At 41.6% G+C, this 288358-nt stretch overlaps 1 protein-coding gene across 5 annotated transcripts; it reads left to right on the top strand.

Annotated features, from left to right (window-relative positions):
• Positions 1-52828: 52828 nt before the first annotated feature.
• On the top strand, positions 52829-285332 carry myt1lb (myelin transcription factor 1-like, b). 5 transcript variants are annotated; one of them, XM_052145859.1, is made up of 21 exons: positions 52829-52997; positions 133352-133457; positions 143249-143297; positions 143459-143492; positions 196967-197352; positions 203480-204514; positions 216314-216448; positions 219897-219987; positions 222480-222593; positions 232119-232336; positions 236744-237006; positions 258788-258909; positions 268503-268565; positions 268915-268983; positions 270705-270767; positions 271552-271635; positions 273222-273443; positions 274578-274669; positions 274941-275044; positions 277080-277127; positions 283137-285332. In XM_052145859.1, the coding sequence occupies exons 3-21, from the start codon at positions 143249-143251 to the stop codon at positions 283275-283277; spliced, it is 3333 nt and encodes a 1110-aa protein (XP_052001819.1). In that variant the 5' UTR covers positions 52829-52997; positions 133352-133457; the 3' UTR covers positions 283278-285332. The 5 variants fall into 5 exon arrangements, with proteins under 5 accessions (XP_052001819.1, XP_052001820.1, XP_052001821.1 ...); XM_052145860.1 differs by lacking the exon at positions 268503-268565; XM_052145861.1 differs by lacking the exon at positions 268915-268983.
• Positions 285333-288358: the final 3026 nt, after the last annotated feature.

Raw genomic sequence — 288358 nt, 5'->3', positions numbered from 1 at the left:
CCTTTTCCCATTGTGAACCTTTTATTTTTCCCGTGTTTGTACAGTTATTATTTGTTCATTAATAAAGCCGCGATTGGATCCACACCTCCCGTCTGCCTTCTCCTCCTTCCACACAAGCGTTACATGTATATACAGTATGTGTTAGATTAGATAATTTTCTTCCACCACTTACTGCACACGCACTGACATTTTTGTAAACAATGGGATTGGTCTATTGTGCTATTTAGGCTCATGGATCACTGTGTACTTTATTCCCTGTTATTTTAAGTAGTGTTTGACGCTTATCCTTTAAAATAAATGAATAACCATTTGTGAACCTCGCATTTATCCGAATATTACAAACTGTTACCTTGCACATTCCTAATCTAAAATGTGCAGTGCTGTGGGTCCCCAGGACCAGCATTAAGAAGCACTGCAAATTTAGGAATTTTTACTAAAATTATAGATGTTAATTTGGGAATTAGGGTTGACATATAACTTTATAAATAGCACACTCTCCTCAATATTTACAGTGGCAAGAAAAAGTATATGAACCCTTTGGAATTACATGCATTTATGTATAAATTTGTCTTCAAATCTGGTTTGATCTTCATCTAAGTTACAATAATGAACAAAAATAATCTGTTTTAACTAATTACAAATTATTATATTGTTCTTGTACATACTGATTACATCATTCAAACATTCACAGTGTAGGTTGGAAGAAGTATGTGAACCACTAGGCTAATGATATCAGAAAAGCTAATTAGAGTCAGGAGTTGGCAAACATGGTATTCAATTAATGGAATGAGATTGGAGGTGTAGGTTAGAGCTACTCTGACTCATAAAAAACACTCAAACATTTTGAGTTTGCTAGTAAGAAGAATCTGCTGACGTAGACCATGCCTAACAAAAAAAGTGATTTCAGAAAGCCTACGATCAAGAATTGTTGCTTTGCATAAAGCTGGAAAGAGTTACAAAGTTATCCCAAAGAGCTAAAAAATTCATCTGTCAACAGTTAGACAAATTGTCTATAAATGGAGATGATTCAGTACTGTGGCTACTCTCCCTAGAAGTGGCCATCCAGCCAATATGACACAAAGGGCACACCGCAGAATGATCATTGAGATAAAAAAGGAACCCTAGAGTGACTTAATATTGGAGGAATCATTGGAACTGGTTAAAATCTCTGTTCATGAGCCTACTTTAGAGAAAACATTAAAGAGGCATGTTGTCCATGGCAGGATACCACGAAGGAAGCAGCTGCTTTCCAATGAAAACATTGCTGTGTGCCTAAAAGTCACTTCACAACGCTACTAGGAAAATGTTTTGGGATGAAACAAATGTTTAATTGTTTGGGGAGAACACACAGCACTACTTATGGTGTAAAAAGGGCACCACATACCAACATGAAAACAATCCCAACGGTGATGTAAAATGGAGGGAGCATCGTGATTTGGGGCTGCTTTGCTGCTTTGAGCCTTGACTGCTTGCCATTATCGTGGAAAAAATGTATTCCCAAGTTTGTCTAGATATCCTACAGAATAATGTCAGAGTGGCTGTGCACCAGCTGAAACTCAGAAGTTGAGTGGTACAGCAGGACAATGACCCTAAACATCAAAGTAAATCCACTACAGAATGGCTTCAAAAAAAGAAAATCCTCCTTTGGAGTCAGAGCCCAGACCTTAATCTAATTGAGATGCTGTAGATTGACCTCAAGAGAGCCATTCACACCAGACATTCTAAGAATATGGCTGAGCTGAAGCAGATCTGTAAGGAAGAATGGTACAAAATTCCTTCTGAATGTTGTGCAGGTCTAATCCACAGCTACTGGAAACGCTTGGTTGAGGTTATTACTGCCGAAGGAGGATTGACCAGTTATTAAATCCAAGGGTTCACTTACATTACATATTGTGTTTGTCTATTCTTGTGACTTTGATGAAGATGAGATCACATATTATGTCCAATTAATGCAGAAAACCAGCTAATTCCATAGGGTTTATATACTTTTTCTTGCCGCTGTATTGCCACTGTAAAAGCAACAATGTCAATCATATTTTTGGATAATTTGTGTAAATTTCTGTTTACTGCTATCCAAACACAGTACTTATATGACTCAAGAGCAATAGCTAGTCAAACAGTAGTCAATGCTGGTTTGTGTAATTGATTGACAACTCATTATATAGAAGAATTAACTGCAGAACAGTTAAAAAAGTCAAGAAAAAGTAATTATATTATTAGCTATGTTTTTAGTAAAGTGTTTTTAAGGACTGTACCGCTTATAAGCAGTTATTACATGCTTACAACATGATAATAATGTAATAATAAGTAAAGTTAAAATGGAAAACAAAACTAATTTCAATGGCAAACTTCGAGATAGTATGCAACAGAAAACAGCTGTGATGACACTGACTCTCGCTGTAGAGTTTGTGAGCCATTATGTGTGATGGGATTCTGTGCATCTCTTTCATGATCAGTCAATTCTTTGATTATCAATAGGCTGATCGCTGCTGTTGTTGTTTTTTTTTTACTTGTTAATCACTGAAATTAACATAAGCATTAGACTCTTGTGTCAATTATCATTTCATTCAAAATAGAATATCTTTTGTCATCATCATTAATTTCATTTCCATCTTAATTATGATGATTATGAAGGAGTAGATTATGAACATCATCATCATAATCATAGTAATTATAGGCAAAAAGGAGCGAAAGACATGAAAAGATTTCAAAGTTTGAGACCGAATGATGGTTTTCCTCAATTTTTGTCTTCTAGGAAGTTTGTACATCCAGCAAACAAAGTCAGCTGGCTGAATTTGGGTATATCTACAAACACATGTGTCATGTTTGTAGAAATGTAATATTGTTGTCTATTTTGGTTAAATAAATAAATATATTATATAATTTTCTTTAAAAATAATTTAATGATTTAAAAAAAGTTAAGCAACTTGAATAAGTGTATTCACGGTGCAAGAAAGGTATGGAGTAAATGATGATAGATAATTTTCATTTTTGGGTGAACTATCACTTTAAGGTACACAAAATATTTTTATTTCTATTTTCAAAGTATTTTTTATCAGTTTATGTGAAATTATGTGACTATGGTAACAGTTTTGCTAAATGATAATTAGTGCTTTATGAAATGTTTTGCTGCAGTTTCCCAGTGAAATTTCCAGCAGGGGCAGCAAAAGCTAGTGAAATCAGACAAGGTTTTTAAGGTGAATGTTGTATAGAGGTTTTAAGTAAAACACACATCCCTAACCTAAAACTTTAACCTAAACCTAACCGATAGTGTCCTAAAAGCAAATATGACAGGAAAAGCACATTTTCTGAAGCAACCACATCATATTGTTTCGCTTCTACTGGATGATTTTCTCTCCCATGTCTGCTTCCATGCCAAAGTCCAACACGCTATCAGATTGACTACCATGTGTGCTAATCACATTGGAATATACGTGTAAATGTAGGTGGGTTGTAATACAAGCGTTAAAAGGCTTTTTTCTTTCTTTTTTTCTTCAAATGATGTGTTACCGTTTGTTAGGCATACCTCGTCTTGTTTCACCGTTGCCCTTTGTTTACCATTTTTGTCACTTTTGTAATTCCTTAGTTTTCACTTTTGTCCCTTTTGTAGCTCCACATTCTCCCTGTAAGCGTTCGTGTTCTCCGTTCATTGTTTTCACCTGCCCTCGTTAATTTGCCATTGGTTTCTGTTTATCCCCTTGTTATCTTGTTTGAGTTCTGTTTGTTCATTGGTTCCTGTCTTCCTATGTCCATGTATTTAAACCCTGTTTGTTTGTTTCGTCGCTGTCAATCGTTGAATGTTGTCATGCCTGGTATGTGTTCCCTGCCCGAGTTCCCAGTTTTATGTTTATTTCCCCATTGAGGGTTTTCCTTTGTGTTTATTGGTTTGTCTGTTCCAATAAAGTAAGTCTGCACTTAGATCCGCTCTCTTTGTCTGCCTTCGCTGCCTCCATTCGTAACACCGTTGAAGTGTTTCGATAATATAATTTAGCACACTGCAAAAAACTATTTTCAAGACAAGTATTTTTGTCTTGTTTTCCTGTAAAACTATTGAAGTCATGCACAATGGGATAAGACTAGATTTGTGAATTTCAGACTTAAAACAAGAAAAAAAAAACTGTTTGTCAGTGGGGTAAGAAAAATAAACTTGTTTTCCCTTTGAATGAAGTTTATTTTTCTTACCCCACTGACAAACAGTTTTTTTTTTTTCTTGTTTTAAGTATAAATCTCCCTAAATTTCGATTTCTCTCAAATCAAGAATTAATATATTATGCCAATGTGCTTTTCATGTAAATAAATCATGTTTCGATATTTTTACAGGAAAAGACGAAAATGTTTGTGTTGAAATAATTTTTTGCCATGCGGTGAGTAACAAAACAGAAAAAAAGTGTTTAGAAATGAAAAAACAGCCGTTTTACTCAAGATTTGTGTGAAAGTGAATAAAACGCACAGTTGTTGTAGTGCTTCACGTAGTATGAGGTACAGTACATAAAACTCAGTTTGCAAAATTAAATTATTTTAATGTTCATTCTATGATAACAATTGCAGGTTACCACTATATTTAGTAAAAACATTCATTTTATTTTAGACAAAATAATAATAAAATGTCTGGTGTAGCTCTACAGTGTGACAGCAATAGAGAAGATGGCGCCACTACGGTTATTTACAGTATAGACATTATCATTGATTATAATGGGATCGATTTGCCTTTGACACAGCGTGTCACTTGCATCTTGTGTAGACAAGGTGTAATGGGCAAATGTGACTAAAGAACCAGTTAATGAGTAAGACGACTAACAAGAACTATTTACTAAACAACCCTTACAAAAAAAATCGAAACTAGCCGCAAATTTGCCGCTCATTATTTTCACATGCAAATGAGCTTGTGATTCACCGCAAATATTTGCCAGAACTTGGCAGCTCTTCGGCAGTAGTGGTGTACCTCCGGCAAACCTTTGCCAACAACGGACAATTTGCCAAACAACCCATCAAACCCGTTACAACTACACACTTTCTCTTACACATTCACATACATTTTAACTTTAAGTCCTGTTTTTACAAAGTTCATGTCCAAGTTTGTCAACAACTCATTTGTTTGCTGTCAAAACCTTTGGCTTGTTTTTCCTGTCTAGTTTGTCTGCATAAATTGAGCCCTGTCTGCCGTGAAGCGATGCTAGCAAGGAGGGCCAGTGCCCCTGACTCCCAGTAAATGTGGAGCCATGGAAAGGAACCTACCGTTGACTGCCCATGTGAGTGCTTGTGTGGAGATGGGGGTTCAATAGAGGGCCGCCTTCAGCAGCTGCTGCAACCTGCTGCGAGTCAGGGGTCAGTGAGGGGTTCCGCACATCCCAGAACAGCGGCCATTCCAAGGACATGCTTGGGGGGTCTGGAGAGTCTCTTTGAGTGACAACTTCAGTCCAGAGAGCATTTGAGAGGTGGTAGTATAGAAGGGCTAATTGTTTGTTTTCACTGAAATCATGTTGTTGTTGTTTTTTAAGTGAATGGGGCACAGGACACAGTAAAGCCCTTCAGCAAGAAAGTATCTCACAGAACTGTGTGAATGGACAAATCAGGCTGTTACACCCCTCTACTGCAACTATCCATTTTCCTGTTCTGGCTGATGAAATGCTTTAATTGGATGATGCTATGAGCCTGTGAAATGCTGTTTGTTTACTCAGCTGCATCAGAGAAAACAAACAAACACGGCAACCACAGAGACTAAAATGAACAGATTTATTTAGCAAAGGGGCAACAACATCTTGTTATACACACTATATTACAGAATTCCTGCAGCAAGTATGAATTCACAGATTGATTAACTCTTTTGATGAAGATTTACATTGAAAATTAAGTTTGAAGTTTGACATTACAGTGTGAAAGTAATGAAACCTTTTATAGATTTGTCCTGATTTGTTGCATTATCTCTTTGATATGTGAAAAATAAAACATCAAAATTTACCACAGTTTTTAATTATATAGATTGTGAAAAAGGAGTGGTGGTGGCGTAGTGGGCTAAAGCACAAAACTGTTAATCAGAAGGTCGTTGGTTCGATCCTCACAGTCACCACCATTGTGTCCTTGAGTAAGGCACTTAACTCCAGGTTGCTCCGGGGGGATTGTCCCTGTAATAAGTGCACTGTAAGTCGCTTTGTATAAAAGCGTCTGCCAAATGCATAAATGTAAAATCTGAGTCACTCTGCCCAATAAACTGCTGAAAACAAATTTAGCCAAAATGTTTAAATTTTTCTGATTTTACATTATATAGCTCAGGGTGTAAATAAGGTAACTCCTAATCGTGTCACTTGTAACTGAATAACATTTTACATTGATACGACAAAGCAATCAAAAGTTATAGCATTACAAAAATAATTGATCATAGTGGCAAAAATTGTCTCCACATGTCCAAAGGCCTCTCCAAATCAAATAAAACACAATAACTGTACATAAGAACTAAGTACACATGCAAATACAACATTGACTAAAGCTATGCTCTCTCTCCAGGGCATGCAGGCATGTGTTATGTATACCCTGTCTTGTTTCACTGTTGCCCTTTTGTTTGCCATTTTTGTCACTTTTGCATTTCTTAGTTTTCACTTTAGTCCCTTATGTAACTCCATAGTCCCCTTGTTAGCGTTCGTGTTTTCTGTCATTGTTTTCACCTGCCCTCATTAGTTTGCCTTTTGCTTCTGTTAATCACCTTGTTATCTTGTTTGAGTTCTGTTCGTTCATTGGCCCCTTTTTCCCATGTTTTTGTATTTATACCCTGTTTCTTTGTTCAGTCCTTGTCTATCGTTGTTTGATGTCAGCCTGGTGTGTGTTTCCTTCCCAAGTCCTCTGTTTGTTTACATCGTGTTTAGTTAGCAGTTTTTTATGTTTGATTTCCCCATTGTGGGTTGTTCCTTTGTGTTTACCTGTTTTGTTAATTAAATAAAGTTTAAACTGCGTTTGGATCCGCATCTCCTCGTCTGCCTCGTTGCTCAAGCATTACAGCATGAATAACAAGATCTCATTCAGTTCCATTCTGTTTCATTTAAGCCATCAGTAAGTCTGTGTCATGTACTTGGTCCCATATCCTCTTGGGCATATTTAATTACAGTGAATGATCCTCCCTGCCCATATGTGGATGACTTCCACCTCTGGTTGCAGCGATCTGAATTCTAATTTGATTGGTTTAACATTCCATGATTCTTTCCCTATTTTGTCCTTGACTTCCCCATATGCAAAGAGTGTGATTGTTAAAACCTCTCTTAAGATTTGGGCTCAATTTAAGCATTCTTTTGGGCAAGAGTAATACTATATCCACGTCCCGATAGCAGCTAATCATATCTTTCTTCCCTCTCTTTCTGCTTTTCTAGCTTTGTGTATACAACATTTCCAGATATTCCTCTTACACCTACATATGTACCTCTTTATACATTTTTGACACCAGGTCACACACTGAAGGGCCTAAATTTCATATATTTATAACCAAATTTATTGTCTTCGTTCAGAGTCATTAGATTCATTTAGGACCTTCAGGCAAGAAGATTTGGAGGAGGTGTTATCAAATGAACTATGGGAGGAAGTACTCAGTAGGGTACACAGATCGTCTATTTGTGCCAGACATGTCCTTATCCAGTGTAAAACTGTACACTAATTATAATAAAGCTAGATTGGAAATGTTGGATGTTTGAAGGTGTTTCTTCCACATGTGATAGATGTCGCCTGCAAACCTGATCCACATGCTTTGGCTTTGCCCTTCTCTATGTGAATATTGGACTAATATCTTTAAATATTAAAGGGGAGAGAATTATACCAAATGCTCTCACCGCATTGTTTGGAATATGTCCCTCAGTACACTCCCTTTCTAATTCTAAAGAGATGCTATTGCTTTTGATGCTCTTCTGGCTAAGAGATTAATTATTATTAATTATTAATATCCAAGATGGTTTGGGGAGATAATGATTATGTGTTGAGTGTGGCATATGGGATATGATGGACAGCTCAGAACATTGTTGTCATCTATTTCTGACTGCTGTTTTTGTTTTTCTGTTTGCCTTTTTTGTGGATATAAGCATAACAATCTTGTTTATATATGGCTAGTTATTATCAAATGTTTTTTGCTTAAAATCAATAAACAAACCATCAAAAAAAAAAAAAAAACATTCCATGACACTGGACAATATACTACATCATTTCCGATAAAGTCATCTGATCCAGGAAAGCTAATGTGTTTTTGGCCAGATAGCACGTTGTGGTTTGTGTGAAATATCTAATGCATCCGATAATGTTGTTTGCGGGCTTGTTTTAAAGATATTCGCCTCCGCTAAGTACTGGAAATTTATATTTTATGTTCTTTTTAATTTTTGTGATGTTATAAGCAGAAACGCAGCATTTAAGCAACACCTTTATACATGTAACATGTATGTCAAATTGCTATTATGTGCTATATTTTTGTCTGTGAGTAAAACTGGTTGGTTGTATTCTACTCTATGAGAGCTTTCCAACGACATCACACATGGCTATTTGAACATATTGATGTTTTTACCGATTACAATAATATGATAAATGCAAAATAATTTTTTTATAGAATTGTAAATTATTTTATCTTAAGGTTATGATGGTAACAGTGTTGACACATAACTTGGGGATACAGCTTTAAGCCTTTATAAATATATTATGTCCACTAAAACACACACACACACACACACACACACACACACACACATTACAATATATATGTAGTTTTGACAGAGAGTTTTGAAACTTGCTATCGTTACAATAAATGTCTTGGACTGAATGTCTCAGTCATTATTTTATCTAGTCCCTTTAATTTTTTATTCATAACGATACTGAACTGAATTTTTTATCATGGTTTGGCTTTTATAACAGGTACCACAATGTGGAGAAAAGATAGATTTAAAGTTTTTAAATTCTTTAGCCTTTATTATTGATTAATTCTATTTGGTGAGTTGACAGAATAAAAGGCATATTCATCAAATGTTTTCAAACACTCTTGCATTTTAATTGCACTGAAAAAGTTAGGTTTTGAATATACTTGTGGCAGGAGGAGGGCGGGCCAGGTCGTGATGCTGCCATATATGTGTCAAAAGTCAAACATAAACACATGCATGGCAGCAGCCCATAACTCTCTCTCTCTCTCTCTCTCTCTTGAACTGCCGCATCCGGTCGCATTAATCCCTCTCGAGGGCTTGATTAGCCTGATTAGGGGCCGGGTGTGCAGCATCACGACCTGGCCCCGCCCTCCTCCATGCCACAATACTCCATATATATTCCACTTTCACAGTCCATTTGTTTGATCCTCTTTCCAGTTGTGATCTGTTTAGCCCTTACAAAAACCGAGAGTTCATGGCAAATATGCTGCAAACTTGCGGCAAAAATGTTGAACCTTGTCCATTGTTGCCAAAGGTTTGCTTTAGGTTCACCACTACCGGTAAAAGCTGCAATCTTCTGGCAAACATTGGCAGCGAATAACAGGCTCATTTGCATGAGAATATAATGACTGGCAAATTTCCAGCTAGTTTGCAGAACTCCTGATTTTTTGTAAGGCAGGTTCATAGTTCCTGAAACTTATGTTGGTCTGCTGAACAACTGCAGTTCTGCCCTCATCTCCTGATGTTACCTTCCCCCAAAAAAAAAAAAAAAAAAAGGAGGACATCCATCTTATCTACCCCAGGGCTAGTCAGCTGAAGGTGAAGAATGTTGAACATCCTCCTACAGCTGGGACTCACCTACCTGCAATCTTTAAAATGCACTGAATCACTGCACAAACATGTCAGGGACATCGAACAATGATTATGACATCTACATCTAAACGGCATTAAAAAATGACAATAAAGAAATGAGTTAATGTATTATAGTGGAAAGAACGAGGCACATGAGTATTGGAGTGTGAAGGGTGCTTATCCCAGAGAGTTATTTATTTAGAACTTTTAATGGGAGAGAGGAGAGAAATGGGGATGCCCTGATAATAGGAGGTGAGATTATTGACTGTCTAGCCAGGTAGAGCAAAGAACTCCAGGGTGAAAGGGGCACTAGTGCTTCTAAACAATGAACTGCAGTCCACAATCTGATCTCACTGCAAAATTTGGAAACAGTGGGTTGACATTTGAATAACAAAACATGGACTGTGTTAACCAAAATTCAAAGCACTGCCCCCCAGTGGCCGAAGCAGGAAGTGTTTTTGAATGCATGGGCACGTGTGAGCACGTTTTCTGTTAAAATGTCCACATAGGGGTACCAAAAGTGAGTTGTTTCTATCTGTAAGTGACGTAATACAATGAAGAGGAATGCATTAACTCTACCCTAAACCTCAACTTTAAACCTAACCATCAGTGGAGTAAAAATGTAATCTTAAAGGAAAATTGGAAACCCTGAATCATGCTTGTCATTGATTATGCAAAAAAAGATTACTTTCTGGATTCAAGGTGGCACAAAGGTAAAACTGGGTCTACCGTGGTGCTGACACAACAAGCAAGAGAATGTAAACACAGTTGAGCTGATGCAATAATGACTTATGGGAAATGTTGCTCATCAGTAATTCGGCAGACTGGGATAATTGTCAGGATAATAGAACATTTGGTAGCAACATGCCGACTTCCCGTGTGATCATGTTGGAGTCCACACATTGGCTTTTAGTGGCGAGAGCAGAGCATGTGTCTAGGAGCATTCAGTGGCTACCAAAAAAGGACGGGGGCATCTTTGAGGTTTTCATGGGGAATGTGATCAGCTAATTGCACCAAAAATGCTTTTAATATCTCAGTTTTATAGTGGCACAAGCTATTAAATTAGCAGCCTACAAAACAAGTGCACTGACACAGAGTAGAAGATGACAGATTTTCTCCAGATATGAAAAAACTTAGCAACCCCTTCAAGCCAATTTAACAAAACATTTGTCAGACATTGAACATTAGTCAGAGATATGATTCATACACCAAAAGTGGTTAATGTTGTAAAAATATGATTGTATCATTAATAACTTTTTATAAAAAAATCTGTCATCTTCAAAATCTGTCATCTTCTACTCTGTGTCAGTGCACTTGTTTTGTAGAATGCTAATTTAATAGCCAAAATATTAGGAAATATGTGAAGGAGAAAAAAATTCTTGTTTCAGTAACAATGCACATTATGCAATGTAGAGATCATGCAATTTTGTAATTATTGAAACATGCTATTTTAAAATTGAATGAATTGTTTAAATGAAAGTATTTGACATAAAAGGATGACATAAGGTCATAAAGCTAGAAAAAGGTACCTTGGGAGTACTCAGAATAGAATTTCCCACATTGGCCCACATCCTCAATCAAGTTCGATTTTTTGCCCTTCATAGGACAACGTTTGGGCACCTCTGATCTACAGAGTTGCAACTATCCTCTGCAGGAAGGTGGCTCTCAAGGGGCAGGAATGAGTAACACTGATGGAGACAAAGTATCGAGTCCTTTTCAGCCTGGTGCCATCCTGCTTGTGTCACTATAAGATGTTCCTCAGAGGAAAAGACTGTGTGAAAGGTATTTGATGTACCAGTTTTTTTGCTGCCTTTATAATATGAAGTATTTTGAATGTGCTTTGCTGTTAAATGTTTATTAGCAGTACCTGATATTGTACTTTACTTGCTTCAGTTTACAACAGTTACACTCAATACTCAAGCTTTCAGCTAAATGGGTTTCTGTAGCTCAACTGGTAGGGCATGGAGCTAGTATCACCAAGAATATGGGTTCAATTCCCAGGAAACACACAAACTGATAAAAGGCATAGAATGTATACATTCTAAGTAAATATGGATAAAAGTGTCTGCCATATGCAAAAATGTAAATTAAGTGAATCTACAACATGCAAAAGACACTAATCCCCAGAGAAACATTCTTATGCTTTTTCTCAGTGATTCACCAGTTAAGGGACTGATTCATCCTCAACAAATTACAATGAACTTGAATAAAGGATCCTATAAATTCTCAGTTTGTGTAGAAGAATAATTAACAACAATCATGTATGCATTTTAAAAATAAATAGATAGATCTTTTAGCTTACAATGAAAGATGTTAGGGCTGAATGTTTTCCCATCAGGTTCATTTTTCTACATTGTTACCTATTATTAGGTCCATATTTACACATTGCTAGGCTACCAAGTTTTTCAACAAAGTGAATTCATGCTGACAGTTTGGATTTATATACTGTATGTCTGAGATGCATGTGGCGAGGAGATGTCCCTCAGCTCATCTTAGCCCTTCTCAAGCAGCTGTGGTTATGAAATTGGATATGATAAACACACACAGATATCTTTACCACTGAAGTAGTATGCCAATTTTCCAATTCCTTCCAATGTTCTTACTTTGACCTCACTCTCCGTCTCTCTATCTTTTCCTTGTCTCCATCAGTGTTTCCAAATTTCACAGCTGTTGCTTTGGTGAAAATCCAATGCCCTTGCCACTGTGCCGGGAGGCAGCAAAGATTTTATTAGCTGCTTGATCATAGCATAGCACTAACCTTGGGTGCAGCCAGGCCAATAGGGTTGTATGTTAGCAGTAACATTTGTTTACATGATACATTGTTTTCCGTGACCATGTCAATATATTTTGTGCCACATAAAAATCCTGTAAACACATCTTTTCAAGAAACAGCATGTAATTGGAAGAGATAACACCTCAATTGGTGAGAAAAACAACTGCAGCATTTTTAATCCAAAACAACACGTTATTTTTTAGAGGTAAACTGGAATGGAACGACACAATCACACAGGAACTCCAAATTTTCCAGTAACCTAAACCCCATTCTGAGTTACTGACAAGCGACATCTCCCATCAGACATATTTGCATCAATTCAAGTGAGCTTACCTTTTTCTGTAGGGCTTCTGATACCGTGTTGTGCGAGTGGTCTAAAAGGCTCTCCGAAAAAGATTCATTTTCTCACTTTCGTTTTGAACGAGCTTTCGAGTGGCATCATCTTTTATAGAATATTGACATAAAATGAAGGAGCTGTCAGGTTCAGACAAAGCCAGTTAAGTTTTGTTGAAACCAATAAGACATTAGACTAATCACTTTCAGAAAAATACCTTTAGGCTACCACAGTACTGCAGCTCACTATACGCATATTATGCAGTTTGCGTAGGGCACCAACTCCCTATGGGGGCACCATCATACCCTAGGGGGCACCAGAAACTCCACCGGCTGCCATTACTCACATTTTATGTTATTCAAGGACCCTGTAGCATTTGCAGAACACAGTCAATCGCCTTGCACTCACACTTTCTCATTTCGCCTTCGCACCGTGCACCACGTTGACAGGGTAAACCATGAAATGAATGAGTGATCATGTTCATATTTCATGATACTGTCATAGTACTCCCCGGTACTTGCCATGCCAAAATGCCATGGTTTTATAATGACACGTCATAAACATAGGGTTATCACAGACTATGTCTGAAAATAAATAAATAAACAAGTGTGTTACCATGGTGCTTTTGTGAGAAATATAACAGAATAGGCTATTATTTGTGATAAAGGTAAATGTATGGTTAATAAAATATGCTTTCCTGTTAACTGTATTACTTCATTTACAACTAAAAATACAACTCGCTTCTGGTGCCACATTGTAGACATTTAATATGGAAACTGACGCTCACACATGCCCATATGTTTGACAGCACTTTCCATTTCAGCCAATGTTTAGTATTCATTTCAGTGATTTGAATTTTAAAAAGCACAGACCGAGGGTTCTGGGTAGCTCAGCGAGTATTAATGCTGACTACCACCCCTGGAGTCGTGAGTTTGAATCCAGGGCATGCTGAATGACTCCAGCCAGGTCTCCTAAGCAACCAAATTAGCCCTCTTGCTAGAGAGGGTAGAGTCACATGGGGTAAACCCCTCGTGGTTACGATCATGGGTTCTCACTCATAATGGGGCATGTGGTAAATTGTGTGTGGATCGCGGAGATTAGCATGATCCTCCACATGCTGTGAGTCTCTGCGGTTTCATGCACAGCAAGCCACATGATAAGATATGCGGATTGATGGTCTCAGAAGTGGAGGCAACTGAGACTTGTCCTCCACCACCCGGATTGAGGTGAGTAACTGCACCACCATGAGGATCTACTAAGTAGTGGGAATTGGGCATTCCAAATTGGGAGAAAGGGGGATAAAAAAGAAAGAAAAAAAACCACAGACTTATTTCAGCTGAAGAAATTTTGACCTACTGTTGCCGAATTCACAGTGAAAACACTCTAGCCAGAGGTGTTGTGCCATGTTCACATTTGATAATAAAAGTGAGGGTGCATTGAGAACATCAAGGATTTGTTATTCAAACCAATTTCACTGGTATTGACATATCATGTATGTCATGCCTGTATTTCTCTATATAATGGACCTATATATTTATCTTTGTGTATAAATTTCAAACGGAGTCATGAGCCTGCATGCACAATTCCAGAGTAAGCTCTTTTTCTCATTTGTGCTAGCAGTGATATTGGGAAGCAGTATGTTATTTGTATTTATCCATCTCTTTTTTTCTTCCCTCAATCAAAGAGTAAAGGCATTATTTACAGGAGCGGATAAAGTAGGACACAGAAGCCTTCATAGATGCCCGTCTGAGGGGGTACAGAGAGGATTGGAGTGGTGCTTTTTGACACACACACACAAAGATCTTACACACTCTGTAATTTGACAGCTTTCTCAGGTCGCCCATTATTGATGTATGGAACATAATTGCAAGCTTTTTGGAAGCAAAGAGAGAAAGAGAGATGCTACAGAGACACCAATGTATCACAAAAGATGATTTTGTGAACTGTTCTACCACAGAGGAATAGTATACATACAGTATATGCAGTGACACAGGTCACATAAACTACAACACATAGAGACAGTATCACCTAGATATCATATAGAGACTGAATTTGTTCATAAACTACCAAACACAAAACTCTCACTAAATCGTTTAGAAAAAATTAGATTAAGGTTGTAAGGCGGGTGCCAGTGAGTCTGGGCTTCTCCTCGAGAAAACTAAAGGCTCTCATGAGAATTAACACCTGAACCCTTTCTCGCATATGTAATAGCAACATCCGAGATGCAACAGACTGTGCAGCTAACACCTCCCTTCTAAAGACTCTTCATCTCACTCCTCCTCCTCACTTGAAGCTCACTAAAAACCTATGCAATGTTAGGTATATTTACTGTTTTTACACACATGTTTGGTATCATTTAAAGTGTCTCAGTGCGCCTGGTAAGCTGGTCTCATTCTCCCAGCCATAATGAAATGTTAAAAGAAGTTATAAAATATGTGAAATGTGGTGTGCCCCTTAAAGGTGTGCCCTTCCCCAGATCCCCCATACAAACTACCCCCTGTATGTAAATCTACAGGAAGCAAGAACCCATTCAATTACAAAATCTGATCCCACAGTTGTGAACCCCTCAACAGGGGACCAAAATCTAATTATAATGACAGACACCACCATTTGGTAGGTTTATTGAATTATCTGGGTTTATAAGGAGAAGGGACGAAAGGTTCTGGGAGTCGGTAGGTAGACTTCCCACACGATCGCTGTGTGTAGTTCTTGTTGCCAGGTGAATGTGTCTATATATTACTCAATTTCTGAATTGTTGTTATTATACTTGATTGATGATTTCACTCTATGAATTGGATTTTGAATTATTGTTCTATTTACCTGGTCAATAAATTGTCAACATTTGATTTTATTCTGACTGATTCTGACATTTTGTTTCCCAAACAGATTAAACGATTCGTATGTTACCGCAAGTCTGCGTCAGATGAGTGACGACTAATATTTGGCATCGATTCAAGTGTACTTGGTTTGCAAAGACAAAAAGGGAATTTCCGTTTAGAACAGCAAACGCTGCTTGACCAATCTAAATCTGGGTGTCTTACCTCTGTTTTAATTTGATGTTTCTCCAGATAAGTGTACGTGGGAAACCACGCATGGCCAATCCAAAGCTATTATAAGAGAAGTTATGTTGGTCAACTTACATCTGTAATAGTGGCCGTGACCTCTACTGAAGAAAACGTTAAGTTAAATTCAAGTGTATGCAATTCCATGGGGCTATACTGAAGTATCTTTGATTGTGTGTACGTGAACGTAACCGATCTCAGGTATATAGCAATTACCTCTGTTTGATGATCCAATACTGGCCGCTTGTGATCGTGAGACCCGCGGTGTAGAGAAAACACCCGAGGACCTCAAAGCGACATAGTTTCTTAATCTAGACGGGTAAAGTATAATTAAAGAGTTAAAGGAATAATCAAACATTCGCTCACTTTTAATGATACTATATCATTAAAAACCTTTTTCATTTATGGAGTCAGATGAAATAACGAGATAATACATAAGAGAAAATGTATTTCATTTTATCTTGTTGTGTTGCGTTGCGTAACAAGAAAGACAGTAACACGCAGAGACCTTCACCCGTATTATTGGAGACCGTCATTGGACCGATAAACGGGCTTACAAGGTCAAACTTTAATTTTGTAATTTAAAAAAAAAATACCCATCATATAAAGGTAGGGCAACTAAACATTAGATCTCTTTCTCCCAATGCGCTAATTGTAAATTAAATTATTACAGATCATAGTTTCAATGTACACTGTTTGATCGAAACCTGGCTTAAACCGGATGAATAGATCTAGTAGTTAATGTATATAGAGATGTAATTGTTGGTGACTTCAACATTCACATGCATATTCACATATGTGTCATATTCACATAATGAAAATGACACATTGGGATTAGCATTTATTCTCAACTCTCTTGGAGTCAGCCAAAATGTGACAGCACCAACTCATTGCCATAATCATACGCTAAATTTAATTCTGTCATATGGAGTTGATGTTGGTACTATAGAAATTGTACCGCAGATTGATGACATCTCCGATCATTACCTCATCTCACATACTCAGTAAGACAAACAGTTTAGAAAAACTTGATGTAATAACAGAAAATATATATACAGTCTTCTCTAGCACTCCTGGTAGTGTGCCCCAACCACCCCCCCTCCTTTGATTAAAGAAAATTAAAGAAAAAAAGCCCTGCACCAGGGTACAATGGTCACACTACAGCTCAGAAAATGTAGCTGGAAGAATACAAAATTTGAAGTATTTCACGGTGCATGGAAGGATAGTGTTTGTAGATACAGAAGCTGCCAGGTCAGCATGTTTTAGCAAAAACAGAAAATAACCACAACAATCCTAGGTGTTTATTCAGTAATATGGCTAAATTGATTTGGAATAAAGCATCGACTGAACCAGATATTCCGTCAGAGCACAATAGTAATGACTTCATGAATTTCTTTACTGATAAAATGTAGATAATCAGAAATAAAATTGGAACGATTAAATCAACTGTCACAGCACCTCCAAAAACAGTGTCTCATAATATTCCTCACTAGCAACTTCAATCTTTCGCTGTCATAGATCATGAAGAGCTAACAAAACTTATAAAAAATGCCACAACATGTATGTTACATCCAGTACCAACTAAGCTCTTAAAAGAGGTATTCCCTGTAATCTCAGAACCTCTTTTTGAATTTTTTTTATTGATTCATCTGTTAAACAAAGAAAAGAAAAACATATACAAACAGAATCAATATTTAACCCTCACTATTGCCCGCACACTCTGACCAACAAAAAGGGGATTTGTTAATACATCATTTGGGGTTCAGCCTTATGCTCGAGGCAACATTTAAATAAACTGCGAGACAACGGGGTGTAATTTAACTTTGTTCAATACAAAACCAGGGAGGGGCTCTCTCAGATGGCAGAGACCAATGAGCCAAATGTCTGAGACCGAATGCATAATAATACAATTAATCTTGGGTAGTCCTAGCCCACCATTGTCACTCTGCTGATGTAATTTATTGAAATGTAATCTGGGATGTATACAATTGCAAATGAAGGACTTCGCTATTGTAGCGAATCAGCTCTATATTCTTCCACCATTAGGTAGCGAATCAGCTCTATGAAATATTAATAATCAATCATAACTTGTTATAATCAATTATGAATATTTGGATCAGTTAATCGGGTTAACTTGATGTAGCTACATTAACATTACAACCAAATACTCGGTTCATCCCGTGAACACTCAATTTTGGTTATTAATTAATTAATTAATAGAAATGTACATTTCCGGGCAAGGGAAATGTCTTTCTTACTAAGTATTAAGAGCAAGTAGTCAAAATCTATGATTAGTGACTTTAGATATGAGCTTGAGACACAGACAACTTTACATGTGACATGAACAAGACTTTATTAACTAGACTAAACATTTAAACTACTCTAACATACATATACATACATTCATACAGTTTACCAAGGGAAAGAGGGCTGAAGCAGAATACAGGAAGGCAAGAAGTTATAGCATTGTTTGAAGTTCAGCAGATCAACAGCCTGAGCAAACCATCATATTAGTTCTGACACGCCCTTTTTAGAAAGGGGTTAAGGATACTTAATGTATCAAATAATGAGACTAAGTTTGATACTTGCATGTCCCATTTGAATTAAACTGTCCTGATGCAATTTGTTGAGGCTCCAGTTGATCTTTGATGTTGTCTTGATGAGAGAGAGAACCAGTGAGAGTCAGAGGATCTTGGTGAATGGGCAGTCAAGGCCGTAGGTAGCCTGGCGCACGCTTGGGAGTCCTTGGGGCCTTCTAGTGTGACATCATTCAGCGAGAGAGTGAGAGAGCACAAGGCTCAGAGAACCAGAAAGGCAGGAAGCCAGAGGAGCATAACAGAGCGAAGAGATAAGAGAGAGATAGGAAGTGGGCGCAGCAATTTTATACCCTCGGGAAACAGGTCCCACCTCTCATTGGCTCGACCAATAAGAAGGGTTTGAGTTCTAGGCGGGAATTTGGTTTATTGCTCTTTGTTGTAAAATTGCCCATTGCATGTGCAAGAAAGAAAATAGGAAACATACTGGTAATACTAATATGTTGTTGTTATCGACATATCATGTACACAGTCATTTCAATCTTCAAAATACCAAGTTATAGAGACCAAATATGCCACACATATGATTTTGGTTAACCATAGTATGCAAAGTCTGAAACATTAACCCATTAGTTTGCAAGAAAACATAGATCAAGCACATTTAAGGGAAAATGTGAGATGGCACATTAGATACATGTCAATATTTATCACATGGATATATAGAATATATATATAGGATTAACAGGGTTCATTTCTCTTTCTCAGTAAGAGAATGAAGGGAGGGTCAGCACTTCTCTGAACATTCCTTTGGAGGTCGTAAAAGTCTCCCTTACTCTGGGCATGAGAGAGTTCCTTTGTCAAAGCTCATTTGCATGTTTATGACAGTAAGAGATTTTGGGCTGAATGACTCAAAAGATAGTAAAACATCACGTAATATCATTCTACAGAGATCTTATATTCGAATTCAGCTCGGACAAATCGTAAGGTTTAATTTGATACCAAGAAAGGTATATTTAGTACACTTAATAAGGGAATATACACTGAGGCTATTAAATATGAGGCCTCAGAGTTTAAAACACACAACGAAACAGTTCTAACGAGTTTGATATACCTCAGAAATACACAACATACAGGGATTACACGTATTTCATTAGCAATATGCAGTTCTGTGTTTAACTGAAAAACACACACACACACACACATTTTTACGTTCAAAGTTTCCCCCTTCCTGTCCACACGATAAGCACGTGGTGAGCATGCGGATGTCACATGCGGTTCTCTGTCAATAGTTCATTGTCTCTTTGTCAATACATTTATTGTGCTTGTGGAGGCTGGTTGGCGCTATTTCAGTAATTAGGGGGGTTTTTAACAGTAAGTTCTTGTTTGTTCGGGAATCTGTTAAGGCCACTGATCCTCCGCCATACCTTACAGTCCCCCTTTTTCGCCAGGTGGTGTCCCTGTTGGAGACATCATCGGACGACAATCATCACAATGGCGGATGGCAGGTGAATCATGAGGGTTTTGTAGCAGGTGGTTGTTCCACAGTGGGTGATGTAGACAGTAGCCACATCCAGGTCTCTGCAGCAGGTGCAGAGGCAGCAGGTGCCTTGACAGTGTGTCACCTGTCATTATGAAGTCAGTTCGTTTGAGGCAGGTGCTTGTTTTGTGGCTGCAGGGAGTGGTTATGGGCATTGTGTAGTGTGGAGAGAGTTTCAGACTGACCTAGTACTGGTAGCAAAAGGGCAGCAGGTGGCTGTTCAGCCCTTGGTTCGGCACCCAGTCACCAGGTGTCTGAAGTCTGCAGTGTTACTCTGCTCTGGCAGCAGTGCTGACTTGAGCTTGCCTGAGTGGTGTTGGGCAAGAGTCAGAGGTTTGTTCTTCCCAGTACTCCTCAGGGGAGTTCTGTTCCAGGAGCTCTTTTGCTAGTGCTAGCAGCTCTTGTAACTCAGTAACAGGTGTTTCTAGCTGTCTTTGTGCAGCCTCTGTTTGGCACCTGTTTGAAAGGTGTACAGGAGGATGTTGTTGTAGACTGCTGTGGGACGTCCTGTGGTGTTTGCTGGGTGAGGCCTTGTGTTTGTTAAAGGCCTTCTGTGTCAGGTCACGCAGTTGTTGGATAGGCATTGTGTGGGGGCAGGCCATAATGCCTAAGTGGTGACTTACCATAGGATGGAGGTTTCGGAGGAAAAGGCTCTTGAAGCTGGCGTCCTCCTCCATCCCAGGTATGTTGCGAGCTCCGAAGTAAGCTCGTCTGAGTCTGTGGTAGTAAACATAGGGAGTTTCATGCCGACCCTGTTTGGTGTCTAGGGCAGCGATCAGTCCGTTTTTAGACTCTGAGATTTCCCTTATGATGGCTTGTTTCAGCTGCTGGTAGTTAGACTGGATGTTTTCTGGCTGTCGAGCCAGAAAGCGTCGCAACTCTGGGCTGGACGTGATCCAGATCAGATGGAGTCTATCTTGATGGTTCACACTCATCAAAGACTGCAGGTGAAAGTCAGTGTCTCGCAGGTAAGCGTGGACGTCGTGGTCTCCTGCAAGCTCTGGTGTAAATGCAGGGATATGTCTGGCCATTCGGTTGAGGTCTTTGAGTGTCGCTACACGTGTCGTTTCAAGATTCGTCTGAATCAATCCTTTTCCGTCAGCGGCTGCAGAAGCTTTAAGGAAACTGTCCGATGACGTGTTAAGCATAGGGGTTTGTCTCCTCCCTTTGTAAATCTGTGCTTGGCTGGGGGAGGTTTCTCTGCTGATTGCAAGTGGGGGAGTGAGATGTCTCTCCTGCTGTGGTTCCTTTTGCAGCAGGTAAGAGTGTCTCAGTTCTCGTTGGACCATGTCAAGTTCATCTTTGGTGTTGTCCAGCTGCTGAGTCAGCACTTTAACTTCAGCTCTGGACACATTCAGTTGACCTTCACAGGCCATGATTCTGGCATCTTTGTCCAAGAGTTCAGAATTTGCTGTTTTTAACAGTGAATCTTTGTGAAAAAGTACCTTTTCCAGGTGCTCTCTAGCTGTCTTTTCCAACTGCTCTTGTTGTTTAGCAGCTGTCAGAGCCGTTTGAAATCTGTGGATTACCTCCTGTGACTCCCTTCTGCCAGGGTCCTTGTGTCTGTCCTGAGCCTCCATCTCTAGCTGGTCTATGCGGCTTTTAGCATGTGTCAGCTCCGTTTGGGACTCAGTGATCTGGCGTTTGAGGTTGTTTACCTCCTGTTTCAAACCTGTGAGGTTGTGGGCCAGGACGATAACCTCAGTCAGATATTTGTGCTCATACCTCTGGTTTGAGTCGTCTGTCATTAGTTCTTTTCCCTCGTTTTCCAGTTGCTTTTTGTGCTGTTGCTGAAGGTCATCAGCAGCCATGGATAAAAGGGTGTTCCTCAAAACACCTAGCCAGTCCTTTTGGCCTGCCATCTGGGCAGTTAGGCTGAGCATCTGCAACATTTCGGCACACTTCTGGTGAGAGTAAGGGCAAGAGACTAATGCAAGATCAAACAGAATTTGGAGCTAAAGGCAAAGTGAGACAGCAAGGTATATAATGTACAGCTAGGTTTTGCTAGGTGTGGTTAACAATTGAAATGTGTTCCTGATTATTACTATCTTAGCTGCAAATAGCAGGATGCTCAGATTTATGTGGATCTGAGTGGCTTTGCTAAAAGAGCGTAAGCCTAGATTTAATAAATGACTTAAGATGTTTCTTTGGGTCAAATTATTTATCAGCACTTACTGATAGCATACAACAGGCTTGATCTTTGAACACATGAAGAAGAGAAAGAAAGAGGAAGAAAAGAGCTTTCCTATTAGATTGTGTCTATTAGTGGTGCTCAAAATTATGCCATAGAAATCGTCTAGATTACTAGTGTAGCTGGCTCATAAAATTTAAGCAACTTGTTGCAAATAAACACAAAATCGAGAAGAAAAGTATGTCTAGTTACTTTTGCAGTTTTATGGGGAAATAAAACCACACTAGACCAAGAGGGTTAAATGGGAAATTGAATAGCTGACTTCTATTATTAGTAAAAATAATAAAAAGACTTGAAGAAGTGATTAAAATAGCAGAATAACCTTGTATTGGGAATAATCAATAGCACTTATGATCAACAATTAGATTTGCTTTGGGCATCATTCTATAGTTGGTCACAGCTGTTGCGTGTTCAAGACCACACAATGTGTCTGTCCCTCTATAAAGTTTAGTCAACTTGCCATTGAAAGTTCCCAATAACTATAAAAATTATTCTCTATCTAAACAGTTTACATGTAATTAAGTTTTTAGATTTAATTAACAAAGTAACTGCAAATTTAGCTGAACAGCGTTCAGTAAGGGATGCACCTGAAAGGTGCAGGTGAAGTTAGATGAGAAGAATTAAAGTTAAGGAAAGAGAAAGTGAAAATTCAGAAACCAGAAATGGGGTTAAAGGAAAATGGTTTAGATCACTTCACTCTGCATGCACACAAGCTGTAGATAAAGGCTTCATGTAAATTATGCTAGCAGCTAACTGTTGAAGCTATTAGTTAGCTTAGCCTAAGCTAAGGGGCTGCTAAGTTGGGTTAGCTTAGCCACCTAGGCTGGTTTGTTTACAAAATGGCGTCGGAAGGAAACACATGTGCTATCTGGAGTGAGCACTTCCTGTGACAAGTCGTTGTCATGGGAACCCATGCACTTCAGAGTTTCAGTGAGTGAAACACAGTTTTGATCACCAGGAAGCTAAGCCTTTTAGATGCACAGATAAAGTTTAGATGAAGGACATCAATCTAACTATAATTTGTAAGGCCTTTATACTGTGAAAAGGGAGCATCGCCCAAATCTACATTTATATAACACTGTACTGAGATTTCTTCATCAGAAACAGGTTAAGCAATCAATTCTGGTACAGTTTACATGCCGCTGAGCTGAGATTCCTTCATCAAAACAGACTTACACTTTAATACTGAAATTAGGGTTTCTTCGCTAAAATCATATTACTCGTACACTGATACCTTTTGAAAATATGCTTAAATGTGTTAAGACTCTTTCAATTACAGTAGAGATGTCAATTCAAGCCATCACTTTATCCGCATCCAAACAAGCCAGCAACTAGTGAAGCAAATGCCGTTTAGCATGTCATGTCCTATTCTGACCGGAATTATTCAATGCACACTTTTAAGTTGACAGTGGTTAAAGCTCATAACCTTTGTTTAATCATGCCCGCACATTCTCCACCATTATGTAGCGAATCAGCTCTATATTCTTCCACCATTAGGTAGCGAATCAGCTCTATGAAATATTAATAATCAATCATAACTTGTTATAATCAATTCTGAATATTTGGATCAGTTAATCGGGTTATCTTGATGTAGCTACATTAACATTACAACCAAATACTCGGTTCATCCCGTGAACACTCAATATTGGTTATTAATTAATTAATTAATAGAAAGGTACATTTCCGGGCAAGGGAAATGTCTTTCTTACTAAGTATTAAGAGCAAGTAGTCAAAATCTATGATTAGTGACTTTAGATATGAGCTTGAGACACAGACAACTTTACATGTGACATGAACAAGACTTTATTAACTAGACTAAACATTTAAACTACTCTAACATACATATACATACATTCATACAGTTTACCAAGGGAAAGAGGGCTGAAGCAGAATACAGGAAGGCAAGAAGTTATAGCATTGTTTGAAGTTCAGCAGATCAACAGCCTGAGCAAACCATCATATTAGTTCTGACACGCCCTTTTTAGAAAGGGGTTAAGGATACTTAATGTATCAAATAATGAGACTAAGTTTGATACTTGCATGTCCCATTTGAATTAAACTGTCCTGATGCAATTTGTTGAGGCTCCAGTTGATCTTTGATGATGTTGTCTTGATATCTTTGGTGAATGGTAAGACAAGGCCGTACGTAGCCTGGCACACGCTTGGGAGTCCTTGGGGCCTTCTAGTTTTGCCTCATTCAGCGAGAGAGTGAGAGAGCACAAGGCTCAGAGAACCAGAAAGGCAGGAAGCCAGAGGAGCATAACAGAGCGAAGAGATAAGAGAGAGATAGAGATAGAGAGAAGTGGGCGCAGCAATTTTATACCCTTAGCACACATGTCCCACCTCTCATTGGCTCGACCAATAAGAAGGGTTTGAGTTCTAGGCGGGAATTTGGTTTATTGCTCTTTGTTGTAAAATTGCCCATTGCATGTGCAAGAAAGAAAATAGGAAATATACTTTTAATACTAATATGTTGTTGTTATCGACATATCATGTACACAGTCATTTCAATCTTCAAAATACCAAGTTATAGAGACCAAATATGCCACACATATGATTTTGGTTAACCATAGTATGCAAAGTCTGAAACATTAACCCATTAGTTTGCAAGAAAACATAGATCAAGCACATTTAAGGGAAAATGTGAGATGGCACATTAGATACATGTCAATATTTATCACATGGATATATAGAATATATATATAGGATTAACAGGGTTCATTTCTCTTTCTCAGTAAGAGAATGAAGGGAGGGTCAGCACTTCTCTGAACATTCCTTTGGAGGTCGTAAAGGCCTCCATTACTCTCCATTACAGCATGAGAGAGTTCCTTTGTCAAAGCTCATTTGCATGTTTATGACAGTAAGAGATTTTGGGCTGAATGACTCAAAAGATAGTAAAACATCGCGTAATATCATTCTACAGAGATCTTATATTCGAATTCAGCTCGGACAAATCGTAAGGTTTAATTTGATACCAAGAAAGGTATATTTGGTACACTTAATAAGGGAATATACACTGAGGCTTTTAAATATGAGGCCTCAGAGTTTAAAACACACAACGAAACAGTTCTAACGAGTTTGATATACCTCAGAAATACACAACATACAGGGATTACACGTATTTCATTAGCAATATGCAGTTCTGTGTTTAACTGAAAAACACACACACACACACATTTTTACGTTCAAAGTTTCCCCCTTCCTGTCCACACGATAAGCACGTGGTGAGCATGCGGATGTCACATGCGGTTCTCTGTCAATAGTTCATTGTCTCTTTGTCAATACATTTATTGTGCTTGTGGAGGCTGGTTGGCGCTATTTCAGTAATTAGGGGAGTTTTTAACAGTAAGTTCTTGTTTGTTCGTGAATCTGTTAAGGCCACTGATCCTCCGCCATACCTTACACTATGCTATCAAATTACTTTAAATAAGAGAAGGGGACATCTACAGGGAGCGATTTAAAAGGTAATTAAATCATTTTAATAACATTAACCTTCCCAATCATAGAAATATAATGAAGCCCACCCACCTGTATTGCTCAAAAACCTTTTTATTAAGGGCTCAAACTTTACTCTAACTAAATCACACAAATTTGCTGGGAATAAAATGGCCAAATATTTGATGCCCTGTTTGGGCCACTAAAAGGTTACTGGGCAGTACGCTGTCAGAGCCAAAGCTTCGGATTTAGACCATTGCATCCTGAGAACTTAGAAAAGGAATAAATAATTCTGTGGAGACAAGGCATAGATCCAGTGGGGTCGATGATAAAATATCATCAGTATAAAGCAAAAACTTATGTGCTATACCTCCCGCCACCACCCCTGGAAAATCATCTTCCCTTCTTATCGTGGCTGCCAATGGTTCCAGGGCAAGACAGAACACCCTGCCGGGTGCCCCTATCCAGATTAAAATAATCTGAAATGAATCCATTTGTTTGTAACACCCTAATGTGTGTCTATAAAGTAACTTAATCCACGCAATAAAAGTATTCCTGAACCTGTACATTTCCAAAATCTTAAAAAGATAATCCCATTCTACCATATCAAACGCCTTTTAGGCGTCAAGTGAGATAGCAGCGACTGGAGTCTGATCACATGATATTGATGAAATGCCTAATGTTATCAGAAGAGCTGCGGCCCTGAATAAATGCCACCTGATCTATATGTATATGAGATGTTATAACTTTACTCAATTGATTAGCCAGAATTTTTTACAATATTTTAATGTCTAAGTGGATTAGGGAAATTGGATGGTAACTCTTACCTTTTTAAGTATCACACTGATACCGGCTTGTGTCATGGTTGGCAGAAGCTGTCCATTCTTTAATGATTCAATATAAACTTTTAGCAAATGTTGAGCCAGTTCTGTAGCATAAGATTTAAAAAATGCAGCAGCAAAGTCATCTGACCCTGGAGCCTTGCCTGTAGGCAGGTCCTTAATTACCTCACCAAGCTCCTCCAAGGTTATCTCAAAATCAAGAGAATTGTTTTGCTCAGTTGTCAGTTTAGGGAGTTCTAAAGGTTACACAAAGTTTCTAATATCTTCATCAGTAGACGAAGATGTGGAACTATAGAGATCAAGATAGAATTCTTTAAAAGCATTATTAATAGCACTGGCTGAGGTAAATATTTTACCACCAGCTAAATTCACTGAGGGAATTGTAGAAAAACACTCTCTCTACTTTATATATTTAGCCAAAAGCTTCCCTGATTTGTCCCCCCGACTCAAAGTATGACTGTCTTGCCCTGAAAAGCCCAAACTCCATCTTTAGTGATAATATTGCTATAATAGTATTATATCTGTATTTCAAAATATAATTCTGGGTCAATTCTCTGAGGCCATCAGACGATATTCCGCACTTCATCTCTGCCTCTGCACTTTTAATATTCCCATCCAACTCCATGAGTTCTTGTGCTTTGGTCTTTTTGATGAATGAGGCATACAGTATGATCCAACCCCTAAGAACTGACTTAAGTGCCTCCAAAGCCACGCCCACAGAGGATAATAAGGATTTTGATTTCAGCCTTTAACATTTGTTGGAATTCAAGATTTTGCAAAAGGGATGCATTAAAGCACCAACTATATGATTTATTTTTCCCCGTATGTAGCAACACCTCTAAACTCACCAGGGCATGATTAGAGACTAAGATGTTTCCAATTGAGCAATCCACAGCAGATGAAATGAGGGACTTAGATATAAAAAATACATCTATTCTCGAATAAATCTTACTTTATCTTAATTTACAGACCCTACCAGATTTGTTCAAAAGTCTCCAAAAATCTGTAAGATCAAGATTGTTACACATCCTGTGAAGTGTCAATGTAGATCTAGGGGGCTTGCACACTTTTGCTTCACTATGATTAAGTCTCTTCCCAGTACTATATCATGAGGGGTACCAGCAGCTTTCAACATCCCTTCAAGATCTATAAAATAGCCTTAATCTTCAAAGTTAGGTGTGTAAATATTAGCCAACCCAAACAAATTCCACGTGGAGAGAGACAATCCACTCATATTAACATTTTACATTTTGACATATTAGAAAAAATAGAGTGTGTGTCAAAAACAAGATTATAAAAAACACATTCCAACATTAGTGCAACAATCAAACCCCAAACTTCCCCCCAAACCAAACGAACCAACAAAAAAAAACACAAAATAAAACATGCGCATCAACCATACACACGATAGCGCCAACCAGCTCCCATCCCTCTAAACTCAAACAGTTCATGTGTGCCTATGAGAGTCCCAGTGACAACATTGAAATCAGATTGCTCAAGTCCAGGGCTTCTATACAAATTTTGTGAGAAAGAATTACATTCCAGAAGAAAATCTATAAAATAAAATGACAGGCAATAGGCAGAATAAACACAAAGAATGTGTAGATTCATCCACATACCGAAGGTGTGTTCCTCCCCAAAACAAGCTCCAGCCTCTAGCGGAACCAGAACACAAATACAAAAAGAAAAAAAAGGAAATAAACAATATTAATAATAAAATAATATATATACTGTAAGCACAAAGAATGAGCAGATTCATTCACAACAGACCTGAAGTAGTGTTATTCCACAAAACAAACTCTAGCAGCTAGGTGGAACTAGCACAAAATTGGACCCCTAGTGTCGCTTCTCCGACACAACGTGGAGAGAGCGACAGAAGGGGAATGTCTAGGTTACGGATGTAACCTCTGTTCCCTGATGGAGGGAACGAGACGTTGTGTCTTCCCGGCCACGTCGCTGAGCCGAACCGCTGTAGTGGCCAGAACCATTTCCGGGTCCTCAGAAAAATCCTGAATGAACACTAGTATTTGCCTCGCCTTTATACCCATATGTCCGGGGGCGGAGTATGCAAATACTGACTGCCAATTTCTCATTGGCCTTTTTTCATAGATCAGAGGTATATTCGGTGCTCAGGAAAGACCCCTAGTGTCGCTTCTCTGACACAACGTCTCGTTCCCTCCATCAGGGAACGGAGGTTACATCCGTAACCTAGACGTTTCCCTTCTGTCGCTCTCTCCACGTTGTGTCGGAGAAGCGACACTAGGGGTCCAATTTAAATCCGCCATGCGCTGAGCCGTGTACGTGTTCTGCTGACACAGGAGCGGGCAGGTATTTGTTACGTGCCAAACGACCGGCTGTGTCAGACTGCACGTTCCCCAATGCCCCAAAAAAGTCAACGGAAATCCTTCTGGTTACCCTAGGCAGGGGAACAAGGCGACGCTTGCCAACCTGGGAACGGGCCAAGCCTGGCTGGGCCTCTTTTCTCTCTATGTTTCTCGCATAGAGCAATAGACAGCCGGGGCCCTTACACGCACTGAGGGAAGGGGGTCTTACCCAATTTCCTATTCTTTCAGGGGGAAAAGAACCTGCGGAGGCCACCCCTACCCAGCTGGGGAGGTAAGGTGGTGAATACATCACATGTGTTTTTAGGCGACACGTGGAAGTGGCGCGGTGGTAGATCCAGCCTACACATGGCGACCGGGGGGCAGCCGAAACATACCCAAGGAAAACGCGGGTCTGATCGTAAGGGGACCGTATCGAAAATACACACAGGGGGAGTCCGCGTAGGAGTCTTCACTCTGTGGAGCACCTATTCCAGTACAGGGTAGATCTGAGTACCCGCAGTGGATTGGGTCGGCAAGTTCCTCTGCCAAACTGCGGATCCATGAGTGCTAGGGAGAAATCGACCATGGATTCGAGTTGAGTGAATCTCCTGGGAAAAAAAGATGCACAGTTTTACCTTAAGCGAGGGAAAGGGCGTATATGCAAGCGAATCACCCGGTCATAGGCGGAAATCGCGGGGGGTTCGGGTGGGGTCAGGACCCCCATCTGAGGGTTGTCCCCCCTAAAATATCATTAAAATATGTGTATTGTAAATAATATAATGTTATATTCTTAAAATAATTGTTTAAGAAGTAAAATAATACAAATGCAAACATGGCAACAACAAAAAACCCCTTCAAAAATTGCTCTTGAGAATTGTTATGTTTATTGACCCCCCAACATTTTGATGAAATTTTCGCCCCTGCACCCGGCCCATCAGCATGTTACCGAGTTCTACTGGCGCGGACCTGAGAAAACACGCGATGAAACTGACTCAACCCTGAGATTGTAGTATCTCGTAAAGGTGTTGGGTGTCGCCCAACCCGCTGCTCTACAAATGTCGCTGCTGGCTCCAAAGGAGGAGATGACGGGTGAGTTGTGACATGTGGCGGGAGCGTACGCTGCCTTGGCGATTTATTTACGCTACTGCAGTGGTGCTGTCTGACCTGATTAGGACCCGTGCCTCCGCAGGGCAAAGAAAACAGTCAACAACTCTAGGCAATTGATATGCCAGCGCAGCGGCGCCCCTCTCCAAAGGCCCGCAGCTGCGTGCCCTTTGCACACGGGCCCCAACAAAATCTGGAGGTGTCGGTAGTGACCAGGATGCATCGGGACACCTGCTGCAGGGGCACTCCTGCCCGTAGAATGCAGAGGTCTGTCCAGGGTTTTAGTGTTTTTCGGAAGGCGGGGGTGATTGTCACACGGTGCGTGCCGTGGCGCCATGCTCATCTCGGGACTCGAGTCTGAAGCCAGTGCTGAAGCGGTCTCATATGCATCAACCCCAGCGGCGCGGTTGCGGCGGAGGATGCTATATGCCCCAGGAGCCTCTGGAAGCGTTTCAGAGGGACCGTTGTGCCTGGCCTGAATTTGGCGAGGCATCTCAGCACCGACTGCGCACGCTCGTTGGTGAGATGTGCGGACATGAGTCTAGACTGACATAGATGTGAGACTGAGTCTAACTCCGTGCCGAGAAAGGAGATGCTCTGAACCGGGGTGAGCTTGCTCTTTTCTCGGTTGACCTGAAGCCCCAAGCGGCTGAGGTGCCTGAGCACCTCAGCCGCTCTATGAGTGCATAGTAACTCTCGGGAGTGGGCCAGTATGAGCCAGTCATCGAGGTAATTGAGTAGGCTTCTCGGAGCGGGGCAAGAGCTGCCTCTGCGACTTTCGTGAAGACGCGAGGGGACAGAGACATGCCGAAGGGAAGGACTTTGTACTGGAACGCCTGGCCGTCAAACGCGAACCATAGAAAAGGTCGGTGTCGCGGCAAAATTGAGACGTGGAAGTACGCGTCCTTCAGGTCTACCGCTGCGAACCAATCTAGGTGCTGGACGCATGTCAAGATACACTTGTGCGTGAGCATTTTGAACGGGAGTTTGAGCAGCGATTGGTTGAAAACTCGCAGGTCCAAGATTGGTCGTAAGCCGCCACCTTTCTTGGGTACAATGAAGTAAGGGCTGTAGAAACCCTTCTTCATTTCGGTTGAAGGGACAGGCTCTATCGCGTCTTTGAGTAGAAGAGTAGCGATCTCCGCGCGCAGGAGTTGGCATGTTGGCCATGCACTGCGTTAAAGCGGACGCCTGCGAAGGGGGGCAGCGGCCTGGCAAACTGAATTGCGTAACCGAGTCGGATGGTCCGGGCCAGCCAGCGAGACGGGTTGGGAAGTGAGAGCCACGCGTCCAATCTCCGTTCTAGGGGCACCAAAGGGACGAGTAATTTTGACTTACCTGGCAGGGCTTCCCAGCGGGGCGGAGCAGGTAGTACGCCGTCGGTAGGTGAGGACGCGTCCCGAGGCTCTGGTGCTGAGAAAAGACTCGAAGCACTTACCTTGCTCCGCACATCCGGCAGGGGGCGGGTTAGTGACTGAGGAGGAGGTCCTGTAATGGCGTCCTCTGGACTCTTCAGAACCGGCCGGCCGGGGAACAGTCGTGGGGCTGAAGGCGGATCTGGGGCCGCGTTCAGCGTGCCGGGACTGTTGAGGCCTGGCGGCAGAGTGCAGTGAGAATGGCATTTGCGCGCCAGGTGACCCAGAGACAAAAAGGAAATAGCTCTATTATTGAGAATGTGAGTTGTGAGCGGCGCACATGCCCGTGGAACCAATCAAGTAGCCGTGAGGGGGAAGGGGACGGGATTTTCCGGTCCAACCTCGCACTCGCGGTACCCGGGGAAGCATATCGGACCTCTGTGCATCAGGCTCAGACTGGGCGCGCAGACCCGAAGGTGGCGGCGCAGACGAGTCATCAACATCAGACGCCGCTGTAACGCTCTCCGATGCAGCGGTGATTATCGTCATCCAATCCCGGGAGCTCAAGGGACCGGCAGGCTGGCTCTCGCACTGAGAACATAACCTTATTGGAGAGAAAACGCTCATCCCGAGCTCGGACGGAAGCCAGCAAGCGTACTGGGGAGGCGGGAGGTTCGCAGGGAGTTACCCAGCGAACACAGCCCGTCTTTGTCCCCAAATCGCCTTCATCGCCCGCGGCGCCTGACCCAATCAATAAGTGAATTGGCTCTGTTCGACAGTTCAGGTAAATGAACCGGTATCTTTAAAGTTGGGAAATCCAATTGATTTTAGTCAAAGAAGTCGGTTCTTTCAGATGGTTACGGAAATGAACTAGTTCACATAAATGATTCACTGAGTCACTTGAGCCCCAAGCAGCCTTAAAGGGACTCCCTAAAAATCTACAAATCTAAACTAGCCGCAAATTTGCCGCTTGTTATATTCACATGCAAATGAGCATTCGATTTGACGAAATTTGCAGCAAATTTGCCATGAACTCTTCTTATTTTTGTAAGGGCTTTGCCTTCTTTTTTTAACCAAAATATTTAGTGTATTGCTGCTATTTATCACTATATTTTGATTCATTTAATATTAGTAAAACCATGGTTAATTTTCGTAAGTGTTAAACAAATAGGGTGACAATATTCAATTGAACATAAATGTATGCTTATTACAAATAAACTAGAACACACCATATTTTATTTAAATGAATCAAAATATAGTGATAAATAGCAGCAATACACTAAATATTTTGGTTAAAAAAAGAATACAAAGCCCTTACGAAAATATGAAGAGTTCATGGCAAATTTGCTGCAAAATCGCCACTGATCATTTTCACATGCAAATGAGTTTGTGGCAAATTGTTCATTGTTGCCAAAGGTTTGCCGGAGGTTCACCACTACCTGCAAAAAGCTGCAAACTTCTGGCAAACATTTTCGCCAAATCGAATGCTCATTTGCATGTGAATATAACAAAACTTATATATCTTAAATCAATATCTTGAATAATGCACATATTGACAGAGTGTGGGTGATGAGAGCATTCAAATCAAATTTGTAAGGTGCTGTCTTCACAGAAGTATTACTAGTTGCTATGTTCACCATTAATTACAATTTTTTTGTCAGTCCACTTCTACAGCAAGGTAACTCCGCCCATACCTCTATGTAACCCGTGAGCGTAGATTGCATGTGCCCAACATTCCAGATTTTTTTCGGTTTAAGAAGTACATCATCCAAGTATTCGTAATACATTTATTGTTGTTGAAAATTCAGTGTGAACACAATAATGCAGAATTTGGTTGATTTAGGACACACCGATACCTTATGCAAGTTACTAAACATAACTGTAGCAAACCTTTGTAGAATTTTGTGTTAGCATTTGTAATACATATAAATGAATGACCTATACAATACATATGACGACCTGCCCTGATAAACATGCCCCAATCTGACTTTAATGAAAAATATTTTTGTCCTAAAATCACATCAAACCTTTCATTAAAAATCTGCCTATTTGCTGAGAAAGGTCCCCAATTAAAAATAATTCAATACAAACAATACATACTTCAAATATATATATACAGACATTCAGATTAAAATGTTCAGTAGATCATTTTAGTGGCAGATCAACACATAAAGTGGCTTTAGAGTCAGTATATTGTTTGTTTTATTCCCATGTCATTGAACAAGCCTGCATCTGTCCTGTTCTATCGTGAAGACACGCAGGCTTGAGTGAAGTTTAAGATGCCATTTATTTGATAAATGTAAAACAGAAAGTAATGTCTCTCTCTTTGGCGTAGGCCCCGTCCGGCGGTCCGAGGGAGTTGTACCCGGAACCGTCATGTCCTGCCGGAGACAGGAGGCAGGGGCGAGGAGCCTACCCCCGTGCGGGACAGGGCTCAACTGGTGGTGGTGGGGTGGTGGAGGTTGCCGTGTTAGCACACTGAAACAGCAATGTGATAGATTGTGAGCAGACTTATAAAGCAACGTCTTACATGTGATTGGCTAGGAATTACCCAGCTAATGGTGTGATGATGTACAGCTGCTAGTCTTCCCGCTAGAACTATGCTGCGCTTCCATTTCTCGTGAAACACGTTCTTGCATTTCACTTGCGCTATTTTTAATTGTCGGTTTACGTACATGTGTGTTAGATGAACACTTTTGGGGCGTCTCACTGGTTTTCAAATGAAAAGTAATTGAAACGTTAAAAATTGTGTCTTAAGATTCTGGCATTCTGTTGTGCTTCATCCAGCTGTATTTTTATTGAGGCACACTGACTGCCCCCTGCTGACACTGCTTGTAAAAACACAAAGTACATGTGCATCAGGCTTGAATTGCTCTGAAGGTAAGAAAATATATACTTTTATTATTGAGTTTGCATATGGGTCAGATAGCATAATTTTTTGTAATGTTTTATATATATTTAATAAATGAGACTAAATTCATTTGTTAAATCAAAAGCCCTAGTATATGTGCTTATAATGTGCATCTAATGGTGTAACAGACAGTCTGTGGGCGGTCCGTCTGAGACAGAGACTACTCTGTTCCTTGGTGATCTGCCTGACTGTCTCTTCCTTCTATTTCACTTCCTCTGATTTGCATATTCCTTTCAACCCCAATCACTTTCTTCCTGCACCAAATCCTCCTTGACTCCTGTGGTTTGTATCTTTACTATTTATCTGTCTTTCAAAACCATGTCACCTTCTCTGCACTTGCCTCTTACTATTCTCTTTCTAAATATAAGAATAAACCATTTATCTCCTATTCCATGTATCAGTTCATTTTGTTCACTCATTTCCATTGTGTCTAACTCAGGCTTTAATGTTAAAGTGGAGGCTCTATAGTGGCCAGCACTTAGATAACATGATGCTGGATCTCCACCAGTGCAGCAGACTACCAGCCTCACACATCACTTCATCAGCATTATAGCTGACTCATCTCACACGAAGTACTCTCACAGCAGGAAGCAAATGAGCAGGTAGGGGGCAGTAGGGTTCTGTTTACTAAATCAATCCTTTATTCAATTCTGAGGAAAAGAACAAGAGACAGAAGGATGAATGGTTTGGGAAAAAATATAGACATACAATTTAGCTCCTTTTTAGCACTTTTTGTGTGTAATTGTTCAAAATCTGTTATCTCACTGAACAAAGTAATTACACTCAGCAATGACAAAGTCAGCAATGAAATAAAATTGACCCTATTTGCTTTCATGAAGTGCACTCCTGGTCTTAATTAGTGCACCATATTAAAAAAAAAAAAACTTTTAATAGAAATGTATAACTTGCTCTGCCTCTGGAACATATTTGTTGGGGAAACATTTTTGATTTTAACCTCACATATTCCAGAAAAGTTTTGACATACACATATAAACATCCCAAATATGCTTTAACAAAGTTCAAAATTTAACATTACAAACGTTTTGGTATTTCAAGATTTGGTAACACTTTATAATAACTTTCATTAATAAATCATTAACAAACATTATATAATGCTTAACAGATCATTAGTTAATGTATATTCAAATAGTCAGAAATATGAATTACTGTGCTTGTTAATGTTAACTAATGAATTTAACTAAAATTACATAATGCACATCTGTAACGTATTGTAGCTGGCAGGACACAGGAGAAGACGAAGACGAAGTGTGATGATCCCAAGTGCAGTTTTATTTGAAGATGTGCAAAACCAACATGAACTTGACACATAAACTAAACTAGACATAAACTTGAAACTTGACTATGAACTTGAAACATAAACTTGAAACTTGACTATGAACTTGAAACATAAACTAAACTAGACAGAAACTTGACTCTAAACACGGCATGGCATGAAATGAACTCAGTTACAATAAACAATACTCGACACTGGACAATGGCAACATGAGGGATTAAATACATGGACATGGGGAAACATAAGCCAATGAACAAACACAACTCTAAACAAGATAACAAGACAATAAGCATAAACCAATTACATGAAAGAACCAATAACAATACTAAGAACCAATGAAAACAAGACACATAAACATGGAGGGAAAACAGGACATCACATGACCAGGAAACGGGAACAAATCTTTTCAAAATAAAAGACCAGAAAACAAAACATGACCAAAAACACATCTAGACATGACAACAACAGATCATTCATTTATGTAAATTCAAATACTGACAAATGTTATTAAGCTTTTATTCAGCTTTTTTTTTTTTTTTAACATTTTGTGTAATATTGGTTTATTGTAAGACCTGCTGAATCTGCTCGAAAATGGAAGAACCAGGAACAAAAATACATTTGCTTATTAGTCAGAATTTGTATTTGTAAATGTAACCCACACAAGAAGAGACAGTCACAATGTCGAATAAAACTGCTTTTTATTAGCAGAGATAGCAAAAGTACAAAAGGGCAAATCCAGAGAAGAGTAGTCAAGGGGAGCGTAAGGTCGAAGCCGGGGAATCAGAGTATGACAAAGGGGCAAATCCACAGAAGAGTAGTCAAGGGGAGCGTAAGGTCGAAGCCGGGGAATCAGAATATAGTTAGACGAAACAAGCAAGTTGAAAAGACAGGGGAAGCTAGGGGAACGCTAGAGCTGGCAAAGCGAAGGGGTAAACTAAACAATAACCAACAAGTGTGGAGAGAAAGGGTTGCGAGGAGCGCGACCTCTGGGAAGTGGTGCGGGACGATCGGGATGCTGGCGATGGTAATCCAGCTTGAGGGCTTGGTCCAGGACATCCCTCGACCATACCCACGACTGTTCCTCAGGTCCGTAGCCCTCCAAGTCTACCAGATACTGCAACTCGCCACCCCGACGTCGGGAGTCTAGCAAGGCCCGTACCGTATAGGCGGGTTGACCTCCGACATCGAGTGGTGGAGGGGGTGTTTGGGATGCAGTGGGCGGGAACATGGGGCTATAAAACACGGGCTTCAAAAGGGAGACATGAAACACGGGACAAATTTTGTAGCGGGGTGGCAAAAGCAATTTATAGGTGACCCGGTTAACTCTCTTAACAATTTTAAAAGGGCCGACATACTTTGGGCTTAGCTTCTTGGACGGGAGACGGAGACGGATGTTACTATTTGCCAATTTCTTGGTTGAGGCGCTCAGTCTGGCCATTGGTCTGGGGGTGGTATCCCGAGGAGAAGTTGAGTTGGATACCCAGTCTGTCACTGAAGGCTCGCCAGAAGCGAGACGTGAATTGGGTACCCCGATCTGAAGTGATCTCCTCGGGAATGCCGAAGTTCCTAAAGACGTGGTTGATCATGTGGTTGTCCAGTTGGGTAGCGTTGGGTAATCCGGGTAGGGGAATCAAGCGGCACATCTTGGAAAACCTGTCTATCACAACCAGGATCTCAGTCCGACCGTCAGAGGGGGGTAGGTCGGTAATGAAGTCCATGGCGATGTGGGACCACGGTCGGTCAGGTATAGGTAACGGTTGGAGGAGTCCTGCGGGAAGGTGACGAGGCGTTTTGGACTGGGCACAGACTGGACACGAGAGGACATAGTCGTGGACGTCATCCTTGAGCGAGGGCCACCAAAATCTCCTTGCGAGTAGCTCAGTAGAACGGGTAATCCCCGGGTGGCCAGAACAAAGGGAAGTGTGAACCCACTGCATCAGCTGAGGGTGAATAATGGTGGGTACGTACATCTTGTTGGGGGGGTTTGAGGAGGCGCGGGCTCGTTGCCTTGAGCCTGCAGGATGGCCTCCGTCAATTCCCACCTAACGGGTGCGACGACGCAGGACGTGGGGAGAATGGTCTCCGGCCCCAGAGGTTCGGAGCCATGGCTGAAGAGACGAGAGAGAGTGTCAGCCTTGATGTTCTGGGAGCCCGGGCGAAAAGTAACAGAGAAATTAAAACGAGTGAAGAACATCGCCCACCTGGCTTGTCGGGGGTTCAACCTCTTGGCCGAGCGAAGGTACTCCAGGTTCTTATGGTCGGTGAAGATGACAAAAGGGAACCTAGAGCCCTTCAACCAATGGCACCATTCCTCAAGGGCAAGCTTAATTAGCCAGCAGCTCTCTATTCCCGACGTTTGTTGTTTTGTTCGGGGGGGACAGTTTATGGGAGTAGAAAGCACAAGGGTAAAGCTTCGCGGGAGTCAGAAGCGTCCACCTCTACCACGAACGGGAGAGTGGGATCGGGTTGTTGGAGAACTGGGGATGTCGTAAAGGCGTCTTTTAGGGCCTGGAAGGCCTGCTGGGCGGGTGCGTTCCATGTCAGGAACTTCGGGTTGCCTCGTGTCAGAGACGTGAGAGGTGCGGCGATTTTACCAAAGTCTCTGATAAAGCGCCTGTAGTAGTTGGCGAAACCCAGGAACCGTTGGAGTTCCTTGAGTGTCCTAGGTTCCGGCCAGGACAGGACTGCGGCAACCTTGTCGGTCTCCATCTCCATCGTTCCGGCAGACAGGACATAGCCCAGAAAGGAGACGGAGGGATGGTGAAAGGAACACTTCTCTGCCTTTACGAACAGGTCGTGTTCTCTCAGTCTCTGTAACACTCTCGAGACGTGATCGGTGTGTTCAGAGAGCGTGGCAGAGTAAATTAAAAGGTCGTCTATGTAGATGACGAGGAAGAGATCCAGCATGTCCCGGAAGATGTCGTTCATAAACGACTGGAACACTGATGGGGAGTTGGCGAGGCCGTACGGCATCACCAAGTACTCGTAGTGCCCCCTGGTGGTGATGAACACAGTCTTCCACTCGTCCCCCTTGCGAATGCGTACGAGGTTGTACGCGTTCCTGAGGTCAAGCTTCGTGAAGATCTGGGCCTTACTGACCTGCTCGAGGGCCGGCTGGATGAGAGGCAGGGGATAGGCGAACTTCACCGTTGCCTTATTTAAGGCACGGTAATCGATACAGGGGCGAAGCCCGCCGTCCTTCTTGCCCACGAAAAAGAAGCCGGATGCTACAGGGGAGGTGGATGGCCGAATTATGCCAAGACTGAGCGCCTCGTCGATATAGTCCTCCATGGCTTTGGTTTCAGGTAGCGTTAAGGGGTACACTCTGCTCTTAGGGAGTGGGGACCCCGGAAGGAGATCGATGGCGCAGTCCACACTACGATGTGGAGGGAAACTAACCTGGGTCTTCTCGAACACATCAGCGTAGGAAGAGTACTCAGGAGGGATGGAGACCGGAGATTTCACTTCGGGGGTCTCTACGGAGGTGGAGAACACCGGAAGGGAAATACAGTGAGACAAACAGTGGTCGGTCCAGCGCAACAGCTCCCCTGTGCGCCAGGAAATGTGGGGGTCGTGAAGCGCTAACCAGGGGTGACCCAAAACCACTGGGTCCCTGGGTGACTGGACAATAAAAAACTGAATGAGTTCTGTGTGGAATAAGCCCACTTGGAGGGACAATGGCATGGTTCGAAAGGAAATAAAACCCGATCCGAGGGGTGCCCCATCCAGAGAATTAACTTTGAGAGGTGGCACGACCGGACTGAGTGGGATAGCTAGTTTTTGGACCAAGCCATCGTCCAAAAAATTCCCCGCTGCCCCGGAATCAACTAGGGCTGGGGTAGAAAAGGAGACATTGTTAAAACTCAAAACCACAGGGAGGCAGACTTGTTTCTGGGTAATGTTGAGAATGACGGACGTTCTCACCTGGCTTTTGGAGAGGGAAGGCTGGGGACAGACCGGGCATGAGGCAATACGGTGACCCGGTGTGCCACAGTACAGACAGAGGCTCTGCGTCAAACGTCTAGTGTGCTCTGCTGGTGTTAATGGAGCGCAACCAAGTTGCATGGGTTCAGATTTGGAAGAGCATTCGGGAGTAGGGGGTTTAGACGAGTTGGAGCTCACTGAAAGCTCTTGGACGACTGAGGGGCTGCGAAAAGCGCGGTCACGAAGTAGATTATCTACTGTGATGGAGAGCTGAATATAATTCTCCAGTGACAGTGACTCTCCTCGACATGCTAGCTCCATCTGCAGCTGGCTGTTCAAACCCAGGCGGTAGACTGTTAACAAAGCGGGGTTGCTCCACCCGCTACCCGCGGCAAGGGTGCGGAAATCAAGTGCGTAGGCTGCGGCAGTGCGTGACGCCTGTTTCAGAAACACGAGGCGACTGCCCACATCCCTACCAGCTGCCGGGTGATCAAAAACTACGGCAATCTGGTGGCAAAACTGATCATACGAAGTAAGAAGGGGGCTATCGGCAGTCCATAATGCGGTGGCCCATTGCCGTGCTTTACCAGTGAGCAGTGAGATTAAAAAGTGTACTCTCTCACTGTCAGAGTGTAAAAGGGGGTGTACACGTATACGTCATGTACACGCCACATTGCATCAAAAACCCCTGACAAGCTTCCGACGAGCCGTCAAACCTCTCGGGGGGTTGAAAGCTTGCGGCGCTAGGAAATGCGGTGGGAACATCAACGGGTACAGGGACAGACACAGGTGGAACAGGGTGAAATTGATCCGAAATAGTACGTACCGTAAGTAGTATCTCCTGTATCTGCTGTCCCTGGGCCGTGAGCGCTTGGTCGTGTTTCCCAACCGTAGATCCTTGGGCAGAAAGTGCCGCACAAATCCGCTCTAGTGAGCTGCGGAAATCCTCCGTGGGATCCATTGTGACTGTCTTCTGTATGGTTGGTTATTATGTAACCCGCACAAGAAGAGACAGTCACAATGTCGAATAAAACTGCTTTTTATTGGCAGAGATAGCAAAAGTACAAAAGGGCAAATCCAGAGAAGAGTAGTCAAGGGGAGCGTAAGGTCGAAGCCGGGGAATCAGAGTATGACAAAGGGGCAAATCCACAGAAGAGTAGTCAAGGGGAGTGTAAGGTCGAAGCCAGGGAATCAGAATATAGTTAGACGAAACAAGCGAGTTGAAAAGACAGGGGAAGCTAGGGGAACACTAGAGCTGGCAAAGCGAATGGGTAAACTAAACAATAACCAACAAGTGTGGCGAGAAAGGGCAGCGTATATATAGGGGAAAACGAGCAGTGCAGGTGAAACTAATAATCTAGTGATGGGAGCGAGTGCGGGTGAAACTAATACTCTGGTGATTGGGAGCGAGCGTGAGAGCTAGAGGGGGCGGGGTGAACTTGAGGATCAGAGTTCGTTACAGTAAATACTGTATTTTTCAGAAAATAAATAAATATTGAAAGCTTTTTTTATTTTATTGTGATATATGGCATAATTGAGTCAGCCCGTAAAGATACTAAATAATCAGAAGTATACATTTTAAAACAATAATAATAAATAATAAACATGAATAGTGTGTGAAGTCGTGAAAAATACGAATAATTTATGAAAACATTTGTAAATGCTAAAAAGCTCATTTATAAATAATTTAAGAAAAACTTGAATCAAATTTGTAAGCATTTAACATTTACATTAACAAATTATTTATTCATATTTTTTTGTTAAAATTGTTTATATATTTAAAAAAATTACAAAGTCATCTAGCAATGTTTAATAACATTTGTAAGTTTTTGAATTTACATTACATAATGCTTAACAGATCATTTGTTTAAGGGGTCATAAAATGGAGAATACAATTTACATTGATATTTAGACATAAGAGGTAACTGTATTATAAAAATAAAACAGTAAATTTCAGAACTCAAAATATCCTCCCCAGTCTAAAAAGAGCATTTATAGTTACCCTGCTGAAACATCTCTTTTTGAAATCTGTGTGTTTGTGACGTAACAAAGTATTTACATGTCCCACAACAGGCACCATCAAACTCATGGCCCGTCCACTGGTGCTCAGTTATTATTGTAAATAGAGAGAAAGAGAGCAGGACAGACAGGCCGTGTGGGCAACTATTCCTGAACACCAATGGGGACCCATCTGGACTATATTGATTTATTTCTGTATATAAACATGTACTAGACAGACATCTTGGACTGTTTTCATGTATTTTGCGCTACTTTTAAAAGACGCGGTGTCAAGTTACAACTCTGAAAAGGAGATCCATTCAGCTGATCTACCTCTTGCTGTTTTGAGAACAAGCTCATCCTGGATAAATTTTTTCTCACAGCTGCACTATTTTTAATTGTTGGTGTACTGTATGTAAAACTACACTAGATGGATGTCGTTGACTGCTTTGATGTGTTTTAGGCGATGTGTGCGTCTTTTTCATCATGCTTTGGAATATGTGTGTGCGTTTTTCCAGTTCATCAGCATGTATTGTTTGTGAACTAGTCATAATATGATTCAAGCTTTGCAAAGGAACTGTTATTGAAGGATGGGGAAGTTGAAAACACTATTTGACTTCATCACTATTTCAAAAAGGTAATTTTTGATCAAATCTAGACAGGTCACAATTCCAGCAGCCATCACTCCAGCACCTTATCCTTGAGTAATCATGCTACATTGCTAATTTTGTACAAGAAAATCACTTGCCATTATATCAAACACAGCTGAAAGCTGTTTGGTTCGTTAAATGAAGCTTATCATTGTCTTTGTGATTGTTTTTGAGTTGCCACAGAATGTTATAGCTGTTTGTCTTAAATTCAATATTAGGTCAAAAATTGAAAAAATAAACAGTTTTCTCTAGAAACTCATCTGTCAATCATTGTTTTGAGGAATGAAGGCTATACAATGCTTGGAATTGCCAAAAAACTGAAGATTTCATACAAAGGTGTACACTACAGTCTTCAAAGACAAAGGACAACTGTCCCTAACAAGGACAGAAAGAGATGTGGAAGACCAGATGTACAACTAAACAAGAGGATAAGTACATCAGAGTCTCTAGTTTGAGAAATAGACACCTCACATGTCCTCAGCTGACAGCTTCATTGAATTCTACCCGCTCAACACCAGTTTCATGCACTGCTGGATGGCAGAGGCAGGCTAGATACATACAAATTGTGCCGCTGTGATTTAATGTGCCGAGTAACGTAATTTTTCCCACCGTGTCCGATTAAAATCAGCACGACACACTTTGCAAAATGCATGGCCGTTGTCGATATGGCTTCGAGATATGAAATTAAATTCTTCCATCCAGCTGTTGTTAAATTCACATGATATTTGGGTTTTTTCGCTGGAGCACCACCTGAGTATTCTCCTTCCATCTACCAGTGATGCTTGATTCAACTTCCTGCATCTACTACCTGCGCAGATATCAACAGGTCATATGGGTTGTAGGTTGCCAAGTTGAGGTCACAAATGGGTTGAAATTTGTATGATGTGTCGATTGTGTGAATAGGATGCGTTTCATACAAGATCTGGCAACTGGACAACCTTGAAATAATATATTGATGTGATTATTCAAGGAATAACATATAACAAGGTTTGGGCCATACAAATTACGGGAGTTTACCGGGAGAAATAACAAAACGGGAGTAGAGCGGTGTTACGATCCCTGGTTGTCTGCCCCGTGTTTCTTGTGTCGCCGTCACGGACTCCAATTACCATGATTCCCGACCCTCCTCACTGTGTCATTGTTCTCACCTGATTGTCGTTTTGTTATTATCATGTCCCAGTGTATTTAAACCCCGCTGTTCCTCAATTCCCGTGTCGATCGTTGTTTGCTCATGTTGAGAAGTAGATGTCTTGCTTGTCTTGCCTTGTATCCATCCTGTTCGTGTGACCCTGATGTTTTCATGTTTTGGTTTCGGTTTTCCCATCGTGGATGTTTCGTTTGTTCCTGTTTGTCTTGTTTTCACTCTGTTCAATAAAACCCGCGTGTAGATCCTCACTCCTCGTCTGCCTCCTCCTGCCAAACGTTACAGGCAGGATATTGGTGTGAAATACGGGAGACTCCCGGGAAAAATGGGAGTGTTGACAGGTATGGCCTAACTAAATTTTTATATTTTCTGATGAACGTGTTAGAGGCGATTGTCTATGGAAAAGGGTGTTAAGGTGTTTTGTGTGGATTTAAATCTGTTACTATGCAGTTGCTGTGAAGTTCTGCGTAGTTACTTCCTGGTCTCAGTCAAAGTCTCTATTATATTCTGGTCTCTAGATATGGCTCAGGTCACTTCTTCAGTGTAAGTCTATGGAATTTTTTCTCTGATTGCCTAAAAAATAAATGTCTCACCTCTCCTCAACAAGCCTCACGATTTGAGAATATCATTCTTTTCCATATTCTTTCACTTAAATGTAATACTTGGAATAATTTTATAATTTTAATACTAAGTATGAGCAAGAGTAATAGTGTGCCTAAGTTTGTTCCGCTGAGTAGTATACTACTATAAAATTAGTAAGCTCAAATTTCAGCACATACACAACTCATTTTATCTAAAAAGAAGAATCAGAAGTGCCCTTGGTAAACTTCTTCTGTGGTCTTCCCCGGATCAGTTTAGTGACAGACTTTGATATGCAGAACTGACAACCTTATTATGCGCCATGCTTGTTATTGATATTACTCTGGTTCCGTTGCCATGACCACTGCAAAAGAGACATTTAATTTTCTCTCCTCCATCATCATTATCTATGAGACCATCTGTTGTGCAAAATGAATTCAGCCTCATTTGCATGACTGATAAGCGCATTCTTTATCTATTTAACAGAAGGTCATATGCCATGGGTTTAAAGGCAACAAAGGAGACAGACAGAGGTGTGTGTGAGTGTGTGTGTGCGTGTGTGTGTTTGTTTGTTTAGGGGTTGAACAAGTAGGAGTGTTAAACATTATTTGGAGTTTACATCTTAAAGCTAACACTGTATGTTCATGCGTGTACTTGCTGTGCATGCTGAATTATATTGTCAGGTATCTCAAAGGATTTAACAAGAATTATTTACATTGCATTTCACTGTATAGTAAAACACTCAATTCTGATTTGACGATTTTGAAATCTGGTGTGTGCCTGAGACTACTCCATAACAAATCAGCCACGAGTGCCCAAAAAGCGTATATGAATTTTAATACATTTGCATTATTAATTTAAACCCAAAATAGAATGGGGTAGCAAAGTACGTTTACCATCTTGCTGTACAAAACTTGAAATAGGAGAATGATTCAGGTTTCCTGATTGCCAGTATTTATATTAACTAGCATTATATAGTACATATTATTTCAGTTTGATAAATTCAGATGCTCCCCAGCTACTGTGTAATCATCTTTGCATTGGTAAGTTTCCGTTTCAAATATAATAATATTCGATTGACTAATCTTTGGCAGTGGCACTGGATTTCAGCTGTAAGCAGTGCGAATTTCATATGAACTAAATGTCTATTTTTGCTCACTGTCTGTTTTGTGGTGGGCTATAAAACCTGACCTAGATCCTAAAATATTTGTGTGCTGTAGCCGTACACCATCCATCAAATCAAAGCGAGAATGCCCCATGCCTTCATTGCAAAGACCTATTTACAGTCATCATCACCTATATTTCTCTAACACCCTCCAACTTTCAGCTAATTATCAGTTTAATATCGGTCATAAAGTATACCCAGGGCTGGCTCTGTCAATGTCTTCCTTCACTCTCCTCTAATGGTATTACTGCTCTGCGGTTTTACTTTGCCAGGAGCTGTCCACTCCATGAACATCTGCCAAGCCAAGGATTTGCTTTCAGTGAGAATCCTTTGGCATCGATCGACCGATGCAAAAAGTTTCAAGAAGAGATGAGGGCAAGGGGGGTGGTGGTGGTGCAAATCAATCGGGTCCTTGAATAGTGTATAATGTGCAGGGAAGGGCAAACGGTGGACTTTTTGGCGCCCCCCTCTAAGATAAGATAGTGCCCCCCTAGGGGTTTGATTCCATATGCAGACTGTGTGATCTGCTTATAGGGAGTGGTGGCCCTGGTCCTGGCCAGGGAATACTTAATATGAGAGAAAAAAAATAAATAAAAAAAACGTCTAGGTTACTTTTGTAACCCCCGTACCTTGATTGAGGGAGACGTTGTGATGAATGAAGCGACAATAGGGGTCTTTCTTGAAGGCCTCGGTTACCTCTGAACTTGAGAAAACGGCAATGAGAAATTGGCAGACAGAATTTGCATGTCCCTCCCCCGGACATACGGTTATAAAAGGATGGAATCGTGTGTCTGTCTATTCGGGTTTTGCACTGAGGAGCCGAGAATGAGGTTCAGCCATTACAGTGGCTCGATACAGCTTCGTGGTCAGAGGGACACAATGTCTTGTTCCCTCCATCAGGGAACGGGGGTTACAATAGTAACTTGGACATTCCCCGCCTGTTGCTCACTCGACGTTGAAGCGAAACTAGGGGTCCCTATTCAATCATGCCATGCGCTGAACCAAGTACGTGAACTGCTGATGCAGGTGCGGGCAGGCAGTTGCATGCCAAAGCAGCAGGCTGCATCAGAAGTACAGCCAACAACTCTAGGCAGTTGACATGCCAACGTAGGCGAGGTCCTGTCCAGATCGAGTACGTGGATGCCCACTTCCCGTCACTGGCACGAGAGCCGACACGGAGCTAAGCCGCGACGAGTGGGAGGGCCACCGTGGTGGCGCAGAAGCCTAGGGCGCGGGCACGGGTGGAGTTGCCGCGGAAGCAGATCTTGGTGGTAGTATCAAATATTCAAACGAGAGCTTTGAAGGCCGAAGTGGTGAAGGGTTCCATGTGAACAGCAGTTGAACATGGGTCAGTCGGTCCTAAGGGATGGGTGAACATCGTTCAGAAGGGATCAAAAGGGAGTCGGGTTCAGATCCCCAAACCCGGAGTGCCGGAGACGGGCGCCACGAGGTGTCCAGTGCAGTAATGCGACCGAACCCTGGAGAAGCAGAGTTCTCTTTTCTTTGTGAAGGGTGTGTTCGTCCCGAGATAGGGGCCTGTGCCCTGGAAAGCACCGTGGTTCCGGCGGTGTCTGGTGAGCTCTCGCTGGCTCTTGAAAATCTGGGGGAGAAGGTGTAAATCTCACGCTGGGCCGTACCCATATCCGCAGCAGGTCTCCAAGGTGAACAGGAAAGTCGGCAAGTCAGATACGTAACTTCGGGATAGGATTGGCTCTAAGGGTTGAGCCGGTCAGGCCAGGGTGCGAAGCGGGGCCTCCGGACATGCAGACCCTTCTTGCGGATCTCCCGGCTATGGTCCCCCTGATGTGGCGCCTCGGCCGTCACCTAGCAGCTGACTTAGAACTGGTGCAGACCAGGGGAATCCGACTGTTTAATTAAAACAAAGCATCGCGAAGGCCCGCGGCATGTGTTGACATGATGTGATTTCTGCTCAGTGGTCTGAATGTCAAAGTGAAGAAATTAAATGAAGCAGGGGTAAACAGCGGGAGTAACAATGACTAGTTTCACGGCCCGGGTGCCTCCTCGTGGCGACCGCTGGATAGGGTGGAAACACCTGAACTAAGATCCGGGCCTCCCCCGATAGGGCCAACCACCCTATCGAGGCGAAACTGCTGGTTACAGATGTTATAAATTAAAATGAAAATCCTGGCCCCTTTGGTAGCCAGGTAAATGGCAGAAGTGAAGCATTGGCAAGGGCTGGCACTACCCTTATGGAGAAAGACAACACTATGTACCGATTGCGGGAGAACCTTTCCCTCCGCAAGAAGCCTGGGGATGCACAAATACCACCAACATCCTGAAGAGGTGAATGAGGAGAGGATAAAAGGGCTACAAAAAAAAAGGAAGATGTGGTCAACACAGGAGGTTAACCATCTGTCCAAACTTGCAAGGCCGATGGAAAGAGGCCTACAGGGGAATAGACAAAAACATAGATGGAATGGAGGAATACTGGGCAAAGATATTTGAATCAACCACAACGAGCACGGAGATCTTAACATCAACACATGGGGAGCAAAAATGGAAGGTTATAGCTCCAATTCATGATAAATTCAGCTGCAGGGATGGACAGATTGACGGCACAGGAGATACTAAAATGGCATCAACCATCAATGGCTGGATTTTTTAACATCATTCTGGCAACAGAAACACTACCAGCAACATTTTCCTGTGCAAGAGTAACATTCATCCCTAAGATCGAGAGCCTGAAAAATCCGGGGGACATCAGGCCGATATCAGTTTTGTCTGTGATAGCCCGAGCCTTACATAAAATCATTGCAAGAAGGATGAGGGCACAATTCGAATACTCTCTGCTACAGTACACCTTCCTCCAGAGAGATGGGTATCTAGAACCATCATCATTACTACAGGCAATATTGAGACAAACACATGAAAAGACGCCAGAGGGAGTGAGGGGCGCCGTATAGGAAGAGTGCTGTGGTGAGGGTGGATGTCCTGGAGGTGGGGGGTGTCAGTGAGTGTGTTTGAGGCCGGAGGGAGTGAGGGGTGCCAGATAGGAAGAGTGCTGTGGTGAGGGTGGCTGTCCCCGGAGGTGGGGGCGTCAGTGAGTGTGTGTGTGAGGCCGTAGGGAGTGAGGGGTGCCGGATAGGAAGAGTGCTGTGGTGAGGGTGGATGTCCCTTAGGTGGGGGGCGTCAGTGAGTGTGTGTGAGGCCGAAGGGAGTGAGGGGTGCCAGATAGGAAGAGTGCTGTGGTGAGGGTGGCTGTTAGGGGGGCGTTAGTGAGTGTGTATGAGGATGGAGGGAGTGAGGAGCGGCGGTGAGGAAGAGTACAGTGGTGAGGGTGGCTGTCCACGGAGGTGGACCACTCCATCCTCACGAGATCATCATCCAGCTCGCAGGGTCCAAGGGAGACATCAGACAACATACTCTTTTATAGGTCTATTTGCTCTTTTAGGAAACGCTGTCAAAGCACTCAAGGGTGTGTTTTTCAAACATGTATGAAACAAAATTGGACACAAAGATGACATTTCTGAGAATTTGACACAAGTCTTTTAAACTAGATTTGGAAAAGATTTCTAATTTTAACTCCGTAGACAACCTTATTTGTCAATGACATAAGTATTAGTTTTCCCCCAAGTCCGATCCACGGTGGCTCCACCTCACAACTTTCAGGACTTGAATGGTCTGCTGCTAATGTCTTCGTGTCAGATACCACAAGACACCTTCCGGGGTCTTGTAGAATCCATGGCGGGTCGGTAATAATGTTTTGGCTCATCAGTGTATATACTGTATACATGCATTGTACTATTTACAAGTATTTAGATATGTACAACAAGTGCTAAAATAGTAATGTCTCTTTAAGAAAACCAGCAGTTCAGCGTTTTGTTTTGGTTGCACAAATGAATGAGAGTGAAGTGGCATGGCTTCTTTATTACTATTAATAAAATGTATCTTTTTGGTTATTTTTATAAACAACTCACTGTAAAGAACATAAATTATATTAAAAGAGACATTATCAATGACAAATGGATTGCATGGATCTCGTCTTTGGACATGCTTTAAACAGAGTCAAACCAAACTTTTACTCTCAACACGCAGTGAAATGATCTTGGTGCTTAACTGATTTTAAAACGCATATTAAATGATTGGTCTTGAGATTTAAAAAATGTACACAGAGATTGTAAAAAAATTAATAAAAGAAAATCATGATTAATTAGAAAATCTATATTTTTTACCCATAATCCCTATTATTTTTATTTTACATTATAAATTTTGTTTTATAGGTTAAAATAAAACAAGTACCCCCTGAAACCTGCTTACACACCCCCGGTTGAGAATCACTGTTAAACAGCAGCATAATAAAACAAGGATTAATAGATGTATAAAAAACAGAACTGTGTGTTGAAATGCATTTTATCAGCCTAACATATTATTATTTGGAAATTGAAATTGAAATTGAAGCTATTTTACAATTTACCTGATCAAGTATAGGATAAATGTCATAAACCACCAGCATCTATTCCTCTCTCCTCCTCATATGCTTCACACAAAAATAAGACTCTTTTCCTAAAAATAAAATAGCAACATAACACACACTAACCCAACACATGGACTGTAATCTGCTTTGTGTTACACAGTGAATGTTTGTGTAGGGAAACAACATTGGCTTTGTCTGGGAGGTGACACATATATCTGCTCTAGCAGGGGATGTTGGTTGGTGTGAATTGGCTGCTTCTTAAGCCAGTTATCTTGTCTCTCCACAGTGCTGGTGCTTTGGCAGAGCTCAGAGCCCTGAGTGAGAGAGGACATTAATGAGTTGTGGAGGGTTTGAGACCGGCTGCTTTGCTCCAGCTGCGGCGTTAAGGGATGCAACTGCGTCTGAATGGCAAATCTGAGTCTTCGCTCTCTTCTGCATGCAAAACATAAGTGTATGTATGAGATTCCCTTATACTACATTAAATACAGCAAAGAACAAGCGCACACACCCACACGTAATCATTTTACACGCAGCTAAACGTAATTACTAGTAGTCTTGCATGACCAGACCTTTTGCAACAAACTGAAACAAAAGGTCTTGTCCATATTGCATCTTATTCTGGCCAAGAACCGCCCACTTAGACAGGATAATATCTTGATCTCATGAAAATTATGAGACAGTAGCAACAGTTTTGGAAAATTATATTAAGAGGTTCCTTTAATTTAACATGGCAATTCCGTGGTGAAATGTCCACTGTGTGGCGCTAAAAGTGAGTTTAATTTTCTCCCAAACAGATCTTTCAAGTTTTTAAATGAATAAAACCTACCTCTCTACCCTAAATGTAACCGATAGTGTCATATAAAGAAAGTGTGTGAGATGAAAAACACAATTAATGAAGCAACCACATCATTTGTCACCATGTGCTTCTATGACACTTCTGGCTCACATGTTGACTCGTGAGCTCTAAAGGTCTTGTACCCTGGTCCTTTGGATCGCAAAGGCAGTTTTCTATCAGTTGAGCTACTGTGCAATTTGATCACACTCAAACAAGCTTATAAATGTTGTTGGTTATGTAATGCAAATGTGAAAATGTATTACTTTACAAGTCATGCGCTATTAGGTGTCTTTAACTAAATGGTAAATGGTAAATGGCAAAATTCTCACAAGATTCAAGTGAGAAGGGGAAGGGTTAGTGGTTAGGTTTGATAATCTTTACCGGCTCGGGAACGCGCAGTCCATAAAAAGTTCCATCAAGAAAAAAGTTAATGTCATTTTCTTTAATGAAATTGAGGAAAACTTGAGTCTCCTCATCAGTCCAGATGTTCCTCTCTGTTACTCTGTTGGACAAATGTGATGTATTTCTGTCATGTGACACTACGTAAATTTTTTGCGCTAATGCCAATAATGCCGTTTCCAAACTAGTTTTTCATGACATTTGACATGTCGACATAGGATTGATGCACTAAAGTTAATGGAAAAATGTTCTGTTGACACTTGTGAAATGTTATTGATTGGCTTTGGGATCGATGCCTTTTTCACACATCGATTATCGGAAGGTTTTCACGATGATTATCTTTATATACTGTATATTGTGATATATTTTTTTTTTTCAGATATAAATAGGGCTGCTCGTTCTCTTCAGACATATTTCTCAGCACAACTTTAATAAAGTGAGAGTGGCAGGGTAAATCAAAGTGGCCGAACACTGAACGCGATTGGTGGACGACACGGTGCGTTCTAAAATTCAAAACAATTATTTATTTTCTACAAAAGGTACGCACACCGCCACCGTTCAGCGTACACTTCTGAAGTGCTATGGAGTGCAAGACACATAGTTTTCCATTAAATTCCACCCAAATCATTATCAAAGCTTATTTAGTCTAGCCATCACTGGATGATCTATTGTGAACATGTATCTTTCATATAACTTACACAATGTATTTTCAGTAACAAATATGTTGTTTTGTTGTTTGACAGCTTGAATGAAAGAACTATTAAAGGCTACTGTACATACAGAGAAATTGTATAATAAAAATCACCATTTGTAATTGTCCAGTTTGTGCAGTTTCACTAACCTGCAAACTCAAAGTCATTTTGTTCATTCAAAACTTTGGAGTGGTCTATCATCTCCTGTGCCACTTCAGCTCATCTTGTTGATTGTCTGTGGTGTGTGTGTGTGTGAGAAACATGTTATATCACCATCTTGTGGTCTCCCAACGATATTACACCAGACTGTTAAACAGATGGCCAACTAAGACAATTGGAAGCATGCAAATTGGGCTTCTAATTTAAATCTCAGCTAAATTTAAAACATTGACGCTTCAAAAACACAGTATATGGATAAAATAATGTGCCGATCAATAATTGATATATCTATATTTTATATCGAAAATTTGCATTTCCATCAGCTTTATTTTGAAGCTTTATCTTTTTTCACACATAAATCGTAACAGTAAGTGTAACTACAGATATAACTAAATGCAGATACTTTAAAGGTGGTACTTCCTTTTCTGCTCCCCATACTGGGCGTTCCAATTTATCCTGTTAATTTTAAAACAAGTGGTCCATCTCAGACTAAACAGTCTCTGATGGACTGTGGGCAGTCTGAGGTCATGCTCTCTGAGGCTGAAACTCATTTCCTAAAAAATAACCCAAACCCCAACCTTACAGCTAAAAGAAAACCATTTGCATTATCCCAAAAATGTTATAAAATGTTATAAAATAAAATAAAAAACACAAACAGTATTTATTGTATTAATCGTTTTTCCAAATGAGGATGTCCCCAAAGGGAATTTTTTTCCAATTTAACGAACATCTGGGAACAGTTTTGTCCCCAAAGTATAGCTAATTTAACCAATCCACACACACACACACACACACACACACACACACACACACACACACACACACACACACACACACACACACACACACAGCTCAGCTCTTGAGACCTGAGGGCCTATGGGAGGCAGAGATGCTGCGAGACAGTCTGCAGCTCGCAACACATGCGACACAGAGCGAGAGAGAGAAAATGTAGACAAGGATACACAGAAAGGGAAAAGCATTCACATCCTACCTCCTGAAACACTCATTCGCCCAACCTCCAATCTCTCTCTCTCTCTCTCTCTCTCTCTCTCTCACACACACACACACACACACACACACTCACAACCTATGGTACCAGGAGGTTTGATACTTTTCATTCTGGGGTTCCTTTATTGTTTCCATGCATGCCTGGGTGGAGGACTGTGCGTTAAGCTGAAGATGCGACCATCACGCTGAGGGTAAGCACAGCTCCATTTCTATCTCTCTGCTTCAGTATGGCGCCCACATCCCTGCATCCCTTTGCTCCGCCTCATTGGTGCTACCCCCATTCCATTTCTTATTTTTTTTCACCCCCCCCCCCCCTCTCTCTCTCTCTCTCTCAGCTCCAGGCCCATTGGTTGCCTGCCTTGAACCATTATCTCATCTCATGCTTCTCCGGCTGTCTCTGTTTTTCTCGGCGCCACCTCTTCCTCTGTCCTCGTGCGTCTCTCTTTCTTCAACTCGTGAAGAATGATTAGCATACAGGAGACGGGAACTTTCCAGCGTGAGTGATCAGGAGTGCAAGTTTGCATAAAAAGAGGAAAATACCATCAAGGGAGATCAGAAAGTTTGTGCCAAGACAGCTTTTTGAGACTGGTGGGTCACTTATTTTTCATTCTTGCGGGATTGCTTTGCATGGTTGCATGGTTCTGATATAACAGTGTTGAGCTTGTACACAGTGTGTTTTTTATTTTACACATAAAAGTTAAAAATGGGTAACACTTTACATTAATGCTTCCTTTCTGAAGAGGTTTTCAAAAGGGGGTTCATTAATGACTAATAAATTATTTACAAATGTATTATAAATCATTGATATGTGGTTATAACAACACATAATAAGACTTACTTTTATGCAATACTTGCCATATAGCAAGCATTTAAACATACATGTTATAAATGCTTAATAAATACAATTGCGGTATTCATACTTATATTAATCAAAAACATCAAATGTTCTAATTCATGATTTATGTCACAATGCAGCAAAATTTATTATATATTGATTAAAATAAGGGTTTATGATATTTAGCTAAAGTCCACTTTGTATTTCTATTCATTACTATAATGTCTTGACTCACTTGTGTTGTCACTTTCCTTGTCACGTTGATGTCAAAAAATGGTGCTACTCCCAACTTACCTAGTCCTAGTTATCAAAAGTCCACCGCAAAGATACTTTTCTGGTCTTAATGCTCATTCACAGCATATACTGTAGCATAAAATAAAGCCTGAAGACTGTTAGACCATACTGAAATGTATGTACATATGTTTCAAATGTTGACATCCACTTCATAAATGCTTCATATGTGTCCACTTTGCATGAAAGTTATTAATGTTGAATGAGTGTTAAAGGAATAGTTCACCAAAAATAAAAATCTCTCATCACTTTCTCACCCTCATGCTATCCCAGATGAGTATGACTTTCTTTCTTCTGATGAACACAAATTAAGCGTGAAGAATATCTCAGTTCTGTAGGTCCATAAATGCGTGGCCAAACCTTTGAAGCTCCAAATATCACATAAAGACAGCATTAAAGGAATCCATATGACTTAAATGGTTTAATATGCCTCCTGAAGTGATGCAATCAACAGATCAATATTTAAGTCCTTTTGTACTATCAATCTCTACTTTCACTGTCACATCTTTCTTATTTTGTTTTTGGCCATTTGCATTCTTCATGCATATCGCCACCTACTGGACGAGGAACGGAATTTAACGTAAAAAGGACTTAAGTATTGATCTGTTTCTCACCCACTCCTACCTTATTGCTTGTGAAAATATGGATTTAACCACTGGAGATGTATGGATTACTTTTATGCTGACTTTATGTTCATTCTGATGCTTCAAAATTTTCTTCTAAAAATATTTATTTGTTTTCAGCAGAAGAAAGAAAGTCATACACATCCTAGATGTAGGGCTGAAATGATCAGTAGACGTTATCGACAATGTCAACAATAAAGAATTGTCGACAAAACTGTGCATTGTCGAATAGTCGTTTGATCTCATTTAACGTAATATGAGATCGCATTAAACACTAATGATGACGCGCGAGAGCAGCACTGCATTTCACGACTGACTGAGGAGAGGAAAAATTACACAGATCACAGTCCAGATGCACTCAAAACTTTCAGTTAAACTGAATGTGTTATAGCTTTATTAAAGTTCAAATAATACGGAAGCAGAACTTTAAACTCCGAAACTGGCATTTCTCTGTGCGGTCAGCTACGCAAATGTCCCAATCTAACGGGGAAACATTGAAACTGCACCCGGCTGATGAACACTGTCACGGGGACACTTGTCCCTTGAGCCCGCACTTGCTACAGCTAGATTATAATGTGATGGCTCATGATTTATTGAATAATAATATGTCACTGTGCATTTCTTATCGTGAAGAAAATTGTCAATACGTAGCTTTATTAATAAGAGAGATTTAGTTTTTTTCGTGAGTTCACTTTAGCATCTGTACTGAAGAAGAAACAATTGTTATCTGAGAATGTTGAATATAGTATTAAAAATACAAATATTTTAAAATATCTAAAAATCCTTTAAAAAAGATGCATTTACCTGAGATCTTGAATTTAAGTATTTTTTCTTTACTGCACTTGCAGAAGTATAACCTTATCTAAATACCTTATATATTGCTTCTCAAGTAAATGTATCTTGTTTTAAGACAATTTTAATTGGACCAGTGAAGCAGAGCTAGAACTACAAGCCTGCTTTGACTGCACTCATTGGAGTGTTTTAGAAGCTGTAGCCACCGACTTGGACAAAATCAAAGATACTGTGACTTCATATATCAGTTTCTGTTCCTGCTAGAATTTATTTAACATACAACAACGACAAACCATGGTTTACAAAAAAACTCATCAGCCAAAGAGGATGCTTACAGAATTGGGGATAAAATCTTGTACAATCAGGTCAAATACAGATTGACAAAGGAGATCAGAGTGGCAAAAAGAAGCTATTCTGAAAAGCTGAAAAAACAGTTTTCAGCTAACAAACCTGCATCAGTTTGGAGAGGTCTCAAAATCTTTACCAACCCTCAACAATTTAGGGAATCAACAACTGGCTAACGAACTGAATGTGTTTTACTGCAGATTTGAAAAACCCCATCACACAACCCATACCCACTCCGACCTTCACAGCACACAAAGGTTTACACCTCCGGCCACCACCCTCTTCCCCTCTCCTGCTACTAAACATGCACTTAAGGTCTGTGAAGAAGATGTGTGCCGGGTCTTCTGAAAACAGAAGACAAGAAAAGAACAGGGCCCAGATGGTGTTTCAATCACTTGTCTAAAATCCTGTGGTGACCAGCTGGCCCATATCTTCACATAGATCTTCAACAGATCACTGGAGCAGTGTGAAGTTCCCTGCTGTTTCAAACGCTCCACAATCACCCCCGTTCCAAAGAAACCCAAGATAAAAGGAATTAATGACTACAGACCCATCACTCTCACATCTGTGGTCATGAAGTCATTTGAGAGACTGGTGTTGGCCCACCTGAAGGACATCACTGAACCCTTTCTGGATCGTCTTCAATTTGCTTATAGAGCAAACAGGTCTGTGGATAATGCAGTCAGTATGGGACTGCATTACATAATTCAACATCTAAACAGACCAGGGACTTATGCAAGGATACTATTTGTTGACTTCAGTTAGGCTTTTAACACCATCAACCCTGCTCTCCTATCGACTAAATTATCCCAGCTCTCTGTTCCTGGCTCTATCTGTCCGTGGATCACCAGCTGTCTGACCAACAGGAACAGCTATTGAGAATGGGGAATTTACCTCCAGCACACGTACAGTCATTACTGGTGCCCCCCAGGGATGTGTGCTCTCCCCACTAATCTTCTCCCTCTACACAAATGACTGCACTGCCAAGGACCTCTCTTTAAAGCTCCTGAAGTTTGCAGATGACACTACAGTCATCTGCCTCATCCAAGATGATGATGAGTCTGCAAACAGAAGGGAGGTTGAACAGCTGGCCATCAGGTGCAGTCAAAACAACCTGATACTGAACACGCTCAAAACAGTATAGATAATAGTGGACTTTAGGAAGAACACCCCAAGATTTAGCCTGCTCACCATTCTGAACAGCACTATGGCAGCAGTGGAGTCATTTATGTTCCTGGGCACTACCATCTCACAGGACATGAAGTGGGAGACTACATTTTTAAAAAGGCTCAGCAGAGGTTGTACATCCTTAGCCAGTTGAGGAAGTTCAATCTGCCACAGGTGCTGCTGATACAGTTCTACTCAGCAGTCATTGAGTAGATCCTTTACATTTCTATAACTGTCTTATTTGGTTCAGCTACCAAGTCAGACATCAGAAGACTTCAAAGGATAGTCGGACTGCTGAGAGGATTATTGGTGCTCCCCTGCCCACCCTGCTAGAACTGTACACATCCAGAGTGACAAAAAGGGCTGGTAAAATCCCTCTGGACCCCATTCACCCAGCCCAATTCCTCTTCTAACTGTTGCCCTCTGGCCAATGCTACAGAGCAATAAGCACCAGAACAGCCATACACAGGAACAGTTGTTTCCCTCAGGCCATGCACATCAAGAACAGTTAAACTTCCCCCAAATGCTTTCCTTTGGTCAATACAACCATGTGCAATATTCAACCCATCTATTCCTACTTATATCCATATCTCATTTATATTCTTATCCTACATATCCTACCTCTTCTTCAATACATTACATCATCTTTACATAACTGTATATCTGTTTATAAAATATTCTAAAAACATTATTGCGCTATTATTTGGATAATAATACTGAAAAGTTACTGTAAAAGTTTCAGTATAAAAATACTGAAAAGTTTTTGAAATTGATGACTTGGACCAAATAATAAAGAAAAGGAGCCAATAAGTGCCCAACATAGATGGGAACTCCTTCAGTAGGTTTAAAAAGTATCCCAGGGTGATTCCTCAAGAAGTTGCTTGAGAAAATGTCAAGAGTACAAATTCTAGGCGGGTGTCTACTTTGAAGATGATAAAATATAACACAGTTTTGTGTCACAACACAAAATTAGTCACAACATAATTCCTATAGTTCCATTTATGTTATTCCATAGTTTTGATGACTTTACAATTATTCTAAAATGTGAGAAAAAAAATAAATTTATATTAAAGAATGAGTAAGTGTTTCAAAATGTTTGACCGGTAGTATGTATGTTGCATTCTCTTACACTGGAAGCTTCTGTCACCATGACAAATTCCTTGTGTGTGTGTGTCCTATGCCGTACCATAGCTAAGTTTCCATCCAAGTTGCGAATTTAATTTATGCAAAAAATCGGAATATCACAAAAACTATGTGCGGATAATACTGCGTTTCCATCCCTTGCATTCAAGAAAACAAAAGCGTCACTTCCGGGGAAATTGTAGCTATTTTATTAATAAAATACCCGTGGTTTAGGATGCGCAGACAAAACACTTTATAACTTGTTTCATAACTGGAAATGACAGTGCGTCACACAGTTCTGGGAGCACTATGTGTGTGTGTGTCCCTCCATCATGACTTTGCAGTGTGGATCTATGAGATAGTCTTTAAAGTATCAGTAAACCTGCTCTTCGGAAAAAAGTGCAAGTTTGTGTTTAACGTATTTGCTCTGCAAACTCTATGCAGGCTTTGGATTTTTAGAACACCAGTATTTCAGAATGACCAGGGCAACAATTCAGTTGCGATGATTGCTCCACTGGTTTGTCCAGTTATGAATGAATAATTCAGTCACATGATTTTTTTGATGTGCATCTTGTATTCCTGTTAAATTCAATAGGAGTTTATTTGGTAAATGGGTTTCCATTATAGTTTATGCACATTTCTTCTTTTCGAATAAAGAGCGTATCTACCTCATGCGAGCATATACGTTTTCCATGTGCATTTTGGAGATTTTATTCACAATTAGTAGTTTCCATTCAGCAGATTTTATGCAATATCCTATAATACACAGAAAAAAACGTTGATGGAAACATAGCTACTGATGCACAAATCATATTCCTGCTCCCAACAAATGATGAGGGTTACGGATTTCTTTGAGCACTAAGGCTAACTCATTTTAAAACATTTTTAATATTAAGTAGTTTTAGCTAATCTAGCTAATGTGATTTCTGTGTGGTTCTTATTACCTTCATATTCTCAGGTCATTGGATAATGAGAGTATCTTCACAGCTGGAAGGCATAAACTCCTCTGAACTTTAATGGTATTTCACTTTTCTCTTTTAAAGAGCGAATAATGTCAACATTTCCAGTAAGAAAATATTGCATGTTCTTCTGTGGCCATTGCGATGAAGCAGCTGTTTGACTCGAGAGCAGAGTGCTGATGCGAGACAGGTGTTATTTGTGCATGCGACAGTAGGAGGCGCTCCTGACTCAAGTGAGTCATGAGAGAGAAACCGAAGAAAACGTGCATCTAAACCATCTCTCACTCTAAACAAACAGCTGTCTGTATCACTTTATGTCAAGAAAATTCACTATTTTGTAATCCTGACAGTAATCCCAATTTTAGAAAATGTGCTGTAATCTGATTACAATATTTGTGTGTACTGTAATGGATTACAGTTACCTAATGTTTGTATCCTGATTACCTAACACCGTTACAAGTAATTTGTTACTCCCCAAGCCTGCATATGGTTATATGTTTAACATGCTGAACCAAAGCTGAAATATTCTGAACATTGTTACACTACTGGGAAACTTTTGTTTATTCGAGGTGACTTTACTTGGGCTGTTTTCTTGGAGAACACAGAATTTATACATAGGTTCAGATTGAATATATAGTCACCATGTTTGTTTAGGCGTTTGCCAAGCAATTTTCTTTCATCAAATATCAAAGTATAGTATTAGTTGGATTTGACACTATATGTTTAGCCACATGTTATGTTTTGGTAACACTTTACATTAATGTTCCCTTTGTTTATAAAGAGTATATAATGGGGTTCATTAATAATAGTTTACAAATGTATTAAAAATCATTGATATATGTTATGACAACAAGCAAAAACAATGTTATAAATGATTAATAACACTTCTTAAATGTTAATAACATATGAAAATGTACCTTAAAGTAAAGTAGAACATAAGATTAATTTCTTTTGAAGTTTTCAACATTAGAAAGCTATGAAGAGGACTTTGAGTAACTAGGACTCAGTAAAAACATAATTGTTTTACATCAATGTGTCAAGGAAAGTGACAAAGTGAGTAAAGACATAACAGTAATGAGTATAAACAAAAAGAAGAGTGTTGCAAACTGACACAATCCCTCCTTTTAATCTAACTATAATAGTCTATTTTTGCTGCATTGTAATATAAATGATCAATTAGGGCATTTTATGTTTTTGATTCATACAAGTATTAATGTGATTTTTTTTTAAATTATTTAAAAAGCATTTGTAAAAGCATATGTAAATGATTTATTAGTCCTTAATTAAACACTTTATAAACCTTTATTTAAAGGGACCATTAAGGGACCACATAATGTAAAGTGATACCGTTTTTATATTACATATTTTCAAAATACACATCTATTTAGGGTTGTTTATACTCTAATCTCTAATATCACCCTCATTTAATGTGGTACTGACTACATTGTGAATATGCGACTCTTGGTTTCCTCTTCAAAACAACAATAATAATTAATGGGAAAAAAATATTCTTTGAGCAGCTAAAATGTTGCCATATAATTAGCATCAGAATAAATACTGTCGGAATGAAGCTAAATATTTTCTTTTCCAGCAATTCTTCACGCCCTTTTCTCATTTGGTCATGTAAAGCAAGCGCTGTTAAGATGGATTTAACAAACTCGAGACACAGAGAGGGACTGTCTGAGAGCTCTTCACTTTATTTGTCTTAGTGTTGTAATTTAATCCAGAGAATTCGTAGCAGACCTCTGTAGTCTGGATTTGAAACAAAGTGCACTTTGTTGTGTGCTAATCAACTATATCCTGAAAGCCACACACTGTATGATGTGAGATAAAGGGTAGGAATATACACATACTACAGTAGTGGTGGGAATAAAGGAGGTGGTCTATGGACATAAGAATATTGTAAAACAAATCTAATATGAATGCTTCTATATAATACATTTACATAGAAATACTGGGAACCTACAGTAACAGACACACATATACTGTACATGCTGAAAATGAAAAATACAGAATTTTTCAATGAGAGTTTCATTCTTTCTAAATACAATTTCTAGGTTGTGTGGAAGAGAAGTGGAATTTGTTTAATGTTTGAGGGTTTTGTGTGTGTGTGTGTGTGATATACATATATGCACAATAACTTGTATTATATTATAAATATTATATTTTATATTTTTTGACAACAAACTTGATTGGGTGATCCCTTCCAAAGCAATGGTTTTAGATGCTGCTGCTCAAAGCTGTAGTTTTGTTATCGTTTCACATAAGTGTGAGTCTGAATTTGGGCTCATAAAACAATTATGTGAACTGAACATATTTTCAAAATTACTGTTATGATAAACCATCTCTAATGTGTCTCTGATCACTGTAACATTTTTAATTAGTAGTTACAGCCATGCTTAATGACAATCCTCATCTGTTTTACAGATAATCATTGCATAATCTATTGGAGAGGCGCTATGAATGTTTAAAAAAAATGATCATATGATGTGTGTCCAAGGAAATAAAAAGTCTGCTTGTATATTATATTTTATTAAATATGATATAGAGTATATTATATTATATTAAGCAGTTCGTAGCATTTTGGGTTTACTTTGAAACTTCCGAGAATCAGAGTTTGTGATGCCGCAATATAAAACACTGCTTGTCATGTCTTTCTTGTGTCTCAGATGAAGCAAAAGGAAGTAGAGATTTTTTTAAAATAATTTTACATGCACACCACATGAGCTAGTTGTGCATGCCAGTGAGCCAGCACAGCTGTGTTCTTAGCATTACTCAGAGTGTCAATCAGTGATTGAATCCAGGTAAGACGGCGGTCACCCAGTTACTGTGACCAGTAATGAACCCTTCCATTCCAGCATGAGATATATATATATAGGACTGTCGATTTAACATGTTAATTCAGTGTGATTAATTATTTTTAAAATAACACATTAAAAAAATTTACGTAATTAATCATGTACCGTAATAAGGAATATTCCTGTCATCAGAGTAATCCATTCTTGAAGTACCACCTGTTTTCTCCAGGGGGCAGTAAGCAAAACTTCAGCTGTATAGAAAACATGCAGGTTATACAAAGAACAAACCAACCCTTCAGCAGACAATACAACAGGACGTTTTCTTGCATTCAAACACTTGATGGAGCAAAAATCCAAACGCAGTGATCTCAAGATGTTTCAAACTAAGTTTAACTTGACACACCGACCTAACGATACATTTATAATGTGATTTAACCAAAGTGAGATGCTCCAATAGCATCCTTCTGACACAGTTGTACATTGCTGCAACCTTGGAAATGCCCTTATAATTAATCTCGGACTGATAGACAAATTCAGTTGCAAAACAGATTGCTACATTTACATTTTTTCATTTAGCAGACAATTTTATCCAAAGCGAAAATGAGGAAGGATACAACATAAGCAATTAATCTTAAGGAGAGAGTAGCATGAAAAGTTGCTCCCAATTTGCTGTGAACATCAGAACAATCATTGGCTTCTGTTCAATAATATGAAAATGCTTTCATATTAATATTAATATGTCAATGCTTTACTCATCTGCCACAATAATGTAATGCATTTTAATTATCTACATTATTATTCTTTATATATATATATATATATATATATATATATATATATATATATATATATATATATATATATATATATATATATATATATTTATTTTTTTGTATTATTATTAATTTTTTTTATTATTATTTCATCATTTTATATTTAATTATTGTTATTTGAGGGGCTTTCTCCGCAAATATTTATACATGCAATTATTTCGATTGATTTGCATACCGTGTTATTACACACTGGCGGCCAAACGTTTTGAATAATTAATAGATTTGGTACTTTTATTCACCAAAGTGGCATCATTAAGGCCTGCACCCCTGAGTCTTCTCTTTACTGTTGTACATGAAACTGGTGTTGAGCAGGTAGAATTCAATGAAGCTGTCAGCTGAGGACATGTGAGGCGTCTATTTCTCAAACTATAGACTCTGATGTACTTATCCTCTTGTTTAGTTGTACATCTGGTCTTCCACATCTCTTTCTGTCCTTGTTAGAGCCAGTTGTCCTTTGTCTTTGAAGACAGTAGTGAACACCTTTGTATGAAATATTTGGGGCAATTTCAAGCATCTCACTATTCCTGTTTCTTTTTTTTTTTTGCCATTTTTGACCTAACATTGACCTTAAGATATTCCAGTCTATTTACTGTGGCAACTCAAAAACAAACACAAAGACAATGTTGAGCTTCATTTAACAAACCAAATAGTTTTCATTCAGGCATTCTCATCCAAAAGTGTTTGATATAATGGCAAGTTATTTTCTAGTACCAAATGTTTACTCAAGGATAAGGTGTTGCATTGATGGCTGCTGGAAATAGGGACTGTCTAGATTTGATAAAAAAAAGTACTTTTTTTTCAAATAGTGATGGTGCTGGTTTTTACAGTAATATCCTGACTATACTTTGTGATCAGTTTGGTGAATTAAAGTACCAATTTCCTTCTGAAACAGCAAAATCTGTACATTATTCCAAACTTTTGGCTACCAGTGTATATATACTGTATTTATTTGTATATGAGTCCTAAAGAGCACACAAGTCGACATGTGAGGCGAAAGAGTCATAGAACCACCACAAAATAAAGTGGTTGCTTCAGGAATACAATTTTTAACATTACATGTACTTTTAATGACAGTATCGGTTAGGTTTAGGGTTTAGGGTAGGGAGGTAGATTTTCATTTATATTTAATAGAGCATTAACTTTCAAAACCTAATTTGTTTGGGAGAAAATTTGAAATGAACTACTTAATGTCATTTTGGAAGCTCGCCACAGTCACGTAATTTTAACGAAATCTCCATGGGATGCATGAACATTTAGTTAACAACTAGCAACTATGCATTCACATCTAGTCTATATGCACTGTATGAGGATTTAATGGACATTTGGTTGTCACTACCTGAATTTTTAAATGAGAATTAATTCTCTGTGTGTGTAAAGAAATTTCTATCGATTGAGGTTTAAGATGCCATTTATTTGAGGAATATAAAACAGAAATGTAATGTCTCTCTTTGACGTGGGCCCCGTCTGGCGGTCCGAGGGAGTGGTACTCGGAACCGTCATATCCTGCTGGAGATAGGAGGCAGGGGCGAGGAGTATACCCCGTGTGGGACAGGGCTCAGCTGGTGGTGGTGGGGTGGTGGAGGTTGCCGTGTTAGCACACTGAAACAGCAATGTGATAGATTGTGAGCAGACTTGGAATTACCCAGCTAATGGTGTGATGATACACAGCTGCTAGTCTTCCCGCTAGAACTACGCTGCGCTTACATGGATTAAAAACTCAGAAGAAGAGAGACAGTCAAATATTGCTACAGTGAACATTGCTATTGATAGCACTTAGGTTTCCTGACCCCCTGTGCTCATGGCTATTGGTTATTTGTATGTTTTATGAACCTTTAAATAGTGATAGACTGTAACAAGCCCCTCTGGGATGAACAGACATGTACCATCATTACTTCTAGCTAGTATATACGACAAATGCTATACACAGTGCTTTAGCCAAAAGGCATAGCCAGTAGCAGAATTTCTCCGATGGTCTTTATATACTTAAAACCCCATGAAAAATTTTGACAAATGCTAATATCTTTTACTGTGTTGAAGTAATTCCTATTGAAACAGGAAGTAAATTTTTTTTATGCCCCTGTGGACAAGATGAATCATCAATATTTTGGGACAATTTGCCTGAAAGAGAATAACTGTGAATGTGTCTTTTTAAAAAATGTGTATAACTGCTTAAAGTTAGTTTAGTTTACTTTAAGGAGTACTCTAGCTTTTAGATTATATCAAAGCTTATGGAGATTGTTAAGCTAGGCTATGACATCCTAGCTAACAAGCTAAAATAAGCAAACAATCGTAGGCTGTAATTTTTTCAAGCAGCGATAATATATAATTTTATCTGAAGTTACTATTTAGGAGGTTCTCTTTAATCAAATTTTAGAATTCTGCAAGTAAAATATTAAAACTTTGTTGAATACTCAGACAATGCACAACAGTGTCAATATGTTTGGATCTAATACCAGGGAACGGGTGACTGACAACTAATGTTTATTAGGCTTGAAGGCCACATTAGTGATTGAGATTACACTAACTATATATGATGCTCAAACTTGTCTATTTATTTGCTTTGTGTGTACAAGCACCTGAGTTCGTCCCCATCATTCAGAGCAAAGAAAACATGATGTATATCTGAGCAGCACAGCCAATTAAAAATCAATCTTGACTTTGGTGCAGGGCTGTAATTGAGAGTGTGGAGCCTGGAGGAGATGGGTGATTAATACCAGCACTCACCTACTGCCACAACACACACCCGCTAGCATTCATCTCGCCGTGCCCACTCACCTACACCGCAAGCTGATAGCGTGACAGTCACGGTGTGTCAAAAACACAGGGATTTGCATGAGTTATATGCTCTGCAGGCATGTGATAGAGCAGCAGTTGGAGTGAGCCATACTGCATGCAGCGAGAATAGAGCCATGGTGGGTTACTCATCCAGGTTTGGAATCCAGTGCACTGGAAAGGGAAGGAGGATTACCGCAGCCATTCTTTGAGGGCTCAAGCTTCTTTTCAACAGGCTTAGTGGTGCACTGCTGTAAGAAAAGATGTGCAGTGTTTTGATTTTGCTCTTCCTTTAGATCAGTCATTCTCAACAGATTATGCTTCAAGACCCAGATTTTACATTGGACATTAAGTGGCGACCCAACACAGCACCAAATTGTTTATTGTACAGAAGCAAACAGAGATGTTCTTGAAATGTATTAATGACCATTGCTGCAAAGGCCTAACAACATGTACAATTCTTAACATGACATTGGCTGAATACATTTTTTTATTTTAAATATTTTGGTTTTGAAATGTCTCCTGATTTTCAATGATTCTGTGCACTTGGCGGCCATTAATTCACTGCATAAAATACATTGTTTCCGACACAAACCATGTTTATCCTCCAGAAATTATGTAGTCTGGGTCATATTTTCTTTTACGTTGTGTAGTTTTGTTTATGGTTTTGAGGGTGAGGGCATGTCATGCAACCTGTCCATGTTGGCATCTGTCTAATTTGGCTAGCCTTTACAAAGATGACAAATTAATTTGCAGCAAAATACAGTGGAAGGAATTCAATAAGACAGGGTAGTTTCTGAGCATCTGAAATCCTACTTGGAGACCTTCCGCCCAGCAATTACCAGCAGTAGCGTCTCTACCTTAGGGGTGCTGTTGTGCAAAATGTGTGGATTAATCATGCATTTCTTTTAACAAATAATACATTTCTGTGTCTTAAACTTGTTTTATGTCCATTTAATAAGATTACAGTGGATATTCTTTTGAAAATGTTATAATTATTAAAGTCTGTTGCATTAAAACCATTTAATCATTCTCATTTGCTTTGTGAGGGGCTAGCCTGTCGTCATCAGTGTTAAAAAAGGGAGATCTGGAGAACATTATGCGCATGTGCAACGAGCGTTTAGTGATAACCTGAGGGGCACGTTTGCCATTGCCCCTAGGCCAGTAGAAAGCTTTGATCATGTGTATGTCAAGCTGTTGACACTACCTGTGTAGTGAACTTCATTGGAAAATTTTAAAAGCTAATTTTATTCTAGTGTGTTACTGGTTAGATTAGTTAAAGTGCATTTCTCTTAATTTCAATGAAGTGTATGCCATTGCTTTGAGGTGTTGTTGATGCAGTAATCTGTATTAAATTACCATAACTGCAAAAAGTTGTTAATTTTGATTAGTTTTGTTATGATGTTCATGCAAGTTGGTGAGATAATATGCACAGCTTTTGACGATTTGCCTGTTTCTGCTTTGATTTAATTGTCACTTGAGCTTTTTGACATGGATGTGCACATTTTAGTGGTGTTTTGTACTGAAATTAAATTATTAGGGATGTTTGTGCATGGCATCATGCACTATATAATGAGTTGTACAATTTCTATTATGATCTATTTTTAATTGTCATAATTTTCGTAGCATCCATTATAATGTCATATACATTTTAGTGGATAAGCTAATACAGTATATTTTTTGACTTCTCATTCTTGAGCCTGGTGAAACCAATGAGTCCTAGGGTGAATTGCAGCTGTCAATTAACAGCTGTGCTTAAAATATTTTTTTTTAAACTTTGTCAGTTAAAGCACATACATGCAGACGTTTAAAGAACTTTTTCAGTGTGCCTGATATCAACATAAAGTCACAGATGAGAAGCACATCTCGGAAGCTCAGTAACAGGTACTTCTCTAAAATAACTGAGAATTCTGCTCCAAACTTAATGTTTGCACTTATATTAAATGCAAGTATAATTAGCGGAAAGGATGCACCACTTTTTTTTTATAGCAGGGGTATCAAACTCCATTCCTGGAGGGCCACAGTCCTGCAGAGTTTAGTTCCAGCCCTGTTCCAAAATGCCTCCTTGTAATCTTCAAGCACTCCTGAAGACCTTGATTAGCTGCTTCAGGTGTGTTTAATTAGGGTTGAAGCTAAACTCTGCTGGACTGTGGCCCTCCAGAAACCGAATTTGACACCTCTGCTTTATTGCGTTTTATTATCTTGCATTAACACATTGACGTATTGATTGTATGCAGTCATGAAATCAGAGACCCTTGCCTCGAACACAGCTGGTCAAAAGAGACGCATATTACCAAGAGTAAATGGCGATGGTGCCTTTCAATAAGCATCTTAACGGATCCTAATACCAGAGAATAAACATGGCACACAGCAGGAGTGTGTGAGAGAGAGTGAAGTCAAAACTTATGCACTAGGTTAAAATTATTTTCTTGTTTCTTTTTTATGTCAAACTGACACACAACATTTGAAATTATCCATCAATGTTTTTCAAAATTGTAAATGGAGAATTTTGGTTAATGCAACCCTTGACATGCTGGGTTAAGGGATTGTTTGTCCCCCACTGTTTGACAGATTATAACCAACCTAATATCAATAAAAGTCATGCAAATTTGCTTGTATGAATTTGTACGAATTCTAGATGTGCAAATACATGGATTTGTAATGCGTAAGTGAAAGTAATGTGTGTCAGACATTGTGTACATTCTTATTCATTTTATGCCCTAGCCCAAATCCAATATCTAAACTTAACCATAGAGTACAGTAAGGATAATTTGAAGCGTAAAGAGTAAAGAGTGTGTTTTTATGAAGGAAGTAAATGTTGCGTTTTAGAATAAGACAAGGGAGACCTGATTGGTTGTTGCACAATTCATACAAATTTGTGCGACCCAAATCGTACGATTTCATAGGATATAGCCAACTCGTAAAAATCTGTATGACTTCTCCGTGAGAGTGTGTTGGTTATAATGCCCGTTATGACTCTGTCAGTCAACCTAGTCTCATAGAATACAATTTTAACATTTTTGTAAACTGAGTTTTACGTGCCTCGTTCTTTGTTTTGCCACCATTTCCTGGTGAAATTTACACTAGAGGTGCTAAACTGAGCTAAACTATGCGTTTATTCACTTTAATACAAATTACATGTTCATTGGCTGATTATGACTTTATAAACACTTATTTTTTTGATCTTTCACTCTACACACTGCTATGTTATGATATCACTTTTACTCTTTTACAAATTTGAAAGGGTTAGTTCACTCAAAATTTTTAATTCTCTCATTATTCACTTACCCTAATGCCATCCCAGATGCGTATGACTGTCTTTCTTCAGCAGAACACAAATGAAGATTTTTATAAGATTGAGCTCTGTCAGGTCCTTGTAATGGAAGTACACGGGCACCAGCACTTTGAATGTCCAAAAGTCATTTTTAGGCAGCATAAATGTATTCCACACGACTCCAGTCGATCAACGAATAACTTCTGAGGCTAATTTATATGTTTGTGTAAAAAATACATTGATAATTAAAACGTTATTAACTTTTAAAAAGCACTTCCTGCCAGAAGTTGATGCGAAGCGTAATGTAACTGCATCTGCGAGTTGACGTGTGAATTCGGAAGCTGCACTTATTTAATATAGAAGCACGAACATCACGTGAGAGTTCGGCCATTTCAAACTGCATCAGAGCCCTGGATGGGAGTGGTGATTTAAAAGTTAAAAACATTTTAATTATCAACTTGTTTCTTACAAAAACCTATTGATTCGCTTCAGAAGACATTCATTGATCGACTGAAGTCACATGGATTACTTTAACGCTGCCTAAATGTGACTTTTGGACTTTCAAAGTGCTGGCAGCCGTGTACTTCCATTATAAGGACCTGGCAGAGCTCTATATTCTTCTAAATATCTTAATTTGTGTTCTGCTGAAGAAAGAAAGTTACACATCTGGGATGGCATCAGGGTAAGGTAATAAAGACAGTTTTTTATTTTTGGGAGACCTTTCCTTTAACACATGTAATTTCCTTGTTTACCACTTTTGGACCAGTTTTATTAAACGATTGGCCAACACTGCAGGTCCAGCTTCCCTGTACCCTCTGGCTCATCTGTGAAGTTTTTACATTTCTAAGCAAGAATGGCCATGTCTGTGACTAAAATGTAAAATTAATTTGTATGAACCACATAGTTGGCATATTGCTTTCCCATTCCTTAGATTAAAGTCTATATAGATAGTATCTAGTCATTAGAGATTTTCATAAAATTATAAATATGTATTCATATTTGGGGGTGCTATGTAGAAATGACTCTGCTATAATTTAAGCCCCGCCCACTACCAACAGATTATGGTAATGAAATGGCAGCCTTTATAAATTAGTGTGAGCATGTGTTTTAGCATGGCTGTAGCTCTTTGTACTTCCAGCTTGGGACCTTCCTTTTTGGTGTCTTGTGCATGAATGATATGAGTCATGTTTTATAATTTACTTGTAAAATTGTCTTGTCATTGAGATAATAGTGTGTTTTATGTACTACATGTTTCCTTTATAAGTAATCTATGTCAAAATTACATTCTGTCTAATTGTGTTACAAGTAATTATATGTAAAGTGTTTAGAATAACACACATTAACACCATCAACGCAACAATCAGATGTCCCAACAATTATAAAATCTGCATACAGTAACTTATCTGTGAAGCGTACAGGCATTGGTTGTTCAATAATTTATGCAAACAGTTGTATGCTACATAGTGTTTTGAATGACGCCCCATTGCGAAAAACCCCCTACGATCCAGAATTCTTTGACATCCATTCAATATTTTACATTGTATATTTCTAAAGTTGTACATACGTAAAAAATCAATACTTTCATATTGTACATTTCTGCGTCTATGCACACATACTAAAATGTACATTTAAATGTTACATACGAATATCTACATATAATAATGAGATCAGGCTGTAGTTCCATGGGCTCATGACTGGTGATCTATTTTACAAGTCAAAGTTTCTTTTTCAGTATGATTTTCTTTTACGTTGTTGGCTGTATTTAGTTGCCAGCTGCACTATGTTTGTTATAGTATACTACCATACCACTTATTAAAAAAAACTGCAGCATGTATACTGTGGTCAGTATGTAACATTTTTGTAAACATTGAATTCCTGGATGACATACTATGCTAAAATGTGCAGTGCATGGTATACTGTGATGTAGCATACTACACTGTGTTCGGTTTCAAATGTTTATTGTTGTAGATGTAATAATTGTTTCACAAACAATAAAACAAATAGTAGGCAGTAAACGGTTTATAATGACCAGTGTGCATAGGTAGTATATCATTCCATTGCGAAAGCTTTGTCTTTGGTTATGAGCCGCTTGTGTAGAATTTTTGTGCAATAAAGATGTTGGGAGCTTGTGAACCCTGTAAAAAATCATGTGACTCTGTAGAGCCATGATTATCACCAACATTATGAGGGTGACATATTGTCAACACACCCCTTCTGTTAGTATGGCACACTGTGATATCTACCATAAACATTTGGTTAAGACATAAGTTAATTTAGGATAGAATGCACACAGACAGATGAGATGTCTTTATGTTGATGAACATTTAACCCATCCTTACATACATCCAGCCAACTAACCAGCAGCCAGTGCCCTTCTGAGAAGTAAATAGGATTGGTAAATCACAATCATGAAACGTCACAGAAATGTATAGAAATTAAGTAAACCCTGAATTAGGAATGTATCGCTATATATCGTATATATAGTTAATTTTTCCTAATCATGATTAGTGCATTTACTGTTAATACAGGATAAACTAGCATAAACACAATTTGGAAGGTGATATCTTTGTGATGTGTTCGCCCGGAGTATTTACACTGACACACACATACAGCAGTGATTCGGTTTAAGTGATAAAGTGAAAGGCAAAGGAGCTTTTAATGCTATTTTAAGTACAAAACAAGCCCATATGGGACTTTTGACAGAAATTACATATTTTTCAGCCTAAATAAAGGGCATTTTAATTACCGCAAAATCACACCAAGTCTTAACTATCACCAAAATGCAGAATGAGACGTTTTTGTTTGCATGCGCTTTTCATGTGGAGTTCAAAGCGGTGCTCGATGATGGCACTGACACGAATAATGAATGCGGCTTCATAATTGCTGTAACAAAGCGGAAAGCCACAGTCAGCCAGCTGATTAATATTGTGGAGGATGAGATTTTGAGAGGTTTAATGCCTATTGCAATAAATATGCAACCTATGTGGAAACTAGTTCTTTCAATTAGTCAAACTCCCTCTTAGACATTGGGAAACATTTAATGTTACTTAAATTGTTGCTATTTTAATGAATTTCTATCTTTATACTGTGGATGGCTTTGTTTGGAAAATGTTAATAAAGCATTATTGTGTAAAATATTGTTTAGCTTTTTCCTATGAAGGAAACAATTTCATTTTGACAGGAAAAGTTTCGACTGCGAAAAATTTAGTAGTTTCAAAATCTGCAATTAATAACGATTAACAAAGAATAATTCTGTCTTATGATAGCTCAGATATGCTCAGAATCAGAGAAATGGAGTGGGACAGTTTAATAATTCACATTTAGCTCAGTTTCAGTGTTGGTGTAGTTGCTGCATTTTGAATTTGTAGGACAAAATAATTAACACTACCTTCATCTCAACATTAGCACATTGACTTAAATATTACATATTAAATATGACTAGTCATCCATCCTGTCCCATTGATTCAAGCTTTTGTTAGTGTTAGTGTGGAACTTCAGTATCCATAAGAAAACTTTAAGAGATCCACATCGTGTAATGAATGTACTGTAGTCATCATGGTGAATGTGCGATTGACATTATAGTGGGCATTGGGTAAATTAAAACAAAACTACCGTACCACACTCGGTGAGTATAAATTTGTGAATTTGATTGAAGGTGAGAAAATGGGTTTGGATTTTGTGTCAAGATGAGAAATGTTGAATTATTGAGCTTTTTGAAAATGCGAAGGCATCAACAACTCCACACAGATCAATAAAATTAATACTACTCTTAGAAGTAAAGCTGTTGTCAGCAGTGAACAACTGATTCAATTTTGAATATTTAGAAGAATGAAATAGAAGCTAAAATGGTGAGATTGCAGCAAAAAAATAACGATTGAAGCTCATTTATTTTTGATTGCACCTCATTTCATGGTGTCAAAGCTATATTTTGTTGTGTTGAAATGACTCATCTGCGATTACTTTTAGCTATTGATTTATTTTACTTGTGAACTTTTGGCTTTTAGAACACCTTGATAGCTCATTTTGACAACCGTAAAATGTATTTACTGACTGTCTGCCAGACTTACCGTAATCATACTGTCTGAGGCTGAACCTTAAATAAAACTCTAAAACTTTCAGAAAGGTTCTCAAAAGAGACAACAATCTCAAAACATGTCAACCTTATTTTAGGGTATTTTATAGATATCAATTTAGAATACACTGTATATGGAACACATGCAACAAAACTTGTATTTGTGCTCAAATTGGTTGCATGTTTTAAGCCAGAAACGAAATCTCAAATATGCAAATGCTTGGTCGGTGCATTGCAACCATGTGGTCACACTGTACATACTTAACATGCATTCTTGCATAACTTTGTCGGCTGTAATGCAAACAAACCTCAGTACTCAATGGGGTGATAGAGTTACCTTCATATGCAGACTGACCACACTGTGAATTCAGCAACAGTAGGACAAATGTTTTTGGTGCTGAAGTTGGTCTGTGCTCAACGAAATTAGAGTCACTGCCCCCAGTGGCCAAAGCTGGAAGTGCTGTTAAATATTAAGGCATGTGTGAACAAATTGGAACATGTGAGTATTTTTAGTGGTAAATGATGTGATGCAGTCAACAGGAATTAATATTTCATTATAACTCTAAAAATGCAACCTCAGAATCACACTCACTTTTGTTGATGTGAGTTTCCATGAGGCCAGAAAACATGTCCCTGAGGTTGCTTGTGCAACGTTCAATGAGTAGCACTAGAGGGAAATGAGTTTACACCTGAACTGAACACTAAGAATGCAATGAAACCATTGTGCTATGGATGCAGCGATGCATGAAATCAAGCTTATGAAGCTTAAAGAGTTTGTGTTCACGGCTTTAAGCGTGTTAATGCAAATCTACGATCTTAATGCTGAAGAACACGAAAGTCGACATGTGAGCCAAAAGTGTAATAGAAACACCACAATATGATTTGGTTGCTTCAGTAATTGCATTTTTATCTCACGTTTGCTTTTTTTGACACTGTTGTTTAGATTTAAGGTTTAGGGTAGGGATGTAGGTTTTTTTATTTAAAACCTGATATAGAATTAACCTTAAAAACCTAATTAATTTGGGAGAAAATGTTACTTGCATTTAGCACCCCACAGTGGACATTTCATCTCAGAATGGCGATATGTTTAAGGGGCCATAATGTTAGAACACACATGTTTTAGTGAAAAATCAATTTGCCAAAATGTAGCCACAATCACATAATTTTCATGAGATCAGGCTGCAAGATTATAGTCAACAGACTAAGAGACAGAGTGGGGGAATTATAGGCAAAAGTGAGATCCAGTGTGCCTTTGTCAGCGGTTTTGGGAAGAGGCGGATGAGACCCCAGGTGCATGCTGGAATTGCCCTACTTCCAAGAGCTGTCTCAGCCCTGTATTTCTGTCCTTTAGCAGACAGCATCTTTCCTAGCATTTGCCTATTGTTTGTCCTGAATGTGCTAAGTATTGAGCAAACAGTATTTACAACCCAGAGGAAATATATATTGCTCAGATGTTGCACTTTCAGAGATCAAGAGACTTAACAGTGTTTGTAGTGTTGTTTCATTGAAGTATCAAGATGGTCCATGTTTTTCCTAATTAAAACAAACACAAATTAAACAATTGTTGACATAAAGTAAGAGCATAGAGCAATAAAATTAATGTGGATTGCATAGATCTGGGCTGCATTTCCCAAATGCATCGCAAGCTTAAGTTGAACGTAGAGACCATTGGCGCCAATGGTTTCTACAATCTACTTAGGCTTATGATGCTTTCGAGTAATGCAGCCAAGACCATTTGGTCTTTGGAGAATTCATTGAGAAATGTTTGAGTTTATTTTAAAGTCTTACTTTAGAATCACGGCAAATCTGAGCATGAGTTTCAGACATTGTTGAGATTCTAGAGGAGACATGTGAGATTACTGGGGTCTTTTTCTCAGGAGAACCATCTGAGAGGCAGGAGACAAAGCAAAGCCTCATTTGTTCTCCATTTGATCTCACTGCTGTCTAGTAGAAACAATTAAAGATACATAAGATTTCATACTTATTTTTTATTCTGTTTGTCTACAGTGGAAGTGTATTGTGACAATGTTGCTACTGCTTCTATATTCAATCACTTTTGAGTAATTCTAGTTCAAATAAAACATGGATGGGGCACATTAGGTAATACAATCCCCTGGCCTTGTTTAGTCTGAGCGGTGTGTTTGAAAGCACTGGAAGGTTCTGCCCACGTCTTGCTCTGACCTATTTTACCCAGCCCTGCCCAGCACTCGTTGTATGGATTTCTAAAATAGCTCAGTAAGGAAAGTGGTGCAAGCTCATTTCCATCTTGCATAACAGGCAGATCATTCTTCTGGCCAACCATAGCGTAGCTGTGGCGTTAATATGTACCTCTCCAAAAATGTAACCATATTTCACATCTATGCAGATAACAACAGCTGTGATTGGCCCTTTGTGTAATAATATATGATTAAAAAGATATCTGAGGTAGCTTCGCATTTTCTCCAAGATGATATCAAGATCTAGGCATTAAATTACATTTTATTTGAGCTCGTTTTAACCGGGGTAAGCTGTTGTTTTTAAATTCTGTTTTATGTTTCATGAACTTACTAGCAAAATGTGACTGAAAATCATGTTTGTTTAAAACTTTATATGTAACTGTACTTTTATGGCTTTTTCTCACTAAATCGGTTGTGGTTTGGCTGTGAACTTGTAGAATGATGTAGACACACCAATGCAGTGCAAACAACTACCTAGATAGCATACATACATCTCCAAGATGTCTGTTTTAGATCTTTTCATCTGGAAAGCATCACAATCTATTGAACATCTGCTAATCATCTTAAAACATCTCAAAGACATCTGCTGAATGTATTATTGACATCCAAGACATACTTATTGACATACGGCTTATAGACATATTGCAGATGAGCAAACAGTGTAAAAAATTTGTCTTGCAGATGTAAACACACACATCAAATAGACATCTGGGTGATGTATGTGTGCAATCGTAGACTACTGCGTAGAGGCTACGTCATAGGTTCAATAAAGCAGTATAATCCAGCCTTTAGTAATGGTAGTATTATAAAGTTGATTATATTGATTATATTAAATGTAATTTAATTTTATATAATATTTTCATACAATTTTCCAAATGCACTGTTTGAAGATTCCATCAAATTTAAATTGGTTTTGGGAATTTGGGTCTGTTAGCTTTGAGGAAGTCAAAGTGTGCTTCTAAAAGTTAACAAAATTATGTTTTAACAGATACACACATCTAAATATGTACATATTTATTTTTCAGGAACACAGACCAAATCTCATCTTGCACTTATTGGGGCGTATCCAAAGTTTTGTCCAATAAAATGCTCTCTATACCACTGCTGATAACACCACCTGCCACTGACTTGCAATACACTGCAAAAAATAATTTGCTTACCAGTATTTTTGTCTTATAGCACTCCTGATATTTTTCAGCCCTACTTTCTGTTTTAATTGGAAATATATTGACTTAAGAAAGAAAACGTCATGGTTACTGTTGTAACCTCCGTTCCCCGAGGGAAGGAACGAGACGTTGTGCCGAATGAAGAGACACAAGGGGTCTTCCTGGGACGCCAAACGTACCTCTGAACCTGAGAGACAGAATTTGCATGCCCCGCCCCGGACATACGGGTATAAAGGGAAGTGGGGCAAAGAGTGCCAGTCAGGATTTTGCACTGAGGAGCCGAAAATAAGGTACGGCCGTTTACAGTGGTAGGTCTAGTGCTGTGGCAAGAGGGGCACTGACCATGTTATGTGAACTGTCGAGACAGGTGCAAGCAGGCTACTGCGTGCTAGAGGCACCTGTGTCGGCTGCACATAGCCCTCCCCAATGCCCCCAAAGAGATTTCACATACATACCATAGATTCCCCGCACCCCTGAGGTGGGGAACAGGTGCTACATGACTAGCATGGGAGCAAGCCCAGCAGCCTTGGCCTTTTCTCTCACTATGTCTCTCACATAGGACGTGAAGCGGCTGGGGCTATCTTAATGCTATGAAATGCGTCGGGGAAGGTGGTCTTGCCCGGTCCTATTCTTTCAGGGGGGAAAGACCCTGCAGAGGCCACATCCTGCCCAGTCTAGGGGGAGGTAACATGTGGCAAATACACCACGAGGGTTGTGAAGCTGTACGTGGGAAATGGTGTGGTGGTAGGTCCAGCCTAATGATGGGGGGCTCTACAAGAACGGCGACCGGGGCAGAGGGGACCTCTGTGCGTCAGTCCGAAGCAGAACCGAAGGTGGCAGCCCAAACTAGTCATCAGCATCAGATGCCGCTGTGACGCTCTCCAATGCAGTGACAATGTCGTCATCCAATTCCGGGGGCTCAAGGGAGAATGCCGGCTGGCTGCGAGGCAAGTCGCACTCATCCCAAGCTCGGACGGATGCAAGCAAGCGTGCCGGGGGCGGGTGGTTCGTGGGGATTTACCCAGCGAAACCGAGCCCGTCGTTATCCCCAAATCGCCTTCATCGCCAGCCGGGTCATCCTCAATCCCGTGACTACAATGTTGGCATGGCTATGTTCTCGCACAGAGAACATGAACAGCATGGGAGCAAGCCCAATACAGCTAATTTTTTAAAGATTGGTTTAAATAGACATTCAAGTTATAAGTGTTTATGCAACACACTCTCATAAGAAAATGTTGCTCTGCCAACTTTTATCTATGCATCACCAAAAGATCTGAAGATCACAGAAGCTTGATGGAATCCATTGAAATTAGGTAAAAATGGCATCAATGTGGTTTACTGCTAAACATCACTTAATTGCTTGGTTTGGGATCTGCAGTTTAACACAGTGTGGAAGCAAGAAGGTTTGCTTCACATCCTGATAAACATTCATCTCCATCTTTTCATGTTTTCATGGTCTACAGCTGCAGTCTCCAACTATAACATTATGTGGGTTCTTACAATAGTGTATTACTCTATCACTTTATATACAGTATAATGTGTTAGTACACAAGCTCTATGAAAGCTATATTTTATGTGCAGTTCTTATTATCCCCATATCTGCACATTAGCACTTTGCTGGTGGTGTTTGTGTTGTTCAGCTCACTGGTTTGTTTGGCTGCAGGGTTTATTTTAAGCGTGAATGGCACTAGAATGTGTCATGCCTGCCAGGCACCCCTCTCAGAATACATCTGTCTGAGTGCTTCAGTAAATTCATAATGTGCACCAGAGATATGCTCTGTGCTGTATGTAGTCTTAGTGAATGTATATGCTACTAGATTGTGACTATACAACAGGAGACATCAGGGGAATTCAATTCCAAAGCTCTGACATTCAAAGTTTGCTAACCACTAATCCACATCTGTGCAAGGCTACTCATCACCCCAACATCTGAACAAGCTGAGTAATGGCTCACTGACACAACTAGATTTGGCAACCTGATTTCATCTATAATTCATTTTTGCTAAATTATTTTAATGCAGGTCATTGTGTATATTGCAGCAGTTTCCTGGCAAAATAAACACAAGAGGTACTAAACCAATAATGACTTTAATTCATATTTCACACAAATAATAAGTAAAATTGCTAATTATCAGTTCAGAAACATGTCCTTTTCACCCTGTTCCTCACATAATGCTATCTTACGACATCTAAACACTTTTACTAAAGCACATGACTTGTAAGGTGATACATTTTAATGTTTGCATTACATAACCAACGACATTTCCAAGCTTGCTTGAGTGCAATCAAGTTGTGCGTTGCTTCAAGAGCCGAGGTACGAGTCCTGCAGAGCACACATGTTGACACATGAGCTGAAAGTAGGAAGTTGGATTGTGGTACCATTCATGTATGTTTTGTCATGGAAGGCATTGCATTTTCAAATTACAAGATGAATCGGGGACAGGGGTGAACACATTACAAGACATTTCACTATTGATGAATCCCCGACGACTCTGTCTGTACTCCTAATTACGTTTCACATCAGAGTACACGCGAGAAGTGATACGAGATACGAAAACAAAAACATTATCTTACGTTATGCATTTCAGAATATGATGTGTATGTTTTTAATCGCCTTTACATAATGTGTATCAAATCAAATGACATACAATTATATATATTTTATTGGTTACAATATGAAAAAGCACCTCCTACTGAAAAATCTACCTATTTGTTTACCTGACTGTCCAAGAGAATTGGCAATATCTTTCCAACTCTTCTCTTTCTCCACCTGGTTGTGGTGCTCCTGCCAATGTTCCACAAATTGTTCCTCCATTTCTTCGGTCAAATGAGACTTTCTTGATACTGCAGCCATGCTAGTTGATGTTCTGTTGCAGGTACATCAGGACACCTCCCACTGAAACTTCCCTTTCCCCGTTTCTTGCTCTCTCATTGGCTGTAGATCAACGCTGCAGTTGTATTCAGTCAAAACACATTTCACATTGCGTGATTTGGAATCTCAGACAGATCCAGATATTTAATATTCTAGATATTTCGCTGACATCGGCGACGCATTGGCACTTCTCTGAAATTGCGCCTTTGATAGTTCATACATTACGATCGTCACTCACGGGAGTGAGCTCCGATTTGCCGGCGATTTCTGGCTTTTGTCAGCGATCTCCACAAAACTGTCGGCAAGCGAAAATCGGGCTTAAAATCGTGTAGTGTAAACTCGGCTTTAGTGGCCCAAGACAAACGAGTCTGTCCTCAAGTATCTATGCTATTCTGGTCTCTTGTCTCACCTTCAATGTCTATTGTTTTTGCCCATTTTATTGTGGGATTGGGGATTTTGTGTTTTTTTTCTTACAAAACATTGTAAACAATAGAGACCAAAAAAATACTGTAATACGTCCTCAAAAATATTGTATTTTTGTGAGATTTGGGATTCGTTTTTACACTTTAAATATATTAAACATTGTAAATGATAGTAACAAAAATACCTTTTTTTTTTTTCTTTTTAACATCTATGTATCATTGAAATTTGTAAATGTAGTGGTTTGTTGTTCAGAATCAGAATCATGAGAAGATTTGTTTCATGTACATGTTATAGACATGCATCATGGTTTGTCTTGTGTAGGCATGTTGTGCAATCTCTCTGGACTAATGCATAAGCATGGTGGCTGCACCATTGTGACAGCGAGGGTTTATGTGGCCCCACATCCATAGTGCTGCTGGTGTTGGCTGGTTCTAGCCATCAGTCAGACGGTGGGCTGGTGTGGGGGCTTAGTTGCGTGACTGCTGGGCAACACCTGTCACACAATGTGCTCCTGCCTGAGAGAGATATAAACTGACAGCTCACAGTCTCTCTCTCTTTCTCCCACTTTTTGCTATACCTTACTGCCATCGCAGGGTCTGCTGATTATTTGAAGCATGTTGTGGATGAGAGGCGTAAACGTAGTGAATTCAATGTATTTTAAAGGGAACCATATTAGTGTGAAGTGGACATGGTCTTAGAAGTTTTCTGGATATGTAGGCTACATCCACAATAATCTGTTTTCATTTACAAATGTAATTTTCAGTTTCATAAAGTCATCGTGTTCCTAAGTATGCGGAATTGGAGAGTGTTTCTGAAACGCTCCATTTTTGTTGGAGGAAAATGACACTCAAGTGGGGATGAGTTAATGTGTTTTAACTAAAACATATTATTGTGGTCAGTAAACGTTGGGGAATCTCACTTGGGTTTGGATTAAAGCTGTTATGTTTGTGTTGCTTCCCAAATAATTGAGTTTGCTAAGTAGTAGTCAGAGCTGCAATTGTGAGCCATCTTGTCGGCTCATCCTATACATTTTAAGACCCTGGACAGTACCTCAGTGAAGCTGATGACAAAGGCTATATTTCAGTGCCTTGAACAAGAGCCAAATGGATCATACTGCATTAGTTTTAGCACCAATCATCATCACCTTCAGGGAGCTCCTAAAGGCCTATCAGTGTTATTACCCTAACATTACCAGTCAGGTTGTTTTGTTCCCTCTAAATGGGGATTACTAAGCCCAGACTGATGATGTGTAAGTCTCCCATGAGTATTCTTTGTTTGCAATGATGGGGCTGGTGGCAGTCTCCTTTCAGTGGCACCCTGTTTACTCTTGGCTGGCATCAGCTAAAATAAAAAATGTATACCCTGATTTCTCTTCTTTGCTGTTGCTTTCTGAAAAAGCTTCATAATTAGTGGTTTCCAGCACAATAGGGGACTGAAAGACAGATGTGTATTTGTGGAAATTAACTCCTCCTCAACTGATGAGTGATTGGGCTGTAAGTCATGATAAATTACACTCTGTCGGCCCACCATCCACCTAAAATCCCCTTCACCCCGACTGACCAATCAGAGCTGGGAATCTAACTGTGGCCAGCAGCAAGCCCATGTATCATCTAGAGTTGTCACACTTTTGATGAGGAGACACTCTTCCAGCTTCACCCTTGGACAATGACGAGGTAGGGAAACAAAAGGGAGACAAACAAACATAGAGCGACCCAGATTGCATTTTTAATGGCATTGGCAGGGGAGGGGTTTCCACAGAAAACAAGACATTAAGATGAGCTTAATGAATGGGCAATATTTCTCCGAAGGGATTATAGAGGAAGACACTGAAACTGGCATGGTTTCAGACTGTTTGTTGGATGGGCATATATACTATTGCAAAGAGTTTTCTTCATCCTATTTTATTGGGTGACTTTCCTCAGTATTGTTTTCATGACGTAGAAGCTGATTACTACGAGTTGAACCTCTTAACAAGGGGCAACTGAGCTGCATCTGCATTTAAATTTGGCCTTTGAACACAATGGTGATCCAAGTTATTTCCCAGGCATCATGCTTTGTTAGTAATGCTAATATCAGACATTTTCTTCATTTTCAGTGCAGTCTGCACTAACGACCATAGCTTTGTTTTTAACTTGAGATACACCAACACCAACTTTGTGTGCCATTACCAATTTCTGATTATTTAGAATAACATCTGCCAATACCGATACTGATAGTTTGGTGGTTTTTTTTAAACATTTTTATCTCATTTCAAATCACAAACAACTTCTAAATAAATGTATATAATAACTTTATTCATTATGTTACTACATGTCTTTCGTGTTTCAGAGTTACTGGTCTCAGTTATAATCAAAAGACTGAAACAAAAGCACATTATTAACATTCACTGAATTCTGAATAGCCTCTTGTTAGGTCCACATGAAAGATTTATTTATTTTATTCCTTTTTTATGTTTTTCAAACTTGAATAACTACGAATATTCTGAGTTCAATACAAGTTAAGCTAAACCGACAGCATTTTTTTTAAGGCACTTACAATGAAAGTGAACAGGGGCCAGTCCGTAAACATTAAAATACTCACTGTTTCAAAAGTATAGTCACAAGATGTAAACATTACACATGCTAACATGATTTTAGTGTAATAATATTGCTTACAGGGTTAGTTGGTGTTGAGTCGACATTGCAACAAAGTGATTTTGGATATAAATTTACACAGATAAAGTCAGTAAGTATCAAGTCGTATACGGTAACTGTTAATTTAATTTGTAAATGGAAATAAAATTATTTCATTTTATAAATTAAATCATGGCACGGAAACACAATACTTATTTTTCATTCAATAATATAAGTCAGTATATATAAATGGTATATTACATTTAGTCAAAACTACAGTCGCCACAAATATTGGTAGGGATTATTCAGTTATTAACTTTGATAGGAATACATCATACCCAAATCTAAGCTATATGTTTAATTCACCTTGTTAACAGCTATGTTGAAACAGCGCAGGCTAAGCAGTCACTGGAAGAATACTAGTCAAATGTGAATTGTCACGATTCCGTCTCACATTATTCTGCATTAAGCATAATTTGTGCGACGCACTTTGTAAATAAAGCGTGCTTGACCCTCACTGCCACCTAACATTTTGGCTAAATGTTGCAAGCCTGTTGTTCTGTGGCAATTAAAACGCCTTTGACAAGAGCTCCTTGTAGCAAGCAATGCCGGGAGGAAAAGGATGAAGGAAAATATATTTCTGCTGCAAGAATCCAAAGCAAAAAGAGCTGAGGGAAGAAAATGGTTGGTGGTGGATATCAGCACTAAAGAAAAATAATAATAGGAATGTAGGCACAGATAACAGCATGTCAACACTCCTCTCTGCCTGCATGAACAGTACCACAGGATGATTGATATGAGATATAATAGAGGCTGAGGTTGTTTTGATGGGGCAGGGTGGTCATCCTCAGGGCAGTTTACTTGGACAGAGATTTCAAAAGACAGAATGGCACAACCTTCTCCCAAACAAATCCCAGATATCTGAATAACACTTCTGTAAAGCGGATACATGTTGAGGTGCAAGAAGTGCTACAGCAACAATGACTTCTATTCACTTTCATACAATTCAAAAGTAAAACAGCAGATAAGCAGCAGATAAACATTATCTGTTGCTCACAATCTTATGACATAAAAACACTGAAGCGCATGACATGTAAAGCGATACATTTCAACATTTGCATTACATAACCAACTACATTTACAGGCTTGTTCGAATGGTATCAAATTGCACAATATCTCAAATGATAAAGCATTGCACTTGTGATTCACACCACACAGTATCACAGAAACGGAGGAGGTGACAGCGTTACACCATATTTTGTAATGAGGAACATTTTAAATTGTCAAACACACACTGACACTGTAGTGCACTCTCAGTGTTCTGCCAAAATAAAAGCTCCAAGTGAAAGTGAATCAAATGCAACTATAAATATATTACTATTGTATAAAACAAATCCTCAAAATAATTATAATAATTCAGAATCATATTATAATATTATCAATAAAATATTGTGCTGACAATAATTAAAAATATTCAAATGTCAAATTCAAATGAATATTCAAAATCATTCCAAAGTAGAAGTGAGTGAATTTATTGTTTTTGCAACCCAATAGCAATAAGAGCTTCTGTCTCCATCATTTTAAGACTGAAACAGATCACTGTTTTGTGTGCATTTGTTGTGTGTCCGTCAGTGTAATGACTCCGGAAGGACCCCCTTCTAGCCAGTGTTTGTGCTGTTAAGTTATGCTTTATTAACATTAAATTAGAAAGGAGAAAAATTAACATGTTCAAATTTGTAAATGAATCCCATGTGTTAACACTTTACTTTTGACAGCTCGAATTATATTAAGTTATATTATGCAGCAGTAAAAAAATTCTGGCCTAAATTTTTAACTTCCACATTTGAATGCTCTTTGATTATACGCACAAGTCCTTATTTCACAAGAAAGATTTTTTTGTGTATTAGAAAATATGTTTACTCATTCAATAATCTCCAAAGAAATAAAGTAAGCGGGTGTCTCCTCCTCTTTGTCACTGAGTTTCATTAACACAGCATGTATAAACCGGCAATGACCAAGAACATTAGCAATTACACAAACGTTAAATTAAAGTGAAACCGCAGCGTTTTGCATGCACTGTCAAAATCCTTGGATTCACATTATAATAATGCTCATTAGTAATCATTATATAATGCTTAACAGATCATTAGTTAATGCATATTCACATAGATAGAAATATGAATTAATTCGCTTGTTATTGTTTACTAATGATTTTAACAAGCATTGATTTATATATGAGCTCATACACTTTTTTTATATTTACAAATTTTTTCAAAAATGATTTGGATTTTTTACCATTTCACACACTATTTATGTTAACAAATGATTAATTAATGTCCAGCTAATTAGTAACTTTGGTCTGTAAAGGCTACATATTTGCTGTTTGTTTGTTGTGGTATGTACAGTATGCATGCTTTTTCTATTTACATATCTTTACAAATCATTTATTAGGGATTATACATATCTAGGGATCAGGATGCCATAGTAACTTAGGGATGACTTGGGCCAGAAAGCAACAATCTGGTTTAGTTTTTTGCTGTTTTTAACTCGTAAAAACAGGTCAAAAACAACCCAGAAATAATCAGAAGATATTACAATCTTCAATACAAACTAAAGCCAAGTTCACACTAATAAATGTTTGTTTGAAAACGTCATGGCACAAGGGGTCTTCCTGGGATGTCATACATAATTCTGAACCTGAGAAAAGGCCAATGTCAAGTTGGCAGACAGAATTTGCATGCCCCTCCCCGGACTTACGGGTATGTAGGGTAGCGGGGCAGTGAGTGTCAGTCAGGATTTTGCACTGAGGTGTCGAAAATAAGGTACGGCCATTTACAGTGGTAGGTCTAGTGCTGTGGCAGGAGGGGCACAATGTCTCGTTCCTTCCTTCGGGGAATGGAGGTTACAACAGTAACCGTGACATTCCCCTTCTGTCACTCACTCAAAGTTGTGTCGAATGAAGTGACACAAGGGGTCCCTTCTAAAAACCCCATGCACTGACCGAGTTACATGAACTGTCGAGACAGGAGCAAGCAGGCTACTGTGTGCTAGAGGCAACAGTGTCGGCTGCATGTAGCCCTCCCCAATGCCCCCAAAGAGATGTCACATACAGACCATAGGTTCCCCGCATCCCTGAAGGGGGGGACAGGTGCTACATGACTAGCATGGGAGCAAGCCCGGCAGGTGCGGCCTTCTCTCTCACTATGTCTCTCACATAGGACGTGAAGCGGCTGGGGCTATCTTAACGCTATAAAATGAATCTGGGAAGGCGGTCTTTCCTGGTCCTATTCTTTCAGGGGGAAAAGATCCTGCGGAGGCCACATCCTGCCCAGTCTAGGGGGAGGTAACATTTGGCAAATACACCACGGGGGTTGTGAAGCCATACGTGGGAAATGGTGCGGTGGTAGGTCCAGCCTAATAAGGGTGGACTCTACAGCACGGCAACCAGGGCAGCATGGAGAGGACCACTGAGAGAGGACCACTGAGAGATCCCAGGAGGGGAACAGGCTAGGCCGGGCAGGGTTCAGTCTCCGGGCGCCTTTCAGGAACCTGATTATAAAGTTGTGCTTACCTAGGGACTTGCCATCTACTGTGTCGTGGTGGGCTGCGATAGCAGCTACATACATCTTCAAGATGGAGGGGGACAGCCTCCCCTCCAGCCTCTCCTGCAGGAATGAAAGCACTGACCAAACTGCGCACCTCTGCGGGTCTTCATCTCGAGAAGAACACCAATTCGTGAACAAGCACCACTTTAGAGCGTAAAGTTGCCTGGTGGAGGGAGCTCTGGCTTGGTTGATCGTTTCTACGACTGCAGGTAGTAGATCCACTAGATCTTCCGCATCCCATCCAGGGGCCAGACGTGGAGGTTCCAGAGGTCTGGGTGCGGGTGCCCCGTCCCTGAGTAAGAAGGTCCTTGCTCAGGGGAATTTTCCAGGGAGGTGCTGTCGCGAGAAGCGTAAGATCCGAGAACCAGGTCCGGATGGACAAGTAAGGGGCCACCTGGATGACCTGTTCCTCATCCTCCCTAAACTTGCACAGCACCAGTGCAAGAAGGATCACTGGTGGGAAATGCATACTTGCGCAGCCCCCGGGGCCAGCTGTGTGCCAGCGCGTCTGTCCCGAGAGGAGCTCCTGTCAGGGAGTACCAGAGCAGGCAGTGGGAGTTGTCCTGGGAGGCAGTTGTGACATATGACGTTGGTGTGGTGTTAGCCCACACGAGTCATCAGCATCAGATGCCGCTGTGACGCTCTCCGATGCAGCAGCGATGTCGTCATCCCGATTCCGGAGGCTCAAGGGAGAATGCTGGCGCACTCATCCCGAGCTTGGACAGATGCAAGCAAGCGTGCCGGTGGGCGGGTGGTTCGTGGGGATTTACCTGGCGAAACCGAGCCCGTCGTCATCCCCAAATCACCTTCATCGCCAGCCGGGTCGTCCTCAATCCCGTGGGAAAAAGGAACAATGCGAGAAAAGAAAGCCACAACCACAATTTTGCCATGGCTATGTTCTCGCACTGAGAACATGAACCAATCATTAAACGCTGCCTGCATGTGATCGCAGCCCAGGCACGCGAGGCAGCTTTTATGCCCGTCAGAAGTGGAGAGAAATCAACCGCATCCAGGAACTACACAGAGGCGGAAAGACCTTTAAAAAGACGCGTCCTGAAAAGGACTTTCAATGCTTGCTGTGTATCTTTTATGAGTAGGAACTCAAACTCCTTTAGAGGAAATAAACACTTTTTAGGAGGAGAAACACTCTTTCAGGCAATGAAAGCACTGTCGAAGCGCCCAGGGGTATGGACTGCACAGCGTGCAGAGAGAGAGAACGCCAGCTGGAAATGCGCCGTAGATCCAACAGCAGTGCTTCTTGCCAACAGAATTGAGTGGAACAGTGGTGAACTCAGCTTTGCTGTTGAACAATCGTTCGGCTCCGAAGAAAATTTCTGACTGACACTCGCTGCCCCGCTTCCCTTTATACCCGTATGTCTGGGGCGGGGCATGCAAATTCTGTCTGCCATTGACATTGGCATTTTCTCAGGTTCAGAGGTATGTTTGGCGTCCCAGGAAGACCCCATTGTGTCAATTCATTCGACACAACGTTGAGTGAGTGACAGTAGGGGAACACATTAATTTCTCTATGTTTTGACCTTCCGTCCACAAAGACAGTTTTTTCCAGTGAAAACTGAGCTTTTCGAAAACGCTCTCCCAGGTGGATACATTTAAAAATACCACCTTCACATTGTAGTGTGGACAGGGAAAAAGGAAATATAATCAAAAATGGTGATGTATTTGTTGTCATTTTATACTGTCATGTGATCCATTCATGATCCATCCATTTCAGTTTGGACAAGCAGCTTTTGGACAACGTTTGAAAACGACAGTGTGGCAAGGTAAAATAACTTGTAGAACTCATGGGAGCTAATCTTGAAGCGAGGGATGCCCTTCTTCATGATTGTGAGTAAATATTATATATACTGTTAAAGAAGACCAGAAGGAGCCTCTCCTGTATGTTCATACTGTATATTATAAACAGTAAGCTTTTGTTAAATACAAAGAGTCACTTCCTGTGAGAACAGTGCTACACTTGGATCACAGTCATGCTGCACTACAGATTCAGTTCTGAGGACAAACTGGACGAAAAAGTGAATATTAAAGGGCAAGACAATTTGCTTTACACATACAATACAGGCCATGAGAGGCACGCTGACATTTCAAAAGATTATTTTATTCATTCAGTCAATGAGATGGATAAATAGAGCATAGGAGCAAAAGGACTCAAAACATATTATGGTTCTTTAAGTAAATTTGAGGAACTGAGCAGGGATACGATGAAGGATTATTTACAGAGCTAAATTAAGCCAGGATCTGATCTGACTCTTTTCATGTGTTCCAGGACGTACATTGACAACTTTTACTCACATTTCATGACTTTACTTCTTATGTTGTTGTCAGTATCATTCCACCTTTGCACTAACATCTTTAAAATGATAGAGCATAGTTAACTAATTTAGCGACACTACTGACTTGACTACATTTTTTAGATATTTTGACAATAATGGTCTCTTCTCATAATGATATCTTCTCCACCCTCCCTGGTATCGATTTACAGAAAATTGAATGAGATGCATCTAAAGTCTCTATGTAAAATCCAAGGTCATAAGATATACAGTTGTTTTTATTTTGTTTGCATTTTTCCTCGCAAGATCCAGAAATTGGATGAAGCCTTTATCAAATAGCTGCAAAGAGGACATGAATGGAAAGTAAACACTCAGTATCCACTGAAGCTCTGCTCTAGACCCAGATGTTTAAACTTCTTTGCCATGATCATGAGAGACTTGTGATATGCATGAGTTGTCGTGAAGATGTAAATTGGGATTAAAATTCTATAGTGAATATATCAGATTCAATCTGTGCATGTCCTCAGAACAAAGTGTAACTACAAAATCTTGCCATATGGAGTATTCCTGGCGCGATCATGATTTGAATCTTGATTACATACTTACAAAAACTATATACAGTACACTGGTGGCCAAAAATGTTGAATAATGTACATATTTTGCTCTTATGGAAAGATATTGGTTCTTTTATTCACCAAAGTGGATTCACAATGTATAGACAGTACATTAATAATGTGAAAAATTGCTATTACAATTTGAATTGAGAACTTCTTAAACTACTTCAAAGAGTAAAAAATCATCCATGTGCAGCAATGACAGCTTTGCAGATCTTTGACATTCTAGCTGTCAGTTTGTCCAGATACTCAGGTGACCTTTCACCCCACACTTACTGTAGAACTTGCCATAGATGTGACTGTCTTGTCGGGCACTTCTCACGCACCTTACAGTCGAGCTGATCCCACAAAATCTCAATGGGGTTAAGATCCATAACACTCTTTTCCAATTAACTGTTGTCCAATGTCTGTGTTCCTTTGCTCACTCGAACCTTTTCTTTTTGGTTTTCTGTTTCAAAAGTGGCTGTTCTTTGCAATTCTTCCCATAAGAGTCTTCTCTTTACTGTTGTACATGAAACTGGTGTTTAGCGGGTAGAATTCAATGAAGCTGTCAGCTGAGGACACTTGAGGCATCTATTTCTCAAACTAGAGACTCTGATGTATTTATCCTCTTGTTTAGTTGTACATCTGGTCTTCCACATCTCTTTCTGTCCTTGTTAGAGACAGTTGTGCTTTGTCTTTGAAGACTGTAGTGTACACCTTTGTATGAAATCTTCAGTTTTTATCAATTTAAAGCATTGTATAACATTTATTCCTCAAAACAATGATTGACTGATGAGTTTCTAGAGAAAGCTTTCTTTTTGCCATTTTTGACCTAATATTGACCTTAAGACATGCCAGTCTATTGCATACTGTGGCAACTCAAAAACAAACACAAAGACAATGTTAAGCTTCATTTAACGAACCAAATAGCTTTCAAATGGGTTTGATATAATGGCAAGTGATATTCTACCAAATTAGCAATTTAGCATGATTACCGTTTGGTTACGTATGTAACCTCCGTTCCCCGAGGGAGGGAACGACACGTTGTGTCGGAGAAGCGACACTAGGGGTCTCTCTTGAGCGCCGATATTCACCTCTGATCTATTGAAAAGGGCCAATGGGAGTTGGCAGTCAGTATTTGCATACCCCGCCCCCGGACATACGGGTATTTAAGCGGGGCAAATACGGGAGTTCATTCAGGATTTTTCTGAGGAGCCGGAAATGGTCCGGCCACAACAGTGGCTCAGTTCAGCGACATGGCGGAGGAAAGACACAACGTGTCGTTCCCTCCCTCAGGGAACGGAGGTTACATACGTAACCAAACGTTCCCCTTCTGTCGCTCTCTCCACGTTGTGTCGGAGAAGCGACACTAGGGGACCCATTCCAATCTTGCCATGCGCTGAACCGTGTACGTGAACCGCCGATACAGAGGCGGGCAGGGATTTCATCCAGTGCCGCGCATCGTCTGTACCTGGCTGCACGTACCCTTCCCCAATGCCCCATAAGAACATCGGGATCCTTCTAGTTACCCTGGGAGGGGAACAAGGTGATGATTGCCAACATGGGAACGGGCCAGCCTGGCTGGGCCTCTTTCTCTCTATGTTTCTTGCATAGAGCAATCACGGCCGGGGCCCTTACACGCATATAGGGAAGGGGGTCTTACCCAGACCCTGCGGAGACCACACCTGCCCTTTTTCTTGGGGAGGAAAAGTGGTAGACACGTCACACGGCCGTCTTAGGGCTCGTGTAGAAAGTATGGTGCGGTGGTAGATCCAGCCTCGAAAGGGGGAGTTGCTACAGCACGGCGACCGGGGCAGCTGTAACCGCCTAAGGGAGACACGGGGGTCCGCTCGTAAGGGGACAGAACCGTGGAATTACACACAGGGGGAGTCCGAACCGGAGGCCTTCTTATTTTACCTGTGGAGCCCCTATACCAGTACGGGGTGGCCATCAGGGTACCCGCAGTGGCTTGGGTCGGCGAGTTCCTCCGCTGAACCGCGGACCCGGAGGGCTGGGGAGGAATCGACCAGGGTCCCAACTCGGAGTGGGGCGCCCTGGGAAGAAGGCGCACTACTTTACCTTGACGTCAGGAAAAGGGCGCTGGGCGCAAGCGATCCACCCGGCCGGTCGGTCTACGTGTTACCGAGTTCTACGGGCTCGGACCTGAGAAAACACGAGACGCAACCGACTCAACGCGGAGGTTGTAAAACCTCGCGAAGGTGTTGGGTGTTGCCCAACCCACGGCTCTACAGATGTCTGCTAGGGAGGTGCCCTTGCCAGTGCCCACGAGGACGCAACACCCCTTGTTGAGTGAGCTCGGACCCGCAAGGGTAGGGGCACGGCCTGGGTGTGATAAGCCAGTGTGATGGCGTCGACAACCCAGTGGGCGAGCCTCTGTTTGGAGACGGCATTCCCTTTCTGCCATCTCCCAAAGCAGACAAAGAGCTGCTCAGAGCGTCTGGTGCTCTGTGTGCGGTCCAGGTAAATGCGCAGGGCGCGCACTGGACACAGCAACGAAAGGGCTGGGTCTGCCTCCTCCCGGGGCAGCGCTTGCAGGTTCACTACCTGATCTCGGAATGGTGTGGTAGGAACCTTGGGCACATAGCCCGGTCGCAGTCTTAGGATCACAGACGTATCTGCCGGACCGAACTCCAGGCAAGTGTCGCTGACAGAGAAAGCTTGCAGGTCCCCGACCCTCTTGATGGAGGCGAGCGCGATCAGCGGGGCCGTCTTAAGAGAGAGGGCCCTGAGTCCAATTGATTCAAGCGGCTCGAAGGGAGGTCTCTGGAGTCCTGCCAAGACTACCGAGAGATCCCAGGAGGGAACTAGGCCTGGCCGGGAGGGATTCAACCTCCGGGCGCCTCTCAGGAACCTGAGGATCAGGTCGTGCTTGCCCAAAGACTTGCCGTCTACAGGATCGTGGTGGGTGGCAATGGCAGCAACATACACCTTGAGGGTGGACGGGGACAGCCTCCTGTCCAGCCTCTCCTGTAGGAACAGGAGCACTGACTTGATAGCACATCTCTGCGGGTCTTCAGTTCGGGAAGAACACCAATCTGCGAACAAGCGCCACTTTAGGGCGTGAAGGTGCCTGGTAGAAGGGGCTCTGGCTTGGTTGATTGTATTCACAACGGTCGCCGGTAAGCCGGCTAGCTCTTCCGCGTCCCGTCCAGGGACCAGACGTGGAGGTTCCAGAGGTCTGGGCGCGGGTGCCAGAGCATGCCCCGTCCCTGAGAGAGGAGGTCCTTTCTCAGGGGAATTCGCCAGGGAGGAGCTGTTGCGAGAAGCCTGAGTTCCGAGAACCAAGTCCGAGTGGGCCAGTAGGGGGCCACTAACGTGACTTGCTCCTCGTCCTCCCTGACCTTGCACAGCACCGGTGGAAGAAGGCTCAATGGGGGAAATGCGTACTTGCGCAGCCCCGAGGGCCAGCTGTGTGCCAGCACGTCTGTCCCGAGGGGAGCCTCTGTTAGGGCGTACCAGAGCGGGCAGTGGGAGGTTTCCTGGGAGGCAAACAGGTCTACCTGGGCCTTGCCGAACCGTTCCCAAATCAGCTGGACCGACTGGGGGTGAAGCCTCCACTCCCCGCCGGGCAGGCGTTGTCGTGATAGCGCGTCCGCTACGACGGCGAGCTTGCCGGGGATGTGAGTGGCGCGCAGCGACTTCAGTCGCTCCATAGGAGGAGACGGCGGGCGAGTTGTGACATGTGGTGGGAGCGTACGCCGCCTTGGCGATTTATGTACGCCCCCACTGTGGTGCTGTACGATCTCACGAGGACATGTTTGTCCCGAAATAACGGGAGGAACTTCCTGAGAGAAAGAAGGACGGTCAACAACTCCAGGCAATTGATGTGCCAACACAGCGGGGCCCCTTTCCAATGGCCCGCTGCTGCATGCCCGCTGCACACGGCACCCAACCCGGACCGGGAGGCGTCGGTTGTGACCAGGACGTGTCGGGACACCTGCTGCAGGGGCACTCCTGCCCGTAGAAAGCAGAGGTCTGTCCAGGGTCGGAGTGTTTTGAGGCAGGCGGGGGTGATCCTTACCCGATGCGTGCCGTGGTGCCATGCTTGTCTCGGGACTCGAGTCTGGAGCCAGTGCTGGAGTGGTCTCACATGCATCAACCCCAGCGGCACGACCGCCGCGGAGGACGCCATATGCCCCAGGAGCCTCTGGAAAAGTTTTAGAGGGACCACTGTGCCTGGCTTGAAGGAAGCGAGGCAGTCCAGCACCGACTGAGCACGCTCGCTCGTGAGACGTGCTGTCATTGAGACTGAGTCTAACTCCAACCCGAGAAAAGAGATGCTCTGAACCTGAGTGAGCTTGCTCTTTTCCCAGTTGACCTGAAGCCCCAAGCGACTGAGGTGCCGGAGCACCTGGTCTCTGTGTGTGCATAGTAACTCTCGAGAGTGTGCTAGGATGAGCCAGTCGTCGAGGTAGTTGAGAAATGCGGATGCCGGCTACTCGTAGCGGGGCAAGGGCCGCCTCTGCGACTTTTGTAAAGACGCAAGGGGACAGAGACAGGCCGAAGGGGAGGACTTTGTACTGGAACACCTGGCCGTCGAACGCGAACCGTAAGAAGGATCGGTGTCATGGCAGAATTGAGACGTGGAAGTACGCGTCCTTCAGGTCTACCGCTGCGAACCAATCTAGATGCTGAACGCCAGCCAGAATATTTCTCTGCGTGAGCATTTTGAACGGGAGTTTTAACAAGGCCCGATTGAAAACTCGCAAGTCCAGGATTGGTCGTAAGCCGCCGCCTTTCTTGGGTACAATGAAGTAAGGGCTGTAGAAACGCTTCCTCATTTCAGTTGGAGGGACGGGCTCTACCGCGCCCTTGGCTAAGAGGGTCGTGATTTCCACGGACGCCCCTGAAGGGGGGCGGGAGCCGGGCAAACTGAATTGCGTAACCGAGTCGAATGGTCCGGTGCAGCCAGCGTGATGCGTTGGGAAGCGAAAGCCACGCTTCCCAGCTCTACGCTAGGGGCACCAAAGGGACAAGTATTTTGGACGTACCCGGCGGGGCCTCGCAGCGGGGCGGAACAGGTAATGCAGCGTCGGGCGGCTTCGTTTCGGCCTGAGGCCGAGGTGCTGAGAATAGACTCAAAGCACTTGACAAAACTAATTTCAAACATTTCAGCATATGCCTTCAGATCAAAAGAACTTTAAGATCATGAGAACATTTTTAAGTGTTTAATAACTTTTGACCGGTAGTGTGTGTGGGTGTGTGTGTGTGTGTGTGTGTGTGTGTGTGTGTGTGTGTATATATATATATATATATATATACAGATTATATATAATTTTTGTATTTATTTATTACATTTTTTTTAGTAAATACTTTTCAACTTGATAAACAAGACTTCCTGGAGGACTAATAATATTTGGATTTTCAGGTGTCAAAGTCTGCCCTCACCTATCATCATCTAGCATAAGGGCATATGTACTGTAAGAAGGTGGTGCAGATCTATTAGTAACTATGGGTATACCAGTTTGATACCAGTTTGACAGTTTCAGTCCCTCTTAGAAGTAACAGTTACACAGGCCCTTTTCCAAATGTCGCCCTCAACCCTTGCATTCCACTTCCAAGTCCACATTTTGGTGATGCCACATAGACTTTAATAGTCCACTGTAAAGTCAGTGCATGTTTTGCAAATTGGCACAACAAGGGTTGAATCATGACCGCAAAAGGGCACTTTTGAGCACCCTTCTAAATTATAAAATGACAAATGGCACACCTTACAGTCTTGTGGACTTCACATACATGCGTGAACGAAGGCCACAAGACCATAAGTCTACATCAAGAGCATCATTTGGCACCGGCTCATATATTATTATAGATTATCTGTGAGTCAGTTATGGTAGCTGCCATCTTCTCTGGCACTGTGTACAGCAGCATTCAGGTATGTGGACAGTTATTGCACAGTGGAATGCGTTTAGCATTAGGGTGTTTCAGAGAGTACAAGGGAACAGTTTGATAGGTTTTACTTCTCTGCTGCTGTCAAGTCTGCTCAACCTGAGCCATTGTCGTTACACATTTACCTCCAATTTTTGCTGCAGTAGTATATGTGCATATTTTGGTTTGATGTTAAGATGTTAAATATGTTAAATGTTTTATCAAATTAGGACCATTATTTTCAGTGTTTATTCATGAGCTTTATTAATGCCTTTATTAGAGGACAAGTGAAAGTAATATTTATAATATGTTTGTGTGGTCTTGAGCTGTACAAATGACTGTTAACTAACAATACTTGTTAAATTTCTTTTTACTAGGGCTGTCAATTGACATATATATTACATCACTTGCGATTAATCTCATCTATCGTGCTATTGCATGTCTGTGCTTTTTTTTTAATTATGACTATATTATTTAACTAACTGAAAAATAAAAAATGCTTAATTTCACAATCTATATCTGTGGTAATTTTCTATTACGTGTAACATATGATCTAAAAGTCATTAAATTTCATATTTACAAAGTTATATTGACATAAAACGATTTTGTAGGATTTCTACTCAGTCAGTGAATATAGTACTTATTCAAAGTTCTATGAGCCAATTGAATTGCTAGGTATCGCTATGACTTTAGATGTGGACTCATTCTGAGGCTGCGCTGAGGTTTGTTGAGGTGCGCTGACTGCCCCCTGCTGACACGGCTCATAAAAACATTGAAGTTGCATGCAAAAAAGTAAGTGTTTGTAATTTTGGATAAAATTAACTAGTGGCTTATTTAGAGTTATCTTTGTATATGATTGTGGCAGGGTGGAGGGCGGGGCCGGGTCGTGATCCTACACACCCGGTCCCGCATTAGGCTAATTATGCCTCCGTGAGGTTTAAAGGCTGACTGCAGAGGGCCGTGCGGGAGAGAGAGATCGTTAGCGGACATGTCCGTCAATTTAGTATTAGACTCCTCAGCTACCTTTGGAAGATCACCAAAAAAATCACAATCATCAGTCTCTCTGTGCACTAGTTCACATAAATATATTAATAATTTATATAAATCTGAGTAGAATATGCACACTTGCGTATTTCAGTAGACTAAGTAAGCTTGATCTTCTGTAAAGCTGCTTTGAAACGATGTGTGTTGTAAAAGGCGCTATTCAAATAAAATTGAATTGACTTGACTTGACTCTTGTCCTATTGTGGAGCATAAAGCGTAAATGATTGTATTTTGGGCGATGGGGCAGTCATAAATTTGGGGGACCCCAAACTAAAAAAGTTCTGAATAGTATTACAGTATGATTGGCAGACAAATCATTTTAAGGGGTTGGAAATTGGACAGAGCGCCACCATTTCTGGAGTGGTGTACGGAGATGGGAAGAGATGGCAGGTAGAAGGCTAGGGTTTGGGGACTTTTTTTCAGAAAGTGGGGTAAGTATTTGGCAGTTTTGGGGGACTCTTGGGGAAGGGATGAGGAGAGAAAAGTTTAGTTTAATTATGCATGTTTATTATATATATATTTATTAATTTATATTTTTGGTTTGTTTGTTTGTGTGTGTATTATTTTATGTGACCACAGTGGTGTTTTTTGGGGTTAGGGTGCGGTTGGTGTTTTGGGAGGGATATTAATGGGGGTTTAAGTTAAATGTTGATTCAGTGTGTATGTGTTGTGTTATTCTCTGTTGTGTTTTTTCTTTGAATTAATAAAAAAATGTAATTACAAATAGAGTGAATGAAACGACTTTGACCATTTTCTTTTTCTAAATTGAAAAAGAACTTAGATGGAGCATTAATTTGCTTGATACTTTGAAAGAGTGATCGGATCAGTGCCCCTGTTACGATTCCCTGTTGTCTGCCCCGCGTTTCACATGTCACTGTCAGGCACTACATTTCCCATAGTTCCCTGCCCTCATCACTGCCATCATTGTGTCATTGTTCGCACCTGTTTTTCGTTTGTATCCTCATGTGTCTGTGCATTTAAACCCTGCCTGTTCCTCCATTACCTTGTCGTTCGTTGTCTCAACTGTTGTGATGTTGCTGATATTCCCGTGTTCCGATGTTCGCTCCCATGCCTGTCTTCCCGTGTTCATTCCAGCCGTGTATTCCCAGTTCCAGTGTTTCTTGTTTTAGTTTCGTTTTACCCATCGTGGTTATTTCCTTTGTTCCAGTCTTGCTTGTTTTCACTTTGTCTTCAATAAAACCCGCACGTAGATCCAAACTCCTTGTCTGCCTCATCCTGCACTCATAACAGTCCCTTAGTACACCCAACAGGTCTGCAAGTAAAGCTTTATTGGTTTTGCAGCTTTCAAATTTTTACTATCACCTGTAGATAGTGTTGCCCCTAAAAAAAATCCACTATTTCATTTACTAACACTTTCATTGACTGAGCCATTTTCCTAGTAACATTAAGAGTGTACTCCTGACACAATTGTTTAATATGCACTTTACCACAATCCCACTATTGTTGTAAGGAAGTGTAAAAGCATTTTTGTTCCTTAACATTTTTCTAGAACAAAGCAAAAGTTTCAACAAACCTATTGTAATTTAAAAGTGACATATTAAAATGCCAATAAGCACTTTTGAACAAAAATATTACAAATACCTGAACTGTGATCAGAAAAGAGAGAGATTTGCTTGAAACTTGAACACATACAATCTGTCAAGTCTTGCCATGGAAATAAGATTATACCTACTATGAGCCCAGGTATATTGAGTGCTCTTATGATTCACATTCCACCAAACATCACACAAATCAAAAGTTTTTATTAATTGTGTGAGAGCTATTTGAGAGGCTATGTGTGGCTCTAAGTGATTCCTGTCAAATTGACCATTTTCTGTTAAAATCTCCACCAAAGAACAAATGCTCTTCTGGACTTAGATATTTCAAAGCCGTACTGATTGTTCTAAAAAAAATATTTTCAGCCCCCTTTGTAGGTGCATAGATATTTAAAAATCATTATGACATTTTCAAACTTGGCTTTATTTAAAAAAAAAAAAACGCCCCTTAACTATATCTCAAAAGATATTGGCAGTGAGTTATTAGAAAATAAAACAGCCACACCCCCGTTAGTAGAAAACATGTGACTTAAAAACATTTGACCATCCCAATCTCTTTTACAGTCCACTTAATTTTGAATATCACTGTGTGATTCCTGAATGAACAATACATCAATATGCTTTTGTTTTATAAACTCAAACAAACTTATTTTCTGACTGCCTCTGGCACCATTTAGATTGAGAGTTCTGATTTTAAAATCTTTCATATTAAATAATGAAGTTTTAGAGAGACAAATATAAATAACTGAACAATGATTTCTACCAGAAGAAGAACATTACACCATAGCCTGTTTTTCATCCTTAAGAATGAGCTTTTTGAGTTTACTCACAAGTTTAATAAGACGGTAAACTTCTTTATCAGGGAAAGCACACTCTCTCATTAAAAACCTCACATCATTAATTACATTTGTACAGTCAGGAAAATAATCCTCAACCTGTCCTCCTGGTAGCCTTTTAGTCTCTTAAAGAAATGTGCTAATCTCTTCGGGTTTATATATTACAGTCTTATTTTCATTGTATTTGTATGTATTTCATACAATGTATTTCAGATGTATTTGAATCCGTAGAATCATCAATGTCAGAAATCATATTTACTGCCTCATTTTGGTCTTTTTTTACTTGCTTATTCACCTTGCTTTGACAGTTTTTTCTTTTGGTGGAGACTTTGAAGATGGATTCTTCTTCCATCACAACTGACAATACCATGATAACTGCCACTGAAAAAACATCCGCAGTAGTCTCAGCCACAACGGTTTACTTGATAAAGTCTCCACTTCACCCAGCACGACAGTAACTAACTCATTCGTAGCAAGTGCAACAGTTGCCGCTATGACAGACTGCGACTCCGATCCCGGTACCTCCCTGTTCAGAGCTGAAATTCCTATAGACCATCCCCTCAAACAACTTCTCACTGCATCACTCGATTCAAGCAGTTTCACCAAGAACTCTCCAAACCTACTGGACAGCCTGAAAATGCTTCAAACAATTCCACCAAAGCTATAATTTGCAGTTCCCAAATTTCTCTCTGCTATCCATTTCATCATTTATTTAATTCCTAAATCAACACAAAGGCACTCTTAAAACCAGGTTCCATTAAAAGCTATCTGATCAGCATCCAATTTTTCCAAAAATGTATATTGGGCAAATGCCCCCAGCAATCAATAATTCTAAAATTTTTCTGCTTATCAAAGGAATAAAAAAATCCCAACTCGCACTCCCAGGCACCAGAATGCCTCTAACTATCACCAGCTTAACAAAATGCCTAACCACCCTCCACGTTGGTTACCATTCTATAAACAGAGCCTGCACACTTGACGCTATGTTTATTCTAGCCTTTTTCGGCATTCTGCTTTGCACAGAAATCACTGTAAATAGACAATCCAATCCCAACATCCATCCCACCTTCTCAGATCTGCAAATCATAGACAACGAAACAATCAGATTCTTCATTAAACAAAGCAAAACAGATCAAGTTAAAAAGGGGCATTCGATTTACATTTTCAACTCGCCCACCCCCCATCCAAACTTCTCCATCATTTCTTGCTTACAGATATTCACATATTAAGTACCCTCTTGATCTGCTTGCTATTCACTGATGATAATAACCATGCGTCTTCAAGATGCTGGTTCCAAAAGCACCTTAAATCAGTCCTCCAATCTGGCATCCAGGTTTTATTCTGGTTATATATATATATATATATATATATATATATATATATATATATATATATATATATATATATAATTAATTTTTAAATCGCAGTAAGAGCCCTAAAATTTGGCATTGAGCTCACAAAAAATTCACAAGTATAGCAGGCTCCCCCTTTCGAAGCACTGAGTGGGCTTTTCCATTCGGATGCAGAGTGGAATGCTGCGAGTGAAACCACTCTTCCAGTTTTCCAGAGCAGTCTCCAGTTTCATTCGCAGCGTGAACCCTCCTTTCCGAATGCAGTGCACGCCAACACTCATTCTCACCTTCCCCGTTCAATTGCATGCTGGGCTTACCCATTCGATTGCCAGGAGCTCTTTCTCTCTATAGAGCAGTCTCCCATTCGAATCGCAGTGTGAGTCCTCCCTTTCGAATGCAATGTTAGCTAATTCTCATTCCCCTTCTGTCGCTCTCTTACGTTGTGTCAGAGAACGACACTAGGGGTCTCTCTTGAGCGCCGATATTCACCTCTGTACTATGAAAAAAGGCCAATGAGAGTTGGCAGCCAGTATTTGCATGTCCCGCCCCCGGACATACGGGTATTTAAGCGGCGCAAATACGGGAGTTCATTCAGAAAATTTCTTCGGAGCCGATGGTCGTGTTTGCAGTTTGCTGCGTGACTACACACCGAGTTCCCGCTATCCTCTGCTGCATGCTGTTGGATTCTGTGGCGCACAACAGCGGCTTTCTCCTGGTTGCACGGCTGTGCACTTCCTGCCCCTGAGTGCATCGACAGTTGCAGAAATAAGAAATATCTCTCACGAGTCTTTCTTTCATAAAAGAGTTATTTCCTTCTAAAAGAGTAATTTCTCTAAAAGAGCAAAAACACAGCGGCGTGAACGTCCTTTTAAGGACGCCGTCTTTTAAAGATGCCCTTCCGCCCCTGTGTTGTTCCTGGATGCGGTAGAGTACTCTCCGCTTCCGACGGCCACAGGCATTGTCTCGTGTGTCTGGGCAGTGATCACACCGAGGCTGCGTTTGTGGATGGTTGATGTTCTCACTGCGAGAACATGACCATGACAACGTTGCGGTCGCGGCTTGCTTACAATCGTAAGCAAGCCACTCCAGCTGCCCCCCGTGTCGCTCCTTCTTCCCACGGGATTGAGGATGATGCGGCTGGCGATGGAGGCGATTTGGGGATGGCAGCGGGTGCAGCTCCGCCGGGTACGCCCCCTCAGACCACCCGCGCCCCGGCACGCTCGTTGACTCCCGTCCTCGCTCGAGGTGGCGGCGACTCGCCTCACAGCCAGTCTGCCTACCCTCAGGCGATGGAAGCAGATGAGTTCGCCGTGACATCGGAGGGCGTGGGCTCTGACGCTGAGGGCTCCTCTGGGCTGCTGCCTTCGGGCTTGCACGCCCAGCAGGAGGCCGACGCGCAGATGTCCGATATGCTTTCCCGGGCAGCCAATAGCGTGGGCCTGGATTGGAACCCTCCATCCTCCCCGCAGCCATCACGGCTAGACGATTGGTTTTGGGCGTGGGGCGCCGCTCACAGCCTCGCCCCCAGTACCTTTCTTCCCGGAGGTGCATGATGAGCTGACGTCTTCGTGGAGAGCATCCCTCTCCACTCGCCGTGCCACCTGCTCATCCGCCCTCGCCACCCTCGACGGCGGAGCGCCACGGGTACACGGAGATCCCCAGGTGGATAGAGCTGTTGCGATCCATCTATGCCCCGGAAGCACTACCACCTGGCGGGCCGCCCTGTACTCCCTTCCCGGTCCTGTAGAGCAACATCCTCGCTCACCGCGAAGGCCTACAGCGCTACCGACGCCGCCGCTTCCGCCCTGCATGCCATGGCTCTCCTGCAGGTCCATCAAGCCAAGGCACTCCGCAACATGCACGGGGGTGGCCCTGATCCCGACACGCTGCAGGAACTGCGCTCAGCGACCGACCTCGCCCTGAGAAAGACGAAGGTCACAGCGCGGGCACTCGGGCAGGCGATGGCCACTCTGGTGGTCCAGGAACGTCAGCAATGGCTGGACTTGGTTGAGATGCGTGAAGCCGACAAGACTCGCTTCCTCAACGCCCCTGTCTCCCAGTTCGGCCTCTTCGGCAACACCGTGGAGGACTTTGCCCAGCAGTTCTGCCTGGTGAAGAAGCAGACGGAGGCCATTTCTCACATCATGCCGCGCCGCAAGCCTGCCGCCATGGCCCAGGCCCCATCTGCTCGCCGAGGGCGTCCTCCTGCGGCCAGAAGACCTTCTGATCCGCCCCAACCTGGGCCCAGCTCTCAGCCCCAGCATCGAGCAAACCGCAGGAAGCGTACGCCCCCTGCCTCACGGACCCCGTCGAGGACCCGGAAGGCTCCCAAACGTCCCTGAGACAGCGGACCCAGAGGACGAGAAGTTAGCTCCAGAGATGGTGAGACCGCTCCGTCCCCCGGTGGAGGGCCGGGAGGAGAATCTTGTGTTTTTTCATTTGCCACCCAAATTCTCAATAAAAGAGCTATTTCCTTTACCTCTGGGTCACATGGCCCGAAAATGCTGTTCTCACGGCACTTTTGTTTCAGGCCTCAACAGTCCCGGCGCCCAGGATGCGGTGCTCCCGCCCTCAGCCCCACGACTGTTCCCCGGCCAGCCGGTTCAGACGAGTCCAGAGGACGCCGACATCAGACCTCCTCCTCTGTCACTGAACCCGCCTCTGCCGGGTGCGCTGAACAAGGTAAGTGCTTTGAGCTTATTCTCAGCACCAGAGCCTCGGACGCCACAGAGCCTCCCGACGCCTGCGCTACCTGTTCCACACCGCTGCGATGGCCCTGCCGGTACGCCCAAAATACTTGTCCCCTTGGTGCCCCTAGCACAGAGCGCAGAGGCATGGCTTTCTCTGCCCAGCTCGTCACGCTGGCTGCACCGACCATTCGACTCGGTTACGCAATTCAGTTTGCCAGGTCTCCGCCTCCTTCCTGGGCGTTCGTTCCTCCGCAGTGCACGGCTGAACATGCCCTCTCCCTGCGTGAGGAAATCGCCTCCCTTCTAATCAAGGACGCTGATAGAGCCTGTCCCTCCAACCGAAACGAAGAAGGGTTTCTACAGCCCTTACTGTTGTACCCAAGAAAGGCGGTGGCATACGACCGATCTTGGACCTGCGAAGTTTTCAATCGGACCCTGTCCAAACTCCCGCTCAAAATGCTCACCCAGAAACAAATCCTATCTGGCGCTCGGCATCTAGATTGGTTCGCAGCGGTAGACCTGAAGGACGCGTATTTTCACGCCTCAATTCGCCTCGACACCGACCCTTTCTACGGTTCGCGATTCGACGGCCAGGCGTATCAGTACAAGGTCCTCCCCTTTGGCCTGTCTCTGTCCCCTCGCGTCTTCACGAAGGTCGCAGAGGCGGCTCTTGCCCCGCTACGAGGAGCGGGCATACGCATACTCAATTACCTCGACAATTGGCTCATTCTGGTCCCCTCGCAGGAATTACTATGCGCACACAGAGACCAGGTGCTCGAGCACCTCCGCCGCTTGGGGCTTCAGGTCAACTGGGAGAAGAGCAAGCTCACCCCAGTCCAGAGCATCTCTTTTCTCGGTTTGGAGTTAGACTCAGTCTCAATGACAGCACGTCTCTCCAACGAGCATGCTCAGTCAGTGCTGGAATGCCTCGCTTCCTTCAAGCCGGGCACCGTGGTCCCGTTGAAACGTTTCCAACAGCTCCTGGGGCATATGGCATCCTCCGCGGCGTCGCGCCACTAGGGTTGATGCATATGAGACCACTTCAGCATTGGCTCCAGACTGGAGTCCCGAGACGAGCATGGCGCCACGGCACGCACGGCGTGGAAATTACCACTGCCTGCCTCCAAACCTTCAAACCCTGGACAGACCTCTGCTTTCTTCGGGCAGGGGTACCCTTGCAGCAGGTGTCCCGTCGCGTTCTGGTTACAACCGACGCCTCAAATTGGGTTGAGGCGCCGTGTAACGGGCGCAGCAGCTGCAGGCCGGTGGAACCAAGGCCGCTGCGCTGGCACATCAACTGCATAGAGCTGCTGGCCGCTCGTCTTGCCCTGAAGAAATTTCTTCCGATGATTCGTGGCAAACATGTCCTGGTCAGGACAGACAGCACCACGGTGGTGGCTTACATAAACCGCCAAGGCAGAGTACGCTCCCCACATGTCACAGCTCGCCTGCCGTCTCCTCCTTTGGAGTCAGCAGCGACTGGAGTCGCTGCGCGCCACTCACATCCCCGGCAACCTCAATGTGATAGCGGACGCGCTGTCAAGACAAACCTTGCCTGGCGGAGAGTGGAGGCTCCACCCCCAATCGGTCCAGCTGATTTGGGACAGGTTCGGCAAGGCCCAGGTAGACCTGTTTGCCTCCCAGGAAACCTCCCACTGTCCGCTCTGGTATGCCCTCACAGAGGCTCCCCTGGGGACAGATGCTCTGGCACACAGCTGGCCCGTGGGGCTGCGCAAGCACGCTTTTCCCCAGTGAGCCTTCTTGCACAGGTGCTATGCAAGGTCAGGGAGGACAAGGAGCAAGTCACTCTGGTGGCCCCCTACTGGCCCAACCGACGTGGTTTTCGGATCTCACGCTCCTTATGACAGCCCCTCCCTGGCTGAATTCCCTGAGGAAGGACCTTCTTTCTCAGGGACGGGCACGCTCTGGCACCCGCGCCCAGACCTCTGGAAACTCCACGCCTGGTCCCTGGACGGACGCGGAGGGTCTAGCCGCCTACCTTTAGCCGCCATAGACACTATTAACCAAGCCAGAGCCCCTTCGACCAGGCATCTTTACGCCCTGAAGTGGCGTCTGTTCGCGAACTGGTGTTCTTCCCGAGCCGAAGACCCGCAGAAGTGCGCAGTTAGGTCAGTGCTCGTGTTTCTTCAGGAGATGCTGGAGAGGAGGCTGTCCCCCTCCACCCTCAAGGTGTATGTTGCTGCTATCGCGGCCCACCATGACACGGTAGACGGCAAGTCTCTTGGCAAGCACGACTTAATCGTCAGGTTCCTAAAAGGTGCCGGGAGGATGATTCCCTCCCGGCCTAACCTATTTCCCTCCTGGGATATCTCGGTCCTCCTGATGGGACTCCGGAGACCCCCCTTCGAGCCGCTTGACTCAGTTGGACTCAGGGCCCTCTCTCTCAAGACTGCCCTGCTGATCGCGCTCGCCTCCATCAAGAGGGTCGGGGACCTGTATGCGTTCTCTGTTAGCGACGCCTGCCTGGAGTTCGGTCCGGCAGACACTTTCGTGATCCTAAGACCGCGACCGGGCTACGTGCCCAAGGTTCCTACCACACCCTTCAGGGATCAGGTGGTGAACCTGCAAGCGCTGCCCCGGGAGGAGGCAGACCCAGCCCTCTCACTGCTGTGTCCGGTACATGCCTTACGTATTTACCTGGACCGCACACACAGCACCAGACGCTCTGAGCAGCTTTTCGTCTGCTTTGGGGGACAGCAGAAAGGGAACGCTGTCTCCAAGCAGAGACTTGCCCACTGGGTTGTCGATGCCATTTCCCTGGCTTATCACACCCATGCCGTGCCCCCCCCTTTGCGGGTCCGAGCCCACTCCACCAGGAGTGTTGCGTCCTCATGGGCACTGGCTAGGGGCACTGCCCTAGCAGACATTTGTAGAGCTGCGGGCTGGGCAACACCTAACACTTTTGCGAGATTCTACAATCTCCGAGTTGAGTCAGTTTCGTCCCGTGTTCTCTCAGGTACCGAGCCCGTAGAACTCGGTGGCACGCCGACGATCTGACCGGGTGGATCGCTTGCACCCAGCGCCCTTCCCCTAACCAGGGGAAACAGTGCGCCTTCTTCCCAGGAGATCCCAGGCTTGGGACACTGGTTGGCTCCTCCCCTAGCCCTTGCGGGTCGCAGTTCTCGCGGAGGGACTCGCCGACCCAAACCACTGCGGGTACCGCTAGCTACCCTGTACTGGTATAGGGGCCCCACAGGTAAGGCCTCCTGCTCGGACTCCCCTGTGTGTAAAACCACGGTTCTGTCCCCTCACGTGAGTTGACGCCGTGTTTCCCTTAGGCAGTCACAGCTACCTCAGGTGCCGTGCTGTGTGCTCCCCTCTCTGAGGCTGGTGCTACCACCAGCACTACTGTTCCAGCATAAGGCCTAGGTATAGGCCATGCGATGTATGTGCCACTCAAATTTGCCTCCCTCCGGGTAGGTGTGGCCTCCGCAGGGTCTTCCCCGCCCTACCAAGGGCTAAGACCCCTTCCCTCAATGCGTGTAAGGGCCCCGGCCGTAGTTGCTCTATGCGAGAAACATAGAGAGAAAAGAGGCCCAGCCAGGCTGGCCCGCTTCCATGTTGGCGGCCGTCACCTTGTTCCCCCTCCGGGTAATGATAAGGAATCCTGATGGCTTAAATGGGGCATTGGGGAAGGGTACGTGCGGCCTGATACAGTTGGTCGTTCTGCACATAGGAATACCTGCTCGCTCCTGTATCAGCGGATCACGTACACGGCTCAGCGCATGGCGCTTTTAAGTGGACCCCTAGTGTCGTTCTCTGACACAACGTAAGAGAGCGACAGAAGGGGAACGTCTAGGTTACGTATGTAACCTCAGTTCCCCGATGGAGGAACGAGACGCTGTGTCCCCCTTGCCACGTCGCTGAGCCGAGCCCCTGTTGTGGCCGGACCATTTCCGGCTCCTCAGAAAAATCCTGAATGAACTCCCGTGATTTGCGCCGCTTAAATACCCGTATGTCCGGGGCGGACATGCAAATACTGGCTGCCAACTCTCATTGGCCTTTTTTCATAGTACAGAGGTGAATATCGGCGCTCAAGAGAGACCCCTAGTGTCGTTCTCTGACACAACGTCTCGTTCCCTCCATCGGGGAACTGAGGTTACATACGTAACCTAGACGTTCTCACTTCTTCCGTTGCTGGGCTTACCTGTTTGAGTGCCGTGAGCTCTCTCTCTCTCTCTCTCTCTATAGAGTAGTCTCCCTTTCGAAATCAGCGTGAGCCAACTCTCGTTCTCACCTTCCCCCAGACTTGAGACTCAAGCTCCGAGCCCTCCTGTATATGGACAGCAACATCCTAGAGGCTGAAATAATGGTGTTATGACCCACCACATTTCCCACTGCTAGACCACACTCCTCAACACTGACTTTAGACAAATTTTCTATTCTATGACACCAAGTTAAGTTCTCACGATTGATTGCAAATGGAGCAGTCATGCTTCCTAGAAGAAAAATGCTGAAAGCAGACTTCTCTAATTTTCCTCTAAAAAACTAAAAAACGTATGATTTTTTTTTACAAAGACACAAAAGTTAGAAAAAAGAGAGGACAAAAATGTTCTGTGAGTAAAATTATACTTTGAGCGCACAAAAAGGTATTTTGCACACACGTTTTGTAAAGCAATGTATATTCTAGCAATGATTAATTCACTTTGAGCAAACAAAAATCCATCTTGCACTTGAATAAAGTTTATTTTAATGTGAATTTTTACATAAATCTGAATCTTGTTTGCTCAACAAGGTCACAGCATTATAAAGTACCAAAATTTCAGCCAATCATCGATGAGGTTGTAGATTTTGATTGGCTGGGTAGACCACAGATTATACTGTTAGTAAAAACAAGAGGAAGAGGAGAAGGGGATAGATTGTTTTCAAGAAAGGAAATGTGTAACACACTATGACCACATGAAAGCAGCTCTTTTGCTGACTTAACTGTTTTTATTTAACCTTTATGTAATATATATTTTTAGGTTGTACACTGCCAAAAGGCTAACAATCTGGCTAGCTCTCTCAGTGTTGTTCTCTTGGCTAGTATTTGGTTATCTAGGTTACCAGGTTACACTTACGTAGCTACTAGCTTGGCCATGTTAGCTACCACTTTCATCTGAAATTATATTAATTTAATCTCTCCTGTGTGTAAAACAGTTTTAGACTAGCGTAATAGTGTAGTTTTGTGGGAATTTAATTTGACTTCTATCTATCCCACAGGATAACCTGAGAGAGCAGTTTATTCAAATAAAAGCGACCATATTACAGTCTACCATGGATCAGCAACCACTGAACCTTCTTCTTTTTGTTATTATTATATTAAATATTATTTTCTTTAATAAACATGTTATTTAGTCCACCTTCTTTAGTGTGTCTTCTCCTATTTTTTTGACAGCCTTATATATTACAAATATTATAAACATTGCCTAAATTAACATTCTGTTTTTGATAATAAATTAGAAAAGCTTTTTATGATTGCATTTCAAAGCTATGGGTTATCTTGAAATGTTAAGTATACTGTTTTTCACAAGCCTTCTTGCAAAATTGATTAATGAGAAGAAATGAAAGAAAAAAAAGAGGCTGATTATGTCTCATGTCATAGTTTGGGGTAAATTAAATGTACAATATATTGAACCTCAATTGTTAGAGACTGCAAAAAATTTACTAATCTTTGCAAGAAGATCCATTGCTTTACAAAACTGAGTTCAAGCGCATATACAATAACTTTTTGTGCACTCAAAATATCATTTTGTGCACGCAAACAAATTTGCGCGCATATCATTTTGGTACATATATAACTCCATAGCAGAAAACCATAGAGAAAATTATATACAAATATAATGTTAAACTGGGAAAGAATTCTGCTAGACTCACTGCAATATGGGGATATCAGTAATAATGGTGAAATACTTTAAAGGGGTCATATGAGGACCTGGTCTTATTGTGAACAATTCATTGGTGCATATTCATCAAAATGAAATAGAAGTGTTACCAATAGAAGTGTCAGCCGCCATATCCAGGTTGAAATTGGTATGCGCTTACTGAAATTTAAATCACTGCCCCAGTGGCCAAAGCTAGAAATGTTGTTGAAAGTATGGGTATGTGTGCAAGTAGGTATAGCTGCAGGTCAGAGACCTCCAAATGGGGGTGGGATCTCCAAAAGAGGGTGACGTTACTCCAAAAGTGGGAGGGATACTCTAAAAAGGGGGTGTGCCCACTCCAAAAGGGGACGTAACTTTCACTCACTGTTAAGGTTAGGGAAAGGGTTAGTTTTGGGGATCCCTATATCTTCAGTGGAGATTTGGAGCTAACGTCCCTTTTGGAGCAATGCCTGCAACAATACCCTTCTTTAGAGTAGCGCCAAAAGCAAGTTGTATGTTTAGATGTTAACTATGTAATACAGTCAACAGAAATGCATATTTTATAAACTCAACCCTCTAACGCAAACCCGTCCCTAAACCTAATCGTAAAAATATTGGAGCAAAAAAAGCAACCTCCAAACCATGCTTGTTTTTGTGATTGCAATTACTTTCTAGTTTACATGGGACCAGAACCGATGTGTCTGAGGCTGCTCATGCAACATGCTATCAGTAGCACCACAGGGTGAGGTAATCACTTTGTAACTGATGTGTCTGAATTCTGATGCCGCTAAACAGTATTTCTGCAGAATAGGAATTTCAGGGTACATTAACATTCAGAAGAAATATGTCAGTTCAATGGAAAGGAGGCGGCAGGTACCAGACGAAGCATCAAAGTAAAGTTTTCAATAAACTTAAACACAAAGACATACAAACGTATATGCATACAGGGCAGCTGCCTGTAGCTCTCTCTCTCCTGAACTGCCCCATCTCATTGCACTTATCCCTCTCCTTGGCTGATTAGCCCGATTGGGGGCATTCCTCCTTGTCACGGTCACATTACGGAAGTAAAATAGGTTGTAAATGGTGTTTAAACTTTTATGCTTTGGTCAATGTTTTCTGCATTAGTCAAAACATTCCATAATCATGATTCAGTTTACCTGTAATACACCTGCGTGCAGACTGGTCAGTTCAGGTAAATACTGGGACCTGTGTGTTTTACATGTGTGTGGTCGTAACCCAAACACTCCTCTATCTTTAATTATATAAACAAACATGCAGTCTCGCCTCAATTTTTGTTTGCTATTTACAGATTCTAGGGCTTTCATAGAGATGTGATTTCTCAGCACACCTATTTCAGTTATGTCTATCAGGTATTAAAGACATTTTATGTGTGGTATTCCACAAATTATCTTACAGCAACTTTAATTTATTATTCTAGGGCTGTCAATGTAATGCATTAATTCAGTGCAATTCATTATTAATATAAATGAAAAATAATGCAATTAATCATGCCCCCTGTATCGTAATAAGGATTTTTTTCTACAATCTGAGCAACTGAGTTTTTACGAGTCTCCAGTATCGCTGCTCCCGATACAACAACTCCCCAGGGGGGCACCAGAAGCTCCACAGTTTGCCCTTACTCGCACATTGTACGTTATTCAAGGACCCGTAAGCTCTCACTGAACACAGATGATTGCCTCTCTCTCACACCTTGTGCTCCCACCACGCATCGTAACACCACACGCATTGCGACGATTGCGGAGCTCTGCGTAGGGCATCAATTTGTTCCAGATTACAGAACATTGGAACATTATTGTGTTTTGTGTGTGTGTGTTATAATGAGAAGCAGATCGGGTGTAGAACATTCCTGTCGAGAAAGCTCTGCAGATATTTGAAATGTGTTTGTGATCAAGGTATAGAAGGAGTCCATCCGTTCAGGAAAAGCTTTTTTTTATCTTTTTATAATTTTTTACTGGGTATGTTAATTTAAAGTGAACAAATAAACATGAAATAAACACTTAAAATTTAGTGAATTATCTAATTCTTAAATTCCTAAAGATAAAGATGTAAACAGGATTCCTTTTCTTAGAAGGGAACCACTGTATATCAATAGGTGTCATTTTGACATGCGTTTGTGCAGGTTTTTTTGGTTCATGCATTGTAGGGTTAATAACAAATCTACCCATTTCTACATAACTAAAATTCAACAGATACAGTCAGAGCCGCATTTTTGTAACTGACCATGGTTGGCTCAGTCACTAGAGGTATGACTAGTCAGTGAGGTGCCTGTTTAATTCAGTTATATGGATGGCAAGATGCCAGCTTGGAGGAGCTCTGACTGTTTAAAATGCCCAAATTGATGCAATAACATACCATCAGTTTAAATGCCTGATCATGTTTAGCACCTTTATTTAAATTTTGGCAGACACATTCACAACCTTCATATTTGAGCTGTGGAAAACCTCTGGGCATCAGGGTTTTTCTTTTTTAAATTTTTATATGGCTCATATTGATTTATTTTTTCTCAATATGTGGTGCAAATCTGATTTCTTTTCCATAAATGTTTTTAAACCTAAATGCATTTAATATTCTATTAGACTATAGCTCTGATTAATAATCAAACAAGTAAAAGAAAATAATGCAATTAACATTAACTATAATATATATAATATAGAACACCCCAAAGTAAAAGAAAAACAGATATTAAAATGCAAGGACTTCTGGGAATGCCTGATTATTGTTTTTACCGTAAGTTTAACAATAGCACACTGTTCACAGTATTCTCTTGTTAAACAAAATATAGAATTTTACAGTTAATTATACTGTAAAATAATAGTTTTTACATCTAAAAAACAAAATATTTACAATATCCTACCGTAAAAATACATGTATTTTCTTGTGAAATATATTATAATTTGTTACCGTATATTGTGTTACAGTAACTACCCCTTAACAAATTAACATTCTTTTTTTTTACTGTATCATTTAATATTTTTTTACAGTTAAAATGACGGACATTTTTTACACTTTAGTGAATGTTTTCATATAAAGACTGTGACTGTGTGACAGTACGTTCAGATGAGTTGCAGATACAGCAGCAATCACTGAACTGAAGAACAGGAGTGTAAAAAGCACTCAGATATATTTATACTTAAATGAAAGTATGGATACTGAGTGAAAGTTGTACTCAATTAAGAGTCCAAGTATCTAGCGAAAAAAATACTTGAGTGAAAGCAAAAAAGTATTCACATTAAAATGTACTTAAGCATAAAAAAATGTAAAAGTAACTTTTGATTGTGACAAGGAGATTGTGTACGAGAGGATGTTGTTAAATTTTAATGGTTTGTTAAGTCACCTTTGTACTGTCTCTGACGACTGTCATATTTCTCACGCAGTGACATTTACAACCTGGTCATAGAATTATGTTACAATAACTACATTTTTGCTAAATGATTTGTATGTGGTCTGTTGTACATTACACAGCAATTTCCTGGTGGAATGAATACTAGAGGCGCTAAAACAACAATGACTTTTATCCCCCTTCACTCAAATCATGAGTAAAGTGGCAGATTATCAGTTCATACCCTTTTCGCTTTGTTCCTCACACAATGTTATCTTAATCATATAAACACATTTACCATAGCGCATGACTTGTTTTAATGTTTGCATTACATAACCAACTACATTAACAAGCATGTTTTACTCAATTACTTTACACCCCTGCTGAAGAAACTATTTGAAGTGTAGAGCTCATTTACAGACACACACACATTGGATGACAACACAACCACATACCCCTTGAGACTTTTGCTTAAATTCTCTGACTTTTCAGATATTTTTCATAAGAGAAAGACCCCAGTGATCTAACCTGTGTCTTCTTTGCTCAGATTTGCCAGGAAACTTCCAAAGTCTGCAATCAAAAGTCAGAGACCTCAAAATGAAGTCAAACATTTCCCATCAATTTGTATTTGTTCTAAGGAATTTTAGGTCCCTCTTCTGCAATTGGCATGACAAACAGATAGTCTCACCACAAACTCATGCTATAAGTTGTGTCAATGTTTTTTCAGGCATGTTCGGATGCAAAAACATACACATGAATGTTTCGAAAGCGCTACAATGTTTACACTCTTCAGGAATGGCTTTAAAGGGGTCATGAAATGCACTGTTCTGATTGGCTAACAGCATGCAGACCCTCGAAATCAGCCATTTTTGAAACTCAGTCGGAAAAAAATAAACCAATATTATAAAACTAAATTTAAGGGGTTACACATGCACATACAACACTGCATCTGAATAGAGTAAAACTGTTAACACTAACACCCTGTCTACACTGGACGTGAGAGTTGCGCCATGTTAAAAGCAATAGAACCCATAATAACCAGTGATGCTGTCTACCAATGGAAGCCTCCATGCGGCGTGTAGCGTTGCGCTGACAGTAAACAGATGTCCTGTTCCGTTTTGCACTGCACGCGGTGGCGCTACTACTTCCAGCAACACAAATAAATGGTTTTGAAAGTTAGGGTTAGTGCCCGGGGTAGACCACCTCAACCTGTTGTGTTACGTTGCGTCAACTGTGAGACGAGAGTGGAAGATTTAGGAACTGTAGAAACAGGCCCAGCCAGAGCAAAACTCAAAGAATACCCTCTCACCAGCTTTGGACTACAGAGAAGTGGTTGCTAGTGTGAAAATAAAATGGTCTGGGCTAAGCACCGGATGTCCTTCAATGCTGGAAACGCCTCTGATCTAAACGGTCAAAGATGTCCATCCAGTGCATGCTTTCATAGACCAACAATTAAAAATAGAGCAGATGGGCATGAGAACGTGTTTTGTGCTCAAAACAGCAAGAGGCAGCAGCTGAATGACATCAAATTGTTTCTCCTTTTCAGAGTTGCAAATTTACATCGTTTAAAAGCGGCTCGAGATATGCATCAAGAGGTCAAAGATGTCTGTCAGTGCATGTTTAAATACAGAAATAATTCAAAATAGTCAAGATGGGTCCCTTTTGGTGTTCAGGAATAGTGAGACCACAGTATGCCTATTTGTACTGCTGTCTCTCTTTGTTTATGAACTGAAGCACCAGTGGGCAGGGGTAAGGGTGCATTGAGGTAAAAGTAGGCAATGATGTTGTTCCGCTGTAGAGGTGGTCATGAATTAATGTACCTCTAGTGATGTAAGGAAGTCGTGGAATTAGAAAACAAGGTGTTTTTGCAGCTTGGTTTCATTAAATGCTTTTATTGCATTGGGATTAAGTTTTGAGTTCTGAAATTTCCAGTATGTTTTCATAATGTCTTACAGTACATGTGAAAAAATATAAAGGAAAATTTGATTGCTTATGACATGACCCCTTGAAGAATATTGCATGTTAAGCTGGGATAAAAGAAAGTATTTTAACATAAAAAAAATATGCATCACTTATAAAGAGTGATGAAAAGTAATACAAGCACATACATAGCATCTGCATCTCTAAACTGAGCTGCTAGAACTTATTTTGTGTTTCTCGGAATGCAGCACCTTGAGCTTATTGAAGGGAAGTATGATGGACCCTCTGTACTTTTACTACAGTACATAAATCAGCCTCCCCACAGTCAAATCTTAAGTGAATGAATGAACGTTATGTTTATATAGCGCTTTTCTAGACACTTGAAGTGCTTTACATAGTATAGAGGGACTTTCCACATCCACCACCAGTGTGCAGCATCCACCTGGATGATGCAACGGCAGCCATAGTGCACCAGTAAGCTCACCACTCACCATCTATTGGTGGAGAGGAGAGGGTAGGCTGATAGAGCCAATTCATGGAAGGGGATTATTAGGAGGCCATGATTGATAAGGGCCCATGGAAGGAATTTGTCCAGGACACCGGGGTTACACCCCTACTCTTTACAAGAAGTGCCAGGACCTCGGTTTAACATCTCATTCGAAGGATGGTGCCTTTTTACAGTATAGTGTCGCCATCACTATACTGGGGCATTAGGACTCACACAGACCACAGGCTGAGCACCCCCTGCTTGCCCCACTATCACGTCTTCCAGCAGCAACCCATCCAGGTACTGACCAGGCTCTACCCTGCTTAGCTTCAGTGGGCAACCGGCTTAGAGATACAGGGTAATATGGTGGCTGATCTTGCCTTGTCTCTCCTTCTCCCATCTCTTTCTTTCTATCCTTCTCTCTCTCTCTTTGTTTTGTCTCTCTCATTGTTATGATTCAAGCCTCCATTTCCCCCTGTTCTCTGAGGATTATCAGTATAGAACTGATTTGAGCAATCCTCAGTGGAATAATAAGGCTTTCAGCTGGCCGTCTGACACGTGGCATGTAAATAAAAGCCTGGTGCCACCGTTTGATGTCAAATGAAAGACAATGGCCTCGATCTCTCCCACTGATTGCTGCCAGGCTTTCAACTGAATTTCCTGGCCATCCTCTCATTGTGCAGCCGATTGTGAGCATGTGGGCAATTGCACCAGAAGGGAATGACAGCTCATGTGGACTGTGTGGCACACGATTGCTTGCGAAAAGTACTGTAGTCCATACAGTTTCCGTAATAGTTTGCAACTTTTCTTCACCTGCAGAGCTGAATTAAGATAGGTCAGCTGTTTTTATAAAATCAATGCTAAGAGGGTGGGATGTTAATGAAATTTAGGAAGATTTATCGTGAATAGTTTGTAATAATGTTATTTTAGGGTTTTTCCAGCTTGATCACATGGAAATTACTGTGGCAAAATCTTTGTGCAAGGAAATAAAATGGTTCATTACAGGACACGTATCGCTGCAGTCCTGAGGTGAAATGTCCACTGTGTGGTGCAAAAAGCAAGTTAAATGTTCTCCCAAAGAGATGAGGTTTTCAAGGTTAATGCTCTATCGTGTTTTAATCGAACAAAACCAACCTCCTTCCCTAAACATTGAACCTAAACCTAACCGATGGTGTCACAGAAAGCAAATATAAGATGAAAAATGCAATCACTTCATTTTGTGATGCTTTTACAAAAAGTTCAGCTCACATGTCAACTCACATGCTCTTCAGAACTCATATCCTAGTCCTTTGCATTGCAAATGCAACACTCTATTAGTTGAGCAACAGTGCAGTTTGATCACACTCAAACTCGGGCTTCTAAATTTGGTTCGTTATGTAATGCAAACGTGTCTACATACATGTCTGTGCACTTAATACCCTAATATTAATAGTAATACGACGAAGAAGCAATGTTATATTATTTTTAGGGCTGTCGATTTAACACATTAATGTAGTGCGATTAATTTTACAAAAACTAACGCGTTAAATAAATTACCGCAATCAATCGCATGCCCACGGACCATAATAGGAAGATTCCTGAGAAATGCAAGCTTATAGTACCACCTGTTTACTCCAGAGGGCAGTAAGGAAAATTTCAGCTGTATGAGCATATATATATATATATATATATATATAATTTTTAAAGATAACTATGTATAATTACATATTGATATAAATATGTATAATCAGTATATTTTTAGTTATTGTTATATGAGGGGCTTTCTCAGCAAATATTTGTATATGCGATTAATCGCGATTAATTAATCAGGATACCATATAATTAATTCGATTAAACTTTGTAATCGATTGACAGCCCTAATTATTATGAATATCAACATTCTAAATGTATTGGATTTAAAAACAAAAAACTGAATGGAAAGGAACAATAACTCAGTACTTGTAAAGAGGTCTAATCACAGGCGTAAACAGAGTCTCAGACATGAATATGACGTGTTCTATCAGATCAGCATTTACCGATATAAGTTCATGCATTAACACTCTTTTTAAACACTCAGCATTACTTTAGAGAGTCAAGAAAGAGTGTGGGCTTCTGTTGCCCCCTGATCAATTCCCACCTCACTGAGCCCCTGTGTATATGTGCACATAAGCCAATATCTTATAAGGTGAAGTGTGTAATTTCTGTGCCACTAGCAGCATTAAACAGAAGAGCAAAAATAACTATATGTCCATTTCCATTTGTAAATAGTGTTCAAAGGGAGCAGTCAAACTAGGCTTTAAGAATGCAAAATTACTTTGGATCTGACATTAAATATAGAACGCAGCACTCTGGTTTCGGAAGTAGAAGTTTTTCCACAGGGTAGAAAAAACTATACACAGTGTATCTTCTAGCTTAGGCTAAAGCAAAGGCTTGTTTTGCAAGTCATTCCACTGGCGGCCATATTTGGAAACTCTCGGGGAACTACACTGCCCAGCCAAAGAAAAAATTGCATACACTAAAATTTCTTTGAACCACCTTTAGCTATGATTATGGTGCACATTCCTCATTTGTGGCATTGTTTCAACAACCTTCTGCAATGGTACAATGTTTATTTCGATCCAGAGTTTTAATTTTTGGCAAAGATCTTGTATTGATGACTGAAGAGTCAAACCACTCCGTAAAGTCTTCTCCAGTACATCCCAAAGACTTTCAATGGGGTTAAGTTCAGGACTCTGTGGTGGCCAATTCATGTGTGAAAATTATTCCTCATGCTCCCTGAACCACTCTTTCAGAATTTGAGCATGATGAATCTTGACATTGTCATCCTGGAATATGCTCATGCCATCAGGGAAGAAAGAAATCCATTGATGGGGTAACCTGGTCTGTTAGTACAGTCAGGTAGCAAGCTGACTTCATTTTAATGCTGCATAATGTTGCTGAGCCTAGAACTGACCAACTGAAGCAACCCCAGATCATAACACTGCCAGAGGCTTGTACAGTGGGCACTCTGCATGATGGATGCATAGATTTATGCGGTTTCCTTCTTACCCTGACTTGCCCATCGCTTTGGAATAGGGAAAATCTGGAATCATCAGACCACATGACCTTTTTCCATTGGTCCACATTTCAATCTTTATGCTCCCCAGCAAAATTAAGTTGTTTTTTCCAATTAGCCTCACTAACAAGTGGCTTTCTTGTTGCCAGAGGCGTTTCCAGCATTGAAGGACATCCGCGGCTTAGCTCAGACCATTTTATTTTCACACTAGCAACCACTTCCCTGTAGTCCAAAGCTGGTGAGAGGGTATTCTTTGAGTTTTGCTCTGGCTGGGCCTGTTTCTACAGTTCCTATATCTTCCACTCAAGTACTATCCTCAACATCCTCTCTCCTCCCTGAATCATCTGTGATGCAAAAGAACAGATACAGCACATAATTTATTGCAAATCAGCTTCAAACATCTAATTCATCAAGTGCAACATATTTCAAATTGTAGACCAATACCATTGAAGAAAATGTATTGGGAAGAGCAGATCAGTGGGATTGCCCTAAGATCTATCATGATTCTTGAATGTACATTACCATAAAGTCATCACAAAAGAGTTATATTATATTGAGTAAAGTGAGATAAAAAAATATTTAATATAAATAATGTATATTTTTTGACATAAATAGTCAAAATGATGTATAAAGATTAAAGCAATACATGAATTACTTTAGTCTAAGTTCATTGACACACCATGGCATTGAACTGTATATAATTATCCATGTTCATCTGTCAAAATCCTTTCATTAGGATCATTGGGATAAACAATGTTTCACTTTTAACTTTCTCTAAAGTAAAGTGACTGATTAATTGTTACCAGTTTCCATGCCTGATTCTGGCACAGCTGCTGCTCAGTCTGTAGCTCATATTTGCTACCCTCTACAAAACCATTTAATCAAATTAAAGTGTATATTTACTACAAACTAATATCACAAAACAAGTCACACATATATTTTATGTTAATGCTTATTGGTTATCCTTAGAGAAAACAACACCTGATAAACAGTGTTACAATGAATGCAAATTTTAATACAGTGAAAAAGACACTCAATTAGCACAACATAACATGTAACGTATATAAATAAATAACAATTTCCAACATTCTTTTGAATGTCCAATGTACTAAAATAAAATATTTGATGCCATGAGTGTACCTTCATTTACTATTACTATTATTTTGAATGGACATGGAAAATGAAGCAATGTGATAATTTTACCTGATTAACTTTCACCTTTTGCTGCCCCTTTATGCTTCGCAGAGCTAATGTGTGCTTCTAAATCACTTGCACCTTTATTAGCAACTGACACATAAGTGCCATCTTTACATGTCATATATTCTGCTTCCCATGGATCTCCACCTCGATGAAAGCATGGGAATTATTTGTGCAAATTTTCTGTAAATTTGTACTTTTCTTTGGGCATTGTTTCCACTCAGCTACCATTTGCTGCTACTGTCAAGCAACTGTTTAATGCCGAACACAACAGCGCTTCGTGCGTTCTCTGAAAGATTGACAGGCAGGAATTTGGCCAATAGTTGCTGCAAGCCTCTTATAATTGACCAATTGGTGTGCGAGAAGGCGGGACTTACAAAGAGGTGTTAAAGGAATGCAAACATGTGCACACTCAAAATAAAGTATTAGACCAGATACACATCATAATGCAACTACAGCCGAATGACGAACATTTTCGCAAATTTAGAAATCTCGGCTGGATGCATTTTTAAGGTCCGAAAAAGAGGACATGTCTGGGAAAAAGAGGACGTATGGTCACCCTACTGCTGTGGGTGAAAGCCAGCCAGATGATGATCTTCAGACTTCAAGGACCAAAAAAAAAAGTAAATTCTTACCCACTGACTTCTTTCGGAAAAATCCCCAAAGCCTCATTTGCTTCATTTTTGCTGTCTTTTCTGCTAACTGCTGTTAACTCGCCACTAAATAACGTTAGTTGATGTCAACGACTGTGCAAGCTCCTCCTCTACCTGCCGCATATTCAACAGAGAGGAAGAAACGGAGTCGCCCATAGGCTACCGACAGCAAAGGAACTTATTCTATAGGCTAGATTATTTTTAAGACCTATGTCTATTTTTACAGGCTGTATGCAGTATGTGCAAAGCCAAAGCACAATGAAATAAGGCAACTTATGATTTCGGGGGTTTACATAGTCTGTTGTCCGGTTTTATATTTGTCAGTCAACTTTTCAAAATACATTCGGGGCTACACTCAAAACATTAGGGGCTGAAGCCCCGGCAAAATCGGCTGATGCCGCGTCTGCTTGTTGCCACACAGCCGTTAAGTCCCAATCCTGTAACTTCTTGTCGCAATGTGCGTGTGGAAATTCTATTACTTTCACAATTATACATAGCCATGAGTTCTTAGTTCTTACTATATATTTTTTATGTAAAGCACTTTGAACTGCATTTTATGCCTGAAAAGTGCTACATAAATAAAGTTTATTATTACTGTTTATTTTTTACAATGTGACTTCACCAAGTGTTTTAGTGATCTACGATAACGATCATTCAAGTTTTTTTTATATACATATTTCTTCAGTGAAGCTGATGGTTTACCACTATCCCTCCAGGTGTTAATAATGCATTGGACAGTTCTTGACCCAATTCCATTGTTTCAAAATCCTTTTGAAACACAGTATCATCTTTTCCACGACCACGGGATACTTCTTCTGACATGGTTGTTTAAGAAATTAGTACACACTACATCAGTTAGGGTTAAAAGAATTGTTGCCAACTGAAACATATTAATCACTGCAATAATGATCCAATCATGGGCTCTTAAGTATCTGCTTATTTAAATCCAAATGGCAACTTTTTTTTTGGGCCAGGCAGTGTATTTCCAGTCTTGAAAGTGCAGCTTCTATATGCTTGAATAGGAGAACACAGAAATCTCCAAAACGGTTGGTCAAGATTACAGTCAAAGAACATATTTCAAATCAGTTGTCAAATCTGACAACACTGGTCAAATAAATTGTGCTTCTTTACCTCAGATTACACACAAAAACCTTAGCAATTTACCTAGCTTGTATAGATAATGCCTATGTACGTTCTCAAGTTGATTGACAGGCAATGTCTGTATCTAAAAGGTGATTGGCTCTTTTACCTGTAAGGTGGGACTTCCTTTCTTCATCCCTTAACTGTTGGGTGTTCCAATTTCTCCCATTCATTTTATTAGAAGTGGCCTGTCTTTGTAAAATTGTCAATGGCTAAGGTCAACGTGTGTCCCTTGATAACGATTCTTGAAAGTTTTGGGTCGAATTTAATTTGAAACTATGTGAGTTGTCGCTCAGTAGTGCAGGATAATTTTGAGCAGCCCCCAGTAGTGCTTTGGCTTACGCCAAATGGTTGCAGTGGTGTGTGTACAATCATAGAAAACAACAGTTTAGAAATTTAGAACGCTGTATGATATCTTCCTGCTGTTTCTGGTGTGCGACCCCTTTTAGAGAGACAAGACCCCTCATACTAAATCTCCTGTGAATCTGACTCAGATGCTTAAAATGAACGTTCAGGACCTCTCACAGGCTTTTTTATTAAACCATTTGAGCTCCAGGTTCAAATGTTCAACTTCAAGCTCTAGGGTTTGTGTATGTGTGTGTGATTTTATTGGGTTGTTTGGGTTTACACATACACACAAGAATCAGAGCGTAAAGGGAAAATGCTGAAGCTAAACATGAGATATGAGCCGGAGGCTGTAAACAAACATGCTGTTGTAACATGCTAGCAGTTTAGCATGTTTGCTATTACCTCATAAGGCTAGGTAAAGCTCATCTTTAGAGATCCTGAAAAAAGTATAAAATATAAATAAAATAAATAAAAAATACTGGAACATTGTAACTTTGCAAACAGGGGATTGCTGCATGGCTAATATCTGTTTATGTTTATACAGGCTGCTTTCACAAAGGCTTTGAACTACATAAAACTGAATGATTCCAGAAAAGCAGGGGCCAATGTTTACTGGCTTTGGCATATTCTCTCACTCTGCATATCTCACTCTCTCAGTTTTCAGTTTAAGTATGCTGTTTTTGTGTAACACATTTTTACCAGCATTAAATGAAACAGTGCAGTAGCATATTCGCTGCTAATATACAGCAGTAGTTGTGTTCAGTCTTGTTGGTCAGAGTGTTTTAGCATTTGTTGAAGAGTGTTGGGTGTAATCTTATAAATAAAACCAAGTAGTTACTGTAATCTACATTTTAGTCAAAAGTAGTGTGACATTACATTTACAATTCTTGTAATAAGATTACAGTTACTGCCCTGACGAAAATTGAGAGTTCATGGCAAATTTGCTGCAAACTTGCATCAAATTCGCAACTGATCATTTTCACACGCAAATGAGCTTTGCTGCAAACTTGAGGCAAATTTTCCAATGTTGACAAAGGTTTGCTAGAGGTTCACCACTACCGGCAAAGAGCTGCAAACTTCAGGCAAACATTAGTGGTGTATCACAAGCTCATTTGCATTTGAAAATAACAAGGCACATTATTTTTTTGGAGTGGTGACTTTTTATTAATTTAATTACTTTTAAGTACATTACTAGGGCAACACATGTTTCCAAAATAATATTATTTATCTATAATACATTGAAAACGCGAATTATGTTGTGCTGAGTGTGTGATGTGTGTGCAACAATGAACAAGAAGGAAATATAGACATCATTTTGAAATCAATGTGCGAAACCGTTTTAGAAAGTAACTTAATTAAAATAATGAATGTAATTAATTTACATGAAGTAATCAGTAAAGTTATCTGATTCCAATTTTAGAGAAGTAATTTACTTTTTGAATAATGATTTAGACATTCTTTTTGTCCATTAGACTGGGGATGATACCCTGATGTCAGACTGACATTGATATTGAGTTGCTTGAGGAACACTGACCAGACTCTGGAAGTAAACTGAGGGCCTCGATCGGACACTATAACCTCAGGCAGTCCATGCAGTCGGAGCACATATTGGAACAGAGGGTCGGCAGTCTCTAATGCAGTGAGAAATTTGGGCAATGGATTAGGCGACAGGCCTTGGAGAAACAATCAACTGTGGTCAATATTATTGTATTTCCTTGTGATTTAGGGAGGTCCGTGATAAAGTCAAGTGCAATATGAAATCAAGGGCATTGAGGCAGTGGGAAAGGCTCGAGAAGACCTGCCGGTGCTTATTTGAAGGATTTTGATGTGGCACAGGCAGGGCAATCACAGACATACATGGCATCAGCAAATGAGAGGTTCCCACCAAAACTGGTTTTGAAGAAGACGAATGGAGGCTTGCACACCTGGATGGCCTGAGCTTAGTGAGGTATGCACCCACTCGAGAACACTTGAGTCTTGATTTGAGTAAGTTCTTCCATAATGTCCCACTGCACTGGTGCTACCAACAGAGAAGTATGTATAATGGTTTCTTCAGAGGTGAGTTCCTGGGGTTTATAATGAATATGAAACAGAGCATCAGCTTTTGTGCTCTTAGCACCTGGATGAAATGTAATGGTAAAGTCAAAGTGGGTAAAGTGCAATGCCCATCTGGCTTGGCTGGGGTTCAGTCTCTTGGCTGAGCATATATATTCGAGGTTGCGGTGATCTGTAATGGATGACGTGCTCCCTCAAGCAAATGCTACATGGCAGCCTTCATGGCTAGTAATTCTCTGTTGTCTACATCGTCATTTCTTTGAATCTGAGGCTACTTCAAGGATGAAAGGCAAAGATGGGTCAGGATTACGGAGAATAGGAACACTTGTGAAACCTCTCTTGAGATCTTCGAATGCCGAGTGGGCTGCTGTATTCCAGCTGAAATTATGCATGAATCATATGTAAAAATTGGAGGAACTGTTGAAAATCTTTAACAGTCTTTGGGTGAGGCCAGTTGAGTACATCATTGACCTTAGAATTATCCACTCCATCTGGACCAATGATGTAACAAAGGAAGGAAATGAACAGAGTCTTGGGAGCGACCTCTGTGGTCTTGGGCATGAACAGAGTCTCAAGAGTGACCTCTGTGGTCGTGGGTATGGACAGAGTCTCGGGAGCGATCTCTGTGGTCGGAGGCATGAACAGATTCTCGGGAGCAACCTCCGTGGTCGTGGACAGAGTCTTGGGAGTGACCTCTGTGGTCGTGGGCATGGACTGAGACTCGGGAATGATCTCTGGGGTCGTGGGTGTAGACAGAGACTCGGGAATGACCTCTGTGGTCATAAACATGGGCATAGTCTCGAGAATGAACTCTGTAGTTGTAGGCATGGACATAGTCTCGGCAACAACCTCTGTGGTCATGGACATAGTCTCGGGAGTGACCTCTGTGGTTGTGTACATGGGCGGAGACTTGGAGATGACCACTGTGGTCATGTACATGGGGCAGAGACTCAGAGACGACCTCTGTGGTCATGAACATAGGCTGAGACTCGGAGACAATCTCTGTGGTCGTGAACACTGGCAGAGATTTGGAAACGAAAGCTTTTCTCCTCCGGGAGGCCGAAGTTTGCTGTGCCAGCTCTGGGACGGACGAGGCTGCTAAAGGAGTCTCTGGGACGGACGAGGCTAGCAACGCAGGGTCTGGGACGGACGAGGCTGGCAATGCAGGCTCTGGGACGTACGAGGCTGGCAACGCAGGCTCTGGGACGGACGAGGCTGGCAAAGCTAGCTCTGGGATGGACCAGGCTGGCAACGCTGGCTCTGGAATGGACGAGGATGGCAACGCTGGCTCTGGGACGGACGAAGCTTCCAACTCGTTGGCCGTGGCAGGCGTGGGTATTGGCTCGTTGGCCGTGGCAGGCGTGGGCATTGGCTCGTGGCATGTATGGGAGTCAACTCAAATTTGACTGTGACAGGGCGTGGAACAGACTCAGACTTGGCAGTGACATGACGTGGAGCAGATTCAGACGTGGCTTTGACATGGCGTGGAGCAGGCTGAGGTTTGACTGTGATATGGCATGGAGAAGATCGAGGCGTGGCTGTGACATGACATGGAGCAGACTCAGGCTTGGCTGTGACATGTTATGTAGCAGGCTATGGTTTGACTGCGACATGGCATGGTGCAGACTCAGACATTGCTGTGACATGGCATGGTGCAGACTCAGACATTGCTGTGACATGACATGGTGCAGACTCAGACATTACTGTGACATGGCATAGTGGAGACTCAGACATTGCTGTGACATGGCATGGTGCAGACTCAGACATTGCTGTGACATGGCATAGTGGAGACTCAGACATTGCTGTGACCTGGCATGGTGCAGACTCAGAAGTGGTTGACTCGGAAGCTGGAACCAGGATTGAGAGAGGAGGATCCTCTGTAGTGAGTGTTTTTCTAATATCAGCCTCACATATTCTTCCCACGTGTAATCTCCTGTCTCCAGCAATTCCATTCACTGGAGTGTGGTGAGTCCAATTCTGTATATGGACTTTAGAGCGGCATCATCAAAACCGGTGTGGGCAGCAACGGTAGAAAATAAATGGGAGTACTCACTTATAGATAAGTCCACCTGGCTTATCTATAACAAAGAATGCTGCTAGATCCATAGTGCAGTGAATAGTTCTTGATGAAGCCGGGTGTCCCGCTGGGATTGATGAAGGAGCTGATACCACGGTAGTAGTTGAAGAAAGCAGCTGGATCGGTTTGTGGCGAAGTCTTCTGTAATGGCGTGTCAGCGGAGTTGGGATCCATGTGAAGCTTTTTTAACAGTAAACATAGTAATATAGACAGGCAGGGGTCAATCATCAGAAATAGCAGTATCCAAGGTAAGTCAGAGGGTTAGTCACAAAACAGGCAAGAGGTCAGTGCAGGCAGCAGGCAATCACAGGTAATATCCAGGTAAAGAAAGTAATAAAAGTAGGCAAGCAGCAAAGGGTCAAGACAGGGTAAACAGTCCAGGATCATACACAGGTTAGGCAGAAAATACAAATAACGCTCAGAAATGTTCTTCTTCTTCTTCTTCTTCTTTCTTTTAATGGCGGTTTGCAAACAACTTTTAGGTGTGCATTACCGCCACCTTCTGATATGGAGTGTGGATCACAATAGCCTTTCCTCACTACCCTTAAAATAAATATATAAATAACTACATACATCCATAATAAAACCAATAAATAACTTCATAAATATCTAATACCATTACTAATATTCATACATTTTCATTATTAATAAATACAATTTTTTAAGGAAACTAAACTCATATCCTTCTACTAAGCCCCGTATTACTCAAAAACACAAATATCGCTCTGTACCCTACATGCCCTGAATTCATTTGTAATAGTTCCTTCATTTCAAATCTAATTTTTTCTTTTCTAAACCAGTCTTTCAGACTCATCCTTTCCTCCTTATACTTATAACAATTAATAATTACATGTTCTACTGTTTCATTAATATTACAGACCTCACACATCCCAGTTTCATGCTTCCCTATTAATTTAAGCGTACTATTCAAACCAGTATGCCCAAATCTCATTCTTGAAATAATGTCCTCTTCCCTTTTATTCCTACTATTTTCTCTCATACCTCCTACCCTCTTCTGGATACTGTAGTACCTTCTTGCTTTTGTTTCTATATCCCACTCCACTTGCCACTTCTTTCTCATTTCTTCTTTGATTATACTTTTAACTTCCGCCTTACTATAACTTATTACCATATCTATCTCTGTTTTTTTTGTTGCATTATTGGCATATTTATCTGCCATTTCATTTCCTTCTACTCCTATATGGGCTGGAATCCAGATGAATTTTACTATTACTCCTACTCTATTAATTCTATAAACAGCTTGGACTATTTCCAGCAAAATATCCTGTCTTGCTTCTGATTCCATGTTCTTAATACTGGTTAACGCACTACTTGAATCTGACCCTATTAACACTTCCCTTGACCTACTACTTTCAACCCACTCAAGGGCTAAGAGAATGGCCAGCATTTCTCCTGTATACACTGACATTTTATCATTTACTCTCTTATTTAACATAACATTCCCTTCTGGTATAATGAATGCAACTCCTACTCTATTATCTTCTGTTTTTGATGCATCTGTATATATCTTAACAAACATAGAATACTTCTCCTCTATATATCTACTAACCTGACTCCTATCAATACTATTCTCTTTCTTCCACTCTAAAAGGTGCAAATCTACCTCTAACTCCCCTAATATCCAAGGTGGAACATTAGATAATGGCACAGTTGGACTTACCGTCAAATCTCCTAACCCTATCTCATCGACTGCATACCTTATTATCCAACCAAAGCTCTTAATCTGTCGTCTTTCCCTTTCTTGACATGGTTGTAACACCTTCTGAGTCAGGTGTGTTTCCTTATGCCCTTTTAAATTTGCCCAGTACGTTAATGCTATCTGATTTCTTCTAATCTCCAATGGCATCTCATTCATTTCTACTTGTAATGCCGCTACTGGGGTTGTTTTAAAAGCACCACAACAGAGTCTCAACGCCTGACTTTGAATCACATCCAACTTTTTTAGTAAAGTTCTTGAAGCAGACTGGTAAACTGTACATCCATAATCAATAACTGCCCTAATTAATCCAATATAAACTATTTTCAATGAGGTCCTATTTGCTCCCCACTCTCTACCTCTCAGACATCTTATTACATTCAATATTCTTTTACATTTTTCAACAACTTTCTCAATATGTATTTTCCAGTTAAGTTTTTTGTCAAACCATATCCCGAGATATTTAAAACATTCCACTCTCTCTAGATTTTTGTCATAAAGTTTAAGTTGAATCTGTTCTTGATTTTTCCTTTGAGAAAAACAGATTACTTTGGTCTTTGCCACTGAAAACCTAAAACCCCATTCCATTCCCCAACTCTCTACCTTCCCGATTGCCTCTTGCATCTTCCTCACTATATATTCTATATTTCTTCCCTTTTTCCACATAACACCGTCATCTGCAAATAAAGCAACACTTATAGATCTATCAACTCTACTAAACACTTCATTTATCATAATTAAAAACAAAACTGGACTAACTATACTCCCTTGAGGAGTTCCATTTTCCACTAAATACTTTGTACTCAATTCTGTCCCTACTCTTATTGCGATCCACCTATCAGTTAAGAAGTTTTTGATCCAACTATACATTCTCCCTCTTATTCCCAATTTATAAATCTTAATCATAAGTCCTTGTTTCCACAACATATCGTACGCCTTCTCAACATCAAAAAATACAGATAATATACTTTCTTTATTAATTTGAGCTTTTCTAATTTCACTCTCTAAACATATAGCCGGATCTATTGTGCTTCGTCCCTTTCTAAACCCACTCTGGTAATCCTTTATCAATTCATTTGTCTCCAAATAGTACTTTAATCTTTCATTTATCATTTTTTCCATAATTTTCCCTACATGTGAAGTTAAAGCAATCGGTCTATAACTTTCTGCCAAACTCGGATCCTTACCTGGTTTACATATAGGGACAATAATTGATTCTTTCCACTTTTTTGGCAAACATCCTACTTCCCATACCTTATTATATAACTTTAATAACATTTCTTTACTCTCATCATTTAAATTTTTTATCATAAAATAACTTACTTGATCATTCCCTGGCGTTGTTTTTCCCGATTTTCTTAAGACATTATTCAACTCACCCATTGTAAACATCACATTTATGGTACTTTCATTATCCCCACCATCCTGTATTTCTTCAACACTATCTCTTATTGTTTTCTCCCTCTGCGTCTTTTCCTCATTACTCAAATTACTATTACTATGTATTTTAACAAATGTCCTTGCCAGCAACTCTGCTTTACCTTTGTTCTCTATTATTACTTTCTCTCCTTCTTTCATTATAGGATAACCATACTCTTTTTATTTCCTGACATTCTCTTTATCATACCCCATACTCTATCTAATGGTGTACTTCTTCCTAGAGATTCACAATACTTCCCCAAAAGTTTTTCTTAACTTTCTTTATTGTCATCCTTACTACAGCCTGCTTCCTCTTATAATCAATTAAATTCTGGAAGTTATGCGTTCTTTTCAGGATTTTAAATGCTTTATTTCTCTCTTTAATTACCTTTGAGCATTCTTGTGTCCACCACGGAACGATTTTCTTTCTAATACTGCCTCCTCTTTTTGGTATCGACTCTTTTGCTGCACCTAAAATAATACTACTTATTTCTTCATTCAGATCTTCAACCCCTGATTTATACAAACCTCCTTTAATTTTTCTTTGGACAATATTCTAAACTTGTTCCAATCTGCTTCCTCAAATTTCCACCTACTTACTCTCTCTTTCTTTTGCATATCCCTTTCTATTCCAATTTCTGTATATATAGGATAATGATCACTCCCTATAGTACTTTCCTTATTTACTTCCCAACTACTTATCCCTACCAAAGACTGGGACACCAACGTAAGATCTATTGCAGTCTCTATACCCTTACTTAAATTTATTCTTGTACCAGACCCATCATTTAGACATACTAATTCCTTTTCATCCATTATTTCTTCTAAAATTTCTCCATTTAAATCATCTTTTTCACCCCACACCTTACTATGTGCATTAAAATCCCCGCACCAAATAATTTTTCCTCTCCACTCCTCCAGTATTGATTCTAGTTGTACTCTCTCTAGTTTTTTACATGGGTTGTAGAAGTTAATCACTTTGATCTTTTCTTTCTTGTTCCACATTTCAACAACTATTACCTCTAATTCTTGTATTGTCTTTAACCTCCTATATACTATACCCTCTTTAATAAATATTGCACATCCCCTCCAACTCCATTTCGTCTATCTTCACGTATGGTATTATATCCTTTAATAATGAAATCCAGATTAGTTTTGAGCCATGTTTCCTGAACGCAAATGATATCTGGCTTCTTTCCTAGTTTATCAATATATCCCTTAAACTCACATCCATTTGCTATCAAACTTCTAGCATTCCATTGAATTACCAACATTAAGTTATGCTTTGAGAAGCTGTATCTGTGTTCCCTTCTCCATGGTTAAGATCAGCATGTATCTTTTCCCATGACAAATCTTTCATGTTTAGGAATTTAGCTGCTGCCTTAACTACGATTTTTATCTTCTCTGTTTTTGTTTTTGCTTGTTCTGAACAATTTATGACATATGCTACAAAAGCACTATCCTATCCATTGACATTCCTGTACTTTCCTGTTTTGACCCCGTTCCTTCTTTATTCGTACCAATGCCTTCATTTTCTCTTTCATTATTATATATTTTCACAGCCTCTGCATATGTTACTTTCTGATTTAATTTTACTTTTTGAACCTCAACTGCCTTTTTTCGGATTTCACAGCCCCCATATGCTGCTGTGTGGTTCCCTCCACAATTACAACACTTTATTGTAACATTACTCCCACATTCTCCATATGCATGTTCTCCTCCACATCTACCACATCTCTGTTTCCCTTTACATACATTTGCAGTATGTCCATATCGCTGACATTTATAACATCTTAATGGAGGAGGTACATATTCTCTGACGTTAAAGCTCATATATCCTACCATCACTTTCATAGGAAGTACATCATCTTTAAACTGTAGCAGTACAGACTCACTATCTGTTTTTTCTCCATTTCTGAAAGCCTGCAATCGAGTGATTTCTGTGATCATTCCTCCTTTAATTACTTTCCTTAGTTCTTCCAGATTCTCTTCTACAGGAATTCCTGTTATCACTCCCCTAGTCCCTCTCTTCTCACCAATTATTTTTTTCTCCACTATTTCTTTCTTACATACTGATTGCAATTTCATAGTTTTATTTTTCTGCTCAATATTTTTGCATTTCACCAATAGGCTCCCATCACGCTAACACTTTCGCCATTTCTATTTCCCCAATCGCTTTCTTCAATCCATTTGTAAGAGTGATCGGGCTAACTGATGTAATTTCATTCCCCACTTTAAATTTAAGAATGATCTTAAACTCTTCCATCATTACCTTTTGCCTTACTTCTCGAATTACTTCATCCTCTTCTAATGTTCTCTTCTTTGTCATCTGTCTATTTTCTTTTTTTCCTCCTCCTTTCCTACTCGTACTCTTTTCCCAACCCATCTGCATATCTTCATCCTCTGACAATCCACTATAGTTTGCCATTCTGATCCAGTCACAAATCAGATTATGCCATGAACCCGCAAACAAAACAAACAAACAGAAAAAAAAAAAAAATAAACTTAAACCAACTAAGTAAACAACAAAACAAAAACTTTCCTTTTCAGCTATGTCTCTGCTCGTCCTCGCTGCAGTTCTGGTCACCGCTCCTCAGAAATGTTAGCCAGGGCAAAACAAGTCTTTGCAATGATAGAGTGAGAGTGAGTTAATGAGAAATAGCTGAGCAGGTAATCAGTGACAGGTACGGGGATTATGGGAAATGGAGTCCAGAGAGCTAAAGTCAATCCCCAGTGGGAGGAACAACAAAGGCGGGATTCATGACAGGCTCATTAACTCATTCTTATATTTTAAGCCGAATTCTAATTGGAGGCCCTACTGGCCATTGTGTAGTTATGGCACATAACCTTTGTGATTTTTTTCTCTCTCGGTTCATTCGCTGCAAGGTTGACGTCAACTGTGGAATGGATTACAAGGCCTAAATGATTGTAATGTGAATTTGAATATGCTTTCATTCCCTTTGATATAGTCATGTATTTTTTTTCTAGTATTTCTTTATTTTAGCCTTACTGCTGTAAAGCACAACACCACAGACAATTAGACAGCATGTCTATGACATCTCAATATTCTGTAGAGCTTCCTCGTTAGACAACACATGACGCTCTGTCCAAATCACTTACATATACAATTACAAACAAAGGTTTTCACTTCTAGAAAGCTTGATAACGTCATTATGATAACATAATTATTATTTTTATTTATGGTATATACCTAACCCATTACTTCAAAAGGAAGGAACTATGTTGTACTGACAATAATAACAATACATTAGTTAAAGTGATGAAAAATGAAGAAACATTTACTTGTGCTTAAAGAGTTCACCTCCTGAAAGGATGTAATAATTATTATTATTACTACTAAATTTATGGAATAATTAATTGCTCATTAATTTAAAAAAAGTGGAAATATGATTGTAAAGCCTAGGGACAACAAGTGTTTTTAATTAAACAGATCATCCAAAAATGCTAATTATTTAATAGTTTACTCATAATTAAATTTTTAAGCTTTAAAGTAAGCCACTGTTAACACTAAAAGACTGTTATATTCATTAAAGCATCTCCTTCTGTGTTATGCATAAGAAAGAAAATCATAAAGGTGAATAAAGTGACAGAAATGTAATTTTGGGGTGAGCTATTCCTTAAATAAAGAAATTATTTTGGATAAAGAAAATTATCTTATTTTTAGGAACTTTATGTGTCTAGACATTGTACTGTTTTTTTTTATTTTATTTTGCTTTCATTTGTCTGTAATTCATTCTCAATGGTAATTTTTGTTTTTACAGTTAAATCAACTGTAATACAATGTTTCTTATTCAGCATAATGAAAGGCAGTTCAACACACTTTACCATTATGTACACATTCTTTACAATATAAATATATCAACAGTTTCACAAAACAATAAAGATAATATTCGTATATGGTGTGAAATATGACCTGGACATGTTCTTGACAGGTTTTATGAGATTCACGCACATATACCTCCTTTTTACTGATTGTTGCATTGTATGTTGTATGGCAAAAAGTAATTGCTGGCTGCAGTTTCCTGGGTGCAGTGCATGTCTGTATCTGAATTGAAGTCAGATTGGAGGGATCTGTGCAGCTCTGATATTAATTGTGATATTGGGCTCCCGGAGGGGTTCTTCATTGTCCCACCACACTCCACTGCAGCACCACTAACTCATCATTTGTTAGCTCCCGCTTCACTGGTTTTAATTAGTGTCTCTGAATGCAGCTGCACAACACAGGCTCAAAAATCAAATGCCACTGCTCCAAATTCAATTGTATATGCTCCAGTTTCACCACACAAGATCTATGGGATCAAAATCACATCAAAAGTATTGCGTTCGTGGATCCAAAAATAATAAGCGTGAATCAAATAATAAGCGTGAATCAAAAAATAATAAGCGCAGATAAAAAAATTATAAGCGCAAAAAATATAAAAACAAGGCTGTGTCGGTGTGGATGTTTGATGCATGTTTTTACTAGCTGTACCAATGTAATCGCGAGTTCAGAACCCAACTTGATCCGCTTTTCCCTGTTGCTGAATGTGCCGTTATGTACAGAGCCTACCTTGGCATTGTTGGCACGGCTATATTTAGTTTCTTTCTCCAGGATATTGCAGCGAAATCAGAAACAAGTGACCAAGCATCCCCACGACCATAAATAATGCAATAAAGTTGGCTTGAGGTTGGACGTTCTTTATTCACAAATAGTCGCAAATTTAGGTATTATCTCTAAAGATACTGGCAACATTGGAGCATACATATCCAAAACATTTACAAACATTTACATAACGTAGAGTATACATGCATCAAACTTACACACCAACCCTGCCTTGTTTTTATTTTTTTAGATTTGAAGCCAATAAGAACTACAAACTAGGAAGTCTTAAATAATGCCTAAACTAAAGACTCCGCTAAATAACTTAAGCTGACTCGATACATGTGTTAACGGACTGTGATAACGGCCTATTCAGATAACACATTGTTTCCTAGAGCAGGCAGAAAATACTAAAAACTGACTCAAGCAGCATATCTATCAACCACAAATATTATAGTTATATTCAATTACCTGTGATTATCCAGGATTTGCCAACTGACAGTTATCCATCTTCATCTACCATCCAGTGATTGAGCAGCAGCCGTCGGAGTCGCATTGGAGTGACGTCACCTCCCCTCTTCCAATGACTGGCTAGAGGAGGAGCTGTTGATCAAGAACTAGTGGACCAATGAGGACGCAAAACGCCCCCTGATTTACATGAAACTCTACTCACAAGTTTGGGAAAACCAAGCACAGAACTTGGAAACAAAAGCCATTAAGAATACAGCATAAGAATACAAAAACATTCAAATATTAGCAAGATAAGTTGCTAATAATTGACAGAGAGCTCAAAAAAACGGTAATATAACCAAGGAAAACAAGTCAAGTCAAGTCAAGTAAATTTTATTTGCATAGCGCCTTTCACAACACACATCGTTTCAAAGCAGCTTTACAGAAGATCAGGAATGAACAGATGATAAAACTGTAATGTCTATAATGTCGATGAATCATCATTGTGTAATTAGATAAAATATGATTGTTTATCGTGTTAAAAATAAGTAATTAAATAATAATTGTATTAATAACCCCAGTGAGCAAACTGTAGGCGACTGTGGCAAGGAACACAAAACTCCATAAGATGTAGATTAATGGAGAAAAATAACCTTGGGAGAAACCAGACTCACTGTGGGGGCCAGTTCCCCTCTGACTAACATCATGAATGTAATGTAAATATTTATTATTGCGCTAATTATTTTGATCTGTGTTTTTTATTTATTTTTGCCCTTATTTTTTTATCTTTACTTATTCTTTTTCGATTCACACTTATTATTTTGATTCACGCTTATTATTTTTGGATCCGTGACCACAATACTTTTGACGGGATTTTGATCCCATAAAAATCCTCCACTTATACACACAAAAAAACAAGAGCTGTTTGAATTCCTCGACCTCGCTTTTGAAATATTTTCAAAATAAGTTTTGTTACACAACAAAGAAAATTGCATTTTTTTTAAGCATTATTACACATCCTTATATTTATGATCATGCGGGTACTTGGTATTAGTAATATTGTGTTTGATTTTGATGTTCTCTAATGTTATCTTGAGGTAGACCATATGTGGTTTATCATCATTTCAATTGATTGAATAAACATGAAACATCTGGAAAATCTTGTTAAATATGTACTAGATACACACTAAAGGACTGTGTTCCCATAAATATAAACATAAATCCTATTTAAACACTTTAAATAATCATCATTTGAAAAGCTACACGAATACAGCAGTTATGCTTTTAAGTGCTTTAAATATTAAATAAAGACAGTTCGTCCATCATATTTTATTAGATTTTTTTTTAATAGAGCTATAGAGAAAATAGCCTTATTTGTCAGATTCTATAGGAAGTGGGGACAAATATGTCTAATGAGCCATACAATCCACCATTGGTTTTGAATGTACAGTATTTATTGGAACTGTTTTTTCAAGTTTAAAGAGGAAATGTACTGTATATGGGAAGGAAAAGAAAGCTCCTCTTCTACAACGCTGTATGCGTATTAGTTTAAATGTGACCTGCATGCTGATTCAAGTCTATAATTTTACATTTTTACATTTTTTATGTTGCAGAAAATGAAACTGGAGGAGGTGTAGGAACCTCTTAGCAGTCATCTACCATAGAGGGACCTGGGACAGAGGTCAGAATCAAGAGCAATAAAACCTGCAATTACATCAGGTACTGTCTATATGTTTGTCAAGGAATGTTCCAGTCCCACTTTATATTAGGTGTCTTTAACTACTATATACTGACATTAAATTATTAAAATAAATTAAAACTATATGTTGTTCTGCAAAATTCTCATAAGATTCACATTTGCTGATACTGAGGTTGAGGTACGGGTAGGTTTAGGAGTAGGGTTAGGGTTAAGGGTTAGGGCAAAAGTTGGGGTACGATTAGGTTTAGGGTTAGAGGTAAGGTTAACAGTGTAACTACTAATGTGTTTAAATACAGGTAGTTCCCCTTCTGTCGCTCTCTTCTGCAAGGAGCAAAATATGAGTTTCACGGCCTTGCAAAGACAGGTTGAAATCAAACAAATGAGCGCCGTTTTCTAAAGTCTATGAGCGCAGCACACACAAATAAACTAAATTGACATACTGCAGTTAAATTTCAAAATGTGGTGTTTTTATATTAAATATAAATTTATATTTATAAATTTTATAACATTTGAATACAGTTCAGCAACATACATCACACGACCTGACGACCAAGAGAGCTGACAATTGACCATCACTTAATTTACCATCACCTCACGATTGAAAATGTGACACTGATTTCATATGACAGTTCAACAAACAAGTTAATAATATTAAGTCACTTACATTTTAGATGAAATAATGACTGTTTTGGTCTATTTTAGCAGCAAAAATAGATCCGATGAATCCAAACAAAGATCACAGCATAGCCATAGCTCATCTCACAGCAATACTCAATCGTGTTTTGAATGATTCAGTGTTGTGAACGAATCGGTTGAGTCAAAGATTCAATGACCCATTCACAAACATCTGTCTCATTCTTGATGAATCGGCCTTTTGAACGAATCGTTTGAATGAACGACTCAATGACTCGCTTAATGAAACCGCTTGCTTATCACCTGCATTTGCGCTCACTATCGACAAACCAATCAAATTTGTACAAAACTTTTTTTTTTAAATCAGTCCAAACACATTTAAATTTTTATTCAGGAGTTATGTATATACAAAACTATAACTTTTTATGACAGTAGTTTAGTGATATAAAAAATGTGCCCAAAATTTTTTTTTTCCAGTTTTTTTCCCCATCCATCGTAGCCTACTCGCTCCCCCCCGGGAGAGTGTCCGCGCCCCCCCTCCACCCTCCACCCTCAAGGTGTATGTCGCCGCCATCGCGGCTCACAACGACACGGTAGACGGCAAGTCTCTTGGTAAGCACGACTTAATTGTCAGGTTCCTAAAAGGTACCCGGAGGCTGACTCCCTCCCGGCCTAACCTGTTTCCCTCCTGGGATCTCTCGTTCGTCCTCACGGGCCTCCAGAGACCCCCATTCGAGCCGCTAGATTCAGCTGGACTCAGGGCCCTCTCTCTCAAGACCGCCCTGCTGATCGTGCTCGCCTCCATCAAGAGGGTCGGGGACCTGCAAGTGTTCTCTGTTAGCGACACTTGCCTGGAGTTCGGTCCGGCAGACACATGCGTGATCCTAAGACCGCGACCGGTTCCTACCACACCCTTCAGAGATCAGGTAGTGAACCTGCAAGCGCTGCCCCGGGAGGAGGCAGACCCAGCCCTTTCGTTGCTGTGTCCAGTACGTGCTTTGCGTATCTATCTGGACCACACACAGAGCACTAGACGCTCTGAGCAGCTCTTTGTCTGCTTCGGGGGACAAGGGAACGCTGTCTCCAAACAGAGGCTTGCCCACTGGGTTGTCGACGCCATTTCATTGGCTTATCACACCCAGGCCATGCCCCCCCCCCCTTGCGGGTCCGAGCTCACTCCACCAGGGGTGTTGCATCCTCGTGGGCACTGGCTAGGGGCACCTCCCTAGCAGACATCTGCAGAGCAGCGGGCTGGGCAACGCCTAACACTTTTTCGAGATTCTACAACCTCTGAGTTGAGTCAGTATCGTCCCGTGTTTTCTCAGGTCCGAGCCCGTAGAACTCGGTAACACGCTTGCGCCTTGCGCCCTTTCCCTCAACCGAGGTAAAATAGTGCACTTCCGTTCCCAGGAGATCCCATCTTCGGGTCGCTGGTTGACTCCTCCCTAGCCCTTGTGGGTCCGCAGTTCAGCGGAGGAACTCGCCGACCCAAGCCTCTACGGGTACCCAATCTACCCTGTACGGGAATAGGTGCTCCACAGGTATGGCCTCCTGTTCGGACTCCCCCTGTGTGTAATTCCACGGTACTGTCCCCTCACAAGCGGACTCCCGTGTCTCCATTAGGCAGTTCCAGCTGCCTCGGTCGCCGTGCTGTACGCTATCCCCCCTCTACGAGGTTTGATCTACCACCACACCAACTTTTCCACATAGGTCCTAACAGGCCATGTGAGGTATCTGCCACTCTTTGCCTCCCCTGCGGGGTAGGTGTGGCCTCCGCAGGGTCTTCTCCCCCTGAAAGAAGGGCTAAGACCCCTTCCCTCAATGCGTGTAAGGGCCCCGGCCGTAGTTGCTCTATGCGAGAAACATAGAGAGAAAAGAGGCCCAGCCAGGCTGGCCCGTTCCCAGGTTGGCAGCCATCACCTTGTTCCCCCCTCCAGGTTAACGAGAAGGATTCTGATGGCTTGAATGGGGCATTGGGGAAGGGTACGTGCAGTCTGATACAGTTGGTCGTCCTGCACGTAAGAATGCCTGCTCGCTCCTGTATCAGCAGTTCACGTACACGGCTCAGCGCATGGCACTTTTATAAGTGGACCCCTAGTGTCGCTTCTCTGACACAACGTGGAGAGAGCGACAGAAGGGGAACGTCTAGGTTACGTATGTAACCTCCGTTCCCCGATGGAGGGAACGAGACGTTGTGTCTTCCCCGCCACGTCGCTGAGCCGAGCCACTGTTGTGGCCGGACCATTTCCGGCTCCTCAGAAAAATCCTGAATGAACTCCCGTATTTGCGCCGCTTAAATACCCGTATGTCCGGGGCAAATACCGGCTGCCAACTTCTCACTGACATTTTTTCATAGATCAGAGGTGGATATCGGCGCTCAAGAGAGACCCCTAGTGTCGCTTCTCTGACACAACGTCTCGTTCCCTCCATCGGGGAACGGAGGTTACATACGTAACCTAGACATTTTACATTACACTTATTGTGTTAGTTCCAGTGGTGAAATGTTCACTTTGTGGTGCTAAAAGCGAGTTAATTGTTGTCCCAAATGGATGAGTTTTTTTTTAAGTGATGCACCATATTGTTTTAATTCAACAAAAGATATCTCCCTACCCTAAACCTTAAACCTAAGCCTAATCGATAGTGTCGTAAAAAGCAAATGTTAGATGAAAAATGCAATTGCTGAAGCATCTACCTCATTTTGTGGTGCCTCTATGTAAGACTGGGTAAAAATATCTATTTTCCGAAACATCGCAGTCTTCATTTGAACATCTGATCTCGATATCTATTCTTAAATACCAAAATTAGCCTTTTACTATATGTGCAACCCTGTACATGTCTGTGATTAGCCACTAGATGGTAAATGTTCAGATTTTACTCACTAGTTATTGAGTAGTATATTGGAAGTTAAGCATCTTTTCACTGCGTGTTGCGAGTAAAAATTTGGTTTGACTCGTTCTGTGTAATGTGTTCAAAGACAAGATCCACACAATCCATTTGTCATTATATAATGTCTCTTTTAATACCCTTTCTGTTCTTTACAGTCAGTTGTCAATCAAAGACATAAAAATGTTATTCTAATCCCGATTAGCAGGAATGTGGATTGGAGTCATTCTAGTTCTCTGTTGTTTGTATGTGCTCATTTACAGATTAATTTACTGATTCTTAGCACATGTTATACAAATTAATGTAAATACTTGTAGTATAAATATACAATAAACATATAACAAAATATAATATATGCAATATAATGTCATATATATTGTTGCGATACATGGACTTGTTAATTCAAATGTTAAATTTATATTTTTGTAATGTATCTAGTTAAAAGCATTTCTATCTGTAAAGACTCTAAATGATTGGAATTATTAAGAATGTAGAGAAATGCCCCATCCTACGGTTCAGTGCTCAGATACTTGCTAGAAGCATCAGATCCTGCTAGAGATAATGATGGCAGGGGAGCGCAGTTTACCCCAAAAGGAATAAGAACCTAATTTAACCTATGCCTCCAAACGAAAATATAAAACCAAATAATTAGACTCAAGACAACACCCAGGCCTCCAGAAGGTGCGTGTCAAATCTGAAAGAAGAGGAAATACCAATGAATGATACAAAAATAAGCCTGTATTAGACTGTATGACATGCTACTATTGTGCCAGACCCTGCAGAAGGGTAGACATTATAATTATTAGAATTATACAGCCCCTGCGAATGGGTGAGCCTTGTTGTGCAATATCTTTGCAGAGTGGTAAATGATGCTTGTGATTGAGCCATTGCGAAAAGGTGGGCATAGTTGTGCAGTGCCCTTGCAAATGTACAAAACAACATTTTACGTTTGAGCTCTATGATAGGGGTGATGTGGTTTGTGCAACAAAGATTTGCCGTGTAAAGGGAAATTAACGCTTTCTTTATAAACGCATTTGTGTGTGGGATGCTTAGAACTGTGGCTCAAAAGACCTACTGTAGACAGCACATTTGCACTGCTAAGAAGATGTACTGAGCCGAAGCAGGTGTAGAGTATGAACGGAAAATCATGAACTCATTAATTCTGAATGCAATGCACACATTTTTGCGAAGGATCCTAAAACCCCCACACCCTGTGACTCTCCATCTAAATAACCAGGTAGTGCCAGCAAGTCTGGGAGTTAGCATGCTTCTTGACGTTTTTACAACCCAAAGAGCCTCTCCAGAGACACTAGTGATATCGCCATCTACACACTGAAAATCTATACACGTTCATACCATTTAAAACCAAAGAAATGGCTTATTTTAAGGAAATGTGTTTTATTCCCGTATGCTTGGGTATTTCTGCTGTTATATCAAACTAGTTAAGATTGTTTAGTTGTGTAGTTAAACTCTGAGGGCTTATATATAAAGGGTCTAAGAATATATATTCACTTTTAAGTGTACCAAATACAAGTTTCTTGGTATCAAATTAAACCTTACGACTCGCCCTAGCTGAATATATATATAAGGTTACATTAAAATGTATTCTGCTATGTTTTACCATCTTTTGAGTGATTCAAACCACATCCAGGACACTGTCGTAAATTAGGCAAATGACGAGCCTTGACAAGACAAAGGGAACCTTCTCGCGCCAAAACTGAGGTGCCTCATTGGGTCATTTCTCCCAAAGGAGGTGTGACCTTCCTACCTTAAAAGTCCGGATCTGGTGTTGAATCATCCTCTTTTGTCTTCTCTCCTCGCTTTTATCTCTCTTCAAGCTCTCTTGATTTTTCTTTTTGTGTTACTCTCGTCAGACATGTCTTTTGTTTTATTTGGCGTTTATCTCAGTCTTTTTCTTGTCTTCGGACAAAGCTCAACACTCTACATTTTTGGAGCAGTCCGATATCCTCCGGGTGAAAGGACTCTCTCTCAGTTTCAACCATTACTCCTAAGATGCTTTGCACTTCCCACGAGCGATCCACGCTCCGGAAGCACCAACAGAAATCCTCCAGCTCACGGACGCAACGAGGACATTCACGCACACACGCAGTCTTGCTCAGCGACACAAAGGTCCATTTTGCAAGTATTATTCCATCTAAATTCAAATGCGTTAAAGTGTTTAATTCCCTTGCTGGCTCTTAAGGTTTAACTGTTGTAACAAGTTTGCTATCCCTGAAATCTCTTTATTTTTCCTTACTGTTGTACGTTGTTTGTTCTATGTTAAATGTTTGTTGTTAAATGTGTTCTATGTTTGTTTAAGTATAGTGATATATCCTAGTTCCTTGTATTAAACCCATTTATACGCTTGATTGTCTGTGTTTGTTGGTGATAAAGCAAAGCCTCTTTAATGTGCGATCTAAAGCTACGAGCTGATATTATCAAAGTAAGTTAACGTGCTTTGATTAAGTAAGCTTATACTAAGAATAAACCTTCTGGAGAATTGATCAAGAGTACCAAGCAAAGTGGTTTGCTGGACGAACTGGTTGGTTTGGTACGGGTTAATTCCATTAAGGTGTTCTGAAAATTAATACAGCCTGTCTGTATATGATGTAGATTCCTAATTAATTATAATTCATTGTGTTTAATTATCTATATATATCTGAAGCAGACTTTTGGGCTATATAACCCCTGTTTTGGGGCAATTTAGAATGTATTGGTATCTGGTTCAAACCGTATGATTAATCATTGATTACAATCATTAATATTAATTGTACATTCCCCAAACCTGAACCAAGAAACCCTACACAGGTAACACACCACAGTAGCTGTGTTGTGAGATGCTTAGTTGCATGGCAAGAAAGACAAGCTGCAGTTGCAGCACGTTAACAGAACATTTGCACTGCTCAGGAGATTATTTTAGCAACTAGCAGGAGCACTGCGGTTGCGGTGTTGCAACTGCGTAAGGAGGGAATAGAGCAGTAAGCACCAGGAAGTATGAATGTGTTAAATGACGGGGAGACTTGCAGTTGCAAAGTCAGGTCTCCATTCGGTGCAGAGATCATTGACATCAATTGTTAAAGAAAACACGTAAATGCGAATAATGTTGCGACGTTAGATGCAGAAGCTTTTATGAAGCCCATGCCAAACCTACAACACCTATGCATGGTCCATTACATGTGAAGTTTGTTGACTGATTTTTGGTATCTGCTTCGTAACAAGTTCTAATCCAGCACTTTTGTTATCCTCGTAAAGTTATAAAATACCTTACTTACCTGCTACTAAATGTTACTGCTTCAGCCATGAGAACATATACAGTGTAAGGGGCAAAATATCCAAATTGCATAGATAACTTAAAGTAAATGTTGTTAAAGTAACGTAGAGAGCATTAATGGGGAGCATATGTTTAACAACAGATGCAGAAAATGAACTGTATGCAGAAACCTGAGTGATGAAGCATGGAATTTCAAACATTTTGATAAAGCCCCATTGTTTAGAAAGCTTCATAGTCCAATCACTAATAAAGAATTAATATTTTATATTAAACCATGATAATAAAGTCTCTACAGTGTAATGATGCCAAAGATACTCTAATAAAACAAAACATGTAACATAACTGTGATATAAAAAAATTTTACCCTCGGTTTGATATGATTACTTGAATGAGATCAGCCAAATGCATGTGCTGTTAATTAAATAATGAGTGTAATGAGCAATGCCTACTGCTAGGTGTCAGTGGGCATGCAGAACAGTTGATACTGTACTTCCACTTTAAGGAGAAGGCAGATATTGACATGTGAAGTCAAGGAAACACTTTGTGATTTAATGTGTGATAGGAGAGATCGGCAGAACGTGTTAAGAATCATCTTAACTTGGGGCCTGGGTAGCTCAGAGAGTAAAAACAATGACTGCTACCCCTGGAAACACGAGTTTGAATCTGGGGCATGCTGAGAGACTCCAACCAGGTCTCCTAAGCAACCAAATTGGCCTGGTTGCTAGGGAGGGTAGAGTCACATGGGGTAACCTCCTCATGGTCACAATAATGTGGTTCTCAATCTCGCTAAGGTGCATAGTGAGTTCTGCATGGTTGCCGCGGAGAATAGTGTGAAGCCTCCACACGCACTATGTCTCCGCAGTAACACGCTTAACAAGCCATGTGATAAGATGCGCAAAGTATGAAGTACATTGAACAATGGAGACAGGTGTGTAGTCTTATAAATCAGAGGCTGTATTATAATTTGATGAGATGCTGGACTGAATGAAAAGGTAAGGATCCAGAGTCTTTCTGCTAGAATTACCGCTTCCGCTTCCAGCTGTAAATATGGCTTCCCGTTGCACAGTAGTCTTTGTGTCTTTGGTTGTAATGAAGACTCAGGTTGGTTGGGATCCATCAGCGATTTATTAAGGTAGGCAATGTCAAGTACAGGCGAAGGTAATTGGCAGGCAAACAGGAATGTACAGGCAGGCAGAATCGTAGTCAAACAGGCAAGGGATCAGGGCAGGCAGTAATTATCAATGGTAGAGGGTCAGGCGAGAACTCAGGCGGCAGACAGACGTAGACGGTATAATCAGACAAGGGTCAAAACACAGAGAATCAGGAATAACAGTGATAAACGCTCAGAAATGCAGCCGGAGCAAAACAAGACTTCGCAATGAATGAACATGAAGACACTGTTTAAATAGTGTGAAGTAAATGACAGTCAGCTGGAGCGTAATCATGCCAGGTATGTGGGTTTATGGGAAATGTAGTTTAATAGTCAATACTCGGGTGAAACCGATCTCCGGTGGCCGGTTGAGGAGGCGCCTTCACCGGCGTTCGTAACATTGGTAAAGTATGAGCAGGAGGGTAAATTAAAGGGTGTTGCTCACCGGACGTGTCTGATGGACGACATGACGCATTCTAAAATTAGAAAGAATTATTTTATATAAGGTTCATACACAGCGCAGGCTTGCCATCTCTCGAAGCTTCTCAAAAATCTGCAGCACCACGAGGCATAACTCGCATAGTTTTCCATTAGATTCGACCCATATCATTATCAAAGGACTAAGATTATACATTTTATATATTTCAGTAATTTGCAAGTTAATGTAATCCTGTAGTGAGTATAATGTTTGGCGATATTGGGGATTATGGGGAATGTAGGCTTTCGTATGCGTAAGAGGAGCAGAAGTGCCACAGATGAAAGAAGAATCAGTTGCTTCTTGTGGAAGGCAGGCGGGGGCAGCCTCACACAAGGATCTGCTTGTGGGATAGGAAGCTGGGAGCTGCAGGATTGGTAGAGAATAGGTAGAGTGAAAATAGGCGGAAACACTGAAGAAACAGTGTCGGTTGCTGCCGCATGGTAATGAGCTCTCACGGGAGCTGGTGTTGTGCTGGAGGACTAGCAATGCCCATGGCTGGGAGGCCTCCATTCTGGAGGAAGGGGCAAACCTCCCAATGCCTGGGCAGATCTGCCTCTGGCGAGAGTGGGCCTCCGCTGCCTTAGACTGATGGGCCCGCCCCACCCAGCCCCAGCTCTTTTGTGCAGTTAAACCAGTTTCATGCACTAACCTGCAAACTCATCAATGTCACTCATTCTTGAAGCAGAAAAACCTTCATAACTTTTGTGTCTATGCATCCTGTGCAAGGAGCTCTCAAATACCCATCCTATGTTGTGACACTTGTGCCATGCGACCTGCTTCAGTAAATGTTATATCACCTCCTTGTGGTCTCGCTATTATAAACGCTATTATGCAACACATTCAACAGAAGCACAACTGAATGGATTGGAAAGAATGCAAATTAGACTTCTAATTTAAATGTGGGCTAATGTTAATATATCTGATGCCTCAAAATTATGTCAAAAAATAACGTATCAATCAATAATCTATATATTTATATTTTATGCCATGCCTAATTAATACCCAGCCCTACTTCTATGACACATTCGGCTTACGTGTCAACTCACATGCTCTTCAGGACTCATAGTCATGTTCTTTGCATTGCAACGGTCTATCATTTGAGCTACTGCGGATATTTTGTGCTTGAATAAGCATGTAAATGTAGATGGTTACGTAATGCAAATGTTAAAATGTATTGTCTTACAAGTCATGCAATGTCATAAGTTCTTACAATGTTCTTCATTTGGGAGGAAGTTATGAGATTTTACAATTAACTGGTTTATCTCTAAAGATAGTATTACTCTCATGGATTGCAAGTTGAAAGCCTTAAACATTAATTTGCACAACAGTATGAAAGAGTGAAATTATTATTATTATTATTATTTTTGTCAGTGTTAATGAGTATTTCTCTCTTCAGATGGAGGTGGATGTAGCAGATGAGAATCATCATTGCACACGCTCGAAAGGTATTTTGCTTTCTGTCACTTACAAATAACACTGAGATGTACTTTAATGTAGAGATATGGTCAAACTGGCCTTTGGTTTGAGTGATAATCTAATGTTCTTTTCCCTTTTCAAATGACCTCTCACCTCTCTTGTCTTTGGTCTTTGCTTTGTGGTTTCACAGTACCTCTGGAGCCAGCGATACAAGAGTTATTCAGGTCAGTGTTTTTAAAGATCGTATCTCTATCTCTGTCTCACACACAAACAGTCACAAAAAATAACCTGGCAAAGAGGTTTTTACATGGAGTAAATAATGGTTGCCAATGCAAAGTGCTGTGATTACTACGTATTTTCGTTTCTTCCATTTTTCCATTTGAAATTTCCTTGTGGATAATGATAAAATGGTGTATCTCTGAGGAACTTGCAACTGTTTCTCTTTATAACAAGTCAAGGCATTTTCCAAAAAGAAAAATGTTTTGGCTTTGGAACTTTAGGGTGTTCTGAACTGATGTGAGACTCTGAACTCTACAGCAATGGTGAACATGAACATGAATATACTATATACTGTGTGCATTTTCAATACTGTTTTTGCTTATTGAGCTGAAAAAGATGTACATTTTTTGCAAGAAATCAATTTGTGGGTCTTTTAGGTAGCGATAACATATAGTTACTGTTTTACTGACTTGTTAAAGTATATACTGGGATAATGTTTTAGCCCAAAACAATTTGGCTTGGGTTTCTTCACTCAGTAATCTCGATCTGACCAGACTAGATGAATGCTTCTTCGGTTGGCTTTGCTTAAAGACATGGAACATTGGGTAATGCACATATGTTTAGGAGTTCTAAGAAATAAACCAACGCCAGCAATGTTGAACCTGACTCCGATAAGAAAAACCACATTATTTCTTGATTTAGCATTTCAAGTAGTCCATTTGTTTCAGGAATCTTGTAAGGAGACCAGCATATATGCTGCCAATTAATAATATATGTGTAAATGCATGGGTTGCTTGTCTGCTGGTATCCCCACAAACTTCTTATAGTTTACCAGCAAGACTTCAAGTCAAGTCATGTCAAGTCATTTTTATTTGTATAGCACTTTTCACAACACACATTGTTTCAAAGCAGCTTTACAGAAAGTCATGCATTAACAGAAAATGAAACTGTAATATCTATAAAGTTATAGCCATAATTGTGTAGTTTTATTAAATATGACTGTAAATTGTGTATACAAATAAATAATTAAATAATTAAATAATAGTTGTATTTAGAACCCCAGTGAGCAAGCTGAAGGTGACTGTGGGAAGACTCCAATAACATAAGATGTTGGGTAATTGAGAAAAATAACTGTAGAAAAGTTGTTATGGTGAACAGCATGACTTGCTGGACCATTACCAAGCCTGAACCTGGCTGGTCTTTAAAGAAAGGTCTTATGTTGAACATAATCATGAACATAAGCCAATGTCTGAAGACCGTCTGATAGGGTAGGGCCTCCAGAAAGTGTCTTTGATTCATCTCTATGACACTACAAAGCACTGGACCTAAGGTACCCATGTGTAAAGGGCTTCCTCTCACAGTATTCACCCCTTAAATTGTTTAGACAAATCATTAAAGATAAAGAAATATTCAACTTTATTGTCATTGTGCAGTGTACACATACAGAGCCAATGAAATGCAGTTGTTTTCACATATCCCAACTAGCTGGGGTCAGAGTGCAGGGTCAGCCATGAAACAGCACCCCTGGAGCAGATATGGTGTAGTGGTATCTTGGCAGTGCTGGGGTCTTGAACCTCCAACCTTTTGGTCAGTAACCCAGAAACTTAACCGCTGAGCCACCACTTTCCCTTAGACTTTCTATCCAATAATCCTGGTCTATAGGTTAAAGTGAAGTAATTGAAAATAGAGTCCCCTGATTTGGTCTTGAACATCAATGTTTATTTGGGTTTGTATACCAGTTGTGTTATTCTTCCAAAGCTTCTGGAATATACTCCTCCCTAGTTTTACTCAAGGTCTGACAGCTGGTGCACTTTGATCCAAGGAGATAAATCAGATTTTTACAGTCCTTTTTTTTTTTTTTTTGCCCATCAGACTGTACAATATGCTCCCAATGAGATCTTGGGTAAAAGCCATGGCAGACTGCACAACATTATGCCACACTGTATAATACACATCGACTTTGGTCCCAATTGACAGCACTAACTTGGTGTTGTATCTCATCTGGATGTTATAAGAGCAGTCACAACACATGACTGTGGCGTACAATTTCTGACACTACCAGAACTTTGTAGGAGGCTAAGATTTATTGCAAAGGTAACTAATCAGCTATTGGTGAACATGTCACACTAAGCAATCAAAGACTATCAAGGTTTCCCTACAAAAAGATAACATTTTAAGGATCCCTGTATTTGGTCTCAGACTGCAAAACAGTGGCAGAAATCTTACAGTGTGCACCTTGCTTAAGGTAGTAATTCAGTGGTGGAAACCTGTAGGAACTGTGGAAAGTCTTTTCCCTTCAGGTTCCCACTTTAAATCTAAAACAAAAAAAGAGGAATGTTTTGCTGTAACCTCTCTTTGTGTAGTTAGTAATGCCAAAAAGACTTCTCTACTTGCAAACCTTATGAAACATTTCTGACATTACAGGGTCATGGGGAGACACCAATAACACAACACCACAGGAGTGCAGGGGAATTAATAGATTCAGTGTGGAATATTCCAATCTAAAATCTATTAGAAAGTTACCTAGGTATGTTGCCTATGACTTTAATATGCAGTGATGATGAGCAGCAATGTTTTGCTTCTGGACAAGTTTCTAATCAATACAATTCCCGGACACTTCCAGGCCAACTTTGGCAAAGATATACTAGATAAAATCATTGCTCCAAGACGTTTTAGTAGAGACTCGTTTGCAAGAGTTTACTTGTAACATTACAAAGGAATGATCTATTTACAGGCTGTTCAGTTACCCTCCCCGGCAGTGGCTTAACTAGAGTTTTATAGTTGGGATGGCCAGGGGGTGGCCACTGGTATTTTCGGGGGTCCACACACACACACACATGCACGCACGCAGACACACACACACACACACACACACACACACACACACACACACACACACACACACACACACACACACACAAACTTATTTTGACAAGAGGTTAAATGAGATGTCAATCAGCATGAGCAACTGACAGTAGCCTCTGCTCCCCGAGTCCCAACAGGTAGCAGAATCCCAGGTATACCAGAAACGAATCATCAAGTTGTTTACCATGATATGTTTGTTTTGGAGTGATCTATCTCTATAACAAATGGCTGTTTTGTTTGACAAGTCAAAATAGGAAATAGTGTTTTTTCCAGATTGGAGACTGAATTTTTTCTCTAGCTTCCCTCCTCAATGTGAGATGATCAAAGTTTTCATGAAGCTGATAGTCAGAGTGCTCAATGAAACTTGTTATGCTGGAATACTATTCCCACACTGTATTTTCCCATTTCAGTGTTTTAACATTTAACACGAGTCATTTAAAATGCAATTCTGGAATGGCCATTTGGGAAGACTGAAGGCAAACAGTCATGTACTGCAACTGAAATCCCTTACCAATCCATGCTCCCATTATACATTTTTGATTATGCTAAACATGCCAGATGAGCTCAGTGTGACTGACTGGTACACTGATTATAGTTGGGACTGGCACTGCTGAAGTATTTGGACTGCTAGAGCTAGAGTAATTTAGCTAAATTTCCTGGATTCACTGGGATGAAATTGATGCTTGAATACTACTACATGTTTTCAAAGTTCATGTACCCTAAAATCAACCCCATTCAGCCAAATTACTGACAAGTGCCATCCCCATCAATCATTTGTGCATCATTTCAAACATGAACACATTTCCCTCTAGCGCCACTACCTCCAAGTATAATCCAACACACAGGTTCTGGTCCCATGGAAACTAGGAAGTAATCGTGTACACAAACAATGGTGAGTGTGTTGATTTTTTATAATATTCATTCCATTCTTGACTGAATTACATCAGTTACATATAAAAATACAACTTGCTTTTAACACTACTCTATGGACATTTCATCCAGAAACACATGTGCCCATCCGTTCAACAACACATTCAGCTTCGGCCATTGGGGGCAGTCATTTTAATTGCAATTAAAAATGCAACAGCAAATGGACTATATATACACAGACAAGTTTACCATGATACCTAATATATATAAAAAAAAATGTTGAGAGCAAAACATGGGCTCGGTGGCAACATGAGAAGAAAATCCAAATAGTTAAATCTAACAATCAAGAATATACAGAGAGAACATAATGAGATGGTGCACAAGAGTTTTCATGTTATGGTCATAAATGCCCAGTGACAGTGCCCTCTGAAATGCCCTCTATAAAAACATTTCACTGGGGTGGTACCCTTGTTTTTGATACATATTTGTTTACAGATGAATATAAAAGACCCTTTAAAAGTACTCAATAGGCTATAGGATACAACTATGTACCCAAAACAAGTTATACATTTTAAAAAGTTTCCATTTAGGGTACCAGCCCAGTGACAGCCCATGTACCTTAAACAGAGCCTTTTCTTCTGAGCGATTAATTGCCAATTCTGAGAAGACTAAAAAGGGAGGTTAAAAGATGGAGGGTCAAGATTTCATTAGAGTGCACTTTCTATCTTTCTTTGGTGTATCCTCCACCATCAGCTTGAAGCAGATAATTAAAGATAAACAAAACAACAGTTCAATCCAGAACTATCAACCTCTCTCATTCTGTCCCTCTATCTTTCTCTTTCACGCTTCAGATATTTTCTTCTTTAGCTCATTTGCATGCTTATCAAGTGTTTGGAGAATCCAACAGGGAGCTGCAGTGTTAAGGTGGGATCATTAATATGTTAATTAGTACTTTTGACACTATGCTTGAGCCTCTGTACAATGTCCTCTTCAACCTTGACTTCAGTCACATACTCGCACATTCCCAAATTCCATTAGTTTGTCTTTTATGGCCAATATAAATATTTACTACAGCAACAAGCAAAAGACAACTGTTTTTATCTTATTAAGAGTTCTGCTGTGGACTAATATCTCATTATTAGATTATTTCTATCGATACAAATTCTGATTTGGCATGGGCAGCCAAGCTTGTTGACAAAGGTGGCACTATGTTTGGAATAGACATACTACCAAAATACAATTCACTATGCATACAGTATGCCTTATTTATTTGTACAATACACATATTTTCTGAATGCATGGAATACCTGGATGACCTATTTTTGCCAAAATGTGCATTATAAAATAGTTCCAATCCTGAATGCTGATTGTTCAATACACCATTCCAGCTGTGCTAAAATACAAAATTGGCACATTACAGGTGAAACTCAAAAAATTAGAATATTGTGCAAAAGTTCATTAATTTCAGTAATTCAACTTAAAAGGTGAAACTAATATATTATATAGACTCATTACAAGCAAAGTAAGATATTTCAAGCCTTTATTTGATAAAATTTTGATGATTATGGCTTACAGCTTATGAAAACCCCAAATTCAGAATCTCAGAAAATTAGAATATTACATGAAATCAATAAAAAAAAAGGATTTCAAATACAGAAATGTCGGCCCTCTGAAAAGTATAATCATGCATATGTACTCAGTACTTGGTTTGGGCCCCTTTTGCCTCAATGCGGCGTGGCATGGATGCTATCAGCCTGTGGCACTGCTGAGGTGTTATGGAAGACCAAGATGCTTCAATAGTGGCCTTCAGCTCTTCTGCATTGTTTGGTCTCATGTCTCTCATCTTTCTCTTGGCAATGCCCCATAGATTCTCTATGGGGTTCAGGTCAGGCGAGTTTGCTGGCCAATCAAGCACAGTAATACCATGGTCATTGAACCAGGTTTTGGTACTTTTGGCAGTGTGGGCAGGTGCCAAGTCCTGCTGGAAAATGAAGTCAGCATCTCCATAAAGCTTGTCTGCTGAAGGAAGCATGAAGTGCTCTAAAATGTCCCGGTAGACGGCTGCGTTGACTCTGGACTTAATAAAGCACAGTGGACCAACACCAGCCGATGACATGGCTCCCCAAACCAACACAGACTGTGGAAACTTCACACTGGATTTCAAGCATCTTGGATTGTGTGCCTCTCCATTCTTCCTCCAGACTCTGGGACCTTGGTTTCCAAATGAGATGCAAAATTTGCTCTCATCAGAAAAGAGGACTTTGGACCACTGAGCAACAGACCAGTTCTTTTTTTCTTTAGCCCAGGTAAGACGTTTGACATTTGAAGCCCATGTCCAGGACCCGTCTGTGTGTGGTGGCTCTTGATGCAGTAACTCCAGCCTCAGTCCACTCCTTGTGAAGCTCCCCACACATTTGAATGGCCTTTTCCTGACAATCCTCTCCAGGCTACGGTCATCCCTGCTGCTTGTGCACCTTTTTCTTCCACACTTTTCCCTTCCACTTAACTTTCTATTAATGTGCTTTGATACAGCACTTTGAGAACATCCAACTTCTTTTGCAATTAACTTTTGAGGCTTTCCCTCCTTGTGGAGGGTGTCAATGATGGTTTTCTGCACAACTGTCAGGTCAGCAGTCTTCCCCATGATTGTGAATTCAACTGAACCAGACTGAGAGACCATTTAAAGGCTCAGGAACCCTTTGCAGGTGTTTAGCTGATTAGAGTGTGACACTTTGAGCCTACAATACTGAACCTTTTCACAATATTCTAATTTTCTGAGATTCTGAATTTGGGGTTTTCATAAGCTGTAAGTCATAATCATCAAAATTATATCAAATAAAGGCTTGAAATATCTTACTTTGCTTGTAATGAGTCTATATAATATATCAGTTTCACCTTTTAAGTTGAATTACTGAAATTAATGAACTTTTGCACGATATTCTAATTTTTCGAGTTTCACCTGTATTCTGCTGTACATCCTGTGGTTGTGTGATAGTTTATAATCCTATATTACTCAATCTTGGTCTTATTATCCTTCTAGTTATTTACATTGTGGTTAATTACAGCAGAAGTTTGTCACACTTGCTAGAAATGCAGCCGTGTGTTGCAAAATAAGGTGGATAGTCCCAAATGATGCACTTTATATTATGCACTTACAATATACATTATGCCTTCAGCCATGTAGTGTATAAGTGTTTGAGTGGTGTATCATCCCAAACTGAACGTTCTTTTTTCCTAGACTGACGCATCTGCTGTTTAACAGAGAGCATGCGCACGAGGAGTGAGCGAGTGTAAACATTTTTTGAAAGAGTGTACCGCTCACAGCCAGAATAATCATACTCATAAACAAAACCGATATACAGAATAAAATACACAAAATGTTTGATAGTCCTGACTGTAGAAAGCACATCAATATGAAGACAAAGCCATATCCCAGACAGTTTTAGCCAGTTTTTAAATCCTGGCTGGATGCTTTATCAGGTTTGAAAAAGAGGACATATGGTCCCCTATCTTATGTAGCTCAGATTATGCAAAATCTTTATTTTTTTTCAGGCTGGTCCAGCTAATACTTATGTGATGGCAGGCAATGTCTATATCTGCTATACTGGCGGTTTCAACTCCTCCTGTACATTTTAATACAAGTGGCCCTTCTCAGGCTAAACGGTCTATGGTTGTTCACACATACAGGGATGTGCAATAAAAAAGGGAACAGAAGTCAAGAGTTGGAGATTTCTGGAAACATGAAGGATGGTGATCGTTGACGAGCAATACAACAAAGTTAAAGTGGAGCTCATGTGATCCATCTCTTGTGAGACACAGTAGTCTCCACAGGCAAGATGGAGGAACCTGAAGAAATGCTGAATGTATTTGCTTGATATGCAAATAAAAACACTCAAAATATGCTTGTACTGTGATGAGGTGGATTTACTAGAGTTTTGCATTAGTTAAAATGCCCATTAAGTTGTTGGAAACAGATTATTCACAAAACGATGGCGTGTTTTGACCTTTAATGCACGTGTAATGAGTGTGCGTTATAGCTTGATGTAACTGGCCCAAAGAAAGACATAGTCGCATAATTCTTCGAACATTGCCCTTGACATTCTGAAGTGTTTAACACAGCTAGTCTTTAAAGTGGGTTCTCACAATCCTCCATAGTTTTGAGCATGGGCGCTCCCAGGTATGCGGAGGCTGGTGGCGCATTGGCATCCAACCTAGGGGTGTAAAAAATATTTTATTGTATTGTATTGTATTTTATTATACAATACGACACTCTTGATTCAATATCATATGTATCATATGATGCATAAATAAATACACAAGCAACATTCAGAGCTGCAAAACAGTCTCCTCCCCGGAGAGGCAACGCTGAGCGTTCACAGGAAAACAGATCAACTAGTCTTCTGCTTTGAAACGAGACAACGTTCCTCCAGGACCATGGTGCTACATAAAAACAACATAGGACAAAGACAGGACCACATGAAACTACACAACTAAATAAAATACCTATATAAAATACCTATATAAACCTATATAAAGTGAATGTGCAAACATGTGCAAAAAGTACAGGAAAGTACAAGACATTTCTGACAATGAACAGGACAATAGGCACAGTGAGAGACAGTGCAGCGCCGACAGTACACAGTAGTGCAAAAAGATGACAGTTTCTAAAAACATAAACATAACATACTATGAGATAGTGTTCTATGCACATAGCAGTTATTGAGGTAGCAGACAGTTATAAAGTGACAGTAATTAAAGTGCAACTCAGGACACGTGTGTGATGGCTTGGGGAAGAAGCTGTTACACAGCCTGGCCGTGAGGGCCCGAATGCATGAGTCTTATATTTCAGTAGTGTCTGGCGATGGTAGACACGAACACCGGTTGCACCGATGTCCGTGTGTCGCAAAAATCTGGCTTTTTTAACAAAAATAGCACCATTTTGGATCCGGAGTGGCCGCTGCATGCTACCGCGCCGCCATCTTAGATCCGATGGCATCATGAGGTAGAAGAATCTCAAGACGTCAGCCGGGAAGTTAAACCTCAGTTGCAAATGGGCCTTCCAAATGGACAATGACCCAAAGCATACCTCCAAAGTTGTGGCAAAATATCTTAAGGACAACAAAGTCAAGGTATTGGAGTGGCCATTACAAAGCCCTGACCTCAATTCGATAAAAAAGCATGTTGCGATCAAGGAGGCCTACAAACCTGATTCTGTTACACCAGTTCTGTCTGGAGGTATGCACCAAAATTCCAGCAACTTATTGTGAGTAGCTTGTGGAAGGCTACCCAAAAATATTTGACCCAAGTTTAGGCTCAGTGGTTAAGGCTCTGGGTTACTGACCGAAAGGTCGGGGGTTCAAGCCCCAGCACTGTCAATATACTGCTGTTGGGCCCTTGACCCTATCTGCTCCAGGGATGCTGTTTCATGGCTGACCCTGCGCTCTGAAACCAGCTTAGCTTGGATATGCAAAAACAACTGCATTTCACTGGCTCTGTACCTGTACTCTGCATAATGACAATAAAGTTGAATCTTAATCTTAATCTTAAATACTAACAAAGTGTATGTAAACTTCTGACCCACTGGGAACATGATGAAAGAAATAAAAGCTGAAATAAATCATTCTCTCTACTAATATTCTGACATTTCACATTCTTAAAATAAAGAAGTGATCCTAACTAATCCAAGACAGGGAATGTTTTCTACGATTAAATGTCAGAAATTGTGAAAAACCAAGTTAAATGTATTTGGCTAAGGTGTATGAAAACTTCTGACTTCAACTGTATTTTCTTCAGTCGAATTCTTAGAACTGTGCATAAAAAATGCAAAAGAATTTAGATGGAAACCCAGGTATTGTGAGTGAATTCATCAATCTATATGAGTTTTCTCTGCCCACACATGGATGTAATTTTAAATAATAATGCATGGAAAACAAGGCACACAATTGTTGACATTCTAAGTGAATTTGATTTATACATTGATTGTTCATCTTGTTCATGATATCATGCATTATAAACTGATGTAGTTTAAATACAAACACTTAAGCACAGAAACACGCTGGAGACCTAACATTTAATGGGAACCAAAAACTTTGAATCATCTACACCCTGAGGTCTTTCACAACTCGCCTACTCCGATTCTAGATTACTAGTTACTGTTCCCCACGTTTAGTGTACTCCCGGTTGAATGTCTGACATGGTTTTGTTCTTGTAGCAGGTAATCAGCACAGCTATTTGAAGAGGTTGTGGAATTACAGTAGCTCTGCAGATAAATGAGACCTCTGGCAGACCTTTTTCTCTGATACAAAAGAATATTGAGATGATGAATGAAAAAATCTAAACTGAGAGGAGGAGGAGGTGAAGGGAGCAGGCAGTGATCAGCAGGTAGATTAGTTACACCTCCTGACTGCACTGTCCCAAAAATTCACCTCATGTACCCCATGCAATTATAGACATGGTGTGTAACCATGGCAATACATCTTCTCAAGTTATTGTGTGCAAAGTAATTGGGTTTCTTGGTTAAAAAAATTATGCAAGTGTAGATAGACGCTGAAGAAAATACCACATACTGTTTATACTGTATGAAGCTTGCCTATGTTCCAGCAATGGCAATAGATTGTGATGATTCTGGTTCAAAAAGATTTTCCAAAAACAATACTACATTTGAAAACACATTTTAAAGATTTTTAAAGGACCATTTTACAACATAGAACACAGTAACAATTCTTGCTTAATTTAAAGTTAGACAGAAAATAAATAAATTACTTGCAGTTCAGCAGATTGATCTCACAGTGAAATCGGAAACAGTAGGTTGAATTTTCTTTAGCTAACTAAAATGTTCTGTTTACCGAAATTCGAAACACTGCCCCCAGTGGAAAAAGAGGCCAGTGTTGTTGGGAGTATGGGCACGTGTAAACTAATTTTTTTTTTTGTAATGTCCATGGAGGGGCGTCAAAAGTGAGTTGTTTTCAGCTGTACAGGCTGTAATTCAATGAAGAGAAATACATACGGTAATTTATAAACTGTACCCCCCAACCCAAACCCCAAACCTAAACCTAGCCATCATTGGAGAAACCATTTTAATTTGGGGGGAAAATTGCAACAACCGAATCACACTCGTCACATGTGACTGCAATTACTTCCTGGGTTCGATGCAGGATCTCAACCCGGGTCTCCCATGCTGCTGATACAACATTCTTTCTGGTTGTGCTACAGGGGAAGGGAAACACGCTGGAGCTGATGCCAAAGTGCATGAAAGGAGATGGCACTTGTCACTAAGTCGACATTATTTGGATGATCCTTGTGTACAGGAATTCTCGGAAACAACATACAGACTTTCTGTGTGATCATGATGGGTTCAGTCTGACTAATTCAGTGAATGTTTGAGTTGTTAAACTGATACAAATCTATGACCCATGAGTGTGAGATTGATTCATGAGTCTTTATGACAAGGCTGATTACACTGTAAATTCTGTGATGGAAGATCGAAATTTCTGCTGCTGAAATTGGTCTATGCTTACCAAAATTCCCTCCAATGGCTGAAGCTGGATGTGTTGAGTTTCCGGGTGAAATGTTCACATAGTGGTGCCAAAGCGAGTTAGTTAAAAAAAAAATGTGTGTGTGTGTAAATGATGTAATAAAGTCAACAGGAATGTATATTTTAATAACTTTACCCCCTAACTATAATGACAACCCTAAACCTAACAGTCAGAATGCGATTACTTCCTGGTTTCCATGGGACCAGAAACCAAGTTTCGGAGATTGCTCACATGTCGTGCTATCAGTAGTGCCACAGGAAAAGGTAAACACATTTGAATTTATGTAAAAACACCTGATGGGGATGAATACGGTGTTCCATCCACATCAGTAAAAATATCTACAAAGAGAAGGAAAGAGTGGCAGAGACAAAGAGGAAAGGAGCAGCTCTGCTCAGATTCCGATCAGGTTATTCGCATGATTTTAAATGAGACCCCCAAGAATGCACAAACTGCCTTTACAGGGGGTCTTTGGTTACTTTCAGGGGACTGAGACCCCCCTAGACCCCCCATAATTCGCACAGTGTTTTATAAATATATGCAGTTAGAAAGCTAGGTTTCTCAAAACAGTTTAACTGTATTTAGTGTAGTGCTTTTATCCAGAGATTGGAGTGTTGATATTCCACACATTTAATAAATGGTTCACAGGCATCGCATTTTCCTGATACATGACAGAAAGAGTGAAAAGAGTATATAAATATAAAATACTCCATAGGCGTTTGTGGCAGGGTGGAGGGTCGGGGCCGGGTCGTTATCCTACACACCCAGTCCCGTATTGGGCTAATTATGCCTCTGTGAGGGTTAAAGGTCGACAGCAGGGGATCGTGCGGGAGAGAGAGAGATCGTTAACGGACATTTTAAGTTTACTATTAAAATATGATTTATATCATCAAGCCGGTTTTCGCATCCTCCTTTCCACTGATACCTTTACACTGGTGCCGGAAACCCGCAAAGGAGGAGGGATACGCCGTAGTAGAGTTCTCGCCACTACCGTCCAGCGGGGAGGGGCTCACTGGCGACCGCCTGGAGTGGGAGAACCGCTGCCAGGGGCGAGGGAGACCCCTTCTGTTCCCCGAGAACGCGGTGGGGCGTTCCGTCCACCAGGGGCTGGAGGACTGCCTCTGATCTGCCCGGCTGTCGTCCGATAGAGGGTGGAGGCCTCAAAAGTTGACAAATCATGTAATTCAATTATGGGGTGGGCGATGTGATCAAGTCTAAGAAAAATTTTAGTAATTTTATATCACGATAACGTAATACAGATCATGATAGAGTAAAAAAAATTCTGGAAAACCAATAAAAATAGTTTTTTATATAAAATAACCATATTGTAATGCCTATATATGGAACTCTAGTCAGTGAATTAAATACTTTAGAAATTAAAACTACTTCCTCTTTATTTGGAACAAGACAAACAATGTCAAAGTAAATAAATAAAATCATTACCAAAATGCTAAATTTAACTAGGCCAAATTTCTGTTTAAAATGTTGTTGACCATTATTATTATTATTAATATTATAAACTTTGGTCAAGAAACTTAAGATCTTCTCAAAGCAATACGAAAAATAATATAAAATAAAACATAAGTAAAAAATAATCTAATGAAAATAAACACTTCTTGAAGAAAATAAATATCACTTGCAAAATAAATAAATAAATTACCGAATTAATACAGAGTTCATCTTTTGGCTTTCATAATATTCTTTTGCGTGCTTAATTGTGAGGTGTTGAAACAGATCAAAATGCCTTTTTTTTAAGCAAGACCTTTTGAGATTAGGGCAGAAATCATATTCTTTATAATAATTTTTGTATTGTTTTCCTGTAAAAATATCAAAAAATTCTCAAAACATGGTCAATTTGATTTATCTTGTTTTAGAAACACTGCATAAGATATTTTGTTTTTTCAGAGAATGTATTTTTAACATGTGTATTTTGTCTTACTGTACTGGCAGAGTTTTATAGTCAAAACAAGTGAAAAAATCTACCAGTGCTGAAGAAGTAATCCAAGCTATTTAGAATACATTACTGACCTTGAGTAATCTAACGGAATATGTTACAAATTACATTTTGCAGCATGTATTCTGTAATCTGTAGTGGAATACATTTAAAAAGTAACCCTGCCAACCCTGGCCCTAGCCAACATGCTCACAGAATATTTTAAAACATGGACAATTAAGATAACGCCGGTTGCAGCTGATCTACAATCAATGGAAACCAAACCTACAAATGTGTCCTATCGGTGGCCAGTGATTAAGAAGGTCTTTAACGAGTGCAACATGTGTGCAGCATCAGAGTATCAGAATAACACTTAGCATACACAAAAATACATAAAATTACCATTACCATGTTTTTTGGACAGGTTCCATTTACCTGGGACCACCATGTTAAAACAATAGTATATGAATATGGAAATCATATAGCAAATTACTATGGTAGTACCATGGAAGTACTTTGAAGCACAAATACAGAATGCTACATGAATATGGTAGCCTAATTGTATATCATAGTACCATGGTATTACCAACTGATACTATCAGATATCACATTGTCATTGCTCTGATGTGCTCACGCACTCAAGAAATTTGGCCTCTGATCAAAAGCTTCCTGTACATACAGAAATATAACAGCAAGACACTGAATTACAGTATGTATGCAGAGTTTCTATACAGGAATACAATGCATGCCCAATTAATAAGCAAGTTAGTATTCTAAATTTTTGTATTATTTCCATGCACATTTTCCAACTCCAAACCATATAAACTTGAATGCTTATTGGATTCAATCATTTTCAGGTGGTATGTACTTGTGTAATGAGGGAGGGTGTGGCGAAAGTGACTAACACCTTATATCAAGGTGTGCATAATTAGTAGGCAGCTTCATTACCTCACGTAAAATGGGCCAAAAAAGAGATTTAACTTACACTGAAAAGTAAAATATTGTAAAATGCCTTTCAGACGGATGCAACACACTTGAAATAGCTAAACTATTGAGGCATGACCACCGGACAATCAAACGTTTTGTTGCGAATAGTCAAAAATGCATGGCGAAGAAAAGGCGCAAATTAACTGCAAAAGACTTGAGAAGAATTAAACGTGAAGCTACCCATTATCCTCCAATGCTACCAGATTCCAGAACTGCAACCGACCTGGAGTGTCCAGAAGTACAAGGTGTAAAGTGCTCAAAGACATGACTAGGTCAAGAAGGCTGAAACACGACCAACACTGAATAAAATTCAAGGTTTTATGGACAGATGAAATGAGAGTGACCACTTCGAGTCAGGCGCCAGCAAGGTGGAGGAGGGGTACTGGTGTGGGCTGCTATCATTAATGATGAGGTAGTTGGACCTTTTAGAGGTGAAGTTGGACTGAAACTCCACTCTCAAACTTACTGCCAGTTTCTGGAAAGTACTTTGTTCAAGCAGTGGTACAGGAAGAAGTCCTCAGCATTCAAGAAGTTCATGATCTTTATGCAGGACAATGCTCCATAACATGCATCCAAGTACTCCACTGCTTGGCTAGCCAGCAAGAGCCTCAAAGATGCCCAAATAATGACTTGGCCCCCTTCCTCACCTGATTTAAATCCTACTTGAGAACTTGTAGGCCCTCCTCAAACGTGAATGAAGACAATGCACCTCTTTGAACAGCATTTGGGAGGCCGTGGATTGTCACGAACCCCGCTCCTCTGCTTCTCCCCGCATCGTCTAGCACACACACGCACACTCCCTCACTCCGCCCCCTCGAGCTTTTCACGCTCTTTTTGCTCGCTCGAGCCCTCACGCCCACTTTGCTCCTACTCGCTCACATGCTCGTAGGCAATCTCCCTTCCTCGAGTTTCTCACGCGCTTCCAATCCCCAGAACATTATGACCACCTGCACTCGCGTCATCTGCACTCCTGCACATTAGTTTCACCTGCACTCGTCTCATCACCTGTCATGGTTTACACCTGCACTCGCCCCTATATATATCACCACCCTTTCGCTGCACGGGGTTGGTTATTGTATTTAGTTTCCCGTGTCTTTGCCCCCCGCTAGTCTCGTCTAGTTTTGCTCTCCTCTTGTTTACCTCTTAGCTTGCCAGCTCCCCTTGTTCCCCTGTCTTTTGCTCCCACTAGTTATTCTATATCTTGATTCCCCGGCTCTCGACCTCACGCTCCCCTTGACTACTCTTCACTGGATTTGCCCTTGTTTTGTACTGTTGCTTTGCTTTGTGAATAAAGCAGTTTTTCCCCGACATTGTGACTGTCTCAACTTGTGTTCGCTACAGAATAACCAACCTCACCGTTGACAGTCACAATGCCCCGCGCTAAGGATTCGCGCAGCTCACTAGAGCGGAGAAGCACGTCACATTCGGCGCGAGGAGCTACAGTGTGGAGAGATGACCACGCGCTCACGGCCCAGGGGCATCAGGTATGCGCTATTTCTGATTTGTTTCACCCTATTTCACCTATGTCTGCCCCTGAGTCCGTTTATGCCTCCAGTGCATTTCTGAGCGCCGTGCACTCTCCACCCCGGAGAGGTTTTATGGCTCTTCGGACACTGACCAAGGGGTTTTCATGCGAGGCAGCGGTTGTGTAACTCATAACCCCGCCCTCGACATTAAGGAGCCAGCGGCCCGACTCTTGGGGTTGCGTCAGGGGAGTCAACCCTTGGAGGTTTATGTTATTGATTTTTGTGCCCTGGCCAACCAGGTGAATTTTGATGAGGTGGTTCTGAAATACATTTTTCAATATGGACTGAATGAGCCAGCGTCATCATACATGCCTGGTGGTCGCTGCTCTCTCAACCTGGCTCAGTTTATTGACCTCGCCCTGCTGTGCGTTGGTTCATCGTTTACTGTGGGGGAGGCAGATACTGAACCAGCGCTCCACACCACGGCCCCCGTCTCGAGGCCTACCACGGCCCCCGTCTCGAAGCCTGTCACGGCCCTAGTCCCGAAGCCTTACACGGCCCTAGTCCCGAAGCCTTACACGGCCCTAGTCCCGAAGCCTGACACGGCCCTAGTCCCGAAGCCTGACACGGCCCCAGTCCCGAAGCCTGTCACGGCCCCAGTCCCGAGGCCTGTCACGGCCCCAGTCCCGAAGCCGGACACGGCCCTAGTTCCGAAGCCTGTCACGGTCCCAGCCTCGAAGCCTGGCACGACCAGCGAGTCAACGCCCATGCCTGCCACGGCCAATGAGCCAGCGCCCACGGCCCACGAGCCAGCGCCCATGCCCGCCACGGCCAACGAGCCAGCGCCCATGCCCGCCACGGCCAACAAGCCAGCGCCCATGCCCGCCACGGCCAACGAGCCAGCGCCCACGTCGGCCACGGTCAGCCAGCCAGTGCCTGTAGCCTCGACCGCCCCCATGGCCACATCCCCTGTTGGCCGAAGACGTCAGAGAAGGAAGAGGGCCCCTTCTCCCCAGTCTCGTCTTGTACTCAAGACCGCAGAGGTTCCCTCAGAGTCTTCCACGGCTCTGCTGGGTTCTGCTCCGCCCCCAGAGTCTTCCACGGCTCTGCCGGGTGCTGCTCCGCCCCCAGAGTCTTCCACGGCTCTGCCGGGTTCTGCTCCGCCCCCAGAGTCTTCCACGGCTCTGCTCCGCCCCCAGAGTCTTATACAGACCTGCCAGCCTCTGCTCGCCCCTCAGAGCCCTCGCGGGCTCCTCCTCTCAAGCCTCCCAGAGCTCTACCCCTCGAGCCCCCCCGGGCTCCGCCTCTCAAGCCTCTCAGGGCTTCCCCTCTCGAGTCTCTCAGGGCTTCCCTTCTCGAGTCTTTCAGGGCTCCTCCTCCCCTCGAGCCTCTCAGGGCTCCATCCCTCGAGTCTTTCATGGCTCCACCCCTCAAGCCTCCCAGGGCTTCTCCTCACGAGTCTTTCATGGCTCCACCCCTCAAGCCTCTCACGGCTTCGCCTCATGAGTCTTTCATGGCTCCACCCCTCAAGCCTCTCACGGCTTCGCCTCTCGAGTCTCTCAGGGCTCCTCCCCCTCTCAAGCCTCTCAGGGCTTCCCCTCTCAAGTCTTTCAGGGCTCCTCCTCCCCTCAAGCCTCCCAGGGCTTCTCCTCACGAGTCTTTCATGGCTCCACCCCTCAAGCCTCTCACGGCTTTGCCTCTCAAGCCTCTCAGGGCTTCCCCTCTCGAGTCTCTCAGGGCTTCCCTTCTCGAGTCTTTCAGGGCTCCTCCTCCCCTCGAGCCTCTCAGGGCTCCGTCCCTCGAGTCTTTCATGGCTCCACCCCTCAAGCCTCCCAGGGCTTCTCCTCACGAGTCTTTCATGGCTCCACCCCTCAAGCCTCTCACGGCTTCGCCTCATGAGTCTTTCATGGCTCCACCCCTCAAGCCTCTCACGGCTTTGCCTCTCGAGTCTCTCAGGGCTCCTCCCCCTCTCAAGCCTCTCAGGGCTTCCCCTCTCGAGTCTTTCAGGGCTCCTCCTCCCCTCGAGCCTCTCAGGGCTCCTCCTCCCCTCGAGCCTCTCAGGGCTCCGTCCCTCGAGTCTTTCATGGCTCCACCCCTCAAGCCTCTCACGGCTTCGCATCTCGAGTCTCTCAGGGCTCCTCCCCCTCTGAAGCCTCTCAGGGCTTCCCCTCTCGAGTCTCTCAGGGCTTCTCCTCTCGAGTCTTTCAGGGCTCCACCCCCTTCCAAGCCTCTCAGGGCTTCATCTCTCGAGTCTTTCATGGCTCCCCCCCTCGAGCCTCTCGAGCCTTCCAGGGCCCCACCTCTAGAGCCTCTCGAGTCTTCCACAACCTTTTTCCCCGAGCCTCTCACGGCTCTACTCCCAGAGACTCCAGAGCTTCCTACGGCTCCGCCTCCCGAGCCTCCTATGGCTCCGCCTCCCGAGCCTCCTATGGCTCCGCCTCCCGGGCCTCCTACGGCTCCCCCTCCAGAGCCTCCCACGGCTCCACCTCCCGAGCATCTCACGGCTCTGCTCCCAAAGACTCCAGAGCTTTCTACGGCTCCGCCTCCCGGGCCTCCTACGGCTCCCCCTCCAGAGCCTCCCATGGCTCCACCTCCCGAGCCTCTCACAGCTCTGATCCCAAAGACTCCAGAGCTTTCTAGAGCTCCGCCCCTCGAGCCTGCTACGGCTGTACCCCCCGAGACTACAGAGCCTGCCAGGTCGTCGCCTCGGGGACCTCCCACGGCGCCACCTCCCTTGGCTCCACCTCCAGAGCCTTCCAGGCCTACCTCGCTAGAGCCTCCCACGGCGCCACCGTCATCGGCTCCACCACCTGAGCCTTCCAGGCCTTCGCCCCTAAAGCCTCCTTTTTCCCGTGTCTTTGCCCCCCGCTAGTCTCGTCTAGTTTTGCTCTCCTCTTGTTTACCTCTTAGCTTGCCAGCTCCCCTTGTTCCCCTGTCTTTTGCTCCCACTAGTTATTCTATATCTTGATTCCCCGGCTCTCGACCTCACGCTCCCCTTGACTACTCTTCACTGGATTTGCCCTTGTTTTGTACTGTTGCTTTGCCTTGTGAATAAAGCAGTTTTTCCCCGACATTGTGACTGTCTCAACTTGTGTTCGCTACATGGATGCTACTTAAAAGTTGATCGTGAACAGATTAAGAAACTGTCAGACTCCATGGATGGAAGGCTCATGGCAGTTATTGAAAAGAAGGGTGGCTATATTGGTCAATGAATATTTTTGGAAGGCCAACATTTTTATTTAATTGGCATTTTGTGTTACTTGTTTGTTGCACCTACTCTAAAAATTGAGAATAAAGAATTGAGTTGTGAGAAATTATTTTTGTAATGAAGTTGCCTAATAATTATATATTCCCTGAGAAAGACAAAACTCAATTTTTCTTTGTTAAACATTCAGGTTTGAGGTTCAGTAGCATTTTGGATTAACTGACAGCATTGTGTTAGTTCAACAATACAATTCCTGAGCAATACAATTTGCCTAATTATTGTGCATGCAGTGTATGTTCAAATGGATATAGGTTTATAGAGGTAGTAGAATAAAAGTATAAATGAAAATAAAATTTAAAAATATTTAATTTCCATTTCATATTGAACACATGGGTTTGTATAGGTAGCATGTATAAATATGAATTTACATGTTTTTTACATGCACTTACATTTTATATTGCACCATACTATATACTGTATTGCACTATACTGTGCTACTTTTGGTGTGTAGCTTGTAGTGTGACTTGCCACTTTCTCTGAAGTGTAGCTTTTAGCTTAGCTTAACAATTTTTTCTGAGTATTTATTATCTTAGCTAGCTAAATTTTTTGAGTAGCTTGCCCAACTTGTTTCAGGTATATATTAGTCCTTATGTCCACTTTGCTTAAATAGGTAAGCAGTTGTCTTTTAGCTAATGCTATTAATTATACAGGAGACCTTCTAACTTGGTACATTACAAAATATTAATATTACAAATTATATTTTATCTTTCATTTTTCATAATTTTGGTCACAGTTTAGCCATTTAAAAATGTAAAAATTCCATATATTTAATCAATAAATATGCTGTCTTGGAATAGCATATACTATATAGCATACTTATGTTTTATTTAGAGCTGTCAGAATTAATGCTTTAACACATGCAATTAATTAAAAATGTTTTCTTAATCGTGATTAACGCATTAACCGTTAATACAACATATAGCAGCATAAACACTTGTTGGAAGGGCGAAACCTTTGTAATGTGTCCACCTGGAGTCATTACACTGATGCACAATTCACAACACACACACACACACACACACACACACACACACACACACACACACACACACACACACACACACACATACCAGAGCCCTTCTACCAAAGGGAGCCTACAAGCTTAGCATAAAATAGCATAATGCAGCTGTCCCATAGGGCGGTACTGTCGTAACATGCTAGTTAACATTACGCTCTCTCCTATGATAGAGCCACGGAGGTTGTTATTTAAGTAATTAAAAGAATCTCTGCACACACACACACACACAACAGCGTTTCTGTGATAAAATGATTGAGAAAGGACCTCTTAAAGCTATTTGATGAACAAAACAAGCCCAGGTGGGACTTGTGATAGAAATCAAGTATTTTCAGCCTATATAAAGTGCATTTGAATTACCAAAGAAAGTCTTAACACTCGTGTGGAGTTCAAAGCGGTGCTGGCATTGATGCCCTGACACGTATCAGAAACGCAGCTTCACAATTGCTGTAGGAAAGTGGATAGCCACAGTCTACTTGCAGATTGTGGGAGATTTGAGTTTAAGGGATTTAATGCCCATTGCAATAAAAATGCAACCTATGCGGGGAATGCAACCTATGCCTTTCAATTAGTCAATGGTTTGACTTTGGTAAACTCTTTTTACTTGAATTGGTGCTATTTTAGTGCATCTAGTCTATCTTTATACTGTAGAATGCTTTGTTTGGAAAATGTTGATCAAGCATTATATTGTTACATTTTGTTTTGTTTTGTAAGATGGAAATAAATACTTTTTGAAAGGAAAAGAAGTATTGATAGTGTCAAATTTCAGCATGAATACAAATGTTTTTTGTTTACATGTATAATTTGTACTATTTACAAGTATATACATTAATATGTAGAACAAGAGCTAAAACAGTACTGTCTCTTTTTATGACTACCAGTGGTAGTTCAGAAAGTGAGTGCATATTAACAAGAGATAACGCGCACTGTTCCTTTAGCGCATCCCTGCTATGTTTGATTAAAATTAATGTTACTTTTTTGTCGTTTTTTTTATTAAAAACTGTAAAGAACAGAAAGTGTATTACAATGTTTGTTATTCTATGGCAAATGGATTGCGTGCATCTCATGTTTGGATACACATTGCATGGGAAGAGTCAAACAAAACTTTCACAAAATAAAACGCAGTGAAAATCATGGTGCCAAACTTTGAATAGAGTAAAAGATCAATATTTTTTCAAATATTGGGTTTGTTCAAATGACGTTCACAATTAATTTGTAAATCTATATATTTTTACCTATACCTATAATTTTATTTTATTATTCAAAGCCATACATGTGATTTTGTTAGGTTCAAATAGCAAAATCCAAATTTTTTGCATACCCTCTGAAACCTGCTTAAGTACAACCACTTGGGAATCACTCCTCTAACTCACAAATGGGCAGTAAAATGTATGCTTTCCCTTCTGTCTGCTTGCTACACCAAGTGTTGTGGACACAAGGAGACTGTGCTGCTGGTTGTGCTGGATTGGCCCAACCACCCTTGGATTTTGGAGCTGACAGAGCTGGTAGATGCTCTCCTGTGGGAAATTCCATTGAGGAGGGATCTGCTTTTGCAGGCTCAAGGCACAATCTGGCATCCCCAGCTGGAGTTGTGGAGACATAATATCTGGCCCATAAATGGGGCTCATCTGAGAGGGGTTGTTGCAGCCAGTGCTCAACACCGTACAGGGCTAAGCCCTAAAGTGGTGCCTTTTTTCTGACAGGTGTTCCTTACAAGGTGAGTATCTATTGCTCTGTACAGACGGGGCTCTGCTTTTTGCAAGAGTGTTTGGATGCAGGACCCTCTCCATCCATGCTCAAAGTGTATGTCACTGCCACAGCGATGGGACACTACCCTCAGGGTGGTTTGTCATCGGGCATAACCCTTTTGGTCAGCAATTTTTGGCGAGCTTGACGACTGAAACCTTCTAGCCTCACTGCTGTCCAGTTCAAGGACTTAGCACTGGTGCTAGATGCACTTACAGGTTCCCCGTTTGAGCCATTAGTTGTGGCAAGACTATGATGCTACTCGATTTGGCTTAAGTCAAACTTGTTGGGGACCATCAGGCCTTGTTGGTCTAAGAGTCTAAGCAAAGACTTCCTCATGGGTTTGTTGATGCCATTGCAGTCGCTTAAGAGTAGGCTTCGGTTAAGGGCGTGTCCTTGGAGGACATCTGCCTAACAGCTGGCTGGGCTTCCCCTAATACCTTTGCCAGATTTCCCAGATTTTGACTGCAAAGGAGGGCTGATGTGTCAATGTTCCACTACCCTGTTGACTAGAATCATTGTAAATGTTCAGGTCTTTGACATTCGTGTTTTCTCTCACTTACAATTTCTATGCAAAGAAGGGTTTCTTATTAATTCACAACCCAGACTGGCTAGTGGCATTGTTGTATTGTGTTCATCACAACACAGTTATTTTTCTACTTCTTCCTTCCTATTTATCAATATGAAGAGGTGGCTTTTTCAATGCTTTATCACTACCATATCGGCTAGTGGGCATTGGTTTGGTGCATGTGAATCAGTAGCTCACAATTATGGTATATGATTTCCATAGTGTCTGCTACTGACACAGCATCAAAGTTACCAACTAGAAAGGGAATATCTTGTTTACAAACTCCCTGAAAGAAGGGAACAAGACACTGCATACGCACTATTGATTTCTCACTTTTAAGAGACAGACAGATGGCTCCTCCTCCTTTCAGTCAAAACAATCCTGACAAAATTGCACTGTGTTCCGGTTTATATTCTACCAATGACACATGTATAAAGGGCGGAGCCCAAGCATAATTTACCAATGAGACTGGCATGATTCCACACTGGCTTCAGGGATCGTCACTTCTGGGAGGAGTTCCAAAAGTACCTGCCACTGAAGCAGCTTTCTTTCAGGAAACCAAGGCTACAGCCTGACAGGGTGCAGGGGCCGGGTGGTGATTCTGCACACCATTAGACATAAATAAGTCTCTGAGAGGGATAAAGGCCGACTGCGTAGGCTTAATTAGCCTGATAAGGGACCGGATGTGCAGAATCACCACCCGGTCCCGCCCTCTGCCCTGTCACAGACTGTTATGATAATATTAACGGTAGCTAGTTACTTCACCAACAGCTGTGTTTGCATCATTAGTTGCTTGGAAAAAGACATGACAGTTGATTATAGAACTATTATAAAAGTGAAACTAGTGAAATTAAAGAGATTTCTTAAGATAAGATACAATAAGACTCCTAATAAATAAGGATTTGCTTCTGTAATATGAATTTGTGAAACATTCTAACTAGAACTTATCAGATTATAAATTAAGACTTAAGATAGGAAGTTGTAATAGAGCCCCAGTTCTTAATTCCCACTCTATTATGTTCACAAGATTGTGAAAGATTCCATTCATGAATTTTCATTGAGAGAAATATTGGAATTAGGTTTGGGATTTGGACTGAGCAGCACTCAAGCATAAATATCTTCCTTTCAATGAAAGAACTCAATAATGTCTCCCGTCTGGAGTTTCTCATCAAGAGAGGGTGAGAAGATATGTGAATGCACCAATAGCATGCAAGTGTGTCACGCATTATTCATATGCAAACACACTCTATGCATGCACTTACACTCGCACACACACGCAAATAACCACTGCAGTGTTGTGTGAAATCAATGTTTTGAGTGGCATTTAGTATCTGGGTCGCTTAAGATGCTCCATAAAAAAGTAATGAGTAAATCTGTGAAAGTTGAATAATTCATGTGGTGCGAGGTAAAACAAAGCACCGCTGTTATTATTTGTTGATAAGAGACCATGACTAATGAGGGAGACACTATTCACAGTCTGCCTTTGCTCTTTTTAAACATTCTGTCAGGAAGTCACCGTTTTCTGGATTATTTTTTTTATATATAGGCACTGTTCCAAAACCTAGTACTCAGGAATTTAAGACCAGACTCATGTGCCACGCAAGTTCACACACACAGATTGGAATGCATGGCCAGAGCATTGCAACTATGCTGTTCCATTATACATAAATAGGGTTGCCCCTTTGGAAGTTGCAAATTATAGGACACTCTCTAGACACTTCCAGCTCCAGTCAATGGGGACAGTGGTTAAAATTTCGGTAAGCACAGACCAGTAACTGCAGCAAAACCTTTCACCTATTGTTGACATATTCAGAGTGTGATCAGTCAGACTATTTCAACAGACATGTGTGTGCTATGTATTTTTATGCTTATTAGAGTATCACATTGTTAGATTAGCAGTGTGCTAAAATCAATAAAGGAATTGTCAATATTTTACAACTCAAATATTATGAGTCTCCAATCCACATCATGTATGCTGCGTGGAGTTGCTGCTCATAAAGAGTGTTTCAAATCAGTCAATTTTGTGTAGGATGCAGCCTACAGTATGTAGACAGTAGATAGCAAGTCAGCAGACATGGTTTTGGAACAGAGCTGTAATCTCCTGTTATACCATACTGCAACCCATCTCATTTCATATTCAGCAGGGCTGTTTGACTAACTGAATGTCACCCCTTATTACAAATATTTCAATATATCATTTACAGTCTGTCTGTTGTTGCATAAACTCATATGTATACAAGCCAATGATGGATTGATATAGATTGATCATTGCCTGAATGCAAAGTGATTATGGAACAGTAAATATATTATTGATATTACTTATATGGTGTGTGATAGCACAGTGCTGGTAAAAAAAAAAGTTGAGGAAAACTAGATTGCAGATGAATAATGTGCATAGCTGAATAACTACATACATATGCTGTTGCAATATTGATGTAATATAGATAATGCAAATATCTTTGTGTGTGAAAGCAGGTTCCATATGCACATTGAAAAAATTCTATGATTTTATTGGTCAGTGTATTGACTGTATTGACAAATTATTTGACTGGATTCTTTTTTTCTTTAACCATCATATCCAAAAAAGATTTTCATGGAAATGAATAATGAATTAAGATAATAATGAATTGTTTGTTACTTACATTAACAAAAAAGTACCATGGTGTTTTTCCAAGTTTTTTTGAACATGTACCACGTTATTACCTTGTTATGCTATAAAGTATCTTATTGTAACATTTAAATTAGGGCTGTCGATTTAATGCATTAATTCAGTGTGATTAATTATTATAAAAAAACAGTGCATTGAAAAATGTCCCTGGACTGTAATAAGGACGATTCCTTAGCAATTCCTGCTTGAAGTATGTTTTCTCCAGGGGGCAGTAAGCAAAACTTCAGCTGTATAGGCAATGCACAGCTCATACAGAAAACAAACCAACCCTTTAGCAGACAGCACAACACGAGGACGCATTCTTGCGTTCAAAGCACAGCTTGATGGAGTGCAAATTCCAAACTTAGGGATCTCAAGCCGTGTTTTTCTAAGTATTAAACTATGTCTAACTTGACACAGTGACCTAAAAATGTTATGTTTATGATGCGATCCAACCAAACTGAGATGCTCCAAAAGCATCTGTCTGATGCTGTTGTACATTGATGTGTCCTTAGACAGGCCCTCATAATAAATCTAAATTTGCAAAATCTGCTACTGTATCTATTTCGACTGTGTCAATTGCTTTTGTCTCTTCATGTATTCCCAGACTGACTAAATATACAGTGGGGGCTTCTGTGGGGCTATGCCATCTGCTGCAGTGCTCCCTGTTCTTCTATTCTAATCTTTTCTATTTGCAAAAAAATATTTGGGAGTCTAAAATGTATATTACCTATTGATACACTAAAAATGCAAATATAAATAACCATCTTAAGACAAATGTTTTTGTGAAGCATCTGTGCCTACGACTTTTGCACAGTACTGTATGTATAGATATATACAGTGTGTGTGTGTATATATATATTATTTGTATTTGCCGGGTTTGGTTTGCCGGGGATGTGAGACTTGAGTCGCTGCTGTCTCCAAAAGAGGAGACGACGGGCGTACTTGTCAAGATGTACGCCGCCATGGCGATTTATGTACGCTACCGCGGTGGTGCTGTCTGATCTGATCAAGACGTGTTTGCCCTGAACTAGCGGGAGAAACCTCCAAAGGGCAAAGAATACAGTCAACAACTCTAGGCAGTCCAATAGCCCGTTGCACACGTGCCCGTTGCACACGTGCCCCAACCCAATTTGGCCCGGCCGCGTCGGGACACCTGCTGCAAGGGGACTCCTGCCCACAGAAAGCAGAGGTCTGTCCAGGGTTTGAATGTTTGGTGGCAGGCGGGGGCCATGCTCGTCTCGGGACTCGAGTCTAGAGCCTGTGCTGAAGCATCAACCCCAGCGGCGCGACTGCCGCGGAGGACGCCATATGTCCCAGGAGCTTCTGGAAAAGTTTTAAAGGGACCGCAGTGCCTGGCCTGAAGGCGGCGTGGCATTCCAGCACTGACTGCGCGCGCTCATTGGTGAGACTGAGTCTAACTCCATGCTGAGAAAAGACATGCTCTGAACCGGGGAGAGCTTGCTCTTTTCCCAGTTGACCTGAAGCCATAAATGGCTGAGGTGCCTGAGCACCTGGTCCCAGTCCCAGTAACTCTCGGGAGTGGGCCAGGATGAGCCAGTCCTCGAGGTCGTTGAGTATGCAGATACCGGCTTCTCGGAGCAAGGCAAGGGCTGCCTCTGCGACCTTTGTAAAGATGCGAGGGGACAGGGAAATGCCGAAGGATGGACCTTGTACAGATACGCCTGGCCATCGAACGCGAACCGTAGAAAGGGTCGATGTCCAGGCAATATTGAGACGTGGAAGTACGCGTCCTTCAGGTCTACCGCTGCAAACCAATCTAGATGCCGGATGTGGGTTAAGATGTGTTTTTGCGTGAGCATTTTGAACGGGAGTTTGTGCAAAGCTTGGCTGAAACCTCTCAAGTCCAAGATCGGTCGTAAGCTGCCTTTCTTGGGTACAATGAAGTAAGGGCTATAGAAACCCTTCTTCATCTCGGTTAGAAGGACAGGCTCTATCGCGTCTTTGAGTTAGAGGGTCACGATTTCCGCGAGCATCCCGGGGAGGGGGGGCAAACTGAATTGCGTAACCGAGTCGGATGGTCCTGGCCAGTCAGCGTGACATGTTGGGAAGTGAAAGCCATGCATCCAAGCTCCGTGCTAGGGGCACTGACGGGACAATTATTTTTTATGTATCCGAGTCATCTGCGTCAGATGCCGGACCGCTCTACGATGCAGTGGCGAGCTCATCCAGCTCGGGGTGCTCCAGAGGATAGGCAGGCTGGCTGTGAGGTGAGCTGAAACCGAGCCCGCTGCCATCCCCAGATTGCCTCCATCACCAGCCGCGTCATCCTCAATCCCGTGGGAAGAAGGTGCGACACGGGGGGCGGCTGGAGTGGCAACGTTGCCATGGTCATGTTCTCGCAGTGAGAACATGAACCATCCACAAACACTGCCTCGGTGTGATCGCAGCCCAGACACACGAGACAGCGCCTGTGACCGTCTGAAGCGGAGAGCACTCTACTGCATCCAGGAACTACACAGGGGCGGAAAGGCATCTTTATATTCAATGGCGCTGTGTATTGCTCTTTTGGAGGAAAATACTATAAAATCATTCTTTTAACAAACAACTCTTTTAGTTTGCGCTGTCGAACCACCCAGGGGCAAACTGCACTGCCGTGCAGAGGAGGAGAAAGCCGCTGAAGTGCGCCGTAGATCCAACAGCAGATCGCTCAGAGGTAAGAGGAACGGGTGTGTGACTCAAAGCTCGCTGCATACACGACCATCGGCGCCAAAGAAAATTTCTGAATGAAACAGACGTATTTCCCCACCCTTATACCCATATGTCCGGGGGCGGGACATGCAAATTCTGTCTGCCAATCTCTCACTGGTCTTTTTTCATAGATCAGAGGTATATTCGCCGCTCAAGAGAGACTATTAAGTCTTGTTTTAAGATAAATCTGACTACATTTAGTGAACTTTAGACTCAAAACAAGAAAAAAAAATCTGCCAATGGGGTAAGCAAAATAAACTTGTTTTCTCTTTAAATTAAGTTTATTTTGCTTACCCCATGTAGTCAGATTTATCTTAAAACAAGACTTAATATCTTATCCCATTTTGCTTGACAAGTAAATAAATCATGTTTTGAGAAAGTTTAGATAATTTGACAGGAAAACAAGACAATATACTTGTGTATAAACAAGATAACAAGACTAATAACCTTAATCTAATGACAAACTAGAACTGATAAGACAATAAACCAATGAAAACAAGACACATGAACATGGAGGGAAACATGAAATATCACATGACAAGGGAACCACATTTCAAAATAAAAGACATGAAACCAAAACATGAACAAAAACACATCTTGACATGACAGTCATATACAACTAGGATGGCTTGAGGGAGCGTAAATTATGAGATAATTTTCATTTTTGGGTGAATTAACCATGACCCCTACCTTGCACATACATTACCACTTGCAAATGTATATACGCCATTCTGTTATATGCATGTCTATTTATACCCTTACATAATTTTATATTTTGTTTCTCACTGTAATGTTCTGTATGCACTTGTTTCTCAAATTCCTAGTGTACGTGAGAATACTTGGCAATAAAGCTTATTCTGATTCTGAATTTCATACACTTTGTAACATTAACGTTGCATCCATTCAAAGAACTTAGTGAAAGAACTGTGTTTTGGTTGGTCTCCGTACTGTTATGGTAAGGATTAGGTTTAGGAGTATGCTTATGTAATTAATACTAAATTAATAATGGCCTTTCATGCCACATAAATAATAAAAAGTAGGTCTTGTGTTTGCGCTAAGCTCAAGTCTAGCTTGTGTCTTTCTGGATCTTGTTTACCTTTTTGTATAATTTATTGTTTTACTGCACACACTGACTTAGTAAAGAAAAGATCACAATTACCGGCTGTTATTGAGGATAAATTATTTTTTTACTGCTATTAATTTTTAGGTGTCATGTTTTGTTATTTATTTACCAAGTTGTTAGTTTTTCTTTTAGTTCTTTTTTTTTCTCTTCATCTCCATAGCTGCAGCTGGGCTTGAATATTTTTCTTTTCTTGGCACGAGCATGTTGGGGAGTGAAAGTCGAGTGCTTTCCTACTGATGTATACCTCATTTGAATTCTACTGATAGCTTCAGGTTTGTATTATTTATACCTTGACAGATAGTGCTCGATAAAAGCATTGGCATGGGGCCAGACTGGCAGGGCCGGATTTTAGGTGTACAGGCAGGCAGACTGCGGGTGGGCGGGTGGACACAATAGCTGAGCGCTGGACCTCTCGAGCTGTGGAGGAAAACAGAATAAGATTGGGGGGGCAAAATTAACCCTGAGAGCATGGCTAGACAGACATGTCAAGTCAAGTGGTTTTTATTGTCGTTTCAACCATATACAGTTAGTACAGTACACAGCAAAACGAGACAACGTTCCTCCAGGACCATGGTGCTACATAAAAACAACAAAGGACCAACACAGGACCACATGAGACAACACAACGAAATAAAATACCTATATAAAAAAATTAAAAAAAACCTACATATACCTATATAAAGTGCACGTGCAAACGTGCAAAAAGTACAGGACAGTACAACAAATTTCTGACAATGAACAGGACAATAGACAGTGCAGCGCCGACCAGTACTCAGTAGTGCAAAAAGATGACAGTTTCTAAAAATGTAAACATAACATACTATGAGATAATGTTCTATGCACATAGCAGTTATTGAGGTAGCAGACAGTTATAAAGTGACAGTAATTAAAGTGCAACTCAGGACACGTGTGTGTCAAACCAGTCTCTGAGTATTGAGGAGTCTGATGGCTTGGGGAAGAAGCTGTTACACAGTCTGGCCGTGAGGGCCCGAATGCTTCAGTACCTCTTGCCAGACGGGAGGAGGGTAAAGAGTTTGTGTGAGGGGTGTGTGGGGTCGTCCACAATGCTGGTTGCTTTATGGATACAGTGTTTTTTGTAAATGTCTTTGATGGAGGGAAGAGAGACCCCAATGATCTTCTCAGCTGTCCTCACTATCCTCTGCAGGGCTTTGCGGTCCGAAACGGTGCAAGTCCCAAACCAGGCAGTGATGCAGCTGCTCAGGATGCTCTCAATAGTCCCTCTATTGGATGTAGTGAGGATGGGGGTTGGGAGATGTGCTTTCCTCAGCCTTCGAAGAAAGTAGAGACGCTGCTGGGCTTTCTTGGTGATAGAGCTGGTGTTGAGGGACCAGGTGAGGTTCTCCGCCAAGTGAACACCAAGGAATTTGGTGCTTTTGACGATCTCCACAGAGGAGCCGTCGATGTTCAGCGGAGTGTGTTCACCTTGTGCTCTCCTAAAGTCAACAACCATCTCTTTTGTTTTGTCGACATTCAGGGACAGGTTGTTGGCTCTACACCAGTTCGTCAGCCGCTGCACCTCCTCTCTGTATGCTGACTCGTCGTTCTTGCTGATGAGACCCACCACGGTCGTGTCATCGGCAAACTTGATGATGTGATTCGAGCTGTGCATTGCTGCACAGTCGTGAGTCAGCAGAGTGAACAGCAGTGGACTGAGCACACAGCCCTGGGGGCCCCAGTGCTCAGTGTGGTGGTGGTGGAGATGCTGTTCCCGATCCGGACTGACTGAGGTCTCCCAGTCAGGAAGTCCAGGATCCAGTTGCAGAGGGAGGTGTCCAGGCCCAGCAGGTTCAGCTTTCCAATCAGGTGCTGGGGAATGATTGTGTTGAATGCTGAGCTGAAATCTATGAACAGCATTTGAACGTATGAGTCCTTATTGTCTAGGTGGGTGAGGGCCAGATGGAGGGTTGTGGTGATGGCATCGTCCGTTGAACGGTTTGAACGATACGCAAACTGCAGTGGGTCTAGTGAGGGGGGCAGCTGGGTCTTAATCTGCCTCATGACGAGCCTCTCGAAGCCCTTCATTATGATGGGTGTAAGTGCGACGGGACGGTAGTCATTGAGGCAGGACACTGAAGACTTCTTTGGCATGGGGATGATGGTGGTGGCCTTGAAGCACGTTGGAACGACGGCGCTGCTCAAAGAGATGTTGAAGATGTCGGTAAGAACATCTGCTAGCTGGTCTGCACATCCTCTGAGCACTCTGCCAGGAATGTTGTCTGGTCCAGCAGCCTTCCGTGGGTTGACTCTACGTAGAGTTTTCCTCACATCTGCCGTGGTAAGACAGAGCACCTGGTCGTTGGGAGGAGGGGTGGACTTCCTCGCCATCACGTCGTTCTGCAATTCAAACCGAGCGTAGAAGTCGTTCAGCGCATCTGGAAGGGAGGCATCTTTGTCACAGGCAACTGATGTTGTCCTGTAGTTGGTGATGGCCTGGATGCCCCGCCACATGCGCCGCGTGTCACCGCTGTCCTGGAAGTGACTGTGGATTCTCTGGGCGTGTGCGTGCTTTGCCTCTCTGATTGCCCGTGACAGTTTGGCCCTAGCTGTTCTTAGGGCTGCCTTATCACCTGCTCTGAAGGCGGAGTCTCGGGACCTCAGCAGCGTGCGCACCTCCGCAGTCATCCACGGCTTCTGGTTGGAGCGTGTGGTGATGGTCTTGGAGAAAGTGACATCATCAATGCACTTGCTGATGTAGCTGGTCACTGATGCTGTGTATTCCTCCAAGTTGGTAGAATCGCCATATGTTGCAGCCTCCCTGAACATGTGCCAGTCAGTACACTCAAAACAGTCCTGAAGAGCAGAGATGGCTCCTGCTGGCCAGGTTTTCACCTGCTTCTGAAGCGGTTTTGTGCGTCTGACGAGCGGTCTGTATGCTGGAATTAACATAACAGAGATGTGGTCTGAGTAGCCGAGGTGGGGGCGGGCTCCGCCCGTACGCGCCTGGGATGTTTGTGTAAACAAGATCAAGCTGCTCAGCCCTCTCGTTGCAAAGTCCACATACTGATGGAATTTAGGGAGCACTGTCTTGAGATTTGCATGGTTGAAATCTCCGGCGACAATAAACAGTCCGTCGGGGTGAGCGTTCTGCAGTTCGCTCATAGCCCCATACAGTTCACAGAGCGCTTCCTTAGCGTTAGCGCAGGGGGGAATGTAAACTCCGGTTATGCAAACAGTGGTGAATTCCCATGGTAGATAAAAAGGTCTGCATCTAACAGTCACAAGCTCCAACAGCGATGAACAGTAACTAGAGACTAGCATAGAGTTCTTGCACCATGTTTGCATGTCGCTACCCAACCCCTCTGTCTTACCACTCTATCAATGGAGCAAGCCAAACAGCACCATGTGCACTGCCTGTTTAGGTACATTAATCACACCACATTGACTGCTGTGTGCATTTTCCATAGCCCTTTTTGATTTACAACTAGTATCCCCTAAGAAACATGCAAATATATATATATATATATATATATATATATATATATATATATATATATATATATATATATATATACAGTATATACACTGCTCAACCACAACATTAAATCCACCCGCCTAATATTGTGTAGGTCCCCTTTGTGCCGCCAAAACAGTGCCAACCCACTTCTCAGAATCGCATTCTGACATGATATTCTTCTCACCACAATTGTACAGAGCGGTTATCTGAGTTACCATAGACTTTGGCAGTTTGAAACAGTCTGGCCATTCTCTGTTGATCTCTCTCATCAACAAGACATTTCCAAATTTTTGTTTTTGGCACCATTCTGAGCAAATTCTAGAATCTGTTTTCAGTGAAAATCCTCAAAAGATCAGCAGTTACAGAAATACTCAAACCAGTCCTCACTGGATGTTATAAATCACTCAAATAAAAAAAATTAAATCAGATGAAACTAAAGACAAATGTTTTGACTCAAACAGGTTTCAATGTAAAAACATAATTCAATTTTTTATCAAATGTAGTTTTGTTGCCGTACAATCAAACACAAACTCCGCTGTGATCGACACCATATTGTTCAGTTTAGCCCTTTACTGACAGCACAGAGTCTCCTGAACTGAGATCAGTCAGTTTAAATGAAATGAAATTTTGCATGGCGTAAAGCCAAGCCAAAATACAATGTTCATGCGAGTGGACATGGGGACGCACAAGGATAAAATCTGTCTATAAAAGCTTCTAAGTTAAAATCTGAAAATGTAAGAAAGAAAAATGTAAAAAGTTTAAATGTTCTGTAAGAAGCTTTGAGTAAAAAACAACATCTATTAAATTACAAATTGACTGATCTCACTGTGACAACAGATTTGGTGACAGTATTAAGAAACTGCTCCCAGTGGCCGAAGATGGAAGTGTTCTTGAACAAATGGGCATGCGTGAGCTTCAGTTTCTGGGTGAAATGTCCACAGAGTGGCGCCAAAAGCGAATTGTATTTTTAGTTGTATATGAGAGAAAACAGTGAACAGGATTGTAGCACAGCTCCCAAAGGATGACACGGGGAACAGCTTCTTGCTCAAGGTAAGGATCTTTAATTAACACACTTTCTATTATACACACAACTATACAGCACACTTTCTCCGTAGTTGCTGGTCTGGGTGTAGGCACTCTCTCCCGAGGCTCTGTGGCTGCTGCTCTTTTATGCCGCTCTCCCCATGCTTACTGCAATTAGACACAGGTGTTAGACATAATTTAGCTCAGGTGTAAGCGCCCTTACCGCTTTTCTCTCCCGGACGGGCGCTTGACCACGCCCCCGCTGCCACAAGGATATTCATGCATATTTTATTAACTCAACACCCAAACACCAAACCCCTTATTCTGGAAGTCTTCAAGAATTGCTGGTCGTAAAAACAACAAAAAAGAAATAAGTAGGAAATATGAGTAGACAATAGGGTCACAAGTTACATCAGGTCAAAAATGGTACAGACTATTTTACGGAAATAAATCTGTAAGCAAACTGGAATATACAAGTATGCTCAAGGATATCTTGCTTACTTGCTACTGTCTGTTTAAATACGTCTTTGATATCTTTCAAAGATTTAAAGTCCTCGTTAAGTACTGTGACAAGCATGGTTGGATTTGGTGTTTTGACGTATTTCCAACTGAACAGGAAGTGGGGGCAGGACATGTCAAACAACTCGTCCCATTTTTTTAAATAGTCAATAGGCTTTAGTTTACAGACACCCACACACATACCCCTTTCTACCATGCTGCTCCTATCAGAGCCGCTTACAGGGGAAACTTGAGAAGCAATCTCAATACTGGCCAGCTTTTACACTGACTTTTAGAACCACAGCCACCACCATTGTGTCCTTGAGCAAAGCACTTAACTCCAGGTTGCTCTGGGGGGATTGTCCCTGTAATAAGTGCACTGTAAGTCGCTTTGGATAAAAGCATCTGCCAAATGCATAAGTGTAAATGTAAATGTAGAACCAAATGATGATCTGACAGCATTAATCCATAACCAGCCCACAAACGCTAGCAGCACATCATGGTTTTTGAATCACAATGCACTAAGCATAAAGAATAAAGAACACTTACTTGTGCTGTTCATCCTAAGAAACCTAAGCAACTTTTCTCGTGTCCATCTCCTGGGTTGGCCGTCCCATTCACAAGTGATCAACCCTATGCCCTGTTCTCTTCAAATACAAATACCCTCCTGTGAGAGCTTCAGATGGCTGAAAAGTGATAACGGTCAGACAGAACTTGCTTTTTAAGTGATGTTCATTGGGAACTATGTTTGGAATGACTTTACAGCATTGATTGTTTGCCCTTCGAAGTGCACTGCAAAGGCATGACCAGTGCCAGTTAGAACACAGCCATGCACGCTAACAGATATAGGGGGATGGTGCATTTTAGTTCTAGAAAGCATTTGATTGGACAAGGGTTCTGAACCTCTATGTGACGTCATGATTGTTGCTTCGTCTTTTTATCCGGAAGAGAAAGACTATGGAATTAAAATGCTTATATCTTCTGAAAATGAATTTTGTCAACGTTTAGAAGTAGACATTGACTAAAAGCAGAAAAACTTTATTTTTGGTTTCATTTGGGCTTTAGTCCCAAAGGGCAGTCCACAGGCTGGTGATGCTAATGAGAAACTTCCCCATAATGCAGCAGGGAAAGCCATGAGATATTGAGAAGTGCTGTATCTGATTCTTCTGTTAGCAAAGATGGGCTACTATCCTACGAAAGGTATCTGAAAATATTGCTGATTTACAGTCTCCAAATTTGTTTTTGAAATCATGTCTTTGAGATTATTTTCTTGTTCTGTTGTTCTGGTGTCCTGCCCACACTGAAGAAACCATTTAGTCATGTCCACATATTTTAGATCACTTATAAGATACCAAGCATACACCATCCCATGGGCAGGCAATATAGTACATGCAACTGTGTTCATGTCAACATAATCACGCGATAATCTATATATATATATATATATATCTGAATGTTCATGCATCCTGAAATCAAAATTTTTGCATCAGTTTAAACATGTTTACCTTTCCCTATGGCTCTACTGATGAGGCAGAAGTTCTGGTCCCATGGAATCCAGGAATTTATGATGTTTACATATACAATGATGAGAGAGATTCAGAGGTTTCATTTTAGCTCTAAAATAAAATTTTTACTCATGTGATGGTTAGGTGGGACTGGGTTAGGGTTAGGGCTAACAAAATAGGCATACCTTTTGACTGTATGACATCATTTACAACTACAAACACATCTCAATTTAGGCGCCACCCTGTGGACATTTCACCCAGAAATAGGTCAGTAACACTTCAAGCTTTGGCCACTGGAGGCAGTGGTTAAAATTTCTGAAAGCACAGAGCAATTTCAGTAGCAGAACGTTCGACTTCCTGACTAGAAATCACAGTGTGATCAGTTCATTCAGGTTGCCTTTGCCACCAGTGTACACTCACATTACAGCACTTAAAATACATCTCCAGTCTTCCAGAGTTGATGTCCCATCAAGAACAATTTCATTCTGGTGAAAATCTACTCTTTCCCATAATAATCTTTCTGCTTTTTCTAGTAAATAACACCTCTTGTTCAACAAAGGCATATATAATAAAATGCTTCCAAATGACCTGTCAGATGCATTACACCAGGCTGGTTGCTGAAAGCAAGTCTTTGACCTTCATTGACCTTAAACATTCTGTTTTGGCTTTTCAATTGTGTAAATAAGTACAGATATGCATGATCAATATATAGAGAGAAGACACAAACTTTAACCTTTGATGTTTGTGTACAAGTCATTTGAGGGTCTTTAGTTGGACCTTTCTGATAGTATAATTATGCCAAACATAATGTTGTGATCCTCTCTCTCTCTCTCTCTCTCTCTCTCTCTCTCTCTCTCTCTCTTTCTCTCTCTCTCTATACCAATCACTCCTGCTGGCTTCCTCGTTGTCTGCCTGCCAAAATGGCAAATCCCACTTGGATTTGAGCAGAAGATCACCATAGTGACGGCACTCCTCCATCGCACATATAGATTGCGGTACAGTGGCATAGCGAGAGATGCCTTTATAGCACAAGGCTGAACACACACACATTTCACTGATCTTTGTTCACAACCACCAAACTCATAGAGATACGCATATAATGCTAATGACCAGCTAAAGCTGAAAACCCCTGCTGTTCATTTCTAAACATATGGATTTATGAAGGTTTTCATAAGACCATCACATTCCAGACTTCTTAATGCATTTGCAGTGTGCTACACAAACCATCTCTTTTCACTATTATCTATAAAATGGTTCACCCTTGGAATCCCACTTTCAGATTCAAATGAAACTGTGAAACTCCTAAGCAGGAATTCATATGCATTTGTCCTCTATACAAGCAAAATAAGTAAGTAAACAAAACCATGCAAAATGTGTGCACTGTGATACTGTAGGAAGCTGCAATATCTTTTGACTGCTACCTTTATGAAGTCAAGACAAGTCATTTTTATTTGTATAGCACTTTTCACAATCATTTCAAAGAAGCTTTACAGAAAACACTGTGTAACAATTGTATTTCTTATTTTTGTTCCTGGGTAGTAAGTGTTATTTCCAAATTGCTTATGCATCAAAAGTATAGAAAATGTATTTTATTCCCCACAAACTTTGGTTTTGTGACCAGGACAGTGATCTTTTGAAATTTACCTATTTTCCAGAACGTTCCAGATAGAGTGAGTGCAAGATACAGAGTAACTTCTAGAACTTTCTAGAGCTTTCCAATAATATAAATAGTAGTATAAATACAGGGGCCTTAGCCCCACCAGTTCAGTTTATTTCCAGCTGCCTAAGTGGAAAAATATCTGCATTTTTCTGAGATGGCATCAAGAGGCTGCAAGCATCCGGCAGACACATTTTGCTATGTCTGCGGCCAATTTATCAAGACAAGAGTGAAAAAGTACACAGTGGAAGCATCTGCTAAGATGTGTGAGGCCTACAAGGCATATTTTGGCATGCCTGTCAGGATCAAGACAAACCCTGGGCACCTCATTTGTGAGCACTGCAAAAATCTCTGGAAGGTAAGATGGACAATTGTTCCTCGTAATTTTATATTATAACATTTGTTTTGTTTTTGAAATTGTAAACATTTATAATTTTAAAATGTTTTACAATTTTCAATGTTATTGAAAAAATATATCTTATATGAAAAATGTTGCGAGATTCTATTACACATTAGTCATGGGTGAAATAAATGTATTTTTGTAGGATGGTACAGAGGGGAAAAGAGAGCCATGAAGTTCGATATCCCAAGAATTTGGCAGGAACACACTGACTACTCAAGCAACTGCTACATCTGCATGGTGTACCCTTCCAAATGTCGGACTGGCAAGAATGCACCTGCTATCATGAATCCAGACCTTCCTTCATCCATCGCCTCGGTGCCACACTGCCATGAGCTCCCAGTACCCACTCCTCCGGAGAGAGAACAGCCATCTTTAGAAGAGAGCAATAAATCAGAGTGCGAGGAAGACATTGTAGATCCAGATGACAATTTCAGAGGTGGAGCTGAGGAGAGAAACCCATACTACCCCAACCAAAAAGACCTCAACGACTTGATTAGAGATGATGGTCTCACCAAGTCCAACGCTGAGGTTTTGACATCTAGGCTCAAGCAGTGGAACTTGTTGGATGAAAGTGTCGCATTCGCAGATCAGAGGATGCATCATCAGCCTTTTTCCAGCTTCTTCACCCGTCAAGATGTGCTCTGCATCTGCCACAATGTGACTAGTCTGTTCGAGGCAATCGCAATCGCCTGTAACCAGAATGAGTGACGCCTCTTCATTGACAGCTCATCCAGGAGCCTCAAAGCCGTGCTGCTCCATAATGGTAACAGGTACCCATCTCTTCCCCTGGCTCACTCGGTGCACCTAAAAGAGGATTACAACAGCATCAAGACTTGCTGGACGACTTGAAGTATGATGAGTATGGCTGGGTGGTCATAGGAGACTTCAAAATGGTGGCATTCCTGATGGGTCTCCAAGGTGGTTTTAGTATAAATTCATGTTAATTTGGATTCACTTTATGTGAATGAAAAGACACAAATTTGCATGTTTTCTCAGAAAACATTTGCAAATTTGTGTACATTTTCCATTGAAATTTCTCATTGGAAATTTCAATGGAAAATGTCAAAAGATCACTGTCCTGGACGCAATTTTCTATACTTTTGAGGCATAAGCAATTAGGAAATAACACTTACTACCCAGGAACAAAAATTGTGTTACATATTGAAAAATGAACCAAACAGAAAATTAAACTGTAATATCTATAAAGTCTTAGAGTCATCATTGTGTAGTTTGATTGAATATGATTGTAAATTGTGTATAAAATGAAATAATGATTGTATTTAGTGAGCAAGCCGAAGGCGACTGTGGCAAGGAACACAAAAGATGTTGGTTGATGGATAAAATGAACAATGGGAGAAACCAGGCTCACTGTTGGGGCCAGTTCTCCTCTGGCTAAACATTGTGATAGATTTGGGTTACTAGAGTTTGACTTTGATACTCTGGATTTTTTTTCCAAGTCCCATGAGTCCATGACATTTGTGATGCAATGAAAAAATAAAATAACTAAACAGTTACTGAATTAATGAACACATATCTGTCTGCATGCAGCTGTATATGCCCCTGAAGTCGTAGACATAGCCAGAGATGTTTCACTGTTTTTAAGCAAACACACACATACACACATGCTCAGGCACACTCATCAGTCAACCGATATGCTTGAATGTTACTACAGAGACTACTGTATAACATGGACTACCGAGGTGGCTGGCACAACGAAAACATAAAGACGGGTATGTATCCAATTTAATAGACACAAGACAGTTTCCCACGACACGGGACCTGACAACTGGTAAAATTGCACGAGTTGTTTGTGTAGCCAAGGCGGTGCTCGCATTGCAGTTTCATCATGGTTAAAAATGTACAATCAAGAACTTCATTGAGTCAAGTCACCCACATCATTTCTCTCACAGTTTACTCTAAACGGCATATCAAAATAAAAATACAAAAGAGTAGTATTAGTATTGGATATTAAGTCTTTTTAGGTATCCTACCTAATCCTATCTACACATGTAGGCTTCTGTAGTCTCTTTTGTCCACAGCTTGTGTTGTCAGCTTGAACTGGTCCATAATAGCATGATGAATTAACTTTTAAAATAATCAGGGGGAAAAAGCATCATTGCAAAAGCAGACAGTAACTCTAAACAGATTAACAACACCTATTTATTATTGATTGACTATTTTCAAAGCATTGGCTAGCTGCTTAAAATAAATTATTTTACACAATTTGTCCACCATTCACAACATTCAACCATGCACAATAAAATATTAGGATATTTTGGGCAGTGAACGGTTTAGTTTATAATTGAATTATAAACTATAAAATAATGTATTATTCAATGACAGAGTGTGTATGAAGCTAAACTTCATGCTATGAGATGAATTTAGTTGGTTATGACGTTTTTATTTAAAAAATTTATTTTATTATACTTTTATTGTAAACTACCAGGTAACTTATGCACATCTTTTTTTTTAGCCTATATCTGTGACACATTTGAAGGACTGTTCAGTAAAATTTATGACTAAAAATTTTTTGAGACATTTTGCGGTTAAATAAGAGGTAAATCTCCTGGTCACATGGGGTAACCTCCTCATGGTCGCTATAACGTGGTTCTCGCTCTCGGTCGGCCGTGTGGTGAGTTGTACGTGGATGCCGCGGAGAATAGCTTGAAGCCTCCACACGCACTATGTCTCCGCGGTAACGTGCTCAACAAGCCACATAATAAGATGCATGGCTTGACGGCATCAGACGCGGAGGCAACTGAGATTCGTCCTCTGCCACCCAGTCACTACACCACCACAAGGACTTTGGGAATTTGAGCACATTGGGAATTGGGCATTCCAAATTGGGGAGAAAAAAATAAATTAAAATCAAGTCCGTGATGAAATGGCCCTAATATTATCAGTGGGCTTTTCCAATGTTTTAGATCTAGGATTTGCAGTCAAATTGTTGAAACCAATTGAAGTTTATTTATTGAACTTGCAGGACATCATCCCAGTAATGCATTACAATAATCTAGTCTTGAGGTCATGAGCGTATGCATTTTTTCGGCATCAGCAACAGAGAGCATGTGTCGTAACTTAGCAATATTTCTGAGGTAGAAGAATGCTGTTCTACAAACATAGGAAATTAGATTTTCAAAGGACAGATTTGTATCAAATATAACACCTAATTTCTTCACTGTAGAAGACGATGTAACACTACATCCATCGAGAGTCAAATTATATTTTAGTGGCTTATTTTTAGAGGCTTTGTTCCAATAATTAGTACCTCTGTTTTGTCAGAATTGAGTAGAAGGGCATTTCTGGCCATCCAATCTTTGATTTCATTGATACACTCTGCTAATTTGGAAAATTGTGAAATTTCATTAGTTTTCAAAGAAATATAAAGTTTGATTTCATCGGCATAACAGTGGAAACTTATTCCACAATTCCTAATAATATCTCCAAGGGGAAGCATATGTAAGGAGAAAAGCAGAAAAGAAATGCAGCTGCAATCATATGATAAGAGCAAGTCATTTGTAACTCTGATAAATGCAGTCTCTGTTCTGTGATGGGGCCTAAATCCTGACTGAAATCATATATACTATTTCTCTGTAGAAATTAACATATTTGGGAGGACACTAGCTTTTCTAGTATTTTCAACATAAACAGGATATTTAAAAATGAATCTATAATTAGCCAATTCTCCAATTTGTCAAGTGGTTTGACAACTGCCTTTTTAAAGTTTCTTGGGACATGTCCTAAGAATAGCGAGGAGTTAATAATATTAAGAAAAGGTTCTGAGAGGGAATACACCTTTTAAGAGCTTAGTTGGTATTGGATCTAACATACATGTTGTGGCATTTGATGTTTTGATAAGTTTTGTTGGCCTATGAAAAATGCACTATGAAAAAACATGAACTAACAATGAACAATTGTATTTTTATTAACTAACATTAATAAAGATTAATAAATACTGTAATAATAAATTGTTAATTGTTAGGAACCATTCACAAAGCATAGGGTCTTGTATCACCCAAAAGAGGTTTGTTTTATGAGATAATGACCAGCAGACTGTACACTGTCTATTACACAGCTTTTTGATTTTAATGCAAGTCATATTATTATGTGAGAGGAAAGAGAGCTTGGAGTGATAATGGAGCCATGAAACTGGCACAGGTGTGTAGGAAATTGGTCAATTGTTAAATATGTTTAGAGATGGTGGTTATACAAAAATATTGGAATGCAGCAATTTACCAATCCCAATAAAGTATTTGAGTGTGCATATAGTGAAAAAAAAATGAAGACTGTCGATTTAACACAAAATTTCAGTGCGCAAGTTTACATTTACATGTATGCATTTGGCAAACACTTTATCCAAAGTGACTTACAGAGCCCTTATTACAGGGACAATCCCCCAGAGCAACCTGGAGATAAGTGCCTTACTCAAGGACATAATGGGGGTGGCTGTGGGGATCGAACCAGTGACCTTCTGATTACCAGATTACCAGTTATGTGCTTTAGACCACTACACCACCACCATTTCGAAAGGTCAAAATTACTTAAAATATTGGGGGGTACTTCAAGTAAATAATTTAGATCAAGGGGGTTCAGCTGACAAAAACGTTTGGGAACCCCTGGTCTATTCAATGCTTTCCTCATAAATATAATGTCTTTGAATTATCTGCTATTATTATTAAATTATTATAAATAAATATTATTACATTTTATATATTTAGGGCTATAATTATTTTGATTATTATATATTAATTATCTTTGCTTGATAGCAAATATTTATATATGCGATAGACTGTGATTAATTAATTGCTGTATTATGCAATTCATTGGATTAAAAGTGTTAATGAATTGACAGCCCTTAAAAAGTATAACAGAAATCTGTCATTCACATATGCCATAACTGCATTTGCTTGAAATCTTGAATATCATGCTGCATCATTCATTATACTGTATCTCAGCTAGTTTAAATCTATTCAATGCATCTTTCAATTCTTTGTGTACGCCAATGACTGAATTCCCCCCATCTTTGAAGGACAGACAGGGTACCACCCATTGCACCACGAGTGGTCTTTGCCTACACCTTTCCCTCTGTCTGTCTATGTGACTGCTTACACCAGACCTGCGGGGACTGGCACCTGATTTATATGGAACTCAGTCGGACAGGATGAGTGGCATTTTAATGTGCTTTTGCGATGTTTGGTCACAAGCACTATTGATCACATTGTGGAGGAGTCTTCCCCGGAGAGTCGAGGGGGGCCGTGCGTGATGTCAGCATGTGAATAAGCTGCTGTGCATGGGCTACCAAATGAAATAGTGCCATGTTGGATGGGTCAACCTAATAAACTTACATTCTAGAAAGATGGAGCCAATCGCCTAGACAGCTGACAGATGGACACTGGGTAATTTGGACATAAGCAGTGCTGTTTGTCCATGTGGATGAGACTGGCTTAAAGTGTGTACATGGTGACATGTTTTGGAGAGGTTTTTCTGAGAGATTTTTCAGATAGATGGATGAATAAATGGATGAATGTATTTATTTGATTCAACCACATAATTACTGGACCTGATACTAATCTAAACAATCTTTTATTTAGATTTTTGTTTGTAGTTTTTTTTTTTATTAAAAAATTATGAAACCAAATTCTGCTGCATATACTATGCGAAAAACCAAACAGTGTCCTTCAAATTGCAGACAGTTGAGCGCCTTGTGTAAAGGATGAATACTTTTGACAAGGCTGAATGAGCATAGTGTTTCATAGATGAATTTCAAACTGTAAACATAGGAAGCTCCTTGCTCAAGCACTTTTTTTTTTTATCAAATTTCACTGTATCTGAGTGTTTGTTAGGTTAATGTGTTACAGGATGTGTCCTTGATTCAAATTAAATGGATTAATGACCGCTGGTGCACATACTGCCTCGATACACTGATTATTTGATGATAAGATCACCTGCTCACACTGCCCAGAAAATCTATAAAATATATTTGTACTAAAGCTATAAAATGCAATAAATCACCTCCTAATCTCCAAGTACCAAGGTGTAGCCAAGTTGTATGTATGTATGACTCTTAAAGTTACCTGTGCATTTATGATTTAATAGATAGTCCGTGACAATGCAATCCTAACCACAAAGGAATTTAATGAACTGAAAAGCAGATTCCTGTTTTTGTTTTTTTTAAGGTGATGTGTGTAATTTTTGTCTATGTTAAAATACTTTCTCCTATCCCAACGTATTATGCAACTGGTTAATTACCTCACTCAAACACATCCTAATATTACAACTTACATCTGAAAAACAATAAAGCGAATGAACAGGTGAAATTTTGTGTTAGTCAGAATGTGTAACTTAGGAGTTGTTACACGCAATGCAACCTAAAACACTGAAAATTACTAACGGTTTCTAAACTGTGATGAATTTAGAAGTAGGTATATTTGGATGCAGTGTTATGTTATGTGATGCTAGTGTAACATAGCCAGCTGGTAAGAGATAGCAAGGGTTGGGGAGTAACGAAATACATGTAACGGGATTACGTATTTAAAATACAAGTTACTGTATTCCACTACTGTTACATGAAGAGATTACTTTGCATTTTATTGTCATTTGTTTCATTTACATTTATCAGACGCTTTTATCCAAAGCAACTTACAGTGCAATTATTACAGGGACAATCCCCCCGGAACAACCTGGAGTTAAGTGTCTTGCTCAAGGACACAATGGTGGTGGTTGTGGGGTTAGAACCTGTGACCTTCTGATTAACAGCCCTGTGCTTTAGCCACTACGCCGCCACCACCACATTTATACATATAAATGATGCAAAGTGCATTTGAACAGCGGTGAAATGTTACATTCATACGAGCAGACAGAGAAGTACGTTTGAAATAAGTTTGGAGCAGAAGAAATAGAAATAAACCTTGTGTAAATTGTTAGCTTTACGCTAAGCTAAAATGCTATTTCAAGCCATTTTACATGCACATGTGACCAGACACGATCATATTTATTATCAAGAAAATTCACATTGGATCATCATTTCTTTTTTCTAGTAAGACCTTTGATATTAGGGCAAAAATCATATTTTTGATAATAATGTTTTTATTGTTTTCCTGTAAAAAATATCAAAAAACCTTAAAACAAGATACATTTTATTGATCTTGTTTTAGAAACAACACTGCATCAGATATTTGGGTTTTTCAGAGAATGTATTTTTAACATGTGTATTTTGATCTTTTATAGTCAAAAGAAGTGAAAAAATCTACCAGTGATGAAGAAGTAATCCAAAGTATTTAGAATACGTTACTGAACTTGAGTAATCTAATTGAATACATTACAAATTACATTTTACAGCATGTATTCTGTAATCTTTAGTGTAATTCATTTCAAAAGTAACCCCCAACCCTGGTGATAGCTGTGCAGTTTGTAAACCTGTTAGTGTGTCTGGCTCCCATGCCAGGGATCGCCAGTTTGAATCCTGCTCGGGGCAGGTTAAAAAGGACTATTGACTCTGGTGCCATGATCTGGATGGGAGTGAGGTTTAGGGGGGTGAGTGTAACAGTAGCCAGCTGGTATGTGATAGCTGTGCAATATGTAAACCTCACTCTCCTGGCCTTAAGAGATGCACTAGTGACCGAGGCTAGAGGCCAAGGCTTTTGTAGTCTCCTTGCTAGCATGTCCGACTCCCATACCAATGATAGCCGATTCGAAACCTGCTCGGTGTGGGTCGAGTAGGACTGGTGACACTAGTATAGCAGAAATTATAGACTTCACCTTTAATCATTAGTCTATTATGTTATTTCAATTAAAATCAGGAAGATAATAAGACAATGTGCTACACTCATTTCACAAATATTTAATTTGAAATGTAAAAATTAATCCCAAATTGAAATCTAATCGAACGAAGAGCTTGTGAATTGGAATCTAATCTGATTGTGATGTTTTGCAATATATCGAACATTTCATATTATGATACATATTTAAATGTAAATGTAAAAAAAAAATGCTACCGTGAAAAACTGTTAATTTGTTAATTGGTAGTTACCTAACCATTTACAATGAACAATCACTTTGAAAAACACAAAAAGTCCTTAGTGTGACCAAGTTATTTAATATATTTTGTAATATATATATTTTTTAAATATTTATGTTTCTTCTTAATTTTGATATTAGTCGAGTACTTTGGGGCCTTTTGTTTTTACATTTTACATTTGTTTTTTACATTTTGTAGTTCCAGTATAGTTTGATTTATTAACATCATTTAACCATACACATATATGAACCCTTTGGAGCTATCTGGTTTTCTGCAATTATTGGTCATAAAATGTGATCTTATCTTCATCAGTCACAAACAGTTTTGGAAATAATGTGTAATAAGTAACATTCGTTATGTTATCAGATTACTTTTTTTGAATAAAATGTCTTTTATCTTTTATATATCTTTTTATTTTAGATTATAATATCTGAGTTACTTTTTAAATAATGTGTTGCTTTTGTACACCTCTCCTTTCGCCTTATTGCGATAAATCAGGAGTAAAAGTGTGCAAACATTGGGAGGAGATTTAGTGCATAATGGGCATTGTAGATCTAGAGAGTGGGAGGCCTGATTACCAGAGATGTACAATGAAGTTACAGTATGTTTGCGCATGATGGGTATTGTAGTTCTAGAGAGTATGAGCCATGCTTATAAGCGATGGGCAGAGCACAACAAGTCTTCTTTTAGCCCACTAATTTCTTTTAGAAATTTATGTTTTAAAAACTGTTAAATATTGCTGGTAAAGGAATGCAAATCTGCTTCAGTGGAATCCAGTTGTTCTCATCATTTGCAGCAGTTTTTTTGTATGTACTGGAACTCACTTGAGCAGCCATCATAAACTTTGATGTTGTCATAACAATCACAGCAAGAGTTAGGAAATGTGTCCTCATAAGGCAACATTTTGTCAAAAAAGTAATATTCGGGTAAGTGAAACTTTGATTCTCGCGATTGATTCATATAGGCTGCATTTAAAAGTGTGTAAACACACATTTTCATGGTATAATATAGCACAGGCATACACCGGGAGAAGTCTTCTTGTGTCCACGGCATGATTACACAGATTCATACAACATGGAATGATTGCTGACTGTTTGTGCATCTGAAATGCTTTGTCTTAAAGTTGCTCGTAGCTACTTCTCTAGGATCAGTTTGCATCCAAACTGCTCTGTGTTAAAGCATTTAACATTCAACATTCAGTTGAGTGAAACATGATTGATTCATGTTGAAATACATGCTGCATTAAAGGATCAATAAACACGTTTAGGCAGAGGGATTATAAGACTAGCCTTCCACTGGTCATGGCATGATATACAGGGTGAAATACTCGCTCAATTCTCTGATATATGCAGCCAAACTGCTCCATGCTAGATCTCCTCATAACTGGGAGAATAGGATGAGAAAAGCTGGCTATGTGTAGTGAATGAGGCAGCAAAGGCAGACGAGGAGGTGCGGATCCAAACGCAGTTATCTTTATTGACTAAGTAGACAGGCAAAACACAAAGGAAAACCCACAATGGGGAAACAAAACATAAGCTAGAAAACTCAGGCAGGAGGACACATACCAGACTAACAACATACAACGACAGACAAGGAGAGAACAAGAAGCAGGGCTTAAATACACAGGGAGTGATGACTAAATGGGACACAGGTGAGAACAATGAACAAAATGGCAGATGATGATGACAGGTGGATACTGGGAAGTGTAGTTCTTTTAACAACAGACTAGTGAGACAGTGGAGCTAAACAAGGGACAAAAGTGAACCTATGGAGTGCAAAAGTGACAAAAATGGTAAACAAAAAAGGTCAACAGTGAAACAAGACAAGGTAAACATAACAGAGCCCCCCCTCAAAGGATCGGATTCCAGACGATCCTAAAGAACAAAAGCCAAGGACAGAAAACCCACAAAAAACAAAATGAGGGCATAAGGGGCAGACAGGCAGACCGGGGGGGGGTACAAGAACAAGGCAGTCCAAGGGGCACAGAGGGCAGGCAGGAAGTCCAAGGGGCAACGAGGGGCAGACAGGCAGTCCAAGGGGGCAACGAGGGGCAATGAGACGGTCCACGAGGGCACAAAGGGAAATGAGACAGTCCACGGGGCCAATAGGCAGTCCCTGGGGGCACAAAGGGACAGGTTTGGGGGCCAGGGAGGTATCGACCGGGCAGGGACAGGTTTAGATGGCCCGGGGGCTGGCTATAAGGCAAGGGCCGGGTCAGGGGGCCTAGGAGGAGGCCACAGGACTGAGGCCGGTTTTGGTGGCCTGGGAGATGGCCGTGGGCCCAGGGCCGGTTCAGGGGACCTGGGACGTGGCCACAGGACAGAGGCCGGTTTTGGTGGCCTAGGAGATGGCCATGGGGCAAGGACCGGTTCAGGAGGTCTGGGAGCTGGCCACAGGGCAAGGATAGGTTCAGGAGGCTTGGGACCTGGCCGCAGGGCAAGGACAGGTGCAGGAGGTCTGGGAGCTGACCTCAGGGCAAGGACAGGCTCAGGTGGCCTGGGAGCTGGCCATAGGGCAAGGATAGGTTCAGGTGGCCAGTGAGCTGTCCACAGGGCAGGGACAGGTTCAGGAGGCTTGGGAGTTGACCACGGGATGTGGGTAGGCTTGGGGGACCTGGGTGGTGGCCGCAGGATAGGGGCCGGCGGAGCCGCGTGAGGCGAGCCAAGGAGGACTTCAGAGGTGGAGCCGTAGAAGACTTGGGAGGTGGCGTAGGCAGGACCGTGGGGGGCTTAGGAGGCGGGGCCGAGGGAGGCCCAGGAGGCGGGGCCGAGGGGGGCCCAGGAGGCAGGGCCGAGGGGGGCGATTGCGTAGTAGGCCCAGGAAGTGGAGCCGTAGAGGACTTGTGAGGTGGAGCCAAGGAGTGCTCAGGGGGCAATGCTGAGGATGGCTCAGGAGGCGGAGCCGGTGAAGGAGCCGGAGGCTGGGCCGAGGGAGGCTTGGGAGGCGGAGCCGGGAGAGGCGGAGCCGAGTAGGAACTAGGAGGCGTCGGAGGCGAGGCTGAGGGAGGCTCCGGAGGCGGAGCCGAGGGTGGCTCTTGCGGCGGGGCCGAGGGAGGTAGCGCCGTAGGAGGTTCTTCAGGCGATGAGCTGGAAGGCTTCGGAGGCGGAGCCGAGGAAGGTGGCGCCGTAGGAGCCTCTAGAGGCAAGGCCCTAGGAGTCTCTGGAGGCGGAGCCGCGGGAGGCTGAGCCGTAGGCAGCTCGGGAGGCGGAGCCGTAGGAGGCTCGGGAGGCCGTAGGAGGCTCGGGAGGCGGAGCCGTAGGTGGCTCGGGAGGCCCGAGAGGCGGAGCCCTGGAAGGCTCGAAAGACTTGAGGGGTGGAGCCGTAGGAGGCTCTGGGGGCGGAGCCGTAGAAGGCTCGAGAGGCCCGAGGGGCGGAGCCCTGGAAGGCTCGAGAGGCTTGAGGTGCGAGAGCCCTAGAAGGCTCGAGAGGCGGTCGAGGCTACAGGCGCTGGCTCAGGGACGGTCGAGGCTACAGGCGCTGGCTCAGGGACGGTCGAGGCTACAGGCGCTGGCTCAGGGACGGTCGAGGCTACAGGCGCTGGCACACGGATATCTGAGGCTACAGGCACTGGCTCATTGACGTTTGAGGCTATCGGCACTGGCTCACTGATGTCTGAGGCTACAGGAGCTGACCGTGGCTGACGAGGGCTCAGGCTCGCTGACCGTGGCTGACGAGGGCTCAGGCTCGCTGACCGTGGCTGACGAGGGCTCAGGCTCGCTGACCGTGGCTGACGAGGGCTCAGGCTCGCTGACCGTGGCTGACGAGGGCTCAGGCTCGCTGACCGTGGCTGGCGAGGGCTCAGGCTCGCTGACCGTGGCTGGCGAGGGCTCAGGCTCGCTCACCGTGGTTGACGTGGGCGCAGGCTCGCTCACCGTGGTTGACGTGGGCGCAGGCTCGCTCACCGTGGCTGACGAGGACTCCGGCTCGCTCACAGTGACATGCGTGGGCTCTGGCTCGCTCACAGTGACATGCGTGGGCTCTGGCTCGCAGACCGGGGCAGGCGTGGGCCCTGGCTCGCAGACTGGGGCAGGCGAGGGCTCTGGCTCGCAGACAGGCGAGGGCCGGGAGGTGGACGCCTGTCTTCTCCTCCTCCTCCGGGCGGACGACGTTGGCCGTGCGGGTTCAAGGGAAGCCATTGGCATGGGGGGTTGTTCGCTGACAGGAGGGGCTGGTGTGTCAGGGAGCGGTGAGCTGCAAGCTAGCAGGGTCATTTCCAGGTAGTCGCGGAAAGTGCAGCCGGGCGCTGCCTGTGGCACCCGCTCCCTCAGCGAGGGGTTCAAGCTGTCCTTGAAAAAGACCATCAATGCAGAATCCGGGAAGTCAGTAGCGTTCGCCAGGAGGAGAAATTAGAGAGCGTGGTCAACAAATGGGTGGTCTTCTTGCTGCAGGTTGAGCAGCCGACATTTGGCCCGAATAGCTGCTGGATCCATGTGTGTGGTCTGTTGTTCTGTAGTGAATGAGGCAGCGAAGGCAGACGAGGAGGTGCGGATCCAAACGCAGTTATCTTTATTGACTAAGTAGTCAGGCAAAACACAAAGGAAAACCCACAATGGGAAAACAAAACATAAGCTAGAAAACTCAGGCAGGAGGACACATACCAGACTAACAACATACAACAACAGACAAGGAGAGAACAAGAAGCAGGGCTTAAATACACAGGGAGTGATGACTAAATGGGACACAGGTGAAAACAATGAACAAAATGGCAGTGATGATGACAGGTGGATACTGGGAAGTGTAGTTCTTTTAACAACAGACTAGTGAGACAGTGGAGCTAAACAAGGGACAAAAGTGAACCTATGGAGTGCAAAAGTGACAAAAATGGTAAACAAAATGGGCAACAGTGAAACAAGACAAGGTAAACATAACACTATGGTTCAGTGGCTGCAACCAAAGTACTACATGGTTTGTGTACACAGACAAAATGTCTTAATTTCTTAAATGGTAAATGGTCTGCACTTATATAGCGCCTTTTTAACATTAGCGGTATTCAAAGCACTTTACACTGCGTCTCATTCACCCATTCACACACACATTCACACACCAATGACGGCAGAGCTGACATGCAAGGTGCTAACCTGCCATTGGGAACAACTTGGGGTTCAGTGTCTTGCCCAAGGACACTTCAGCATGTGTAGTTGTGTGGGCTGGGAATTGAACCACCAACCCTGCGATTAGTGGACAACCTGCTCTACCACCTGACCCACAGCTCAGAATTTAGAAAAATTATAAATTTTTGTTATATAATAAACAAATAATGTGATTTGTGGAACATTTTTATGACATTTTGGTACCAATAAAAACTATTCCATTCAAGTTATAATAACATGCATGTTTGCAGTAGGCTGCCCGTAGTACGCAGCATGGATCAACTCAAAACAAGCTTTCACTAAGATGACTTAAGTGAAAAAAAAAACAATTATTCATCAGACTTATTCATTGAACAGGTTACGTTGGCATTCCCCACTGCAAATTGTCTCAAATTGACTCTGAAATTGCCGATGGGCAGCGCATATGATGACAAATGATGCAGGTTCAGATGGCTTATTAGTATGGAATGCATAGCATAGCATAGAGAGATTAGCAATGAGAAAAAAAAGTAATGCAAAAAAAAAAGTAATGTAAGTTAAGACACCTTTGGGTTGAGGCCAACCTCAACTCAACAAAACCTCCCCTCCTAGGACAAACTCTCTTCTTCACTCTGGGCTCTTGCTCTTCTCTTAGCCCTTCTGCGGCTGGCTTTGCTTAGGCACACTTCTGCCCAGGTTCCACAAAATATAGAGTTCTGAAAAACTCGAAATGTAAAGTTCAGAGGAACTCATCTCTCCTCTTACACATGTGACAAGGAGTCACGAGTCTCCCTTCCGGGAGTCCTCATTTCAAAGCCCCACTTGATCATTCCAGCACCAAGCTATATGGCGTCCACAATCTTAACAGAGGTCCAAAACATAGATGAAACAACCTGAACTTTCTATGGACCCAGCCAAAGAACCAAAGCAACGCAAGGAAATGCAATGATATGCAAGTACACATCCAGGCTTTTGATAGAAATTGCTAGTGTTAAATTTAAATAATTTGGGTAACCTGATTGCAAATTGAGGTATACTAAATTAAGATGGATATACTAAGATGGATATGGGCATGGTCTATAAATAACATAAAGTTACATTTTCTATGTTATAGATCATTTCCATTCACCTTCTGTTACAGTTCACTCACCAACCTGGTTTCATCTATGTGTGTTAGTTAGTTTGATGTTGTAGATTCTAATTAAAGTATTGTTTGTAATCAAGGAGGTATACTGTGGTATATTTTTATAAAACATCTTGTTAATTGATTCTTAAATGTGTACGCTCCATGCTCAAACAATATTTCAACATATTTGTGGTATTATTTTTAATGGCCATGAGAATATTATTACTCTAAAGAGTTAACAGATGCATCATATCAACTCAGTGGGGCAGAGTGATGAGCCTTATACTTTAATTCTTTCAATATTTCCTGACTTAATCATAATTATATTCTTGAGCTAAATCCCTTAAATATAAATTGTGAGCAGACACAACGAGTGTGTGGTATATTTAATGTTAGAGAATTTTGTTCAGATTTCTAATCTGATCATTTGTCATTTATCCTTCATATAATGGTAGTCGTACCTGCCACAAAGTCTCTAATCATAATGCTTCCTCCACCATACTCCAACATTGGGATGAGGTTTTCATATTGGTATGTCGTGACCTTTTTACACCATACATAGTCCTGTGTGTTCATCCTAAAAAATTCAACCTGAGTTTCATCAGTCCACAAATTTTTTTTCCAGAAGTGTTGTTGAGTGCCAAGGTGATCTTTATCAAATTTCAGGTGCTAGTCGCTTTGGATAAAAGTGTCTGCCAAATGAATAAATGTAAATGTAGGTGTGCAGTATGTTTTTGTTGGGAAGCAGAGGCTTCCTTTGTGGTGTCCTGCCATAGAAAGCATGCCTATTTTATGTTTTCTGTATAGTACGTAGACTCATGAACAGAGATGCTAACCAGTTTCAATGATTCCCTCAAGCTGTCTCTCAAGGGTTCTTTATCACCTCACTGAGCATTCTGCGGTGTGCCCTTTGAGTCATCTTGGCTGGATGGCCACTTCTAGGGAGAGTAGCCACAGTACTAAATCATCTCCATTTATAGACAATTTGTCTAACTGAGGACAGATGAATATCTAAGCTTTTTGAGACAACTCTGTAACCCTTTGCAGCTTTATGCAAAGCAACAATTCTTGATCATAGCTTTTCTGAGATCTCTTTTTTGCAAAGCAAAATGTTTGAGTGCTTTGTATAATTCAAAGTAACTCTTACCCACAACTCCAATCTCATTTCATTAATTGAGTTACAGGTTTGCCAATTCCTTACTCTCATTAGCTTTTGTTGACGTCATTAGCCACATACTTTTTCCAACCACCACGGTGAATGTTTGAATGATCTATTCGATATGTACAAGAACAAAACAATAATTTGTGTGTTATTAGTTAAAACAGATTGTGTTTGTTTATTATTGCAACTTAGATGAAGATCAAACCAAATTTATACATAAATGCAGGTAATTCTAAAGGGTTCACATACTTTTTCCTGCCTATATATATATATATATATATATATATATATATATATATATATATATATATATATATATATACAGTGACAGTGGCAAGAAAAAACATATATACATACAGTTTTGAACTATAAAATATACAGGCACCAAAATGACATCCCGTAATTACTGAAACATGGTCACTTTTATTTTTTGTGGTGAATTTTTGACAACCACAGCTGCAGGTGTTTTAGTTTTTTTTACCATACATTTATTTATAGGATTTCTTTTTTGTTTTTTTTTTACAGTGTATACTTGAAAATATGATACATATTACAACAATACATTAACTGCATTTTAAACCTTCATCTAAACACAGTGTTGGGTTTGAAAACTTGACATTGGGGTTATTTTTTAACTATTGATTGCTATTTTGTGTGTTGTCATTGTGCCTGCTCTATATTTCCTAATTCTAAAAATACCCCAGTGTGTGGGGCATCAATGACATGCTCTGGTCTTGTACTAGCTCGACTGTACTAAAGCCCAGCAAATCGAAAGCCAGGTTGTTAATTGCCTTTTCTTATCTCTTCTTGTCCAGTGTGTATGGCTGCCCTATCTCCAAGAAGAGGAAACCCCTGGAGAGTCATGTCCTGGAGCCTTCACCCAAGAGAAGGCTCTTTTTAACGGTCACAGACCAACAGCCAATGGAGAAATGCCACAGACATGACAAAATGGAGGAGATGGAAGAAAAAGAGGATGAGGTTCAGGAAAAGGAGAAAGACGAGGAAGGGGAGGAGGAATATACAGACAATGAGGACCAATATGAACAGGAAGAGGTTGAATTGATTCATGGGGAAGAGGAAGAGCTAGAACAGGAAGAGGAGGAAGTGGTGGAAGAAAATGAAGAGGTAGAAAGAGAGGGGGAGGGAGAAGAAGAGGAGGAGGTAGAAGAAGATGAGGAAGACTATGAGGAGTTTGTTCAAGGTAAGGGAATAAACAGATCCACATAGCTAATTTGTTGAATATCGTAATTTGGCTCAAAGTATTCATTTTGATGAGATTATTATTTTTGGGTTTAGAAACCAAAATCAGATCTGAAAGTGATAGGAATATTGGACATTGTGAGTCTGCAGAGGGGTAGCAGGAGGTAATTTGGCTGTTGGACATCTTTGGGAAAAGGTCACCGTAATTTGAGGTGCAGTTGGATGATTTGGCTGTGCCCTTCAGTATGATCTCAGTATCAGGCTAAAAACAGCTCTTTCAACATAGAGGCTCAGTTCCCAAACACACTGTCCCCTCAGCACAGCTTACTGAAGGTTGAGTTTAAAAGCAGTCCTCAGTTGTCCTAAAATTTTAAAAACACTCAAATTAACTTTGACGACTCCACACATATTTTGAAAAACTCTGATCAACATTACGAGGCATATTCTGTTGCTGAGTGTATCTGGTCTATTCTCAGCAAACTACTCTCAAGAAAATTGCTCTTTTGCTGAACATGACGTGTTTAAAATTTGTTTTCATTACTTAAATTTACTATGTAATCTCAACACAAACACTGTAGAAAGGACCCAACAAAATGAGATGTCAACAGAACTCAAATCTCTAATTTCTTTATGTTCAAAATAGTGAAAGTGAATGTCAGCATGCTAAATACATGCTGTTTGTAAGTACTACAGAGTGTAATTCAGAGTGTAAAAAATTTCTATTTTTCCTTTACTAGGAAATATGATATAAAAAGAAATTATCACTTAGATTTTTTCCCCATATCAGTGAGTCCCATGAGGCAAATTTAAGTTTAAATTTGAAAGTTTAAAGTTTAAGCATAATGAAAAATCGAGTACAGACAATGTAGATAATGAAAGGCTATTTGAATTTGACTAAAACCAAAAATTAGGTGGAACGCTAATTCTTGTTTATTATATATAACCCATTAAAATATAAAATGCAGCATGATAATTTGCTCATATTCCATGCAAAAATAAAATGAATGGTTTTATTTAAAAAAAAGAAAAAAGAAATTTGCTTGCATTGTCGACTAGGAAACCTGATTTACTAGGATTCCAAACAAAAGGTATTAATTTGCTTGTGCATTCTATCAAACTGAGTGTACTTAGTGGGTGGGGGTGATTTACTAAGAATAAACGCATATGAAAATATGTTGGACACTTCCAAAGGAGGCTTTTGCTAAAGTTAATTGTACCAATTATAACCATACCTCTCATTTACTGCTTTTACAAAATAAAATGTTATTTATTTTAAATGTTTTTTATTTGATGTATTGTTCATAGGACATTTATTATAAATGGCATTTATAATGGTCTTATATTAATACCCGTGTCTCTTCTATTAAAAAAGTTCCCTTTACAAAAAGCTTCACTACGATGCTGCGCTGCTAAGCGCTAGGGGAACAACTCTAGCTGTGAACCGAGCTGAAATAGTGTGTGTAACACGTCAATGAACATTGACCGGAATTTATAGCCTCGGCTGATGTAATCATTAGATGCACCTGCAGCCAGGCTATAAATGGATATGTCACTAGGTGTCGTCAGAAACTCTTTTTTCAGAGCGATTCTGTTTCTGTGTGTTTCACAAACCCTGTCAAAACTTTCTTTCCTTTGTTAGGAGTTAGAATCAGTTAGGCAGTGTGCAGTGAACGTTGTTCTCTTATTCTCTTCTGTTTAGAAAATATTATATATATATTATATATATATTTCTAAAAAAGAGAGAATGACTGAAAGCCGCAAACGGTGCGTGTTCCCCTCTTCTCGCTCTATAGCTGAAGACGACACACATCAGTTTTTGCTGTTTGTTTGGGGGTAAGAGCAAGCTGCTCTCGCGTTGCAGCAGGGCGGGTGCGAGCACTGTGATTTGCTTTAACAGGCAGAGTGCGTCGTGCTCGCCTCTCTTGCTTCCAGGAGTCAGCACTCATGAAAAAAAGAAGAGTAAGAGAAAACCCTGATGGTCTTGCGGCTAGATTAGGGGGTAGCTCCCCTCGGGACGGGGCGCGTGCTTCACTTCACCTCTCCCGGTACCCCCTCGAAGCCCCTCCATTCCCGCCACCTCTTGGTGTTTCGGGTTGCAGAGGCTTCCGTCAAAATTGGGTGTTTTCGCTGTTCCTGCATTTTATTCAGGACGCGAAACACTCGACAACCCCTCAACAGGAAGTGTTAAAATCGTCTTAGCTCATCTGTTTCTCTGGGGTTGAGGCTCAACGCCAAGAAAAGCGTCCTCTCTCCCACTCAGAACACTGTCTATCAGGGCATCGTATGGAGTTCAATCACAATGCGGGCACAACTGTCTCCCGCTAGGATTTAGTCCATTCAGCAAAGTCAGGCTAGGTCAAGGTTGCACTGTTATCAGTATCAACGATTTCCAGGTCTCAGGGCGACCACGTCCACGGTGATCCCTCTGGACCTTCTGCTCATGAGACCGTTTTTGTTGTGGCCAAAAGCCTGGGGATTTCTTCCAAGGGCCAAAACCCCTAGGCTAAAAAGGGTTACGCGCCTCAGGCTTCGTTCCCTTTCTATGTGGTTCAGACCCCGGTTTTCTGCCTTGGGTCCCACTCTAGGTGCGTCTTGTTGTCGCAGACTGCTAACGACAGACGCCTCCCTGACGGGCGGGGTAGCGGCCTTAAGTGCTCGTCCAGCTTAAGGGGATAGGAGGGTCGTCAGCTCGGTTGTCACAGTCACTGTCTTGGGTTGATGGCTGTATTTCTGGCCCTGAAATACCTCCTCCTGAGGCTGCCATGTCTTGGTGCGGGTGGACAATACAGCGGTAGCCTCTTACATAAATCATCAAGGAGACCCACGTTCTTGTCAGCTGTATTTCTGACACGTCGGATTCTCCTTAGGGCCCAGGGTAAGCTCCTGTCACTCAGGTCAGTTATATCCCTGGATGCCCGTATACGGGAGCAGATTTACGGTCCAGACAGAAAATACCAACGGGGGAGTTAAGAACTCCACCCTAAGGTAGTAGTTGCCCAGAGTTCGCCAGCAAGGGTTTTTGCCTCTTACTGATAGCACCGCGCTGGCTGAACAGGGCTTGGTTCTCGGAGCTAATCTCTTCCCTCGACGGCTCGCCTTGGGCGATTCCGAACAGGAAGGATCTTCTATCTCAGGCACAGGGCAATATTTCATCCCTGCCCCGAATTGTGGAATCTTTCATGTTTGGCCTCTAAGGGTACCAACTGAGGGACACAATGCTTTCTCCTGAGGTTATCGAGACCTTTTTAAATGCCGGGCTTTTTCCACTTGGAACAAGTTTGGGTGAGATCTTAGGGCAGAAGAGGACCTCTTTGCCTCTATGAATAGCGCAATGTCTCCTCTACTTCTCCCTGAAATCACCCAGCCCCCTTGGGTCTGGACGTTAAGACACATACATGACCCAGAATGCGTCTGTATGCATTTCTTTCCCCGGTTTCTCTGCTCCCGGGAGTCTTGGCGATGTTCACCAGCAAGGGTCTTGCCTCCTATTAATGGAGCTGCGCTGGCCGAACAGGATATGTTTCTTGGAGCTAATTCCTCTCCTCGACGGCTCGCCTTGGGCGATTCCGAACAGGGAGGACCTTCTCATCCTTGGCCCGAATTGTGAAACCTTTCATGTCTGGCCCCTAAGGGTACCAAATGAGGTTCACAGGGTTTTCTCTTGAGATTATCGAGACCAGTTCAAGTGCTAGGGCTCCCTCCACTTGGAACTGATCTGGGTAGATTTTACAGGGCATAGCGCAATGTCTCCTCTACTTCTCCCCGAGTCGCCCAGTCCTCCCCGGAGGGGCTGATCGTAGTAACGCATACATAGCACAAATGCGCCTGCATGCGTCTCCTTCTACTAAAGTTCTTATTACAGAACCAGCTTACTGACAGTTTGCTTCAGTTCTGGATTTTCTGTAGAAAGAACTGTCAGCGGGCACTTGCCTCGCCGCTGCCAGGTTCTATGTGGCTACTGCGGTCTGCCACGGCTTGGTGAGCGGGGTGCCCTCAAAGAGGCATCCTCATTATTGCCCGGGCCTACGGGGCTCGCGGTCAAGCTTCGCCAGTAAGTTTTAGGGCGCACTCTACCAGAGGGCTCTCCTCCTTGGCTAGAGGTCTCCCTCTGCAGCAAGTTTGTGATGCGGCAGGTTGTCCTCTCCGCACACATTCATTAGATTTTTATAGTTTGGATGTTTTGCCATTCCGGGCTCTTATGCCCTTGAGTCGACATCTCAAGCTCATGTCTGGACAAGTTTGTGATGCGGCAGGCTGGTCCTCTCCGCTCACATTTATCAGTTTTTATGACAAGTTTGTGTTGCGATAGGGTTCTCTTCGCACATATTCATCGAACTTTATGGGTTAGATGCTTTGCTACTCTGGACTCTTATGTCCTTGAGTCGACATCTCAGCTCATGTCTGAACAAGTTTGTGATGTGGCAGGCTGGTCCTCTCCGCACACATTCATCAAAATTTAATGGTTTAGATGCTTTGCTACTCCGGGCTCTTATGCCCTTGAGTCAACATCTGAAGCTCATGTCTGAGACCTCTCGCGTTTTTGTGAGTACACTGCACAACCGTAGGGGTCCGGACAGCCCCAAGTGCGGCGGCATGGGTATTGCGTTCCCCTAGCCCTTAGCAGCGCAGCATCGTAGTGAAGCTTTTTGTAAAGGGAAAGTCTCGGGTTACATGTGTAACCCTTGTTCCCTGAAAAAAGCGGAATGAGATGCTGCGCTGCTTTGCCGCACTGGGACGTCCCAGGACTCCTCTTCAAAAAGAAGTATCTGACGACACCTGGTGACGTATCCATTTATAGCCTGGCCGCAGGTGCATCTAATGATTACATCAGCCGAGGCTATAAATTCCGGTCAATGTTCATTGACGTGTTACACACACTATTTCAGCTCGGTTCACAGCTAGAGTTATTCCCCTAGTGCTTAGCAGCACAGCATCTCGTTCCACTTTTTTCAGGGAACAAGGGTTACACATGTAACCCGAGACGTTTTTGATTGCAACTGCGGAACAATTTAAACTGCAATAATCTTTACAGTGGTTCAACCATGTGAGTAATGCACACAAAAGAGACACAGAAGACATAGCAGTTAAAAGCAATGTTTTTAAACTAGAACAATAGGTTTAAAAATAGGACATAATTTGGACAAAAAAAAATAAAAATTCTGCATTTTATTTTGCACATGCTGGAGGTGCACCTAAAATTGTATATAATTTTTTTGGATGCCTGCAAAAACTACGTTAGTAGATCAGCTCTGACATTTTTTGTGTGTGCTATCAAGGTTTTATCAAGATATTGAATGTGTCTCAAACCCTAGTGAGTTGACATGCTGCTTTTACATGGGTAGTTGTCTACACAGAGAGCATCTAAACTGAATTATTAACTTTTAGTTACTGATTGTGTTTTTCATAGGCAGAAACTTCCTTAACAGCGTATTGAGCAACTACTGCAGTATTACCCCATAAACAGACCCCATTTCTACCTGGCATTACGATGCATCTTAGGTAATCCGATCACATGTGGTTAGGTGAGACACATCTATGTTTATGCCTGGTTGCTTAAATGCGGCTCCTGTGACCACTTGTGTTTGGATTTGGAGGGGAGGGTCTCTGTTTCATGATAACATAAAGCAATCCCTATGTCTGTGTGTTACTGCATGATATTAAAGCACAATAAAGTCAGAAAAGAAACAGAAAGTGTGAAAATAATTGAGCACTGTTTCTCCCAGATACGGTGGAAATTTAATCTAACCACAAATGCAACATGTCAAGCAGAATCATAATTTTTTTAGTGTTTTACCTGTATTGAAGGAGCTTCAGGTGTTCGATTTTGCCATCTGTGTTGATATCAGACTCACTAAAGAAGATCCATGAGGCTCTCATGGTTGTGTGTGTATCCACTATTTTAATACATTTGTATGTGGTTTCAGTGATCCAATCACAAAACGTTTTAGTCTCTGTTCAGACCTGTATTTAGGGCTGACCACATGTGACCTGATCACCCGAAACACATCTTAATACCAGGTGGAAATGCGGTCATGATGACTATAATACTGTATATAATACTCTTATATCTGTTTAACTGCTACATGTACTGCTATAGGATTAAAATATAATGTGTTTGTCTCTCACAGAGAGTAACCAAATGAATTGGAGTCCCACCAAACCAAGCCTCGTCATGGAGAAGGACAATAACAATAATGATGAATATGACAACTACGATGAGCTGGTGGCCAAATCTCTGCTTAACCTCGGCAAAATCGCAGAGGATGCCGCTTACCGTGCCATGACTGAGTCTGAGATGAACAGCAACTCTTCAAACAGTGCTGAAGAGGATGAGGAAGATGAAGATGATGAGGAAGATGAAGAAGAAGATGAGGATGAGGAAGGTGATGAAGGCTCAAGGAATGGTGAGCTAAGTGTAGATGTCAACAGTGATGTAGTGAGGGAGACTGTGGACTCCCTGAAACTTCTGGCACAGGGTCACGGAGTTACACTCTCAGACAATCTCCAAGACAGTCCATATCAGGACGATGACAGGCAGTGCAGCAACATTAATGGTATTGGACTCACTGGTAACTGTGGGCAGGGTAAACTCACCAGTAATGGTCATATGGTGGAGAAGAGTGATGAGGAAGTTTGTCTGAGTAGTTTAGAGTGTCTTCGCAACCAGTGTTTTGACTTGGCACGCAAGCTAAGCGAGACCAAGCCAGCCGAGCGCTTCCACAATAACCAGCAGGTGCATCAACTCTATCAGGAGGCCCACCATCAGCATCAGAACCCTGAAGAACATCGGATCCTTGAGCGCAACTACTCAGACATGGTGAACCTGATGAAGCTGGAGGAGCAGCTCAGCCCATGCTCCAAGACGTTCTCCAGTTGCGCTGCAGAACACAGAGGCTTCCACGACTGCGATGAAGACACAACCTCTGTCACGTCAGACCGCTCGGAGGATGTGTTCGACATGACCAAGGGTAACCTGTCTCTGCTGGAGAAGGCTATAGCACTGGAGACAGAGCGGACCAAGGCAATGCGGGAGAAAATGGCTTCTGAAGTGGCCAGAAGAGAGAGACTGCATTTGCATGAAGACGGTTTGAGGCATCGCTATGAAGAGGAGCGGAAGAACCGTCTACACCATGGTGGCCTAAAGAAGCCCTACTATCTTAAAGGTAATTTCATATTTGAATGATTGTATGATTCAAAATACTGCACTGTTTATCCTGTAAGCACTCGATTTAGTGATTATAAACTGGGTCTTTGGGTGGAAACTGAAACAGGCAACATGGCAATTTGTCCCCCATTTGTGTCACCATGGCTAAAAACTTGTATAAACATACATACTGAACACATAGTTACATTAGTTACATTTAACTCTATTAAGTCTTCTAAAAACATCTCTCCTGGCCGGGGAGTGTTCAACCTCCAGGCATCTCTAAGGAACCTGATAATCAAGTCGTGCTTACCCAAAGACTTGCCGTCTACTGCGTTGTGGTGGGCCACAATGGCAGCAACATATACCTTCAAGGTGGAGGGGGACAGCATCCCCTCCAACCTCTCCTGCAGGAATGATAGCACTGACCCGACTGCGCACCTCTACGGGTAGAACACCAATTCGTGAACAAGCCCAATTTCAGGGCGTAAAGTTTTCTGAGAGAGGGAGCTCTGGCTTGGTTGATTGTTTCTACGACAGCAGGTGGTAGGCCACTTAGATCTTCCACAACCCTCCAGGGACCAGACTTGGAGGTTCCAGGGGTCTGGGTGCGAATGCCAGAGGGTGCCCTATCCCTGACAAAGAAGGTCCTTCCTCAGGGAAATTCGCCAGGGAGGGGCTCGAGATCCGAGAACCAAGTCTGATTGGGCCAGTAGGGGGCCACCAGAATTACTTGTTCCTCGTCCTCCCTGAGCTTGCACAGCACCCGTGCAAGAAGGCTCACTGGGGGAAATGCGTACTTATGCAGCCCCCGGGACCAGCTGTGTGCCAGTGCATCTGTCCTGAGGGGAGCCTCCGTTCGGGCAGTGGAAGGTCTCTCGGGAGGCGAACAGGTCTACCTGTGCCTTGCTGAACCATTACCAAATCAGCTGGACCAATTGGGGGTGAAGCCTATACTCTCCGCTGGGCTTACCTTGTTGCGACAGCGCATTTGCTGCCACGTTGAGGCTGCCCGGGATGTGAGTGGCGCACAGCGACTTGAGTCGCTGCTGGCTCCAAAGGAGGAGATAGCGGGTGAGTTGTGACATATAACGAGAGTGCACGCCGCCATGGTGCTTTATGTACGCTAACATTGTGGTGCTGTCTGAATGGATCAAGACGTGCTCTGCCATCGAGGGTAGTCAGAGCGGATGAGCGAGGAGGTCGGTTGCTGGCAGTAAAAGGTGCGCTCCACGACTTCGTCAGCTTATCATGCACCTCCGGGAAGAAAGGAACCCGCGGGGGGGGGCAGCTGGAGTGGCATTCCTTTTTAGGAAGGAAAGCCTCGACCGCAACGTTGCCATGGTAAGGTTCTCGCAGTGACAACACGAACCTGTGACCATCAGGAGCGTAGAGAACTCGAGCACATCCAGGAACTACACAGGGGCGGAAGGGCATCTTTATAAAGTCGCGTCCTGAAAAGGACGTTAAACGCCGCTGTGTACTGTATTGCTCTTTTAGAGAAATAAACTCTTTTAAGAAAATATTATCTTTTATAAAAGCGCTGTCGAAGCACCCAGGGGCAAAGCTGCACTGCTGTGCAGAGAAGGAGAAAGCCGCTGATATGCGCTGTAGATCCAACAGCATATGCTCTTTCAAGAGATGAAGTGAACAGGCTTGTGAATGCAGCTCGCTGATCACACAACCGGTCGGCTCCGAAAATAAATTCTGAATGGACAGACGCATTTCCCTCCCTTTATACCCATATGTCCGGCGGCGGGACATGCAAATTCTGTCTGCCAATTTCTCATTGGCCTTTTCTCAAGTTCAGAGATGCGCGAGGCTCTCAAGAGAGACCCCTAGTGTCGCTTCTTCTACATAACGTCGAAGTGAGCGACAGACGGGGAACTAAAGCTGTCAGAATTAACATTTTAATTCAATGCCTTGCAATACCGATTCCGTTAATACAGCATAAACACTCTTCGGAAGGGCGCTTTTCAACACTCAGAAAGATTCATAATTCATATTGAAGGAAAATGTGGAATGTGGAAAATGTTGATTAAGCATTATATTGTTAACTGTTTTTTTCTTTTCTATGATGGAAATACATGGCTTTTGACAGGACAAGAAGTACTGTATATATAGTGTCAAATTTCAGCACTTTGCGAGTAATCACCATTAACTACTAGAAAATTATGCAATTAATCGCGATTAAAACAAATAGCTAAAATGTACTTTTTTAATGTTTACAGTTTTATTGGCCTTGTAAAGCTCTATTTTCAATGAGGTTATAATAGAAACAAGTTACTATAATTCAAAAAAAATTTATAATGATTTTTACATGTGTTTGCTGAAGTTTCCTGGTTAAATGTGCACTAGAGGCGCTAAAACAACAATGACTTTTATTAATTTTTACACAAATCACAAATAAAAATAGCAGAATATCAGTTCATAAACACTTGATTTTCTCCCTGTTCCTCACTCAATGTGATCTTACGACATCTAAACACTTACTATATCACATTATTTGTAAGCTGTTACATTTGAACGTTTGCTCTACATTATCAACTACATTTACAAGCTTGTTCAAGCTAGATAAAATTGTGCAGTAGCTCAACTGATAGAGTGTTTGATTTTGTGATGCAAAGGACCAGAGTATGAGTCCTGAATAGAATGAAAGTTGACATGTGAGCCGAAAGTGTCATAGAAGCCCCATAAAATGATGTGTTTTATATCTCACATTTGCTTTGATGACACTTATCGATTAGGTTTAGGTTTAAGATTAAGGGAGGTAGGTTTTGTTGATTTAAAACATGAAAGGTCAGCTCATGTGGATAAGTTAAGTGCTCTTGTATGTTACTTTGCTCTGAAAGAGGATCCCACACTAACCCGAGGTCAAGCTTTCTCCAACATCTCCATCCCTGCGCTGCAAGCAGCAGTGGCTTAATGTTGTTCAAATAGGCCAGCATGGCCACATCACAGGCTAAGCTTGTCAGGCATAAGTAATGGCAATCTGCACAGCCGAGAGGACAGCAAATCAGCCTGTGCTCGTGCTGCCTATTTATAAATCCTGAGAGCAGCTCTGCTTGGAAATACAGCTCTGGCTCTGGAGGTCAAGCGTGGAGCACCGCACAGAAAAATATTCCGGGAAATTATTCAGTGCTGCTTATTCCGAAGAGTTTTCAAGGAGCTTTACTATTTTAAAAATACTATTTTGTTCTCCTTTTTAGCATAAACATAAGGCACACACTTGAACATGACTGAAAATTCTGCTATTATTTACTCACCCTCATGTCATTCCAAACCCATATGCTTTTTTTTTTTCATTGAACAGTTTCTTCCATATCTTCACATAGATCATATCCATACAATAATCATCCAAAGTGACAGTGGCTTTTAAGCTTCAAAAAGGACAAAAAACAATAAAGCAATATAAAATTGTGAACTCATGCACTATATTCCAAATCCTTCGAAACCATACATCTTTGTGTCAAGAACAGTCCAAAATGTAATTCTTCACTGAAAATGTTCACTTCAGCTGTAGCTTTCAAATCAAATGTGCTGCCTAGGGCACAGTTTTGCTCCGACGACCAAATGACAAAAAAATGATTGGTTCTCAGTCGTGGTCGACCAGTATGGGTTTTTCAATGGCCGATGCTGATACGTAGAGAGCAGGATGGCCAATGACTAATTTAAATGCTGATAAACATAAGACAATTCAACAACAGCAAATCAGATGCCCACAGAATTTCTAAAGTGAAACAAATACAAATCTATGCAATATCTTACTCAAATTTGCATAAACTTGAAAAGTAAAAACCTTACACAAGCTAACACGATTATTGGCCGATGCAGATAATCACAAATGGCCATATATCATCCAGTTAATCATGATAAATCAGTCTATAACTAGTCCTCAGGTGACCAAACGTCATTGATGTTCAATTTTACATGATTTGTCTACAGCCATATTTGTTTTACCAAGATCTATGATTTGGAAATCATTTTAAATAAGGCTGGGCTATAAATCGATATTTATCTGAGAAAAAAAAAAGATTTCAATACTGATGATAAACATTTGAGTCATTTTCGATATTTAGCCTAAGTTCTTCATCTAGACAATCAGATCAGGTATTTGTTGTTAAAATCGTAAGCAATTCGGCAAAGTTACTCACACAATTATCTAGCTGAATCACAGTCATAAAATCAGCCTGTTAGGAAGTATTAGCAGGCAGCCCTGCTGTCATGGAAACCAGTAATGAGGCCAGATGAGGCTAGGTAGTGGTGAACTAGCAACTAGCTATCTAGCTGGTATGATATCATTGTGTCCCGAACAAGACTGCACTGACAATACAATACAGCTATCTACTGAAATAAACAACTCCGGCATCAACACCAATGATTTATGTACAATATAGTAAAACAATTTATACAATAAAAATATGATCTGAAATATGATTTTAAGTCTTTTTGACAGCCCTTTGCAACCCTATTTTTATTTTATGGAAAACAGCAGCTCGGACATTATTATACATTTCTCCATTTGTGTTCCACAGAAAAAAGAAATTCATATGAGTTTGGATAGATATGAAGGTGAAATAATGACAGAGTTTACATATTTGTGTCACCTATTCCTTTAAAACACATGAAAACTTTCATACACTGCTCTCCACAGCACGCTCGAAAGGACGTTTGGCCAGCATGCACGGCAGACACTATCTCTCTAATGGCAGAATAATGAGAGCCGCTTGGCCATTACACCGTGATAATATCTCGCCACAGCAGAGATAGCGGCAGACGCTGCCTGCCTACCCAGGGGGCATTATGATTTATAAAAAGTGTGGAGGCCTGACAGTTATGGAAGGAGCTCTTCCTTAAAAAAGGCATGGGGCGGAGATGGAAATTGAACAGTATCAGTATGACCGATTATGAACGACAGGACCACTGACTGCACATTAATTATCCTCAGACGCTATGGTAATGGAGCCCATTTGCTATGCAAAGCATGCCTTGTCCGGAGCTACAATCAATATCCAGCTCTTTCTAATATGTATTCCACTCAGCTGTGCTCTTTCCCTCTATAACTTGTTTGCTCTCTCTTGGGTTGCTGTGAAACATCTGCAGAATAATCACTGGAACCAGGGCGTTTGTATGAGGATATTCATGCCTGTATGTGTTTATGTGTGTTACACTGTTAGAACATTAAGGGAGTGTTCTGACTGGGTTCAATAAAACTTCATCAGAAGCATCAGTGGCATAATGTTGATTACTTTGAGAAAATAATTCTCAGTCATCCTTGTTTTTGTTTTGTTTTTTAAAACGCAAAAATCACATTTACAGTAATGCACTTACAATTGAAGTACAATAAACTGAGCCAATAATCAGCTATTTTAAAGCTGAAATGTACAACTTTTTGTTAAAGCACTTTTTACATAGTCAGGACAGGAGTTGAAAGATTGGATATAACTCTGTAAAGACAATGTCAGTAAACGATTCTATAACACTAGTCATGTTTAAGTCTTGTGACTGTACATTCAAAACTTTGTATCTTAATGTTTATTGCATTTCCCTGTTTACTTCTGCTGTAAGTACCTTACTGTAACCATTATCTTTTACACTGATGAGCCAAAACATGCCTAATATGCTGTTGGTCCTTAGTATGCCGCTAAAACAGAGCCAACCCACTGAGGTATGGACTCTACAAGACCCCTAAAGTTGTCCTGTCCTGTAAGTTGGTCCAGCACATCCCACAGATCCTCAACCGGATTGAGATCCTGGAAATTTGGAGTCCAGGGCAATACCTTGAACTCTTCATTTTGTTCCTCTAACCATTCCTGAACAATGTGTGCAGTATAGCAGGGCACATTATCCTGCTGAAAGAGGCCACTGCTATCAGGGAATACCACTACCATGAAGGGGTGTACCTGGTTTGCATTGATGTTTAGGTAGGTGGGACGTGTGAAATTGACATCCACATGAATCGTCGGACCCAGGGTTTCCAAGCAGAACACTGGCCAAGCATCACACTTCCTCCACCGACTTGTTATCTTCCCACAGTGCATCCTTGTGCCATCACTTCCCAAGGTATCCAGTGCAAACCTGCACAGTCGTCCACATGATGTAAGAGAAAACGGGACTCATCAGACCAGGCGACCTTCTTCCACGGCTCCAAGGTCCAGTTGCTCATGTTCCCACTCATGTGCCCATTTTAGGCACTTTTGATGGTGGACAGGGGTCATCATGGGCACTCTGACCGGTCTGCGACAACGCAGCCTGATTTTCAGCATCGTGCGATACACTGTGTGTTGTGACACATTCCTAATGTAACCATCATTAACATTTTCTGTGACTTGTGCCACAGTAGACCTACTGTCAGTTCAGACCAGATGGGATAGCCTCCGATGCCCTCGCACAACGATGAGCCTTGGGCGCTCAAGAACCTTTCACCTGTTTGTGGTTTGTCCCTCCTCGGACCACTGCCGGTAGGTACTCACCTCTGCTGACCAGGAGCACCCCACAAGCCTTGCCATTTCAGAGATGCACTGACCCAGTCATCTGGCCGTAACAATTTGGCCCTTGTCAAAGTCGCTCAGGTCTTTACTCCTTCCAGTTTCTCCTGCATTCAACACGTTGACTACGAGAACTGATTGTTCATTTACCATCTAATCTACCCAGACCTTGACATGTCGCATTGTTAGGAGATGATCAGTGTTATTCGCTTTACCTGTTAGTGGTCATAATGTTTTGGCTTGTCAATGAAAAAACAATCAATCAAACTCAACCAATGGCATGGGTTTGGGGTGGTATTAAGTGTCTAAGAAATGCAAGTCGGTGGGAGTATTTGAGAAACTCAAGTTCGGTGATGCTAGTGGCACAGAAATTGCACACTTCACAAAACTGAGGGCTGGGTCTAAAGTATTTTCTATGATTTTCTTTGAGCCAGGAGTTTGGGGCTTATCAATTGAAGAATAATGGCAGGAACAAATTGGTATTGTTTATAATTCAGCTTTACTTGTGGATTTTAAGTGTACAGTTTAGTAGAGTTGGGGTTCTCGAGTTCGGACATGGACTGGAGTACGAGTCACGAGTCCAATTTTAATTGACTTGGACTTGTTACGGACTCGGATGCATTTTTAATCTGACTTGACTCGGACTCGAGGCTTTCAGACTTGGGATTTTTTACAAGTTTGACCGAATCCATGGCATTTGAGATGCAGTGAAATACAAACAAGCAAATAAATAATGTAACATAGGGTGACCATACGTCCACTTTTCCCCAGACATGTCCTCTTTTTCCGACCTGAAAAAAGCATCCGGCCAGGATTTAAAATTGCCTCTATATGTCTAGGATTTGGCTTTGTCTTCATATTTTCTATCATACCTTCTGTGTATTTGATACTGTGCATCAGTTTTCACACATATATGTTCTTACGTGTGATTCTTCTGGCTGAGAGAAGCAGTGTGCACTCTTTCAAAATACTTTTTAGTTCTCTCACCCACATGCGAGCTGTATGTGTGTGTGGGAAAGAGATTGCCATTCGCCAGTCGACCTTTATCCCTCTGCCGCTCTCATCCAGAAATATCAGTAACGTAAGTACACTTTAAAAAGAATGATCCCCAACTTTGAAAATTATTAAATAGAATACGTTTTATCAGACTCACGCTTACTACGCAAAGTCAAAGTAGTTGTGAAGGTTAAAATAAGCTTAAAATATTGATGTCGAGTTCATGGTTACAATTTTAATCCAGATTCTTGAACAGATTAATATAGACTCGGCCTGTTATGGACTCGGTCTTGAGTCCGACTCAGCCCCTTTTGGCTTACATTTACATTTACATTTATTCATTTGGCAGACGCTTTTATCCAAAAAGACTTACAAAAGAGGAAGAACATCAGCGAATCATCTTAGGGAGACAGTGGTACTTCGACAGTGGTAATTCGGACTCTACTATTCAAAGACTCGGACTCGACTAAGGTGGACTCGAACCTAAAACTACACTTTACTTTGTATGCTGTGGCAGGCGGAGGGCGGGGCCGGGTCGTGATCCTACTCACCCGGTCCCGTATTAGGCTAATCAAGCCTCCAAGAGGGATAAAGGTCGACTGCAGAGGATCGTGCGGGAGAGAGAGAGAGAGATCGTTTACGGACATGTCCGTCATGTGTGTGTTTGTCTTTTAAGTTTGTCATTAAAAATATTATTTATATTATCAAGCCGGTTCTCGCCTCCTCCTTTCCATTGATCGCTTTACACTGGTGCCGAAATCCGGGAAGGATGAGGGATACGGCGTAGTAGAGTTCTCGCCACTACCGTCCACCCCAATGGAGCAGCCGCGGCAAGGGGAGAAGGGGCTCTTAACCGACCGCCTGGAGCATTCAGGGCCGCTGCCAGAGGCGCAGGAGTCGCCTACCGGCCACTGAAATGCAGCAGGGTTTGAGACCGCTGACCGCGAGCGGGGAGAGGCTCGCTGCCAACCGCCTGGAGCGGGAGAACCGCTGCCAGGGGCGGGGGAGACCCCTTCTGTTCCCCGAGAATGCGGCGGGACATTCTGTCCCCCAGGGGCTGGAGGTCTGCCACTGATCCGCCCGGAGAGGCGCAGCTGTCGTCCGATAGAGGGTGGAGGAGTGGCCGAGGAACAAGCTGCGGCGTATAGGAGAACTGGCGAGTAAGAGGTTTTTTTATCTCTCTCTCCTCTCTCTCTCTCACTCTGTGTTGGCCTTTTCCCTCTCTTTTAAATTTTACAGTATTTTTGGGGGGGTACTACACTGTTACAGGAAGTACCCCCCCAGTTTAATTATTTCTGTTTCCCTCCACTTGGGAGGGGGGTGTACGTCATGCTGGGGGCTCCCCAGCCTGAGAGAACGAGTGAGGAATTCGGCAGGGCGGAGGGCGGGGCCGGGTCATCATGTGTGTGTTTCAATGGAAAGGAGGAGCTGAGAAGCGGCTTGACAATATAAATAATATTTTTAATGACAAACTTAAAAGACAAACACACACATGACGGACAGGTCCGTAAACGATCTCTCTCTCCGGCACGATCCTCTGAAGTCGACCTTTATCCCTCTTGGAGGCTTGATTAGCCTAATACGGGACCGGCCCCGCCCTCCGCCCTGCCACATATGCATTTTTGTACTGTTTATGAAGCATATCGATTATGCTTTTCAGAAAATAGATAACTGGTTAGTTGGTTTGTGTGGTGTCAGTTATATGCAACAAATCTACATTTTCCATCATAGTATTGTACACTGCAGTCTGCTTTCAATCTTGGCTAAATACAGCCTCCTCTTTCATTCTTCTCTGTTAGCTCCCTATATACCTTTCTGTTTAGGGCTTTACTTTGAAATAGAATGCAACATGATGCCAGTTACTAGGTTACTCCACCCTTACATTTTAATCAGTGGTAACTGTAGCCAACATACTTACTTTTCTCCCATGATCTCTCTATTTGAAAGACAGCCAATAGCCCTAGATAGAAAACATGCCCTCTGCAGTGGATATTTACATTGGCAAAAAAAAGTATGAGAACCTTTTGGAATTACCTGCATTTATGTATATGTTTCTCTTCAAATATGTTTGATCTTCATCTCAGTTACAATAATGAACAAACACAACCTGTTTTAACTAATAACAAACACATTATCTTATTGTTCTTGTACATATTTAATACATCATTCAAATATTCCCAGTGTAGGTTGGGAAAAGTATGTGAACCCCTAGGTTATTGACATCAACAAAAGCTAATTCAAGTCAGGAGTTGGCAAACCTGGAATCCAATTAATGAAACGATATTGGAGGTTTGTGTTAGAGCTACTTTGATTGATAAAAATCACTCAAATATTTTGAGTTCGCTATTCACAAGAAGCATCTGCTGACATGGACCCTGCCATGCAAAAAAGAAATCTCAAGAAGTCCTACGGTCAAGAATTGAATCTGGAATGTGTTGCAAAGTTATCTCAAAGAGCTTAGATATTCATCCGTCCAGGTTTAAACAAATTGTCTATAAATGGAGATGATTTAGTACTGTGGATACTCTCACTAGAAGTGGCCATCCAGCCAAGATGATTCAAAGGGCACACCGCAGAATGCTAAAAAAAGATGTAAAAAAAAGAACACTAGAGTGACAGATAAAGACTTGAAGGAATCAGTGGAACTGGTTAACATCTCTATTCATGAGTCTACTATAAGGAAAACATTAAACATGCATGGTGTCCATGGCAGGTCACCATGAAGTAAGCTGCTGCTTTCCAACAAAAACATTGCTGAGCACCTGAAGTTTGCCAAAGACCACCTTGACACTCCACAACACTATTGGGAAATGTTTTGTTGACTGATGAAACTAAGGTTGAAATGTTTGGGAAGAACATGCAGAACTATGTATGGCGTAAAAAGGGCACCACATACCAACATGAAAACATAATCCCAATGGTGAAGTACAGTGGAGGGAGCATCATGATTTGGGGCTGCTTTATTGCTTCAGAGCCTGGATCGTTTGCAATCATCAAGGGAAAAATGAATTCCCTAGTTTATCAAGATGTCCTACAGGATAATGTCAGGGTGGCTGTTCGCGTGATATGAGAGCGAAGCGGTAATCTGTGTTCAGCAATTGCTTTCGGGTCCTTGAATAACGTATAATGTGTGCGTAAGGGCAGCCGGTGGAATTTCTGGTGCCCTCCCTGGGTAAGATGGTGCCCCCCTAGGGAGTTGGTGCCCTACGCAGACTGTGTAGTCTGCTTATATGGCGCGGGATTGATCAGTTATTAAATCCAAGGGTTTAATAACTTTTTCCACAGCACTGTGAATGGTAAATAAGAAGTGTTCAATTAAGACATGAAAGATTATAATCGTTTGTGTGTTATTAGCTTTAGCACATTGTGTTTGTCTACTCTTGTGACTTTAATGAAGATGAGATCACATTTTATGACCAATTCATGCAGAAAACCAGCTAATTCTATTCTTTTTCTTGCCACTGTAGCACTTTATTTGAAACTCTATGGTCCTATCAAAGTGGACCATATGTGGTCTTCTGCTGTTGTAGCTCATCCGCCTTAAGGTTCAATGTGTTGTGTATTCTGAAATGCTATTATGTTCATTACAGTTGTAAACCTGTAAATCTGAGTTACAGATACAGATCCAGTATAGTAATGTGATTATATGAGGCCAGGTTGCCTGAATGACATGTTAAAACAAAACTAGGTCAAGTGGTTGGTTGCTTTACACGTCGGATAGTATTTAGTTGTCTAACTATGTGGCGCTTGGCCAGAATAAGCTGCAATGAAGATCTGACATTATGGCAGTTGCTATAATTTAGCAACATCTGTTTAAGAAACATTATGGGTATGGACCCCTTTCACATATACAGGTTGGAGAGCAGAATTAGATGCATGGCAGGTTAAACTTGAATGGTGTTGAACATTTTTTTCTTATCCGTTTGCTCCATGCAACAGCAATAGAAAAAAATCAATGAGTATGCTTTCACAGCTTTGCAAAGGAATATAAAAAAATACAATGCTGGATAACAGCAGTAAGATTAGAGAAATAGGCCAAACTTTCGGTCACTCCCACAGTAGCTGTGTTAGAAGCCTCATTGCAGCTATGATAACTGATTTTTAATACAATAATACAAAGTACAATGTTATACATTTACACAAAATATTTGGGTATAAAATAAAATTGGAAATGTAAAAAAGTTTACTTCATTTACATGATTATATGAGAAAAATCACATGTTTTTTTTTTCTTCACAAAAAGAAAAAACCGAATTGTCTGCTGGCATGTTTCCTCATTAATAGATCATCATCAAGTAATAATTAATCCTACCTTTATGTGTGTGCATACTTAGATTCTTCACGTTCAGGGAAGAAAGAAAGTCGGTGCCCGACGCCTGGTTGTGACGGTACAGGTCACGTGACGGGGTTGTACCCACATCATCGCAGTCTGTCAGGATGCCCCCATAAAGACAGAGTCCCACCAGAAAGTAAGCACACTACACACGCTTCCTAAATGTCTGTGCCACATGTACTTACAATCTTCATTTCCCTCTTTGTTCTTTTTTTGTGGTGGCAAGAATAAAATGTCCATTCGTTTGCTTTTTGAGCTTTGGTTGGCTGTGTCTGTGTTAGTGTCTTTTTGATAGCTTTCAGTGACACGTTCCTTCTGCATGGTGTCATCCCCACACTTAAAATCTCAAGTTAACTTCTGGGTCATTTAGTACCTTTTGAACTCTGTAACTTTAAAAACTGAATACGGGTTTGTTGTACTTTGTTGCACTCAGTGACTTTTTGCTTGTGTTATCTAAGCATCAGAGTGGTGTGGAAGAAGCATCATTCAAAATCAATAGTTTTCTAGTATATCTATCCATCCATCCATCCATCCATCCAGGACCGGTGTGTGTGTGGGGGGGGGGGGGGTTGTTGGCGGTCCTTTTCTGCATATAGCAGGACCGTTTTGTCGTCCGTTCTGCATAACCTTCTCCCGATGGCCATTCCACCCCTGATCCACCCCAAAGTGTGTCGGCCCACCGGGAAAATGCTCAGTATGCCAGATTACCAGTACAGACCTGCTATCCATCCATCCATCCATCCCTTACTGAATACAGTAAAAAAACAAATGACTGGGTTATACTAATGTGAATTGACGATGTACAATGTTGTGAAAATAATATAAAATGAAAACTAGCTGATATCCTTTGCATCTTTAAATATTTGTGAGTTTAACTGTTTTATCCAGAATTTTAACTGTAATGTATGTGTAGCAGGAATGATCCTTGACCTTGAAAGTAACTCACAGCAGAGGAGCAGACACTGGTATAAACTGTAATTACAGTATCATAGACATGCATGAATGCGTTTATTGTTTCTCTTGATAATTACCACAGTAAATTAATGGAGGCCAGTTTAATAAGCTGGTTAGATTTCTCATTTTGTTTTAGATGCTCAATTAAATCCATTTGAATAAACTGTAATAAATAAAATCTGATGAAAGAGTTAGAGACAGGAAGGATGGGACGTATGATTTCCTCTCATTCACCTTGTGCAAATCTCACATTACGTGACTCATTAAAATGCAGAGAGAATTGTGTGCGTTTTGTTCACAAATGGACCAGATGGCAATCAAACTAACTGATGGCTTTCATGACAGACCCAGAGTAGTTAACAAAAAGATTTGTTTTAAAGTGTCCAGATGGAAAGAAGTTTTGTGAATTGGCACATGGTGGCACTTCAAGGGAATTTGAAGATGACCATCACTGTCATTTGTACACGACATACCACACACACTTACTAAAACATCACTTTTGTTATGCTGAGTCACTTATTGGCTGTTTCGTCATGTTCCGCACTGTATTCATGTTTATCCACTGTAGAAAGTTATAAAGAAAAATAAAGATGAATGTGCATCACATTAAAGCACAATAATATGGTAAATTCAGGTTGAATGGGGTGAATAAGGAATGATGTCTAAATGGTATTTTTGCGCCCTTGAAGGGCATTTCAGGAAGAGAATGCTAATCGTAGGGTTGTTCTACATGAAAGTGATCAACTGAATTCCCAGCAAGCAATCACACAGAGCACCCTAGCAAACACCCACAACATATTAGCATCTGCATAACAATGCCTTGGCAACCAGCCACAACACCCTCAAATCCTGGCAGACACACAGACATGTCTCAAAGCACATGGCGAGGTGTGTTTCGTGCAGTAAGTCAGTTGAGGTTGCAGACCCTGCCTGATGCTTTGTAATGAATATTTCAGAGAATGCTGAAGATGAAGGTGAGGGGTTTAAGGAGGTGATAATGATGAAGACGAGTTTAGGAAGAGTGCTGGTCTGCTCGCCCCCTGCACACGCCCCCCTCCCCCCCACTGCAGCATTCTACTGATCATTAAACTCATTGGTGTCGGCAGGGAGTTTAGACACATTAATGGACTGTTCTGGAGAACACAAAGGAAAGGCTATGTGAAGACTAATAACAGAGTAAGGAATAATGAAGTTTCACATGTGAGAGATGTACAGGTTTTGCTGTCTGCTGTGATTTCATTGATTGCTGATGTGTGTCTACTGCATACGACAGCACTGAAACAATCAACAGCTAACAGCACATGATTGGATTTATAAGGCAACCTCAGCTGACAGCTTTAGAATATGATCAGAATGAAATCAACATCAGAGTCGATCTGCATCATTAAGCACTGACCGCACTGACACATTAAATTAAGCATCAGATTTTACTTGAAACATCTTAAAGACAGTAACATGGAATCCACAGAGAGAATAGAATAGATGTAGTGACAGAGAATCTGTTAATATAGTGGAATTAGAATATAACTAAATAGAATAGAAGTAGAAACAAGAAATCGAATGATATTGTGGAATTATAATAGAATATAAAAACCTAGAAAAGAATAGAATTAAACAGAAGTAGTAAAAGGGAATCTATGGAATCAGAATAGAGTAGAATGGATATCATAGAATAAAGAATACATAGAATAGAATAGAAAAACAAAATAATAAAGAATAGATTAGAATAGAATAGAAAAACAGAAAAAATTGAATAGAACATAAAAGAATATCAAACAGATAGAAACAACAGAATAGAATAGACTAAGAATGGAAGAGAAAATAAATAACAAAAGAAAAGAATAGAATACAATAGAAGAAATAACATGGAATCTAATAAGAAAGTGGAATGCGAATAGAATAAAATAAAATTTATATAATAGAATACAGATACAGTAATAGTATACAATGTTAAATAATAGAATAGAATAGAATAGAATAGAAGTAGTAACAGGTAATCTAATAATATAGTAGAATTAGAATAGAATAAAATAGAATAGACATCATAGAATAGAACAGACAGATACAGCAGCAGAATAGAATAGAACTTGTAACTGAATCTAAAAAGATAGAGGAATAGAATATAATTAGAATAGAATTAACATCATGGTCTAGAACAGACAGAACAATAAGAGGGAATCTAATAAAATAATGGAATTAAAATAGAATAGAATATAACTTTTATTCTTTTTAAATCAATTTAATTGATTAAAACAGTAGTAACAGGGAATCTAATAAGATAGTGGAATTACAATAGAATAGAAATAAAACATAAAACAGCACAGATAGAATTGAATAGATTAAAATAGAAGTCTGACAGGGAATCAAAATAGATTAATATAGAACAGAAAACAACAGAATGCACTAGAATAGAATAAAAAATCTCTTGTCTTATTTGTGCACTGTTTCCACTGCATGGCGCACGTGCATGTGACTGTTCTTCCATTAGCAGTTTTTTGCATGCTGCTGTTTGATGTGTCTCGTTCTGAGTGTGTTGGTGATAATGAAGAGTGTTTCACACTAATGCAGACGACTAACTGTGGGCCTCTAACTCCTTATCTTCAACCCTGTTTCTCTTGCCTGCGGTCAAGTTCTTGCAATGTATGAGAATGTTCTTAAGTGCCCTACGCCTGGCTGCACGGGCCGGGGTCACGTCAACAGCAACAGAAACTCGCACAGGAGGTGAGTTTCCATCTGTCCATCTGAGACAAACAGCTGTGCGTTTATCATCAACATAGTGCCTACTTCTATAAAACCACAGTGGGCGTACATTTCTTTCCTTTCACACTATCCCTGTATCCCTACAGTTAAGCTTACTCATTATTACTACAGCTCATACTTAGGGTTAGGGATTTGTCCAGTCCATCCAATGGTAAACAGAATGTAAGGGATGGTAGGAGTGTTTGGAAAAACTTGTTTAGAAACGGTAATTATTTTTTGGTGCCACTAATTTGAAGTAGTTATTACTTTAAAGCTTCTGATGTCAGTGTAGGATAACATCCATCCATTTAACAGTTGAACACTAATCTGACATTAATAGTGTGTGTTACTCTTCCCCAAACAATCTGCTTACTGCTGATATGAAACATAGGCTACTACAAATGCTCATTCACTCATGACCATCTTAATGAGCATCACATTCATCCTGTTGAAAGCATAGCATGTGGATTTTATAGGGCTTATGACATGAGTCTTTCACCGTCCTCTTCACATTGATATTTTGGGAGTGTTGCAGTAATGCAACACAGTAATGTTTCAGCAGATGCTGTAGGGCGCGTCAGCCATTAACACCTCACTGACACCCCGTCAGGGGAACGCACACTCCAGACGCCCGCTGCAGACCCCTAAACCACACGCCACACATTATACACACATACATACACACTCACCTCACTTGTACTGGCATACATGTCCTACGCCCCAGTAACAATCTGGCAGCTTGCCTCATGTCATGGACACTAAACTGACATACACTCACACACACACTTGATATGATACCACACTTTCACCTACAACAGCCTTTCATGCCTCTTTGCTCACGGCACTATACAAATCATTTGGTAACACTTTACATTATCGTTCCCTTTGTTAACTAATAAGTAATATACAAGTGTGTTATAAATGATTTATATGCAGTTATAACAACACACATAAATGTTGACTTTCATGCAATACTTGCCAAATAGTGAGCATTTTAACTTGCATGTTATAAATGCTTAATAAAAACACCTATTCATGCAGTGTTAAAACATATCTACACAAAATATAACATAAAATGCCCTAATACATGATCTGTCACAATACAGAAAAACAGTTAATTGTGGTAAGATTAAAAGGATGGATTATGTAATTTTACTGCACTCACTTTGTGTTTCTAATCTTTACTATAATATCTTGACTCACTCATGTCACTTTCCATGTCAAAATAATGGTTTTACGTAGTCCTAGTAACCTAGTGTGCTCTGCAAAATACATTATTTAAGGTTTTCACACTTATTTGATCAATAATTTATAATGCATTTGTAAATGAGTTATTGGTAATTAATGAACCATTTATAAACCCTTAACAAACAGAACATTAATAAGTTTTACCCACAATTGTGGTAATCAGTGTCAGAAAGGACCTATTGAGTTTCGACATATAACTAAGATGTATGATTATACTGTTTAGATCAGTTACAGAAAGGAGGACAGACAAAACTGGGTTTAAAGGGGCCATATAATGAGAAATCACATTTTCCTTGATCTTTTAAGATAGCGTAACTTTTTGAGCTTTTAGTGTAACATGTTTCCCTTTAAAAAGCATAGGCTGAATCTAAGCTGCAAAAACAACTCACTGTAAGCTTACTGACGTCAGACAAATGACTACATCATTTACACATCCATGACTTCTATTGAGTGATCAGAAAATAATAATAAGACATAAAAGTCTGTCAAGCCATGTGTTGTTTCTGCCTGTGTGTAGCACCTGCCGCTCTGCAAATCCTTCCTAAGAGACCCTACGTTAGAAACAAGTGAATAAAATGTATTTTTTAACAGCATTCCTGATCATTTCAATCTTATGAACAGTCTGAGTGGCACATTTCAGTACAGATTGTTTTATTTTTTTATGTTTCTCATATCATATGCGAAGGGTGCATTTACTGTGTTTTCCAGAAATAAAGTTTCTCCTGATTATAAGTTGCAACTGATCAAAATCTCATTGTTTAGAGAGAGAAAAAACACAGATAAGTCACACTGATAGCCTGACGGAGGTCGCATGAGGGGCATTACGACCCGAGAGTCATCTGACTTTAGCTGGTCAGCACCAAGACAATCCGTGCAGATTGCTTCAAAATCTGCGCATCAGATTACATTGTATTTGGGCTCGTTTTAATCAGTAACATCTCTTTTTGTGTAAGCATTTGGTCTGCAGTTTGTTTAACCGGCCGACATCAATTACATATAATGTAAAATTAAGCCACTTTGGATAAAGTAACGGATGATGAAAAAATATTTATATCTTAATTCTGGAAAAAACACATAGAAAAGGTAAATAGAAATATTTAAGGGACAACAGCAACAAAGCCTGTTTAATTCTAAAGCATGAAAAACCATCACAAGCTAAATTATAAATATATATTTGGGGAAAAAAATTATGATTTCTTAAATTCAAATTTCCTTGGTTCCTTCAGCCTGTCAGGGTGCCCAATAGCAGCTGCAGAGAAACTGGCCAAAGCCCACGAGAAACTTCCATCCTGTGAACCGTCTTGTCCCAAATCCAGCCAGGCATCAGACCGGGTGCTAAGGTAAAAAAGCTTATCTATTGTCTGTTAGCCAGAGAGGTCAGAACCCAAATTGAATAACCATTTAATAAATGTTCTGGGTTCAATACAAGTTTAGCTCAATTGACAGAATTTGTGGCATAATGTTGATTTCCATAATATATATATATATATAATTTTTTTATATTTAAAGATAACTATGTATAAGGATTTCATCATTATATATTGAATTATTGTTATATGAGGGGCTTTCTCAGCAAATATTTGTATGTGCGATAAAATGCGATTAATCATGATTAATTAATCGGGACGTCATGTAATTAATTTTATTAAATTTTTTTATAGATTGACAGCCCTAATATACAGTATATATTATACACGCTTACAATGGAAGTGAATAGGGTTAGTCCATCAATGTTAAAATACACATAGTCTCAAAAGTATAGCCACAAGACATAAACATTATATATTAAAATAATTTTTGTGTGATAATATTGCTTACTTTATTTGTGTAAAGTTATATCCAATTTTACAACTTCGCTGCCATGACAGCATATTTAAAATAATCAAAGGGCAAGTTGAAATGATTTTCTGTGGTAATAAACAGTATGCCTCAAATGCTGTCAATTGAGCTTAACTTGTTGAAATATTCCTTTAAAAGAATAGTTTACTCAAAAAGGAAAATTCTCTCATCATTTACTCACCCTCATTCCATCCCAGATGTTTATATCTGCTGTACACATAGATTTTTAGAAGAATATTTCAGCTCTGTACATCCATACAATGTTAGCATCACAAGCACACTCTACTCTCTCTCCCACACTCCGTCAGTCACGCACTCTCACTCGCCTGAGTGTTAAGCATGCACACCAGCAGCTCATTATCACCTTGTTTGGACTTGCACTTAAACCCCACACTGACACTCAGTCAGTGCCTGGCCTTGTTGACGATTCCTTGGACTCACCTTTCGCCCTGCCACTGTAGAGGACTGCTTATCTGTTTTTCTTACCTGCTTGTCAATGACGTGCTCTGGCCTTGCATTATAATTGATCCTGAGAACTCAAAGTTTACAGCTTACGTACTTACCTGTATGAATCACTCCTGTTTATCAACGATCTGCTCTGAATGTGCTAGTCACGTGACCTTGAGAATTCTGAATGTAATACCTTACCTACATACTCACCTCATGCTACTCGCCTGTCTCTTCTGTGTTCTGTGCCATAAACTCCCACATCTGGGTTCATCTCAGCTCCCGTGTTGGTGTGTCATTACAGAAAGGCCAGACCAAAAAGGAAAAGAACCCAGTGGGAGTTATCACCCTTACGGATGATGATCCATTCTCTGAGTTTGTGCATCAACTAAGAGCAACTGTCCTCCGCACTCCTGACCTCGCACAGCAAGCCACACCTTCCGCACCAGTTGCACTTTGATCCCACTCTCCCGCCTAATCCATACAACACGTTACAGAAGAACTGATTGACAAGAATGGATCTAGCGGAGGTCAGGATTCTCCTCCTGGAGTAAGGAGATCGTCCAGTTGAGGACCATGTACGTGAGTTTCTCCATCTGGTGAATTTAGTGCACTATGATGACCACGCTCTGGTGTGTTTCTTCATAGCCAGTCTGAATAGTGCACTAAAGGAACTAATGCCTCTGGCTGGTCCTCAATGGACACTGTGAATAGGTGAAGAAGGCTCTAGAACTTTGCAGTTCCCCTTTCACTGTGAGTTATGATGGGAACCCCGGGCCAAAACCTGCACCCAAGCCCCTGTCTCAAGGCCCTTGTTTCCAAGGTAACTCCTCTCCATACATTTCCCCCATACACTGTGGGTTACTTCTGGAACCCCATGCCACCACCACCCTCTTCTTCTGGGACCAAGGAGTTTATCCCTTTTAATACTGCTCTCACTTCTAAGTTGAATGAATCCCTACTGATGTCCCCACCAATTATCAGTGCCCATGCCTGCCACGGTTAACAAGACAGTGCCCATGCCAGCAATGGTTAACAAGCCAGTGCCCATGCCAGCCACGGTTGACAAGCCAGTGCCTATGCCTGCCACAATTAACGAGCCACAGCCCAAGCCTGCCATTGTTACCGTCCCAGAGCCAGAGCCAGTGCCAGTAGCCTCGACCATCTCAGAGCCAGTGCCAGTAGCCTTGACCATTCTAGAGCCAATGCCAGTATCCACATCCAAAAGAAGAGGAGGAGAAGTAGGGCTCCTACTCCCCAGTCTCTGCCCGTGCTCATGACCATGGAGGCCGTTTCCCAGTGTCTGCCCATGTTCACGACCACTGAGGTCGTTATCCATGTTCACGGCCACAGAGGTAATTTCCAATTCTCTGCCCATGCTCACGACCACAGAAGTTGTTCCCAAGTCTCTGTCCATGTTTATGACCATGGAGATCGTTCCAGAGTTCCTGCCAGTTTTCACGACCATGGAGGTCATTTCCCAGTCTCTGCCCATGCTCACGATCACAGAGGTCATTCCTAAATCTCTGTCCATGTTTCAACCACGGAGGTCATTCCAGAGTCCCTGCCAGTGTTCACATCCACAGAGGTCGTTTCCCAGTCTCTACCCATGCTCACGACCATGGAGGTCATTCTCAAGTCTCTGTCCATGTTTACGACCACGGAGGTCATTCCTGAGTTCCTGCCAGTGTTAATGACCACGGAGGTCATTTCCCAGTCACTAACGGCTCTTAGCCACAGGCCTCCTACAGCTCCTAGCTCCAGGCCTTTCATGGCCTCGTCCCTCAAGCCTACCACGGCCTCGTCCCTCGAGCTTTCCCATGCTCCACCTTTCATGGCTTCACCACTCGAGCCTCCCTCGGCTCCGCCTGCCTTTGTCTAGTCTTCCATGGCTCCGCCATCAGAGTCTTCCAAGGTTCCGCCCTCAGAATCTTCCACAAACTCACCATCTACCACAGAAACTCCACCTCCTGACTGCGTCCCTGCTCTGTGGCTGCCTCTTAGCATCCCAACCCTGTCCCTGCTCTGTGGCCACCTCCCAGGCCTCCTGACCCTGTCTCTAATCTGTGGCCATCTCCCCGGCCTCCTGACTCCGCCTTCTAGGCATCCTGATTCAATCCCTGCTCTATGGTCTCCCAAGCCCATTGACCAAGTCCTTGACCAATGTTCACTTTCCAGGTCTCCTGGTCATCCACAGACTCCTCCCTGGCCACCGGATTGTCTGTCAATCCTTCCTGATCATCCTCCTGGATCCTTCCCCATCATCTGTGTCCGCCTGACCTCCCCCATCTTTGGGCACCAGGAGTTGCCCTTTAAGGGGGGGTTTCTGTGAAGAGCACACTCTGCTCTCTCTCCTTCACTCCATCAGTTACCTGCTCTCACCTGCCTGAGTGTTAACCATACACACCTGCAGCTCATCATCACCCTGCTTGGACTTGCACTTAAACCCCACTCAGTCATTGCTTGACCTTGTTGAAGATTCCTTTGACTCACCTTTCGCCCTGTCGCAGAAGTGAATTTCTTATCTGTTTTTCTTACCTGTTTGTCTATGACGTGCTCTGGACTTGCATGATAAGTGACCCTGGAACTCTGAATTTATAGCTTACCTACTTACCCGTGTGAATCACTCCTGTTTATCAACGATCTGCTCTGGATTTGCAAGGTAAGTGACTTATGTGATCCCTGAGTTTACCATATATCTACTTACCTGTGTGAGAGTTGCCTGTTATTCAACTATCTGCTCTGAATGTGCTAGTCACGTGACCTTGAGAACTCTGAATGTACTTAATGCCATGATATACTAATCTGCTCCTCAGTTTATGGAAGTTACATACCTTAGACCCTGTCAGAAGTTTATGTTTCCAGTTTTTGCATGTATTGTCTGGATTAGTGATCTCTGGATCTGGATCTACTGCCTAAGTTCTCTGTATAACCAAGGACTGTGTTCTAAGAACTATACTCCTTACCTGACTACTCACCTCATGCTACTCAACTGTCCCTTCTGTGTTCTGTGCAATAAACTCCCACATCTGGGTTCATCTCAGCTCCTGTGTTGGTGTGTCATTAAAGTCAACAGGGTCCAAATTGTTGAAGCTCAAAAAGCAGATAAAGGCTGCATAAAAGTAATCCATAAGACTCCAATTGTTAAATCCATGTCTTCAGAAGATATAGGTGTGGGTGAGAAGCAGATCTATATATAAGTCTTTTCTTTAATATAAATTTCCACTTTCAACAGCCCTCCTAGTCACTCCTCTCTTCTTTTGTTTTTGGCGATTTGCATTCATCGCCACCTACTGGGCAGGGAGAATTTATGGTAAAAAATGGCTTAGATATTGTAACCTGCACACACACACACAAGAAGAGACAGTCACAATGTCGGAGGAAACTGCTTTATTCCACAAAGCGTGCAAAAGTACAAACAGGGTAAATCCTGAGAAGAGTTGTCGAGGGAAGCGTAGGGTCAAAAGCCGGGGAATCAAAGTCGAGTAAAGGGGGCAAATCCGGGAGAGAGTGGTCAACGAGAGTGGGGAGGTCGAAGCCGGGAAACAGGATCAGAGTAGAGAAAATCTATCGAGTAGAACAAACAGGGGAGCTAGGGGAATACTAGAGCTGGCAAGCTAAGAGGAAGACAAGAGGAGTTCAAAACTAGACGAGACTAGCGGGGGGCAAAGATACGGGAAACTAAACACAATAAGCAACGGGTGTGAAACGAATGTGCTGTGATATAAATAGGGGAACTAACGAGCGGTGCAGGTGTAACGAATAAAGGGGTGATTGAGACGAGTGCAGGTGTACATAATGTTCTGGCGATTGGGAGCGGGCATGTGAGCCCAAGGGGGAGATAGTGTACGAGCATGTGAGCTCGTAGGAGCAAAAACGAGCGTGCAAGCTCGAGCGAGCAAAACGGGCGTGGAAGCCCGAGGGAGCAAAACGAGCGAGGAAGCTCGAGGGGGCGGAGCGAGGGAGCGGGGTTCGTGACAGTACTCCCCCCTCTAAAACGGACGGCTCCTGACGGCCGCGCTCGGTTGCGAGTAGCGCGACCTCTGGGAAGTGGTGCTGGAGGATCCCAACAAACCAAAAACCCTGAACAGACAACCCACAAAACACACAAACAAAATTGAGGGCAGTCCAAGGGGCACAGAGGGAAATGAGACAGTCCATGGGGTCAATGGGCAGTTTCAAGGCAAGGTCAGGGGGATCATAGCGGACAGGCGGGTGGTCGGGAGATCTAGGGGGCATCCAAAGGGCAGAGACTGGGTCAGGGGGTCTGGAAGGCGACTGGAGGACAGGGACTGGGTCCGGGGGTCTGGAAGGTGACCACCGGACAGGAATAGGGTCCGGAGGCCAGGGAAGAGGCCACAGGACAGGGAGGGGGTCAGGAAGTCCGGGCTGAGCCGTGAAAGGCGGTGCCGTCAGAGGCGGCACTGTAGGCGGCTCTGGAGGTGGGGTTCTGGAAGGCTCTGGAGGTGGAGCCGAAGGAGGCTTTAGGGGTGAAGGCCTGAAAGGCTCTGGAGGTGGAGCCAATGACGGTGGCGCCGTGGGAGGCTCTAGAGGCGGAGGCCTGGAAGGCTGTGGAGGTGGAGCCGAAGAAGGCTTTAGGGGGGAAGGCCTGGAAGGCTCAGGAGGAGGAGCCAATGACGGTGGCGCCGTGGGCAGCTCTAGAGGCGGAGGCCTGGAAGGTTCTGGAGGTGGAGCCGAAGGAGGCTTTAGGGGGGTAGGTCTGGAAGGCTCTGGAGGTGGAGCCAAGGGAGGTGGCATCGTGGGAGGTTTCTGAGGTGATGGCCTGGCAGGCTCTGTAGTCTCGGGGGTAGAGCCATAGGAGCCCCGAGAGGCGGAGCCGTAGGAGGCTCGAGAGGTGGAGCCCTAGAAAGCTCTGGAGTCTCTGGGAGCAGAGCCGTGGGAGGCTCGGGAGGTGGAGCCATAGGAGGCTCTGGAGGGGGAGCCGTAGGAGGCTCGAGAGGCGGAGCCCTAGAAAGCTCTGGAGTCTCTGGGAGCAGAGCCGTGGGAGGCTCGGGAGGTGGAGCCATAGGAGGCTCTGGAGGGGGAGCCGTAGGAGGCCCGAGAGGCGGAGCCGTAGGAGGCTGTAGTGGCAGAGTCCTGGAAGGCTCGAGAGGCTTGGGGGACGGAGCCCTGAGAGGCTCGAGGGGAGGAGGAGCCCTGAAAGACTCGAGAGGGGAAGCCCTGAGAGGCTTGAGAGGGGGAGGAGCCCTGAGAGACTCGAGAGGCAAAGCCGTGAGAGGCTTGAGGGGTGGAGCCATGAAAGACTCGAGGGACGGAGCCCTGAGAGGCTCGAGGGGAGGAGGAGCCCTGAAAGACTCGAGAGGGGAAGCCCTGAGAGGCTTGAGAGGGAGAGGAGCCCTGAGAGACTCGGGAGAGGCTGAAGCCAGTGAGAGGCTTGAGGGGTGGAGCCATGAAAGACTCGAGGGACGGAGCCCTGAGAGGCTCGAGGGGAGGAGGAGCCCTGAAAGACTCGAGAGGGGAAGCCCTGAGAGGCTTGAGAGGGGGAGGAGCCCTGAGAGACTCTAGAGGCGAAGCCGTGAGAGGCTTGAGGGGTGGAGCCCTGAAAGACTCGAAAGGAGAAGCCCTGAGAGGCTTGGAAGGAGGGGGAGCCCTGAAAGACTCGAGAGGAGAAGCCCTGAGAGGCTTGGAAGGAGGGGGAGCCCTGAGGGGCTCGAGGGGTAGAGGTCTGGGAGGCTCGAGAGACTTGAAAGGCAGAGCCCTGGGGGGTTTGGGAGGTAGAGCTCTGGGAGGCTCGAGAAACGGAGCCCTGGGAGGCTCAAGAGGAGGAGCCCTGGGAGGCTCGAGAGGAGGAGCCCTGGGAGGCTTGGGAGGAGGAGCCTTGGGAGGCTTGTGAGGCGGAGCCCTGGGAGGCTCGAGAGGAGGAGCCCTGGGAGGCTTGGGAGGAGGAGCCTTGAAAGACTCGGGAGGAGAAGCCCTGAGAGGCTTGGAAGGAGGGGGGGCCCCGAAAGACTCGAGAGGAGAAGCCCTGGGAGGCTTGAGAGGCGGAGCTCTGGGAGGCTCGAAGGGTAGAGCTCTGGGAGGCTCGAGAGACTTGAAAGGCAGAACCCTGGGGGGCTTGGGAGGTAGAGCTCTGGGAGGCTCGAGAAACGGAGCCCTAGGAGGCTCGAGAGGAGGAGCCCTGGGAGGCTCGAGAGGAGGAGCTCTGGGAGGCTTGGGAGGAGGAGCCTTGGGAGGCTCGTGAGGCGGAGCCCGCGAGGGCTCTGAGGGGCGAGCAGAGCCCGGCAGAGCCGCAGAAGACTCTGAGGGCAGAGCAGAGCCCGGCAGAGCCGTGGAAGACTCTGAGGGCGGAGCAGAGCCCGGCAGAGCCGTGGAAGACTCTGAGGGCGGAGCAGAGCCCGGCAGAGCCGTGGAAGACTCTGAGGGCGGAGCAGAGCCCAGCAGAGCCGTGGAAGACTCTGAGGGCGGAGCAGAGGTCGGTAGAGTCGTGGAAGACTCTGAGGGCGGAGTAGAGCCCGGCAGAGTCGTGGAAGACTCTGGGGGAGAGCAGAGCCCGGCAGAGTCGTGGAAGACTCTGAGGGAACCTCTGCGGTCTTGAGCACAAGACGAGACTGGGGAGAAGGGGCCCTCTTCCTTCTCTTACGTCTTCGGCCAACAGGGGATGTGGCCATGGGGACGGTCGAGGCTACAGGCCCTGGCTCGCTGAACGTGGCAGACATGGGCGCTGGCTCGTTGGCAGTGGCAGACATGGGCGCTGGCTCGCTGGCCGTGGCAGACATGGGCGCTGGCTCGTTGGCCGTGGCGGGCATGGGCGCTGGCTCGCTGGCCGTGCCAGGCTTCGAGGCTGGAGCCGTGACAGGCCTCGGGACTGGGGCCGTGTCAGGCTCCGGGACGGGAGCCGTGACAGGCCTCGGGAATGGGGCCGTGTCGGGCTTCGGGACCTCTCAGGGGGTTGAAGGCTCACGGCGCTCAGAAATGCATGGGACGCATAAATGGGCTCAGGGGCAGACACAGGTGAAACAGGGTGAAATAAATCAGAAATAGTGCATACCTGCTGCCCCTGGGCCGTGAGCGCGTGGTCATCTCACCAAACTGTAGCTCCTCACGCCGAATGTGACGTGCATCTCCGCTCTAGTGAGCTGCGCGAATCCTCCGCGTGACGCATTGTGACTGTCTACGGTGAGGTTGGTTATTCTGTAACCCGCACACACACACACACAAGACGAGACAGTCACAATGTCGGAGGAAACTGCTTTATTCCACAAAGCGTGCAAAAGTACAAACAGGGTAAATCCTGAGAAGAGTTGTCGAGGGAAGCGTAGGGTCAAAAGCCGGGGAATCAAAGTCGAGTAAAGGGGGCAAATCCGGGAGAGAGTGGTCAACGAGAGTGGGGAGGTCGAAGCCGGGAAACAGGATCAGAGTAGAGAAAATCTATCGAGTAGAACAAACAGGGGAGCTAGGGGAATACTAGAGCTGGCAAGCTGAGAGGAAGACAAGAGGAGTTCAAAACTAGACGAGACTAGCGGGGGGCAAAGATACGGGAAACTAAACACAATAACCAACGGGTGTGAAACGAATGTGCTGTGATATAAATAGGGGAACTAACGAGCGGTGCAGGTGTAACGAATAAAGGGGTGATTGAGACGAGTGCAGGTGTACATAATGTTCTGGCGATTGGGAGCGGGCATGTGAGCCTGAGGGGGGAGATAGTGTACAAGCATGTGAGCTCGTAGGAGCAAAAACGAGCATGCAAGCTCGAGCGAGCAAAACGGGCGTGGAAGCCCGAGGGAGCAAAACGAGCGAGGAAGCTCGAGGGGGCGGAGCGAGGGAGCGGGGTTAGTGACAGATATTGATCTTTTTCTCACCCACATCTATCATATCACTTCTGAAGATATGGATTTAACCACTGGAGTTCTATGGATTACATTTATGCTGCATTTATGTGCTTTTTTGAGCTTCAAATTTCTGGCCACCATTCACTCTCATTGTGCAGATCTACAGAGCTGAGATATTCTTCTAAATATTCTTTTTTTTCTACAGCAGAAAAAAAAGTCATGCACATCTGGTATGGCATGAGGGTTACTAAAAGATGAGAGAATTTACATTTTTGGTTGAACTATCCCTTTAATACCTAGCGATCCGAGATCTATAAAGGAATACTGTAGAAGCTGCATTTTTTTTTTAAATGTATAGTTTTAATCAACCTTTTTAATTCTTATTTTAAATGTATCATTAGTTATTTAATGTCCGTCAGAGTTTATCTGGACTGGAAATGATTTTCTAATTCATGACCAACTTGTAGGTTAACTGCATTGGTTTAGCTTTCGACATTCGACATATAAATCGGAGTTCCAGATAATTTTGCAAGTTTGTGAATGTGGTTCTTTACTAGTATCTGAAATGTCTTAAAAATATAAATACCAAGAGATGCTAATCATGTGTGGTTCAATATGAGCATGGAATTTCCAGTGTATTGTTCATAAAATGTATTATTATCTATGCTCCTATGTTTGAAATGCATAATTATATAAATAAATTGTTTATTTCAAATTCATTCATCATGGCATTTATCCAAAGGTTCAAGTGGACATATCATAAACTGCTGCTGGTTTCTGTTCTAGGCCGATGTGCTTTGTGAAACAGTTGGAGATTCCACAGTATGGCTATAAAAACGACGTCCCCACAACAACCCCACGCTCCAACCTTGCCAAAGAGTTGGAGAAATACTCTAAAACCAGCTTCGACTACAACAACTATGACAACCACAACATCTACAGCAAACGACACACTGCTGCACCCAAAGTCCACAGTCGAGACACACTACCCAAAAGCGATGATGGTAACACCTACTTTATGACTGAATAGATGTTTTTTTAATAAAAAAATAACATGTAAAAAAAATTAGAACTAAAATGATCATGCCACCTTACTTTAAAGGTGCACTCTTTTTTGTAATTTTGCAACATATGTATGAAATCATGAGCACTCACATTAAAATGAAGACTCATGAAATGAAGTCATATCAGAAACCTTATAAAAGTTGTTTTATTCTACATGGAGAGGGTCCACACATGGGGGCTGCCATGTTGACACTTTCACTCATTGATTAAAGTAATCATGGCTGACTGTGAATACTACATTTCTACAAAGTCATCTGAAATTAAAAACTATTGATTTTAAATGATGCTGCATCCAAACCACTAGGTGTCAGTGTAAGTCCAAGATGACAAAAAGACAAAAGTTACAGAGTGCACCATTAATAAGGAGCAACTATTGGAACAACTCAAGCTTGAAGTAATACTTTCATGTTTTTGCGAATTGCAGTCAGCATGGGGCAGTCAGCACATGTCCTGCTGTACAGGAAGTATGAAGCACTACAGGCAACAAACCACACTTACCAGCCTCAGCCTACTTTTATCTTTAAGTACATGTGATTAATAGCAATTAGTTAATTAATCAGCAAATTTTAATAAATTGACAACTCTAATAATTATCATCACAATACTGTAACTCTTGAACAATCAGGGTTGGGAAGGTTACTTTTAAAAAGTATTCTACAACAGATTACAAAATACATGCTGTAAAATGTAATTTGTAACATATTCCATTAGATTACGCAAGGTCAGTAATGTAATCTAAATACTTTGGATTACTTTTTCAGCACTGACAATTAAACAAAGTAAATTAACTTGTATTAAAAACATTCTCTGAAAAGAAAAAGCCTAATATCTTGTGCAGTTTTGCTACTAAAGTACATTTATCTTGTTTTATGGATTTTTAGATAGTTTTACAGAAAAACAATATTTATATTTATATTAAGAATAATATTTTTGCAGTACATCTATGCTCTAATATTAAAGATCAATACTAGAGGAAAAAGTAATGCTGCAACGTACATTTTATTCAAAGAATACTTCATAAAATACAGTATAATCAAGCCTGGTAATGGTTGTATGTAAAGGCAAGAAATAGCATATTAGCTTAGCATAAAGCTAAATGTTCACATGACAATTTATACAAGGTTAAATATTTTTGCTGCTCCAAATTTCAAAACCACAAAGTTTGTACAACAACATCATTTTCTGATCATATGTGGATTCTGTTCAAAGAATGAGGCAGAAAATATAATATTTGTAGCTTTCTATATGATGTTAAAGGCTACATAGGTTAGCATTTCTTGTAGAAGCACCCTAACTGCATAAAAAACATTACAAAGGCATGTAATCGTTTAATTATTGGATTTATATTTCATCTGTCAAAGCATTTCTAACTGCTTTTGTTAAGCTGTAGAAACAATATGTAGCTCTTCTATTAAGCTCACGACAGTGTGAACTTGTATGAATGAAACACATTTTAAGAAAGTGTTTCACCGCTGTTCAAACACTCCTCGGATCGCATCATTTATATTGATAAATGTTTTCCAACTATATAATTAACTAGAATAATCTAAACATGACAATAAAAGGCAAATCACTTCAGTGATCAAAAATACGTTTTGAATGTAACTGTGTTCTGATTACCAATTATTTAAATTGTAACTGTAGTGGAGCATAGCTACTAATAATTTGTATTTTAAATACATAATCCCATTACATGTATTCCGTTACTCCAAAACCCTGCGAATAATTAATAGTTAAGCAAATATATATATATATACATACAACTCATGTGCTATATTCCAACTAAACAATATCTTTGTGGGAGGAACAAATGGAAACAATGACCATTTTCATTTTTGGATGAACTATTCCTTCTCGGTCTGAGAAAGCTAATACAAGCTAAGCCATTTTCTTCACAGTTGTACAGTATATTAAACCATTCACAATCTACACAATAACATTATATGGCTAGATGAATGGTGGGCCAGGAACTAAATCTTTTTAGAATGCCTCCGAGATCTTTCTTCACTATATTCCTGAGGTATGGAAATGTATGGAAATGATCTGGAGGCAGATGCATAATGAATGAGGCGGCTGGGGTGAATCATGTCTGGATTTAGGGCTGCTGCTAATTGCAATTCTGTGCAGATAAGTGCGAGATGTGAGACCAGACCGAGGGGGGAGAAGATAGAGGGAGGAAAGTGAGAAAGGAAATAGAAAGAGAAAGCGAGAGCAAGAGAATAAAAAGATGGCAGCAGGTTGCCCACTGGGAGATGCCACTTTGATGCCCAGCTGGTGGCAGTGTCTCACTGTGTCTTTAGTCAAACTGCAGAGAGAGCAGCTCTCTCTTTCTCTCTCTCACCTAGAGCTCCCTTACCACACACCATCATTTACATTATGTTGATATACCATGAAATCTATGCCATTCTGCTGAATTACTGACAATCGATTCAAATGTGATCACCTTTCCATCTGGAAAGACTTACGAGCCATGGTTTCTGATCCAATGAAAACCAGGAAGTACACCTAAACAATTGGGAATAATTCTGAGGCTGCATTTTTGCTCTTAAATTGCATGGTTACTTGACTGCTGGATAAGGTTAAAAACTTATGCATTCCTGTCGACTGTATTGCATAATTATTTACAATTATTTAAAGGAGTTATAATGGAAAGGAGGAGGCGAGAACCGGCTTGACACTATAAATGATCATTTAATAATAAACTGAACCAAAAAGACACAAACACACACAGGTGTCGGACAGCTGTCCGTAAATCTCTCTCAGACGCACTGCCGTATCCGGTTGGCCTTTATCCCTCTCGGGCTTTATCAGCCTTATTAGTGGCTGGGTGTGCGGAATCACGACCCGGCCCTGCCCTCCCACATTCCTCCCTCGTTCTCTTAGGCCGGGGAGCCCCTGGCATGACCTTTTTTTTTTACGGAAAAGCAGCTCTAATGAACAAATGTTTATTGTTCAGTTGACTTGATTGTGTCAGTATTATACTCCATACATGTTATTATTTAAAATAAACAGAAATTACATTTGTCCAGTAAACGTTATACTTCCAGGACACATTGGCCAGAACTAACTCTGGAAACTCTGCAACTAAAAATACAGCTTGCTTTTGGCTCCACTCTGTGGACTGAAGCTCACATGTGCCCACACGTTCAACAACACTTCCAGCTTTGGCCACAGGGGGCAGTGGTTTAAATTTCAGTAAGCACAGAACGATTTCAAAAGCAGAACGTTCAACCTCCTGCCGAATTCACAGTGAGATTAGTTTGAATAGTTTGACAGAGCTGAGATTGATTTTCTCTTAAAAGCTAAGTTACAGAGCCCCTTTGGGGCAGCATTTATTTTCTATATTAGTTTTGTTTGACCCCCCCCATAAGTTTTGCATTCCCTCGCAATAAATTTACCATGGCTTTACTATAGTAACCATATTTAAACCTGATATTTGTATTGAAATCATAGTGAAAATACAGGAAAAGCGAAAACTATGATAATAAAAATCTTAATTATTTGTTTTTATGGTTTTATAACAATACCATAGTTTAACTATTGTTTTACTATAGTAATATTACAGACTTTAAGAACCATAGTTTTAATAATATTGTAGTATCCACTGTTGTAGACTAACCTTTTTTTGTTTTTTTGTTTTTTGGCAGAAACCATGGTTTTACTCAAGTAGTATTACAGTAACTATGAAAGTAATTAAGTATGTCATGGCTCCAGTGTAATGGTGTAATCTGATTACAAAGTTTTAAAAAAGTACTGTAATATAAATACTTTTAGTAGGGTATTTTTTCTCCCCCAGAAAGTAGTGTAATGAATTACATTTTAAATTCTTGTAATCAGATTACGTTACTGACTTTAAGTTGATTACTTTTAAGTACATTACTTGGGTTACTCATTTCTTAAATAATATTATTTTTGTATAATACTTTTAAAACATGAAACATTGTCTCTTTGACAGGTGAAGGGTATGCCCCCACTAACGAGTGGTTTGCGTAGACCAATGAACAAGAATGAAATATAGACATTCTTTAAAATTAGTTGAGCGGGAAAAAAACTAAAGTTTTCTGCAAAAAGAGTTTGAGAAAGTAACTTAGAAGTCTTTAGAAATGTGATTACATTGTCAATAAGTAATCGGTAAAATAAGTAATCTAATTACAATCGTAGATAAGTTATTAGTAATTTTTACTACCTAACTAACCTAACACTGCTTAAAAGGAACAGACTTCACATCAGGGGTGTGTCTATATATGGTGACAGGCTCATTAGGTTTTTTATTTGTGATCTGCCCCTTGGTCTGATAATACAGTATCTATTTTAAGTTAACGTCACGGCTCTGATTGTTTTGGCAGTGAAGCGCTACTGTAAGAGCTCGAGTTCGGCAAGCAGCACCAGCAGCAGTTACGGGCCCAGCAGTAGCAGTCTGAGCTGTGGAGGAGGTGGAGCAAGGGGAGCAAAAAGCAGTGCCAGCAGCACCTGCAGCAAGAGCAGCTTCGACTACACACATGACATGGAGGCGGCGCATATGGCTGCTACCGCCATCCTCAACCTCTCCACCCGCTGCAGGGAGATGCCACAGAACCTGAGTTTCAAAACCCTTGACATCTGCACACAGGTACGCACATGCTGCCTGAGTGACTGTGTGTCTACTGCCACTTATTGAGATGTGTTCACTCTTCACAGCCCTGCAGAAAATGTGTGGGTGTTCAGCAAAAGCACAAGTCGTCATGCTGTCTGTCTGTCATTCTGCCTGTCTTTTATGATATCACTCCCAAGAGCCAAGCGATTATGAGATGTTAACAAATGCAATCAATAATGTGAATGACAGAGATGCATGAGGATGGGGTAGAGGCTGACTCGAGGCAGACAGATTTTCATTGAGTTTGAGTCAAAATAAATTTAAAATTTAAATATTATTAGAGTGGAATTCACAAAAAGCCCTCTGGATTTGTTTTCTGAACATACAATGGGCTAAAGGCCCTGCAGAGTAATGGGCACTTTTGATTTTAAATAGCAAACTAATTTGTAGTAAACTCCCACAGCACTTTCCTAAACACGTGTTTGTCACAATACACTGAAAATATTCCTGATCAATGAGATAATTGTGTGCAATGTCTAAAGTTTGTTTTTTTTGGTAATTTGATCTAACACTTAATAACTTTAACATGTTGCAAATTTATGCTGCTAATGAGAAATTCTAAAATTAATTTTGAGACAAAATAAATGTTTTCAGTTTTGTTTAAGGTGGTGAAATCTGAATAGTTTCAATAACTGTCTAATAAGTGAGGGGAAAGTATTTGACAAAAAAAGCCTCCATAAAACACAGTAGCCTCTTTTTCATTATTGGGCCAGTGCGTGCCAGGTCTACCAACTTGCCAGCCGGGGCCAATAGCCTCGGACCACGAGCTGTGAGACCAAAAACCCACCTTTACAAGCCACCCTGGTACCAGCGTCACACACCCCGCACATTTCTCAAGTAAGAGGGAAGCTTAAGCTTTATCATGTTATGTAGTTATGTAGAATATCGAGTTCATATCATTTGTAAACACTAGCTAGCTAGCAAGGTAAGTTAGCGCTGACAACTCAACGACTGTATCTGCCATAGTGTCCCGAGTGGTCGCTCCACTAACAGCGGGACGTTGTACCAGCACAAAGTACATGATCTGGAACATTCTTTAGGCACCACTTTGTCCATTGCACATTTCAACGGATTTGTTCTGTACCCACAATGTTTTAATTTTTCCCGAACCTGTACTGTTTTGCTCTGGATACATAACCTGGCAAGTTCAGTGCAACTGTGCTTTTGGCATTAACCCCGCCTTGCTCCCCAGTTGGTAGGGATGGGTGGTACCACTAATTTTCTTTTCGGTCCGATGCCAATCATTTCAAATCCAATATCGTCGATACCGATACTTCTTTTTTTGTGATTTCTTGGGATTAAATGGGAAATTTTAAATATTGTTTTTAATTCTAGTCTTTTATTTTTTACAATTGTGAGCCTAAATTGAAAATGATTAGACTTCTGATTTGTTTACCCTTACAAAAATGAACCATGGCTTCACTACATTAACTATAGTTTAACCATGGGATTTAGTTAAAGTATAGTTACCATGGTTGCTATTACAATATTACTTTAATAAAACCATGATTAACTATTTGTTTTAATAACTTATTTACAACAATTATACACAATTATAAGAAATAAGTACTTGCTAATATGGCCTAATCCTTTTTATTTCACTTTGAAGCTTATGATTATTTTTTGTGGTGACCAAATATGAATATCATTAGTTTTTTTTTTTAATTTTTTTACAATCTATATGTTTGTGTGAGGATCGATATTTTTTTATACAACATCAGTATCTGAAGTATCGATACTTTTGGTTTGATCTGCCCATCCCTACCAGTTGGCCTTGTTTGGCCCAAGGGTAATCAGGTTTTCTGAAGTGAAGAATGTTCAAAGTGGACTCATGTTGACACATGTTGAAACCAATCACATTTGTTCATAGAATATTTGATGCTATGAAATGCCAAATGTATTTGAAATTAACAGGAAATGGTTAACCCATTTCTGAAGTGGTTAAGCATTACTTTAATCTGTTAACTCAATGAAGCATCTTGCCTTCTCAAAAGTGTTTGCAGTTGACAAATGCGATGAGAAAACAGCACATTTTCATCAAGGGGTGCCTTTAGCCCTGTTGTACCATATGTCTGTAAAGTTCTTGTTCCTGCGGACATCTGAAATATTTTCCGTCAGTTCGTATGGGATACGTAATGTCTATAAAATGTGCCAAAGTGGCCGTGTCATCGTCATTTGCACATCGTCATGTAGAAACTTATTTGGATATTAAATATTAGCATTATGGGTATCAGGTAATGCATTTGCTAGGCTATGCTAGCTCCTGCAGAATAAATCTTACCCTGCTTGAGCTGCGTGAGTTGAACGCGCTGAACACCAGCAAAATGAACCGTTTTAAAACTGGTTAATTTTCTCACTCAAATGCATCCTATATATACATTATATTTATACAATTAATCACTATATCCAGTATGTAATATTACAACTTACATCTGCACAGACAATGAACATGTGAACTTGAACTAAGGTACGTGCTAATAATAATATGTGTAACTAGTGCTGTGAATACACTGTAAAAGACACGCTACGCACAATGCAATATCATAAACTGGCTAAAGACAGAAAATGAGTAACAGTCTGTAAAGCATGAAGAACTCAGAATACAGTGGGCTAGCTTCTAAAGAGTAGCTAATACTTCATGATATGCTATTCTTTCAGGAGCTCAGGTTTTCACAAGGACAGTACTTGTATGTAGCCTCTGTTGTTTAATATGCATGTTTAAATTAAGAGAATGTTTATATATTTTTTTTAATGTTTAAATAATTTATTAAAGTTTTATCATCAATGTACATTATCATCAACTAAAATTTAGAGCTGTCAGATTTAACGCGTTAAAACATGCGATTCATTCAAAAAGTTTAACACGATAATTTGTCTTAATCGCAATTAACGCATTTAACAAATTGGCTCAGTTGCCAGGGAGGGTAGAGTCACATGGGGTACCCTCCTAGTGGTCATGATATAGTGGTTCTCGTGCTTGATGGGGCACTTGGTAAGTTGTCCGCAGAGATCGCAGCTAATAGCATGAGCCTCCACAAGGGCTGTCTCCACGATTGCTTTAAGACTACAAGGAAAGCATGTGCTCATGTTAATGCAGCAAAATATAAATGACATATTACTCTTTGTGCATTTCAGTATTTTAGCAAATATCACATATCACACATCACTATCACATTCATTCAAACAACACTATGGACATACACATGAAAATGTCTATAGAAGTCTGTTGTCGCAGAGCCCCATTGAAGCCGTGCTTCAGTAAGAGTCTATTGCAAATAACTGTACTATTAAAATCCAGGCGCAAAAGATCAATGTTGATTGGATGAGGGGGGCCTGGGTAGCTCAGCGAGGAAAGACGTTAGGTTTTCAAACAGGTTTACAAAATGACAGCATATTAAGCATTTTAACATTTAGCAAAGCACATCCAAAGCAGACAGATCTGAGTGCAGGATCAAAACCAACATATCTGTGTGTGGATCTTTTGCTTTCTTACTATTGACATGTTTAGCAAGACATTTTATTTTCTTCTTGATAACAATGAAATCCATCTAGTTTGTGTTGGGCACAGTTTGAAGCCTCTGCCATGTGTTCCAAAATCACAAATCAAATGTAGCATTTATTTTAGCTATTCACTGTTGTCAGGGTTGGGAGGGTTACTTTGAAATGTATTCCACTACAGATTACAGAATACATGATATAATATGTCATTTGTTCCTTTAGATTACTCAAGGTCAGTAACGTATTCTACATACTTTGGATTACTTCTTCAGCACTGGTAGATTTTTTTCACTTGTTTTGACTATAAAAACTCAAAATACACATGTTAAAAATACATTCTCTGAAAAACCCAAATATCTGATGCAGTGTTGTTTCTAAAACAAGATTAATCAAATTGATCTCGTTTTAAGGATTTTTAGATATTTTTACAGGAAAACAATACAAAAATTATCATCAAGAATATGATTTTTGCTCTAATATCAAAGGTCTTACTAGAAAAAAATTAATTATGATCCAACATGAATTTTCTAGATAATAAATATGATCGTGTCTGGTCACATGTGCATGTAAAATGTTTAGAAATAGCATTTTAGCTTAGCGTAAAGCTGACAATTTACACAAGGTTTATTTATATTTCTTCTGCTCCAAACTTACTTCAAACATACTTCTCTGTCTGCTCGTATGAATGTAACACATCATCAGAAAGTGTTTCACCGCTGTTCAAATGCACTTTATATCACATCATTTATATGTATAAATCTGAAAGGACTAAATATTAAATGAAACAAATGACAATAAAATGCAAAGTAATCTCTTCAGTAATCAAAATACATGTATTCTAATTAGCAATTATTTAAATTGTAACTGTAGTGGAATACAGTTACTTATATTTTTTGAATTTTAAATACGTAATCCCTGTGAAACTAATGCTTGCAAATACACGAGCAGACAAAAGGCAGTTTTCGCTGCACACCAGCTAAAGCCATGACCTGCTGCCGGATGATGGATTTTAGAAAAACCGAGCTTTACGAGCCATGAATGTTACTTGTGAAGGATATAGGAACCATATCCACAGATTAACCACACACACACACACACACACACACACACACACACACACACACACACACACTCATCCAGCACAGATGCTCAAGATGAAATTCAGCAGGATGCAGAAAAGTACAGCTGATAACATGGAAATATGGAGATGCCCCAAGCATCTCTCTCTCTCTCTCTCTAATGTGCTATCATTCTGCAGTGGAGGACAAGCTCAGGCTGAGGTTGATCTGGCCTGCAGCACTGTCACAGACTCAGAGGTGTATGATGCTCCATCTCTACTCCAGCAGCACTTTTCATTTCAATAGTTGAGTATTGTGCAGTCCCTCTCGTCTCACAGTGGAGCTGAGCTGCTTGTTAAGCATGGAGAGGACAGAGATCCTTTCATTTTTACTCCATCTGAACATTGCATTTATGTTGCTGTATTTCCAAAATCCCAAACTAACCTTGTCAGCTTTGAGTTTAAAAAATAGTCATTATTGCCTTGATAAAATGTTTATTGATTTTCCCATTCACTCTAGATAAATCACATATAAATGCATACATTTGAATTAAAACAGGATCTTTTTTCTGTGTTTGTGAGTTTTGATTATTTTGACTTAAATAAAAGTATAATTTCATGACAAAATGAAGAGTAGGTGATATCCAGTCCCAAACCATATATTAGCGACTATCCTGAGCTGTGACATTAAAGGCATCAGACAGAGAAAAATAGTCTATTTCATGTGACTAGTAAAACATCTACTATAAAATAATTACATATTTGCAAGCCGAGAGACGGTTTCAGTGTAACCTTGAATTTTGCCTTTTTGAAAGAAAAGGAGGGACGAGATGAAATTGTTCTTTGTTGATATCAACATTATGCTGTTGATTGAGATTAAACCACTTTAAATGAAAAGTAGAACATGACATTAATTTTCCTGCTGTACAGAGTAATTACACATGGCATTTATGGCCCAGGTGATTGGCTCCAAAGAATTGAGTGCCCCCTCTCTCTCTCCGTCTCTCTCCCTCTCTCTCTCTCTCTCTCTCTCTAATTGGAGCTGTTTCAGGGTTGGCTTCAAGAAGTAAAGCCGTGAGACAACCTCTTGCCTTCACTGTCACTTCCTCGTGGGGGTTGCTGGATCACTCTCAGCTGGGAGAGCAACCCCCAACCCCTCATTAATTCAATATAATGTATCGGTATTATTCTGAAATCTGCCAGGACAGGCATGCGAACTCTCTCAGCATCTCATTAAAGCAATATCACACAAGCAAAAGGGCTGTATGTCCAGCTATCAGTACAACTTTGATTCGGCCGCAAACATTCACAGCCATGCTGATAGATGGACAATACAGCACAATTGCAAGCTTGATATTGCTTTTATACAACAGTTCAATGAACAAACAAATAAGTAAGTAAAGAAAAACTAAGGACTGTCCCAAAAAACGCTCGTGTGTGGAATTACTTTCTTTCGCCATGGATTCAGGATTTGCCATTGCTAGTTACTAATTTGAAAACCACACATTAGAATTATTAATGACAGCTTGGGCTGTTTCAAACAAGTTATTGGAGAAACAAATATATGTCTGTGTGTGTGTGTGTGTGTGTGTGTGTGTGTGTGTGTGTGTGTGTGTGTGTGTGTGTGTGTGTGTGTATGTGTGAGCGTGTATTTATCACTTTGTGGGGACAAAATGTCCCCATAAGGATAGTAAAACCCAAAATGTTTGACCTTGTGGGGACATTTTGTCAGTCCCCATGAGGAAAACAGCTTATAAATCATACTAAATTATGTTTTTTGAAAATGTAAAAATGCAGAAAGTTTTCTGTGAGGGTTAGGTTTAGGGGTAGGGTTAGGTTTAGGGGATAGAATATAAAGTTTGTACAGTATAAAAACCATTATGTCTATGGAAAGTCCCCATAAAACATGGAAACACAACATGTGTGTGTGTGTGTGTGTGTGTGTGTGTGTGTGTGTGTGTGTGTGTGTGTGTGTGTGTGTGTGTGTGTGAGCGTGTATTTATCACTTTGTGGGGACCAAATGTCCCCATAAGGATAGTAAAACCCAAAATGTTTGACCTTGTGGGGACATTTTGTCAGTCCCCATGAGGAAAACAGCTTATAAATCATACTAAATTATGTTTTTTGAAAATGTAAAAATGCAGAAAGTTTTCTGTGAGGGTTAGGTTTAGGGGTAGGGTTAGGTTTAGGGGATAGAATATAAAGTTTGTACAGTATAAAAACCATTATGTCTATGGAAAGTCCCCATAAAACATGGAAACACAACATGTGTGTGTATGTGTGTGTGTGTGTGAGAGAGAGAGAGAGAGAGAGAGAGTGTGTGTGTGATTACATGCATCTGTTGCAGTGATGAACAGTAATGCTGCAGCTGTTAGTTTAACTCTGTTCCTCAGCTGTAGTGTGATAGCAGTCTGTTCCGATTTTGGCAGTAATGCTTAAGTTATTCGTTTGACTCTATTTCTCAGCTACAGTGTAGTAGTATTCTGAGCTATCAAGAAACAGTTTGGGATGACTTTAAAGAAATTTGCACACTGAGGGGCAGATTCACAAAGAATGAATTGTGCCTACAAAAAAGGTTATTTTGCATGCATTAACTGTGCTCATTCACTAATGGAATTATGCAGATCAGGCGACAGCGCAATCGTGCCCACAAAATCGTTGCTGGATGCAATTTGCATGTGCAATTCTGATCTTGCAGATTCTGAGAGCAATATAACCAAGGATGCCGCAGACCACCGTATTTGACCCACGCTGCAGCATCACTTAAAAATGCAGAACCTGCGCTTAATGACACCAACCATCTGGATATAGGAGGATCTTTGTTGACATCTTTGTACGCATGTGTGAGTGGTTGTGTGGCAACAAAACAGACAGTATGGCGGGCTGTAAAGACGCGACGAGCACTTTCAAGAGAGTTAGCGGGCGAAATCCACAATATATAAGCATTTTAACATCTGAAGACCGGAGGAGGTTTGGAGAGAAGCTCAAAATTTGTATTGGTGACAAAATCGAAGTTATTCAAAGCCCATATGAGATCTGGGATGACAAAAAACGTTGGTCCGACTCGCCCGTGTCTTGGCCACCAATCTGCTGGGGAGACATTTATTCTTATTTAATAGAAACCCCTGGACCCTTCACTCATGAAAGATTAAAGGCTTTCAAAAGTCTGGAGGCCTATGATTATTTTGTTTCTCGAAAAGTTGGGCCGATCTTTTCTGCCAAACAGAAAGCAGTGATCGTGCTAAAAGCAGAGGTTAGACCTGGCCAAGCAGAGTCACAGCGTGATTCGCATCTCCCGTGGGTGATCGCCAAAGAGAACGGCGAAATAATCACTGCTCACTGCGACTGCAAAGCCGGGTAAGTCTTCATTGATCAGTGTTCTTATTTATTTATTGAAAATGTAGTGACTGTTGTACCAATTCAATTGTGTTCAGTGTGAGACTTTCAATGGCGTCTGTACTATGGTGAAAAATTGTATATCACAGCTTACACATTTCTCCTTCTTTCAAATCCAGTCTTGGAGAAACATGCAGTCATGTAGTAGCTTTAATGTTTAAAGTAGAAGCAGCTGTCAGGATAGGACTTACAAATGCTGCATGTACTAGTGAGGCTTGCAGGTATCGAAGCACAGCTACAGAATGTAATTGCACACAACCATTTCTTTTGTTTTTAGCGATCCTTTTCGGAGGAATTGAAAACTTTTATCAGGCCCCCAATGAGCCGTACAATCGACCACACAGCAAGAGTGAACCATCCTCTTCTCTAAATCCTCCTCCAAACGTGCAAAACAATCAAATTACAGGTATCTAGCGGTGTTTCCTGCCACACGATTCCCATGATGCAACGCGACAAACATAAACAATGACGTCACAAAAGATCCGCCTATAGGCCAGGTCATAACGCTCTTCAACATAATTTGATGAGTATTTGCTGAAATGATCAATTGAAAATGTTCATAAACATCTCTTTTAAATAATATTCATTTTACTGCCTACACTCTAAAAAATGCTGGGTTATTTTTTCTACCCAAATGCTGGTTTGAGGCTGTTGGGTGAAGAAGTTGGGTTGATTTGTCCCAATCTGGGTTGGTAAACAATCTGGCCTGTAACACAGCACTGCTGGGTTGGGAAAGCGAATGTGAATGTGAAAGAAACCAGTCGTATGTCTTGTTTAAAGTAATGTTTAAAATCTTTGTGAAGGCTGCCGATCAAGAGAAAGAGCACCAATGCTGGAAACTGGAAGATGTAAGCTGTAAGTAGTTAATTTATTTGTTTATTTTGATATTTTTCAACGTATGAAGAAGGATTAAGAGGTTGTGCATTCAATTATTCTACTTATCCCATGATTAACATACATTTATCTAAACACATCTTTCAGATTTTCATCGTCAGGATGCTCTTTTGTGTTAAACGAATTTCTTATGCCAACATTTTCATCTAAACTAGCTATTTTGCCCCCTAGACACCCAGACATGCTTCTGGCAGTCCCTACGAAAATTAACCATGGTTTTACTGCAGTGAAATTTTAGTAATCTTGACTGTGTGTTACGCATGTTTTTTTGGCAGATATCATGATTTCTCTATAGTAAAAATATAACAACCATGGTACTGTAATACTGCAGTGTCCATATAGTACCTATGGTTTTATTTACTACAGTAAAATTGTAGATACCATGACTGTACTACTATGGTTTTACTGCAAATATCATGATTAATCTACGCTTACTATAGTAAAACCATGGGTAATTTTTGTAAATATCTGACAGTGTTTGTCTTTTTCTTTGCATTGATATCGATAGACTTTCTCAGTTTTGAATCCAGACTCCACCTTAAAGCTCGAAGAGAACTGTGTCCAAGACAAAATCCTGCTATTTACCAACAGATAGAAGTGGCTCTTCATCTGCTTTCCACTTTAGAAACTATAACAGCAGTTGGGGACAAAGAACGTTATACATATTTAAGAAAAAAGCAAGAGAGTGCTGTCATTTAGGTTGAACTATTTTAATTATATTAAGGAAAAAGTTCACCCCAAAAATTAAAATTCTGTCATTACTTACTCAAACTTGTGTCATTACAAACAAAAGGAAACATTTTGAATAATCTTTTAACTAAATCTTTAAAGTCTTTATGTTTTGTGCACTTTATTCCAAGTCTTCAAGAGGTGCCACTCTGCTCAATCATATGATTCCCACACATACATACACACACAGGCGCACGCATGCGCACACACTCACACAAACACAACGCACACTGCTGGTGTTTAATTTTCATGCAGTGTGTTTAGAGTATAAACGGCTGTTAACAATTAAATTAACTCCTCTGGTGCAGCTCGGAGATTTGAGCTCAAGAGTCACAACGCTCAAGAGTTATCCCAGCATTAGTGGGAAGCTTGATATTACTAATCTGTAAAAACAGGAAGAACTCAAAGGTCTGTCAAAATAAAAGTCCCACTAACATGAAAGCTCTATTCAAATGGATGCTTGAAATTTAAGACAGAAAATATAACTACTGTATAAAAATGTCATATAAAAAAGTAGTAATAATACTCATAATAACATTTATGCAGTATTAAATGGTTGTATTATTATTATTAATATTATTATCTGATAAATTATGAAAGAATTTTCATATGGGAGTAAACTATTCCTTTAAGAAACATCACACATCCAAATGTCACAGCAGTCAAATTTTCTTAACAAGACTTAAACATTTTTGGTTCCCCTTCTGACACTCACTCATCGTTGTGTCGATTGTAGTGACACAAGAGGTCTCTTCTGAGAGCCTTGCATACCTCTGAACTTGAACTTGAGAAAAGGCCAATGTCAAGTTGGCAGACAGAATTTGCATGCCCCACCCCGGACATACGGGTATAAAGTGAGCGGACGAGTGAATGCCAGACAGATTTTTTCTTCTGAGCAGAACGGTTGTGTGTTCAGCGAGCTGTGTGCGCGACTGCTTCACCACCTCTGCAAGAAAGCTTTCCTGTTGGCTTTGACGGCGCATTCCAGTGGCTTTCTCCACCTGCACGCTGTGCAGACTCTGCCCCTGGGCGCTTTGACAGCACTTCTCTTATAAAAGAGTTGATTCCCTGAAAGAGATTATTTTCTTTAAAAGAGTTTGATTCTGGTAAAAGAGAAACATACACAAGCTAGCGTTGAACGTCCTTTTCAGGACGTGTCTTTTTAAAGATGCCTTTCCACCGCTGTGTAGTTCCTGGATGCGGTCGATTTCTCTCCACTTCTGACGGTCATAAAAGCTGTCTCGTGTGCCTGAGTGGCGAACACACGCAGGCAGCATTTTATAAATGGTTCATGTTCTCAGTGCGAGAACATAGCCATGGCAACATTGCAGTAGCGGCTTTCTTTTCTCACGAACGAAAGCCACTTCAGCCGCCTCCCGCGTCGTTCCTTCTTCCCACTGGATTGAGGATGACCCGGCTGGAGTTGAAGGCGATTTGGGGATGACAACGGGTTCGGTTTCGCCGGGTAAAACCCCACGAACCAGCCGCCCCCTGGCATGCTTGCTTGCTTCTGTCCGAGCTCGGGATGAGTGCGGCTCACTTCACGGCCAGCCGGCATTCTCCTTTGAGCCCCTGGAATTGGATGACGATTTCGCCTCTGCATCGGAGAGCGTCACAGCGCCGTCTAATGCTGATGACTCGCCTGGGCTGCCACCTTGTCCGCTATGCTTTCCTGGGCCAGCGTGAGCGCAAGGTGGACTGGAAACCTCCGTCCCCCCCTTACGGCTACTCGAATGGTTCCGCGGGCCAGGGCGGCGCTCATAGCCACACCCCCCAGAAGTGCATGACGAGCCGACGAGTTAGTGGAGGGCACCTACTGCCCGTAACCGACCTCCTCGCTCGTCCGCTCTCACTACACTGGACGGTGGGGCGGTCAACGGATACACGGAGGTCCATCAGGTGGACAAGGCGGTTGCGATCCACTTGTGTTCCGAGAACGCCGCCACCTGGAGGGACCGACTCGGTATTCCCCTCCAAGGCCTGTAAGACAATGGCGTCACTGACTGCGAAAGCCTACAGCGCCACTGGACAGGCTGCCTCCACCCTTTATTCCATGGCTCTCCTGCAAGTTCACCAAGCCAAGGCACTTAAAGTTCTGCACCTGGGTAGTTCCGATCCCGATGTGCTGCAGGAACTGTGCCCTGCCTCCAACCTCACTCTCAGAGCTACGAGGGTCACAGTGCAAGCACTCAGGTGGGCGATGGTCACCCTCGTGGTCCAGGAACTCCATTTGTGCCTGAATTTGGTCGAGATGCGCAACATTGACATGGTAAACATTCTCAACGCACCCATCTCCCAGTTCGGCCTCTTCGGCAACATCGTCGACGACTTCGCCCAGCAGTTTTTGCCAGTGAAGAGGCAGATGGAAGCTATATCTCACATCATGCTGCGCCGCCACCTCAACTCAGCCCGCGCCCCGTCTGCCCGCCAAGGGCGTCCCCCTGCGACTAAACCAGGCAGCTCCGCTGCAAACACGCCCAGCTCTCAGCACCAGTGTCGAGCACCCCACAGGTAGTGTACGCCCCCCCATCTTCAGGACCCACTCTAGGACCCGTAAAGCTAGGCGCTCCTGAGATGGAAGACCCAGGCAATCAGATGTTCACTCCAGAGCTGGTACCAAGACCAGGTTGTTAATAAAAGAGCGATTTCCTCACTTCCTGGGTCATCTAGCCGGCGAGCACTGTTCTCACGGCACCCCGGCACCAAAGTCTTACATTCATGGCTCCCCGGACACAGTCATCTCGCCTGCGGACCCGTGACTTTCCAGGCCCGGCAAGCCAGCATTGACGAGTTCTGAAGACGTCCCTACAGGACCTCCTCCTCAGTTTCTAACCGCCCCCTACCGGGTGCGCAGAGCAAGGTAAGTGCTTTGAATCTTTCTCAGCACCCAAGTCTCGGGACGCGCTTCTGCCTCCCAACGCATTATTACCACAGATAGACCTTATTGCCTCCCAAGACAACTCCCACTGTCCGCTCTGGTACTCCCTAACAGAGGCCCCTCTCGGCACAGACGCACTGGCACACAGCTGGCCCCGAGGGCTGTGCTAATACGCATCCCCCCAGTGAGCCTGAGGTCGAAGAACAGGTCACCTTAGTGGCTCCTTACTGGCTCACTCGGGCCTTGGATCTCATGCTCCTCACAACAGCACCTCCCTGGCAAATTCCCCTGAGGAAGGACCTCCTTTCTCTGGCACCCTCGCCTAGACTTCTGGAATCTCCATGTCTGGCCCCTGGATGGGACGCGGAAGACTTAAGTGGTCTACCACCTGCAGTCATAGACACGATCAAACAAGCCAGAGCTCCCTCTACCAGGCAGCTTTACCCCCTCAAGTGGCATCAGTTTGCAAATTGGTGTTCTTCCAGATCTGAAGACACACAGAGATGCGCAGTTCAGTCAATGCTTTCATTTCTGGAGGAAAAGTTGGAGGGGAGGCTGTCCCCCTCCACCTTGAAGGTGTATGTCGCTACTATCACAACCATGACGCAATAGACGGCAAGTCCCTTGGTAAGCATGACTCAGGTTCCTTAAGAGGCACCCGGATGTTGAACCCCTCCTTGAAGATGGCTCTCCTGATCACGCTTGCTTCCATCAAGAGGGTTGGCGACCTGCAAGCGTTCTCTGTCAGCGACACTTGCCTGGATTTGGGTCCGGCAGATGCTCACCTCATCTCACGACCGGGCTACGTGCCCAAGGTTCTTATGACCCCCTTTAAGGTTTAGGTTGTGAACCTGAAAGCGAAGCTGCCCCGGGAGGAGGCAGACCCAGCCTCTTTGTTATTGTGTCCGGTACATGCTTTGTGTATCCATGTGGACCGCATGCAGGGCTCTAGATGCTCTGAGCAGCTCCTTGTCTACTTTGGCGGACAGCGGAAAGGGAACACCGTCTCTGAACAGAGGTTAGCGCATCGGGTTGTTGATGCTATCCCCTAACCTATCCCACCCAGGCTGTTATATTCAGACCAAGCATCAGACCAAGAAAATATTCAGACCAAGCATCACATGGAAGGCCTTCATTGACACACTTTTCAAATAATAGTATTGAGTATTTTCACGTACACATTTGCATGTACACATACCCACACACATGCCCTAACATTAAAACTATACACTCTACTCATGTACATACACTGTATAAATGATGAGATAATTATAATTTTTTGGGTGAATGATTTTAACAACTTTAGTTAACATTAGTTCATGCATTTTGAACTAACAATGACCTATTTTCATAAATTAACATTAACTCAAAATAGTGTTCATTGTTACTTTAACTAATGTAGTTAACTAATGTTAACAAATACAATCTTATTACAAAGTGTTACTGAAAGTACCAAATACTTTATAAGCACTAATAAATCATGAGTACAGTGTCAGATACATAATGATTTTACTGCTCTTAAAGATGTCTACTCAAAGGTTTTAAACTTTGTCTTGTTTATTCATGAATTGATGCACAGTCATTTCTGTTTTCCAAGGTTGGTACCAGTGGCTGATTACCTGGACTGTGCAAAAGATGCCATCAAATTTGCATACACACTGATGCTTGGGGAAAACAATCAGTGCTTTCTCACTTTTGTTGTCATTTATAGAGAAGCACAAAGTGGACATTTACTTCAAAGCTTTCTATCTCTTAAATATTAATTATCCCTATAAAGTGTTCCCCAGAGTGTGAATGTTCTACAGACTGGTAACTTGTTTATTGAAACAGACAATACATTTCTACCTTTTCATTGTTATTGAAGTCTGCCTCCCTTATTTTGTGTGTGTGTGTGTGTGTGTGTGTGTGTGTGTGCGTGTGTGCATGTGTGTGCGTGTGTGTGTGTGTGTGTGTGTGTGTGTGTGTGTATTTATCACTTTCTGGGGACCAAATGTCCCCATAAGTATAGTAAAACCCGAAATTTTTGACCATGTGGGGACATTTTGTCGGTCCCCATGAGGAAAACAGCTTATAAATCATACTAAATTATGTTTTTTGAAAATGTAAAAATGCAGAAAGTTTTCTGTGAGGTTTAGGTTTAGGGGTAGGGTTAGGTTTAGGGGATAGAATATAAAGTTTGTACAGTATAAAAACCATTATGTCTATGGAAAGTCCCCATAAAACATGGAAACACTACGTGTGTGTGTGTGTGTGTGTGTGTGTGTGTGTGTGTGTGTGTGTGTGTGTGTGTGTGTGTGTGTGTGAGAGAGATTGGGGAGTGGATGAGGAGTGTAAAGTGATTTTGATGATCAAGAATTCTACTTTAAATTTTCAAAGTATATTTTAACCCAGCAGAATAGTACTTTTGAACTAATAGTTGGGTAAAAAAAAACCTCCATACTGGGTCAAACTTTAACCTAACTCTGTTGGGTCAAAACAATCCAGTGTTGAGTTCTTCCCTATTGGATCCAGCGCTGGGTTGCCAAAATGTAACACAGCATTTTTTAGAGTGTACTTTAATTTGGCAGTAATAGAACAATGTAAATTGCATTTTGTGAATGAAACGCAATCTTTAATGAGCCTAATTTACATAGAAAGGAGGCCTGTTTGCAGCGGAAAAGAAAATTACAATTACTTCGTTTAAATATTGAAGACACAGCACAATTTCAGTGCTGATTGCACCTGCTAACGTGATTGCGGGTGGTTAGTGAAGGATTCGTGGGTATTTGAATTACCACGCACAAAAGTGCCGCAACTGTTTAGTGAATCTGCCCCTGAATGTTAACACACAGTTTGTCAACATCAGCTTAACTCGCTCAAAGCAAACACAAGACAGTCCCCCCAGGCCCACATTAACACACGGGCTGCATGGAGGCCCACAATGGGCTCAAATTTGTAATGTCACAGGGATGAATGAAAAGTCACACATCTAGCTGCGCTTAGACATCTGCACTGCTCTTTCACATTTGGAATGCCACGAACTAAAGCGGAATGATACAAACAGTAAAGAATCCTGGTGCTGATGGTGTGAGCAATCATCACTCTTGGAACATCCCTCTTCCAATCAGATTTGAGGACCGAAATGTATTCTCTGTCTCTAAAAGATATTTTGTTTGTAATTATCTTGCATTCATAATGTTCATGAAAGGGAAACAATCTTAAATACAGTATTACAGTTGCCAGAAGAAGATAAAAAATGCACCCCTTTGTATTTTATTCCTTCATTTATGTCATTTATCTATCAATCATAATAATGTGAATTAAAATGTAAGTTTTAATATGAACAACAAAAAATTTAATGCACAACCTTGTGATCCTGATGCAGCTGATTGAGTCATCAGTATCCCAAAGTTCAGTGGATCAATGGCTGAATTTGTGTTCACGATATACTGATTCACTACATAGGGAGCGAGATGAGATGCACCCTTGGAAAAATTTCCTCTCCTCTTACAGGCTGTATTTAAACAAAGTAGATTTTCTAATGCTGTCATCATGCAAAAATAAATCACGGTCATGCCACAACAATGTAGCATACCATTTATTGTGTAATAATGCATACTGTATCCCTTCCATTCTGAATAAAGCCATTGTCTAGCAGAGATCTAGGGTCTGTTCCAAAACTTAATTATCTGCCTTGCTGTCTCCTGCCTACAAGTGATTTATATTGTTTTCATTGGCGGCAGCTCCACGCACCATTCAAACAGCACTCGCCATGAGCAGCGCACACAAGACTCGACTTTCAACTGTTTTCAACAGAGGGGACTCGAAAGGAACAACGTGATGTGCACAATGCACACACGTCAGTTTTCTATGACATGAAAATGTTTTAATCTATACTTTTTAGTATTGAATATATTAGAAGTAAAGAAGCCATTTTGGATTAATTTTTCTACCAAGCTCATCACGGTGCATTCTGGGATCACCAGCCCATGGAAAGATACATATGATACTACCTTACAATTTGTCCAAAACGAGGTATCTTATGAGGCAGCATAATTAAGATACCTACGTTTTGGAACAGCCTTCATGATGGGAGCATGCAGATTATATCTTAAAATGCTGCCCTTGATGGAAGCTCACTAGGTTTTGGAACAGACCCCTGGTATACAGTTGTGGCCAAAAATATGAGCAAAGAAGTTTGTGAAAATAATCTGCATTGTTTATCCGTTTGATCGTTCATTCAAACATTTCACAAAAATGTAACCTTTAATTGAAGTTAAACAATTGATAGAGGGGAAATATCTAATTAAATAAATAGTTTTCTCAAAAAAACGTTGGCCAAAATTATTGGCACCCCTAGAAATTCATATGAGTCAAATATATCCTAAGTATGTTCCCATTCATATTTAAAAAATGTTGTGCACCTGGGTGACTAGGAACATGAAAATGTTCAGCCATGACTTCCTGTTTCACAGGGATATAAATATTAGGTAACACACTGGCCGAATTCCCTTAATCATCAATCACAGTGGGTTAGACTAAAGAATATAGTTCTGAGGTGTGGCAAAATGTTGTTGAGCTTCACAAAATGGGAAGTGGCTATAATAAAATAGCTAAAGCATTGAAAATGTCCATTCAACTGGAGATCTTAAAAATCGGCCTGGAAAAGAACGTGTGTCTATATTGTCTCCATGCACAGTGAGGAGGATGGTTCAAGTGGCCAAAGAATCTCCAAGGATCAAAGCTGAGGAATTGCAGAAATTAGTTGGGTCATTTTTGCGCTGTTTTTCTTCCAGAAGTCCTGGACATCTTGTTCGGATGCATGGCATTATGGACTGTATCATATACCAACAGATACAAAATCTAAATAAAAAAAGAGGCCTGACTGCCTCTGCCAGAAAGCTTACAATGGGCCCTGGTTGGATCATCCATCAGGACAATGATCCAAAACAAACATCAAAATCAACACAAAAATGGTTCACTGACCACAAAATCAAGGTTCTGCAATGGCCATCCCTATCCCCTGACCTGGACCCCATAGAAATTTTGTGTGGTGAACTGAAGAGGAGAGTCCACCAACATGGACCTCTGAATTTGAGGGATCTGGAGAGATTTTGTATTGAGGAATGGTCTCAGATCTCTTGCCATGTGTTCTCCAACCTCATTAGACATTATAAGAGAAGACTCAGAGCTGTTATCTTGTAAAAGGGAGGTTGCAAAAAGTATTGAATAATAGGATGCCAATAATTATAGCCAATGCGTTTTGGATAATATTACTTCAATAATAAGATATTTCCCGTTTTACTTCAATTAAAGGATAGATTTTTGTGATTTTCTTTAATGAAAGATTTTTTTGTAGCCTTCTTTGCTCAGATTTACTAAGGGTGCCACTACTGTAAGCAGCCCAAAATTCCAACAAATTCCCTCACTGATTTACATTACCCATCAAATCCTTACATATTCAATCAGACACACATTACTGGACACATAATAAGGTGCTATTGCATTTGTCTTTCTCCGCATTAGGCAATAATTTACTTCTAATTTTGATTGCATATAAATAATCATATATGATAAGGATTACCTCAATGTTAGAAATAAATACGGTGAAATGCTGCTATAATTCACTGTTTAGGGTGTTGTGAGGTTTGAGCATATAAACAATCTGAATTTAGATGACATTTGCATCTGCATCTCTCTTTACACAGTTGCTTTTATTATTTATCTTTCTTTGTGCTGCTGGCGCTGTAAAATGTTTGAGCACCATATTTCATGTGATGCTGAGACCTTATAACATGAAATGCTAACAAAATCACATCTGTCACATCACCACAACGCCTTCTAATGTATCACAGCACTAAGCACACAGAGTTAAGTCCCTGTCCTGTTCTGTCTTCATAGCAGCAGTATCTTGCCATAAATCCTGCAGTTATAAAGGCATTTGCTGAAATCTACCATTTGACAGATTAATTCACACATACTCAGCCATGTTGACTGAATGATTGATTGATGTGCGCTCTATGACAGACAACTGATGCTTTCCATTTGCATACAAATTGGGGGTGGGGAACAATTGTGTTTTATTTAAGTGAAGGACTTTATTTGTGTGTGAAAATGAAGCAATGATTTGAATGTTTTTGATTGAAGTCTCTTCTTTGAAGCTGATTAACAGATGGTCTGTGATCATCGGATCAGAATCTGCCATTGCTGGTTTAAACCAATGATGCTTCCAAGCAAGCCTTCGTTACTAATTCAAAAATGTCACTTCAGAAATAGTATCACAGCTTGTGCTGTGAGAGAGAGAGAGAGAGAGAGAGAGAGATGGAGCGTGTACAATCAGCTGTTGCCACACCCAAGCAGAGATGCTGTCAGCTTTCTGAAGATCAGCTTTCTCAGTGGAAAAATAGCATCCAAGAGGGGGTATTTCTACCACGCAAGAGTCATTCACTATAGAAACCGCAATGTCCTCCGCCATTTTAAACAGCACCCATTGTGTAATTAATCAGGCTGTTGTGTCTCTCAGCTGTGATGAGACGTAATGCTGATGTTGTTCCTTTAAAGCCGTTTAAAGCTATTTTCCTAGCTTTAGTAGTGTAGTAGTAATACAAGCTATCACAAAGAGCTGTTTATGTAAACACTAGCTGACCCAAATTCACTTCATGTCACCTAACTGGTTCATATTACAAACAAAAATTATCTTTTGCCACCACCTGCTGGCTAACATATGTAATGTAAAAAAAAAAAAGACAAACAGAAGCTCGATGGGAGATGGGTGCGTTGAGAAAGCGTGTGCTTTGTTGGCGTCACTCATCTTGACAAATTTATCCACAGGTGGCACTCCTGGACCACTAATGAGGACATTACCTGCCCAAGTGCTCGTGCCGTGACTTTCGTCGCCCAGAGGGCGAGGTTGGTCTCCGAGCACAGCTCCTGCAGCACATGGGGATTAGGACTGCCCACATGCAGTTCTTTTAGTGCCTTGGCCTGGTGTACCTGCAGGAGGGCCATGGCATGCAGGGGGGAGGCGGCCTGTCCAGCGGTACTGTAGGCTTTGGTCACCAGGATAACCACCTTATCCACCTGAGGGACCTCTGTATACACGTGGACCGCCCCGCCGTTGAGGGTAGTGAGAGCGGACGAACCCGGAAGTCTGTTTCAGGCAGTGAAAGGTGCCCTCCATGACCTCATCAGTTTGTCGTGCACCTATGGGAGCGGCGTGCACAGCGCCCCGAACCCAGAAACCAATCATCAAACCATGAGCACACAGGGGAGGGTTCCAGTCCAACCTGATTCTCGTGGCAGCCTCAGACTGGGAGGGCAGACCCGAAGGTGGCAGTGAGTCCTCAGCATCCGACATCGCCAGTGTGCTCTCCGATGCAGCGATCAAAGACTCATCCTGCTCACAGGCCCCGAAAGAGACATCAAGCTGGCCATGAGACGGGCTGGGCTCATTTCGGAACTGGACGGGAGCAAACAAGCATGCTGGGAATGGGAGGTCCGCGGGGAATTACCCAGCAAAACCACACCCATTGAACTCCCCAAATCGCCTCCAGCACCAGCCGGGTTGGCCTCATACCCGTGGGTAGAAGGCGCAGCACGGGGGTAGCTAGAGTTAATTTCCAGCTTTGGAAGAAGGAAATCCGCGACTGCAACTTTGCAATGGTCATATTCTCGCAATGAGAACATGAACCATCCACAAATACTGACCATCGGAGTGACCATCGGAGGTGGAGAGATAACGACTGCATCCATGAATCATACAAAGACGGAAAGGCATCTTTATAAAGACGTGTCTTTAAAAAGACGTTCAACCTCAATGTGTGTGCTCTAATAGAGAAAATATACTCTTTAGCAGGAATATACACACTTTTAGCACTGTCGAAGCACCCAGGGGCGAAATCTGCACTCATCGTGCAGAAGAAGAGAAAGCCACTGGAAATGCACCATATATCCAATAGCATATGCTTCTTAAGAGGTGAATGGAACAGCCGTAGTATTCAGCTCGCTGATAGTACAACCACTCGGCTCCGAAGAAAAAAATCTGAATGAGAGTGTGCATTCCTTCTCCTTTTATTCCCGTATGTCCGGGGGAGTGGCATCGCCAATTCTCATTGGCCTTTTCTCAAAAGAATAAGGGTGTTCTTGGCTCTCAAGAGGGACCCCTAGTGTCACTACATTGACACAACGTCGAGTGAGTGACAGAAGGGGAACAAAATGCAACAAATTTGGTATTTGCAGTCAAAATAATGGGAAAGTGTTAACAGTGAAAACAGTGTTATTTTGTTTGATCTGTCAAATACAATCTATAAATTAGCCACAATGCAGAAAAAAGACAGATAGAAATTAAAGGGGGGACTCTACAACATCCTCAGTGCCAAACATATACACTCACACTCACTCACACACAAACACACTTACACGTACACAAAAATGAACTAGTGAGAACTTTGACAAATAATAGTTTGATAATGTATAAATATATATTCAAATGCATATCTTGTGATACAATATAAAATTAGGTTACAACAAGCCATCAAACAACACATTAGGTAGATACCGTCATCTACTGGCTTTTACTGGCATGACATGCCAGATGCTCCAGATGCAGAAGTCTGCCTCCAATTTATGTCACATTATCATATTTTCATCATGTTTCAACTTGTAAAAGTGTAGGTACTGAAAATTAAATTTCAATGTTTGTTTGTTTTTCAAAAATGTGCTTATTTATATGAAAATTAATGGTAAAATTTAGAAATGTCAATGTAAATATCATAAAACTCTAAAAGAAATGCATATTTGTATTGTTCTTACTTCAGGAAAATTTTATCATTATCATCATAAAAAAAGGGGTTACACACCTGACTCTTCCGGTCAAAAATGACCGTGAATACCAAAGGGAGGTGTCATTTTTCAATACCATATGAGGGTTAAGTTACATTTACATGTCTAATTTTGTTGGGTTTACCCAATTCAACAAGGTTCTCTCTAAGCAATGTGTTTTTGTAACAGAGATTACATAGTAATTTTAAATCAAGAAAACTCATTTCAAACAGGTGAAACTACTGTCCACTATTTTTTTTTTGTCTTTTTTTTCCACTTCCCATGGATAAATGTTTCTAAGTATCTGAAATGAATCTCAACCTGATGTGAAAAAGTTACTCTTAACATTTATTACAGAACAGATTTCATTAACTCTCTCTCTCTCTCTCTCTCTCTCTCTCTCTCTCTCTCTCTCGCTCTCTCTCTCTCTCTCTCTCTCTCTCTCTCTCTCTCTCTCTCTCTCTCTCTATCTCTCTCTCTCTATCACTCTGGCTTTGTTTTCACAGTCTGACGATATGGATCCCTTCCAGGATATTTTAGATGATAGTCCATACACTGCCGATGTCAATATTTCCAGTCCCAAGCCTAAATTCCCACCTTGCAAAGAAAGCAAAAAGGACCTGATAACGTAAGCTGCGCAGGGGAAGTGATGTGACCACCATCCACAACTCGCTTCACAACCCCCTGCCTTCACACATCTCTACATCTTCTGTTCTCACTTTAAAGCTCTAAACTACTGCATGCCACATGATGTGACCATACAGTCACATCATGTGGCATGCAGTAGTTTAGAGCATGCCACATGATGTGACTGTATGGTCACATCATGTGACCATACAGTCAGGGCTCATTAAGCTAGTGCACTTACTATTTTGTTTTATAAATTTAAAACATTATTTTCTTTCGAGTTGTTCATGGTTCAGCTTCGCTCTAGGATGCAATGTGATTGGGACACGCACATTTGCAGACAGTGAAGCTAAACTGGAAACAATGAAGTAGACTTTAAAAACAGTCGAAAATCAGACTAATAGATATTTTGGCAACACCACATTAATCCAGTCAATCCAGTTCAAGCTAATTTAGGAACGTCATGGTTACTGTCATAACCTCCGTTCCCTGAGGGAGGGAACGAGATGTTGTGTCGAATTAAGTGACACAAGAGGTCTTCCTGGGACGCCAAACGTACCTCTGAACTTGAGAAAAGGCCAATGTCGAGTTGGCAGACAGAATTTGCATGCCCCGACCCGAACAATAGTCAGTCAGGATTTTGCACTGAGGAGCCGAGAATAGAGCACGGCCATTTACAGTGGTAGGTCTGGTGCTGTGGCAGGAGGGACACAATGTCTCGTTCCTTCCCTCAGGGAATGGAGGTTACGACAGTAATGACGTTCCCCTTCTGTCACTCACTCGACATTGTGTCGAATGAAGTGACACAAGGGGTCCCATCTAAAAACGTCACGCACTGACCGTGTTACGTGAACTGTCGAGACAGGTGCAAGCAGGCTACTGCGTGCTAGAGGCAACTGTGTCGGCTGCACGTAGCCCTCCCCAACGCCCCCAGAAGAGATGTCATATACAGATCTTAGGTTCCCCGCAGCCCAGAGGGGGCAAATAGGTGCTACATGACTAGTTTTGGAGCAAGTCCGGCAGCCGCTGCTTTTTCTCTCACTATGTCTCTCGCATAGGACGTGAAGTGGCTGGGGCTATCTCAACGCTATTTAATGCATCGGGAAAGGCGGTCTTTCCCGGTCCTATTCTTTCAGGGGGAAAAGACGCTGCGGAGGCTACATCCTGCCCAATTTATGGGGAGGTAACATGTGGCAAATACACCACGAGTGTTGTGAAGCCGTACATGGGAGTGGCGCGGTGTTAGGTCCAGCCTAATGAGGGGGGACTCTACAATCACAGCAACTGGGGCAGCGGGGCTGCCCAAGGTAAACGCGGGTCCACCAACAGGTGACTCGTAGTGGGTCTATACACGAATTGCTTCACTGAATTCGCAGGCCAGAAGGCTAGGGAGGAGAACATCCAGGGAGTGAAGCTTAGTGGCTAACCTGGGATAGCAGGCGCACTGAATCAACTTGGTGAAGGGGGCTTTGTGCAAGTGGAACAACCGGTCGGTTGTGCCGCATTACCAAGTTCTACCGGCTCGGACCTGACAAAACACGGGACGAGACCGACTCAACCCTGAGATTGTAAAAGGTATTGTGTGTTGCCCAGTCCGCTGCTCTGCAGATATCTGCTAGGGAGGTGCCATTGGCCAGTGCCCACGAGGATGCCACACTTCTTGTCGAGTGTGCTCGGACACGCAAGGGGGCAGGTGGGTCAGTGAGATGGCATCAATGAACCAGAGAGCAAGCCTCTGCTTGGAGATGGTGTTCCCTTTCTGCCGTCCGCCAAAGCAGACAAAGAGCTGCTCAGAACATCTAAAGCTCTGCGTGTGGACCAAATATACACGCAAAGCATGTACCAGACACAGCAATGAAAGGGCTGGGTCTGCCTTCTCCTGGGGCAGCACTTACAGGTTAATGACCTGATCCCTGAAGGGGGTCATAGGATCCTTGGGCACGTAGCCCAGTCGTGGCCTCAGGATAACGTGAGAATGTGGTGGACCAAACTCCAGGCAGGTGTCACTGACAGAGAATGCTTGCAGGTCCCCGACCCTCTTGATGGAGGCTAACGCGATCAGGAGGGCCGTCTTCAGGGAGAGGGCCTTGAGCTCAACTGAATGAAGCAGCTCAAAGGGGGGACTCTGAAGGCCCGTGAGGACCACTGAGAGATCCCAGGAAGGGAATAGGCTTGGCTGGGGAGTGTTCAATCTCCGGGCGCCTTTCAGGAATCTGATAATCAAGTCATGCTTACCTAGGGACTTGCAATCTACTGCGTCATGGTGGGCTGCGATAGCAGCTACATACACCTTCAAGGTGGAGGGGGACAGCCTCCTCTCCAGCCTGTCCTGCAGGAACGAAAGCACTGACCAAAGTGCGCACCTCTGCGGGTCTTCGACTCGGGAATAACACAAATTCGCGAACAAGTGCCACTTTAAGTTGGCTGGTGGAGGTAGCTCTGGCTTGGTTGATCGTGTCTATGACTGCAGGTGGTAGATCCACTAGATCTTCCCCGACCCGTCCAGGTGTCAGACGTGGAGGTTCCAGAGGTCTGGGCACCGGTGCCAGAGGGTGCCCCGTCCCTGAGAAAGAAGGTCCTTCCTCAGGGGAATTTTCCAGGGAGGTGCGGTTGCAAGGAGCGTAAGATCCGAGAACCAGGACCGGGTGGGCCAGTAAGGGGCCACCAGGGTGACCTGTTCCTCGTCCTCCCTGATCTTGCACAGCACCAGTGCAAGGAGGCCAAAAAGAAAATGCGTCCTTGCACAGCCCCCAGGGCCAGCTGTGTGCCAATGCGTCTGTCCCGAGAGGAGCTTCTGTCAGGGAGTACCAGAGCGGGCAGTGGGAGTTGTCGTGGGAGGCAAAGAGATCTATCTGTGCCATGTGGAATTGGTTCCAGATCAGCTGGACGAAATCTGCCATTAAATCAGCGCGTCCGCTGTCGTGTTGCGGTTTCCAGGGATGTGAATGGCTTGCAGCAACCTGAGTCACGGCTGACGCCAAAGGAGGAGATGGCGGGCGAGTTGTGACATATGACAAGTGCATGCCGCCTTGGCGATTTATGTACACTACCGTTGCGGTGCTGTCTAAACGGATCAAGACGTGCTTGCCCCGAATTAGTGGGAGAAGCCTCCATAGGGCAAGAGATACAGCCGGCAACTCTAGGCAGTTGATGTGCCAACGCAGCTGGGGTCCTGTCCAGGAGCCAGCTGCAGCGTGCCCATTGCACACTGCGCTCCAATCCTGTTGACATGTCTGGACACCTGCTGCATCCCAGCCTGGCTGGGCCTCTTTTCTCTCTATGTTTCTCACATAGAGCAACTATGGCCGGGGCCCTTACACGCATTGAGGGAAGGGGGTCTTAGCCCTTCTTTCAGGGGAGAATACCCTGCGGAGGCCACACCTACCCTGCAGGGGAGGCAAACAGTGGCAAATACATCACATGGCCTGTTAGGACCTATGCGGAAAAGTTGGTGTGGTGGTAGATCCAGCCTCGTAGAGGGGGGAAGCATACAGCACAGTGACCGAGGCAGCTGTAACTGTAGAAACACGAGCACTGACCTAACCGTGCACTTCTGTGGGTCTTCGGCTAGGGAGGACATGGAGGTTCCAGAGGTCTGGGTGCAGGTGCCAGAGCGTGCCCCGTCCCTGAGAAAGAAGGTCCTTCCTCAAGGGAATTCGCCAGGGAGGGGCTGTCGCGAGGAGCGTGAGGTCCGAGAACCAAATCCGGGTGGGCCAGTAGGGGGCCACCAGAATGACTTGCTCTCCCTGACCTTGCATAGCACCTGTGCAAGAAGGCTCACTGGGGAAAACGCGTACTTGCACAGCCCCGTGGGCCAGCTGTGTGCCAAAGCATCTGTCCCGAGGGGAGCCTCTGTCCGGGCATACCAGAGCGGGCAGTGGGAGGTTTCGGGAGGCAAACAGGTCTAATGGGCCTTGCCGAACCGGTCCCAGATCAGCTGGGCCGACTGGGGGTGGAGCCTCCACTCTCCGCCGGGCAAGCTTTGTCTTGACAGCGCGTCCGCTATCACATTGAGGTTGCCGGGGATGTGAGTGGTGCGCAGTGACTTGAGTTGCTGCTGACTCCAAAGGAGGAGATGACGGGCGAGCTGTGACATGTGGAGGGAGCATACTCTGCCTTGGCGATTTATGTAGGCTACCACCGTGGTGCTGTCTGTCCTGACTAGGACATGTTTGTCTTGAATTAATGGGAGAAACTTCCTCAGGGCAAAGAATACAGCCAGCAGCTCTAGGCAGTTGATGTGCCAATGCAGCAGGGCCCGGTTCCAACGGCCTGCGGCTGCATGCCTGTTGCACACAGCGCCCCAACCCAATTTGGAGGCTTCGGTTGTGACCAGAACGTGTCGGGACACCTGCTGCAAGGGTACCCCTGCCAGTAAAAAGCAGAGGTCTGTCCAGGGTTTGAAGGTTTGGCGGCAGGCGGTGGTAACTTTCACATTGTGCGTGCCGCGGCGCCATGCTCGTCTCAGGACTCGAGTCTGGAGCCAGTGCTGAAGTGGTCTCATATGCATCAACCCCAGCGGCGCAGCCGCCGCGGAGGATGCCACATGCCCCAGGAGCTGTTGGAATCGTTTTAGAGGGACCACGGTACCTGGCTTGAGGGAAGTGAGGCATTTCAGCACCGACTGAGCACGCTCGTTGGAGAGACGTGCTGTCATTGAGACTGAGTCTAACTCCAAACCGAGAAAAGAGATGCTCTGAACTGGGGTGAGCTTGCTCTTTTCCCAGTTGACCTGAAGCCCCAAACGGCTGAGGTGCCTGAGCACCTGGTCTCTGTGTGCGCATAGTAATTCTCACGAGGGGGCCAGGATGAACCTGTCGTCGAGGTAATTGAGTTTGCGTATGCCGGCTTCTCGGAGGGGGGCAAGAGTTGCCTCTGCGACTTTCGTGAAGACGCGAGGGGACAGAGACAGGCCGAAGGGGAGGACTTTGCACTGATACGACTGGCCGTCGAACGAACCGTAGAAAGGGTCGATGTCAAGCGCGAGTCGAGACATGGAAGTACGCGTCCTTCAGGTCTACCGCTGCGAACCAATCTAGATTCCGGACACCAGATAGAATTTGTTTCTTGGTGAGCATTTTGAACAGGAGTTTGGACAGGGTCCTATTGAAAACTCGCAGGTCCAAGATCGGTCGTAAGGTAAAACGGAGTAAGGGTACAACGAAGTAAGGGCTGTAGAGACCCTTCTTCGTTTCAGTTGGAGGGACAGGCTCTATTGCATCCTTGATTAGAAGGGAGGCGATTTCTTCGTGCAGGGACTGGGCATGTTTGCCGTGTACTGCGTAAAAATGAACGCCCACGAAGGGGGGCGGAGGTCTGGCAAACTGAATTGCGTAACCGAGTCAAATGGTCCGGTGCAGCCAGCGTGACGGGCTGGGCAGTGAAAGCCATGCCTCTAAACTCCGTGCTAGGGGCACCAAGGGGACGAGTATTTTGGACGTACCCGGCGGGGCTTCGCAGCGGTGCGGAACAGGTAATGCGGCATCGGGAGGCAGTGAAGCGGCCCGAGGCTCTGGTGCTGAGAGTAGACTCAAAGCACTTACCTTGTTCCGCGCTCCCGGCAGGGGGCGGGTTCGTGACTGAGGAGGAGGTCTGATGTTGGCGTCCTCCAAGCTCGTCTGAACCGGCCGGCCGGGGAACAGTCATGGGGCTGAAGGCGGGGACTCCGCGTCCAGGAAACCGGGACTGTTGAGGCCTGAAAGCAGAGTGCCGTGAGAACGACATTTGCAGGCCAGGTGACCCAGAGACAAAAAGGAAATAGCTCTATAGAATGTAATGAATTTAACAAAAATTCTCCTCCCGGCCCTCCACCGGGGAACGGAGCGGTCTTACCAGCTCCGGAGCGACCGCTCTCGGTCTCTGGGTCGGTCATCTCAGGAGCGCCTGGGAGCCTTCCGGGTCCTCAAGGGGGTCCATGAGATGAGGGGCGTCCAATTCTGCAGGGAGCTCGACGCTGAGGCTGAGAGCTGGGCCCACTCTCTTCGTTAGTTGAGGCGGAGCACCACTTTCTATCTTGAAAGCCGCAGGAGGACGCCCTTGGTGAGCAGACAGGGCATGGCCCCTGGCGGCAGGTTTGCGGCAGGGCAAGATGTGTGAAATAGCCTCCGTCTGTTTCTTCACCACTGAGGACTGCTGGGCGGAGTCGACAAGTGGTGTCGCCAAATGGACGGAGCTGGGAGACGGGGGCGTTTTGAGAAAGCGTGCTTTGTCTGCCTCCTCTACTGCGACCAGGTCCTGTCCATGCGTTGCGTTTCTGGACCACGGGGGGTGGCCATCGCCTGTTTGAGTGCAGTTCCTGCAGCACGTCAAGAACAGGACTACCCAAGTGCAGATTGTGGAGTGCCTTGGCCCGGTGGTCTTGCAGGAGAGGGCCATGGCGTGCAGGGGGGAGCGGTCTGGGACCGTTCTACCACCGAGTGTAGCGAGAGCGGAGGAGCGAGGAAGCTGGGCTTGCTCAGCTCGTCATGTACATCCAGGAAGGAACCGGGGGGGTGCGGCTGTGAGCGGCGCACATGCCCGCGGAACCAATTAAGCTCGGGGAAGCATAGCAGACCTCCGTGCGTCAGGCTCAGACAGGGTGGAGACCCGAAGGTGGCGGCCCAGGTGAGTTATCCGCATCCGACGTCGCTGTTACGCTCTCCGATGCAGCGGTGATGTTATCATCCAATGCCGGGGAGCTCGAGGGACTGGAGGGTAGGCCGTTAAGCGGACCGCACTAATCCCGAGCTCGGGGGAAGCAGGCAAGCGTGCCGGGGAGGCAGGAGGTTTCGAGGGATTTACCCGGCGAAAGCGTCCCGTTATTCTCCCCAGATCGTCTTTCATCGCCCGCGGCGCCTGCCTCAATCCTGTAGGAAGGAGGCGAGGCGTGGGGTGGCTGAAATGGCTCTCTCTCACTACAAGAGAAAGCCGAGATCGCAACGCTGCCGCGGTTATGTTCTCACACTGAAAACATAACCCATTGGAGAGAATGCTCATCCCGAGCTCGGACGGAAACAAGCAAGCGTGCCGGGGAGGCGGGGGGTTTCGAGGTGGTTCACCCGGCGAAACGGAGCCCGTCATTGTCCCCAGATCGTTTTCATCACCCGCTGCGCCTGCCTCAATCCCGTAGGAAGGAGGCGAGGCACGGGGGGCAGTTGAAGTGGCTTTCTCTCACTACAAGAGAAAGCCTATGACCGCAATGCTGTCATGGCTATGTTCTCGTACTGAAAACATAGACCATTCATAAAAACACTGCCTGAGTGTGATCACAACCCAGGAATGCAAGGCAGTTTCTATGACCGTCAGAGGTGGGGAGAATCAACGCATCAAGAAACTACACAGGGGCGGAAAAATCGTCTTTAAAAAGACGCGTCCTGAAAAGGACGTTCAACGCCACTGTGTTTTGCTCTTTTAGAGCGAAATTACTCTTTTAGAATAACTCTTTCGAGTTGTCTGCGCTGGGGCAAGAATGCACAGCCGTGCACGAAGGAGAAAGCCGCTGTTGTGCACCATAAAGTCCAACAGCATGCAGAGCGTCAGAGGATTTAAACAGGAACTTGGTGTGTAACTCGCAGCAGACTGCATGCACGACCATCGGCTCCGAAGAAATTTTCTGATTGACCTCCCGTATTTGCGTCGCTTAAATACCCGTATGTCCGGGGGCGGGATATGCAAATACCGGCTGCCAACTTCTCATTGGCCTTTTTTCATAGATCAGAGGTGTATATCGGCGCTCAAGAGGGACCCCTAGTGTCGCTTCTCTGACACAACGTGGAGAGAGCGACAGAAGGGGAACGTTTTTTACGGTTTTACCTAGAATATTTTTGCTTGTATGTGGATTAATCTTGCATGTATACGTAGTATTTATTTATAGTTGTTATAAAGGTCTTCAACATGTCGCAAAATGCTTCATCCACAATGTACAATTAGGCAAAAATTGTGTGATGCAACAGTTTCCTTCAAGATCAAAGGACATGCTTGTGTTCCAATAAAAAGAGAGAAGTCTCATTTTTTTCAGGCAACAGGAAGTGTTGTAATTCCAAAAGTTACCAGCATTTAAAAAATGTCACTACAGAACGTTTGAACAGGAGTTCATTCTCATTTTCAGTTACATTCTGCAAAAAAAAAATCTGCTTTCATTTGTTTTTTCTTGAACCGTTTTTAGTCTCTGGTTCAGTCCCTGCACCCTCTCCGTCATTTTACTACAGTAGTTCATTTTTGTAGCAAAATAAATATTTAGGTAGTTTGTGATTCTGTGTTTTTTAGTTGCATTAGTGCAACGTTAAAATAGTCTCAAAATCTGAAATTTTTTTAGTTTTTTGTAGCATTACGAGAACAAAGTTGTAATAGTTTTTGAGAATAATCATTATAGTCCTTTTACATGAATAAAATCATGTAGAGACTGAAGTAGTAATTTTTTGAGTATAAATTAAATATTATGAAAATAAAGTCATAGAATAATAAAATTAAAATTGTAGCATTAAGATATTAAAATAGAATTATGGACAATAAAGTCATAGCAGAAGATAAAACTGTAGAAACAGAAGATAAAACTGTAATATCTTTAATGTTTATGAGTCATCATTGATAACATACCATTGTGAATTGTGAAGTAAATAAATAAGAATTGTATTTATGCAGTGAGCAAAAAGTTGAACTCCTAAAAACATACATTTTAATTTTGCAATATATGTAGGAAATCATGATCTCTCACATTAAAATGAAGACTCCAATCATATCAGTTACATTATAAAAGCGGTTTTATTCTACATGGAGAGGGTCCGCACATGGGGGAATCACATGACCAGCAGAATACTACTCGCTTAATCTCAGTAACCGTCCTGTTATTTGACACTTTCACTCATTAAATAAAGTAATCATGACTGACTGACTACAATGTCATCTGAAACTGAAAACTGTTGATTTTAAACGATGCTGCATCCAAACCGCTAGGTGTCAGTGTAAGTCCAAGATGACACAAAGACAAACGTTACTGAGTGCAGCTTTAAGTCGTAGCACTACGACATAGATGCAGATGTAACTATCACTATACGCTTCAAGTCGAACACTGGTTTCCATTTCAGATTGCGCAATTTACGTCTTTAATCTTATAATTCTATGACTTTATTCTCCTAATATTTTGACTTTAATTTAATAATGCTCTGACTTCATCCTCTGAATTTTAACTTTATTCTCAAAATATGACATCTTTATTATCGTAACAATACAAATTAAATCTTGAAATCGGATTTTTTTATGTGGCACTAAAAAAGTAGTCGTCAGTTATGCTGTCTTTGAACCTAATAAAAACTGTCTTTTTAAATTGATTCAATGTAGTTAGCTACTTTTTGTTAGTAGCTTGTAGTGTAGCAGCTATGTTTACAAAATGTTCACTTGAATGTGGTTTACTTTAAATTCTAAGTAGGTTGTAGCTTAAAATATAGTTTCATATTAGCGTCCCAAACACTGTAAAGGAGTTTTAAAAAAGATTCGAGAGATTGCAGACTAGATTGAATTGTTGCCATTTTAAGCAGGCTTTTGGCAGTATCATTTTTTGTTTCCATTGTGATTTTCTGGACTTTGGCCTTTCATTCTGTCTATTTTTTCTGGAGACAGATGTCCAACACCAGGGTGTGATGGGAGTGGTCACATGAGCGGTAATTACGCCTCACATAGAAGGTGTGACTCCATTTTCTCATGGTGGATTCAGTCTATTCAGTTTATTGTTTTCAGCTTAGTTCAACTATACTGTCGAAAACTTATCAGACCGCCTCGCCACTTTAACCCTTTGAATACTTCAGCAGATTTATAAGTCCTTATTTAAAGAAGCAATTGAAAGAAAGATGAAAAATATTATTCAGAGGGTTAACTAAATACATCCCCTCCACTTGCACCATTGTTTTTTTTTTTTTTTTGGAGCTGTAGTCTTTTGTTACTGTCTTGTGTTTGTGTGCATTTCTTGTTTGGTATTAGTAGCACAGTCTCACTACAGTTTTGGTTTCACTAACATCCATGTACAATTATCTAGTCTTTCAGGATGTCCTTTAGCAGATAAAAGCATTCGGAGTATGATGGCCACCAATGCACAAGAACTCAAGTAAGAATCAAATTGAACTACTGTACAGTAAAAACACAGTCATCCTCTGGAAACTGTAAAGGAAACTGCAGGTTTCCCCAAAACTAAACCTAACCATCAATGGCATAAAAATAGAAACTAGAGGGAGAAATGCAACCTACGAACTGTGCTCATCAGTGATTATATAAATGTGAATACTTCCTGTGTCACGGTCCTGTCACTCTGTCAGTCTTGTTTTTGTCTGGTAGGACCGTGGCATTATTGTCCCATGTCTGTCTTGTGTTTTGTTGTCTGTCTTTGTTTTAGCACACAGTTTCATTTGTATTCCCTGCCGTGTGTTCTTCTGCCTTGCTTGTTTCATGTCTGGTGTATGGTTTCTGGGTCCTGACTTCCTGTCTGGTTTTATTCTGTGTTTTTTGAAGAGGGGCATGTAAGGCTACTGCACAAATTCAACATAGAAATATAAATCGGCCTTAACAAAAGTGAAGGAAAAATACTATTTCTGCGTTTTGTCCAACAAAAACAAGCAAACAAAGGATTTTACAAAAATCTTTTTAAACACTGAAAGAGTAATATTTTGATTAAAATAGAAGAAGCATTTTGGTAGAATACATTTTTTTTATATAAAACTTTCAAATGAAATGATGATGGATGGGAAAATTTGGGGACATGTAAATTGCCAGATATTCTGATGAAAAACAAAAATTTAAAAACAAAGTACATTTTTTATTTTAAAATGGGGACACACATGCGCACAATAGGTTTCCTAAAAATGCCCCCCGAAAAGAAACACAATTTTAGCACATGTTCTGTTCTGATGTAGACTGTGAAACTTTTAAGGTTTGATTCAATTATACATCAAAGTATTCATAGAAGTTACAGCAGCTCCAAAGGTTTACTTTGAGAACTGTCCAGATTCAGTGACTGAAACAGAATATTTGGTTAAAAAACAAGTAATTATAGCTTATAACATTAATTATTGGATTCACTGGATTTGTATAATGTAGGCTCATTGCATTGTGTCAGATTATTTGACCAAATTCACTTTGATGTGACTTTATTGTATACAATGAATGCACTGTCCTAAACTATGCATATACTTCCTTACATTTCAATTAGCAATCCATTACTTATCCTTCAGGTAACAAACTTTATGAAAGCCTCTTTGATGAAAATAAAAGTTGTACTTAACTGTATAACATATTGGAGTTATAACGCAAGGCTTTTACTGGCCAGATATGTTAAAAAACTAACCTTGGAGTTAAAGGTGCTGAAAGCGATTTTATTTGTTCTACTTCAACGAGACTGAGCCGTTGAATTAGCCACGCCCCTCTTTCCAAAAAACCCCACTCCAAAGATGATGAGCTTAATTGAGACCGGCATCATGCAGAAACAGTTGTCAAAAACAACAGCAGCAAAATAGCGCCCTCAACTGACAACTGTAATAAGTAACATGGCATAAAAATGTCATTAAGCCTCAATAATTTGCTGCAATACTATGAGAACATGCTAAATAATTGACAGGTTGAAAGCGAAACACATTTTTGTTTGCTGTTTATAGAGTCTAGAGCTGTCAGAGATATCTCACAACACTTATTTCATTCAAATGTTTCAGGGAGTAGGAACATTTTTTGCATACCTTTTCTTGAAAAAATCGCTTACAGCACCTTTATCAAAGTTGCGTATAGGTATCAATAGGACTCACGCATGCTGGGCAGTAACGGGGTGCATTTCTGTCCCAGGTGCCCGACCCCGGGCTGTGATGGCTCGGGACATATTACTGGCAACTACTCTTCTCACAGAAGGTAATGCACAAACTTTAGACCAATTCATTTCAAATATATATCACACACACTGTGAGCTATTGTCACGAACCCCGCTCCTCTGCTTCTCCCCGCATTGTCTAGCACACACACGCACACTCCCTCACTCCGCCCCCTCGAGCTTTTCACGCTCTTTTTGCTCGCTCGAGCCCTCACGCCCACTTTGCTCCTACTCGCTCACATGCTCATAGGCAATCTCCCTTCCTCGAGTTTCTCACGCGCTTCCAATCCCCAGAACATTATGACCACCTGCACTCGCGTCATCTGCACTCCTGCACATTAGTTTCACCTGCACTCGTCTCATCACCTGTCATGGTTTACACCTGCACTCGCCCCTATATATATCACCACCCTTTCGCTGCACGGGTGTTGGTTATTGTGTTTAGTTTCCCGCATCTTTGCCCCCCGCTAGTCTCGTCTAGTTTTGCCCTCCTCTTGAACTCCTCTTGATTACCCCCTTAGCTTGCCTGCTCCTCGTTCCCCTAGTACCCCTGACTACTCCCTTTGTAAGTTTACCCGCCTCTCGATCCTGTTTACCCCGGCTTTGACCCTCGCTCCCCTCGACTACTCTCCCGGATTTGCCCCCTTTACTCTCTTTGATTCCCCGGCTTTTGACCCTACGCTACCCTGACCATTCTCCCTCTGGATTTTCCGTGCTGTACTTTTGTTTGCCTGCAAATAAACGCAGTTTTGATATACATTGTGACTGTCTCATCTTGTGTGTGTGTGTGCGGGTTACAGCTATCAACAATGTGTATTTCCTCAGTTTGTCAGGTTGTCCACGTGCTCGGAAGACTGGAATAAAGATAGCCATCAGCAAAGAGGACAAGGAGGACCAGGAGCATATCAGGTACTCACTTTCAAAGACTTTTAACTGCACCAAAGGAGTTCCAGAACTCTGTTCTTCTGCCACTACTTACAATAAAATAGGTGTACTACAACACTAAGTCTAATCCAATCAGTTTACTTGAGAATGTTCTTATATGTGGCACATAAGCATCATTGTGTAACGTGGGAGCACAACTCACCAGTCCAGGTCTCCAACTCAAAAAACAGATCCTAAGATCCCAATAAAACCCAATGAAACCATTTCACTCTTCTGCGTTCACGAAGCTAACTTTGTTATTAAATGAGGAAGCACTTTCATCCGTGGAGAATATTTTCAAGTTTGTGGAGAAATCTGAACTGTACCTTCTGGGTTTCACTGGAATGATTACACATCACAACCGACACGACAGTGTGAGTTTGACAGGGTTAGAAGTTGGATGTAGTGGGACAGGTCTCTCCACTCCTTCACTTCCTGTGTCGCCCCCATCAGGTATTAGTTTCACCAAGTACAGCTCACAGATTTTTTTAATGGTGCCCTCTTTTTTGCATTTTTGCTATTTATGATGACAGATTTTTAGATCCTTCCTTTAATACATAGCCTAAGTATGTGCCTGCACACAATAATTAATTTTTGTCAACTTGTCTTCGTTTTCATGCAAATAACCCTTGAAATACAAATGGTAACCTTTGTTGAGTTTAGATTTAATTGTTGATGGATGATTCAGTCAGCGTCTCCAAATGTAAATGCAGGCAAAACTCTGAAGGGCTGTGAAAACACATACACCTTGGCAGTGACCATAGTTGCGTTTACCCAACTATGACGACTTCTGCTTTGCGAACACAGAATTGTGAAAAGAGTCCATGGTTGGGCCTAGGAGCTCGTTTCCAGGGTGTGCTGAGAGACTCCATCCAGGCTTCCTACCAATTGGCCCAGTTCATACGGTAGCTGGAGTAACGTGGGTTACCTTCCTCATGGTTGCTATATGGTGGTTCTACCATGAGCCTCCACGTGCGCTAAGTCTCCACGGTAACGAGCTCAGCAAGCCACATGATAAGATGCATGGGCTGACTGTCTCAGAAGCGGAAGCAACTGAGATTCGTCCTCCACCACTCAGATTGAGGTGCGTTAAATCGCCACAATGAGGAATAAGATAGCATTTGGAATTGGGCATGCCAAATTGGGAAGAAAAGGGGAGAAAAAAACAATTGTCAAAATAAAGCACAAAAGTGCCCATCCAATATTTCAGCCATCTTGGTTCAGGAACAACTGTTTCCTGGACCTACTTTATATTAGTGTTTTTACTACTATGTCCTTGAGAATTAGCTACAATGTACTTATTATGTACATAGGTTTCGTTGCATTTTACTTACTTACTTTTGATGACACAGTACACTGTCTGATACAGCCGTATTAAACTTGTATTTAATAAAAAGAAATGCGGTGAGAGCCATAAACCAGCACCAGCTACAAAAGGGAGATAAATCGAGCGAGTTGTGCAAACATGACTGTTGGTTACTGTGGTATTCAAATTACCACTGAGATCTATAAGGTCAGATGATCTGTGTTTAATTTAGTTGTCAACAGTAAAATGAAATGTTTGTTTGCAGGTGTCCAGTGCCTGCCTGTGACGGTCAGGGTCATATAACGGGGAAATACGCATCACACCGCAGTGCATCAGGCTGCCCTCTAGCGGCTAAGCGGCAGAAGGACGGTTATATGAACACCTCTCAGTTCACATGGAAAGCTGGAAAGACAGATGGCATGTCATGCCCCACACCAGGCTGCGATGGATCCGGTCACGTCAGTGGCAGTTTCCTCACACACAGAAGGTGATTCATTATTTGATTATCAAATTAGATCAGGAATACTTTCATGGGGAGCCAGAGTATTGACGCTGACTACCACCCCTTGAGTCGCGAATTTGAATCCATGGCGTGCTGAGTGACACCAGCCAGGTCTCCTAAGCAACCAGTTTTGGTCCGGTTACTAGGGAGGGCAGAGTCACATGAGGTAACCTCCTCATGGTCGCTATAATGTGCTTCTCACTCCTGGTGGGGCACGTGGTGAGTTGTGCATGGATGCCATGGAGAATAGTGTGAAACCTCCACACGCAGTACATCTCCGTGGTAACAAGCCATGTGATGTGCAGATTGACGGTTTTAGACCTGGAGGCAAATGAGATTCGTTCTCCACCACCCGGAGTCACTACACCACCATGAGGACTTAGAGCACATTGGGAATTGGGCATTCCAAATTGGAGAGAAAAGGGGAGGATAAAAATGAATACATTCAGGAATGTTTCTGCTTCAACATAGGAATCAGGTCACACATACATTTTGGCCTTTTTCGGATACCAAACTACCATACTAGTACATATATATATGGGCGGCTGTGGCTCAGTTGGTAGAGCGGGTCGGCCATTAATTGCAGGGTTGGTGGTTCGAATACTGGCCCACATGACTCCACATGTCGAAGTGTCCTTGGGCAAGACACTGAACCCCAAGTTGCTCCCAATGGTAGGCTAGCACCTTGCATGGCAGCTCTGCCGCCATTGGTGTATGAATGTGTGTGTGAATGGGTGAATGAGTCACAGTGTAAAGTGCTTTGAATACTGTTAAGGTTAAAAAGGTGCTATATAAGTGCAGACCATTTACCATATACTCTGAACAGTATGCAATAGTGAAATATAGTTGTATACTGCACATTTTGGCAAATTTAGCACTTCATCCTGGTATTCAATGCATACACATACTGCATACTGAAGAATAAATAAGAGTGGCATGGCAATATGCTATTTCAGTCGCAGCACATGAGTCCAGTTAATATTGAGGTGAGAGCGCCCTCTGATGTTTTGGCTGTAGTATGACAGACACATTTATAAAAACAACAGATAACAGATGTCTTATTTTGGACAACTAAAAGTGTTAACTGTCGTCCATATTCTTTGTCGCTCACTCTTCCAGTCTGTCTGGTTGCCCGCGTGCAACAACAGCAATGAAGAAAGCCCGACTGTCAGCAGTGGAGATGCTCACCATAAAACAACAAACTTCCAATGGTAAAACATCTCAATGAAATCTCACCAGAGCAAAAGCAGTCTTACTAATAGACATTTTAAATCATCAAGAAATTCACATGCATAATATGCTTTAGATGGGGCTCTAGATGTGCCTGTTATGTACTTAAGTGGGTGGATCTGTGTATTTTATTGCATGGAAATAACTTTATGCACACACATGCAGGTAATAAAATAAGGGGGAGCTTTTAATGTGTAGTATATATTTGATTTGTGAGTTGTAAATGTGCATTTGTCTCTTTGCCCCCTGCAGGTTTTGACAGTGATACAGACATTAAACAGCTGGATGAAGATATTAAAGATTTAAATGAATCAAATTTGCAGGTGGAGGCAGACATGATTAAACTTAGAACACAGGTGAGGCAATTTATAAAATATACAGATTATGTATATATATGTACTGTTTATAGTAGTTGACAAATATTATGAAAATTAACTTTAATTATTATTATTTATTTATTTAAGTAATCAGTCTGGTACAACTTCACCTACAGATAAGGTGCATGGAGAAGACAAAGTACAATCGAAGTGGATAAATCCAGAAACACTTGTTGCAGGATTTATCCTCTTCTATTGTTTATTTTTTTAATGTAAGGGTGTCTCAACTTTAGGGAATGTCACGTCTCAGGGGCTGATTATTATTAACAAACAAACAAACAGATTTCAACATTTTCTTTTTGTTAAATGAAAGTCACGTAAAACTGGCTTAGCTGACTTTTTGAAATCCCTTTTATGTATAGATTTTTTTTTACTGTTTTAGCCTTGTCCCAAAACCAGACTTTCATTATTAAATAATGAAAATCCTTTATAAAAATGATTACATTCAAAACTATGCTAATAAGAGTGAAATAAACAGAAACCATTTCAATATTTATTGTGTGAAAATTGTATTTCAAAAATGAATTCAAAACTTAATTGAAAACCAGTAAATCAATTATAAAAGTTCATTATTATTTATTTTATTTTTTCAACATAAGGGTGTCTTTAGCTTCAGGGAATGTCCCGTCTCATGGGTTGATTATTATTCAAACTAACAGATTTCAACATTTTCTTTTTGTTATATAAGTTTTCTTGCTTAGAAACTTTTTACCAGGCTTTCATAAGAAAGTATTTTGGGAATTTTTCAAATGCCTTTTATATAAAGATTTTACTGTTGTAGCCTTGTCCCAAAACTAGACTTTCAATATAAAACAATGAAAATCCATTATAAAAATAATATAAATGATTACATTCAAAACTATGCTAATTAGAGTTGAAATAAACATAAACTATTTCAATTTTTATTGTGTGAAAATTATATTTAAAATTTACGACTGACCCACACCAAACTATTTGGCCCCTAGAACAGTTTTAGTTTTTGCTTAAAGTTAGTGTACTTGTTAACCAAGTCAACAAATGTGATGTTTGAAGGAAATTCAAGCTCAATATCACTTGTGAGAAGAGTATTTTTATGGTGCTTCATTTTCAATCATTGCCCTGTAATGGCCGTGGATGGATGAATAATTTTCAATCAAGCTGTAATTTTGCCTAATTATGCAAAAAGTGTGAAAATATTACTTAATTGTGTGTATTTAGGACACGTTAAATGTTAGCTATGAAACGAGCATTAGAAACAATAAAAATGCAGCGTCGTTTCCAGCACAAACTTCTATTAAACACAATAAAGAATATAAGATGTTCTGGAAATAACACTGTGGTTGGGATTTTCAGGACTTTGTACATACACTGTTGGACATTGATTGAATATACATTTGTAGAAGAAAAACTATGAGTTTAGCATGCTTATTGTTAGCATTCTAAATATATGCTGGTTGGAAGCACTAAAGAGTGTAGTTTAGTAACTATGCTGTGGTTAGCACAGCAGTTTTTCAACAAAGCAAGCAATCCATTTTTATACTTTGTCATCTACCTGTCCTCATTGTTAGCTCAAGCTCCACTCTTTACAATTATAGTAACCCCCAAAACTCCAACATAACAGAAACTCTTCTAAATCTTAACATAACAAAACATTAAAAACTAACAAGTATCCCCCTATATTCATCTTGAACAAAACACATAAAATAACACTTAATTGTAACATTTACTCTCCCTATCGAGTCCCGTGCTAGGAAATGTAAATCCCTGCCCAGTTTCATCAATGCTACATCATGTAGTCCCAACTCAAATGGATTAAGTAAACTTCCATTTTTTACATTTAAATAGATTGAACACAACAATATCAAGTTGTGACAAAATTCACTCTTTTTTTGAGTGAATGCACTGACCAGTCTCCAGACGTTAGTAGGAAGAATTTTTTGTTTTTTTGCTATGGTGGAAATGGTGAAAAGGTTGACCCTTTAACTACATTCTTATCACAATAGAATTAACACATCTGCCCATTTTTGTCCTACAGATCACCACAATGGAGTCGAATCTGAAGTCCTTAGAAGAAGAAAACAAGGTGATTGAACAGCAAAATGAATCTCTGCTGCATGAGCTGGCCAACATCAGCCATTCACTGATAAACACTTTAGCTAATATCCAGCCCCCTCATATGGTAAGGGCCACGTCCCAAACAGATAGAGGACAAGACATGGACAGAGAACACATTCATTTTGTGTGTTCATTAACAATTTACAATAATAAACTCTCTTAGGTTCTCTTAGACCACATGTCCTGTTACATGTGGCATATTTAACCAAATAGTGTTTACTTCAGCAATATAGTAAGAATCTGGTCTCTTAAAACTTTCCTCATCACACTTATTTTGTGTTCTCTGTTTTACACTCCACAAAGTGTTCAAAAACAATTATTATTACAAAAGAATGACATCAGATTTCACCAACAGAAATTATGGAAAAAGAACAGAATAATACAAGTAACAGCTTTACAGTATGCCCTTTCTCAGGAAGCAATTTCCATTGCAACATCACATTATCCAAGAAAAAAGAAATTGCAATTGAAAGGGGTCTTCCTTGGGAGCCTCGCATACCTCTGAACTTGAGAAAAGGCCAATGAGAAATTGGCCGACTAGGGCTTCAGGTCAACTGGGAAAAGAGCAAGCTCGCCCCGGTTCAGAGTATCTCTTTTCTCGGCTTGGAGTTAGACTCAGTCTCAATGACAGCGCGCCTCATGAGCACGTGCTCTCAGTCAGTGCTCAGGTGCCTCGCTCTCTTCGAGCCCGGCACGGCGGTTCCTCCAGAGGCTCCTGGGGCATATGGCATCCTCAGCCACGGTCGCACCACTCAGGTAGATGCATATGAGACCGCTTCAGCACTGGCTTCAGACTCGAGTCCCGAGGTGGGCATTGCGCTGTGGCACATACTGGGTGTTAATCACTTCCTCCTGCCATCAGACTTTCAACCCTTGGACAGACCTCTGTTTTCTGCGGACCGGAGTCCCCCAACAGCAGGTGTCCAGACATGTCGTGGTCACCACAGACACCTCTCAACTAGGTTGGGGCGCCGTGTGCATTGGGCATGCTGCCGCTGCCTCCTGGATAGGTCCCCGGCTGCATTGGCACATCAACTGCCTAGAGTTGCTGGCTGTATTCCTTGCCCATGTGGAGGTTTCTCCCGCTGATTTGGGGCCTGCACGTTCTAACAGCACCGCAACGGTAGCGTACATAAATCGCCAAGGTGGCATGCGCTCTCATCATATGTCACAACTCGCCCGCCATCTCCTCCTTTGGAGTCAGCAGTGACTCAGGTTGCTGCTCGCCACTCATATCCCTGGCAAACACAACACAATGGCGGACGCGCTGTCGCGACAGGTTTCATCCAGCATGGCACAGGTAGATCACTTTTCCTCCCAGGACAATACTCACAGCCCACTCTGGTACACCCTGACAGAAGCCCCTCTCGGGACAGACACATTGGCACACAGCTGACCCAGGGCTGCGCAAGTACGCATTTCCCCCATTGAGCCTTCTTGCACTGGTGCCAACCGTGGTCCCTTCTGCCATGACACTAGACCTACCACTGTACGGCCATATCTTATTCTCGGCTCCTCAGTGCAAAAACCTAACTTACAGATGCACTCCGCTTCCCTTTAAACCCATATATCCGGGGGCGGGACATGCAAATTCTGTCTACCAAAAGTTCAGAGGTACACGAGGCTCCCAAGGAAGACCCCTTGTGTCACTTCATTCGATACTCTGGGAACGGAGGTTACAACAGTAACCGTGGCGTTTTTATATATATATATATATATATATATATATATATATATATATATATATATATATACTGTAAATTGAAAATTATCAATTATCTGTACACTAATGCTTTACTGAATACTTTATACCCTGAAATGTTCATTTCAATAAAAAGAACATTTAAGTGGAAAAATAAACCATTATAATGTATTTGTAAAAATTAGGGACATGCAGTTCCAATAAATATACACTACCAGTAAAATGTTTTTCTATCTGAAGGTGTATGATTAAATGTTTGAAATTGGTTTTGTAGACAAAAATATAATTGTTCCACCATATACATTTATTTAATTACAAAACTAAAAAGTAAAAAAAAAAAAAAGTTTTTGAAATTGATGACTTGGATCAAATAATAATGAAAATCAGCCAATAAGTGCCCAACATAGATTGGAACTCCTTCAATATGGTTTAAAAAGTATCCCAGGGGGATGCCTCAAGAAGTTGAGAAAATGTCAAGAGTACATGTCTGCAAATTCTAGGCAAAAGTTTTGAAGATGCTAAAATATAACACAGTTTTGATTTATTTTGGATTTTGTTTAGTCACAACATAATTCCCATAGTTCCATTTATGTTATTCCATAGTTCTGATGACTTTACAATTATTCTAAAATGTGAGAAAAACATTAGAATAAAGAATGAGTAAGTGTTTCAAAACTTTGGCCGGAAGTGTATATATATATATATACTGTATATATATTCATAAATGATATTCTGATTTATTTTTAATATTCTATTCGACAATATATTAAGGTGGTTATGCATTCAAGCCCACAGATTTCATTTCTAGAGACTGCACATCTGAGGCTGTATCTGTACAAAATGGTGATGAAAATATAAAGTAACATTAAAATAAATCAAATTGAATATTTTAAAAACTAAAAGAAAAATGAAAAATTCAACCATGTGGCCCTTTAAAGAGATGATTTGTACTTATGTAATAGTAGAAACGACCAGAATCTGTAAGTTTCATAAAATTAGGTGTTAAATTGAGAAATGTCCAAGACTTTGGCATGTGTTGAGCATGTTTTGTAAACTAATAGATGTTTGATTCCTCTCTAGAAATCATTGCTTCACAAAGAACTTCCGAATAGAAATAACAGCTGTTTACTGTTGCATCAGAGAGTAAGACATTTATTTCCAGTTTAACACTTCCCTTCTGGTCTTTTTTTCTCATATCTCTTCCATACATCTTTGTGCCAACAGTATATAACACTGAATAATTAATAAATATAACTCCATTTTAAAATTTGTAGGGTTTTACATTTAACTAAGCACACATCCTATGTTAATAATGAAACTGGAATATTATGATTGAATCTTGAATTAATGTCCACCTGAATAGATTTTGCTGTCCATGCGTGTCCATGCTAATTTTGATTATATCAATGTTCAACAATCGTCTGATCAACTTTAGTCTTACATCTATTTTCATCAATATATCCCTTTGCATGACTTGCTAATATGTACAATTCCCCTCAAAGTAAGTAACATTTTAACATGACTGAATATGTTTTTATGAAGTTACCACATTGTTGTGTTTGTTTTTCTAGCCTCTTTTAATTAAAGCTTTAGGATTTCGCAAAGGCTTTTACAAAAGGTTTGAAGCTCAGGATTCATTTCATGGTTGTGCAAAATTCTGATTTTAAGAATCTGCTCACTTTTAGTTCATGAGTCTGAATATGCATTAAAATGGTCACAGGATGTTGAATTGGAATGATGGGAAAAGGAATTTACTGAACTGGAATTCAAAGAAATTCAACAGTCATACAAGTATTGTGACAAAACATAAATCATTACCAGTAGCTGGGTTTCCATGCAATTATTTTTATATACATTTTGAAATTGTGCATAAGAAATCCTGAATGTAAACTCTATATATGTGAATAAACTCTCAATATGCACCTAAAATGTAACGTGCTAGGCAGAGGTGGATTTTCTAGAGGTTTGCATTAATTAAAATGTGCATTAAGGTGATGGAGACCGTTTATTCAAAAAACAATGAAGGTTTTGACAATTTGTGTATGTGTTATGAGTGTGCGATAGCTTGATGTGACATGGCTCAACGAAAGGTCCGACCTTGGCACAACATTTTTCGAACATAGCCTTTGCATGAAGGATGAGAAAACAGGGATCTAAATGCAAGCTTTGATTGTATACTCAAAGATCACTACAAACGCAAGAAACACTGGAGAAACACAAAATAACCTGGAGTGCAACACAAACCACTACATCCAATAAGGACAAGAGCCGACAAAGACCACGAGGGCATTATATACACAAAGACTAATTTGATAAACAAGACCCACCAGGGCACAATCAAGGGAAACATTGAGAACAAAAACGAGACAAGATCCTAAAACATGACTTCAAAATAAATGTCCAACCTCCTAGCGACCTCTACTGGTTGCTAGGGGAAAGTCCCTACATGTCATAGTCCCCCATTTAATGGCTGGCTCCTGATGTCAAAAACAATAACTTGGGAGGGACAGGGTGGGTAACAAGCAGGAGACCAAATGGGATCAGGAGAGGGTGGAGTCAACGGTGGATCTGGGGATGCCCAGAGGACCAGGGCGGAGCAGTGGACAGCCAGGAGACCAGGGTGGACCAGACAAGGCAGCAGGTGTCTACTGGGAACACCGCGGATGGCCAGGAGACCAGGGTGGACCAAGCAGGACTGACTGGAGATGTTTTGGTCTTTGTCAGGATCTGGACACTCGGGCTCCATGTTTCTGTATGTTATTGAGTGCATTGTGCTTATGTTATCTTGGCGGCATGCACTCACGTCAATAGTATATGTCTGTCTCTCACGAACACGGGTGCGCCTCATATTGCGCTCGCGTTGTGCTGCGGGAACGGGTCACGAGCTATCTTCATGTTGTGCTGAGGTTCGGTCACTGTAGTCTGAGGTGTCGGGTTTATGTGTGGCCGAACTCTCGCACAGGTGTCCTGTCTTGTTTTGTCGCCTGTTGCATGCATCATGGGGCTTTTGCCTCGCAATATACGCTCAAGCTTTGTATAGTGTGGGAATACGTGGCATCCCTTTGTTTGCCTTTGCTACTCATTCTCTCGTCTTGTCTGTCAGTCAGCATGAGCGTATATTGCCTTATTGTCCTGGCGATGTGCCATCATGCCATTTGGGTGTTTTGTGGGTTTGTTTAGTTTCTTATTGCCATGTGTCTCTCAGTCTTGCGTCATACCTCACCTCCTTGTTTGCCTATTATTAGTTAATTAGCCACACTGTTTATGATCCCATCACTACTCAGTCCAGTTGGTTCTGTATCCAGTTATCTCTGCCCCTGCCCAGCTTCAGTGTGCTGCCAGCCTGGATTATTTATTTTCCCTATGGGGAAGTTTATGTTTGTTTTTTGCCTTTTTGTATTAATAAATTCACAACTTCATTCTACTCTGCATTTGGGTCCTTAGTTTTTCAGCAATCTCGGACAAAAACTCCATATGATATTAGTTGTCAGTTCCCCTCTGGCTAAACAGTGTGAACATAATGCCACATTTTAGTTATCTATGTGTAATACAAGTCATGTTTGAATTAGTAAACGGAGTAGATGTTGGTGGCCAGTGTTTAAACAAAAGTATTTTGTATGAACTGTAAGATAAATAGTTCTCAGCAGGAAACAGATGGAGTGCGTACTCCAGGTAGGGAAGGAGGTATTGCCCCAAGTGAAGGAGTTCAAGTACCTCGGGGTCTTGTTCACGAGTGAGGGGACAATGGAGCGGAAGGTCGGCCGGAGAATCGGGGCAGCGGGGGCGGTATTGCACTTGCTCTTTCGCACCGTTGTCACGAAAAGAGAGCTGAGCCAGAAGGCAAAGTCCAGCTGGGAGGAGGCCTCAGGGAAGACCCAAGATTAGGTGGAGATATTACATCTCCACACTGGCCTGGGAACGCCTCGGGGTCTCCCAGTCAGAGCTGGTTAATGTGGCTCGGGATAGGGAAGTTTGGGGCTCCCTGCTGGAGCAGGTGCCCCCACGACCCGACTTCGGATAAGCGGTTGAAGATGGATGGATGGATGTAAGATAAATTACTAAAAGTCTTTGTAGTCCATCCTGAATTAACTACGGAAGTACCCACAGATGCATTGTCCTTGTTATTTGGCTGATGAAGGCTTTAGTTGGCAAATAATTGGTTGTCCATGTATTCCATTTTAAGAGTGTAGTCCATCCTTACATCCAACATTAATACGTTTTGTTATCACACTTCACATATTTAACGTGACAGTAGTTTTCTTCTCTGTTTCACAGGACCCAATAAGTGAACAGAACTTTGATGCGTATGTGAGCACACTAACAGACATCTACACAAATCAAGATCAGTATCAGAGTCCAGAGAACAAGGTCCTGCTGGAGAACATCAAACAAGCAGTGCAAGGCATTCCAGTCTAAAGTGAATAAATACAGGGGACACTTCCAAGAGAAATCATATGGGATGCCTCTTGCTTTGCTGTTGCAGTTTATCAAGCAGTGAACATATTGTATGTTCTTTTCAAATGTTATGCTGACTGAAATTTGTATTTATTTCTCTTGCCTTGCTTTGAAAAAATAATGACCTGCCGAAGAGTTTTTGAAAACATCCACATATGTGAAGTCATTTCTCTTGCTGCTCGTTCATGCACATTTAAATGTACTATATATTTCTGAACAGCAAATGCAACCACTACTGAAAATACTGCATTCTTACTTTTATATGCTTGCTGAGAGAACATTACAAACCAAGATTTAAAAATCGCATTGCAAAAAGAGTTAGCCACTTAAAAAAAGAAATACTTAAAAGCATTTTGTGCAATAACAAATATGGTTTTAAAAAGTGTGAAATTTTGTTGTTAATGTTTAAAAAAAGACTCTCTATATGAATGTTTATTCTAAGCATCATGACACAGAAACTTACTGGTGGAGGTCCTGTTACTTAGCATTTGTTTAACAAAAAATCAAACATAAAATGCGTTGACACATTTTGTTAATAGATATGCATTCTCATTTTAATATATTAATATAAGCATCAATGTTTTCATTTGGTTCATTCTTAAAAAAAAAAAAAAAAAAACTGTACAGTAGCCAGAATCAAACTGTCTCAGCAATGTATGACTTAAACTTGTTTAAAAAGAGATGCAATCTATGTGGTGGACAGCCGTTTGGGTATATGCAATTTCATGTTTGTAAACAGTGGAAGCGACAGAACCTTTTTACTATATGTAAATTATTGATTTTTATATAAATCTTTTACTACAAATGTTTTAAAAAGGGAAACATGGAAATTGCGTTTAGAGACAGACAATTCTTTATGAGTTTCATCTTCTTTCTGTACAGTGCTGCACAGGGACACCTTTGTTTCCATGTTCTGATGTTTGTATGGAATCTAAAGCAGCGTATAAAGCAGAATATATAGACAATGAAAACGGGACCTACAGGGTTTTTGTCCCTCACTTTTGTGCCAGAAGACTATTTGCACATGTCCAAGAGATTTATCCGACCTTTGGTTGATGTGCAATCTCCAAGTGTTCACAATCTTTGGTGTGCGGTTGGAAGGCGTGATGACAGACATTCAGCAGTTTTGAGGAGAGATTACAGGGAATTCAAATAGAAATAATGACAATATCTTTACAAGAAATATTGTGAATTTTGAAAAATTGATGCTAGTTCATTTTAGTATGTTCTATACAGTATCAGAAAAGAATAATCCCCAGCAGCACTTTATTTAATATCTAATCACTGTACAAATCATTAAAGAGTACTCAATCAAAATAAAGAGTTTTAAGTGGTTAAGAAAAATCTCCCAATACAATGGGTTTGTATGTTAGATTCAAAAGTAGACTTTGGGGCACTACAGTATGCACCCTTAATTTCCATTGTACTATTAGCTGTAGCAACCTTGTTAATACCTTATTGAGAGCTGATGCGAAGGTGCTTGTTTTCATTGTATTAATCTGTCCTATTTTAGGGCGACATCATTCATGAGTGCACAGAATCATGTCTGCAGCTTTTTGCCAATATAGTAATGCTTTCCATAGACATATAGCTAGAATAAATGATCATCATCGGTACAATGGAAATAGGATTTTTAAGCACAAACCTGCTGCTCATTTACTGTCTGTGCATAATATTGGTTAAAAAGATATCTGTGACTAATTACCCAAGGTACTGTAAAACGAAAAGATGTCACATATTAGAATGGCGAATTTACATACTTTATTTATCTTAAATTTCGAGTTTGATTTGTTTGAATCATCAATGATGGAGGAATTTTGTACAAACTATCGTGCTCTCTGTGGAGTTTGATTTATTTTTGTACGACACAGCATGAAATTGTTGACATTTTAATTTTACTACAAATTTGTGAGATCACAAGTTTATGTGATTTTTCATTTTTAATCTGTGAAATTTGTACAATATTTGTCATGCTAGATGTTGACACATTGTACTCTGAATAAAGAAAAATGTTGTTGCCACAGACTCAAGTCAACTTCTATTACATTTTTAAAATAATTTTCTGGGTTCAATACAAGTTAAACTCAATCGACAGAAAAAACTATTTTGTCTGTTCGCACATAAAACTGAATGAATCGCTTCAGAAGACATGGATTAAACCATTGGAGTTGATGGGTTCCAGTTATGTGCTTTTTGGAGTTTCAAAATGTTGGATCCCATTTACTTGCATTGTATGAAGCAACAGAGCTGATAGATAGATAGATAGATAGATAGATAGATAGATAGATAGATAGATAGATAGATAGATAGATAGATAGATAGATAGATAGATAGATAGATAGATAGATAGATAGATAGATAGATAGATAGATAGATAGATAGATTTTCTTGTAACAATGAACAGTGTCTTTAACATGCTTAAGCTTGTTATTTCTTTAAACCAAGCTATGTAGTAATATAAATACTACTAAAAGACACAAACTTCAGTACAATTTATGCTTTGAGTATTTTTATATGTGCATTCCTACCTTACCTACCTAGCCATCAGTGGTCATCAACGATCATGTATTGGATTAAGTGCCAGACAGCGCCCTCTGGCCACACATTTCTCCATTTATTTTGGCATAAGACCAGGTACAGTAAGTTTGTTGGTTAACAGTAGTTAACAATAAACAATACCTTTACAGCATTTATTAATCTTGGTTAATGTTAATCTCAACATATAATAATATAAATTGTATGATAACATTAGTTAATGTACTTTGAACTAACAATAAATAATTTTATTTTTATTAACTTGCATTAACAAAGCATTAAATGCAGCAAATAAATATAGGCTATTGTTAATTGATACCTAATGCATTAACTAATAGCAGGGTTGGGAGGGTGACTTTTGTAACGTATTCCACAACAGATTACAGAATACATGCTGTAAAATGTCATTTGTAACGAATTCTGTTAGATTACTCAAGGTCAGTGACATATTGTAAATACTTTGGATTACTTATAGATTTTTTTTCAATTGTTTTGACTATAAAAACTCAGTAAGACAAAATACACATGTTAAAAATAAATTATCTGAAAAAACGAAATATCTGATGCAGTGTTGTTTCTAAAACAAGATTAATCAAATTTATCATGTTTTGAGGATTTTTAGATATTTTTACAGGAAAACAATAAAAAATTATTATCAAGAATATGATTTTTGCCCTAATATCAAAGGTCTTACTAGAAAAATGCAAGTTATGATCCAACATGAATTTTTTTATAAAAAATATGATTGTGTCTGTGCATGTAAAATGGATAAAAATAGCATTTTAGCTTAGCGTAAAGTTGACAATTTACACAAGGTTTATTTCTATTTCTTCTGCTCCAAACTTACGTACTTCAAACTTACTTCTCTGTCTGCTCGTATGAATATAACACATCATCAGAAAGTGTTTCACAGCTGTTCAAATGCACTTTGGATTGCATAATGTATTTGTGTTTTCCATCTGAAAGGATGTTTAATGTTTATTAAATGAAACAAATGACAATAAAATACTCTTCAGTAATCAAAATTCTTTTTGAATGTAACTGTATTCCAATTACCAATTATTTAAATGGTAACTGTAGTGGAATAGAGTTACTTATATTTTGTACTTTAAAAATGTAATCCCGTTACATGTATTCTGTTACTCCCCAACCCTGTTAACTAATGTTAACAAATGGAACCTTATTGCATGGGTGGAGTGGGAAGAGAAACCAGCCCTTAGTTTTACCAATTGGCCCTATATTAGATCCTTTTCTGCATATCGCAGCCACCTTCAGCATATAATGAAACATAAAGTTTTACTGTTATGTTTTATGAGCAAAAATACACTTTCCCTATCTGTCACTAGGGGTCGCTCCTACGGAGCCCAGACATCTCTGATCTTGAAAAAAAGGCCAATGGAAATTGGCGTGTGGAATTTGCATGCCACTCCCCCGGACATACGGGTATAAAAGGAGTGATGCTGCAAACACACATCAAATATCTTCTTCGGAGCCGAGCGAGCAAGTCACAGAGCTGAATTCCTCTGCGGTCTTCATTCCTCTCTACACGCTTTTGGATCTACGGTGCTTTCCAGCGGTTCTCCCCCTCGCACACTACGTTGTGCTGAGCATACATATACCTCCACAATATATACATATATATATAGCGCCTGACGACGATGAGCTATCGATCACGGCATCGGAGAGCAGGTTCGTCAGGTTTGACGCTGAAAACCTCCGCCCCCGTTCCTTTTTTCCCGGAGGAGCATGATGAGCTCACACGTTCGTGGCACGATCCGTGAGCTACTCCGCTCTCACTACCCTCGATGGTGGGGTGGCAAGGGGCTGCTCAACAATTCCCCAGGTGGATCAAGCAGTCGCGGTACACTTATGCCCGCAAATCGCCTCCACCTGGCTGAACCGTCCGAGGCTCCTGTCAAGGGCCTGTAGGCTGACGTCGTGCCTGAAGACTAAGGCCTACATCGCCGCTGGACACGCCGCCTCCGCCTTGCATACCATAGCACTCCTGCAGCTGCACCAAGCCAAGGCACTCAGAGAACTACACGAGGGTAGTCCTGACCTGGGTCTAATGCAGGAGCTGCGCTCGGTGACCGACTTTGCCCTCCGGGCAACAGAGGTCACAGCGCGGGCTCTCGGGCACGCAATGTCCACCCTGGTGGTCCAGGAACGCCACCTCTGGCGCTACCTGGTCAAGTCGTGAGAGGCTGACAAGGTGCATTTCCTTGACGCCCCCATCTCCCAGGTTGGGCTGTTTGGCAACACCGTTGGAGACTTCGCCCGGCAGTTCTCAACGGTGAGGAAGCAGACAGAGGCCATACAGCACATCCTGCCCAGGCGGAGCCACAGACCCCGCACTCCGTCTGCACATCACCCACGGCGTCCCCCTGCGGTCCCAACACTGACACCAGCCCCGCCACAGCCCGCCCCTCGGGGCCGGCCACGCCGCGGAGCTACCCGCAGGACTGCGACGCCACCCGCCTTACAGCCGTGGCTCGCGCTCCCCAACC

This window comes from Xyrauchen texanus, chromosome 16 (genome assembly GCF_025860055.1).
Source record: "Xyrauchen texanus isolate HMW12.3.18 chromosome 16, RBS_HiC_50CHRs, whole genome shotgun sequence".
Taxonomy (NCBI): Eukaryota; Metazoa; Chordata; class Actinopteri; order Cypriniformes; family Catostomidae; genus Xyrauchen; species Xyrauchen texanus.
The sequence above is the reverse complement of the archived record's forward strand: the minus strand, read 5'-3'. Positions and strand labels throughout refer to the sequence as shown.

Excerpts from the sequence above, each read along its gene's own strand:
- myt1lb (XM_052145859.1), top strand. The coding sequence starts at position 143,249 with ATGGAGGTGGATGTAGCAGATGAGAATCATCATTGCACACGCTCGAAA. Across the intron at positions 197,353-203,479 it reads CTATGAGGAGTTTGTTCAAG|AGAGTAACCAAATGAATTGG; the intron begins GTAAGGGAATAA and ends TGTCTCTCACAG. Across the intron at positions 268,984-270,704 it reads ACCAATGCACAAGAACTCAA|GTGCCCGACCCCGGGCTGTG; the intron begins GTAAGAATCAAA and ends TTTCTGTCCCAG.